Raw genomic sequence first — 288,358 nt, 5'->3', positions numbered from 1 at the left:
CCTGAAAAGGGTCCCAAGCCATGGGTGCCAAATATTCCCCAAGAGCTCTGTGTCCATTTTTGACAAAGTGCTCTTTTCACTTTTCTTAATATCAGCACTGAGATGTTGATAAAAGTAATATCAGCACACTGAGATGTTGATAAAAGCAAAAAAGCGACTCCCCTTGATGGAAAAGGAGGATATATCTCCATGAAAAAAAAGGAGATTGATTCTCTCCATCCAAGAAAGGTATTGCAGGACCAAGAAAACCAACAAGCAACACTCCCACAACAGATCGAAAATAAAGGATTTCAATCCCAAGCAAAGACATTTGATGAGAAAGGTCAAGGATCCTTCTACACCCAGACATACACTNTTTTTTTTTTTTTCTTGTTTGAATCCCCATTATTAGTCATATTTACTTAATCAATTGGGAATACCTTGGTAGAAATGAGTTCATGGGTGTGATTATTCAAAGTTGAGAAGTTGCAAATGAACCAATGTTATCTTCATCTTTTTTTTTATTTTGGAAATTGTTTTAGCTCATTCTGCTTTTCTCACAAAAACGAAAAATGTGATTCGCCACATTTGTCATAAAAATATCGGAAATTGTGGTGCAATTGTGATGATGGTTGTATTTTTCGAAGGCTTAGATGCGCGATTCTCGAATTTCGACACTCATATATGCATAAGAACTACAACTGCCCTGTAACAGATGAAGAGATTTGTACAACATTCGCCTTACTTTATTTCTACTTATATCGTCGCATTGTTTGTATCATTTACTTCTTGTAGATTGACAAGAATTATGATGTACAATTATGATGTACATAAGTGAAGAATCTATATAATTTGGCTCCCTTATTTGCAAGATTCTCAATTTAATTCAAATGATTTTATACTGTAGATTGCTTTAAAGTTTACTTCTTATGTAGGCTCCATTATGTGGGAACTTTGTATTGAACAGTTGAATAAAGTTTCAGAACTGCGCCAGTGCTAGGTTCGGAGTTATTAAATCGGAAGCGCAGAGTAAGATCAGTAACTCGAATGTACTGTCGGAATATTCTAAATAATGACTCAGAAGTTGCAGTGATGCTCTTTTGTTTTTCTGGGTGTCATGTTTTGAGGAATCTTAATACAAATACAATTTATGCCGACATAACAGTGTCTGCAAACTAGCGAAAACAATTCGTACTTTCCTTCCTATGGAATAGAATCTGCTTCATGTTCTAATGATTATTACCAGAACTACTTGATTTCCGCTAATTAGTAAATTGATTTTGTCTTTATTCCTCTGTGATATAATAATGTCATTTCATGCCACTTATGACCCAATACCGACAAATGCCGAGGCACAAAGTTTTTAAATTAAAAAAAAAAAAGAAAGATGAAATGATATTAAAACAAATAAAACAGCATTCTATATTGTGTGCTTGATGGAGATGCCTGTGACATTTATACTATTTCTGAAATTCGGTATATGTTTTTTTCTGACAATTTTCTTTTCGCTTGCATTATTACATCTTTTTTCCGCTTACTAATGTTGAAATGAAACAAGTTATAAATCGCACTCATCTGCAATGCATATATTCTTGTTCCCTCATCGTTTACGCACAATGATTGCGTCATTTGTATTCCAACTTAGTCTTAAGCCACAGATCTGTTATCAGCTAAGAATTCCTTTTCTGTCGGATTCGCAACCTTTTGCAAGTGCACATCCACACAAACCTAAATATCTGTCCTTTAGTGGAAAAGCCAACATGTTCTCATTTTCTATTTCTTTGTTCTTTTTTTTGTTTGAATATAGTGGATTGTGCATCATCTGTCCATGTGCTTAACCCTAGAGACAGACATACAGTCGTCGAAACTTCCTCGATCCCTTTAATCCTTTGCGAGCATCGAAGGATTAGAAAATCGGCATCATGTCCTTTTGTTTAGAGAAAGATTCCTTCAAAAGTGGTTCCTATGCATTACTAGTTTGTGTGGACAAGCTCAGGTGGTGAAGTTTCTATGGTAAATTTGAACCTTTCGATCATTACAATCGGTCCCCGAACATCATGCCCTGTCAAAATCTCACCCTTTCATCAAGTTCCACATTTAAGTCCAAAAGTCGCTTACATGATACGTATACGAATACGATGATTGCATTTGTTGCAACATTACACGGGAGCGTACGATTGCAAAATAAGTTTCATTTCAAGAAAAACGAGTCTTCGATACCAATCAAGAAACAATACATTGCATCGAAAGTTACGGTCATTATTGTTAGAGAATTTCGTCCCATTAAAACCGAAAATTGTCTTCCTTTTCTCCTGCAACTTGTTAGCATTCGTAGAAATTCCACGTCGGTAGATAGGATATGAAGATCAACATGAAGTCCTTCTACTTGTGATGGACCACAAGAGCAAAAGATAACACCGATCTCGCCGAGTGAGAAAGGTAGTATTTACAGTCACTGGTTTACTGCAGAGGTGGACCATGAGATTAATGATAAGGATTCCTTATATCATGCAGGAATCTGTATCTTAAATGGACCACTTTTGTAGTAGAGATTCCTAGCAAAGTTGCGCGAGTTGTTTTTCTCTGATGGGTGAGTTTCTGGTTGAAGACCCTTTCAACGGGGTTCGGTTGTTTTCGATGGATTCAAAACACTCCACACCGTAGGAAAAGGGAGGAAACTTTTGGTGCCGTACGCTCGGGCCTTTGGAAGCTTCACATTATTGCATGAACCTGAAATTGTTTCGTCGAAACATCGAGTAAGCTGGCATGAAGGTTGACTGTGTTAAATATAAATATGTTTAAACACCGTTCTCTAACAGCTTAAACTTTTAGAGTACAACGGTTGTTTCACATGGTATCAGAGCAGGAGGTCCTGAGCCTTAATGGCCAAGTAAAAGACTTCATTCTAGCTACTTCAACTTACCGCCAGGCTCAGAGAAGTGAACCATTAATTTCTTCTACTTGGTTTAAGCCTATTTTGTGAATCTATGCACTAGTGATGATAGAATTTAGTGTCGATTTTAGCCGCCATGGCACAAACATTGACGATATCATATCATTTGGTTCACCAAAGGTGACATTGCCGAGCTGATATGCCGGTCGCTTTGAACTGCTTTAACAAGATATTGGATTTCCTAATCATAAAATCGCAGAGCCCGCATATCATATACGGAATGCTATGTTTTGTTTTTGGTGATTTATGATATGGTTGCAGCGTTGTACGGTTCGATCGCCATGATTTTCTTTTCCTTTTTCCTAACAATATTTCCGTAGATCATGCATGGATTGTACTTTGTAATTATTTCCACATCATCTTGTGACGAAAATATGGTCTGATATTCTGCTTTCCGATTGCCGAGCAGATTTTCTCGCCACACAATGTGGAACTTCGGGGAGGCTGCTGTCATTGCTCTTCTGTAATTTGAGGGGACAAAAGGTGCAGCAAGTTGTAGAGGGCCATCAGACGAAAAGATATTCCGAGAATTGAGGCTCTTGCTGGCAGCAACTTGCTGAGAGCATATTCTGTGTTTCTTCAGAAAGAAATCGGCCAACTTATCGGATCCAAGCTGATGTCTCATCCCACAAATCGTCTCTTGTCAGATTCCTAACTGATATTTTATTCCTTAATTTAGTCGATTACTATTATGACATTCGTAACCTCTTTGACTCTGACTTAATCATATATTCTAAAATTTTGTACATTCATAATCTATTTTTTTATCATTTCTCTTTCGTTTGTAGTGCAAATTCATCTGCAATTTGTTCTGAATAAAAGACAAATGTTTCAAATAGCATTCGTGGAAGATTGAATATTAATAATAATGTTACCTGTTCTATCTCATTAGTTGAAACAGTAATGAATTTACAGCCACATCTACTCTACGAGACTCGCGAAATAGATTAAGTTTCATGGTAAAAGAAAAAGTTACTAGTTATCCATTAACTTCATGTAACATCATATGAACAAGGTTTATGCATTTGTACTTTTTACAATTCACCTTTCACTTATCCGCGAAGAGTCGCGATTTCTAAATGTTCATCGGTTAAATTCTGCATCTAGGGTTTACGGTTTAGGGTCGAATTCGACCGCATTCATTATTGAGATAATCAATCAAGCTTATTCTCTTGGACTGTTACCTAATTTGTTGATTTTGTGCACAATTCTCTTCTTCATGTTTCCAACATGCTATAATACACTATAGTCAACACTTGCCCTCCCTTTCATTCATTCATTGAATTTCAACCTCATCTTGTGTTAATCATGTTAAGTGCTTCTCTAAACCTTGGTTGAGGGAACTGCAAGTATAGGGTTTTCTGGGCCCACCCTGAGCTTTTTGCAAAATTGTGTTTGATTAGAGCTGCTAAATTCTCATTAGGAAGTTCTAGTGAAAATGAAAACTTTAGAGTGAACCTTCATTATGGGGCCTATTACTGCCGCAGCAAACTGCTCTAGATTTTTTGTTTGTCAAATGTCTAAATACTGCCTATTGAAGTTTTTTTTTTTTTTTTTTTTTAAAAAAAAAAGGCTTTAAAAGCCATGCGATGTAGAAATTTGAGTTTTGCTTAGACGATTGCTTGGTCTCACTTCTGCTTCTACTTTCAGCAACAGCTACTTCTAGCTAAGTGTTTGGAAAAACTTAAAACATAAATCTTTCGCTGCAATGTGAAGTAGAAATGAAATTTGTAATTTTATAGTAAAAAGAAGTTGCTAGGGATATTTTCGTATATGTGATTTCTGAATATAGCGTTCTTTAAACAACATTCTGTTAAGCAACCCTACGCCCTACGGCAGAGCCAAACAGGTCCTAGGTTTTAACATTCAATTATCTGCATGATAGAAATATCTTCTAGAGAAACGTTTATTGGTGCTGTATTTGTTTCACCGGACGTGGAGAGCAGTAAAGTGGTTACTTCACTGTAACTTTGCCTTTGAAGAAAATTCAAACTATCCAATTTAGCGTACCTACCTTCAGCCCACCCCCAATTAAAAACAAAAAAAAAGGAAAAAATTTTCAACTTCTACACCGTTCACTTCCTGACAAATAAACAACGAAAGAAAAGTAACTTTTACCTGAATTCTGGTTCACCTGAAAGGCTACTTCAACCTGAACTTCAATTTCGGCAAAACAAACCGGCTTCTATTCTTAATCTAGAATTAGGGCTTTAAAAACAAGGTACTAAGTTGGATCACACTCTAATCATGTGGGAAAGACCCAGAAAACATAGTACACACTGCCAGCTATAGGGAATTTGGAGCATAGCACAAAAGAGCTACTAAACCCATTTTGGTGCTCCTAGAAGAAGCACTTTTCCAAAAGCCCTAAAATTAAATTAACTTAGGAAAGGGGCTCCTTTTTATGTGTCAGTGCTACAATTCATAGTGAGAGCAATAGAATCCCCCATCCTCCCTTTATCATTTTGGTGCTCCAGAGGAAGCACTTTTCCAAGAACCCTAAAAAAAAATTACAAATTTATAGGATTAATTTAATACAGCACTATACAAATATATCAAATAGCAAATATATTTCTAAAGGATTCAACTTCTCATATTTATCCCTGCAAAAAATTCAGTAATATTCATATTTACTCCTCTGGTTTGTTACTGTTAGAGAGCTGTTTAGTTTGTATAGAAGATAAGTGAAATGATATTTTTGCTATCATAAATATCCCTTCAAAAATCCCAATTGCTAAAATTAGCAGAAATGCCCTCCTTTAAGTCTCCAACGGTCATCTTTTTTCTTTCTACCATCACAAATAATATAAGAGGTGTAAAAATATCAATTTACCTCATTCACTAATCAAGATTAAGTATTTTACTTGTGGTTAACTATATTTTTCTAACGGATTCAAACAGCAGGAATGTATTTAAAAACATTAGAACTTTTGTAAGAATAATTATTAAAAGTTGAAATTTATAGAGATATATCTGCTATTCGATATGTTTACAGGGGGCTGTATGCAATTAACCCAAATTCTTCATAATGGAGAAAAGGGGTTTTTTTGCATTTAGCCCCCTAGTAAATTTTTATTTTAAAAATAGCCCTATCAAAATTTAATTTGCAAAAATGGCCCTACACCTGCCACGCAGGCGCTTCGTCAGCGCCACGCGGGCTGGGCATGGGCCAGTGTATTAAGTTAAACACGGTGAACCATTCACCGTGTTCAAACACGGTGAATGGTTCACCGTGTTTAGTACGTATTTTTTCCTAGAATAATAGGGAGTTAGGGATGTTAATGGGATATGGATATCCAAAATATTATTCGAACCTAAACCCGAATAAATTATATATATACATAATTTATTTTTATTTATTTATACAATATATAAAATATCTAATAATTTTTATTTCTTAGATCTTCATCAATCCAATGGTATAGATTTTTAAAATTATTAGATATTTTATACCGTTGGATTGGATGAAGATCTAAGAAATAAAAATTATTGGATATTTTATATATTGTATAAATATGTAAAAATAAATTATGTATATAAAATAATTTATTCGGGTTTAGGTTCGAATAATATTTTGAATATCCATACCCCATTAACATCCCTAACTCCCTATTCCTCTACAAAAAATACGTACTAAACACGGTGAATCATTCACCGTGTCTAAACACGGTGAATGATTCACCGTGTTTAACTTAACTACCGCCCCCAGCCCCGCCCGCGTGGCGCTGACGTGGCGCTTGCGTGGCAGGAGTAGGGCCATTTTTGCAAATTAAATTTTGATAGGGCTACTTTTAAAATAAAAATTCTTCAGGGGGCTAAATGCAAAAAAAGCCCTGGAGAAAAGGACATCATGGCCCGTGAGTGTTGGCCGTACGGGCAACAAATTAAGCTACTCCTATCTCACCACTATAAGTATAGGCCCCTCACAAAGTACTTATTGTGTTTTGGTCCATTTTTAATAAATTAAAATTTTAAAAAGATTTAGATTAGGTAGAGATTCTGCAAAAATGTTGTTTGAACCGAGCTTCCGAAAAAGCGCAAAGAGTGTTAAAAAGAAATGCGCTATTAAAAGTCCGGCGAAACAATGCACTTCATAGCTTTGCGTGAAAATAGAATAAAAGAAGTTGGTTAAAATGTATAGACACATTTCTAAACTTTAACCCGTTTTGAAATTAGCGAACCCCTTCTGCTTAGTAACTGTTTGATTTATATATTAACGCCGCTCGGTGGTTGATACTCGAGATCCAAGTTCGAATCCTAATTGATTCACATTTTTAACTAAGGTTTTTTTTAAATAAAATGAACGAAACAGATAGCGTGCTATCTATCTCTCAAAAAAAAAAAAAAAAAAAAAAAAAACTCCGCTTGTTAGCAATTTTGAAAATTCTGGTTGAATCAAAATAAACGTCTACAAAATATGCACGTGATCAAGAATTGTTTTAGTCAAAAAGAATGCCATGATGTGCATTTTTCATGCGCGTTTCATTCTGACATAATTCTCAAAATAATCAAACAATTAGTAAGAAGAGAGAGTATAAATATAAATAAATTTAAGAGGTCAATTTCAAAACCGGTTAAAGTTTAGCCAAAAAAGTTTCAATGTTGTTCGAAATTTAAAAGCTCATTTCAGCTGCTCGCTCGAAGGGCAAGATACGAAAAATCTTTAGAGAGAGTCATTAAAAAGTCTAGGGCTTTTTCACTAAAAGGGCATGGCCAATTGGGCATATTCAATTGAATTTTAACTCCTATTGACAGGGAAAAGGTTTTTTAAAAAAAAATAAAAATAGAGTAGCATCTCCTCTATCCTACAAGAGGGTCTTAATCAAGATTATAAGATGAAAAGCTTGGATTTGAATGGGTCCACAAGATGTTGATTGTGTAAGAGAATTTTTACCCAGAATAAAGGATTTTTTTTAAAAAAAGAAAAGAAAATACTGCACCTTGGATACAAGTTTTTTATTTTTTTTCTTTTTTTTTTTTTTAACTCACTTTGGAATAGATGTTAAAGCATTACCACCACCTCTAACCTGTCTCCTTAGGAGCACCATGAAAGAAAAAGTATCAACATATAATATGAGGAGTAAACAAAGTGCTTGCTCCTTCAACTTGGGTAAGAATATTATTTGAGTAGATCTTATTGGAGGATTTAGCAACTTTTCTTGGCCAAAATTTCTCAATAGCTATTCCATAAAGCTTGATTAAATGGTTAAAATTTGAGCTTCTGCTTTCGAAATCTAAAAGCTTATGTCAACTTTTCCCTAAAATTACGAGAAGAAAAAAATTTCAATTGCCAAATGCTTGGCGGATGCTTCTCTAGCAGAACCGTATGACAGAAGCCAGTTCAAGCAAGCATTACCACAATGGTTTGATTTAATTCTATAAATGGCTTAAAATTTGCCATAGCAATGTTGTTAGTAGAGACTGATTGTTCGAACAGATAGTAAAAAAAGTATGAAGTAGAAAGATGAAAAAGACTTCAAGACGTGTAGCAATGCTACTCTTCTTAAGGCTTAATCTATCTCTACCGTTCAATCAACTTGGTGTGCACAGAGTCAACGAACAGCCTCCCAGGATACAATGAAGCACAAACCTCAACTACGTTTGCACACACGAAGTCGAGTCTTTGAGCACTCACTCGATTTAGTTGTCAAAAGAAATAGAATAAGAAAACAAGAATGAAATTATTATGAATGGAAACTTAAACTCTTCAACTGTTTCATACTTATGCAACCAACGCTATGAACTTATATAGATCACGAATGGGTGCTTCATGAAGTGACTATTCATGAACGGGTGTTTCGTAAAGTGACCTTTTAATTGTGACTTTTCATTTGATCATAACTACCAATTAGTTATATGAATCAAGTTTAATGAATGTAAGAATTAATTCCAACAGACATATGCTAGAAGAGACATACTAAAAAGATGTGTCTTTTCATGTTATATCCTTTCACTAAAAGTCACATCCTTTCACACTCACTTTAACAGTCACACCCTTTGATTAGAATTGCATCCACTCACTAAGGGTTGCATTCTTTCACTAAGGATCGCATTCATTCATTAAAAAATCAAAGAATAAAATATATTATTTTAAAATTTTTCTTACACTGATATGGAGTTTGATAACAAGAGATTAATCATGCATGATCATGAATAGTAATTAATTATAGTAGTAATAAAAGAGAGTTCCTTACAAATACTATGGACAATGTTTTAAGATCCGGAATCGTTTACAATCCAAAAATATCATCGGGTCACAGATCACTAGTTTAACCAGTAGTTCAATCACTAGATTGAACGGCGCCGGTAGAACATCATAAATTTGTAATTATTAGTAGTTTTTATGCTATGTAAAAAAATATATATATATCTACTACTAGTATAGCATTCTATGTTATTTTTATTTAAATATTATTGTATTATATATAATTGAAAATATATCTAAAGTGTAGATTATTAAAAACCCTAATGTAAATTTTTTTAATAATTATTAAAATATAAAATATAAAATAAAAATTTCGGTTGATTCTTGTAAAACTGAACCAGTTCACCCATTCACTTAGCTGAACCACTGATATGAACAAGTCAAAGTGGGTTTTAAGTGAGTTAGTTTTTATGGATTGAACTGAACTTTAAGATATTGGTACTTTGGTAGAAACACTCTCTCTCTCTCTCTCTCTCTCTCTCTCTCTCTCTCTTCCTTGTCCTATGCTCTATCATGTGGTTCTCATGCAAACTAGCCACAAGTTTATATTCCATCCCCTCTTTTTTCCTCATTATTATTCTCCCAAATGGCCCCACCCCACCACACTCCGGACCCCACCCCCTACTTATAAGGAGCACCCATTGGCCAATTCCTTGCACCACAACTCAAAAACATAACCTCCATAACTCCCTCAATACAACCTCTCTCTCCTTCTCTCTCTTTCTATTTCTCTCTCCTCTTTGCCCTTCAACTATCTCTCTCCATTTGAGGAAATGGCGTCCTCGTGGACCGCGAAGCAGAACAAGCTCTTCGAGAGGGCGCTGGCGGTGTACGACAAGGACACCCCCGACCGGTGGCAGAATGTGGCACGAGCTGTCGAAGGCAAGTCCGCAGAAGAGGTAACATGAAACAACCGTTCGTTCTCTAACAGCTTACGCTAGCTACTCTATATATATATCAATGCATAGACTTTCTATACTCAACATTCCCTCTAAGTGAAAATTTTATAAATGGTGGCTCTTTTAATTTCCCATTATTTCGTAATAATTGGGTGCTCCTCCTTTATTCCACTCCGTCACGAAGAGTAACTAAGATGAATTTAACCCCATTTTCGCGCACCAATTGATCACTCACTTTTCATGATAAAATGACAGACGATCCTGACAGGATTCAAACTTAGGCCCCGTATTAGTGTTTCAACGTTTTATACTTACTCAACAGGTGAAACGACACTACGAGATGCTTGTGGAGGACCTCAAGCACATCGAGGCGGGCCAGACGGTTTACTCCAACTACAAGTCCTCCGGCGGCGGCGGCGCCACCGAGGAGCAGAGGTAGTTAATTCAGTCCATTACATGATCACTCCCTCTGTTTACTGTTCTATTGAACTGGGAGAAGAATGTTTCCTCATGCACTTTTTTATTTTGTTCCTCTAATTGTGGAGTCCCCCTTGGAGATGTGCATGTTGCTTTCACCTTAGCTTTGTGGCATTGATAGAGCCCACAAAATACAAGTTTTGTTTTTCTCTAACTTCCTTTTTGATTTGTTGCATTAACTAATCATTTACAGCTTGCTCTTATCTTGTAGTCTCTTTGTGGGTCATTTATGACCTCATCATCCTATCTCTCTTCTATTAAGTCCCTAGATAGTTCCTATTCAACTTCTCCTTTTGGCTTTTGATCTTAAACAATAGTATCTATGGGTCAAAAATAAGAAAAACTTTCTCACTTTTTTTAGGTAATATCTTATAGAACTTGCCTGAACTATAAACTATTTTGAGTTGGCCACTCAACCTTGCAAAATTTTGATTTTGCTAACCAATCTTTTGATTTGTTTGACTTGAGTCAGTCAATAGCACTTCATGTTTAGTTGGTACACTCCTTGCAATTCTCACAACTGTAATTTTACTAAAGTAATTAGCTTAATTTTGAAATCAAAATACCGCTGACTGATTTAAATCAAATAAATTGAAATGTTGTGTATAAGATCAAATTTTTGAAAGATTAGTAGCCTATTCTAAGTGGTCCATAGTTCAGGTAAGTTCCATACATCTTTGGGATATTTTTCTATTTGCAATTTTGTTTCAAATAAAAAGGTCTAGCTTGTGATAAAGTATGAGATGGAGAAGTTGCTTTCACAAAAAAGGCCAACATGAACAAGCAAGTTGGGGTTTTGGTTCATGGGGTAACAAGGACAGCATTCAACACTTTGACATCTTAAAGCCCAAATACCTTATCCTTGTCCCTAACTCATACAACCAAACTCACATGAGATTTGATCTCTATTCTCTACTACAGAGCTTATCTCCATGTGCCACTCCATGTTCCATTCTATCACCATCCAAACCAAGCCCCAAAGAATTGGATTCACTTAAACAAAAAATAATGATAATAATAAATAAATAATAAAATATTTAAGAGCAATAGCAACAATTGGTACTAGTGTTTGGGTAAGTATATAGTTTTCTCTTTTTCAAATGTATAGACATTCAATTATAAGCAATGGATAAGTATTGCAAACAGTACACCATCAGCTTGCACATCAAATCACATAAAATTTGAATTAAAAAAAGAAAAGAACTTTAACCAACAGAAGGCCTAAAACTAAACATCAGCTTTTTCTTGAGGAAATTATTTGATTAGTACATCATGATAATGAATCAGAAGAGAGTGTACAAAGATGATGCCAAAGGACCCAGAAACAAATATCATTTGGAATAATCAACTAAGTTTTAAAAGGATCTGTGCTGATTATTTTTGCAGGTTAAGGTACTTAAACCTCCAGTGAAGCATGGAATCAAAAAGCAGAATCTCTTTAATGTGTATAAAGTGGTGGAGCCATTGTTCTTCTTCTCTAGATAAAAGGAGGAGCTTAGCTGATATAACTTGTTCTTCTTAAAGAACATTAAAAAGTACAATTAGTTTCACTTTCTCTTTATTTAGGTATAAGTGCTTGGTATCTTGTGCTCTATCCTCATATGTGTGTGTGTATATATATATATGGATCAGTCATCTAGTTGATGTCTTTGGTATTTAATGAAATTATATAATATTGTGTGACTCTCTATGTTTAAATCTGACTCTCTACGAAATCACTTGTAAATATATTTATCCGCTGACCTATGTTCAAAATGTTACGACAAACGCACAAACGGAAACAAAATGGCGAACACGAAACAATCAAACCATAAGCAGAAAATAAAGAGAACACACAGATTTACGTGGAAAACCCTTTGCAGGGAAAAACCACGGGCGAAGGAGGAGAGAACTTCACTATCAAACGAAAAAGAGAATACAATGTTCAGATAGTACAACCAACCACGATCTCACGCCTCTAGGGCAAAAACGAAGAGGAAAACTCTTAACGAGTTTCGGATCCGATCCGTACCGCGGGGGGCGGACCGAGCCCTCCACTACCCACCATAGACATTCATTTTTCCTTCGCAAATTTATTTTCCAATTTGGTCGCACCGCGAAACTGTCGGTGAGTCGAAAACCCAAACTTGAGTCGATTATCAATTTCGAGTCACATCTAACACAAAAGATGATTAAAGCATGGCTTTGCTGTGGCTTCTGTAATAAATCTGCGCGGACGCAGCTTTCAAAAGAAACACTACTAGCTTTTTCGTTAAAATTTATCCTGTTGTCCTCCTCTTCTTAATGAAATGGAATGGGATCCATAGAGAGCACATCTTCATCTATAGACTCCCAAGTGCCTAAATTAATCGAAAGTTCTTGATTTTATCTGAACTACTCATTCAATGAGCATTCTCAACATCTGAGAGTCTTTCGATGACCTATGTTGTGTTGAAGAGATGAAACTCTAAATTACGGCTTCTGCTTCTAGATTTTACAAGTTTACTTAAGTTATCTCCCGCTTCAAAAAAAAAAAAAAAAAAAATTTCTTTTATGGAATCAGAAGCTAAGGTCCATACCAAATTTCCATCTATGGAGACCGGAATACCACATGCTAGCGGTGTCTAAATATCGCTTTCCGGAGTAAAAAAGTTGTTCCAGACAAAAGACCAAAATCCCACTTGGTCCTAGTTTCCTTGACTCTCCCCCTACTAATTTCCACTGAGAATCAAAAAAAAACAACACATCTTTATCAGTTGTCCTTTCTTTTGATAATTACTCTAAAAGCTTAAAATGTTATTATATTATTACACTTTTTTTCACGTCTGGGCTTGGACTATTGCACAGACGCAAGAAGCGGACTAATAATTGAATATAAGTAAATTAGATGAGATTGGAAGTGCAGTGGGTCACTGTTGCTCAAACCCCCACATTAAATAATCATACAAGTAGCAGTATCTCTCTGTCTCCCTCTCACCTAGCAGTTTCTCAATCTTTTCATAGAGGAAAAGCACTTTGTGACATTACCAAAGCCACAGTGCCACACCATTCTCATTTCCTAGACCATCATATTGCAGTCCAATGCCAAATAGATTGCGTTGGACTAAGAGAAAAGGATATAAAAACACTAAACAACAGAAACAAGAACTAAAAGTAAAAGGAGTTTAAACTCTATATCATTTACTAATTAAATAATATTAGTAGTAAAAGACCCCATTGTATAAGTACAAGAACAGGAAGTGCATCACCAATTTCAATGCACAATGCCCCTGGACTCAGCAGCAAAGAGAAGCAGAAAAGCTGACACATGCATCAAATGCTGCTTTTGTGATAAGTATAAATTTATGTACTCTATGCACCACTAAACCCCAAAAATATATAAGTTTAATTTCTGATAGTCTCAGCTCAAAAAGTATCCAAAATATCTCATATTATAATTGGGTTGATCAATATAATTGAGTGTACTAGTGAGATATTAAGACACCAAACTTTTAGTCTTTTACTGCTTAACAGAGCAATTATACTGAACCTAGCATGCGCTAATCTGACCTAGCTTTTAGTTGCAGCCACCTTCTGTAGAAAGGTTTATTAGTAAACAGAAAAGTTAGAAGCTTGTGCAGTGGTGAGAAGCAAAAATAAGATTTCAATACCAAATTGGAAATTCTGGTTTTACTGCAGAGAAAAATTATTGGGAGGGATTCTAATAAATAAGCTATGATTCTTTTCTTAAGATACTTTATCAAATAGCTCTACACCCTACAACAAATTGCAAAGTATATCAACTTTACTAGGTTACATATATTTGCTCAATCAATATCAAAAATTTCTCCTAGAATGTAATAGATTGCTTATATGGTTAGTGAAGGAAGAAGAGTTACATATAAGAGATGATTGTAGATGAACTGGCGTAATGGTAGGTTAACATTAACATGAATGGTAATTACTATAACATTGATTTTGTTATTCATCAAAACTACAAGTTAGGTCAATAACAATTAAGAAGCTGGTTTCATAAATAACTGTTCAATGTTAGCGCAAAGTGAAACTATCCTAGGAAGAAGAGTTTGGTGAAGCAAGCCTTAAAAATATACAAAGAGTTGGAGATAGCAGATCATCTAGCTTTAAATAGATGATTTCTACTGATGATTTTGTTTTTATTCCTCATCAAACTACAACAAAGATTGGGAATGGAGAAAGAAATACAAGATATACATGAGCAAGCGAAGATTACTTCATCCAATGTCAAGCAGGCAAATATTACTTCATCCAATGTCGGAGAGATTCATTCTATTTGGTCGCTAATCACTAAATGACCTGACCTGACCAAATTCAATGAATCTTATTTGTGTACGGTAAAACTAGCTCCTGAAAATAAAATGATTGTTTCGCAGCTAGCTAGCAAGAGAAGCTCACATATGGTCATGCCAACATTGTTTGTGCTCCCCATCAATGAGCTAGAAGAAAGGATTTTGTACTAAAATAATGACCATAGACCTCAAAACAAGAAATTTTAAGAGGAAAATAGGAGGCAAAACAAGTGAATTACAACTATTACTAATATTGGTCTAGTTTATATTACCAGAAAATATTTCAAGGCCGTTTTCTTAAAGCTTAAGTTTTTTAAGAACAGTGTTTTATCATTCCGTACTTCGCTTCTCTCATCTTACGTCTCATAGGATTCAATACAGGACCTCTTGTTCTGATGTAATTAATATAATAACAAATGACAAAAGACCGAAAAAGCACGATTCCCGAGGTGGAGAGTTAATGGAGAGCACAAGGAAACATAAAAGAAGGCCATATCATATTAGCGCATTTCCCAATTTTCATACAAACCTCTCAATAAGTTCTCATTAAAATTTTGAGCTCCAAGTTTGCATGGCAGTATTCGTGCCAGATTTTGATCTCAACTCAAACTCAAACACGCTAAGCCCTTACGAAGAAACAGAACAACGAGCACAAGCGAAATCACAGAGCACCAATGTGAAAGGAAATGCTTTAGCATATTGATCCAAGAGTATTTACACACTAACTCAAAGGCTACTAAGATGATCACCATTTGTCTAGGCACTCTAGGGTTTGTTCCTACTTTACTAAACTCATCACCAACAACAACAACAACAACACTAACAGGCACAATGAGGAGGATTAAATCAGTGATTGATTGAGCATAATAACAGCAGTAATACTAATCATCATGACGAGAATCAACACGAGAAAAATTTTATACCTCTCTAGTCCCCTTCGTTCTCCTCCTCATCCTCATCCTCCTCCAATTCCTCCTCATCCTCCGCCGCCACCGCCGCCTCATCCTCCGCCGCCACCGCCGCCGCCTTGTTCGGGCTTTTCTGCGGGCGCTTGGTTTGCTTGTTGTTGTTCATCCAGACCTTGAGGACCTGGCGGCTGATGCCGACGGCGGCGCAGAACGCGTCCGCCGCCGCCTCGTCCCCCTTCTGCAGCCGCCACCCCACCGTCTCCGCGAACCCCACCATCCGCTCCTTCTGCTCCGCCGTGAACCGCGTCCGGTACCTCTTCTTCCCCGCCGCCGCCGCCGGCCCCGCCGCCAGCGCCAGCCCCGCCGCCGGCGCCGGAGCCCGAGCCGGAGCCCGATCGGCGGCGGGGGCGATTTGGGGGGGTTTCTTGGGGGAGCGGCGGCGGGGGCGGGGGCGAGGGCGAGGGCGATGCGGTGGTGGGGGCTCGGTGGCGGAGAGGGGAGGGGGAGTGGGGAGAACCACGCGGGGGAGGTTGTTGCGGACGGTGCTGGGTAAGCGATGCGGAGGAGGAGGAGGAGGAGGAGGAGGAGGAGGAGGGGGGGGGAAGTTGTTGGGGAAGCAAGGGAGAGCGGCGGCGGGATCGGGGAGCAGCAGCGACCGGGGGACGTCACCGGCGACGCACATCCGGCCGTTCCGCGCTTCGGCCCCCGCCCCCGCCGCCGCCGCCGCCGCCGCCGCTTCCGCCGCGTCCAGCTGCCGGTGGAAGCTCCGGTGGCACCCGCACGCCGCGCACTTCATCGGGAAGCGCTCCCCGGGCGCGAACTCCCCGCACCCGTCCACCACGTGCCCCCCGAGGCACGCCGCGTGGTTCCTCAGGCACTCCCTATACCTCCCCCCTCCCCCGCCACCTCCTCCTCCTCCTCCTCCGCCGCCGCCGCCGCCTCCTCCTCCGGCGCCAGCGCCGTGGGGGCGGAGGAGCGAGGCGGAGGGCGAGAGGAGGGGTTTGGAGAAAGGAGATAGATCCAAGGGAGGAGGAGAATAGGGTTTGTTGATCTTGGTTTTGTTGTTGTTGTTGTTGTTGTTGTTGTTGCTGTTGTTGTTGTGGTTTGGGGCCTCCTCCTCTTCTTCTGCTTCTTCTTCATCATCATTATTATCATCATCATCATCATCATGCATCTTGTTAAATTCCATTTACATGCATGTAAGAGCCCCAGTGTTTCTACATGATCACACACTCAAAGATGGAACCAAAGCCCCCCCCCCAACAAAAACATAAATTGTTTTAGGGGTTTTGGAGAGGTTTTAAAGAGACCCAAGATGCTAAATTTGTTAGGAATCTGAAGGGGAAAGGGGGGAAAGGGGGGAAAGGGAATGTGGTGAGAAATGGTTAAGTATATATCTTAGTAGAGGAGTTGTTGGAAACAAGTTATTAAAGGTGTTGACATTTGTAAGGAAAGCTACCTACTTAGCCATGGGAGGAGGGGAAAAGAGATGGTGGGTGAGTAAAAGAAAGCTTATGGCTTTAAAAAGATAGAGATTGATACACATAAATATATGATATTATTATTATCTACCAATAAGGCAATGTTGGGTTTCCATCAAATATGCTTTTTGGGTTTATTTTTGGTGAGAAATATATTGCATGGATTTGGTGCATAGAATATTTACACTCTACTGTTCTTGTAATCGGTCACATATCATATTTCAATTCTCATTATCTAATTCGAAACAATAGTGTGTCGAATATTATTATGAAAAAAATATAAAAGGGAATGAAAGGTTGAGGAAAAAAAGTTTAGGATTTATTATAAATATAGTATTGTTGTATGCATCTTGTTTGACCGAATGTAATTGAAAACGCTGAAATTTTAAATAATTTATTTGGTTCTGTGCAGTTACGAAGTATACTTATAAAAGTTAATTACTTTGTATACTCCTATTCCTATATATAAAAAATATACATATTTTCTATTTAAAAGGATTTTACATAAGTAAGTTTATCCTTTCCTTTGTTTAAAATTATATCTCTAACTGTTGTAGATGGAGTTACATTCAATTTCGCTGTCGTTCCAACTATTATTGCACTCGAAACTCCTTATATATATATAGTTCCAACTGCAACATTTGTAGTCTAAACTGGATTTGTCTTTTAATTGATTAAAATGTGGATTATCTTACTTTCATTTTGTTGTATAGAAAATTATTATTAAGATAAGAAAATAGAATCTTCATAGCAAACAAAAGATCAAAGATCACAAGCTTCTTTACTTAAGAAGAATGATCTGAACAATTGAACATTATAAAATTCTCAAAATTCTAAATAGATTGAAATGTTTTATTAATATAGATCGAGCAAATTATTTATCAATAACTACTTTTCAGTTCAATTTGTTTTTACTAGAATTATTCTTAATATATGTGACGGTGTAATTTATTTGCATTTATCTCAATTAATAATAATTAAATTTAAATATTTTTAATAAATAGTTTGAGTATAATAATTAATAAGTTATATAATTGTTTGGGATCGAAAACGACTTATTATTAGTAGTGGTGGTAGCCAAAGCGTTACACTCATTGGCCTAAAATAGTAATAGTCTTACGTTTCAGTCAAATTAAATAAATGTTGAATGCAATAAATGCAAGGGTACAAATCCAAGACCAATAAATATGCTACACGTGGCAAAGAGAGTACACGAGAAAAAAAGAAACATTTCCCTGGACCTGGTTCATAGAATTGAACACTGGTGTTTACATGCATTGAGTAGGGATGTCAACGGGTATAAATATCTGAAATTTTATCCGAACCCGAACCCGAATAAAACGGATGTATTCGATGGATATAGATATGGATTCGGATATGGATATCAAAAATAGAAACCCGACGGATATGGATTTGGATATGAATTTTGATTGTATCCAACCCGAACCCGAACCCGACCCGAATCCAAATTTATCTTGTATTATATATAATATATATAAAAAAAATTGATGTTATATTTGAATTTGTATTTTAAAAATTTAGATTTAATATAATATATTTTGAAATATTGAAAAAAGAAATAATTGTTTCGGGTTTAAATTTTCCGGTTCGGGTTTGGGTTCGGGTTTNTACAAGAATACTGAATCAATATTCTATATAATTTTGGTGCAATTTTTTTTTTACATTATAACGTTATATAATTGCCAATAGTCAATATCAAAGGGATCGCAAAGTAAAAGAACCTAAAATTTAGACTATGTTTGGACTTGCAAAAAAATGTGTTATATTCAATGAGAATTAAAATACAATAAAAAAATATTTTATTTATTTTTATAAAAGATATTATATTATGTTGATTACAATCATTTAGTTATAATATGTTAACCACAATCTCAGAAAAAAAAATAATCAGTAATTTTTTTATATATTTTTACTTCGACATTTTATTATTCAACCGCATTATATACTTCTCCATATCAAATTGGCCTTAAACTGAAAATAAAATAAAAATAAATATGTCTACACCTTTGCCCTATTTTTTTATTTTAATCTCTATTCTCATGTTTTCTCACAACTAGATTTCTCATATTTAGTATTTTTTTAATTTATTTAATTGCAACATTTGACATTAATATGATGTGATACTAACACGACATTACTATTTGTAAAAATTCATGATAGTTTTAAGGATAAAACTTAATTAAAATAAAGTCTGAATACAAAAAATATATATAAATATTTGTTTTTTTTATTTTTTTCATGACTTTTAAAAATTTATATTTTACTTTTTTTAATATTTCAAAAATATTTTTAGAAAGTATGGTAGTGATGAGGATAGTAAAATGATCAAATTACGCTTATGTATTATATTAAAAAATAATAATTTTTAATATATTTATAATATTTTTAAGATACTTTTGGTATAAATTGTAAGAAATTGACGGAATATTTGACAAAATCCTGACTGAGAGGAAAGCTAAATGCATCAACTTAAAATTTTAAAGAAATAAAATATAAACTTTTAAAAGTCAGAAGAAAATTAAGCAAATAGGTATTTAACGAAGAATTTTTTTTTGTATTTTAGTCTGGAATAAATGATTAAAATTGATGATCAGAACGAAAAATCGTATGAAGGAATAGAGACTAACGACCTGTTTAGCAATTTCAAATAAAACAAAATTTTATTTACAATGTATTTTATATTTTAAAAAATTTAATATTCTGTAAAAAAAAATTATTCTATTTTTAATTTTTTTAAATTATTTTTAAAAAAAAAATACTCTATTTTTTTATTGATTGATTTGCCAAGCAGGTCTACAATTAATTAATGGTTCAAAAAGATGGTGTGCGGTGCACAGCGGATGTGGTGGACCAGGTGCAGGGAAGAGTTCTCTCAGAAAGAGGAGGCTTTTTTCATGCAGCATCCACAATACACGCAGTACCAGGCAACAGTTATTGGTCTGTCAGAGTCTCCCACTTTCTCTTTTTTTTTTTTTTTTTTTTTTTTTTTTTAAAATTTAGCTCTATCAAAAGTTATTTGCAAAAATGGTTCTGAATCCTGCCCACGCAAAGCGGTCCACGTCAGCACTACGTCGCGAGTGGGCCAGGTGTTAAGTGAACACGGTGAACCATTTAACGTGTTCAAACAGGTGAATGCGTTCGCCGTGGTCAATGTGTAATCGGCTAAAATGGCCTAAGTCATGGGTATTTTATTGGATACGGCTGAAATCATCACCGTGTCCAATACAAATACCATATTTTCTGCCAACAGGTGGGAAAGGTATTTGTACTTGGTAGACACGCGTGATGATTCACTGTGTTCAATTTAACAACTGGCCCAAGCCCGCCCATGTGGCGCCTTGCGTGGCAGACCAGGTCATTTTTGCAAAGATAAACTATTGACATGATAATTTACAAAAAAAAATTTCGGTCAGGGGGTTATTTGCAAAAAAGTCTTTTTTTTAGTGTCATTTGCCAAAAAAATATTAAAATAAAAAACTCTTTTGCAGCTATTTATATAATATATATATATTATATATAATATATAGTATATATATTTATATATATATAATATATATATATATATATATATAGTCCAATGATTTAAGTGCCCATCAGTACATATCGTATCTACCGTACGATATCGTTTCAACAAAATATCGGCACGATATAATCACTATATCAATGGTACAGTTCAAAACTCTCTATTTTTTTAATTAGTAAATAATTTTCTCAGTAAAGTTCAAGAGATTTGATAAAATATATAATAATCAGTTAAAAACTTTGTTGCTAAAGAAACGACATATTTCATTTTATCATATATTGGCACACATGAATTTTTTGTAACCGGCATGGTCCGGCACGCACCGTGCCGTATAGTACGGACAAAATTTTCAACACGATTCCGTGACACGATACTTAAATTTTTGATTTAGCCACTCTTATCAGGTTTCATCATTAACTAGTGTAGGAACCCGCGCGATGCGGCGAATATAATCATATTTGATTAAATTTAATAATATAAAAAATACTTTAAAAATTTTAAAATAAAATTATAATTCAATGAAAAACAACAAAAGATAAAAAAAAAATTATAGGAGAAAAAAAATTGTTACATAAAAATCAGACCACTTTGTATCCATATTTAGGGCATTTTCTACTAACACCGATAATTTCGTGAAGTACCACAGTGCCTTCAACCCCTTTTCAGCAAGTCCATATTTTAATCGATACTTTGCGTCCTCCGAGACTATTAGAGGAGAGGGATGCACACCCTTTGTATAACTATACATTATAAATTTAAGTGGTCGAAATCGAGGGAGGAAGATTCAAGGCTAGGGTTAGAGTTCGACTCACTCAACGTTGACGGCAAGGGCGAGGGTGGCACGCCTGCGGGGCTTGAGGTTGGAGCGGACGTAGTAGGCGAGGTCGTTGTCGAGGACGCCATATGCTGTGCCTAGGGGCTTCTCGGGCAACGCCTCTTAGAAAATAGAAATTAATAAGGGGGAAGTCGAAGCAGCGACGTTACAGAGAAAAAATTAATGAGATGGAAAGCCAAAGAGACATACGTTACAGAAAAAAAATTAATGAGACGGAAAACTGAAGAGGCAAACGTTACAGGGAAGAAATTAATGAGACGGAAAGTCGAAGAGGTAGACGTTACAGCGAAGCAATGATTGGAGAATAGAAATTTTGGAGTGAAAAGGAGGGGTGAAGGAGGAATTGCCACGTGGCAAACTCCAAGAGAAATAATGTATAGGTATAGAGGTATAGATATTTCATTCATTTCTTATAATTAATACCGAAAATATCCTTAAAATTATAAAAATATATTAAAATATTTATTTTTATAGAATAAGTAAGAATAATTTACTTATTTCACTCTCTCCGTTAATATCATAGTCCGTGAAAATATTTCTGAAATTTTAAATGGCAAAATGTAAATTTTTGAAAGAAAGTGAAAAAGTGTATAAGCAGGTATTTATAAGGGTTTTCTGTATTTTATAAGTGTATAAACAGGTATTCCTCCTCATCTTTCTTCTCATTTTTCTTTTTCTCTCTTTGCTCTCACTCCGTAATAAAAATATTATAATATTTGACTATATATTCTATTATTTAGTAAGTACAAAAAAACTATAAAATAGTATAGGATACTATCAAATAATACAATATTAAAAAAATATTACATTATTTGACTATATATTGCACTTTTCTATAGCCTGTCCCACTAATCAAATAGTACAGCATACGGTCAAATAGTATAATATTTATTCTCTGTCGCTAGAAACTGTTAGAAAATTTCTAATTTCTTCAAATATATCTCTGCCGCTAGAAACTGTTAAAAAATTTTAGTTAAACATAGGTTAAATACTTAATACTGATTAATTTTTGATACTTTTACCTCTCTTATATTATATTATTATAGTTTTTGAAGGGACATATTTGTGATAGTAAAATTAAAAATATAAACGATTTTCTAATTGTTCTCTAATGGTAACAAACTAAAGTGATATTTGAAAATATTAAAACATTTATAATAATCATATATATATATATATATATATATATATATATATATAATTTTGGAAGCATTGTTCCAATTGAATCAAATGATGCCACGTGGCGCACTTACAAAAAAAGTTTCAATGTGCCACGTGGCATATATATATATATATATATATATATATATATATCATAACCACATTTGATTTTATACAAAATTGCCACCTCCACAACAAACAGTAGTAGGATAGAAACTTTACAATTCCAATCTTTCAAAAACTAAAATATATATGTTTTTTAAAATTTTTTAATATTATAATAAAAAATAAAACTAACGTAAATTTGATATAATAAAATTGATTTATATACGAGTAACGCGCATCATTCCCACCTATTTTTGAATGCAAAAGTAACATTACTCATTACTATTGTTATCATTATTATTACTATTACCCAAAACATTAAACTCTGTGAGAAAGAACACCACATCAGGGGTGCTCTTCACGAGAATTTGTACTGGATTATAATTGGCCTTGAATTTTCAGAAGCTATTTAGTTGCACCTACCCCTCCACATTTAATACACCACTCTGATTAAACTGCAATGTAGAACCTGTGTTTTTGTCTTTTCATATATAGTTTCGCATTACCACCGCTAGTAAAATTTATTTTAATTAACATTAATATTATTTAAAATCATATATATATATATATAAAGGATAATTATTTATATATCCTTCAAAATTTAATGAAATATTATATATATATTTTTTATTTTAAATACACTCCTGATATATTTTTTTGTTATTTGAAAATAACCCGCTGCCAGTATTTATTAAGTTATCTTGAATTAAACTCGTATTAAATTTCTACCAAATTTAAAAAAGCCACAATATATTTTTCGCCCCTAATTTAAGGATGAATAAAAAAAGTTGGTGATGATAAAAAGGTATATTTGAAAGAACAAAAGTCAAATTTTTTTTGGACCCTAATTTAAAAACAAATAAGAAAAATTAGTTATGATAAAAGAGTATATTTGAAAGAAAAAAATAGTAATTTTATAGAGATTATGGTTGTTACTAACAAAATTTAACTCTAGAAACTATGTTTGAAAGAACTTAGAAGGTTGAAATGATATATATATTTTTTTATTTTAACCCTTTATGGTTGGTAATTAAGAAATAGAACGTTAAAAAGATATATATATTTTTATATCAACCTACTAAGATTAATAAATAAGAATTAAAAATTTGTTAAAATACTGTTAGTAATAAACATGCTCGTTTGAGATCTTTTCTTTAGATGATAAACTTGTAAATCGATAGTTTTGTCCCATTAATCATGATTCACACTATTTAAAATATTTTAAAAAAATAAGTTTTATATTTTTTTTGACGACATTGTTTTGTGCGTTAAGTGGAAAGAAAATTGAACAGCTGAAAGTGAATATCTTTTAAATTTAAATTGTCAAAATTTAAATTACTTGGTCTAAAATTTGGGAACTAAACTTTTTAAAAGTTAAAATTATGGGGAGTAATAAGTTGCCATGGAAAGGATATATATATATATAAAATATATAGTACATAATAAACCATCTACATGCATTTAAGGCAATTATTTATGATCCCTGGTCCGTACTCCGGGCGCAGGCAAACTACCCCACCTCTTCTGTGGACCACCAATCACGAGCCATCGAGTTGAATAGTCANACTTTTTCATTTTAAAATCTTTTCATTTTAAATTATTTACTTACAATCTATTAGTATATCATGATAGTATTTATTTTAATTTGATTCAATAATTTTTCTAATAAAAGCTTAATATGTAAAAATTAATATATATTATATAAAAATTGTAATAAAAATATATTAGAAAAACTTAATATGTAAAAATTAATATATATTATATAAAAAATGTAATTAAAAGATAAATTTAAAATCCGTGCATTGCACGGGTTAGTTGCTAGTAATATATAAAAGTTGAACTTTATAGAAATATATCTGTCATTCACTGTATTTATAGTTACATGTATGAAATTAGGGAAAACTTCAAAAACTCTCCCTGTGGTTTCGTAGTTTCTCACTTTGCCCCCCTATGGTTTAAAATGTATCAATTTGCCTCCCTGTGATTTCTTTTTTCTCTTTTTTGTTATCAATTTTATTATTTTTTTTTCTTAAATCAGTTATAAAGTTAAAATTAAAGGGAACTAGAGTAAATATTTGATAAATCTAGATGGGTATTGTATATAATTTAATGAAATATTAACGAAAAAGTTACTGAAAAGATAAAAACGAAACCACAGAAGGACAATTTGATACATTTTAAATAATAGGGGGCTAAAATGAGAAACTACGAAACTACAGGGGGGTTTCTGAAGTTTTCCCATGAAATTAACACTTTTTTTATTGGCACGAGGGGATAGGCAATCAAACTTTTATTATTTGGTAGTACGGACACGTCGCGCCAAGTTCCGGAGGACGTGGCACGTTCCTAGCCTTTCGCGCCACTTGGCGTCATCAAAATTCGTGCAAGAATTTTTTTTTTCACTTAAAAATAAAAGCTAAAAATAAATTACATTTGGCCGTTCGAAGAGCGTGACACTTTGGTACTAGGACTTTTATTTATTTATTACTATAAAATTTCTAATGCAAATTTTATAAATTATTTATTATAATTAAATTTTACAGTATCTTAATCACTGTTACATTGTTATTACTAGTGAAATACCGGCGCGATTTAAAAAATTTTTAAATAAATTTTAGTTTTTTATATTTGTNTTTAAAGTTACCAGCAGCACTCGGCAAACGTTCAAATTGCCACATCTTTATAGGTTTAGTGCATTTTAAAACTATCTTTTAAAAAATATGATATATTTTGTTCTAGTTATAAAAACTAAATTTTAAAATTATAGTATAATAATATAAAACATTCTAAAAATAAAAGTCGGCAACTAAAACTCGGAGCAGCAAGTGATCCGTTTACTATAGCATTTTAGTATTTTAAATAAAAGATCCATGAAGTTTATGAGATCTAGTTCAAATTGCCTCGGCTAGCTGCTAAGTTTTCAGCGTTGTAGCTTTTGCTCGACTTTCGTGCCTTCCGAGGCACGAAGGCTATCGTATGATCGGAGTGAGATATATATATATAATAATAATTAATTTATATACATAATTCGTATTTAAACATAGTTGTAAACTAAGATTTTTTCACTTTAAAAGACTTTGTCCTTTTCATTAAAGTATTATATGAATAATAAACACGATCATGTATAGTGGAAAAGTACAATAAAAATGAAAAACGAAAAGACTAAGATAAATCCAATAAAAACAGCTGGTTACGTTCATTACAGTTCTTAATTCTCACAAAGTTAACCTAATTATTAATTATCCGTTACTTATTAAGTTTATTTTTGTTAATTTCCAGCTATTTTATAATTAGTTTAATTGTATCAACTCCAAGATTGAGTTTTACCGTAAATCAGCTTGAGTAACTGACGTGGATCACACATATATATAGAGTATGTGTAGTTATTTAAACATGTTACCTCTATAATTTTAATTTAAAATCAATTAAGTTAGATCAAATGTCATAAATTTTATAGATATCCACTTATAAATATTTAAAATCTATGTCAACAATTTTATTTTAATATAAAGAGAATAACCTAGGTACTACGGGGTAACGTAGTTATTTTACCTGTATACAGGTGTTTGTTATCGAGAATGATAACTTTTTATAACGAACGTGGGTTAAATACACATATAAAATATTTATGACTATTTAAACATATTATCTTTACAGTTTTTATTATAAAATCTTATTTTATATTAATTAATTTAAATAAAGTACCGTGAAAAATACAGATATATAATTTTTTTATTTTAAATCTACGTTGGCTGGTAGGTATCTCGTTCACCGTTTCCCGAACCACCAATCATGGGCTCTGGGTTCAAGCTTAGGATCAACTAAGTGTAAAGGTCGATTCAAATAAAGATTTATTTTATTTGCTTCGCCCATCGCACGATGGATAGAGTGGTTCAGTGGATCACATACACATGTTAAATATTTATGGTTATTTAAACATACTATTTTCATGGTTTTTATTTTAAAATTTTATTTTAGATTAATTAATTTAAATAAAAACATTCCTGACTCTAAAACCGTCACAACGATTTGAGAGATAACTGCTACAAAAAACACATTAAATTAATATATTAGTGAACAGTTTAAAGTCGTCTTTTACTCAATCTTATCTCTTCAATGCGCTAGTAATGATTAGTGAATTTCACTTATCATTGAGACCAAAAAGCCTCTCCGGCTAGTCACCTCTACCGAAGACTACGCATAACCTGAGGCAAGAATCGTGAGGCTATCGAGCAAAAGTTACCAAGTTGATAGGACCTTGGTTACCGTAACTGTCTGAACCCAAAACTGCGTGCTAAAAGCTCTTTTTACTTCAAATAATCTAAACGTATATATATATATATATCTCTCTCTCTCTCTCTCTCTCTCTCTCTCTCTTTCTCTCTCTCTCTCTCTCTCACACACCCGACCATACGAAGACCTTCGTGCCTCGGGAGGCACGAAGATCTTCGTATGTTCTGTGTGAGATATATATATATACAGTGCGAGCCCATGGTCGCCTTCGTATAGGCCATGCACGTGTCTGGGCGGTATGTGGACATCATATATTCCGCAGATGTTCTTTGGTCAGCTATTCTCATTTTTATATTCTATTAGGATAGGACTATAGTCTCGTGTCATTTTCGGTGTTTCTGATAGTTGTTTTCTTGCTCTCACAGGTTGGTTTTATATTCATGTTTTCTTTCATGATTTTGACGGTATAGACCTTGGTTTTGAGTATATGTTGTGTCCCATGTGTTTTATAGACATGTTACCATCAGAGAGATATGTATCCCTGTAGTGGGAGCCGACATCGGGCTCTTCGTTCTACTAGTTGATCGTACGGGGATCGTTACAGATCGATCTGCGCTGAGGGAACGGTGCTAGGGATCGGAGAGGACATCTACCGAGACATTTGTGTTGTTGTTTTTCCCGCACTCTTGATATTTTTTGTGTTGTTGTTTTTCCCGCACTCTTGATATTTGTTATCAAGGATCACCTATTCGGCGGTCGGAGCCGCTTAATGTGGTGATCCGAGTACTACATGATTTACTTTCGCTTTCGTCATTAACGTACTATATATATTAATGCGTTACGATTGTCCATTACTCATGCTTTCATTGCACATTAGTATCAGAGTTGTCATTACTGAATTCATTTATTATCTTCGTATCGTTGATACTGTTCGTACTTGTATTCATATTTACACATTCATTGATGACATGTGACATTGACTATTAGTAAGTAATGACAGGTTAAAAGAAATCGTGAAAGGAAAGTAAGTGTCCCTAGATGTGTCCCATCAGGTCGAACGGGCGCGGATTACCGGGGCACCATCACATGTGAGGGGTGCCATTAGGTGAAGCCGTGGGTTAGGACGTGCCCGCTCGTTGACAGCGCATCCGGTTGAGGCCTCACGGCCGAACATCCCTCGATGGGAGTGTTCGCACACGCTTATTCGTGTTACCGTTCGTTCGTTTTAGGTAACAGGTTGTACAAAGCTTGTAGTACCGTATCATACGATACAAGATGAGAGCTAGATAACTAGTCTTAAGAGTTGTACTTTTTATAACCGTCATTGATCATAGGTGATCTAATTATTTGTACGTTCTTATTACGATTCAAGTGTATACCGTAATCCTTGAAAGATAATAGTACCGTAGTAGTAATATCAGTATTTTGTATAAGAACAAGAGCTGAAATGTTTTCATATTAATAGTACAGGTAATCAATAAATTGAATTGATCTCTATTTGTATTTGTATTCGTATTCATGTTAATATGTACTTAAGAGAGATGAAGTATCTCCAAGATTAGTTCCAATACCGTTTCTTCAAGGTGTGTTGGGATAACACTGTTATAGCGGGTTGATGTAATTAAGGTATGTATATCTTGTATCCCCTCGAAGTGAACGAGACCAATCCAGTTTGGGTGGATAATGATTCGAGTTTGTGTCAGGAGTTCTCAAGCATTAAGTCGAGGTGTTCTGAGGTGGGATGACTTTTGTTTGTAGTTGTGGCACAGTTTTTCTGCTGGCTTTACAGGCTAAAGCCGGATTAAGCGTAAATCATGATCTATCATTGAATTAAGGGACAAAGCCTAGTGTAACCATGGAGTTTAATTCGTAGGTTAACGAGAGGTTACGGTTGACTTCTGCTAGGTTCCGAGCTAACGTTAGAGCGACGCTTGTTGCAGTTTTACCGTAGTTATATCAGCTAATATTCGATATTATCAGCTTAAGAACGTTAAAGTCGAAGGATGACTTTAAGAACGAATGGAGCCCAATCTTGTGGAAGATTGTGTTGGAAGATCCAATGGTTTTACCGAATTGCACCAAGTGTTTGACGACGCTCGTTTGCAAAGTTTTTGATGGAGTTGATGCTCATTTCATAGGTTTTAGTCGATGATGAAGTGAATTCGTCACATCATCGAATTAAGGGACGAAACCTCGACGAATTTGGAATTCAAAACTAGGAGGTTCTCGAAGGTTTGTAGTCGGTTCTTAGTATTCTGTGCGGCAGCGGTGGACGACACTTTTTCTATGGGTTTTGTTGTAATTACACTTTATAGTGAGGGATTTAATCAGTTTTAGACTAATGATTGGTTCTTAGAATGGATGGTGATCGACGCTGTGGGAGGTTTGGTCGAGTGGCCCAGCGTTGTTGTCGGGTTTCTCGATGTACATCGACGACAGTTGGTGTTTGGGCTTTAGTCGTAGTTATGGGATGATGTTCATGTAGATACCGTTCCTCAACCCAATCAATGGAGTAAAGGGAAGGTGTGTCGATGAACGACCAGGTCTCGACGCTTTTCGAGAGGTTTTAGGAAGGAGTATGAAGGTATATTCGAGACGCTGCGAGCGTTGTGCGTCTTTTGACTGCAGCGCTACTCTTGCTCGCTTTTACAGCTTAGGAACATCTCTCTCCTTCTAGAATCTCTCTCTCTCACCTCTCGACTTTTTTTTGGGATAAGGGGACTCGAATGATCACTATTCGTAGTCGACCCAGCTCGACCCCTCTATTCCTACCTATCCATTCCACTTTTCTGGTTTTCTCGGGACGATAGGGCGTCGTCGACTGAGACGACGAACGACATGGCCATGTCCCATTACCGACATGGCCATGTGTTACGTCTTTTCCGACTAAAGCTTTAACGTTACGTGAAAGAGTGAAGATCGAAAAGTTAGTAGGAGATTGAACGAGTTTTTTAACAGGTTTGGAATAATCTTGTACACCCTATCAAGGTGTAGAGTAAGATGTGTGAGCTTGAGGCGTCAAACGTGTTCAAGTCACATAATGTTATATATATATATATATATATATCCCAGGCCGATGATATGATAATACTCATGCTAGCGGGAGCATGAGTATTCAACAAAAGCTACTATCTCGAAAGCTTAGCTGCTAGGTGTGGCAATTTGCAATAAATGTCGTAAATTTTGAAGATCTTAGTTTAAAATATTAAAAAACTGTAGTAAATGGAATGCTAGTTCACTAGTGTTTAAACTGTTAAAAATTACCAGCCATACCCTATGAACGATCCAATTGCCACATTTTCTTAGCTTTAAACAACTTAAAAACTATCTTTTAAGATAAGTGATGTATCTATTTCTAGTTATTGAGGCTAGAACTTAACTTCCTAGGCTAGTAGGAAAAAATTCTACAACAAGCTAAAACTGGCAAGTAAAATACGGGTGAACTACCTGAAATAATACTAAAGCTTTTAAATGCTTTAAATAAAAGATCTTCAAAGTTTATGAGATTTAGTATAAATTGCCTCACCTAGCAGCTAAGCCTTCGAGGTAGTAACTTTTGTTGAATACTCATGCTCCCGAGGTTATGAGTATTATCATATCATCGGTACCGGATATATATATATATATATATATATATCTCTCTCTCTCTCTCTCTCTCTCTCTCTCTCTCTCTCTCTCTCTCTCAAACTGACTCGACGATAGTCATCATAAATTAGGTTACCAATCTCAACTCACCAGGGGGATCTCAACTCACCAGGGGTGACCCAATATCATAAATTAGGTTACTAATCTTTATTACTTTTCTCAACTAGGTTTCCGATTTTTTGACCATCGTTGTTACCCTAAAACGATGATTATCATCGGGTCAGGTTGAGTGTCGCCTACAACTTGTTCACACCGTAACTTGGATCACAGCTCTTGTATCCAACACTCTATTTCTATTACTTGTATCTTAATTATTTGGATCCGATACTCATATCTTCGTTGCTTGGATTTCATAATTGAATCCAACTCTTTCCGAACCTGGATCTATCCAGTTAAGGTATCCCAATTCTGGTTGGGAATTCATTACGCTTTACCTAAGACCTTAGGGTTTCGGATACCTATGTGGCTCTCCCCACATCCCACACACGTTGCTAAAGCGGCGGGTTCCGATATCTTGGTAACATCCCCGTACACGCTGCTAAAGCGGCGGCCTACCAATCGGCCAATCACCTAGTATGGCGGACAACTGACTTGGTAACTGCACCGCACACGCTGCTAAAGCGGCGGCCTACCGATTCAGTACTGGATCCGATAACAACCCACTTCACGCTACGCAAGTGGCGGTCTGCCGATCCTGTCCTCATGCCACTCGACAACAGTCGACTCCACGTACACTCTCAAGGAAGCGGAGCTCGATCTGTCACGCGCCTGATAGGCGCTAACTAACTGAGTTCTGGCTCAGCTCACCTTATCAACCGATCCCATCTCAGTGGAATCCTTTCTTACCTTTTATGATCCTACATCGTTATTAATTCTTACAATTGCTTATTTCTTAGCGGTTACCCGCATTACATTCTTTCTTATTTCTTATTATTTCACATTTCTTACTATTACTCATTTCTCATTATCTCTCATTTCTTACTTTCTCATCCCATCCTAATTAATTGGATGACCCGATCAACGTACTAGCAACGTATAACGTAAAACCCTCCGTCCTGTAGAATCAAGTTATAGACGATATATAGACAATATACGATAACCTGATTGAACAACGTCACGGAATAATCTGTATAACTAGCTCAAAAAGGGAACCCACCGGCATCGGTGACCCTTGGTATCTCAACCAAGAGTGGGGTGCAACAAAACCCCACAAATGTCCATGTGTTCACTCGCCGCGCTCCGTTCCCGCATCGAGGCATCTATCGCGGGATGGGGTCTCTGGTCTCCATCGTCATGGGCTCCACCAAATCGAATCACCAAAAATATTCAATTTCTTGTTTGAATATAATTCATAACATTATGGATCTAACATAAACCCTCAAATTACATTTTCTTTTCACACTACATTTTACACATACCTTACCTACGAACATTATCGTCAATCAAAATACAATAACTATGAGGGAATACCTTAGAACTGACAATAGCTAAGGACCAACCTTGGAAACATAACATGTCCAACGCTGCGGAACCTGCATGTCCCTTTTAAGACAGGCAAACCGCCAGACAGCCGCCGCGGCGCTGGGAGGGTTTATCCGCTCGCCAGCGCCCCGCACTGTCTATTTCACCATAGTCTCGTATTTCATCTCTTACCTTTTTATCAAATCTGTCCGGATCCTCTGGGATCCTATCATTTGATATCCTCTTATTCCGAGCACTCTCTGCTCTTGAACACTAAGCACCGCTTTCCAATTACCTAACCCAACACAGTATTGGAGATTCTGCCTATAATCTCCATCTGAGTTCCATACCAAATAAGAGCTGGCTCACACAAGTACAACCCGCGCGTGTTGTACTTCGGCTCACTGCTCTTATCTGCAGGAACCCACTGAAAGCGGTTTAACTGAAAACTCAGCTACAATCACCAGAGGACAAGCCGGGTCTCCCAGCTCTTGATTAGCTCAACAGGACAAAGTCTTTCACTACCGTGGCGTATCCGCTAGAAGCAGGTCTAGCCGTTCCCTCCCCTGTTCACCACAGGGACTCGTTTGGCTGCGCTCGCCTCTGAGTCTCGAAGCACTAGTCAACCGGTGTGAGCAACCTCATTACTCCGTTGTACGACTAAACCACGTCGCCGTTGTCCTCCGACGTTACGCGGTCCTCCTCGCTTACTTTGCTGAGGTTCTTTAGCACCTGGCCGACCACTGTCGTGGTCGACGCCGAACAGCTCTTGCCGGTTCTCAACCCCGCCTTTACAAAGACAGCCCCAGCCCGCCAGGCTGAGGATAATCGAGTCTCCAGCACCGCCTCTCCCTCGCTCGAGATCGCCGGGAGTATTGAAAGTTCTTTAAACTAGGCGGATGAAAACTACCACATCGTGTGACCTGGAAACGTTTAACGCTCTAAGCTCACAAGCTAAACATAAGGCTTGAAAAGGTGTGAATCACCTCCCGGCAGCTACCATATGGCCGGATTTTCAAGCTAGAGCTCTCAAAACCGTCTCAGGACTCTCAAAAATGAGAGCCCCTGGCCAGGGACTATCCTCTCTGGCCAGGGGGTCACTTGTCACGACGCATCGGTCGCTCCGTTGGCCAGGGACCGTCAACTCTGGCCAGGGGCTCGCGCAGACGCGCCCCTCTCTGGCCAGGGCGCGTCCCTCTCTGGCCAAGGGCTTGCAACCTAAAAGCCCCCGTCCGACTCTCTGGCCAGGGTCCAGCCCCTCTGGCCAGGGAGACCCGCTTTTGACGGGTCTGGCCCGATTACACTAAAACCTAAAAACTCCCCGAATAATCCTAAAACAATGAAATCTCGGATATCTCTCGGAAAAAAGAGAGAGAAAGGGAGTAAAGAGAGTTGGGAAACGTAAGATCTCTCTCTTCTTCTCTCCCCCTTCTTCTTCTTCTTCTTCTTCTCCTCTTCCTCGAACGAACCTCCGAAACCTCGTAGTAGAAGAAGGGGTAAAAGAGTGGAACCACCGAAGCTCGAACGCCAACCTCGAAACACCTCCTAGTTTAAAGTTGGGATGAACCAAAACTCGAACCTAACTTCGAAGAGAACTCCAACCATCGTACATTAGGGATAAACTATGTACAAAAGGATCTAAAATGATCTACTTTGGGATCTAAAACCCTAAATCCCAAATAAAACCCTCAAAAATCTAAACTCCCAAAACTCTGGGTTAACTACCCAAACCTTGGAAATAAATCCAACCTAAACTTCTTGAGATTGAGGGTAAACCTCGATCTCTCTCTTAAAGAAGTGTATCCACTCAAAAAGAGGTAGAATCAGATACAACGAATAACTAACTCAAATCCCACTTAGCATCCCAAGCAAATTGGGAACAAGGATGTAGAAATCCCACGATCCTCCGATCACTCGTAGAAGCAGCCTCGAACGCTTCTCAACGTTCTCAAAACCACCCGAACCGAAGCACCTTTATCCCGCTTTACTGGGGATACGAGAAAGATAAACAACATTTTATAAAAATTTAAGTAAAGATACGATTTATTTTAAATATACTTAAAATCTCGTGAATTTTACGTACGGAACACATAATACTTTTAAAATGATATATCATCTCGATATACTCATCTTACGTACGTATGCCCTTTTCACAAATAGAACGTTCACCCTTTATGTAAAGAATACTCCTAATACTGAACCTTATACATGAAACCTTGTATCAACGGTACGAAACTGTATCTCTTGTTCTCACAGTAGTTCCCCGTGAACTTTGATCATTTGATACTTTGACGTTGTATCTCTGTATAACTATCCGGTGATGTATAGACGATATAAGGTACAATCTCTGTACTCCTGTATCCCTATCCGGTAACCCTATGAACTGTGTAAAGTACAATAATCTGTACTCCTGAACCATAAACGCTGTCTAGCAAACTGATGAACGGTAACACGAGTAAGCGTGTACGAACACTCCCAGCGAGGGATATTCGGCCGTGAGGCCTCTATCGGTAACGCTAAGTATAAGCGGCACGCCCTAACCCGCGGCTTCACCTAACGGCATCCTGTCCGAGTAAGGAACCCACCCCTACTACTGATCTTATCATTTGTTGCCTTGAAATGATAAAGCGTAATACTTGTAATACTATCAACCTCTGAAAATGAAGTACGTATCAACGAAGTATGAATACGATAAATACGATTCATCTCTATAGTACAACATCATTCAATATAAAAATGAATGGAAAGCGAAAAGATGTAAATATCAGTGACTGTAGAAAACATCGAAACCCGGAACACCACGTAAGTGACTTCAGTCATTAACGGGTGACCTTTGATAAAAATTATCAAGAGTGCGGGGACAAAATACCAAATGAAAAGTCTCGGAAGCCGAGGCCGCCTCCGTGCCCTAGCGCCGTTCCCCTAGCGAATCGATCGATCGCTCCTCGCCATGAAACGGATCCACCAAATGAGAAAGAAAACATCAACTCTCTCATTCTCCAAAAACATAGGTACATATCTCTGGTGGATACATAGATGGATATCGTGAACATAGACCCTAAAGAAACATAGTGAAATACAAAATAAATCACCTAAATGTCAAAATAGGAATAGGGAACAACATCGTAAATCTGTAAATAATGCGAGACTATGAGGATCTACAGAAAATAATAACGAAAATAATAACAACAAAAATCTGCGGAATATATAAAATCTGAATACCACCCAGACCCGTGTGCGGCCCGTCCGAAGGCGACCCAGGGCCCCGCACTGTCTACCTCTCCTACGTCTAGGCACCCAACAACTCTACACCTAGCTAAGATACCTTTGTGAGAAGCTCCTAGACATGTGCAACCTCGCTCTGTTCCATTTGGATCGGCACGTGATAGACTTTGTTAGCTGCTTCCACACCACCTTTCCGCAGTTTGCTCTAGCTAGCGGATCAGAGGGAGGATACTGAACCCTACTCAAAGCCCCCAACTATAAGAGACGAATAAAGGGGCTGTCACTCTTCGCTTTTGAGGTCCTTTCTAAGGCCTTCTACACCGTTCCTCTGGCAAGTCAGTCCGTAATGCTCGCCCTCAAAAGGGCATAACACGTAACATAGGGCCCGCACCATGCTCTACTGGTCCTATTCCGGTTGACGAAATACGTACCAGAAGCCGGCCTAGAAATGTCCGGACATGAATACGAATTCAACGTCTGAAAGCGGCTTCAAGACCTAGCCCGGAACACCTATCTTGTTCCGCTGCGTAGAGACGCCCTCTCCGCGCTCCGGATAATGCTCCTCTTTCCCTTTCCTGCTGGTTGATCACTTAGGCCACCAGTCAGTTCGTTGTCTGGAGTAGCTCAAGCGCGAGAGCTAGAGCTCGAGGCCCCTGTATGGTATAAGCCAGGAGCCGCTCTACACGCTAAACACCCCCCGGAGTAAAGGGTGTCGTTACACTCGTCGCTCTCCCGTTCACGAAGTTCACACCCGACGGCCCGGTATACGCCCTACTCACAAGCGTTCCACTATCCGTCCGGAACTGTGACCGCTGCTGGATAAGGAGAGGCCCTGTCGGACGTCCACACGGTGGACCCCGTACCAGCCCCCTCGCCGGCAGCTCCTGCTACGTTGGTCTCCCAAGCGCCGCTCGCGGTTCACCGGTACCTATTCGCTGGGCTCAACGTCCCGGACGGCAACAACTGCTGCAGTACCGTCCATACTTAATTAACTCGTTCGTATATGAAAATGTGCTAGAGCTTAACCACGTATCGTACGTAAATAGTAACCAGTCAACGATGATAATAATGTAACGTATCATCCCTGGCTCAACAGCCCACCCACCTGTGGGCTCGTACGAACGTAACACTCTCATATCGCGGACGACCTCGTCCATCTTTCGGTTCACTGTGATCGCTTACCAACCACTACCAAGAACCTATTCTTTATCCTGAGCACCGCTTGCGCTGGATCACTTACTGAGAGCCTCGTTACCTAATCTCTAACGTTCTCAACTCGGTGCTTCAACTCCTGCACGGTGCCATCTAGCTTGTAACTTTCATCTTAGTGACACCGCTCTCATCGGCACATCAGCGGCCTGCGCCCGGGCAACCGGATCATCATGGAGCTACACCTCCATTCGCTCGGCACGAGTACATCAACTACCCGTATCCGTTCAACGTACTATGATCTGAAGTACACTCTGCGACATCTCCATATCTCGCGAGCTCATATCTATGAGCATCTCACGCCAAAGCTAAGTCGGCCAACTCACATAACCGTCATCGTGAAATCGTCCCGATTCACACTTCGCCCGGTACCTAGTGAGCACCCCGACCAACGAGCGTGATCCACGGATCCTCGGCTATCTCCCACATCGAGATATCTCATACAGCACATCCTGCTGCAACCGCCCATCACGAACCCCTGCTGGGCACGGACCTGGTAAACACTTGACACCTCGGACCCGGGTAGCTCGTCCGCGTCAGTCGATACTCTCTGTCGCCGGGCCATGGATAACCATCCCGTCTCACAACCAGTCCTGCCATCAGGCTCGAACCTGGGCCCACGCACCTTACGGTGCACAATCTAGTACTCTAACTACTGTGTGGCTCACATATCACTGGCTTGGGCTCCTGAACTGCACCAAACCCCAGAACCAACGAGAACCAACCTCACGCACACTTAAGAGGTTACTCTTATAGCGAGCTACTACTAACCCAGACGCGAACGCTCGTTCTCTGCGATCCGTAGCAACTCTGCTCAGATCCGCCTTCTGGACGTATCCTAACCACCGGGAACCAGGTGGACACATTTGGCTGCCAATCACGCCGGCTGTTGAGACAATCACTCAAAACCGGACTTGGGGCCTACCGCCCAAGTATACTTAAGCAACGTTCTTGCTTACTTTCAACTAGCACCGAATGGCATAATTCCTGTTTCTCTTTCATTTCACCAGAGATCCTCTGTGAACTTATTGCCTATCGGTGCGCTCCTAACCTCAAACTCCTACTACGAGAGTTCTCCTATCTCTAGTCTCTACACACCCTAACATGGTAGAGCACTCTCTCGTCTCTAAGCTAACCCAAACTTCGTGAGCGCTAACCCAGCTCCGTGGTTACTATAACGAAAACCCGTTACGGCCACTAGCCTAGTCTCACACAAGGGGCTTCACTGCTCTTTACGTTTCGCCTCAACATAGCTCGAGAGCTTATTGGCTACAGTGCGGGGTTAGGGGCGGTTAAACCAGCCCAAGCCCAGTGCAGTTGTCTGCGGCTTGCCTGTCTCGGAAGGGACAGGCGGGTTCCGAGATTGTTGTACATATTAATCCGTTAGTTGTTCTCTTAACGTATCTATTATGTTCCGAACGTGCTCCCGTTCGTTGTTGCTTTCGCTTTCGAGATTTGATTAATTCGTTGTATGTACTATAAACTAATCGTAAATTTGGTTTAAGTTCATTTAGATAATGTAAGAACGTAGTATAGAAAAATGTAAATCAGTAGGTGGTTTATGTACTAATAAATGTTGAAACGTAGAGATTAAGTGGTTTTATTTCGACTATGTACATGTGGTTTTCCTTTTACTGATGTTTTACATGACGTTGAGGCCACCGGCGATGGATGCCGCGATTTGGGAACGGAGCCAGGAGGCGGCGGGGCGAGCACGATCCTGGACATCCCAATCACCACACTCTTGATGTTGCTTCAAGGGTCACCCGATCCGTAGGCTGGAGCGGCTGAATGGGTGATCTAGATAGGTCCGTATTCATAAAGTTCCTTTCTTTTCATTGGCCATGATTACGTAGATTATGATACGGACGTTTCCTTACAGACACCTATGTCTATTAGTAGTTGTATACCCTACGCACGTACGCACAAGGAAAAATAATGAAATAGAAAGAATGGTTTAGAATGGCCAATTGAAACAATTGGGGTTATCGAGTGGTAAGGTAGAGGGCAGATGGCTCCCTCCGAAATTCGCGTTGGTGGGCTCCCTAGCAGTTGCCCTAAGAAGGGCAACCACAGATGTGAAGCTTCATGTGGTGAACTCCCCCTCGCTGGAGGGAGTTCGGGTTCAAGTACACTCGGAGCTAGGTTAGGAGTTTGACTCCTATGTATCAGTGATCAGTACTACGGTGAGAGTACCACCCAAAAGATGGATAAATAAGTACGGTGGAAGATCAGTAAAGATAGTTACGGTTAGAACAGAGATATCAGTTACAGTGGAAACAAATGATATCAGTTCAGGCTCAGGGTGTAAGTGTGTAAAGAGCCCAAGTTAGTATGTACAGGTAAAGCCAAGAACAAGTTAGTGATACAAGCAGATGCAATCTTCGTATTATAACATTAAGACTGGAGATCGGTGTACATTCTAATGGGATGATACGTACTTACCGATATATTATTGTACGAGTTGCTTTCACTTTGTCTATATCCTCCCTTAGGTTGCTAAGGCCGCACGTGGGGGGTGGAGATTATTAGCACACCCACATCATATACTGCAGAGGGCCTAAAATGCTTTCGGCGGAGGCGCGGGATATTAGTTTTGCCACGGTATAATCCGGAAAACATGTACTTGATATAAGATTGTAAAAGCATTACAATTTGCCTCAACGGCTTGCAAAAATCCCGTGGGGGTTAATCTAAAGATGCCCCAGTTAAATAGGGGCTTGTTAGGATCCCGTTTTCCGGGGTTTAAGTTCGGGATTATAACAGTAAATCCCAAAGGGGTACTTAGCTAGGGTTGGAATTCGTTGTTATCGAATCCTAGTTGATTCTTCGTAAGGTCATTCCAAAGATCTGGGAACCTTAGTTGGGATCCCGAAGATACCGTTTGGGATGGGTTGGTGGTACTCTCGTGAACTCGAGAGTACCCAAGGTACCTCAAGTTCCGTATATCTTCCGAGGGTACCGGTTTTTGTTGGGTTTCGAGGTTTTGTATCCCTAATTTTGGTTCGGGATCTGAGTAAAGATGGTTTTTGAGTGGAATTGGGTTCGGGGAGGTTCAGGAAGAACACCCTCTCGAACATTTTGGGTGGTTTCGTGGTTTAGGTGGAAGAGGAGGTTCAAGAAGAAGAAGAAGAGGTTCGGGATCTCCTCAAGATCTCTCTCTTTCTCTCCTTTACCCACTCTTACCACTTTTACCGACACCCTCTCTCTACCCACTGGTATATTTCACAACATTATTAACGTGAATTCGGGGAGGTGAACAAAGGGTAACTAGACGGGTTTGACCCGTAAAAAGCGGAAGCACCTGGTCAGAGGGGATGGTCCCTGGCCAAGGGCTTACACCCATAAGGTCCTGAATCGGTTTAAAAGCTCAAAAAGACGACAACGCGTCGCTCCCTGGCCAGACGGGCAGTCCCTGGCCAGAGGGCTCCTGGCCAGAGTGGTGGTCCCTGGCCAACGGAGTCCTGAAGGACCGTCCGATGCGCATGCCCCTGGCCAGAGAGGAAGTCCCTGGCCAGGGGCTCTCGAGTTTTAGATCCTGAATCGGTCTAAAAGCCTAAACGAGAGAGCCCAGGGAAATCGAAGTAAATACCTGAGATTATGTGAATCCCAGGTGAAATTGAGCAAGGTGAGGTCCAAAGCGAGCAAAACTGCCTTGAGCCGTGCAGGATGTTCCCTGCACCATACAATGTTGGCTTCACCACCTCACGGTGAAACACTTACGAACTCATTAAACTCTCCCAGATGGGTACGTGTATCACAATACCACCACCTAGGAAGCAGATCAACTACGCTAGAACGATCTAGGTGTGGTGTTCCTGTTTCCCATCAGGACTAGAGTTCCCTACCACTACAAATCATCCTGACACTTCCTCACCTAGGAGGAATTCGAATTGTCGCCCACCACGATCTCACACACTTCAGTACTCATAACTGAACGTGATGGTGGCTCCGAACACTTCGGTATTACGTGAAAGCTACAATGGAAACCGCTTACACTCACTTAAACCAGAGTGTAGAAGGCATTACCCGGAAACCTACTAAGGCTACTCCCTTTCCGGTGAGGCCTCACGCTTTCACGTAACCTTGGGAGCTAATTCATTTTACTCAACTTTACTCCCCACTTAACTTAATACTTACTCACTCAAAGCTCCTGCTTTGAGAAAAATTCCTCCCCTCTTACATTGTTATACTTAAGAGCTTTAGGTTCTCAACGTGAAGCAAGTCTTAGCTGATTACCAGTTCAACCATTCGAAACCTTTTCGATTCCTACGTGCTTTGGGTTCTTCGCGTAACCTTACCTCAGGCGCTCTCGTTTTTTACGTTTAGACGTGAAAACCGTCCAAAACGAGAGCCCCTGGCCAGAGACCGTCACTCTCTAGCCAGGGTAGCCGGCTCCTAACGCCCCAACGACTACGTTGGCCAGGGACCGTCCCTCCCTGGCCAGGGGAGTCCACTGTGATCGCTCTTACCGGTTTTTTAACCGATTCAGGGCGCTCTGCTCGAGAGCCCCTGGCCAGAGACCACTCGTCTGGCCAGAGGCCCCCTGGCCAGGGAGTCCCTCTCTGGCCAAGGGCTTGTGCACCTTTTACCCTTCCAGGAGACCCTGGCCAGGGTACAGCCCTCTGGCCAGAGAGGCGCGCCCAAAACGGGTCACTTCCATCACATTTCCCACCTTTCAACTCCCGGAAGAATCATAAAACAATGTTATACTCTCCCCTAATTCTCTACCGAAGAGAGAGAGAGAGAGAGAGAGAGAGAGAGAGAGAAAGAAAAGGAGTGAGAGGAAGTAGAGGGAGAGAGAGAGAAACATGCACTTCCTTTTCTTTTCTTCTTTCTTTCCTTTTCTTTTCTTCTTTCTTTCCTTTTCTCTTCTTCTTCTCTTCCTCTTCTCCCTCCTCTTCTTCTCCTAGTAGTAATGGTAGTAGTAGAAGAAGAAGAAGAGTGGTAACCTCGTTCGAATTTCTCCATTCGAACCACGGGGGAGTACCATCTAGAAATCTCTATCCAAAAACTAGAGATTCAACCAAACTCTTCTTGGGATCGTACGATAGATCTACCTAAAAGGGGTAAAGTATCTAGCTAAACCACCTAAATCGATCCTATCGTAGATCCCGTGGGTTTTATCCCAAAACACTAAATCCTCCCAAACTAGAATAAACTGGGAGACATTTGGATTAACTATCCATTGCTTTGCGCAACCGCTTCAGCCAAGCCGTTAGGCTGTTCAGTAATGTTTCTATAACTTTTTTGCCTGCAAACCTCGAAACAAAGGCGGACCTTCCGGCTCCGCTGCAGGTATTTAACACTCTAGCTCAAGGCTCGCGGCATTATCGTTCCGCTTCTGGAAATTGAGAACTTCGACGCTTCGCTGCGCGATAACCTCACAATGAAGTTCTAGCCCGGGGTTTGCCCACGGCTCACAGCGCCCTCCGGCTAACGTTCATAGCTGCTCGTTAGCCTTTCGATCGATTCCACCCAATATAAATGGCTTCGCTGATCCAGTGGACATACAGATTCAATTAACAAATAGGAACTACGTGCATCACGATCGATCACAATCTCGTATACTTACGTATTTTACTTACAATACAATTCGATGGTGTATAGCAAATACCTGTATTACATTCTACGATCTATTTACGTAACTCGTTGCAATCGATTTCCGTACTCTATTTACTATAAACGTACAATCGTATTCTCATCTTTCGTACGAATTACAATATCACATTTACACACTGCTGTTCTATTCTTACAATGCATTTCCTGAACATATCCACCTGTGTTTACATGGATATCTAGCTCACCGTAACTTGGATCACAGCTCTTGTATCCAACTTGTTCACACCGTAACTTGGATCACAGCTCTTGTATCCAACTTGTTCACACCGTAACTTGGATCACAGTTCTTGTATCCAACACTCTATTTCTATTACTTGGATCTCAATTATTTGGATCCGATACTCATATCTTCGTTGCTTGGATTTCATAATTGAATCCAACTCTTTCCGAACCTGGATCTATCCAGTTAAGGTATCCCAATTCTGGTTGGGAATTCATTACGCTTTACCTAAGGCCTTAGGGTTTCGAATACCTATGTGGCTCTCCCCACATCCCACACACGCTGCTAAAGCGGTGGGTCCCGATATCTTGGTAACAGCACCGCACACGCTGCTAAAGCGGAGGCCTACCAATCGGCCAATCACCTAGTATGGCGGACAACTGATTTGGTAACTGCACCGCACACGCTGCTAAAGTGGCGACCCACCTATTCAGTACTGGATCCGACAACAACCCACTCCACGCTACGCAAGCGGCGGTCTGCCGATCCTGTCCTCATGCCACTCAACAACAGTCGACTCCACGTACACTCTCAAGGAAACGGAACTCGATCTGTCACGCGCCTGATAGGCGTTAACTAACTGAGTTCTGGCTCAGCTCACCGTATCAACCGATCCCATCTCAGTGGAATCCTTTCTTACTTTTTACGATCCCACATCGTTATTCATTCTTACAATTGCTTATTTCTTAGCGGTTACCCGTATTACATTCTTTCTTATTTCTTATTATTGCACATTTCTTACTATTACTCATTTCTCATTATCTCTCATTTCTTACTTTCTCATCCCATCCTAATTAATTGGATAAGCCGATCAACGTACTAGCAACGTATAACGTAAAACCCTCCGTCCTGTAGAATCATGTTATAGATGATATATAGACAATATACGATAACCTGATTGAACAACGTCACGGAGTAATCTGTATAACTAGCTCGAAAAGGGAACCCACCGGCATGCGTGACCCTTAGTATCTCAACCAAGAGTGGGGTACAACAAAACCCCACAAATGTCCATGTGTTCACTCGCCGCGCTGCCGCGCTCCGTTCCCACATCGAGACATCTATCGCGGGATAGGGTCTCTGGTCTCCATCGTCATGGGGCTCCACCAAATCGAATCACCAAAAATATTCAATTTCTTGTTTGAACATAATTCACAACATTATGGATTTAACATAAACCTTCAAATTACATTTTCTTTTCACACTACATTTTACACATACCTTACTTACGAACATTATCGTCAATCAAAATACAATAACTATGAAGGAATACCTTAGAACTGACAATAGCCAAGGACCAACCTTGGAAACATAACATGTACAACGTTGCGGAACCTGCATGTCCTTTTTAAGACAGGCAAGCCGCCAGACAGCCGCCGTGGCGCTGGGACGGTTTATCCGCTAGCCAGCACCCCGCACTGTTAGGAGAGGTGTACTCCTATGGGATGCTTGATCCCGGTTGTAATAGAGCCTTAGGCAGATAAGGCCGTAAGTACGTTGTACGTTCTCTACGTTTAGTACAATAAGATTCTGTATTATCTCTCAAGCCAACGAAGCTCTACTGTGGGGGGTGGAAAAGAACAACATCTCCAAGATCTTTACGGAGAACGGCTTGCAATGCTGCTACAGAACCGGAGGAACCAGGTTTTGCTACGAGTTAGCCGATATAAAACGGCTGTCGAAAGGTGGCCGAGTTGCTTAGCTTTTAAGCTGAAGCGGGGGCGCAAATCTGTGTATCGTTAATCCAAATCTACGGGAGTTTACTCTAGTTTGAGTATGAAATTGTTTTTAGGGTTAAGCCCACGGGATCCCAAGTGTGTAACGGTAAACGTGATTCCTTGGGAACGGAGATCGAGATTAGGTGGTAATTACCACGATCTCCAGGTAAACTGTAGTAGAGTTTTCGGTTTTTGGGTTTTGGGATTCGAAATGGTATGATCCCAAGTTCTCGAATGGAGATCCAATCGAGGTTCCCTCTCCTCTCCTTCTCCTTCTACGAGGTTCGGAAGAGATCGAACTACATTTCTTCACTTAAAAGCTTTATGCTTTCAACATGAAGTAGGTCTAGCTGATTAACAGCTCACTCATAGGAAGCCCTTTCGATTTCAATAGGTTTTGTGTTTTTCACATAACCTCAACTCAGGCGCTCTCGTATATCACGTTTTGGACGTGACCCGACTTCAACGAGAGACCCTGGCCAGGGACCGCCCCTCTCTGGCCCGGGGCTCCGACCACCAACGACCCCTAGAAACTACGTTGGCCAGGGACCGACTCCCCCCGGCCAGGGGCACACGCTGCGGTCGCTCTCTTCCAGTTTTAGCCGATTCAGAACTTTTAGCTCGAGAGCCCCTGGCCAGAGAGCCCGCTCCTGGCCAGAGGGCTCTTGGCCAGAGGGTCCCTCTCTGGCCAAGGGCTTGCGCTTCTCCGGAAAACCGGCGGTCCTGACGAGAGCCCCTGACCAGAGGGGCTGCTCCCTGGCCAGGGAGACCCGCTTTTGACGGGTCACTTCCGTCCAACTCTCTACTTTTCAACTCTCCGATTTTATCTAAAACAATGTTATCTCCCCGAATACTCGGGTGAGGGAGAGAGCAAGAGAGTAAAGAGAGAGAGATAGTGAGGGAGAGTGTGAGAGGGAGAGAGAGAGATCTTTCTCTTCTTCTTGTTCTTCTTGTTCTTCCTCTCCTTCCTTTTCTTCTCCTTCTTTTCCTTCTTATTCTTCTTCCTCTAATTCTCCTTCCGGAACCTGTGGAAGTAGAGGGGGAGGAGAAGAGAAACAACACCGAATTCTCCATTTGGTGATTTGGGATCGAAACATTTGAATCCCAAAAGCCAAAACTCGTAAACTTTACTCCAGTTTACCTGGTAATCGTTGGAACAACCACCGGATCTCGATCACCGATCCCAAAGTACCACGTTTACCTTACTACGATTGGGATCCCGTGGGTTTTACCCTAAAAACCTTTATCTACTCTAACTAGAGTAAACTCGGGAACATTTGGATTGAAAATCCAGTGTTTCGCGCCCCCGCTTCAGTTAAAGCGCTAAGCAGCTCACTTAAACCTCGATAGCCGCTTTATGTCGGCTAAATCGAAACAGAACCTGGTTCCTTCCGATTTCGGAAAAGCATTTCAAGCGGCTCCTTGTAAAGATTTCGGAGATGTAGCTATTTTCCACCCCCCACGGTAGGGTTTCGAAAGCTTGAGGAAAGATATAAAATCTAACATAAATTAGAGTAGAGAATGTATAACGTAACATCCTAACGTATCATCATGGTAAGAAATACGAAAGATTAACTATTGGATCACATGAATCTTGCGAACCACTAAATTTATCCATTCCTAACCCAGCCTTGTACCTAGGATATCACGGTTTCTTTACTCTACTTATGCTACCCACAACTACTGTATCTTTCACCACAGATTTACAATTTCTTGTTTGCTCACTGTAGGTTTACAATTTCTTATTGCTCACCGTAATGACATCACATTTACTATGATCTCCAAACTCTTGGATCTCTATCCACCTAGGGAATCTATTACGGAACGCCTGTTTCTTGAATCATTTAGATTCATGGGAGTATATCTCTCCAACAACTACTAACCTAACTCTATAACTGGGGTCAACATCCCGTAGGAGTGAACCTCTCCTAAACTAACCCAACAACTGGGATCAACATCCCGTAGGAGTGAACCTCTCCTAAACTAAGCCAACAACTGGGATCAGCATCCCGTAGGAGTGAGCCTCTCCTATCTAGATCGAGTGTCAGACGAAAACCCCACCATATCGGTAGGTATAGGGGTGTACCTCCCCTAACAGCAGCTCATGAGGCCTCACAGCCCGCTAATCCTGGTGAACCTCCAGGCCTGGTGTACCTCCAAGCGTCTGCCAGGGCCCAAACCCTCGTGAACCTCAAGGAGGGGTGAAACCCTAACTTTTCACTCAATAACCGCTTGGGATCCCGAAGCGATGTCTAACCTATTTTCTTGTCACTTGTTACAGTAACTTGTAATAATAAGCTTGTACCTAGCTTAAGTAATCGTACTATCATTTAGAAATGATATACTACGTACGTAAGTAATATGTACTAATACCCGTATCATCGTATCTAAAGGAAATACGGAAATGACGAAACTCTATAGATAGATAGATAGATGAACAACAATGAACACGGGTGAACCTGGATCATCCCTCTAGCCGCCTCAGCCGCCAGCTCGGATGACCCTTGATACTTTCTATCAAGAGTGGGGTGAGATAAAGGTCACCATCCATGTCCCAACGGTCCCCTCCTAGAGCCGTTCCCGTAGCGCGGGCTCGTCACTCTGGCAACATCATATCATCGAAAAGAAAAACGTAATCGTGTCGATACATAAACTCTCAAAGTACATCCACTCCAACCTCTCGATACATAAAACCTATTAGTTTACATAAGTAGAATTCCTTTCCTACATGTACATTTTTCTACGTTTTGATAACATTATCAATCATTTCATGAGAGAAATAAAGTGAACAAAAATGAACACCTAATCAACGAGAATCGACAACCGTGATGAACACGGGGCAACTTACACATATAAATCTTAAATTTAAAAGACCCATTTAAGAACATGTGTAAGGATAACAACTCGGAACCCGCCTATCCCTTCCACGACAGGCAAGCCGCCAGGTGGACCGCGCGGGCTTAACGCGGTTTAACCATCGCCAAAGCCCCGCCCCGCACTGTGAACTAGAGGAGGAAGAAGAAGAAGAGGAAGGAAAGAAGAAGAAGAAGAGCAGGATCTCTCTCTCCCTCTCTCTTTATTCACACTCCCAACCCTTCCTTTACTCTCTCCCTTTCTCTCGGGAAACGAGAGATATGAGAGACTGATTCCGTATTAACGTCGGTTCGGGGAGTTGAAAAGTAAAGAATTTGGCGAGACGGACCCGTCTAAAGCGCGCCTCCCTGGTCAGAGAGGGACGGACCCTGGCCAGGGAACCCTGGAAGGGTTCAAATGCGCAAGCCCTTGGCCGGGGAGTTCGGATCTCTGGCCAACGTAGCGCGCGACGACGTTGGTGATCGGCTAACCTGGCGAGAGAAGGATGGTCCCTGGCCAGGGGCTCTCGTTTGGGCGCGTCTGGTGCAAGCCTTTGGTCAGGGAGGGCGGTCCCCGGCCAGGGGCTCTCGTCTGGACGGTTCACGTCCAAAAACGTGATAAACGAGAGCGCTTGAGGTAAGGTTACGTGTAAAACCCAAAGCACGGTGAGGCCCAAAAAGCTTCCGATGAGTGAGCTGTTTATCAGCTAGGACTTACTTCAGGTTGAGAGCCTAAAGCTCTTAAGTGAAAGGAATGTGGTTATCTCCGGCCCGCGCACACAGCGAAGTTCTCTTGGATTAAGGTGCTAGTAGTTTAACTCAACTTTTAGATAGGCGCGTTTCCATTTCTAACCTAGAATCGAAAGAGGAAACTAGAATTTCTTGTACTCTCTAGGATTAACGCACCAAAACTCTAGCCTAGAGTTCTCAAAAGTTTTAGTTTAAACAAACTAAAATAAAAGCGACACAAAAATGGCATGCGTTAAAAGATTGTCTACCTCTCTTTCTTCGATCCTACCGCCTCCTTTACCCTTACCACTTTGGGATTTACCTCATCCAAACGTAAGTACCCTCTTTTCTGAGTTGGGTTTTTAACGTAAATTACCCGTATATTAACCGTTTTCCTAGTGCCCAGGTTGTCCAGTGTTTTGCGCTTCTCGGAGTCTTCAAATTGTCCGTTATCATAGCACCCAGGGTGGTCGGTTCTCTACACTTCTTCGGAAGCTCAGAAGATTCTAGCGATTAAGTATAACAACGCCGGCTTTAAGGGGCTGGAAACTTGGCCAGTTTCAAGAAGGAGCCCTGCGCGCAGCCCTACCTTTGCCGACGCTTCCTACTAGGAGCTTCATACGCGAGAAGCTATCTAGTTCGCTAATTCGACTGCTCCCTAGCCCAGTCGGCCCAGGTTTTGGAAATATTCGCTTTAGCCAAGCCGACCCTACTCGGCTTATGAACTTTGTTCGACCTTTCACCCGTCTCTCTTCTCGGCTTACCGATCCCGTTGAACTCTAGACTAGCCGGACTTCTCGGCTTTTACTGAAAGATGACTTATCTTGGCCCTTTTCATGTTTCTCTACCCAAAAATCAGATGTTGCCTCACTATGGGCTCCCCGTCTGTCTGAGACCCGACGATTCAATATCAATGATGAGGATCCTTTTTTGTTCATTTACGCTCTTTCTTTCTACGTTCTTTTTATTTCCACCAGAAAACACGCGTCCCCGCTTCTGGGAAAAAAAAACTCCATAATAATGGGATAAATATCTATCGGGGGAAACTAGTCAATAAAGTATTAGCCAGTAATAGAGGAGTATAAGACCTGGTGAAGATCGGCTAACCTTGGCGTACATTGACGAACGCCAACGGCATTGAAGGAAGTTAACCGCACTGTGGGAGAAGGCTATGAGGGCTACGTGTTGGGTTTTCTGTGAAAACTTCCCTTATAAGCCTGGATTTAGGCTAAGAGCGAATTAGTCGAGTTATTAACGGGGGAGCGTTCGAAAGCTTCATTGTGAAGCCATCGACCGCACTAGACTCTGCACTAGTGAAAATTGAAGGACTGTACCAACATAGAGCCGGCAAGGAAAAGACGACGGCTTTAAAACATTAACTAAGCTATTGTTCGCGCTAGGCTCCGCAGTAGGAGCCAGGTTAGTGTAAGTTTTAGAGACGTGGTCATGATCTACACAAAACTCCGCACTGGGAGACATGCCAAGTTACAATCGGCAAATAAAAGAAAAGAAATGCTGGGCTAGAGTTGAAAGCAAAACAGAACTAACGCCGTAATGGATCCAATAGAATTAATGGCGGCAGATAAGTAGTAATTTTGGCTGGAGCTTTGAGCGAAGCTGCGCTGCCAAGCTATGCTGCCGGAAAGAAGAAGAGGTTCGAAAAATAAGAAAACAGAGAAGATAAAGAAGAAGCAGAAGGTTCTTAGGAAAGAAAGCAAAGGGAAGGGAAGTAGAAGAGGCTAAAATAAAAGGTGAACTGAAAAGGAGAAAAGGAGAAAACTGATTACCCCAACCAAGGCGGAGAAGGAAGAGTAGGTAGAGACCTAATATGATATGAATTTGGGAAACAGCTAAGCCTGGGGAGATCTAAATAAAACCCAGGAAGAAAATGTCTTCACGGTCGGGGATAGCTGAGCGGGAAAAGATCGCTGCCAGAGGGGAACTCTTTTCGATAAGTAGAAGTCAGAACCATGAGAAGACGAAGTTGTCCCTTCTCAGAAGCTTGAACCGGTTCATGAAGTCTCCGTATAAATTGGACCAATCTAGCTCATCTTCGGCGGAAACCACTGAAAACCGCCCTCCAACCCTATATACTTCGATAAGTTAACAGAGCCGTAAGAGGATAACGACTATTAGAAGAAGATCGGCGTCGAAACACAAAAACCAGAGGGTGAAGATTACAAAAAGAAAAATTTTCTCCCGGAGAGTGAGGGTGAGAAGAACTGCACCGGCGGTAATGACCGAACGCGGGAGTACTGCAAAGACAAAGACAGAATATTAGGACTGCCGCATAGACTAAAACTACTGGCAGATCTGGAGTTACTGAACCGAATGAGGTTCAAGTAGGCGTTTAAGCGTCCACTTAGGGGACGAGGGTAATGATTCTTGCTTGTATGCCGTAAAGAGGAAATAACCAATACGGTATTAGAAAAAACATGGGCAAGTGTTTTTTAATTAGCACTGAAACAAGGTTAGCGGCAACCAAACAGATTGCCGCTATCTAATCGAGATCCCGGAATGAAAGAATGGAAACAGATATCTCTTTAAAAACTAAGATAGTTTTATAACGGAAGACCTCGACCATAACGGTAATCAAGACCGACGCCACAGAAGACCAAAGAAGTTTACAAAAATGTTAAAATATAAGGGCGAAATACGGTTAGAGGAAAATTAGGCTGAAGCCAACGAGTTAAACTAAGAATACCCAATCGAGAGTCGACAGGTGTCGGCTACTGAGACCCAGTTGGGAGACTGAAAGAATGAATAAAATTTTGAAAAATACTCGGCTCAGGACTTAGCCGATAAAGAACCCGAGGGAAACGGCTGGCAGAATGACCAGGAAGGACCAAGAATCGGACCAAACTTCGATAGGCTCTACTTAACCGGAAAAGAGCACGATCACTTATGAGTCTCAAGACCATCAGGATAAACCGAGGCTCTCTAGAGGTACACCCCAACTTTAGCGCGAGGTTTGATAATGGTTCGTGACTCCAAATAAGAGGAGTCATACACCGGGCAGTCAAACCCAAACAAGTCGGCTAAGGGCGAGATAGATTTAAAAAATGTTGATTATGTCGGCTAGTAGCTGGGGGATGATTTCCATATCGGATTCGACTATTCTAAAGCCGATACCCTTTAGCGGAAGCAGCTAAGAAATTCAATCACTCAAAGTCCGGCTTGATGTGTCCTCAACGAGAGCGACCAATACGATGATAGATCCTAGTAAAATGACTGTCATGAGAACTGGAAAGAGAAGAAGCTCGTAAGGCTTCTTAATAAGTAGGTCAACAAAGTCGGCTAGAAGGACAGAGTAGTGACTCTCTTCTTTATCTTCTCCGAAGAATCCAGTCCGGAGAAAGAAAATATTACATAAGTAAAAATAAAGTTGAAAGAAAAGTTATAAAGTTTATGAATAAAAGAAAAAGACGTCAGTTGAGGTCAAAGAAGTAGCCAGGGTCGAAGTCTTTTTTCTGGCTAACTCTGGCGAGTTAAATGAGGAGGCGGCGGGAGTTTCACCGCATTCAATCAACGATTTTCCAGGATAAGACGTGGACGGCTTCCATAACGAAGCCGACTACAAAATCTCTTTTTTCGACTTCCTTGCGGAAGCCGAGGATAAGGGCTTCTTTGTGGAAACCAACTACAAAGGTTTGTTCTGAGGTGAGATCTACTCGGGTAACTCTAACTCCATACATATGAACTAATCAATGAAATGGAGTATAATAAAAGAGTTAAGCAAATAGGAAAAAAAATTATTTTGTCAGAAGAGGGCTTTTATTAAGTTCTCGAGCAAAACGAAGTAGAAACTTCCGCGTTTACCTATCTATCGAAGCCGCTCTTCGTGCAGAACTTTTCTTTACTCCTTATCTTTTCTTCCTTTGTAGGCGCCGTCTCCGCTCGTGTTGCGGTAATGGTCCACTTTAGCATAGTGGAGGAAGACGGAGTTGGAGTTAATGCTCTCTACTGTATCGTTTACATGAACAGTGTGTTCCAGGACCTCTTTATGTTCCGAGATTTCTTTGTTCATGGCATGAAGAAGGAGGCTAAGTACCCTGAAGGGGAAGACGAGAACTCCTAAGAGATTGACAATGAGAAGTAAGAAATGACCACAGCTCAGGGTCAAGGTTACTCCCTCTACTAAGAAGCTGATAATAGAGTAGTTTGTGAGTTGTATTTAAACTACTTACAGATTCTTATATATCGTTACCGGGGGGGACAAACCGAGTTTTAGGTCTCGATGAACTAGCCGACATGCGAGAGAATTAGCTAAACCGGCTTGTTTGTCTATAATGAAGTTCATAATCTACAAAACATCTCTGTAACAGTAAAGTTGAAAGAAGAAAAAACCGAGCCGTTGTTAGAAACCCACGGCTAGAGAATAGAAATCTAGTTATAAAAATAGTGCAACTAGTGAAATTCTTCTTATAGGGACTTTATCGATTGGGATAGTAACTTCATTTGGTACTCCTAGTCTGAAATCTTCTAGTTCTTAGCCGAAATGTTGTCGCCTAAAGTCGGGAATTTCTGCTCAATCGTCGTCGGCTTAGCTGAAGTCGGGTTTGGAGACTCGCAGCCGAAGTTAACGTCTCGGTTAATTTCCGATTTTCTCGTCTTTCTTTCTTTTAAGTCCTTCTCGAAAGAGTCGAGATATTCTACGTAGGAAACTACTTCGCAGCTTCTTTTCGACGGCTTCAGCGGGTTCGGTTGGAATATCGGCTTACCTTGGTTGAGTTTCTAAACAATTAAACTAAGCCGAACATTACAAAATTGAAACTGAAACTAATAAAAGGGTGTATCTACCCATTATAGAGAAATTTATAAAAAGCAATTAACCAAAAAGTAAAAGACTGGGTAGAGACAAGGCGTTTATTATACGTAAAGAAGAACACTAAGCTGACTGAACTTTACCGGACAGGGTTAAACCTCTGGTAAAATCTATATAAGCCAGAAAAACTGGCTAACCTTTTTAGTCGGCCTCATGATTTAGTAGCTGCTGTTTACAGAAACTAGCTTGAGAGAATAATATACGCGATGCGTGAGCCGAAACCATACGAACGTATAATAGATTTCGATAGTTGGCTCATAGTATTTGAAGGAGACGAAACAGGAAGTAGTTTAACGATATAAGTAGTCGGCTGTTTAAAAAAATAAAAAGACAGGAGTTTCTTCCTTGACAATAAAGCACATTGTATGACCTGGAAACGTTTAACGCTCCAAGCTCACAAACCTACATAAAGCTCGAAAAGGTGTGAACCACCTCCCAACATTTTACAAAAGGCTGGGCTTTTCAAGCTTTAGACCTTGAAACCTGTTCAGGACTCTCAAAAATGAGAGCCCCTGGCCAGGGACCTTCTTCTCTGGCCAAGGGGGTCACTCGTCACAACTCCGTCGGACTCCGTTGGCCAGGGACCGTCCGCTCTGTCCAAGGGCTTGCGCAGAAGCGTCACTCTCTGGCCAGGGAGACCCGCTTTTGACGGGTCTGGCCCGACAACGTTATTACCTAAAAACTCCCCGGAGTGACCTAAAACAATGTAATCTACCCGAATAATCGGTAAAGGAGGAGAAGGGAGAGAGTAAAGGAGTAAGAGTGGGGGGAGGGTTGTGGAAGATCTCTCTCTTCTTCTTCTTCCTCCTCTTCCTCTTCTTCTTCTCCTTAAACGAACTCCCTCGAACCTCTAGTTGGGCAAAGAGAGGAAAGGTGGGAACGAACCGAACCTCGAACGAACATCTCGAACCACCACCTGGTTAGAAGTTGGGATCTTCTAAACCTCGAACCAACCTCCGTAGAACCCTCCAATCATGAACGTAAGATGGGAAACTAGGAACTAAACCATCCAAAATGGTATACTTTGGGATCAAAACCCTGAATCCCAAATAAAACCCGAAAAACTTGGATCCCGAAAACCTCCGAACTAACCAACTAAATCTTGGAAGGATCCCGAACCTAACCTTCCCAAGATCGAGAGAAAACCTCGAATCCTCTTCTAAAGAAGAGAACTCCATTTAAAACCGGGAAAAACGAAGATCCAATTACAAACTAGAATGCCAACCAGCATTACGAGAGCATAGAGAAGCGACTAGTGAAAATCCCATAGATCTCCGAGCACATGTTGAGGCAAGCTGCTTAGCTTCCTCGTGCGCTGCCAAGCCACCCAAACTGGATCGGATACTATACTCTTTACGAGTATAAACCGATTATACAAAGCTTTTTATCTTTAAGTACGTAAAGGTACAATTTACATAAATTATACTTAAAATCTTACGAATTGTACGTATATAATACATATCACTTTAAAATCTGGGGATACACCATCTCACGTACGTCCACTCTGAATCGTAAGATCAATCCTAACACCTAGTACCAAGGATAACACCTTTACTTGGAACGAAAGTACGTAAATTGGATATACGGTTAACACTAGAATCCTTAAAATCTCCGGATCTCTTCCGAACTCTTGAACCTGATAAACTCTAACCCGGTTACAGTATTTCTCCGTACCCCGGGCCCGATTTCACTTGGATCAATTAACCTAATGCCCTGTACTTAACCCGTACTAATCAGCACTACGAATTCACAGTATTTCCTCGTGATTCGCTCCCACACGCAACCTCGCAGTGAAACTCTGAAGCCTGATCTAGGAACCCTACGATCACCGGAACGGTACACTCTCCGAGCTCTCATCTCATGAACTCTGAAACTGGAACGAACGAACGGTAAACACGAGTAAGCGTGTACGAACACTCCCAGCGAGGGATGTTCGGCCGTGAGGCCTCAATCGGATGCGCTGAATACAAGCGAGCACGCTATAACTCTTCGGATGCCCCAGCTCACCCTGTCTGTGTAAGGTTCTCATCCCTACAACCCGATGGTGTCCGTGAATCCGCCGTGTTCGACCTGATGGAAACCATCCAGGAATTAACCTTTACCTTTAGCTATGCCACAACTCTTACCTATTAGTGATGATCTATCCAAATCATCAACTCAATGTAAATATACAAAAATCGTATCACAACTCTGTACATCATATGAACTGTCAATGGATAAAGTAGTGTCATACGAACCAACGGTACTATCTCGAATATGTCGTACATACTTATTTCCCAACATTGGCAATTGATAACGGCAACCAACGAAAGGGAATACTATCTCATCTACATGTTGTCAAACTGTAACACGAATACTCCCTATATCATCATATCGTAAAATGAATACGAGAGAGAAAGTCGTCAAATAATGTACGAGGAAAAATAACGAATAATAATAATAGCAACGAATGGGAATAAAAACCCCGGATCACCTCGTCCTCGACTCCAGTCATTAACGGGTGACCCCTGATATTTAATATCAAGAGTGCGGGAGAAAAAGAGCTACAAAAAGTCTCGGAAGGTGAGTCCCACTCCGGTCCCTAGCGCCTTTCCCATAGCGGAGCCCGATCGCGCGAATGGCTCCCTAGCAAGCTATCCACCAGATGGAGAGCACAAAAGAAAAACACTCTCCAACTCTCAACATGGGCATATACATATCTCTGGTGGTAAAAACATGATCTCTGTCAATAACATGATGAATACCAATAGAAACAAACTGATCGAAATAAAGAAATGAAATCACATCTACTATCTTGAAATAAACGAGACTATAGAGATCAACGATCAATAAAGTAAAGAATATAAACAAGATAGAGAACGAAAATGAAGGCGAAAATAGCATCTGCGGAATATACACATCTGTATACCGCCCAGACCCGTGCGATGGCCCTCCCGGAGGCGGCCAGGGCCCCGCACTGTCTAATTAAACCATAGTCTCGGATCCCAACTCAGAATCACCTGGATCGGTTGATTTTGAGCCCTTTCGTTCACTAGGCAAATGATATCGAAAAATCTTAAAATTTATTTTCTAGGTACTTCAAATACTCTAGATCAAGTTTAACGGGGCCGATCGACGATTCGAAAGTCGCAACATCGAAAACGAGCTGAAAGCACGGAAGGCTCCGTACTTCTGATAGCATAGTAGCCTCACTATATATATATATATATATAGAGGAAGAGAGAGTAAAGGGGGGTTTGGGGGACACGTGTCACCCCAACGTCCCCCCAAATCCTCTTTTAATGTAGAAGAAAAGAAATAGATAGATTATATTAGCAATATATCACTCTTTAGTAAATAAATTATATTATAAAGCATAATTATAAAATGTGTAAACTATACAAGTTAAAGTTTGAGAATTAAAATGTCAAATATTTCGTAGTTTGAGAACCAAATATGTAATTTAGTCTTTTCTTCATAATTTTTTTTTTCGCTGTTTTTACTTATTTTTACTCCGTCACTTGGGCGATTCAACAAGTTATACTAAATTATTTAATATTTTTATTTTTATTTTGCCCCAAAAATTACTTTTAAATAGAATAATAAAGCAACACTTTTGAAAAGCACTTATTAATGGTAAACTATAAATTATAGAATGACAATGTATTATATTATACTGTCATAGAATTTGTAAAAAATTATTATTTTACTATTCTGATCAACAATAAGTTCTTATAATAAGATAAAAATAAAATTATTAAATAATTAAGTATAATTTTTTAAACTACAAGATAATAAAATAAAAATGCGCTAAAATGTAACCATAAGCTCAAAAAACTGGGCCATAATCCTCTCATTATTTTTGTTGAGCTAACTTGGCTTCGTCACATTGAGACCGGATCGGAAAATAAATGTTTCAATTGAGGCCTGATTCGAACCCGAGTCCTGCTCGAATCGAACAAAAATTTAGGTGGCCTATGTCTTGCTTGGTACACTCGGCCCACCAAGTAATTTCACCCAATACAAAAAAAAAGGGATAAATTGCTACTTCAATTTCCAAACTTTAATTTGTTGTAATTTATGCTTAAATTTTTAAAATTATTACAATCAAGCACTGCAATCTAATTTAATTGGCTAGATATTAATAAATTATTAATGTAGAAGTGATGTTATAGTATTTTGATAGATGATGTAATAATAATTAAGATTCTATATTACATTTACATCAATGATACGTTAATATTTAGTCAACTAAATTAGGTTGTATGACCTGATTGCAATAATTCTAAAAATTCGAGCTAGAAATTATAACAAATTAAAGTTTAAGGACCAAAGTATCCACCATCTTTTAGTTTGAGGATCAAAGCATGTCATTTTCTCAAATTCAACGTACATTACAATTTCAAAAATTTGGGTGTTGTTAGTGGCTGGCCATAAATTTAATAATCTTATCACAAATTTTTGGTCCGACCTTGTTGGTGGAGAAAGCGTGGAGCAACATGCGGCGCGCTTTGACTACTCTGTATTTTTATGTCTTTGTGCCTAAGACTGAATTGACTGTATTTAAACATAAACCGAATAGAAAATAGTCAAAAAGGGTTCTTCTTAACTCGAAATAGATTAACCCTAGAGAAATGATCCAGAGATTTTTCAAATACTAGTCGAAGGGGCTTTTAACCTCTCAAATTTCAACCATTGATTTGACCCAAAAATCAAGCAACAGAAACAGTTAAAATGAAACGATTTCTAAGACGAAGGACTGCACGTGGAGGAGGCGTGTGGCGCGGAAGTACATTCACTGGCGAAAAGCAAGGTGTTTTAGTAATAGTTGGAGCGGTTGTGAGCAATCTCTCTAAACAAAGATGCTCCGAGGGGCGAGAAACAAGAACTTCACCTTCGACTAAACAAACAAACTCCAAAGGAGAACGCTTTCGCGGAAGCTAAACTTGCTAGCCAACGTGGTGCACCTGGTCCACGCAACAATCTCTGTATGAAGATTCTATCTCTTGCCAACGTGGCTGTGCACCGGGTTCTCCTCTTCCAACCCCCACCACTGCCTCATTTCCCGTTCCGTCCCGTTTCCCACCCGTTCCGTTCCGTTTCCCACCCGCTCCGCTCCGTTCCGTTCCGTTCTACCAAACACTATTAAATATCTCCACGGTATAATAATTACGTGTCGTCCTCGTCCGTACACTTGTCGCCGTATCCATTTCCCGTTCGATCTCGCTCCGATTCCGAGGAATCGGGGATCTATCGCTCCTCTTCGATTGAGAGAAATCGAATTAATTAGCGTTTTTAGTCGCTCGGATTACGCGAATTCTCGCGGTTTTTTTCTCTTTGTTTGGAGCTAATAATTTGGGCAGGTGATTGTTTTTACTGTTATTAATTTCGGTTTTTTAACTTTTTTTAAAGCCCAAAAAAGGAGGGAAAATCTTAGTTTTCAAGTGATATTTGAGTAATTTGACCTTTGGTGGGAATTGATCATGTATTTTTCTTAAATTTGCTGCTGAATCGATTTAGGGTTAGGGTTTATTGGAGTACTCTTGACCTTTTCTCGGGAGCATGCATTGCATATGTTTCTCTTTTGTGTTTGCTAAATCGATGTAATGATAGGGTTAGGGTCTGGTCACGCATTTGTTGCTGAATCGATCATATTTTGGTACAACAAGATCGAAAGCTGGTAGTTGGTTTTCATTATTGTTCTTTCCCCAGCACAATCATCTGTACATTTATTTCGGGGCGCTTTAATTGTACGGTAAAAACATGTTTTATAAACGTTTTTCACCCAAGAAAAGGGGGAAAATTTGTAATTTTAAAGTAATAGGACAAAAAAGTCATATAGATTTCGTAAAGATTTGATTTTTAGAGTATTTTGACCCTTTCCGCGGAGTCTTTATTGCATTTATCTGATTTATCTATTTACCGAATTGACCAAGTGTTAGGGCTAGGGTTTGGTCACACTTTTGGTGCTCAAAAATTCCATATTTATTTGAGATTTTCTTTTTTTTTGACTTTGAATAGTTAGTGAGGCAGTTAGGGTTTGGCAGGAGGTGGGCATCAGCAGAGGGCCTAGTTTTAATGGCTGGGAACCCTAGCACCAAGAATGAGGATGATACTATTAATGATAATAATGAAGTGGGGTATTTGAAGGAGAGTAGTAGTAGTAGTAGTAGCAAGGAGAAGGAGGAGGAGAACGAGATGGCGTTGAATACGATGCATCGGTCGAGCTCGAGGCCGCAGCTCGATCTGAGCGGCGCGGCGATTCAGGGCAATTTCGAGGAGAGGAACCCGACCATTTTGTTGCCCAATCAGAGTGATGATATATCCCATTTGGCTCTGGATATTGGAGGTTTGCCTAATCAAAATTTAATTTTTTTTAATTCCCTAAATTCACCATGAGCTATGAGATTTTGTTGTGGTGATGGTATGCCATTTGATTTGCTTGTTTTCTTGATTCGTTCTGGAATTTATGTTTCTGCTGCTGCTGCTGCTTCTGCTTCTTCTTCTTTTCTTTTTGGCTTTCTATGTTCCTGTTGATTTTTTTTTTTCCGGAATTTATTGTTGATCGTAAAGAATTCACCTTTCAATTATGTCTGTTTCTTTCAAATCCTGATTTTCTGTTTAAAAGTATACTGAATAAAGTAGTATCTTATAATAGAATAGCAAGTGAGTACGTAAAAAGGAAATAATCCTTTTGTTTTGGTGCATGTTGTTCAGTTACTTGGTTTGAGCTTTTATTTTTGTTTTTATTTTTCAATAAAGGTTATTTTTGCTAATTCTCCACTGTTATATTTGATGCCGGCATAATTGCTTATCAAAATATTACTTTCTTTGTATGTAATTGTTTGGAATCTATTTTTATCCCTTTTCTCTTGACTTCTAAATGAATTGCAAGTATCTATTTGTATCAACTTCTATTAGAATTTTGAACATAATAAGTATGATACTTTTGTCCTTATAGGATCTCTCATTAAGTTGGTCTATTTCTCCCGACATGCGGAACTTTCGCCTGATGATAAGAGGAAGAGATCAATAAAGAAAAGATTTGGAATCTCTAACGGCAGCAGGAGAAGTTTTCCAATACTTGGTGGGAGGCTCCACTTTGTAAAGTTTGAGACCGAGAAGTTGAATGAATGTCTTGACTTTATTTCATCCAAACAGCTTCATCGTGGTGGTATGTGCATGTTTTGTATTGATAAATGCAAGTACAAGCCAATAATGTAATTATAATGATATTTGTTATCTTCCCATATTCATGGTCTTCTTCAGACAACAAAAAGCTGTTCTCTATTTTCTGACCGCAAATTAACTTGCAGTTTTCCTGATTTATTGATGACTAACCTCAAACAACATAAAGAACTGTACCATCTCCTCTTTATGGCTTGCACAAAGATAATTGTATCACATGTCCTAGCTTAACTCAAGGATTGCCAATATTTTGAACCATAGCAGTACTTAAACTCAATTGTTGCTTTGATGGAAATATAATATTTGTCCCGCCCTTTTGGTACTTTAAAATTTAAATTCTCGTTGTTATTAGAAACCATAATGTTCCTGTTTTGATTTTGAAATGTCTGTTCATTTCTCCATTCTTCTTGCTCACTTACTGAATATTAGATACCCATTTGCATTTTTCTTGGTAGAGTTTAGCCAGCTTTCTCTTAACAGCAGAAGATACTACCTTGAGATCCTCCTAATTTTCTATTAGGGGGTATTTAGTTCGTCGGAAAAGCGTCGAGAAAAGTTTCTGAGAAAAAAGTTTTCCATGGAAAACTGTTTTTTCAGTTTTCCTTCTGTTCGGTTTCAAGGAATATTAGCTTTTTTGGAAATTTATTTACCAAATTTCATGACAAATAAATGTTTTAGTTTTCTGATTTTTTTTTTTTAGGAAAACGAAATTATTAGTTTTCCATAAAATTTGGAAAGAAGCTTTTAAAAAAAATCTAGTTTTTCTTGGAACCAAACAGACGGAAAATTGAAAAAGAGGTTTTTCATGGAAAAATTTTTCTTGGAAAACTTTTTTCCACGCTTTTCCGCAGAACCAACAGCCCCTTAGAATTTGAACCTTTTGAAAAGAGGACTTTCCCTCAAAAAAAAAAAAAAGAAAAAAGAAAAAAAGAAAAAGAAAAGTGGGCTTCACTTTCACTTCTTTACTTGCCTTAGTATCTTCTCATTTTTACCTTTTTGTATACATTGCCAGTGTGTACTTGGCTTCTGTCTGCATTAAATTAGTGACCATACAACTATTAGCTTACAGGAATTGATTCCCCTTCATGGCGCTCTGGGACTATATCTGATGACAACATAACAATCAAGGTACCTGAGAAAAAGCAAATTTATTTGAGGTAAAAATGTGCAGACCTTACCCGAACTTAAAAAAATATTTTACTCCAAAGAAATTCCATTGAGTTCTGCTAAAAGGATGTTCCATTTACAAAAGCTAATAATACCATAAAGTTCTAACAACAGAGGTTAAATTGAACAAACCGTAAGATTAGGTTGTAAATCCAAAAAGGTATCCATCAAGAATGGGCGATTGTTCGGGTAAAGTCTGTACATATTTTACTCTTTTTCATCATTGCCTAGTATTTCTTGAGCTAACTAAATGATCTTTTCACGTACTACTTAATGGTGAGATTGCATATTTATGTATGCATTATAGAGATTTATTTACTCATGCATACATATATCTCTGAATCCATGTTTATGCAACAAGATATTTGAACTCTGCTTTCTATGATTAGTTGCATTTTCTTTGAATAGGCGACAGGCGGTGGGGCCTTCAAGTTTGCAGATGTCTTGAAGGAGAGACTTGGAGTTAGTCTTGATAAGGAAGATGAAATGACCTGTCTTGTATCTGGGGCTAATTTTTTGCTCAAGGTCTGTCTTTGATACAGAGATGTGCTTTTTATAGTTGATATGTAGGGTCATTTAAATGCTGCTGAGAAAGATGCCAACTGAAGGATGCCACTGTGTTTCATTGTATGTTGCATGTTAATGTTTTCTTGGTATTCATTGTTTTGACGCCACCTCCGGTTGAAGAAATTGGTTTATTTGTAGTTTTTATTGCTGTGAACAAAATTTGTATGTTGTCTGAATTAACTTATAAAATTTAATAACAGATTAGTACCAGGTACAATTGATTTTCTCACAACTTTCTTTGTTTCTTTAGCAGGTGGGAAGATATAAATTGCAACAAGTATTTGACGCAATTCATTCTTTCATCTTTTCTTTTTTAATTTGGTAGACTACAAATCTGACGGCAGTCAAATCTTTAGTATGACGGCATTCAAATCTTTAGTATGACGGCAGTCAAATCTTTAGTATGACGGCATTCAAATCTTTAGTATGACGGCAGTCAAATCTTTAGTATGATAGAATTAACTTTCTGCATGTTGGTTCCTCGATAGTCCAGAGAGTCAAAGAGGTCTTTCACATTCACTTAAAACAAGCCCTTTAATTCCATGAATACGTAGCTTTTCTTTATTTCCTTTTTCATTTTGGTTTAAACTATTCTCTCTTTACTCTTTCATGCACGTTTTCCTGTCATGTTACTGCTGCTGCTATTTTTCCATTTTTCTGTGTTATTTCTGTTCAGTCATGTTTCTTTGTTGAGCATCCATACGTGGATGTACAATTTAGACAACAATCTCAACAAAACTCATGGTTTACCAATAAAATGCTAGTATGTTGTGACAAGCAAATCATCGTAAGCTATTTATGATTGTATTACAATATTATGTAAATTCAATCAACCTTATTCTATCTGTTGACAGGCTATACGTCATGAAGCTTTTACGCACATGGAGGGTCAAAAAGAATTTGTTCAAATAGATCATAATGATTTATTCCCTTATCTTCTTGTAAATATTGGTTCTGGAGTAAGCATAATCAAGGTAACATTCATGAGTATTGCTCAAGCTTTGGTCTCATTATGTTACTGCTGTTCATAAATCTTTTATCTTTCCTTTTGGTTCTGTAATAAAGGTGGATGGTTATGGAAAATTTCAAAGAGTTAGTGGGACTAATGTTGGCGGTGGCACGTATTGGGGATTGGGAAGGTTGTTGACAAAATGCAAGAGGTGATCATGTTTAGTTTGATTGCATATTATTTTTCATAATAAAGCCCAGGCCTTCTATCAATCTACTTAATGCTGACTACTATCTTTTGCTTAAGTTTCGATGAGTTGTTAGAGTTGAGCCAACAGGGCGACAATAGCAATGTTGACATGCTTGTTGGAGATATATATGGTGGTATGGACTATTCCAAGGTATTTAATGCCTTTGTTTTTTTTTTCCCTTAATTTTATTTAAAACATCAGATTTTTGCCCCTTTTTTTTTTGTCTACTAAAATCATGCAGACAATCAGGTATAATAATAATAGTTGAATTTTCAAACCACTACTCTAACATTTCCTTTATTGCTGTGCTTGAATTTAACTTCTCTTATCATAACTTTATATATCAAATTGTTTCAGATTGGCCTCTCGGCATCTACAATTGCATCTAGTTTTGGGAAGACAATTTCAGAAAATAAGGAGCTTTCAGACTACAGACCTGAGGATATTTCTCTTTCCCTTCTGAGAATGATTTCATACAACATAGGGCAGGTCATATGTCCTTGATTCTCTCATTTTTCTTTCAACAAGTTGATCTTTTGAGTCATTTTTATGAGGATAAGCTTATCTAAAAGCATGGGTCAGAATTTGTTTGAATGCATATATTCTGTTGCTTTGTTACTTTGTTATCTTTAACTCCATTTATTGTTGTTTAGTAGTTTAACGTGCGTAATTAATTTAACATATTCTTTTTCTGCTTTTTGTCTAACAGATCTCTTATTTAAATGCACTTCGCTATGGGCTCAAGAGAATATTTTTTGGTGGATTTTTCATTCGCGGCCATGCTTACACAATGGATACTATTTCTTTTGCGGTGCACTTCTGGTAATTTCTAGAAACATTATTCGAGTTTTGGATTTTAATGCAACTAATATAATTACCCTTGAAGTTCTTCTACACTTTGCCAGCATACAGACAACTTAGTGTGTGTGTGTATATATATATATATACACGCATGCCTGTATGTGAATGTATGGATGGATGAGCAGAGCTGCTTCTATGCTTTTATGAGGACGGAGGGGCCAAATTACATGACTTTTTGACATCATCTATCTTGTGATCTAAATATCTCAAAATGATTTAACAGGATTTCTGTGTGCTGTTTAACAGTATTAGAGCAATGTAAATCAGTTAAACTTAGTTAGAAAGTTTATATAATTTTGTTTCCCCCTTATTGTTGACATCTAAAAGGCTTAAATTATAAAAGCAATGTGTTTGGAAACCTACTTATACATGCACAGTGGTCCTTTGAAGAAAACTATCGATCTTTGATACTAGGATTGCTTAATGGTTAGGGAATAGGTTTTCAAAACTAATAATTTTACGTATATTCCTTTCGGATAATGTAGATCACATTCAGAAAGTGTATACTTAGTTGTGTCAACTCTGTGTGCGCATCCCTGTGTGTATGTGTGCATGTGTATTTTGTACATATTTCACATATTTCTTACATATTTGTAAAGTCAATAACTTTGAAAGTTTTTGCGAAGATTCTAGTGTGATTATAGTAAGCAATTCTTATTCTTTATGTTGCAAATTCTTCCATCTTGTCTTTTTTAACTAAGATGCAGTATTCCAGGTCCAAAGGACAGGCACAGGCTATGTTTTTGCGTCACGAGGGCTTCTTGGGAGCTGTTGGAGCATTCATGAGCTATGAAAAGCATGGTCTTGATGACTTGAGGGTGCATCAATTGGTCGAAAGGTTCCCAATGGGTGCTCCATACGTTGGTGGAAAGATTCATGGTCCCCCTCTTGGAGATCTGAATGAGAAGGCAAGAAGCCAAGAACCTTAACTTTCTATTTTACAATTGGTGCCCCTTCATGCTAGTTTCTTCTTCTTCTTCTTGTTTTAGTTGCACTCCTCTGTGTAGAGCACTTGGCAAAGAGAATAGTTTGGAGCTTCTGCTGTGGTGGGAAGCAAAAATGAGTTTTTGAGGCCCAAATTCCACTGCAGATATCAGCTGTGGAAGAGATTTCAACAAAAACTCGATTAACTACTACTCTCAATAGTACTACTCAAACAGCCCTTTATTGAAGGGTACTGCAGCCTATAGCTGGGCCAAACTTAGGTGTGATTTCAGTGAAGTTCGTTAGAAGTGATGATCTTTGACTTTCTTGATAAGAGCATTCCCTTTCTACAGAATATTCTTTTTGTTCTTAGCATTTTGTATTCTGAAACTGGCTAATCAGAAGGAAATTTTGGGATTCAGAAAACAGTTTAGTTGTGGATTCAAATCCAACAAAAATTAGAAGCACAGAGGACTCTATCTAAATTACATATAGTTGGGGTTGTCTGTAAATTCTGGCCTCTCTTACTTTTCCAAAACACAAAAGGAAAAAACTAAGATGTGTTTATTCCTGTTAGATTGCTTCTCATGGTAAAATTATTGCTCTTTTTTACAGATATCATGGATGGAGAAGTTCGTGCAAAAGGGCACAGAGATTACAGCACCTGTCCCAATGGCCCCTCCTGGGACAACCGGTATGGGAGGCTTCGAACGGCCTTCGTCCAGGGGAAATTCCTTACGTTCAGATGCAAGCGCCACATTAAATGTTGGTGTTCTTCATCTTGTACCGACATTGGAGGTGTTTCCGTTATTAGATGATCCTAAGACGTAAGCAGCCATCAACCAAATTATTTTCCTGATTTTTCAATCTAAATCAGTAAGACTTTAGCTTTTTCTCTTTGCTTGCCATTGCACTATAACTGTAAGAATTAATTTACAAGGCACCAAGTTTTTTTATATTAATTTCATTTAAATCATCTATATTTTGTTTGAATGTGGATGATCCGCGTTGCAGGTACGAACCAAACACCATCGATCTCGCAGATCATAGTGAGCTTGAGTATGTTTTCTATAGTATTTTTAGAACACTAATATGGAATCTTATGTTTCTCTCAAAAAAAATGTGGAATCTTATGCAGTGTCAACCCTCTAATATTTACTGATCTATAAACTGTATCATTGTAGGTATTGGTTTAAAGTGCTATTAGAGCATATGCCAGATCTTGTTGATAAGGTATGAATAATTCTTGTTGTTTTTTTCTTTCCAGTGGTTTTAATTAAAACAAGTATATATATATATATATATATATATATATATATATATATATATATATATATATATATATATATATATATTTGTCAAGTAGAATCTTGGAATATATATTGTTTTGCTTTCTACCTTATCCTGGCATTTTCTCCTGTAGATGGATTTCTGATCATGAGTAGTATTGTAATCAAGATAAGTTTAATCTAGCATACTGCTGTTTCAGCTCGATTTGAATAAACTTCAAGCCTAAATTATATTTTTAACTGAGCACAAATTATGCCCAAATTTGAACGGCTTGATAAGCCTTTTGTTCATGCTTGTAATATTGTTAAGATGTGTCAGCACGTAAGTTGGTGTGCAAACAGAATACTTTTTTTGAGTTTTCAAACAGAAGTGTAATTAACTAGCCTAAACAGCTTTCTGTTTTTCTTGGAGAGAGAATACAAATTTTGAGGTTACATAATCTGATGAGGGCTTAAGTGGATATATGGTAGGTTTATACAAAAAGTGCGACTAGATCATTTACTTTAGTCTACGTTCGAAATGTTTGACTCCCAATCAATGAATTGACACAGATTATGAACCAACATGATGGCATATAGAATTTACTGCAAGTACTCAACTTTTCTCCTTTAGCTTCTTGCTGCCATATGTTACATATGCTAGGAGAGCAAATAATGGACAAAAGAGTGATTTTCTCACTTAGAAGTCATAAAAACTGAAGATCTTGAGTAACCCTTATTGCAAGCTAGCTTATAATAAAATGGATAAGATAGTAAATATTACCTTGAATACATAGCATCACCAAGTTAGTACAAAAATAGTTGGCTAATTCAGAATCAGAAGTTTGAACAGATGGTCTGCTTAAATATAAGCACTTATTTTTGTAATTTGTATACTTTTCTGTCACTCTTTTCTCCCCATACATATATATTATGTGTATGTATATCAGTATCCATGTGATGTGTGTATGTACATGTGAATGTGACAGTCTATGGGGTGCAATTTTGTCAGTGTGAATTCAAAGTCTGTATGGCCAGCTTTCTAAATTTGATAGTCTTAACTTCAATCTTATATGGAGATGCTTACATTTGACTCAGCGGTGGATTCTGGGTGTTTGAGAGCAGGAGATCTTGTAATGAAAAATATTTAGATACTAATATCCGATGCCTCGTTCCTATCTATGCTTCGAAATATACTGATACCTTTTTTTCCCAGCTTAAGAAGATCTATATTTCCCATTCCACTTCTTAGATGTAGTAGAATTAAGTTAATGTTTTTTCTTTCCAGGCAGTTGCTAGTGAAGGTGGAACAGACGATGCCAAAAGAAGGGGAGATGCATTTGCACGTGCTTTCTCAGCTCATTTGGCAAGGTACAAGAGTTCAACTGAAGGAGTTTTAACATTTGCCTTTTTATATGATCACCCAACAAAATCTAGCGCTACTTCACCATTTAAAACATTGCGGATGGCACGTCCGCTTAGAGAAACGTACTGCCTTGGAAACAATTTGAACTGGAAATGTATGTCCGTTCAGTAAGAGTTGGTTTGAATTGCGGTTTGGCATGCCCATTTAGAGGAACGTATTGCCTTGGAAAGGAGTGGAAAAGCTGAATTCATCGCTGATTCCAGTTCACATGTTCATCATTCTAACCATTATTTTCCCGGTAACCTTATTATTCAACATTCAATAAATACTATTCCTAACTTTATTGACATTTTATTAGGTTGATGGAAGAGCCTGCTGCGTATGGAAAGTTAGGCTTGGCAAATCTATTGGAGTTGAGGGAAGAATGCTTGAGAGAATTCCAGTTTGTGGATGCTTACATCACTATCAAACAGAGGTTAGTTGGGAAGCATTTCAAATCAGTGTCGCATAATCATTTTTTCGATTTGTTGCCCTGTTTGATTACGGGCCTGAATGAATAAACATCTTATTTGGCACATTGTTTGATTACGTGCCAAATAAGCAAAAATAAAATTAATTTAAGGCCATTTAATTTATGATATTAGACCATCATGCATGTTTGGATCATTAACATGCTTTTTTAAAAAAATACTTGATTGCCCACAAGTTAGCATCATGAGAATAGTATTTAAAGTTATGTAGATAGCAATAAAATATTGCTTATTGCTCCTTTTTGTATTGTGCTAACTTAATTAATTTAGTATATTTTTGTTTTATCATATAATACTTGGGGCAAGTCATAACACTATTAAAATCAGTGCCGTGCTCCCCCCTCTGATTAACACCGATGCAATTTTTGCTTGTTTTGATTTGAGATATTTTTGTCAGTCGAATTAGGGATTCTTGTATAAATCTCTCTCTCCATTAGCTATTGACTGTCAGCTGTTAACAACATCAGCTGAAATCCATACTTTTCCTTACATTAATAGATCCATAAACTGTAGTGAAAACTAAAAGTAATAACTCAAGTTAAAATGCCCAAAAGTTTTGGTGGGTATCAATCACGAGTGCTAGTGTCGTAATTTGTAAGGATGGAAGGGTATTTTGGGTTTTTCCTTGGATGAAAAGGTTGCCGGATGGAAACCTCGTTTTAGATTAACTCTAGCTTTTGGACGGAGAGACTAATAATACTTGTTTCTCTTCTTCATTTTTCCTCACTTTTGCTCTGTTGGCAGGGAAAATGAGGCTTCGCTTGCCGTTTTACCAGACCTTCTGATGGAGCTGGACGGTATGAATGAGGTATTATTTTGTAATAGAACTATTCTCGTGAGTTGTTCGTTTTATATACAAGCTAAAATAAGTCTTTGAGAAGACTCTAATGCGAATTTTGGGTTGTTTACTCTTTTTCTCTGCAAATATATAGAATGTTAAATTACAATGTGATGCATTCTCATCAGTTAATTCCATAAAAACTATTGCTACGTAAAAATTCATAAATTTGTTTATCTCATAATGTAAGTGAGACATTCTTCATCATTTCATTGGTTGATTTGTATGTTTTGGCACTTAACGTTGTGCAGCGAGTTATCTGAGACTGAAGGTAAATAGTGAAGTTCTATAACTCATTAAAAATATTTACATGATACTGATAGGGTAGATTGGGTTTGAATTGTTAAAACTTTAGATTTCAGACAGCTCTGTTTAATTATCTGAGAACAAGTGTTGTTCTTTTCTTGCTTTGACAATTTACAAACATTTTACAACTCTTTTCTAGGAGGATAGGCTGCTGGCTCTAATTGAAGGTGTCCTTGCTGCAAATATTTTCGATTGGGGATCCCGTGCTTGTGTGGATCTTTACCACAAAGGAACCATTATTGAGATTTATCGCATGAGCCGCAAGAAGATGCAGCGTCCTTGGCGGGCAAGTATAACTTTTTTTTAGTCATTGATTTAAAATAATGGTGCTTGTTTTCTTTTTCTTTTCTGACTGAAATTGATTGTTCTTTCAGGTGGATGATTTTGATGAGTTTAAGAAAAGAATGCTTATTGATGGGAACAATAGGCAGCAACCGTACAAAAGAGCATTGCTCTTTGTTGATAACTCGGGTGCTGATGTTGTTCTTGGAATGCTTCCGTTAGCTCGAGAACTTCTCCGCCGTGGAACTGAGGTTAGTCCAGTGGTTGAGAAGTTTAGAAAATCCTGTGTTTTTTTTTTTTTTTTTTTTTTTTTTTTTTTTTTTTTTTTTTTGGCTATCTCCTTTTTCTTCCGGTTCTCTACAAAATAATTATAATTAAATGACTATATGACAGAGAAATGGATAGAGTTTGACCGACAGTAGTTTCAGAAGTATTTGGATCCTTTTTTCATAGTTACGCTTCATAGTGCTCTTTGTTGAAGATCAATTCTGTGAAACTTGTTATTAATTTCTCAACTATCTATATAATCGTTTCCTCATGCATCAATGGAAGCATAATTGGACCTTGTCAATTAGTAAGTTTATATTTAGATATTTTAGTTTAGACTTTAGAATCAAATCCAGCATGACAAGATATTGTTTCTATGCAGGTTGTTCTTGTTGCGAATTCTTTACCTGCTTTGAATGATGTAACTGCTAATGAACTCCCTGAAATTGTTGCAGAAGCTGCAAAGGTTTGATTCGAACTCATTAGCATGCCATTGTGATCATTTATTTTGTCTAACACATCAATAAATATTAAAGGTTCTCTTCTTTTCTTTTTTTTTCTACGTTTACATTTTAACTGCCCCTTTTTGGCCTGGCATAGAGCAAGTTCTCTACTCCTGGCAACAGCGGCAAGGCATTTGGCAAAGAAAAGATCTGTAGCTTTTGTTGTGAGAAGAAGCTGATATGAGCGTCAGTCTAAACCCGCCAAAAAGCAGAAGCTTTTGCTGCAGTAAGAAGCTTCTGCTGATTGGCCATTTGAATCGTAATAGCAGTTCCAAAATAGTAGAAGCGGCTCCCTTATGTAATGGCTTCTCTTCAAAGTAGAAGCAGTTCAAAGTGGAGTTTCGTCTTCTGTGGCTAGCGAGCTCGTTAAAGCTTCCAACCACAACAGACCGCTATACAAGCATCTCACCTTTTTTTTTCCATTTTTGTTTGCCACACGTGCCCGACTGTATGTGGCCTTTTGGATCAGCGCTGAACTGAGGGTTGTAGTGTTAACAAGGAATCCTTTTCCCTATCTGCAGCATTGTGACCTCCTTCGAAAAGCTGCTGAAGCCGGAGGGCTGCTGGTCGACGCAATGGTTAGTATACAAGATGACCTAAAAGACCGCTCAGCGTCAGTGCCTCCCCTTATGGTTGTCGAGAACGGGTGTGGGAGCCCGTGCATTGACTTGCGCCAGGTCAGCTCGGAGCTCGCTGCTGCCGCAAAGGATGCAGACTTGGTAGGCAGTTCAGTTTATTTCTGCAACTTTTATGTGCCGATTTTAGTCGTATATTATAGCTTGATTGCTCTGTACCATGATGCAGATAATTTTAGAAGGAATGGGTCGAGCTATTCACACGAACCTCAATGCCCGTTTTAAGTGTGATGCTCTTAAGGTAACTGTTTTATGACACGGACTATGACGAGGTATCCGACTTACTGTACCAAGTTGCTGCTGATTTTCTCTTTTTGGATTAGCCTTACGAGAAATCTACGTAAATGCATCTAATAGCTGGAAGATAATATATCTGCAGTAATAAATTGAGCTACTTACATCTATATCCGTGCAAAATTATCTTACGACGGTGTTTACCACTGTAGAATCTGATTTTTTTTTTTTTTTCTTCTTCTTTATGCCCTTGAAAAATTAAAATTCCTGAGTTTACAGGGGGGCATATATGTGTCACTGATGAAAAGGGCCTTCGTTCTGAGGGGTCTCGAAGCTAAATCGCGGCGCTAATTTTGGCGATCCCACTAATTTTCTGATTTTTCTTTTCTGTTCTCTATTTATAGCTTGCGATGGTGAAGAACCAGAGATTGGCCGAAAAGCTTTTCAACGGGAATATCTACGACTGCATCTGTCGGTTCGAACCTGCCGGCCAAGTATTGCGAGAAGATTCAGTTCGGATATGAAGATTTCACCACGACTCTTCTCGCATTGTTTCAATCTCACTAAATCTAAAAGGTGTGCTGTTTTCGAAGTTTCCGGTTCAGATTCTCTACTCTGAAGCTTTTCTATGTTGGGAAAGTTGAAACCGAGTCACCAATCTTTATGTGACTCATGAGCTAATTTTACGTTTGCAGGTCTAATCTGAAGCATTTCTTTGCCACCCAGAATTGTTGCTTAGTTTAATAAATGCTGAAAGGCTCATAGATACATACAGTTGAGTTCTTACTTCGAACATTGTTCCCATTAATTATAGTCTTATAGGGCACAGAAAGGAGGGCTCATTTTAGAAATTGTTACTATATATAATGTTGCATTCGTTAAAAATTCGAGGTTAAATTATGCGTTATAAGAGAACCAGTTGAATTATTTTTCATTTATATTAGGATAATACATTAACCTAAACGGGCAAAGGCTTATATATGATGTGGTGGCGTAGTCTCTGTATCCTATATTAAAGCATTCCTAATCTTTTTTAAAAAAATTTGAAGTAGAATCAAAAGTTATTAAATTAGGTTGTTTTTACTTTTTTAAGATTTAAACTTCAAATTTCTTTTTTCTACTTTTTGTTATAGTAGAAGCTTTCTTTTTATTTTTTTGGGTTATATGTCTTACGTAAATCTATTATGAAAAGCGGAATCCTCTATGTAACATTGCCTTCCCGCTGTTAGTTTATTTTTACTTTATTGTTTCTTGATTTAAAAAGTTTTACCTTATTTTCTTGTGCTTTAATTTATTGTACTAAAAAAATTTTATATCAAATAGAATGATAAAGTGAAAAATATGTTAAACCGTAGAGAGTAAAATACAACTTTTTGAACACAGTATGACTAAGTAAGAATAAGTTGAACCATTGAGAGGTAAAACGTAAAGTTTTACATCACCGGATGACAAAACAAAAATGATCTAAATTACAGAAGGGTAGTTTGAAATTTATCCTAAAAATAAAACAAAATAAATAAATTATTTAGAAGTAATCTCATATAGTCAGATTTCTCTGCCTAAGTGCACGCAAAGTGGTCAAAAAATTTTTATAGCAAATAGAAAAACGCATAACACCTTTAAAATAATGCAAGAAAAAGAACAAATTATACATCGCTCATCGAATCTAAAATAACAAACTCAAAAAACTCTCCGAAGAACCAGCTTTTTAAATTATGCCTACACCCTATTATATTTGATCCCCAAAAGAATTTGATACTGGATTTGTCTATGATAATTCCAAAATCGCCGACTTGGGCTGCTTAACGCACGAAATTTTCGGAAATGAAACCTTTAGAACTTCTTTTTCTTTGATCCCCCTCTGTTGCTATCATTTCCTTTTCTTTTGGCTTTGCCCATCTCCTTGTGATTTCCCGGCTTATCGCTCCTCGCCCTGTCGGATTTCACACTAATTAGGCCACTCGCAGACACCTTCCCTCCATTTTGGAGAGCCTTCTCAAAATCGCCTTCTCTATCTGCAATGGCATATTGCTGTAGGTATTCTGGATTCAGTTTGTCTTCTTTATCTGCTTTCATTTTGCCCTGAAAGCAGTTCCCAGCTCAAAAGTTTCGCACGACAAACCAAAAATTCAAACCGAGAAGTGACGAAAAGGGTTTCAAGGAAATTAAAGTACCCACCATTACTTCCCTTGCTGCCTCATTAAGATCTTCATCCACCGTTTTGCTGTGAGGGATCATTGCAACCTGATGACAAACAATTGACTTAAAAAGTTTATCGGTTACTAAAAGTTGAAAGGATGATATCAAACTCTCAGCATAATTTATCTGCGGACACGCTAACAAAACATTTTCAGTTGTTGCTTTCTTTTTGCCTACGTTCGCAAATTCAATCCAATTTCAATTTCCAAATTGCTAAACTTTTTTGGACAAAAAAGTCAAAAAATTGTCGAACTATTGAAAGTGATTTAATACTAGCCCATTTTAGTTCCGTCCTATCTTCCCATCCTCGTTATTCATGCTAATTCATTATGCTTGTCAAACATGTTCAGAAGTTGTTTGTTTCAAGCAAAAGAAAAGCTGATACTATGAAGACCTGCAAATTCCCTGATTCCAGGGTCAGCAACAGAACAAGTATCAACAGAGGCGTAACTATTATTTGTATGTATTCCTTCATCAAATTGTTGAAGTTTATCTAATATTCTACCCACGTCATTTCTAGACAGGACTCACCGAGTAGTTCGAGGTGAAAAGTGGATTTCTATCAGCACAGTTACTCTTTCAGAAGGGTAAACCAAACCCACCTTTCAAGAAAAGTATAATGGCAAATATTTCTAGGGTGAAAATGTACAGACCTTACCTGAACTGTGGACCATTTTTGTATAGGCTACCCAACCTTTCTAAGTTTTGATTTTACTACCCAGTCAGTCGGCTTGATATAAGTTAGTCGACGGCACTTCGACTTCAAATTTTAAGCTAATTACTTACTTTAATGAATTTATAGTTGCGAGAATTGCATAAAATATACTATCTAACCTGTAAAAATAAACTACACATTCAAATTTTGAAGTCAAAGTGTCCTTGACTGACTCAAATCAACCAAATTGAAAAGTTGGGTAGTAGAATCAAAATCTTCAAAGATTAGGTAACCAAATCAAAATGACCCATAGTTCAGGTAAGTTTTGTATAATTTTGCCTTTTTCTAATTTTACAACAAAATTGATCTCAGCAGAAACCTCATGTCGATGAGGGGCGATAACCCAAAAATCTCTCAATCAGCACAGCGATAAGAAACTAAACAATGTAAGTAATACCTGCTGACTTACTTCTTTAAGTCGAGGTAAAGTTGCATCGATTTCCATCGATACAACATCGTTGAGGTAGTTGTACAATTTTTTCATCACCTTAAAGAACAACGGTAGGATCTGCCCTATTTCTAATCCCATTTCTTCCTGAAAAAACACAAATTGAATAAATATAAGTACTTCGGTGCAAAATGGCAGTTTTAATTTTGAATAAATCATAATCAATTTGGAGTCCAAGTAAACTGACCGCGAGAGAAGCAACGTCTTTGTTCTGCAGACCCATACAGAATAAAACTGAGGCTTGAAGAGCACTTAATGTTACAGGAAGCTTCTCTTGGAAATACTGATGTGCTAGAATGGGCACAAGATCTAGAATCTGTAAAATATTCAAACTTTAAAATTAAGTATAAGAGAAGAGGTCGACCAGCACATCAAGAACGCTAAAAAAGAGAGATCATTTGTTGCGTCATTAGCAAGCGAGATAGAGTTTAAAGATCATATAAGGTAATTACGGAAGTACAAAGCATAACTTACAGCATGATTCAGCAATTCATTTGAGTATATATATATAAAAAAGAAGAAAAAAAAAACTGTGCATTGACGTTCGGAGCGAGATAAAAGAATCTATTGCTGGTGTCTTTCCACACTTACCATACGATAATCGACAAGGTTGTTAGTATACGCCTGCAGCCGCTTCATGTCATATGGGGACAATAAGTCCCTCATTTGCTTAATATTTTCATCCATGTCAACTGATGGGGGTCCATCGTCTGCGAAACTTATCTTTGAGGCCAGAATGCTAGCAAAAAGTTTTAACAGGTAGAGTAAGCATGTGGGTGCATAGTCCCTAGATATGAAATAAAGAGATATCTACATGTATACCGCCACAAAATCATCTATTACATTTATAGTCACCCCTGTAAAATCTGTTTTTTCATATATGCCCTTCAAAAACGTAATGTCCTACTTTTATACTCTTGTACTTACAAAAAGCCTCCTCTTTACAAACTTTTCTAAGAAAGACCGGCTTCCTCCCCGAGCGTTGGATGATTCCTCAAATTAAGATAAAGTTATTTATTTATGTAAGAAATCACGCTCCCAAGGGGTAAATATGAAAAATTCAGATTTGTATAGGGGTAAATGTAAATTAATGATTTTGCATGGCGCATACATAAAGGCAAAGAAAACAAACCAACCTCATTGCAAGCTTGAAATCAAGTGCACAAAAAGCAGTGCCCAAAAGTCGCCTAAATCTCTGTCTAAAATCTGAAAACATTCCATAAGACTGTTACTATCCAGAACCAGTGACTATTAGAAGAACGAATTGAAATATATTGTGCATAAGACATAATGCGAACCCAGCAAGATCTTACCTTGATAGAACGGATCGAGAAATCCACAATCATCGGATTTATTGACTTTGGTTTCATCGTTATGCAATGGCTTCAGGACCATGCATGTATGCTCTCCAGTCACAGCACTCTATACATCATATATAGAAGATTCAAAATATATATAAGACTTCTAAAAACGTCGAACCGAAAAAAAAAAAAGGAATATATCAGAGCCATGCAACACTAACTGGAATATGGCCAATGTAGAACGGATAGAAATTATGTTTCTTCCAGAAACGGAAGAGATTATATGTTAATCCAAATGAAACGCCAAGGTAGTGGAGCTTTTCAGGAGGGCGTTCACAAAGATGCACAAGAAGAGGAGGAAGGTTTGCTCGGGGCTTTATACTCTCTTCTAATAAAGCAACCTGAATGGACACATAGTAGATAAAATAGTTTTAAAAAATGAAAAACTGATAAAATGACTGTCAAGATTAAGGGTAAAAAAGAACTCATGCATCTTAATATGATAAGCTAAATTGATTCTGGAAATGAAAGCATGAATTCATAGTACTGTGAAATCAGAGGTCTGAGACAATATCAACAAAAAGAAATTCACCTCATCAGATTCATGGGAAGAATATGACCTTGTTTGGTATTGTTGCTTTTTTAAATAGAAATTTAATGCACAAGTGTGGGGGTGAATAGTAGATTGCTTGCACTCCATACATCCAGGGTGTTTGTTCGGCAACTAAAAACAAAAACTTGGATTTTTTTTTTTCTTGCTACTCTGATCCCTCCCACCCCCCCCGAAGTTGGCATCCCGCACCCGGCAGAGTGCATTGCAAGCCAACCAACCAGAAGTTCTATTCACCGGCATTATAGTATTATACAATTACATAAAATTTGCGTTTTAGAAAACAAAAAAGGCAACGATACCGAACAAGGCTTAAGTATTTTAATACATGTTTACTGGCTTCCTACTCATCCAAATGAGTTCTTCCGCAAGTCCTGCTTCACTTTATATATAATCATAGTCGAGGAGATAACCTTCTCTGAAGCTTCAGTGACTTTAATTTTAGGATCCTCAGTTTCTTCCTCATTGACCTCTCCAAAAAGTGTCATTTGGCCCTCGAAATACCTACAGACACATAAACATAGTATTTTTAGACATTATTCCAACCACCAACAAAGAAAAAACATAAGGAAAAAAATTTGTTCCTAATACCATGCCTATTTACTCTGGATACAGATATTTGAAATTGTATATAAAGGATCAAAACGTAGAGAAAAAAAAAAGATAACACGTAAAAAAGACAAACCTCGTTAGGAGCTCCACAGCAGTTGAGCCATACCCAAGCTGCAAAAATCCAATGGCAAAATTTACACGTCATAGAGGCAGCAGAGAAAAAGGGTTATGCTTCATCCACGAAAGTACCCCAGAATGTTATTACTGAATCAATAATGTACTCGAGGCAGATTTTGATTGGTCTTGGTTTATATAGTTGATGAACTATTAGGTTTCATGTTTGAAATTTAAAAATCTAAGCATATTACTAGCTGTCTCGTGTCACCATGACGTCTTATCAGCAAACATTCAGGGTACCTTCTAATGTAATCGTATATGCAGCGTTATATTACAGAGAACGTGGGAGTGACAGAAAGGTGATAAATACCCTCAAGGCATTTGGATGGACAGCAATCCTCAATATCCTAGCTCCTGAGAGACTTGGGAATACAGTGTCTTGAAATTGCTTGCAAAATGTCCACGGTATTAGGTCACCAGACGGTAGGTGGCCCTCACTTAAACTTTTTATAGCGGATTTTTGTGATATTTGTCCTTCCAGACAAACCTAAAAAACAGAACAAGATATTCTAAGTCATAAGTATCCATTCATTCAGAAACAACAACCCAATAGTACAGCCTCACAGAAACAATAATAACAGTAGCAAGTAAATGGATCTAGTTGTCCATAATTGCAATGACGGCATTAATATCCAAAAGAAAAAAAAAATAACCTAACAAGATCACTTACAATGTTGGTAAGATAAAACACGACTAACAGTTAAAACATGACTGACAGTACTTAATGGAAACTAGGCTAAGTACCATAACAAAGCAACAATACAAAGGTAGTCTCATTGATTGCTTTCTATTGTGGCCCTGTCAAGCCCTTTATAGCTCATATACATAGGTATCATATAAATTTTAAATAAATCAGGCAGAAATGATTCAAACCTGAATGACACATAAAATATCTGGGAGCTGATTTTTCGACTCATCAACCGGACCTGCAAATAATGTGATAGCTATTATCTTAATAATAGAAATAAGATAATAGAAAAACCATAAAACCATGTAATGGTAGGAAGTGATGTGCATGATTTTCAGCGATGAAAAATCATGCAATGCTTCATACCTAGCAACACAAACAAGTGGTGAGCCGGTGCATCAGCCATCAATTGCAAATCATTCGGCGAATTCTTATAATGGGAAGCAACATAAAGGGCCATCATCCGCTGAAATATTAGAAAGAGAAAAGCAAGCATAAGTTTCTTTTGAAAAATATAGTGATCTTTCCGAACTTCTAACAGAAGCAGAGAAAAAAAAAAAATGCAATGCAAGCACAAAAAGTTGAGTATGGAAAACAATGGAAAGACAAAGGTGTTATCGGGTACCTGCAAAAATATCTCACTCTCCTTGTGATATGAGAAAAGCGTGTCTCGGTTGACATAGTAAAGATCACATTCTCTTGGGTGAGGTAACCTAAAAGAAAACAGAAAAAATAATCAATAATTATGCTATGTAGGGGGGGGCGGGGGTGGTTAAGGGGTGTAGAGGGGGTGGGATATACTAACCTGCTAATATTTGGTATGAAATTGGCTACGTCCAAGCATAGTAAACTATTAAGCCATGACTCAATTGGATCGCCAGAGGCATATCTGATAGATTCATTCAATTCGATCTTCTTGAACAGCCTACCTACAATTTTAATAACAATAACATAACCCAAAACCCCAAAACCTAAATAATAATAAGAATAGCAACAACAAAGATCAGGTTTTTTATAGGTCAACAATGCATATTGATATAAATTGCTTGACATGACATTCGGGCAAGCCAAACTAATAAATTTTATCGCACATTATTTAAAAACATTATCAAGAAATTCCACTAGATGAACTGAAACAACAATATAAACCTTACCAGATAGGGGGCCATCATTATGCGTAGTTATGTGATTTTGTGATTCCAATTGTTGGAGAAGCTTCAACGACAATGAGCGCCCAGTACCTTCATAGCTTCAGGGAAAGGGGGGGAAAAACCAAGAAAAAGAGTACATTATAATTTGTTCATCTATTTTGGAGTAAGTGATTGCCCAAGTGCACTTACATGTGTCTCGCCTATATTACCTGTATATGTATGTATTTGCATATGTACAGAGATGTTAAGTACACTTCTATGTATACATAAGACTTCGGGTGTGCCTATAGGATAAAAGAACAAAAGCGATAATGTAATTATAACTTACCCATTGACAGTTGATGAGAGGAAGACCAGATAAGGTCCAAGCAAAGATTTTACAATAGGCAACGGAATAGCTGCAGCTTCATCGATAACTAGGAGCTCAACTTGAGAAAGCTTTCCATGGTCATGTGGCCTCAGATACTGTTAATAAAGCAACTTCTTAGAAGAGAATGAACTTGCAAAGCTTGTCATAATAACTTGTTTCGGCAAAAAACATCAACTTCATTTCAAATGTCAGAGGGAAGAATTTTTACATGTATGTGAATGAAAAGAGTAACGACTGATACACTTGAAAAGTTAAAATAGCAACTTGAGAAATAAGCATATGAGTAAATTAGCACTGCTCAATCACATACCACAAAATGGTTCATCCCACTCAGTAGGTTTTAAGAATTAAGATAGTAAAGAAAAGGTAAAACCGTTGTCCGAAGTTAACTTCTGCAGAACACACAGAGCATGTGTTTGGACTTAACCATATGAATGCAGCACAGAACCCATATCATGCTTATACTATTCAGTAAATCAGGTAAATTTTTGTGATATATGTAATTTTAAAAATATACTAACTTGTGGAATTATAATGCAGCCAACAGAAAAAAATTAACACTATTCACCTGGATTGTTTGGCGATGTTGCTTGTAGACATTTATTTGCATCGTTCCTTCAGCACTTTTCACCACATCATAATGCAAATGCTCCTAGAAGTTGTGGCAAATACGTATGATGTATACACAAGTAGCAAAAAAAGGTTATTTGCTTGACTGGAAAACATTCTGCATTCCAGAAGCCAATAAAAAATAAAACAACTACACATTTTGAATCTTAAAATGCTTGTATATATCTAAAATTGTGTGAAAGCTATGGCAGCAATTCCGAGAAGAACAGGGGATTTTATTATATACTATATAAGAAAACTTTACCTAGAAAACAAGTACTCCAAACAATGATAGAAGTACTGATTGCCAAAAGACAACATTTAACAAACATACGCGCATTTCTGCAAATGAATATATATTTATGTAGGTAAAAATATATGCGCACAAACCTTGTATTCCAAAGCATTAATTCCCTTGCAGACAAACTCAAATAAAGTATTAAGATTTTCTGGGCTGGGAGCAGTAACAAAAATGTTTGAATACCTGAGGATCAAAAATGATTAGAGATGAGTCATCTAAAAATGTAAGCTAAAAGGCAAAGAAATTTAATGAAAAGAGAAGAATTGTGTATTGCTTGATTCAAGTATATAACCCTGCAGCAACAGCTCCTGCAACAGCCAGACCAAGCGCAGCTGATTTCCCACGCCCACGAGCTGCTATTAAGGCAACGGTGTTCCGTAGAGTTTTATCCAAAATAGCATCCAGAAAATTAATCACTGCTTTCCCCTGTTAACAGATTAAAGCATCTCTGAGTCGCAAAGATAATGTGCAGGCAAAATCATTGCAATCTTAAGTAACAGCACTAAAATTTCCTTGAAAGAAAAGGAAGAGGAACTAGCAGAACTATACCTGATCCATAGTGAAACACTTGCCAATTAAAGGGCCAACAGGGAAATCCTCACAGAATTGCTCCTTTAAATCCTTAAGCTCCTGCTCCCCTTGTGACAAAGCCCCAGGATCCTTTACAAGAGTTGGAAAAAACAAGCCGAGATTATTATGAAATCTCTTAGAAGCAACTGAGTGCTCATTTTGTTCAAGCTTCTTTTGCTTCCAGCTGCAATTGAGCATTTAGGCAAACAAAAAACAAGTTGGAGCTTAGCTTGTGGGAAGCAGAAAATGCTGTTCTTATTGCTAAGCCCTAAAAATAAATGCTCCAATTCGGAGGCTGCAAAAAGCAGCTGTTTTGGATTTTAGCGAAAAAGACCCTCGGTGCTTCTTCTAACAGAACTACATTTAAAGCCAGGTCAAACAAGCCCTTCGTGCCTTTTCATGATTCTTTTACCCAAAGTACATAGCAAATCTGCTTTAATCTAATTTCTTCCTGAAAGAGCAAAAAGTATGCAGAAAACCCACTGTGTAAATTGCAAGAGAGCTGAATATACCTCTGTGATCGGTACAGGTTGAATTGATCTTATATGAGATGATATCGGCAAGATGTTAAGCTCATCATCCATTACAACACAGGCCTTGCATGATGCAACAGATAGCAAGAACCTCTCATTAAACCTAGCAGTGATCTGAGAATGAGACTCTGTTCGAAACCTCTCATGCACGTCCTGAAATAAGTATATGTAATAGTAACAAGAAGTCAATAGCAAAAAGGAGTCAATAGAAAGACGATAATAACTATATAAACCAGGTATGTGTGAATTATCAGAAGCATAAAAATTAAAGGCAACTCGCAATGCTTGAACACTGTAGTAAGAAATTTAGAAAAGCAGAAAGATAAGCAATGCAACAAGACTGAAATGTAAAAGAAAACCAACCATTTCAATAAAACTTTTGTATTAACAAGCACTTGACAAGGGAATTCAGTCGAACTCTGTCTAAAAGCATTCAGACTAATCTGAGCAGTTTGTGGTGTTAATAAGAGACAAGGATGCAGAAAGCATACCATGACCAAGGTGTACAGACTAGAAAGAGAAGAAAGAGAACGAAGCAGCAACACAATCAAACCACCACCCTCTACAGTCTCAATAATTCTTGCCAGGAGATTAGGTGTCAAAGCCTCAAAATCCTGCAAAGCAGTATCAAGAACACGTTTAAGAAAACTACATCGATGGAGTAAGTAGACTGTAAGACCAATAACTGTAATCAATCAGGCTGATAAAATAACGACCTGAAGTATGCACATGTCAAATGTGTTTCCAAGAATTTGTTCAGACTTGCTGTACAAGCAATATTTCATATCTGAAGTTTGAAGAAAAAGTGAGAAAAGTTCTGCTCTTTTGGGGTCCATCAATCCTTGCTGTATCCACTTCTTTATCTGCTTTGCCCGTTTCTTCTCGTCACTACGCACGATTCATTAGTAGTATCAGCAAAAAGTAATAAAATCTTGATTATGACAATGACAACTAAATATATTTGAGTTGGTTTAGCTTTGGCATCAAAACCACCCAAAACTAGCCCAAACCAAAGCCAGCGCAAGCTAAATAAATATAACTAAAGGAGACATCAGATAAGAGGTTAAATTAGCATGTAAAGCAAAATTTCCATTTTCCAGATAGGATGATAAAGATCTATTTACACCGGAAACATACATCGCCTGACACTCAATGACCTAAATAAATATAACTAGGCTCGAGCATTGTGCACTAGGAATGAGGCTATTAGCCGAGCTATACTATTTAGTAACCGGCCCAATTATCCTTCCTCTCGTACGCTTGAAAACTTTTCTATTATATTCGGGGAAAAAACAATGTAAGAAACAATTCTCTTGCCACGAAATTAAGAACGATTACCTGCTGAGCTCGCATTTCTCCTTATAGCACCAAAGTACCTTAGAGCGAGCTTTTACAACTGCGTTGCTGCGCATGTGGTTGAGATACACAACCTGCCACCATCAAAGGTCCATTTAGCTCGAAAAGTGAGATAGAAGATGAACGGTATTACCGAATCAGATCTCACGGGGACATAAATAACAGAACAAGCTAAAGATAATAGTTTCCACTAAAACTTTAGGTTCCAGGGTCTCTTAACAGTTCAAAGTAGCCGAGTTCAAGTGTTCGCAATTATTCAATTTTACTACCCGACCTTTTAATTTATTTGATTGACTTCAAAATTTGAATGCGCCATTTATCATACCGAAATTAGTTAGTAGATTGTATGCAATTTACACAACTATAAATTCATTAAAAGTAAACAAGTAGTTAAATTTTGTGTCCAAAGAGCAATCAAATCGCTTATAAATCAAACAAATTAGAAAGTTGGATACTAAAATCAAAATTTTGAAAGGTTGGGTAGTCGAATCAAACTATAGCTCAGGTAAGTTTTATACATTTTCTACCAAGAAGGGATTGGGAGGATGAGGAGGAGACCTGGTCGCGGGACTTGTCGCCGACGATGATGAACATAGAGCGGTGCCTGAGCTTGACGCCATTCTCGATTAGGGTTCGGATGCGATCGTCCACCTTCTTCCTCATCGTCCGAGGCGAGCTCGGTCCCGGCCAGTCGAAATAGGCGGATGAAGGACTTCGCCGTGGCTGCGGCGGCGGCGGCGGCGGCGGAGGTGGCGGCGGCGGCGGCGGTGGAGGAGGAGGTGGCGAGAGGAGAAGAGGTTTAAAGACGAAGAAGACGAGGGTTTTGGTTGGAATTTTTTTAAAATAAATCTTACAATTTTTATTATCGGCCAAATTGTTACTTCCTAACTAAACTTTTTCTTTTTTAACTCGGCAATAATAAAAGAAACATTAAATTATTTACCGTCTTTTAAAAAAATTTAAATTTTACTAAAAANAGAAAAAAAAGAAGAAGAAAGAAACAAAATAAAACAAATATCTATGCAATATCATTTAAGCTCCTTAGACATTTTTATGATTATTTATTTTTTTTTGAGAGAGAAAAATAATATGTTATTACTTTCATTCATTTTTATTTTCTAAATAAATTAAATAAAAATATAAAGTAATTACTTTTCGAACTTAAAGCTGTAGGTACTAATCATTAAGCTCTTTGCTACTTGCGTTAGAGACGGTCGGTGACATTTTTGTAATCCTGTTGATTTAAAATTTTGTATGTAAGTGAACTTAGTTTTTCACATGCTAAGATAATATTAACAAGAAAAAAAAGTGAAATTTTGACTATTAATAATTAAGCATAGTATTAAATGACATGGCCAAAAAAGTCTCCGAACGAATTAAGCTTGAAAATGTATAACGTATAGAGGGGGCAAAAGACTCCAGGGTGAACACATCAACCATTGGGAGAGAGAGAAAGGATCAAAGAGCCGCGAGAGGGAACGGTAGAGAGGAGGGGTGCTAAGAAGTTGACACGTCGGTCACAGTAAAACTCACGAATCAATATATCTATAGATATCTATAGATTGTCCACATTTGGGATAAAAATAAATTAAAAATTCTATTAAATTTATTTCTCAAATATAGGCCATTTTAAAATGCCCCTTAATTTCTTTTTTTTAAAAAAAATATAGCCCATCTTAACCTTTCATTTGTCCAAAATTTGGTTGTTTTAGACAAATAAATTAAAAATTCTATTAAACTTATTGACAATTACATCAAATTTAGTGATTTTAATTGCTTTATTTAATAAATCTGGATTAACTCATATAAAAAATTAGAAATTAAAAAAACGCCATTAAAAATTGAGGAAAAATTGTACAGAGACCCCTCGAAGTTTGGCATTTTGGCAAGTAGGTGCTTGCATTTTAATGTTGGCAATTAGATATTTTAAGCTTTTTCGAATAACAAAGTAGACAACCCTTTTTAATTCAAGTTACTAATTACACTGCCGTTTTGATTGTATGTCTTGCATTCGATCTTATAAGCTTCAAAATGCTATAAAAATTATTTTTTCTTCAAAATGCACATTTGCAGCCATCTCTTAGTTTGATTTCAAAGCAATCTTTGATTTTGGTCCGATGAAGAAAAAAGGTGTTTCACTTTTTTCGAGCCCGTAGTATAGAGAGATATAGGTTTATAGGTAGTGAGAATCCTTTCTTCTTTAATGGAAAAAAAAATCTAATTATAAAAAATCATCCTGCACCTTTTTTCATATTTCAAATAACTTATTATATAAAAAAAATTAAACAATATCAACCATCCATTTTAGACTTAGTTTGGAATTGAAACACATCTGACGCTATTAGATAAAATGGAGTTAAGACAAAAGTATATAGGGCTGGATATAATTCTGCGTTCTCCAGTGACATCGCAAAAAATATATCATAACCGATTCATCGCGATATACAAAACGCAATATTATATATAAAAATAAATAGAATATTTTTCATCGTACTTTCTCACCATACATAATGCAATCCACTCTCCGTACCAAACAGAGCTTCTATCTCAAATAAGCCCCTTCATTAGCGGTATGTTGATAGCACACATTTAAGGCCATAATCCCCTTCAAACGCACCTTCAAGTACCAACACTAGAGCAGCCATGAAAAAGCGTTCAAGTAAAAAATTCCCTTCGTCCCGTATTAGAATTCAAGTGTTATTAATATCAACTCATCTTCCACGTTATCGCCATTAACACTTCTGCAAAAAGTTAATAAAACTTCTAAATTATTGGATCTATTTCACGCAAGACTGAAGTGCAAGATTGATGTTATTTAAAACTTTTATGTAGGGGGATACTTGAGACACGGGATGACTTACAGGAGAGTTTTTTGCTATAATTAAGCTGAAAAAAAATTCTGACTACTTTCTTGCCCATCATAGAGAAAAGTTATATGTTTTTTTTTTTGAGAAAAAGGTAGCACGCTACCCACTTCATTCAACGGAATGATAAATTAGGCTACAAGGGTGGGGCAGCCAGGCCCCGATAACAAAGAAAAAAAAAAAAAAAAAAAAAAAAAAAAAAATGGATAGTAATTTTGATCAAGTCGAGAGAAACGATCCCCACTCCTTCACTAATATCCTAAGCTTTTGGACAGCTAGTCCGGGGTTCGGTAGTCTATTCCTAAACAACAAATCATTCCTTACCTTCCAGATAGTCCACCAGCAGCCGACGAGATTAGTGAGTCTAGTTCTCTTCATGCTCCGATCCTTTCATCTGCTGAAATATTAGAAAGAGGAAAGCAAGCATCAGTTTCTTTTGAAATGTACAGTGCTCTGCAAGCACAAGAAGTTGAATATGGAAAATAATGGAAAGGCAAGTGTGTTATAAGATACCTGCAAAAATATCTCTCTCACCTTGTGATTATGAGAAAAGCGCGCCTCGCGGCTTGGGGTGAGGTAGCCTAAAAGAAAACAGAAAGAACCATCAATAGTTATGTTGAATTAGTGGGAAATTTTTTAAAAAAAATGTCATCAAACTGAAAAATTTATTAACCTGCTAATATTTGGGATCGAGTCAGCATATCTAATAGATTCATTCAATTCAATCTTCTTGAAATGCCTACCTACAATGATAATAACAATAACATGGCCCTAAACCCTGAAACTCAAACAATAATAATAACAGCAACAACAAAGATCAGGTTATTCATAGGTCAACAATGCATATTGATACATGGTGCTTGACGTGACAGTAACAAAAGAAAAACTGGTAACATTTCACGTCACATTGTTCGAAAACATTTCGAAGATATTCCACTGAATGAACCAAAGCAACAACCGAAGCAACAATAAAAATCTTACCACATACGGGGCCATCATTATGCGTAGGTTTCTGATTTTTGTGATTCCAATTGTTGAGGAAGCTTCGACGACAATGATTGCCCTGTACCTTCGTAGCCCTCGAGGGAAAGAGCAAACCCAAAGGATATCTAGGTGACATGTTACGGACGAGTTTGTATGTAGTCTAGATTGGTTATTGTCAGATTTATGAAGCATCACAGATTCAACTTCTAACTTCTATATCATACATATCTTTAAGAAACCAGCATTGCTAGCTACAATTTCCTTGGACAATTCCAACTAAGAGCAAATTAAAATATAGGCAATTTCCTACTCCACTGATGAATTGAAAACTCATGCAAGAGCTATAAACAGGACGGCTATCGAATTACACTAGGGGAGAAAAAAATTACAGAGTTATTTTTACATGACCACTGTTAGCTGGCATTTCCCGATCGAACAGCACAACGCAATGCTTCATCAATCCTACTAAAAACAACTCTTAGCGGAACACAAGCAAAAGCAGGTCCGCCTATCTTTTCCAAAACCGGCCTTCTATCATCCTCATCGTCTCTGCTATCAAGAGTGATCGATGACAGCCTCCGCATTTTCCTCGGAGAAATGCCCGATTTCCTATTTGGCAAAGATACCTTTTTCAAAGAGTATTTTGCTGCAGTTACTTTTGCCTGCAACTTTCCTATCTTCTCGCTCCTCAGTAACAGAGGATGGCAAAATCCTTTTTCCAGAACCTCAATGGAGACAGGATGACCAACAATAGCTTTACCATTCAGTTTACTCATGAGGGAAACAAGAGGTACCTGTGATCCCTGATAACTAGCTTGCACATTCAGCTCAACATCGTAGAAAGTAGAGTCCTCTAAAGAAAAGCTTTTTGCTGGCTTCGAAAGCTGGTATTTTGTGCACGGTAGATAATGAACTTTACCAAACGGCAATAATTCTTGGGTCGTTAAAGTGGAAACGGGCAGATCTGAGGATAATGATACTCCCTTCTTCCTCGAGCATGAAAGCAAGTTGGAGAGCTTGTTTACAACTTCGGCTGACTCATCTTCTTCTAGTTCATTAACAAAACTCTGCTCGAGAACGCTGACAGAAGCATCACCAACTTCTGAAAGGTACTTAGATTTTATCAAAAGGCTACAGTTATCAAAAGATCCATCAACAGTCGTATCGAGCAGACCTACAGATGACCTGTCGGGCACTTTGTCATTCAGGGAAGAATCAAATCGATCGGCTGTGTAACGCAAGCTTTCTGATTCAGCATCTTTGCTTGATGCTTGATACCTCAAAAGCCTTTGTCCGACAGAGTCCTTATGTAGGATCCTTTTATCCTTTCTTTTCTTATAATAATTAAGCTGAGTTGCAGAGACAATACAGCCGCTCTCACCCAGTCCTTCATTATACTGTGAATTTACCCCGTCATGGTTGCAACAACTGTATAGCTTTTCAGCTGCAAAAACTAATGCTTTTTAGACTTTCAATATAACTTGTCAATGACGAGATATAAATAGGCGAGGCTTGCTTTTAAGTACAATTAATGACACCAGAAATAGAAAACTATATGGGCGAAAGTATAAATTATACCTTTCGAATATAAAATCATATCAGTTCTCACAATCTTTAATTGTAAAATAAACAAGCATCAGTTGATGCAATATAATTAACGGCAGGATCACCTAAAATTCAAGATTTTCCGTTAGACCATTTCCATATGCTCTTGTCAAAAATTCTATTATCTGATAATTAGTCATACAATCTTACCACCGAGTAGTGAGAAACTAACATTTTACTCTATAATAAATGGTACTATATAGCACAATTGCAATTGTATTCCTTCAATATAATGGCAAAGGTAAAAGGTTAGCGTATAGAACAAAATACACAGCACAACATCATGGAATTTACTGCAAAATCGTGTACCAATCAACTCAATTTAAATAGTTGTATTAACCAAATCATGGTATATGAGGGACTTAAGTATTTAGGGCCAAGGGTTTGCTGTCTAAGGAAACACTAGAAATTCAGATCATAAAAACACTCTTTAGAGCTATGGAGAGGGTAAAGTTGTGTAAATGTAGGAGCCTTAGAACTACCCACTCGATGACTAAATAATGTTTGATGTTGCTAAAGGAAGTAGCAAACATGAAGTTAAGCAGCTTGAACTTGAAATAGAAGATGAAAGTGATTAAAATATGTGAGAGAATATTGAAGTTTACCATCCGCAAAGATGTCTCCCATAACAAGGGGAACATTGAATAAATGATCAGAGCTGTCAGTGTCAATAAATTCTGATATGGTTGAAAGTTCAGAGTCCTTAGTTTCAGGGTGCAAATGTGTACTGTTGACAGAGATATTACGACTTTTCCCACAAGCATCAAATATAACCTCCTCGCTCGAAGTGCCCGAGCAGTCGGGGCTGTCATCCATGTCTGCCGAAAAGACCGCCTTGTTCAATTTTGTATTTTGTTCACTTGGACCAACCCACAGGCAATAGGATGGGATTATAGCCCTGGTACCGTTACACAGCTTAGCTAGAGGGCGGCGACGATACTTCCTTCGCAAATTCTTACAAGTTTGGGCCGAACCAGACTGTCGTCTTTTCAGAGATGAACAAGACTTTTTGCTGCGACTAGAACAAGATAAACCATTATTGGCGTCCACTTTGCCACGTGAAGTACTATCAAGAAGGGATATCTCCCGAGAACCTTCGGTGCTGATGCATATACTACTCTTTTGTTTAGATGCCATCCCAAGCCCTATTTCTCTTAGGTCTCGCATCCGCCTATTTCCCTCATTTGTTTCATCCTCAGAATCATTTGGCGTCTTCCATCTCTTTTTTGACATAATCTGCATGTCACTATCGATGACACTTCTTGCCTGTTCGAATGTAACCATTAATTGAGATAACTCCCGATCCGGCCTTGTACTGAGCCTGGTCATGTTTTTCGCTTGTGTAGTCAAAGTTTTGTACAACGTTCCAAAATGCGGTGTGCGGCCTTCATGCGGTTACCCACTGCATAGTGCATAACTACAAATGCAGTATGGAGGCGCATATGCGGTCCAGCTATTAAAATACAAAATATATATATATATATATATATGTAAGTAATTCCTAACAAAGCTAAATAATTAAAATAACAATTCAAAATTCACAAACTGAAATAATTTGTTTCCAAGTAACGGACCTTATATGCACAAAATGTATTACAAAATCATAAAACATGCCAAACAAAATAATATCTTCGAGCAATAGAATCGGATCTAGAATCCGCCATGGGACGAAGCACTTGCCATTTCTAATTTTTAATGCAGTGGAACATTAAAAAAAAACATTAAATGATAAAATGAAATAAAAATTTACATTTAAATTTTCTCAATTAATACATGATACATCTCATCGAATATTTATCAGCTGCTCAACATTTCAAAATTTTGATTTTACTACCCAACCATTCAATTCGTTTGATTTGAGTCAGTCAACAGCACTTTAACTTCAAAATTTTGAATGCGTTGTTTATTTTTACAAGTTTAGTTTGTATACTCCATGCGATTCTCGCAACTGTAAATTCATTAAAGTAAGTAACCAGCAATTCATTAAAGTAAGTAACCAGCTTAAATTTTGAAGTCAAAGTTCCCTTAACAGGCTCAAAATGGCCTATATATAGTTTAAATGGTGGGTGCACAAAATCAAATTGTTCATGGTGGGTGAATGAAGCAAATTAGTTTGCTCACATTGCTGTGGGCTCTTACATTCTTGTAGAAAAATTAACATTCCTTTGCATTTTAAAGAAAAAGCCATGGACTCTTTGAAGCTACACAAGCAGAGAGAGAGAGAGAGAGAGAGAGAGAGAGAGAGAGAGAGACTCAGAGAGCCCTTCGACGAGCGAAGCGGAGCGAATTTATAGTGTTTTATTTTTTTAGGTAAATTACACTTGTGGTCCTTGAACTATGAGAATCACTACACTTTGAATCCTCAAATTTTTAATTTATTATGCTAAATATATATAATTTTACAATATAAAAATAATATAGTTATTATTGTATTATCAATCATAATACTTTTATAGCGCTGTTATATTAATAAGTTATTAATGCTTAGACAATTAAATTAATTTGTTGAACTTGATTAAGACAATTCAAAATATTTGTATCGAAAATTATAATAAATTAAAATTTGATANTATATATATATATATATATATATATATAATTTTATAAAATTTATAATTATAAAACTCACTCTGACCCGCCACGCAAGCACCACGTCAACGGCTGGCTAGCATAAGTTGAACACGGTGAATGATTTATCGTATTTAAGTTAAAATGCACTGCGGGACTGTTTGAGTTTTTTTACACTGCGGGTTGGCTACTGTTCAACCCGTCAAAATACAATGAATAGTTCATCGTGTTTAACTTAAACCTTCACAATCGCTGATATGATGCTTATATGGCCCTTGTATGGCGGGGATAGGGCCAGTTTTATAATTATAAATTGGACTTTTTTTGCAAATAGCACCCTGACAAATTTTATTTGCAAAAATAGCTCCGTCCAAAAATTATTTGCAAAAATGGCCCTGCCCCTATCACGCCAGTGCCACGTGGGCAGGGCGGGCCCAGATGTTTAAGTTGAACACGGTGAGCCATTCACCGTGTTCAATACAAGATTTTTGTATTGGACACGGTGAATGGTTCACCGTGTCCAAAACAAATACTCCAACAATGACTAAGTTAGAGGTATTTGTATTAGACACGGCGAACCATTCACTGTGTCCAATACAAATAATTTTCCAATACAAATATTTCATTCTTAGCTATTTTGGATTGGACACGGTGAATCATTCACCGTGTCCAAATACAAAAATTTTGTGTTGAACACGGTGAATGGTTCACCGTGTTCAACTTAACCATCTGGCCCAGCCCCGCCCGCGTGGCGCTTGCGTGGCGGGGTCAGGGTCATTTTTGCAAATAAATTTTTGACAGGGCCAATTTAAAAAAAAAAATTTGTAAGGGGACTATTTGCAAAAAAAGCCCTTACAAATTTCGTCGGACAATTTGTGAAAAAAAAAATGAAGAGAGGCTAAATGCTAAAAAACTAAATATTTAATATTTTATACTTCAACACTTCCGGCTGATGTATTTAACCTTACACTTTCAGGATTACATTACTATTTCATTCATATTTTTTAAATTTATATCAAAAATAACTATAAAAATAATAAAAATGCATTAACAATTTATTTTTCTTATAAAATAAATAATAATAGTTTAGTCATTTTGTCTCTTCATTAAGGTCGTAACTATTTGAAAATATTTTAAAAATAAAAAAATATATATAGATTTTTGAAAATCATGAGAAAAAAATAAAAAAATGAGTATTTACATAAGATTTTCTATATTTTAGCCTATTTTTCTTACTTCTATAGTTCTATTAGGTTCTGATTTGATGCATAGTTGTAAAATTCTATGAAATTTATATTATGTGATTTTGATCTAAGTGAAATAAAGAATCATCTAATTTTAAAAATTTCACGACTTTATTTTTAAACTGTTTGTATGCATGCCATACAATTTCACAAGATTTCTAACAATTAAATTTTAAAATTTAAAAGGTAAATTCAAATTCAAAGTTAAATCTTAATTTTAAAATTTTAAAAGTAAATTTAAAATTTTGGAATCTATATTTAAAATTTAATTTTAGAGGTACCTTTGGTTGCTATGCTTCATTAAAGACAAAAGAGATTGCTAGATTGTGAACCTTTTATTGATTTTCTTTTGCTAATGGTTGTGAATTGACTGTCCCTGGAGCAAGTGGCAAAGGGCTTGGTGATTAGTACCCGAGACCCAAGTTCGAATCCTAGTTGATTCATATTTTCAGCTATGTTTATTTCTAAATAAAATAAATGAAGCGGGTAGCGTGCTACCTATCTCTCTCTCTCAAAAAAAGAAGATTTTCTTTTGGCTGATTCGATGATAAATATTGCATGTGGCTAATATTTTCTAATAATAGCTAGTTGTGATCATTCTTAGAGTGTTAGGAAAAGCATTTTATAAATTATTTGTAATATCATAGTTTATTTATATTTTGAATATTTTTTTCTCTTCTTTCATTTCCTTTTATATTCTTTTATAGGGCTTTTTTTGCAAATAGCCCTCTTACAATTTTTTTAAAAAAAATTGGCCCTGTTAAAAATTTATTTGCAAAAATGGCCCTGGCCCCGCCACGCAAGCGCCACGCGGGCTGGGCTGGGCCAGATGGTTAAGTTGAACACGGTGAACCATTCACCGTGTTCAATACAAAGTTTTTGTATTGGACACGGTGAATGATTCACCGTGTCCAATACAAAATAGCAAGACTGAAATATTTGTATTGGACACGGTGAACCATTCACCGTGTCCAATACAAAAATCTTGTATTGAACACGGTGAATGATTCACCGTGTTCAACTTAAACATCTGGGCCCGCCCTGCCCGCGTGGCGTTGACGTGACGTTGGCGTGGTAGGGGCAGGGCCATTTTTGCAAATAATTTTTGGACGGGACTATTTTTGCAAATAAAATTTGTCAGGAGGCTATTTGCAAAAAAAGTCCTCATTTATATTGTTCATCTCCTGTTTTGTAAATACTCAGAACATCAAAATTTTGAAAATACCGGTCTTAATATTTAATTCATCCTAGCGGCTTCTTGTTTTTTATACTGTCTAATCTATTACTTATTTTCTAACCATGTGTATAGTGGAAGTGCCTTCAATTTTGTCTTATTATTATTTTTTTCTTTTTTTTTTAAGAAATAGGTAGCACGCTATCCGCTTCATTTATTTCATTTAGAAATAAACTTAGCTGGAAATATGAATCAACTAGGATTCGAACTTGGGACATCGGATACCAACCACCAACCTCTTTGCCACTTACTTTAGGCATAGTCGGTGTCTTCTTATTTTCTTGTTAGCTTTTTGGTCGGGGTTAGGTTTCTGTCTCAAGTTAATATGTTCCACTGTACAAACGCTGCTATGTACAGTATTTTTTTTTTTTAAATTCGGGGGGAAAATTAATTCTCTCTCTCTCTGGTTGAAACATGTCTATCGTTCTCAATGCCTTTGAAAAATTTGGGTCTCTTTAATTGACTAGGGGTTTTGCGAATATTCATCGTTAAAAGAAAAAAGAAAAGAAAAAAGAATGCAGTGAGATGATTTTGATAGATTAGTAGAAAATTAGATATGCCTAAAGTTAGATTATTTTATATAGTACTAAAATGAACAAGCCTTAAGGCGCAAAAATAAATAGTATCAAAAACTTTGAAATTGATAGATTATTTATAAACATACTTTGAAGTTAAAAAATAAATAATATTGAAAATGTCAAAATTCTCTTAACATATTTAGGCTCCGCTGTGGAAAAAGGAAAGAAAGAAAGAAAGAAAGGAGAGTGTGCAAGCATTATAAGCTGCATTAAGAAAAAAAAACCTTTAAACTTTTAAATTTAAATTCTAGCTCATAATTGTCGTATTCGTTTAAAATATTTCGCATAGCGGGTGTGCATGTAATATAGGATAATTTATGCATTTATAATTTTTATACGATATTTGCAATTTTTTTTGAGGGGACTAAATGTAAGAAAGTCTCCATAAAAGTTTAAAAATAAAAATAATAGGCCTATCTTTTTAAATGTTAAAATATTTCATACATTCTTCCGAATTTTTAATGCAGTGCAAAAATATTATTTTGTTAACTTTTCATTACTCATTTTATAATATTAGTTTTTTTTCCATAGCAAAAAATTACACTATAAAAAAATTTATGCTAGATCTATAACCCATCTTGAATTATTATCCTATAATATTCATAATAATTTAATATCTATCTTTTCTTCATTTATCTTGTTACTTTTGGATAAAGAGTTTTAGCATTATTGTATGAAAAGTTTTTATAGATAAACGACGTTATGTTAATATAAAATTTTTTTTTAGACAATAAAAATTGAAAGAATATATAGATTATTTTAAAACTTAAAAGAGATTCACTTATTTATATTCTTTAAAGGATATAATAATATTAATATTTATCCAAATAAAAGATAAATTACACTTTAATCCTCGAACTTTTAATTCCCGAGAAAGTGGACATTTTGGTTCTCAAATTTAATTTATTATAATTTTCGACTCAAAATATTTTGAATTGCCTCAATCAAGTTCAACAAATTAATTTAGTTGTCTAAGCATTAAAAACTTATATTAATATAAAAGCGCTATAAAAGTATATGATTAATGATACGATAATAACTATATTATTTTGATATTGTAAAATTATATATATTTAGCCAACTAACACCGGGTCGGCAAAATTAATTATAATAATTTAAAAGATTCGGACTAGAAATTATAATAAATTAAAAATTTGAGGATTCAAGTGTAGTGATTCTCATAGTTCAAGGACCAAAAGTGTAATTTACCTAAAAAAAAAAAACACTATAAATTCGTTCCGCTTCGCTCGTCGAAAGGCTCTCTGAGTCTCTCTCTCTCTCTCTCTCTCTCTCTCTCTCTCTTCTTCGCCTTCTTTTTGAAGCCATTACCCCCGCAATCTCCTCTTCTCTCCTCTCTCTACCCTACAAAAAACCCTAAACCCTACTGCTCTCGCCCTCGCCCTCGCCCTCACCCTCACCCTCACCCTCGCTCTCTCTCCTCCTCAATGCTGTGACCATCGCACGCGGCGTGCACCGCTGCTCCGATCGGGGGCCATGGCGACCTCCCGCGACGTCCGCGAGGTCATCGCCAAGCTCTCCTCCGACAAGGCCAAGTCCCGCGAGGTAACAATCCATCCTTCCCCCTCCTCCGCCCATTCCCGCAAAACCCCAGCCCACTCATCCGATTTGGGATCGTTTGAGTTGATCTCAGGAAGGGGTGAGGCTGCTGAGCACCTGGCTCGAAGGCGAGAGGTCGATCGGGTTCTGCAGGCTCCTCGGCCGCAACACTGCGAAGGTCAAGCGCGGAGATATTCCCGGCGGTGAGATGTTCCTACCTTCGCTACGGAAGTGTCGGTTGTTACTTGCTGGAATTTTGAAATTGTGATTGGATTTTTTCTGACTTTGATTCTTTTGCAGCTGAGACGTGGCCTTTTATGATTACTTTGCTCACAAAGTGTGTGGCATTGGAGATCTCCGCGAGCAAGAAGCGTCCGCCGAAGATTATGCTTGCAAAGGCTCTTCGGGCTGCAGTACAGTGTGCGGAAGATTCGAAGCTTTCAGGTCCGCTGAATCATGTCACTTGGCATGTATAGCCCTTGCTATTGGTGTTGATCAGCACTTTGGATTGCAGTATAGCTAATAGCCAATAGCTATTCTGTAATTGGGATGAAAATGAATACAAACACAGAGAAGTAAAGCTATATATATATAATGTGGATCAGCTAATCACGAATGCTAACAAGAAAAAAACTAGTTATCACCCATTTCAGTTAGAGAGTTAGTACTTAGCAACCGTAGTTGGAACAGGAAAACAAGAGGGGCACGATTATTAGTATAATAAATTGATAAGCTTAATAAAGTGTTAGTACTAAAATAGAAAAATTGATACTTTAGAAAAAGATAAGTAACTCTGTTAAGAAAGACAGATGAAATGAAGGACGGTGCAGCGGATGTATGTATTCACTGGCTGTAGGGACTAAATTCTCCTCAAATTTAGGTCAATCAGGGTTGGGCACATGCCCACCTTGGCCCACTGCTCCCTCTGCTCCTGCATGCCACATGCTGAAGCTTCTGTGTTTGCAGACTAGATACTGCCAAACAGAGAAAAATAAGTTCACTATGATGTAGTTGAAACTGGAAGCAAATCAAGCAACAGTTCCTATTGCTGATTGCGAGATGAGTTATAACTGTAGTTGTCATGGGTCCAGCCCTACGTGTCTGGCTGACCTGGTATGCTGGAGCTAACGATGCGTAATGATGAAGAATTTGTATGTATACTAAATATACCAAGGCTATTTTGTTTATCCCTCAGGTCCAAGATATTTGGGAAACATGCTTATTGGTTATGCATTGACAACTTCTTGTAGTGCCTGTCATTTGTGCGACCACTCGTGTCGAATCTTTTGATAGAAGATCATTTATCTTGCAGGAAAGCCCCTACTTCTGCTTTCTGTTGGTAAATTGCTCTTCAATCACATTTGGGATGTTATAAAAGATGTTCCTAGTTTCCACTCGGAATACGCTAGCATTCTTCGGCATCTATTAACAATTAAAGAATACCGATATGAGATGAGGAATCGGATTTATTGCAGTAAGTGCTTCTTTGACATCTACCCTCTTCTTGTGAAATAATGTCTATATATTATGGTAATTCGCTCTTACTGGGTGCAGGTCTTGTCATTCTTTACATGAACAAGGTTGTAACAGGCCTAGATTCAAAGAGTAATAGTCAAACCAACACTAAGGAGGAGGTCTTCCGTTATGTCCTAACCCTTCACGTTCTGTTGGAGAACCCGCCTGGTGATTTTCCTGCTAACTTAAGGGAGGATGTTGTTAAGGGCTTTAGTGAAATTTTTGCACATGTTAGGTAAGTAATTTTGATTGGTCTAATAATTTTCGACTTGATCTGATTGTGCTAGTTAATTAATAAAATTAATTTTTCTGCTGAAATCTTTACATCGGAAGAACTATTCAATTTGATTTCTAAATCTTATGCCAATTCTCTAGTTTTCTTGTCATATATCATGATTGGGAAAGAGCTTATGCTTACGTAATTGTTTTTAATTGTATATCCTAGGGACGAGGGGAAGGTTTCGCGCAAGCTTATGGAATGCATTAATACATACTTGTTGAAAGATGGGCCAAATCTTGGATGCCAAGCTATGGAAATCCATTCTGCAGTACAGGAATTTATGTTCCATTGTTGGCTAACTACTCACGATCGTGGAATGAAGGTTCCTGAGTGTATATTATATTGGTTTTAGTTGTCATTTCTTTATTTCTTTTAATTTGTAATGACAATATAATATATATATATATATTTCTTTGGCAGAATCTATTTATTATTTATACAAGAGTCCTGCTGAAGCTCAATAGGGGTACTTCAGAAGGAAGCCGACTTGTAGAACAACTTCTTGACATCATTATCAAGGAATTAGACCAAAGCATTAGTAGCGGAGCTGCTTTTCTCTGGTAACTCTAACTCTTGGCTTTTGTATTAGTTAATTATCCTGAATTTTAAGATCTTTCGTAACTTGATTAATATTCAAGCAATCTAGGGCTGAGATACCTAGAGATGAGAAGGCTGGATCATTGGGAAGTATCCAAGAAGGATTCATGGAACTTGCTGCTGCAGTTTTATATCAGGTTTTGACTTTCCATATTGGTCATCATAAGTTGCACTTTTATATCTATATATTATTTTTGGTATTCTTTTACTGATCTATAGGTTATTCAGGCTTGCAAAAACACCGTAAAGACATCGTACAAAGAGAAGCGATTGAAGATGGTACATACTGCTGCTGTAATCAAGGATGGTATCAGCAAAGATTCTTGGGTGTGGTGAGAACTAGTTTATTTATTCTTTAGCAATTTTGGCCTTTGTTGTTGTTTAGCATTTAGAAGATCAGTTTCTAGCCTTATCTACAATTTCCTTGGAGATTGAAATGCTTTTGATTAAGTCCATTGTTCAACTGATGTGCGAATTGAAGAATAACTCTTTTAGTTATGCACGCCTTTAAATTTTGGACTAGATTAAATTGTAATCTCACTTGGATTGCTCACCTTGAATATTTCAATTTGAATTATGTGCAACTTCAGAAATTAGAATTTAAAATCACAAATAATTTTCTGTTTGAAGCTAGAAGGTAATAACTTTGAAGCCTATTTTGTGTTTAATAATAAAATCATTTTGATGTAGAGTTCAATTAGAAATTGCTTTGATGTTTAATCAATTTTTTGGTGTGAACTAAAAATGGTGGTTTGTCCATATAGTTGATGGCAGGCCAAACAATTAATTTGCGTCCATTCTGGCTCAGATCGGTTGATTTAACCTTCATGGATTTTCAATCAAAATGACATGGAAATCCTGCCTGAACAGTTTCAACCTTGATTGACATTTAAATTCTCAGATATTCTTCAATTGGCTTCTTTTTTGGTGCCAAAAATAGTCGGAATCAGTTATCACGTGCTTCTATATCTGGTGAGAACATCTGATGAATGCAACATAACATTAGGAGATTAATCTCTTTATCTCTTTCTTTGTTAGTTGGATATTAGATTGGGAGATCAATCTCTTTAGTTTCCTTTTTCGTTAGTTGGATATTAGATTCTGTATATACGGTAGCTTAATACTTGTCCTGCATTATCTATCCCTGCTTATCAAGTAACCTATTTAACTGAGGCCCTAAGTGATTCAATTTGAAACACCTATCAAATTTAGTGTCGCTTTAAAAGAAAACCAAAAACCAGCCAAACAAGTGAATTAAAGAAGGAAGATTTCTGCAGAAATTAAGATATTCCAAAATTCATCAGTTTTTGCAACTTTACCTGAAGTACAGTCATTTCAAGCATTGACTATCTTTCCTCCTTTCTCCAATTTTTTTTTTTTTCCCCTGTTGCTACCATATGTTCTTTTTTTTTTCTTTAGTTACTGAACTGCACTTCTGGAACCTGTGACTGCTCCTATTCAGCAGCCCCTTGCCTTCTATTGACTTAATGTGTATCTTTCTATTCCTGAGCGGTTGAGGCTATTTGGCAAATGCTTAGAACACTTCCTCCTTTTTCCCGGTTTGCTGAACGTTCTCTCTGCTTTTAAAATAGAGATACTTTTCAACAAGCAGGGTAAAATGCATCTGATTCTTTAACTTATATTTGGGTTTAAAATTAAAAGACTAGTTAATTGGCTATAAATTTATTAATATAAATCTGGAATTTCATGACTGAAATTGTTTAGCTCTTGAGTTTTGATTGATGAATTATTATGTATCAAGATATTCAGTTTGTGCTCTAAATAGATCAAGTTTTTATATGTGTGCTTGGCTGCTTGGTCTAGTCAACACAACACTAGGAAATAATTTGGCTGCAGTTGGAAGATATCATAAAAATGAGGAGGAAGAAAATGGATAATCTAGGTGGAACCCAGTAAAGGGATTAAAAAATTAGTTGTTTTGTTGAAAAGGCTTGTGCTCTGGAGTGGTAACCAAGTTCGTTCTCAATAGCTGTATTATTAATGCCGTGATTGAATTTGTAGATTATTTACAAGATCATCCAAAGCTATAAACCCCCATTCATATCTATTCTAGAGGAGAGGGTTTGCAAATCTTTCCCTTTCTGGCAAATTTCTTCTATAATGTCTTCATGTTTCTTGCCATATTGTTAGCTCTTGTTTTAATTCGCAATATACAGCTACCGATTGATTTATCCATATTAATGTGGCATTTGCCCGCATTATCTGCTGCAGGTGTAGTGTTGTTTCTTTTCTTATTCATAACTATGGATGCCGTATAGACAAGGCTTCGGTGGTCAGTTGGTTTGAAGCCACTTGCAACAGTTTAAAGAGGTACTCAGCTTTTGATGAATTTATCGAAATAAATGTTGACTTATTGTTAATGTGGTCTTTTATTGCATGTATTCTGGCGCTAAACTTTATGTTTGTCCTTGAAAAGTTGGGTCGATTTAACACTTTGGCTTCATTTTATATGGCGTTTGCCTTTCGTGTTCACTTGCTCAGGAGACGCAAGCTTACAACATCAAAGAGCTCAAAAGCTTATAAAGTTAATATTTCATATATTTTGATATATCCATATGTGTCGATGTGTGCGCGCATGAGCGCATGCACACATGCTGCATGCTGAGCATGCGTGCATGCAACATTTTTTCTCAATTTTATTGCGTTTTTCCAACGTGGCAGTGGAAAAATGAAGATTTTGCAGTAATCTACAGTAAAATTAGGATTTCAGCTGCACATTTTCTCTATCTGCAGTAAATAGAAATGAATATAAGAAGTATAGAGAGAGAGTTTGCTGCTGTCTATGACTAGCAGAAATTCTTTACGGTCATATACCAGAGAGCTATTTGGTGATGTCATACACAATTTTCTTTTATTTGAAACTTATTTGAGGTCACATGAAGCAAGGAAATATCTAGTTGGGTGACTCTCTCGCCATGTTTCCTATTTTCTAAACCTATGTGAAATCTCCTGTATAACTTTCATACGGTGAAGGGGAATTCCCAAGTGAATCAACTAATGAGAATGCTAGTGATTCAGTTCTGGACCCTAATGTGATCTTAACTAAAAGATGACCTAACGACATCCAAATTACACTTAAATTAGATCAAATGTGGGCCCAAATGGATTAATTGATTTAATTTCAATCAATTTAATTAATTATATCCAATTACTTGACTGTCTTATTGGTTCAACCTAAATTTACATATCATGATTTGTTCATCATCTCTCTATTTCCCAAAAAATTCCTTACCAAAAATAAGTTGTTTTGAAACTGTTGGAACTTGGACGTGCATAGGCCAATTGTTGTTAAACTGTAAAATGTTGGAAAACACAGCAGAGCTTCAAGTTGTTCTTTGTGCCGATAAAAAAGTGTGTTGAATCTCTATTTTAGCGGTGTATTATTTTTCGGGATGTTCATCCATGAACAGCATGTTAATGAATTTGTCTTTTATAAAGTATGGTTTCTTGATTGCCTTTTGTTTCTTCTATTCAGGATTTTGAATAATACAAATGCTGTGCAATTCCAAGATGCTCTTGTGTGGCTTTTGCGGTAAGTTTAATATGTACTAGAGCATTGCAGTTTGAATAATAGTTTTATGGTCTGGTTCTGTATTATCTCCTTATAGATTAGCCTTGTGCACTCATATTTGTTGATATGAACCTTAATGTTGCTGACTATGCTGTAAGGTTCCTCTACAGTTCACACATGTTATTAGTGTGATCTGTTGATGTCAACTGCGTGGTTCGCTCCATTCACTATCATCTTAAACAATCTTTGTTTATTTTTGAAGGGCATTGCAAGAATTTTCTTCTGTGCTTCTAGCTCACAATTCAAAGGAGCTGTCAAGATGTTTATCATTGACATTCAGCGAGGTACTTGCTTTCATTATGTAACGCTAGTATAAAAAAGTGAATGTTCTTTGGGATGCTCTTTTTAACGTGCCTATACACAGTTACTTTTATCTTTTCACTTGTATTTCGTGCTAGAAGCATGACACAGTTGATACTCTAAACATATTTTCCTACGTTTTGCTCAATTGGATGTCGTCATCTTTCTCCATTGTCTGGGCTTTTCCAATATGTAGGTGACATTCCCAAGTTCCATGAGTCAAGTTTGCCATTTTTAGGCAGATGTTTACCCACTAATTGAGTTTACTTGTTTTCAGAGGTCTGACCTTTTGGTGTCAGGCAAATGTAGAATCTTCTAGTAGTTATTAACCCTAATTCAATGTGCTGTGAAAAGGCTTGGATTTTCTAACTGTGGTAGTCTCGTTAATACTTCTTTCTGGAATCGTAGCATAGAAGGGTTGTAAGAGACATAGAGAATTAATTGGTTTGAACTTGAATATTCGAATGAATCTATATGTTTGTAAATCTTTTTACCATCATCATCATCATCATCATCATCATCTTCTCTTGCTCAATTACATTTGATACCGATCAGACAAAAATACGTTGCTTACAATGTTGCCAGGGACATTTATGGTGTAGGAATCACCTATGTATATCTGTTTAAGCTATATTCTTCTTAAATTGTCGTATAGTGCTATTTTTTTTTTTATTAATAATCCTGTTAGTCATTTAGCACTCATGCTGTTTTAGGTCCTCTTCTTCACGTTATCTGAGATAGATGTGGTGTATGAATTGTAGCTACTTGTTGATCATTTGGTGTCAGCTTGGTGGATCCAATTGTTTGATCGTTTACTGTAGATGCTTAGACAATACAGCTGTTGCTTATAAATTAATTCACACTGATGTCTTATGAATGATAGTTCTCTGAAGCAGTATACTTTTCATTACTAGTTCTTGCAGGACCTTTTTACTTGCTGATTTCTCTATTCTAGTCTGCTGGATCATGCTCACTCTCTTTATATTTTTCATAAGTGAAATCCTCTATTAAAGAAATTTGCCTTGAATTTCTCTATTATTTCTTTGCGTACTTTCCTATTCGAGCTGCTGTGTCTGTTCCTCATTTGATTTTCTTTTTTCTTCAAATGATTATAGGTGGGTCTTCTGACTACTGACCTCCTGTGCTTATTGCCTTATTTATGATCCTAATGTCAGCGTCCTCTGTAGTCTTCAATGCTGTTAATATTTGTTTGTCTAATGGATACAACAGCGCAACACAGAAATTCAGTACATATTTAAAATAAAACTATTACTGGAGATTCTCAAAAAGAAAAATCTTCTGGGGGATGACTGGTTAACCAGTTAAGAGAAACTAGCAATAACTAATGAATATGTGCATTTCAGAGATTGGACTTACATATCTCATTAAAATTACAAAATATCCGTTAATCTTACAGCATGTTGCATATTCTTTTACTGTTACATTTTGTAATTCAGTTGACATTTAATACTGGCAATATCTACAATTTAGTTTAGATGCAATTTGTATGATGCTATTTAATTACAGATCTCCCTGCTTAGAAATTTTTGGCAAGATATTTGGAGTTCCTTGATGCATGGACTTCTGATTCTCAGCTCTGTGAATTCAGTTGTGAGTCTCATGGCCTCCTTTTGTTCACTTTCTGCTGAATATGTGCTTATTGCATTGCTTGCTTTGTGTATTTGCCTGTCTTGCTTATAGAATTGCTGATCAACGATTCTGCACAATTTTTTTTGTTCCTTCGGTTGCTTATTAATTTAATGCCATAGGTCTTGGCTAAGTTGGACTAAAGAAATGTTCTAGCAGTATAATGTCTCTAGTTGGGAGAGAGAGAGTTTTCAGGGAGACTAGAATTCTGCTTGTATTGGTTCGGAACCTTAGCATTCTTGATCATGTTAGTGCTGCAGCATCCTTCAAAATTCAAACATGCGTTTTGTAACTAGACTAAGTTGCTTGGTGTAAACCTTACTGGTGGTAATATTAACAAAACAAGTTTTATTACCGATAGAATGTGGTCATTGAAATTGTCAAGTCTGTTATGCGGACATTGACCAAGTTCAACATGCCTACTTTGGAAATAAGAAAACCTGCTTTTCTATCACTAGTCTATTATGATTTGTCGGACGAAATCGTGCATGCCTCTATGTATGATGCAAATCAAGGATTGCCACCGACACAGGCCCTGTTTTATCTGTACCTTGGCACATACCCCCTTTTATATGTTGGCGCAGTTGGCATTGGTGGCACAAGCTTATTGGTGCAGGCGGCACGGGCTGCACATGTTGACCATTCTGGATAGTGTCGACCAGGACGGAAATCTTTGATGCAAATGTTTGGAGAAAGGAAATGAAGGATACTATTTAATCAAAATTATATGATAATTATGGTGAAGCTATCCTATACGAATCAGGAAGATCATTGTACTTTCCCTCTGCTATGTCCAATATACCTGGCCTCTCTTTCTTTTTCTTTCACCTAAGAAGATTAAGAATGATGGAGCCACTATCAAATTTTGGGATGGCAACAAAGTGGATGCAGTGTGGGGAGAAACTGAACTAATCTGTAAAAGCCTCCCGTCTGTGGCTCTATGAGGACAAAATAATTGAAGCTAAGCACCAAAAGAGAAAGAAAAAAGAGAAAAAACTGTGCATTTGTTTTGATTGTATCCTGCTTTTACTAATAACAGACTTTATTGATATACTTCATTGATGTAGCAGATCCACTTGATAAATCACAAGATTTTGGTTTGCTGTTGCTTTTAGCAGTTATGAAATAGTGTTAATGAAGTTATTGATACTTTTGATAGAATTGCTGTCTTCTGTTATACTTGGCATTGAGTTCTCTCTGCTAAACTGTTAACATGGAAACATGATTTTTAATTTTTTTTTTTAATTTTTTGTCCTGTGTTATATCGGCTTGTTTTCTATTTTGACACGGTGTAAAATGCACATATGCAGGTCGATCTGGCTTTGATCCTATTGGGTAATATGATTTTACGGGTGAACACCTTATCCTTAATTGATTTTTAATTGTGCTTTTCATTTCTAGATCATTTTAACCAATTGTAATCTGAATGGGGTATTCTTATGCTATGTCCAATTAGTATTACTGACAGTTTGAATTTGGATAATGCTATCCTACACTCTCAGGACCAAATAGGTGCAGCTTTCGTGCCCCAAGAAGTATGGGATCTGCGAATTTTTAAGCATATGCCATCATCGTATGCCCTCTTCTCTTTCCATGAACTTATTCCTTAACATAAATATCTTGTTGCTTGCTTTATTGTAAATTTCAGTAATCATTCCCTAACAAAGTCAATTTTTTTGGTGTTGTCGACTATACTTTAGACTGGTTAAGCCCACAACTCTCTCTTTTTCCGAGTATTGTAGCTATTTAATTGTAAAAATATGTGCAATATAGAACCACTGACAATTAACTTTGCAATCTACCATCTGCTGCACTGCTTTATATGGCCTGTTTGGTCCTGCCTGAGCAAAGCCGCACCGCACAATGATTGGAACAAGACCGGGAGTGAAGGTTACCGAAAACTGCCAATTCGATTGGGTGCATGCAGATAAATGCCGTGAAATGTGCCCTCCAGACTGTTTGTGGTGATGGCCGTGTGCTGCGCCTTGTGCATAGCGAATGGCCAAACTATCACTAGTATGTGTTAGAGCACATATCTGTCGTTCATGTTTGGAATTTATAGTTTTTCCATATTCCAACTGAAGTTGTCTCTTGGACCTAATCATGTGGAGAACTTAAACTTTGGCATGCTCCTATCTGTACCCAAGGTCTTCATTGGCTCAAGATAAGACCTATTAGGATTTTCAGGTCCAGGTGTCAATCTGGTAGATGTATGCCCAACCAAATGTGGACACCTTTCTTATCGCCGGCTTGATACAGCCACCAATTATAAGTTTTTTCATTGGCTTTTCTTGTAAGGCTCCTTGCTAATTTCTGTATGTTGGACTTTTGGTATTTGCCTATTTGGTAATACTTTTAAAGTCTTTTATGGTGTAATGAACTTGTTTCTATTCTTTAGTGTACTAATCTTCTTTTCTTCTGTTCCTCATTATTGTGCGATCTGTCCCTATTGACTTCAATTGTTTGAAAAAGATCCTTGCACCTTCTTTATCTTTGCAATGAATTAAAATATTATGACATGATCATATGAACTATGAAGAGGTTTTGAGTTTTCATTTGGTTTTGTGCTTAATATATCTTAAAATTTTGTTATTATATTACTCAATAGTTAGTGGGAGAATATAATCTAGTCTTGATTCTTTACCAACAAATACCATTGTAAAGTCTTATCATGATTCTCAAGACTTATCTTTGAACTTTTTCATACTATAGCTGTTGCATTTGAAATTACTGATGACTTTTTAGGTAATTCTGAAAATGTCAATTGCAGTGAAAAAATGTTACAATATGAATTCTTATTATGGAGATTCCGTGCCTCTTTATAGTGTCATTTACATTGATATTCAAAATATATGACCTTAATATAGGATAGTTGATGACCTAAAAGTGTTCGATTTGCTTGATGTTGCGGGTTGCAGCGCATTTGTTGGCTAAGATGATATTTAGCTTGCACATAACTTGGACTAGGACTGGTTGGCTTAAGCTGGAGTTCATTTCTTTTTCGATTTTTTATTTTATTTTATCTTTTAAATTTTTGCTAAACGCTCTCAACAGCTTCATAAGTGGAACTAGAAGCAATGGCTGGAAAAAAGAGCTTATGAACTTTCTTTCCAAAAAAAACATTTTATCTTCCCATTCTAATGGAAGCTCTAGATTATTTTGTTGTCCCCAAATTTTGTTTCTTGACTCTTGATTAGGTAAGATGTTCAGAAGCAAGGCCAAACAAGCATTAAACACATATTTCCGGAAGTACATTTTAATATTTTATCTTCCCCTTCTAATTAGAAGCTCTAGATTATTTTGTAGTCCCCAAATTTTGCGTTGTGACTCTCGAGTTGGTAAGATGTTTGTAGGTGAGCCAAGCAAGCATTAAACACAAATGTGATCACTGGATATGTGCTTCACATCTTTTTGAATATGAGGGCGAACACTTGAATGGATCCTATTCTCATAGATAAAGCCAAACATACCGTATATTTATTATGATGAGTTGATGAATAAAACCAAACATGCTGTATATTTATATGATGAGTTGCTAAATTCTTTAGGTTTCCTACTGGGTTCTGATTTTACTATGTCGGAAGTTTGGAACGTACGGTGCAAAGTAACTTTTCTTTATAATTGAAGTAAAAATTTCTATTATTATGTTCTGGCAGTTCTGCATACTTCTGATCTTTCATGGTTTCTTTGAAACGAGGACAAGCTGTTATGATAAAGCTGATGTAACAAACTTGTCGATTTGATGCTATACTTGATGCTTTGTTTTTAGGCATTGATGATATATGTGAGATTTTAATAATTAGTGTGCTATATTTCATTTGCCTTTGCCTTTATTGATGATCTTGTAGTGGTACAAATTGAAGTAGTTTAACAACTGTCAGATTATGGGATCATGAACTAGTATTTTTGCACTAGTAGTTGTTAATTTATTTTTTCTTTTACTTTGTTATCTCATTGTAGGTCTACTTTGTATTTCATCGCTTGTTATTTCTCCCGAGCTGGTTTTCAGGTATATCTTTTTTCACAGACCATTTTATCCTAGCTTGGATATATTTGCTATACTTTCACATGATTTTTGCAATTAATTTCACTGTTAAGAGGTATACAAGGAAAGTGAATTAGTCATTTGCCTTTTTTTTTTGCTAAACTATCCTTTTAGTGCAATATAATTGTATTATCTAGCAACCTCTAGTAGACATAATCAGGTCAAAGGGATTCAATCTATATCAGACTGAATAAATTGATCACACTGGAACAGGATAGTTTTGGGTTGGTTAAGTTTACAATAAAGCCCTCCCAAAAATAAATCAAGCCAGTCAATGCGCACTTTTAATTGCCCTAAAGTTTTCTATGCTGTATTGATCCTTGTCTCTCTGCCGTGGTGCATGTGCATGATCCATGCAACCTCAACAATTTGAATATCAATAAGCAGAAATGATTATGTTCTTGTCTTCATGTCTATAACTACCTGTTTGAACCCTCAAGGAACTAAGTACTGTCTACTTTTTGTCTTTGCAATCAAACTATTTGTAAATTTTGTTCTGAACAATCCTTTTTTAGCAAATAGAACCAACATGGCTAACATTTTAATTCTTCATAACGCTCAACATGTTTCCTCATATTCTTTTCATCCAATCCAAATATGGATAACATGTGCTAGGATTTACATGTTAATATATTTTTATTATTTTTCTATTTTTATATGTACAGGGTGATTTTCGTGATATCATATTTGTGAGGAAGAATCTTTTAAGAGCAGCCCTGGAGTCAGTTAACTTGAAGGTTGTCTGTTTGACTCTTTTGTGAAGATTCTTCTCTACTCCTAATGTTTCTTCTTTTTGGTTCTCTTTTTGGCTAAACACATCTCTGAAATTTCTTGATTCATTTGGGATTCAACTGAGAGTTTAGTCCATGCTATGCCAGGCTATTGGTCCTATTTGTCCATTCATTTGTTTGGAATTTATTATATAGGTTGTCTTGAATATATGTGTATTAATAGAGCATCAATTTAGAAGGTGATTTTTCAATCTTTAAATATTTTAAATTTGGTAATCTAACCTCCTGTAAACTTTATTACGGGATCTAACTTATGTTTTGCCACATCAGTGCCGTGCAGGGACTGGGTTTGGATTATGTGGAACGAGAAAAAAACGTCGTATCTTTCGTTGCTATTTATTTATTTATTTATTTTTTAAATAAGAAGACAATGAATCTTTCACTGCTTCTATTATTATGACAGCCGGTGAATCATTCACTGCTTTTAGTGAACGATTTACCATATTAATAATTTTCGAGAATCCTTACCGAATGGCATTGACATGGTGAGGGAAGAGTTATACTCCCAAATATATTCTTTGAAAGGTTGTATTTCCAAATTTAAAAAATTGAAGAGTTATTTTGAAAAAAACCCATTTAGAAATAGGATGTTTGACTATTGGTTCACTCAAAAGGTATATGTAATTTCTTCTCAAAATAGAATCTTCATCATGGCATTGAAAAACACAACTACGTTTTCAGTAGCTGCTAGATAAAATCCAGGGTCACAATGTTTAGGCTGGTGCTTATCATGTTATGTAGTAGCCGTGCCTGTTTGTGGTACATAGATGTCACATATGCTATGTATTTGCTAGAGTGATTTATCTATATATGTTGTATGGCGGTTAGGTGGCAGACCGCAGCATGGCACATAACTAGGTACATCTGACTATCATCTCCACTTCTACGGTTCATATAGTGCTCTTCATCTCATCTGTTCTTCTGTCTTTTTCCTCCGAAAGTTATTCTTTTTATAGTTTCATCTTCTGAGTCAAACTATTTGCCACTGCTTAAAATGTGGGTTTTTGGATCAACTAAGGGTCCAATGAGGCATTACGTGATTATAACAATCGTCAACATTTTCTATGGCCTATTGTAATATCCTTTTTTTTTCTTCTTATATTTTAATGAAGTATGTCTTTTCCTTCACCACTGGGACTTTGTTTTGGTCTTTTCATTTTTATGACTTGGATGTGTTTTGTTCGTTGCAAACCTTGTTGTTGGAATTTCTTGGTTTTATTGTCGTTGATTGTTGTAGCTTCGGTATGATATTCAACTGTATATTGCTTGGTTTTCTATACTTTTTTGTTCATTTGTTTCACCTTTTGGTGCATCAAGAGATTCTGTAAATTTAACATTTGATACGTGTTTCTAGGAGCCTATGGTTTTGAATGACCGGAGTGTCATTCTCGTTCCCGAAGCCATTTTTTCTCTTTCTGCTGGTTGTTTGTCTTTTTTAACTACGTCTGGAGCTATGTCAGGATTGTTGGGTGCAGATGAAGACCGTGGTAAGGTATACTCTTAAACCTTTTTCTTGAAAACTTCCTGCTAGACGTGTTCTTTTGATTTGTTTCTCTAATAGTTCATATCTTTCCATCTCATTCTATTTTAGCTGTTGTTGATGGAAGATGGAGACCAGGGGCTTGTAGATGATTTTATAGAATATTCTGTTGAAGCTTTAGCTGAAATTGTACCTGAAACTTCTGTTAAGGTGCCTCGAAGTTATTGCTTTTTGCTTACACATCCTCCATTGTCATTCATTAGCATTGAATACTTTAGAACCTATGCGGTGGTTTTTGTAGGTGAAAGGTGAGAAATGTCACAGGACACACCTTCCCAGGTTGATCAGGCAGCCATTGATTCAGGAGATAACAGAGAACATCAATGGCTTTGTGTTGTCAAATAAAGATTTTGGTGGAACAGATTTGTCAGTTCTCATCTATAGTTGCTCACTTTTCTGCAATATGATTTACTGTGCAATATTAGCAAGGTAGATCATGCATTTGGTGTTTGTGTTCTCTCTTTGCTTCTTTCTTTCTTTTTTCTTTTGCTCAGTTTCCCATCAATATTCTGCTAGGTGAATTGTGAAAAAGCATTTATTTACTGATGTAATGGGACTACTAAATTGCTGTTGGAATCATTTTAGGTCTTTAATAATTATCTTGCCTTTTTTTTTTTTTTATCAGTCTTATTGTCTTGTTTTTGTTATTAGTCAATGTATGGCGTGCTCTTTGTTATACATTATTTGTGTTAGGAAGCAGTTTCTACTGACTATCTTGCTTGTACCCAGTTTTCTACTGACAAAGAGCATGTTAAGTAACTATGCAATTTAATCTCACAAGCATAATTTACTCTGATGTAGGGTAGACCTTTTAAAAGGCTTTTTTTATTTGCTGGTGCTATGGCATTTCCTACTTAGATTTGTGCACTAAGAAATGCCTACATTTTTACACTAGGGAGTGCTTGTATATGAGTTATTTGATCTACTCTTATGATACTTCATTAATGAAGTTAAATAGTCTTAAAGTGTGTGACATCAACTAATAGATTCTCATGATCTGTTTTTTGTTTGTCATTTTACAAATTTCATGCTTGAGAAGACGCCATATTTTCAATAAATATGTTCGGGGGAAATTTGTATTTGTATTCTTTGACTCATGCCAAAACCTCAAAAATGTGTACGTCTACTAGAAATGTTTGATGGAGTCAATGAATATTCCACCAATGGTTTAAATTTTATCCGTCAGTTGATTTTACCCTTTATTGATCTTACATGAACTTCAGTAACTTTCCAGCCTTTCCCTCGCGCCTTTCTCTCTCTTCCGCAGGTTTGATCTGATCAGCTGCGAAGGGGTGATGGAAGTGGAGGAAAAGTTGAAGTGGCATAATTGTGTCATGTCGGAATCTTTTTTTTTTTTTTTTTTTAACTTGATTAAGTATCAAGGCGGGCAGTACTACTACTAGAAAAGTTCTACTACTAGAAAAGTTCTACAGATGGTCTAAAACAGTTGCTGAGAAAAGATGGCCTTTTCTTTGAATATTATGTTTGATGATATAACTCTTCAGCTTAACATGATAGCTAATTTTCTTTGTTCTTTGCTATTTTTTGTTTCCTCAGGTTTAAAGAAGAAAATTCTTCTTTGCTCAGAATGCTGTTTAACTATGTTTCCAAAGTTCTGGATCATGTCGCTTTAATGTTTGAAGAGAAGTGTAGTGAGATTGAGTGTCATGGCTTTGCTAGTATAACCTCTATATGTGATTCATCTGGGTCCACTTTTTCAGCACTTCGCAGCTTGATGTCCTCCCCACTTCTTAGTCTCTGGAAACTTGATGGTTATATTAATCGCGAGGTTCTTCATGGAGTCATTCAGTCACTCGAGAAACTTTTGGTCGCTCTGTCTAAACTGTTTGCTGTCTTTGGCAGTTGTGGAAATGGTCATGATGCCAATATTGATATGCAAATATTACCTGTATCTTCTACAAACTCTCCAGATGAATCCAACTCCTTGGGTGAATGCAAAATGCAACTCGTTGATATGGATTTAGATGCAAATGATAATTCTAGAGATATTGATTCTCTTAATGCTAGTGGGAGCAGAAATTTAGCTACTTCTTCCTGTACTTTGCAGTTTAAGTTAGACTTAGTCCTGATGGTTACCACTTTCTTTTCTGTGTCTCCTCTTCATGCATGGGAGATATTGTTTAATTTGATGGGGAAAGAGAATGATGTTAAGGTACTTTATTCATTTCTTACTTTTCCTAGACTTTTTTTTTGGGATGCTTATGCTGTTATTATAGTTTTCTATTAAATTCAGGTTCGTAGGAATATGCTAATTAATCTCTGCAAGAATTTCCCTGGACCTGCTGGAAGTCTCTCTGCCCTGGTACTATGAATCTCTTCTCAGCTCATTTCATTTTGTTTTTGTTTTTTGGAAAGCTATATGTTATGTTCTTGTACCTTTAGATCGCTTATATATGTCTACTTATTGAGTAGGTCCATTATATAAAAGATATGATGGTGGAGAATGCAAGTCTCAAGTCTAGCTGCTCACACATTTTAACCAGCATCCATGTTTTGTTACGAACCTTGCTATCTATTAGTTCTGACAGAAAATTTATCAGTGACATGTTGTCAGAAGAGGTATGCTGGTTTCGCATCCATTTTCTTGTCTATCTATAGATTCTATACCATATGGTTCTAGTTCTTTTGAGAGCTGATAAAATACTAATCGTTCTATACCTTAGAGCTAATGTCTTGTAATCTTTCTCTACCAGAGTAGCTAATATTATCAAATCTGTACAACAGCACTCGCTTCTTTTGCTTTTCTTCTATATTACGCTAGATTATTTTTTGATTTTTGAATTCCTGGCAAATTTCAAGACTTGCACCTGTTAAAGTTTATTCATTTGAATCTATACTTTTTATATTAAACCTGAAGTATTTAGATACTATGGAAAGATAGAGTTTCCTCCGTCATCTTCAAGGTTACATGATATTATTATATATTCAAAGGTGAGCATGTGCGAGTGTGGACTCTTCATGTTCCAATATGGAGGAAAACTATATATATATTTTTTCCTGCCTTTTTGAATGTGGTAATTCACCATTCCTATCTGCTGTTCTGTCACTTCTATGTCTCCACTGATTTTCCAATTTACTTTCATAGTTATGGTGAAGGAAAGTGCCAACCTTTCTCTATACCTTTTAGCAATGATCAACATGAGTTGTCAATGGATGAGTTCGTGCTTGTTTCACATACATTAGCTAATGTTTTAAATAGGATAGTACCTTATGTTTGGTTATATATTGAGCTGGAAAGCATTGCAACTTGCTTAGCATCATGTCTTGGATTTAAGTGCCCATTGGCCTGCATGTCTGCCATTCTGTACCTTGTCGACGAAGTATCGGCATGGTATGACTTTTATGCTGATGGCGATAGTCGACATTCACATTTTTGAACTAGCTAATAATTATATTAATAATGTTAAAAAAATGGAAAAAGAATACTGAAGCAATCATAATATATTGGTGCTAAAGAAAGTAAAATATTTCATGCCATATTGTGTCAATGGCACACATCAGCATTGTGCGAGATGGTTGATTGCTGTACAGTGCTAACAAGTGGTCTGCATGACCCCGTGCCTCAGTGCTTAAATCCTTGCAGTGCATATTCTCTTTTCTAGTCCTTTCACTACTTAGAGCTTTGCCGCTCTTTATCTCTACATGTACAAATGTGATGATAGGGATGCTTTTTAATATAGAAACGTTTACTATTGACTAATTGTACTTCTGTCTGGTAGTGTGTGATGTGTTAACTGTAGTCTATGAAAAATAATGGTCAGATTGATTGCAATGAAATGATACTCTGTTGACTGTGTGTGTGTATAATTAGTGCTGTCTAGAAAGTTGATTAGGTTTGCATCTGGTCAATGATCAAGATATCTCTTGTTCTTTTATGCTTGATTTTTCATTGTTGTCAACTTTTGATTTATTAAATGTTTCTTTTCTATTAATGACATCATTTACCTTCTGTATTCAGATCCTAAATATTCTATCTGATTCTTTAAACAAAGTTGCTGAGATTGGTTTTCCAGACTGGTATCTTCGCATCAAACTGATTGATTGTATTTCCTTGTTTATTTCTCTCGAACCATGCAGTGCCCAGGTGATTCACCCCTATGTTTTTATTTTTATTTTTATTTTTTTGGTAGGACTTTGCTTTAAAATATAAATTATTACTGATTTTAGTGTTTTGTTCTTCTATATATGTTATGTCAGATCATGATTGAACGGCTTCTTGCAATGCTTCAAGATAATGACTATCGAGTAAGGCTCTTTTTGGCAAGAAAAGTTGGTGTTCTTTTCCGAACATGGGATGGTCATAATGAGTTATTCCATGATATTTGGTATGTTGCTCTCAACTGATGTGGATATGTATGATTTTACATTCTATATATGATATTTGCAATGCTTCAAACTAGTTTGTTTGCTTTAGTATTTGGTGGCATAAATAGGTAATTGTGAGATGCTTTATTATCTCTTCGTGACCAACACCAAATTCACTGGAACAGGATTCAGGATATGCTGCTTTCCTCTCCCATTTATGAGTTATTTCTAGACTCCATATCAGATCTGTTATGTGATTACTCCAACTTTGCTGTTTTTCTTTTTGTTTTTCTAATTTCAGTCGTAGTGTTGTCAAAGACAGTTGTTGTCTTGTTGCTTCCTACGACTATTCTTTGTTTGTGCTCCAATTTGTGCTCGCTGTTGTTTATTAGAAGTCTCATCCATGATAGTAAATCAAAGAGTTATTCTACTACTGAAGGTCAAAATGCAATAGAAAATCATATTTCTTTTAACATGAATAGTGTTGCCCCACTTACCAAATAGTGGTAGTATGCATGAGGCTATCTCGTCGGGCAGTTCTTTCTTGTATTTTAATTTGTCAGCCTTTTATAGTTACTGCTACATCTGTTGGTCTGTTTTGGCATCGATCTGTCATATATGACTTTGAAATTTGTTGCAGCTGAAATAGGACCCAAAGTTATTATCATGATGCTCGCTTCAACTGTTTTTCCGTAATGGAAACTATTTTGCATGCAGCAGCAAAAAACTGTTGTGCATGTAATGTAACTGTTTATATTACTCTAGCATATCTTGCATGATATAATCAGTTTCTCTTTCTTATTATCAGCTCAAGTTTTGGTGTGGACATGGTGAGGTTCTCAAAAGAGAAGTTGGTCAAATCTAGAGAAATCTTAGCTGCTGGTCCTCAGTCCGCAACAGTTTTGGAGACTGCCCTTGTTACCCTTGCCCATCTTGCATTACATAGCGAGGCTATTGAAGTTGAGGTACATTTATTGGCTTTTGGTTAAGTTGGAAGTTCAAGGTATCAATATTTTTGGTTCGTGCTGATGTTCTTTTGAATTGGGATGCGATATGACTAAGTATTTGATGGCTGCATACTTTGGTGCTTGTCTGTGTATGCATATTGGTGTGCTGAGTACCATCAGCTAGTATTGAAACTTTCTATGTGATAATCACAAATACAAGGAACTTATTGCTTTAGTTGTAGCTGCATTTTTCCTATTTATTTTGTCTCTGATTGCCCAGTTTATTTTGTCTCTGATTGCCCATTAAATCTATTAATTTATATTCTCTTGCTCTGGAAAATGTTTCTTTCGTCATCCATTCTTATATCTGACATCGGTTTGCAGGCTGTGTTTATGTTGTGCGTGGTGGCTGCTGTTAACCCTTGTCAGCGGTATGTCTACTACCATTCAGCCTGTATATCCTTATTAGCATTCAGCTTTTTAATCAAAAGCACAACTTTTTCCTCTTCTGTTCATGGTCCTTTCCTTTTCAGGGAATTAACGTATTCTTTACTTGATAGTCTCTCAAGACAGCTCTGTTATCTCTCTAGGACTAAGGTGATAACCTTTTTTTAGCTTTTTCTAAATCTATCCATTGTTTGCTATATCTCATCTTTTTAGCTTGCAAAAGGATATTTTGTAAAGTTAATTGCTAAAATGAGATAGTTAACAGAAGAAATGTACTATGACTTGGAACCAAAAGCCTAAACATATCTTAGCTGGGTATACTAGACCTGCATAAAGAACGAAGTTATATATCCTAATTGGAGACATTTTTTAAGGAATTGATACTTCCGGTGCTTGATTGAAAGTTATTTATTTTCATTTTGCGTAATAAATTATTAGTTTTATGTGTCTCTCAGATGCTTCAGTTGCTAAAGGAACCCTTAAAAAGTACATAAAGAGTTCATGAAACTAAGAAAATGATAGTTTGAACTTTTAAGTATGAAGGTGATTATATAGATTATATATCTGAGCAAGTCCCGAGTCGCAAACATGAGGAGGATGACTTTTTCCTCAAATATAAGCTCATATTCCAAGGCAATCTCTAATTGTAGAGATCGATAATGAACAAAATTATTGAACATGAGTAAACATCAAATTACCTAGTCAATAATGCAGACGTCCTCTAGGGTCAACGTCAACGAGGATCTACCATTGTTAGAATAATTAGAAAATGCTTATGCTGTTGGAAGTGCCTGTCCCTAGTGGCATATAACAAATTATATGTGAGCGGTTTTTTGTTTTTATGTTTTTGTTTTATTATTATTTTTTATTTGCAGTATTTGGAGCAACTTCTGGGATCTGTTCTTGCTCGCTGGGTTGTTTGTGAAGTAAGCTTAGTGGCACTACTTGAGGTAACTTTTGTACTCTCTGGTTCATCTCCACCGTATCCTGGTGCTAATGAAAGTTCATAGATGAATGTCCTATTTGACTAGGTTATTTTACTTGGGAGGGGAATAAATTAGGTTTCTGGCTAGTATGGTAATAAAGGTACATTGGAATCATTCTATTTTTTATTCTTTAATGTTATGTACGATATGAAGCCATTTTTTTTTTGTGCCAAATGAACACTCTGGTCACAGTTCCCTCATGAATTATTGTTTCATTTTATTGATTCTTTAGAATATGTGCAAAATTTGCTGTTTTTTATGTTTAGAAAGTAGTCCTTTTCTTAAATTTTTCTTTGTTTTTCTTTGTACAAATGCTATTTTTCATTGAGTATTGCATGTCCGTGTGTTAATTTTTGGTCTCATAACATGGTCAACATTTTATTGGAAATGATCAAAACGTAGAAAGAGAAACATGTGTAGCTATGTCATGCTCAAATGCTTAAATAAAAGTTTTGTATAGTTTGAGCAAATGCAAATTTGGGCTATGCATGTTACTCTATATTATTACATATAATTGTATTAGAACTGTTATGTCTGATCAAGTCCGGGTATGCAGTGAGCATAGTGTGTCATCACACATGAGGTAATGTTGCAGAAATTGGTTAAAGCCTTAAAAGGACCTACTAATTTTGATAGTTGATAAACCAAATGCAAAATTTTCCTTCTCATCACCTGAAGAACCTTATTTCTTTTATAGTTTGACTTTAAAGTTTATTTTTTTAACATATAGTTTTTTTTGCAAGATTAATTATAAGATTCCTGTTTGATGTGCTAGGTTCTACTATTCAGGCTCTATAAAATTCTGTGGCATCCACATAGTATTATGTCAGCATGATCCATGATATCGTGCTTATTGTTGACGCTGTGACTTAAGATCTTCCTCATTTCTTTTACAATAAACCGAGTTGATTGTTTGTGTCTGTTGTTTTATTATTCCTATCTATGTGCTATAACTTATTAATTTTTCTTGAATATGAACATATTGCAGGTGCGAAATCTCTTCAATCATCAATTATCAGATGCGAAATGTTTCATACAACATTGTTGCCCCTGGCTTCTTCCTCCACTTATTTTGAGAGGAGACATCACAAATCTTAATTGGGTATCAAAGGTGAGCTTAGATGCATGACCTGTCTAGGAATTTACTGTGATCTTTGAGCTAGATGTTTAAAATTTTGACTGTAATTAGTTCTATTTTTGCCTTTTATTCTATATACTTATTTGTCTTCTCCAGGACAGATGCTACATATCTATAGATTTACATAGCTAGACAATTTTCTTCTGGTTGGGACCCTATTTTTTTCTACTATGCAATTTTCTTCTCAAGGACGAATGCTGCAGTTTAGATTATGATTTTCTGTTTGATTGGTTTTTCGACTTTACCTGGATCCTGTATTAACTACAGTTAACTTAAATATGAAAAGTCCGCCTTTTGTTTCTTGCTTTCTGTCGGGTTCTTGGTTAATAATTTGGTTTGTTGACATTCATGCAGGTTTCTTCTCTGCCTTTGGCTAATCTCATGAAGGAATACTTTGTGCCTATTTTCGCACTTTGCATGGCGGTGCATTGCAGTGAAGGACCAGACAAGGAAGTTGCAGGAACAGTGCTTTCTGAGTCAATTTTGCATTTTGCTGAAATTTCAGAGCTAGAGAGGGATGATCTAATAAAGAGACATATGGTATGTTTTGAATTTTCTTTTCTGAATATATGACCTTTTGAGCATTGAATTTCCAGGTTCATCTTGTATACTTCGACTATTTCACATCTCTTCTGGCAGTCCTTTACTTGCAGGATCTTCCTCGTCTCTCTCTCTCAGAGCTGGAGAGGGATGATCTTATATATATATAAGGTTATTTGCATACACGTCCCTGCAAACATAGTGAATTGCAGAAATATCCCTGCAAAACGGAAATTCCATAAGTTGTCCCTGCAAAAGTCTTAAGTTATGCAGATATGTCCCTATCGTTAAGATCCGTTAAAAAAATTTCGTTAACCACAGTTAAAAACTTAACCATGGTTAATTAATAACGTAAATTGACGGTTTTACCCTTTTTCCTCTTCCTCTTCCTCTTCCATCTTCTTCCTCGCCGGCGGTGGCGGCGGCATCGGCGGCGACAGCGGCGGCAAACCCTCTCCCTCTTCCTCTTCTCTCTTCCTCTCCCTCTTCCTCTTCCCCCTTCTTCTTTCTCTCCTTCTTCCTCTTCCCTTTTCTTCGTTGCCGGCGAGGGAGAAGATGTGGCGGCGACGGTGGCAACGAACCCTCTCCGTGTTCCCTCTTCCTCTTCGCCTTTCTTCTTCCTCTCCCTCTTCCTCTTCCCTCTTCTTCGTCGCCGGCGAGGGAGGAGATGCGGCGGCGGTGGTGAAAGCAAACCCTCTCCCTCTTCCTCTTCCTCTTCCCTCTTCTTCTCCCTCTTCCTCTCCTTTTTCCTCTCCTTCTTTCTCTTCCCTCTTCTTCGTCGCCGGCGAACCCAACCCCGCGCCGCCGCCGCCGCCGTCCACTCCGGTGGCCCAAAGAGGGAGAGAAAGGGAAGGGAAAGAGAAATATTTTGGAGGGATATATTTGTGAGGGTAAAAAAGTCATTTCACAAGAAAACTGTTAAAAATTTAACAGTTTCCTAACAGATTTCAACCAGAGGGACATATCTACATAACTTAGGACTTTTGCAGGGACAACTTATGGAATTTCCGTTTGGCAGGGATATTTCTGCAATTCACTATGTTTGCAGGGACGTGTATGCAAATAACCCATATATATATATATGTATGTATGTATGCATGTATGTATGCTTGTGTGTGTGTTTTTTTGTGCATGTTCCTGCATGAGAGAATGGTGGTATGGCTATGTGAATGTCTATATTTGTGTGCTAACTTGATAGATAAGTCAAATCTCCTTCGGTAGGAAATAAAAAGTAAAATGTACAAATTTTGTCAGTTTTTTCAGAAGCATTATCCAGAATCTTGTCGTTACAAATCCATACTGTTTTATTCGCCAGTAGATATGAATATTTTTATAAAATAAATACTAACTGGTAAACGAGAAGCATTTTCTTAGAATTTTTTGTTTGGTAAGCTGGTTGAATTTTTGTTGAAAGGCCTAGGACGAAAGGACTTATGGCCCTCTATGAATTGAAGTCGTGAGGGATAATTTAGAAACCTTGATACCAAGGTTTTAACTGCAGCATTGGGCTGTGCCGGTCCTGCATTGGCACTGCATAGTGCCTGGATCCCTCCATGCTGTTGGACAGCGGTGGTGTGTCAAGAGGTAGAAAAATGTAGGTGGCCACTGTAACTTCTTTCTGGCATAGAAGATCGGTAAGGGGGCTGGTTGCAATGAAGTAAGATACCTTGGTTCGTCAGTTGGTTAGAAGAATGGTAATTGGGCTTGAATAGCAGGTGTGGTGGCTGTAAACCTGTATTCACTTTTTGGTTTATCCGCCTTCACATGTCTGCATGATATGGCTGTTAATCCGCAGTGTTCCTGTAATCTTATAGTAGAAATCTCATATGACAACCTTGAAGTACATTCTTTCTTGTCTTTGGTTCTGTTGTTTGTGAACCTGTACAAGAGTTCTCAGATGCAGCTTTCTTCTTTTCATTGTTAGGTGGCGATAGTTGGCTTTCTTCTCTCGCTCACCTCATCTGCTCCTGAACCAGAAATGCCTTTCTTTACCAAGAAGACAGTGGTGCTTTCAATAAAAACAATTGTTGATGGTTTTGTGGAAACGTACAACTTTTAACTGTGCTGAACTGTATTTTCTTTTGAAGTTCGATGCAGTATATGGTTTTAAATTTTTCTTTGGACTTTGATGTCTCAGGGATAATAATCCCACCAATGTTTGCGTTGTTGACAAAATCAACATTTTCCGGCCTGATAGAGTTTTTAAGGTAAGTTTATCATTACAATAGCTCTATTGTTTATTTTCAATGACCATCAAACATTTATTAGTTCTTTTATTTTTGTTGTGAGACTGCTCAAATTGATTAACCATCTGTGCAGTTTTTGGTAGAAATGCATTTCCAGATTACTGCTTCTAGTCATCCTCGGCATACGTGCCATCGGCTGTCTGCTATTGAAGTTCTTGTTCTTGTAATTGGGCATAGAGCTATTATTTCTAGCACTTCGCAGTAAGTTTTTTTCTTTTAACTTAATCTTTTTAAATCTCTACTTGCATAAACTGGAGTATTTCTGAGTTACCATACTGACCTTATCTTATATTGTGCCTTGATGTTTGAATCATTCTAGTTGAGGAATAATCAACCTTGTCTTCCCAGCATAACCAGTGATAGAACCAAAATGTGACAATCTTTTTTCATTTGTTTTCTGTCATGTAAAAAAGAATTGCACAGTTCTAATTCTATATGATTGAATAGGAATTCAGTTTATTTTTTCTGGTATAATTGCCATGCTAAACGAATGCCTTTTTATTTTTTTTCTCTTTTTATTTGTTTCTTTCTTTTGTATTATAGTTGTTGAGGTGGAAAATAAGAAGGGAAGGGAGTAGCCTCTATCCCTTGTTAGCAAGAACGCAGCTCAATATTGAATAGGTTCAATGAAAGAAATAATAGACTTTTAAAGCTGCTTTTAAGACTGTTACAAGCCTCTAGATTTAGTAGTTGAATATTTACTAGTTGAATCATGGCAAAAGTTAAACTCAGAATTGAGGGGTCTTATCAGGTGAATGGATAGAGTTGTCCATTAATAGAGAAAGCTGATCTTGAAAGATGACAATTTCCAAGTTATACTGTTATAGGGACTTGTAAAACATGTCTGAATGCTGAACCACAACCAGCCAAAAAAACCAGAAAGAGTCTGATATTACAAAATAGATAGTAGTAGAAGGTTCCCCAGTATAAAATAGGTTGTTTCTATGAGACAAAATAACTTCTATTTTTTTACTGAGGTGGTTTAGAATATTATGACTGCAATGAGCTTTTATATACTCTTATAGAAACTTTATTTTGTTCTATACCTTTTCTTTCTGATTGAACTGGTAATTTTAGTTGCCTAATACTTACCACTTTCAATATTTCTCATGCCCAAAGATATGAATTGTTCTTCATGCTTGCACAATTTCTTGAAAGGAGTATTTGAGTTGTTCAATCAGGGTGATTTTCTTTTTATCTTTAATACCAAATTCATTTTTATTTGTTTTTCGTGTTTCTCTTTGAAATATTTCCCTGTTTGTCTTCTTTGCAGCTATATCATTAGTATCATGGGGAACTTTATTGGTACTCGACCTTTGCAAGACCCATGTTGTCTTATTCTGTCTAAAGTGGTCGATGCATTCAAAGCAAACCCTTCTAAGGAAGTAGTGAGTGTGCTTGGCGAACAACTTCAGGTGCATTGAATTATCCTGCTATGCTTTTTTTTCTTTTGTGTGTGCGCGCTTATAACTTTTCATTTATATTTTGATTTCTACAGTTTTTGGTTTCAAAGTTGGTTGCTTGTTGCATACCTCTCAAGTATGAAGGGGAAGCAGCTGTTTTGCATTCCTCGGGAGTTATATCCCTCCTGCATCAGCTAACTGTGGATGCTGACCCTTCACTTTATGATTACATAAGGGTATGTGCTGATTATCTTTTGTTATTATATTATAATCTGTGTTTCCGTATTCTTTTCTTTATTTAGTGGAAGAACAATTTCTTGTTGTGCTAGCTGGTCCCTGAAGTTTGACTTGATATCAATTTCTCTCCTGTGGCTTAAGTTGTAAGAATTTAGTTCCCTTGCTCGTACTGCATAACAAGTAAGCTCTTTCATCACCATACCATCTGAAAAAGGTGACATGTCCTTTGTTGAAGTTAAAAGGCTGAGGGCAAAATTGACATTGAGATTGAACATAGGGGACAAAATTGAAAACTATGTAAACTTTGAGGACTTAATATAACTTCGAGGGGTAAATTTGAAATGGGGATCATACATCAGAGTAAATGGTAACATTGAAATTCTTTAAGGATGAAATTCAAATCTTGTTGAAACTTCAGGGAAATGAATTTATGATGGGGGAATTTCAATCATAACCCGATAAAACTTCAAAATATCATACATTCCCCTTCAAAATCTGAAATATCATTCACACCCTTCTAAACATATATATTGATCACAAATACCCCTCTAAACCCCAAATCGAAAGCCTAAACCCTAAAACTAAAATGTATATCAGAGAACTAATGATATTTTACAATTTGAAGGGGTACTATGAAATTACAACCTTTTAGGAGGGCATTAAAGATATTAACCCATTTATGATTTACTCTTTTTTAAAATTTCTATTATGATGCCGCTCCCCTCCCCTTTTGTGACACTCCTAGGATTTGGAATAATCCTGTGTCTAAGATATAATAGGGAATTTTTTTCATAAATAATCCTTCGTATTTTTATAATTTTAGAAATAGTCCTCAATAAAATTTTATTGTAAAAGTAGGCCTCAAAGATGAAGGCAGTGACACCCCTAGGGTTTCACCGCCTTCATAGGATTTTGTTATGCTTGTGAAAGGAGGTGAACCATTCAGCGGTTTCACCTTAATGCGGCGAATGGTTCACCGCCTTTATGTATTTTCGCCAGCTTGGGGCCCACGTGTCTACCCGCAGTCTATTTTTACAAATATAATTTTTTTTTTTTTTTTTTGGGGAGGGAGCTCCAATTTTACAATAAAAGTTTTTGAGAGGGTTAATAGGCTAAAAACACCTATAATAAGGCTAAACCTCTTAATCTAGCTATAGCATTTGGGCAGCAGTTAGGCCAAAGAGGTTAAGAGGGTTAAACGCGTTATAACTAGAGCAGTTTTGGGATGAGTGACCCCTAGGAAGCGGAGTGTTATAGTTGATAATAGAGCCAATCACGAGTCGGAAGTGTGAGATGAGTCTCAGCTGAGTTAGGGTCATACAATGGGTGAAGCGCGGCTCCCTGGCTGACAATCGTTGTGGGTGGAGCACGACTTCCCACAAGGTCGGCTAGGCTAGCGAGACGAGTCTCACATCGCTTGGTGCTTGTGAGTGTGCTCGAGCCTGACGAGGACGTCAGAACTTAAAGAGGAGAGGAATGTGACACATCTAGGATTTGGAATAGTCCTATATATAAGATATAGTAGGGCTAAACATCTTAATCCAGCTATAGCATTTTGGACGGTGGCTAAGCCAAGAGTTTAAGAGGGTTAAGCATGCTAGTGTTAAAGTAGTTCTAAGATGGGTGATCCCCTAGGAAGCAGGGCGTCACACCCTTTTTTGGGTATTCTCATTTTTTCCTGTATACCAATTGCAGGAGTTGGAGCCTTTTCCTAAACTTGATTGCTTGAAGAGGATACAGATATTCCATGACGATCTTTCCACTGCCTACTCTCCAAGGGATCAGTTTTTGAAGGCAAAATCATTTTCCTTTGTTTTCGTATTTCTTGTTTTGCATTACCTGTCAGCTTACGCTTTGGTGTTTTTTTTTTCCCTTTATAATTTTTTTAAATAGTTTGTAAAGAAAGCTTATTACCTACCACAAAAGCTGCGTCTGTTGAGGTAGTCCCTTCTTTTTATCTTTTTGTATTGTACTCTTTTGTTACTTTGTTCGTCCATGTTAATGCAGATTAGCAATTTCTGAATTTTTTAAGTGTTTCACAGTCTTCAAGCTCTTCATGAGAAGTTAATTTTGGGAGAAATCATCCATAGAGAACCAAATTGCGTAGATCAATCACAAGAAAGCAGCTGCTGGAACACTGATCCGCATGTTGTTTCTGCTGTTTGGACGCTTGTTGATCTTTGCAATCCAGCTGAGGGAAATGATATGGGAGCAGTTCTTGCTGATTTTATATCTAGAGTTTGTCTTCAACTATCAACCTTGTTATTGCACTGTTGTTATGCTGATATCTTTTTATACAGTGGACTCTTTCTATATGTTAACACTTTTCTGTCTTTGTTTATTATTGTTGTCAGGTTGGGATTTGTGATCCATATCAAGTTGTTTTTAATTTACCTAAGGATATCCATCAGATGCATCCCTTCAAGTCATCAAGCTTTATTTGTTCAAAGGAAGCTAAATTCCATACTGATACTGGGGTTTCGGAAGAGCTTTTAGCTGATCTATTAAGGCTACTGAAGAAGTACTTATTGGATGATTCTGTGAAGACAGTGGATGTGGCTTCACAAACGCTAAGGGTACACTATCTTTCCTAGCATGTATATTTTAAGCTGTTGGTTGCTTTTTCCTTGTATATGTTATGATTAGGCCTTAATTTTTAAGTTGGTGGACATTAATTAGTGATAAGAGAATGCCAATTTACCTGTACTTTGTATTACAATTCATTCTTGATTTAATTTGAATGCTGTTAGCTTGGTGATATTTGTGAGCTTATATAACACTGGAATGTCAGTCTTGCATTCTGAACCATTCAAAGTGGATTCCTCGCATAAACTATAACTTCATAGAGTCTATGCTAATGGATCATCATTATCTTACAATTTCATTTCTTCCTACTGTAACTGTTAAAAAGAAATTCAAAATACTACGGAGTCTAGTTTGATAGCGTTTTTTTTTTTCCTTTGCAAATTAACAGGGAATTCTTTCAACAGAGAAAGGTCAGAATGCATTGGCATCACTGGGTTCTTATGAGAGATCTTTACTTGCGGTAAATTTTCTTACTAGAATTTTTTTTTCCATAAATAGGTTATAGGTTGCAGATATTGTTTTTCATTTTTTGCTCTTTTTTTCTTTTTGTCATTTTTGATGTTATATTCTTCCAATATTTCGGTGCATTTTTTCTATTTATTATGGTTATGCAGGTTCATTCCAAAGGTGTTAACTTGCCAACAGTTGAAAAGTTACTGATGGATTCTGAAAAGAACTCTTGTGGTAATTCCACATTTCATAATATATTTTATTGATGCTCTTACGTTGCAATAATTTGACATAAGTGATCTTGTGACTTATTATTTTACCGTAGACCTCTCGAACTATAACTGACTATGAATGTAACATAATTTCCTTTTGTTCTAGTGTAGACCATACTTTGTTTTTCTTGTCCAATGATAGGCACCTTGTTTTTCTTGTCCTTTGATAAGCACCTTGTTTTTCTCATCCTTTGATGCGTACCTAGAGTAGAAGAGGAATTGCATAGACTTACTGAGTTAGAACTCGGAATATGAACAATGGTCAATATGACACATCCCATGGCTTATGACCTTTGGGATTATTGTATACTAGACTAAGGCCCTGTTTGGATGCATAGTTAAAAAACTCCATGAAATTTTTATTCTATGGTTTTGGTTTAAATGAAATACGGAATCCTGTAACTACAAAAAAATTCCACAGCTTTATTTTTAAGCTATTTAGATACATATCATACAATTCCACAGGATTTATAACAATTAAATTTCTAAAATTTTAAAATTAAAAATTAAAAATTAAAAATTAAAAATTCAAAAATCAAAATTTAAAAATAAAATTTTAAAAATTACAATTCAAAATTCAAAATATAAAATTAAAATTTAAAATTTAAAATTTAAAAATTAATTAATAGTTTTAAATTTGAAATTTGAAATTGGAATTTTGAAATTTAAAATTTAAAATTTGAAAATTTAAATTGAAATTTAAAATTTAAATTTGAAATTTTGAAACTTTAATGTTAAAAATGTAAAGTATACACATTTAAACTTTAAATTATTTGAAATTTAAAAAATCTATTATTAAAATTTTAACATTTTAAATTTAATATTTATCAAACTTAATATTTATAAATTTAAAATTTAAAATTTAGTTTAAATTTAAATTTTTGAAATTAAAAATAAAATTAAAATTAAATTAAAATTTGAAATTTGAAATTTGAAATTTGAAAATTTAACTTTTTGAAATTTGAAATTTGAAATATTGAACTTTTCAAATTTAAATTTTTGAAATTTCAAATTTGAAAAATTTTGAATTTGAAATTTGAAATTCTGAAAGTAATTGAAATTTTAAATGAATTAATTTGAAATCTTGAAAATTTTGAATTTAAATTTGAAATTAATTGAAAATTAATTTGAACTTTCTGAAATTTGAAATTGACAAAGTTGAAATTTGAAATTTTAACTATTTTGAACATTTGAAATTAGAAATTGAAATTTGAAATTTAAAATTTGCAAATTGTGAAATTTTGAAATTGAAATTTGAAATTGAAAGTTTGAAATTGAAATTTTCGAAATTTTTAATTTCGAAATTTGAAAGTTTGAAATTGCAAATTGAACTTATTTGAAATTTGAAATTTGAAATTTGAAATCAAAATTAAAAATGAATTTTAAAATTTTAAAATTTGAAATTTAAAATTTTATGTTGAAATTTAAAATTTAGAAATTGATACATCTTCGGGAGCCCAAAATGGTGGAATTTTTTTCCTTTGGTTAAAGTGGATTGTAAGTTTACTCTATTTTTTAGAGTATAGTATAACTATACTCCAAAAATTACATCATTTTTTTTTTCTTCCAAACGTTACATCATTTTTTTTTTCTTCCAAACGCTTCATAGGATTATTTTTCTATCGGCGTAGCATAGTTTAACTATGCTACGTTTTTAGAGGTATCCAAACGGGGCCTAAGTCTGTTATGTGTTTGATCCTGCTTTACATTGTTTTCATGTTTTTGTAGCACATCACTAGCCACCTTTTTGCCTGGAAAAGTTCATAAGTTTGATGACTTGTATCTATGCAGCTTCTTTAGAAGATTCTTCTCTCTGGGGGACAGAAGCAAAAACCTATGATACATGGGTGTGTTCCCTTGTGCACTCACTTGTTTGTCATTGCGATGATATAATTTTAAGGTACTTCGATTAGCTTGTCTCATTATCGCGGAAATATGGTACTATGTTTTTCATTTGAGACTCTTAAATATGATGGTAATCATGTACTCTCTTTCTCATTTGCAGACTCTGTCAAAATATAGTCTTGTTGAAGGCTGAGACAGCTGAGCTTCTGTTTGCTAGCGTGCTGGTGAGCCTTGCGGGAAAGACTGACTCTAATGCTGCCCTTTGTAAATTAATCTCAACGAAGGTTTGGTATCTGAGCCCCCCCTAACTTATAGTTAATTGTCATTTCACTATATCATTCTACCTTGATTTACTATGGGCTCAAATTTATTGCAGATTCGGGAAAACATTTTCTCTGATTCAAATAATCTGATCAAGTCAGTTCAGGTCTTATTGGAAGCATTAAATGAAATCAGATCTTTTTATGTTACTGAAAGAGCTGGATCTTTTTCTGCGGCTCTGAAAGTAAGGATGTCTTGTCATGGGAAAATTAATAATGTATAATTAGGCACTACATATAGATAGTTATTTTTGTCATGAAGGTTAGCATGCCTCATTACTAATATAGTAAATTCATATGATGTAGTTTTGTTCCTTGGTTGTCATTCTAAGGAATTGATGAATCATTTTTGAAATTTCTCTCATTTGAATTGCACAGCCTAAAGGCTTGGATACTTTGAAGTGCTTGGAGTATATTCTGGTTTGAAATGTGTTGCTTCATTTTGGGTTAACTATGGTTGGTTTGAAGGATTATTTTGGTTTGATTACTTCTCAAGAATATGACTACTCCCATTTTTATGAATACATATTATTCTTTATAAATAAAACGTTTTTCACATTTGAAGATAATAGTAAAAGAACTCCTCTAACTTTTTACTCGGATGTGATGAACATCTACGATTTTGCACTACCCAACTAGCCAAACAGCATGAAAAGTCATAAAAAAAGGTCTCAACATTATTGAATTGAAAAAGTAGTTGTGGTACTCGGCATGTATTCATATTACTGGCTAGGTAAACTTACTTGTGTGTCTATTTTGGTCTTTGTATTCCACTATGGAAAATTGAACTTACTGGGTTCTTTCTTTCTTAAGCTCCTTAATTCAAGAGCTTTAAATGTTCTATTTTTTCAATATATGTTCTTTTTTTTTGTTATTACCTGTGACTGTTGTGCAGTCTTGCATTACGATTGTACTAAATGCAACCATCATGAAATTTTACAGAATGACAAAACCTCGGCGAAATTTCGATCCGAAAGAAGTAAAGATCGATCATTCAGTGCTCTCCAGTTGACTTCCTTGTGGCAAAAGGTAGTTATCTTGGTTATAAACATGAGCAATTACTGTCTTCTTCCCTGTTCATAGCAGTTATCTCGGTGTTCTGTCTTCCAAGATAAAGCAAAATTATTTTCGTTGAAGCAAAGATAATGCAAAATTATTTGGTTGAAGAGATTTAGCTGTAATATACAAGGTTAAGTTGCTACTAACTAATCAATTAACGTAATCTATTACTTTGACTTTGAGTTAATGCAATTTAAGTGCATTTTGGAGTGTTGATCCTGGTTTGGAATCCTTTCTAGTTTTACGAAAGACGGTGTTGGACCTGGTGGTTGTTCTTTTTACCCTTGTGGGAAAGAGATAAAGAGGCCATCTAAAGTTAAAAAGTAAATTTTGAAGTAAGGCTACACTAACAAAACCACCCTTGCAGCCTCCCGTTCTCATTATCTTCTTTAATTGTTGCAATTTCTTTCTTGCAATTTACTATCATACCGAAGGACCAAAAGTTTGAGATGAATGTTTAACAGCGGCTTTGTTCTTTGATTTAATGCCTTAATTCTTTTGAGCAAGCTGATAAGATTGATCAAATGTTTGCATTTTAAATTTTATTTTGTATGAATGTCCATTTTGTAAAGAGATTCAAATTTAATCTTATAGAGAAGCTATTTGCGATATGGAAGAGAGATATTATTTACTGTAGGTTGATAGTAAGGTATGAATTGATCAGATTTATGCATGTCCAAAATTTGGTAATTAAGTTTTTGCCTAATTTTCTTTATATTGTCTAAGTTCTGTGGAGAGTATTCTACTTTGACGTCATTCATGTAGCATATTGGTTTATGATTTTTGGCTCGTGTTATTCCATCCTAATTTAGTAGAATTTTCAAGATACCATAATGCTGTTATTCATTATATTCTTTCTTCTAACAAGTTATTGTTTCCCTAGGTGTACTGGCTTTCCGTTGATTATCTTGTGGTTGCTAAAGCAGCAATTGTGAGTTTCCCTTCTGATATTTTTCTAAGTAACTTATTTGATGATTGCGTATCTTGTGGTTGCTAAAGCAGCAATTGTGAGTCTGCCTTCTGATATCTTTCTACATAAATTATTGGTTGCTTAAAGTAGTTCAAATAAGAATGTAGACAAGCCTCTCTCCTTTCTAAATCATTCTAACTGTTATGGTTCTGCTTGTTGATAGCGTACTGTAAGTTCTACCAGAACCTAATGCTGGTTGTCGGCAAATCACTAAGTTTTACATCTATACCTTCTGTTATTTTAGACCTTTAACCAAGATAAATCCTTTTTCCTCTTCTTTAGGAGTCGTTTCTCAAATGACCATTGAAACTTCAGTCTAAATTACCTTTTCGTTTTCCATGTTGGCAATACACATTTGTTTAATCATGTAACTTGCTGTACTTTGTTTGGATGAGTATTATCTAATCAAAGTTCACCTCTCTTTCCTTTGGCTTCTGTTATTGTCTTTGACTTCTTTATTGCATCTTTGTAGCGTTGTGGATCATACTTCACAGCAGTAATGTATGCGGAACTCTGGTGTGAGGAACATTTTAATGGTCTGGCATTAGGCCCTCCTGATTTTTCACAAGAAGAGTTGGTTAGTATATCTCCTATTTCTTTGGGGTTTGGAATTTACGGATGATATGTTTCCAGCTTTAAACATTTTCTTTGTGCTCTTTTGTGCTCTTTTTGTTTCCAGTTGCCTCCACATATTGATCTATTGGTTGCAGCATTCAAACAGATCAATGAACCTGATAGCATCTATGGAATCATCCAGTCAAATAAGGTTATTTCCTTTAAAAATATTTACTTGTTATGCGTTCTTAGCTTTTGCATATTCAGCAATGATCTCTTTCATATTCAACCTCCAACAAAATCTATCTTCTCATGAAATCTGGTTATTTAATAACAAAATTATATAAAGCTAAAATCAGAAATTGTGTTTAGTTTGATATATGTTGGTTTGGCACAAGAATCATTTGATAAGACTAACATAACTTAATTTATTGGTGTCTACAATTTTACCTATTTGAAATATGCTTTTGATGCTCACCATTAGGATAAATAATGTAGGGTACAGAACCTCCAAAATCTCGTGGTTGTTCTTTTAAGTTAGTCTATAGGTTCCAGAGTGTAGTGATATTGTCCATCGCAATAATATTCATGTATTAACCTCTATATTGCAACCCCAAATCTTCTAACACGAGGATTTTTAACTAGAGGATCTTAGATAGGTATTCTCAAAAGTGTGCACTCTGAAATGTTTATTCAAATTTTAATGTTTTTAAAGTTAAGATTGCATATATGGTTACCTTCGTAGATTATGTATCTATATAAGGGTTTATTCAAATTTGAACTCCAGTATATTCACTTTTAAATTTTTTGTGTGAATGTTGCACTTCTGGAGGTATATGTTTACTTGCTTTTTTATTTTTTGTATTAGTGTACAGATAAGCATTGTTGCAAAACTATTAATATTCTTTGTTGAATTTTACCTTATGTTGAATTTTACCTTATGTTTATTCAAAAGCCATATGTCAATTGATTTTGACAGTCGTTGAGGCAATTCACATTAGTGGAGTTTATTTTGACATCAGTTATCTGCCACTAATATTTACTGTACTGAAATGGACTCACTGTTTCCATATCTCTTTTTAGAATTCATTTCCTTGACTTGCTCATCTTTCTTCCCATTCTTTTTGTTTTTCTTTTCCCCTTCAATAGATAGCATCTCAGATTGTCAGATTTGAGCATGAGGGAAGTTGGAGTAAAGCTCTGGAGTACTATGACTTACTAGTTAGATCTTCTCCGATTCAACATATGGGAGCTTCATCGGGAAAACTGTATGCTGATGGCTCTCATGCCTCTTTTCGAGGAGAAAAAGTGGTAAATTGGGAACTACACAAAGGTCTAATGAGATCTTTGCAGAAAACTGGTTGCACTCATCTCCTTGATGTTTACTGCCAAGGTTTAGTTAACCAGAAAGGCTATTTTCAACATGACTCCGAGTTAACAGATATACAGGTCACCAATTTCTAAGATTATATATATTATTATATATATATATAGTATTTAGTTGTAGTGCTTCTAAAAGTACATGAATAGTGCATAGTGGAGACTTTTTAGCCTTGGGTGCCTACTGCCTAGTGTTTACCCCTTCGTACTATTCGTAATAAACATCCAAGAGCTAAAATGTCTGTAGTATGCACTATTCACATATTATTAAATGTATGTATGTTTGTGTGTGTGTGTATATGTAGAGTTGGGCTAGAATACTATCGGTAGTAAATAGGCTCCATTGTGCCAATGTATTTTCGATGATGGAGCTTCCAAATCAATGATCAACTCCGTTGAACATAATCTATACCACTTGGAAGTATCTAAAAATTAAATTTCAAATCTTTTCGACGTCATTGATCTAATAATTAAAGAGTTTCAGAATTTGTAATTTTAATGGTCGATTTGAGGCGTTTGCTCGTTTAATAGTGTTAAACGAATCCAAATCAGTTGAATTTTTATTAGAAAGTTCTTTAAAATACTTAAAGCAAGACCTATAGTTTTGATCTCAATTACAAGAATCATCTCATAACTTTTTGAAGGATATTTATTTTTAGCCGTTTTTTTTTGTGTCCACTTGATGCATAAGAGAACAATATTGGAGAAAGACAAGAAAAGTGGTTTAGATCATGTTCAATGGTGCTGATCGTCGATTCAGAAGCTCCATCATAAAAAACAAAAGGGTTAATTACTTCATTGGTCCCCAATCTTTGTACCATTTTTCACTTGAGTAAACCTTTCTTTTTTTGCAATCAAGTTCCCAATCTCTTGATTTTATTACAATTATGTTCTAGCCCTTAAAAAAGGGGTTAAAATTAGGAATCACCATGTCAGCACCTATGTGGCTTTCTTTTGCATGTCAATTTTGGTCCCTAAATTTTGTATGTTTTTCACTTTAGTCTCCAAAAGTAAAAAATTCAAAATTTTGAATTTAAATTCGAAATTAATATTAAAATTAAAATTTAACAATTTTGATTTAAAGCTGAATTAAAATTTTGAATTGAAATTCAAATTTTAAATTGAATCTAAATTTTGAATTCAAACTTAAATTTTTGATTTTGATATTTGAATTTGCATTTAACATCAAAATTTTGAAACTAAAATTTACATTTAAAATCTGAATTTGAATTTAAAATCAAATTCAAAATTTTGATTTTAAATTTTAAATTTTAATTCAAAATTTAATTTGAATTTGAGATTTGATTTCAATTCTAAATTTGAAGTTAAACTTTGAATTCAAATTCACATTTTGAATTTGAAATTCCAAATCAAAGTTCGAAATTAAATTAGAATTTGAATTCAAAATGTGAATTTGAATTTAAATTTGAATCCAATATCAAAATTTAAATTTTAAAGAAAAAAATTTGCTATGAATTTATAATTTAATTCAAAATAAAATTTGAATTTAAATTTAAATTTATAATATACAATTTAAATGAAAATTGTATAATTAGCTGGTGCTGACGCCCTTGCTCTAAAAGGGCAATTTGATGGCAACTATCCTGCTCTGTCTGAGAGAATTGGAATGGAATCGGCGTGGTTCGCTAGCTCTTTCTTTTTAGACGAATTCATTCCGAATAAAGGAAGGCGGTCGTGATAGGGAAAGGCCTCCGATCATAGCATATAACTTGAATTCCTTCTTATACCTTGTATTCCGACCATAGCATATATAGTATTGAACTACTAAATCAGGTATCGGTGAAATCCCTTATTTATAAGGGATTCACCTAAGAAGGATCCTTCTTAGGGAAAGGCCTCCGTGGCACTGACATGGTGCTAACATCACATTTTCCGTCAATTTTAACGCCCGTTCTTACGGCTGGGATTTAATTGTAATAAATCAAGAGGTTGGAGACTTGATTTGCAAAAAAAGAAAGGTATGAAAAAAGGTGCAAAGATTGGGGACTAATAGTGTAATTAACCCAAAACAAAATGGCAGCAACAGAGCTCGTTAACTAAAGATAGTATTCTAGCTCAACTCTCTCTCTCTCTCTCTCTCTCGCTATATATATATATATATATATATATTCTTTTTAGGTGTCCTATACCTTATTTTGTTTTTGTGTGTTTTTATTGTGTGGTGTAGTATGAAGCTGCTTGGAGGGCTGGGAATTGGGATCTCTCATTTTTCACTCCAGGTGCTAGTGTTACAGATACTACCCAACACATGAACAGCAGTCTATTCAATGAAAGCTTACACAGGTACCTTTAACTCAATCCTGTGATAGCTTTGATTCTTTTCATATATTACATTAGGTTTGGATATTCTGCTTCAGCCTTCATTTGTCGTGATGAAATCTACTCCTTAATTTAGAGCTGTGTTTCAAAGCATAAATTTCGTTATTATGATTGAATTCTCAGGCTAGCTCTTCTGTTACGCTGTAACCTTTACAACTTTGCAGATATAGTCTTTTTTTATTCATCACTTTAGTTATTTCCTGTCCATATTTATTTACCTTTTACAAGATGAATATTTAGTTATATAACATTCATGCTTTCCATTTGAAAAGATATTAGGCAAGTGATGTTTGGAGTTGCTATAAATCTTTTTCTTTCTGAGTTGTTCTTTGTAGTATTGTTTCTTATTTTTCTTTTTGGTTCTTTAGATGCTTGAGAGCTTTTCAGGAGGGTGATGCTGATGAGTTCGGTATGAAACTTGCAGATGCGAAGAAGGTATTGATGTACATGTTTACCTCTGATCAATTTTTCCTGTCTAAAATTTCATGCTTGTACATTACTCTTTTAGTTGTTGCATTTTTAATCCTTTGATTTTATACATAGGATCTTGTGTTGTCTATATCAAATGCAAGCAAGGAGAGTACCAAGTATATCCATTCTAGTATTGTCAAACTTCAGGTAATAGATTATGAGATGATATACTGCAGTATTTTGTTTAGTAGCTGCCATTTAACAGTTTTCTTTAATCACAGATGTTAGACCACCTTACTATGGCTTGGAATTTGAGGTGGAAGTCATATCCACAACTAATATCGAAATCTGACCTTAAAGTCAATCATCTATTTCCCGAACCTGTTCTACCTTCAAGAATTGAGGTTATTATATTCTCCTAATTTGCAGGCTTAAATTTGCACCGGGTAAATTGTATGGATTGTCCATGTACTATCCAGATATTGAGACTGTCCCTGTACTTTTTATCTAAGCATTTTATTCGCTGAACTTTCTCATTTTTTGCAATTCCACATAAGAAAATTCAAGACTATTAAGTTCAGGAACTAAGTCGCGATACCAGGATAGAATAGGTGGTATCTGTAATTTTACCCTTCATATTGTTTTCTACGCAAATTGCCTAACGGATTTGTTGCATCAATTTTGGTAGCTAGAGTTGTTGAATGAAGAATGGAACTTCATTCTACAGCACTTGCAGCTCGACCTTGATTTGCTGGAGCCCTTCATTGCCTTTAGACGCGTGCTTCTTCAGATTGTAAATTGCAAAGAATGCACGGTGGAACATCTGTTGCAATCTGCTTCCACACTGCGTAAGGTAATTATCTTTATTGAATACATCATTAACGAATTTATCTCCTTATAATGCTTTTTCTAAGTTTATCGTATGAACTATGTGAATTTAGGGTTCGAGGTTTTCTCAGGCTGCTGCTGCTTTATATGAGCTCAAGGAACTCAGTTGTCAGACCCAACAACAAGCTACATCACATACTTACTTTGTTGCTAGGGTACAGTAACAGACTTTCTACTGACCATACAATTAATTGATATTGTTTTCCGTCACTTCCACTTCTACTATGTTTGGCAAATTGAAAAGTCTAGAGCTTCTTCTGTTTGGTGCTTCTGCTTCTGTTGTGGAGAGAAGCCATAGCGGTAGTATTTCTATTGTGCTGGTTCATAATAGTACTCTTTAAGTACTTAATTGAAAAGCAAACCACCCTATATCGAGGCATTTTACATTTGCTTTTTTTAATCTGATCATGCACTATTTTGTAAAATATATAGTATCATACTGGTATGGAGCTCATTCCCCACTTTGTTCATTCATGTTTCATTTCAACGGTAGGAAGAAATAAGTTTTATTGGTGAATTAGTTTAAGACAAATCTTATGTCTTTCTAGATGCACTTATTTTGTTTTATCAAAGGTATTTTGTTCCGGAAAAGAAATATCCACGAAAATGTTGTTAGAACCATAACATTGGATTGAAGTTGTATATTTGCAATATGAGAGGGGTTTCCTTAAAAAAAAAAAAAAAACTCTAACGTATGTACTGATCTGCTCGTGTTGTGTCTTCCAATACAATTATTGTGGAGTATCCTTATATCTTATTATTTCTTCTTTTTTTTTTTGCATGAATCCCGCAATTTCTATGCAGCTTGAAGAAGCTAAACTACTGCGGGCTCAAGGCCAGCATGACATGGCTATCAATCTTGGAAAATACATTATACAAAATTATCCGAAGGAAGAGGAGATCTCAAATGTGTACCGATTAGTTGGGAAGTGGTTGGCTGAAACTAGATCGAGCAAGTAATAATCGATTACACTAATTCACCAACTTCATTTTGTTTTTTCTGCATAGTTATTATTTCTTTTTGTTGAATTTATCTATTTTATTTTTTAACTTTGTAGCTCAAGAACTATTTTAGAGCAATTCTTACGGCACTCGGTAGAACTCAGTGAGGCGAGCAAGAATAAGGATAAAAAGGCGGTATCCCGACAGTGTCAGTCATATTTCCATTTGGCACATTATACAGATGCTCTATCTAAAAGCTGTGAGGAAAGGCTAGCATCCAGTGAATGGCAAGCAGCTATGCGTCTGAGGAAACACAAGGTACCTGGACATGCTGAACGTTAATAGCCATATAAATTTAAACTGTTATTTGTTCTTTAGCATCACAAAATGTCCATTTGATTCAGACCAGAGAGTTGGACGCACTGATTAAAAGGCTAAGATCTTCCTCAAAGGCAAGTAGTATTATTACCCACTGAAAGACTTGAATGATATCCTTGTACAATAAGATGGAGCATGTTTTCTTTGCTTATGATGTACTTTCTTCACATTGAATGGTGAATATGATTCTTCTTCTTACTAATATCCAGCCATTCATTTAGGGTGAGAAGACTGATTACTCTGTAAAAATTCAAGAATTACAAAAACAACTTACTATGGACCGAGAAGAGGCAGAGAAGCTTCAGGTAATTATAGCATGTGCTGTATTTAGCTCCGATGTAGCTATGATGATTCAGATTAATTGGATGCTTTGGAACGTGATGGGCTTATTTGGGTTTGCATGCGGTGAACTGTGCCATAGATTATACTAACTAACGTCTAAGTATCTAATTCGAGAGAAAATCACAACTGTGTTTTGCTACATGAACAGAAGAATGGAGCAAAAGGTTATGGGCTTTCATGTCATCTTTCAGAATACTAAAGATGTTTATGAGTAACCCAAGACAAAGTGTCCTGGGGATAAATATTGGAAGGGCATGAGAAAACTTGAAAAATGATGATGAACATTTGATGGTCAGGCTGTAAATAAGAGATATTAACAAAGCCCCTTGCATAACTGCTTTTGAAATGAATATTTGAATCGTTTCCTTTGGTTATTTGGTTATTGTGGTCATTTCTTGTTTCTTATGTAATTTCAGCCATTGTGTTTCAAAAATGATGATGCTCTATGTCAAACTGTCTAGAAGTTCTGCATCAGTACTTTTTGGGATTCTATCTGTCCTCGTGGATTGATGTTTTACTCATACCTATATCATTCAAAAAGCGTTGAATTACCATCTCACCATTTAATGTTTACTAAGCTAGGTTGCTAGACTGTCACTTGTATTTATGGTTGCACTTGCAGAAATAATAAGGCCATCTCGAATCATTTTGTGATACCCTTTTGTTTAAACCAAGATTTTGCCGTTTGCCAATCAGCTGTGGTAGTTATGTACTATAGTAACTATACAGCATTTAGCTTCCAAGTTTCAAAAGAATAAAAAGTAAGAAAAAAGTATGAAGGAGTCAGATTTGGTGTTCATGAGCATTGTAAAAGTATGTAGGAGTCAGATTTGGTGTTTACAAGTGTTATGTTCTTACCCTTGTTCACTTAAAGACATAATAAGTTGTTTTTTCCTTTCTGATCCGTTGCCTTATTTCTATATTTTTCTACTTAGTTGAAGTTTTGTAGCATACAGTTTATATGATTTTCCTTTTCCTCTTTTTAGGATGACAGGGACAACTTCCTCAACTTAGCTCTGGAGGGTTATCAGCGTTCTCTTGTCATAGGCGGAAAATATGATCTGAGAGTGGTATGTTTTATTCTTAGCATGATATTTTGCCTTTTCTACATTATTGTTTTGACTGATTTTTCTCCTACATTAAGACAATAAAAATATTCTGTTCAACCTTTTATATTGACTGTTTTGATGTTGAATTCTTGTTAATATCAGGCTAACTGTAAACCCATGAAAAAACAAATATATGGTAACTATTGGTTGTATACTTGTATGTCCGTTGGTTAAGAGTTGGATTTTCATTCTTCTATTTTGACTATGGTCTTAACTCTTTAACTACTGTTTCTATGATTGGGTATGTTTCCCTGGATTGAATTTTAGATCTGTGATGCTTAGAGCTTGCTATATATCGCCACCCAGTCTCTTTTCAAATCTTACATCTTTGAATTAAGTTACACTATCTCATCTAAACTATCTTGAATTTCCCAGTAATGTATTTATGTTTTATATATCTGTCTACCTATCTATGTAGCTAGCAATCAAATTGATCTAGCTATCAAGCAAATTGATCCATCTGTCAATCAATTTGTCTATCAGTCTACCCATCTTTATATCCATCTGCCAATTTGTCAATCCATCAACCACTAATTGATTGATCTGTCTGTCCGGAGTTCTATCTGTCCTCGCTTTATGATTGTTCATAAGCTTACTTTTAATATAACAAATACAGAACATTTTTAATATACCAGTCTTTTTTATGTCTTTTTTAGATCATTACACTGCTTGGATTATTATTTGAAAATTACTGTGCATCAGGTATTTCGATTGGTTTCCTTGTGGTTCAGTCTTTTTTCGAGAGAGCACGTCGTGAAAGCAATGATTCGAACAATAAAGGAGGTGGCTTTCCTACAGTATACCTATTATTCGTTCATTCTAATGTATCTTTGAGAATCTTCTTTTTTTGTGTTCTTATTTGATGTATGATTCCACCATTTTAGATACTTTTCATCAAATTGATTTAAATACTAATTATTTATGAACATACAGGTTCAGTCATACAAATTCATACCGCTAGTTTATCAGATTGCTTCAAGACTTGGTAGTTCAAAGGATGTTCTAGGGTCCAACAACTTTCAGGTTATATTCTGTGAGAATTCCTTTTAAATGTATACGATCAAATGTCAAATGTTCATAATCCAGAAGTATATTATATTTTTGCAGATTGCATTAGCTTCTCTTGTTAAGAAAATGGCCATTGATCATCCATACCATACGATGTTTCAGGTACTGAAGATGTGGAACTTGTTGGATATTACTTTGACTCTTGTTTTACTTTGTTTATCATTTTCGTGCACTACACTAGCAGTATGCTAATATGTATACTTGTGAAATAGGCAACTCTTAGGAATTTAGTTAGTTTTTTTTTTTCCCTCTCCTGTGTAGTTTGTTGAATTACATGATATTGCAGTCTGACATTGGGGGTTAGGTGACCAAGATATACATATTGTATTGGATACAGAGAGTTGTAGTGTTTCTTTGGCTTGGGTTTTGGAAACAACTCTACATCCTGACAGAAGCTTCAAGAAACCAGATGTTTGGCTAACAAATATTTCGGAGAATTTTCTTTGGCGGGAACTGATACAAGTTATTGGGCCTCAAAAGCGAAAAGCTAGGGCTTTAAATTGGAGCTTGCATTTCTACCGCAGTGAGAAGCTGTAGAGTTGATTGTAATGGAAATGCTTTGCTTCTTCAAAGAACTAAGAAAGAAGGTTTACTGCAGAATTCCACAGGCTAAAGAGACCCCAAGTGAGACCTAAAATGCCATAAACTGAGGGAAAAGGTCTGCATATAAGTGCAACAGGATATAAATATCCCATTTGGTTTATGCAAGCATATAAAGTGTAGAACTTATGCACCTATTGGTTAAAACTGTTAAACTACAGCCCTACTGGATGTGACCATAAATTTTGACCTGTAAGGAAGGAAATGGCACAGAAGTGAGAGATTATCAGATTAAAAACTAGATATGTATCTGCAATATGAGGTCATATGCCTTCAAAGTGCACCGTTGTATAGAGAACTCTAAAACTGAAAATGTATGTTATGAGGATGCTAATTAGAGAGGATGGATGGCGAGATTACCTGAAGTTTTTTATTAGTCAACCAAGGATAACATAGTTGATGGATTGAGTATAGATGCTTCGACTGAAGAATTTTCTCTTCCCTTAATAGATCTAAACACTCTGGCATCTGCTCATACCTAGACTAGTATTTTGAAAATATCAGCATTTTATGCTTCTGATTGAATTTAAACTTCCTGGGATTTGGGAATTGCGTAAGCAAAATCAATATTTCTCTGTTTAAATTGTATGTATTTGGTAACTCAAATGTACATTTATTATCGACCTTTTTGTTCTTTATTAACCACTTATTTATATATTTTCTTATCAGCTTCTTGCTCTAGCAAATGGCGACCGTGTCAAAGACAAGCAAAGGAGTAGAAGTTCCTTTGTTGTAGATATGGATAAGAAACTCGCTGCAGAAAATCTCTTAAACGAGTTATCCTCATGCCATGGACCTTTAATTCAACAGGTTTGCCAATTTTCTTTGGATTTTTTAATGCTATTCTGAACCTTTTGATCTATGAACACCAAATCGGCATCTTTATTTTTCTGAACTTGAAGATAATGTTCTCCATCTTGTAGATGAAACAAATGGTTGAGGTTTATATCAAACTCGCTGAATTAGAGACGAAAAAGGAGGTCGGTTACCTTAGCATAATCTGATCATCTGATGTGTTAGGCTTTTTCTTGCGCATTCAGTTATGATAGTTGTTGGGGATTTTTCCTCTTTGTTTAGTGAGATAATATTGACGCTGAGTATTTTCTGTCAATCTCGTGACAGGAAACAAACAAAAGAATTCCATTACCAAGAGATATCCGTAGTCTTCGGCAGCTTGAACTTGTAAGCACATTAATATATTCAAATAATTTGTTGATAGTTGCTTCTACAGTGTGCCATAAATGTAGCACAGAATCATGATGACATGAACCAAACATATTGGCTTTTTCCAAAGACGTTCATCCATTAAAAGATGAATTCCTTGCTCCATAGAAAATTGCCTCTATAAATTTAATTTAGATGATGCTGAAATATATGCGTTTTCATTGTGGAAGAATGGAAAGATATTTTTGATATGTTTTGCTTAATGAAGCAATCTATTGAAGCATAGATTTTCCCATTAGTTATTTCAGAAAGTAACTCTTACACATTTTGTTGCATTTTGAACAATAATGGGCCACATGGATGTCTGCCTTACCTACTTTGCAATGCCAAGCTGAATGCTTCATATATCTTTTCTTCTTGTTGAACATGTTTGTTAGGTGACTCTTTTAGCTGGCTGTAGATACCATCTTCACTATTCTGTGCACATTCTTTCTGTTTATTTGTTTAATTGGCCATTGCTTCATGTGAATTGCAGCAAAGTTGGGTTTTAAATTTTGTGACTCATTTTCTCTTGATAACTAATATCTTAAATCTCGAGATTTTTTTTTTTTGTTGTTTTATTTTCCTTTAAACTGGTCTTTTACTCAAGTAGGATTGGAAGTTCTCTGATCCTTTCTTTTATTTAATCTCAGGTGCCGGTTGTCACAGCTACTATTCCAGTTGACCCAAGTTGCCAGTATAGAGAAGGTTCCTTTCCACATTTCAAGGGTCTAGCAGATTCCATTACGTATGTTTAAAGTATATTGTTTTTATCATCTACTTTCATATAAATAATCTTGTTTTATTTAGTTAATCATGTGATCTGCAGGGTGATGAATGGCATAAATATTCCTAAAGTAATTGAGTGCTTAGGCTCGGATGGCCGTAAATATCGTCAACTTGCAAAATCTGGAAATGATGACCTACGCCAAGATGCTGTATGATCGAGAACCTTTTCTCCTTACACTTTTCTTTTTGTTGAGTGTCTACAACACAACAGTCCTGATTCCCTTTTAAATTAATTTTCCTTTCCTTCTTAAGCCTTCTTTTTTAAAACTCTTAACTCTTTCATCTAACTCTTTCAACCTTGTTTTAAAACTCTTCGATTTATGGCTATTTTGAGTTTCTTAATTTTGTCGGGTCTCTTTATACCATGTGTAATCTGATACTCTATATATTTCCTTTATTTGCTAATGTCCAGTAAGTTTTTTCTCAAACCAACATTTTTAGCATCAATTTCTGAAGGAAAAAGGATTTTCATCATACAATGCTAATTTTCTTTATTTATTGCTTGATTTTTTTTTTTAACTACTATTGAAGTATCATACATATGCAGCAGTCAACGTATGATTCTTGAGAGAATTTAATTAGAATCTTTACCTACCATCATGTAATACTTACTAATGCCTTGTCAAGTCTCATTACAACTAGTCGGTTGCATGGTATCTTGGTAGATTTTCTTGAAGTGGCATTATGAGTCTCTTCTATACAGTTTGACTAGTCAAGCATCAGAAATATATTGAGTTACTGTACTTTAGAGAAGTTGATATTCCAATGAACTATATTTCTTTTATTATGAGCCAATTGTTATGTTTGTTTTTTTCCGTAGATGCCTGGGTATAAAAGTAGTAGCTTTGCAGGTTATGGAACAATTTTTTGGTTTGGTAAACACTTTCCTACAAAACCATAGAGATGCATGGAAGAGGAGATTGAGAATTCGTACATACAAGGTATCTTCTGACACATCCTGGATCTCTTTTTTAATTTGATTTACCTGTAGTTATTTTCCTTATGACTAGATCATTTCTTTTTCTTCATGCATAGACATGTTGTTGTGATATTTTGGTTGATTCTTTTCTGTAATTATTATACAAGGAATAATCATGATGTAATGGTGTTGTTCGAAGTGTTAAGGTATTATATTTTCAGCGGGGAAACGTAGAATCTCTACCCTACGTCAAATACATTAGTTCTTAAATATCATTCTTTAACTTATTTCTGCTCTATATTTGAATAGGTGGTTCCTTTTACACCAAGCGCAGGTGTGGTTGAATGGGTTGATCGGACTGTTCCACTTGGCGAATATCTTTTAGGAAGGTACTTTTTATAGTTAAATACTAAGGTTCTCGTGGTATACCTCTGCTATGCACCAATCTATTTTCTTTATATTTTTTTCCTCTTTCTTGCTTATTTAGCACAAGAAGTGGTGGAGCACATGGACGCTATGGAGTAGGTGACTGGTCATTTCTCCAATGCAGGGAGTACATGACAAGTGTAAGTTTCGAATATTTTTTATAACTAATCCTATCAATTTTTATAATTATAAAAATAGTTTTCTTAAAAAAATAATTATAAAAATAGGCCTTTAAATGCGGTGAATCATTCACCGCATTCATAACTTCTATTTAGCAGTAAAAAAATAATAAAAGCGGTGAACCATTCACCGCTCTTACCATCGTAGAATTATAATAAAAAGGAAGAAAAAGAAAGAAAGCGGTGAATGGTTCACCGGCTTTAAAAGCGGTGAATCATTCACCGCTTTTATAAGACTATATCTACAAATAAAATTTTAACAGATTTATTTTTAAAATAAAATTTTAGAAAAGGACTATTGAACTAAAACCCCGTAAGTTTCTATAGTGTGCACCCCTCAATGTAGATTTATCATGAATTTAGAAAGTGAAATTTAACTTTTAATCGCTATAAGACAATGGCTTTAAAGAAGGTTGATGGGGAGTATAATTACAATCATATAAATTTAATGTGTTGTAAGCAAAGTTGTATCTACTTTGAGTTAAAAGAGTTCGCGCTTCTTAGTAATAATTATGATACTGTTGTATCTTCAGAAGGATTTTTGATGTTGTTTTCTTTTTCCTTTTCTTCTTTGACAGGAAAAGGACAAGAGGAAGGCATTTCTTAAAGTCTGTGAAAACTTCAGGTCTCCTCATGATTTTGCAGATGCATTTATTTTGTTACACTAATCGAAGTTTTGTTTTTTATTCTCTTTTTTCTTTTTCCACTTGTCGGCTTATATCCAGGCCTGTGATGCACCACTTCTTTCTGGAGAGATTCTTGCAGCCTGCTGATTGGTTTGGGAGCCGACTTTCTTATACAAGAAGCATAGCAGCAAGTTCAATGGTAAAGCTTTCCTTTCTTAATCGTGGGCATTTCGCATAAACATTCTACCTTTTTGTGATTTTGCCACTTTGACTCACCTTTGTTGACTTAGTTATTTTTAAATTTTGACTAAATGATTCTTGGACGAGCAGGAATTGCCACGGGTGGAATCGTGGAAGCCAAATGTTCGAATTTATCATAAACCATGCTAGGGTCATTCTAGTAATCTAGTCCATAAAAAGAAAATTCTTCCTTGCGTTGCAAAAGCAGATAAAACACGGGTTAAATTTGTAAAATAGGAAAACCCCTAAAAAATTAAATTGTGGTAATCAGCATTCACCTTTGAACTGTTATCCTTTGGTTTCAGGTGGGCTACATTGTAGGGCTAGGTGATAGGCATTCTATGAATATTCTCATAGATCAAGATACCGCAGAGATTGTACACATCGATCTTGGTGTTGCCTTTGAGCAGGGCCTCATGCTTAAAACACCCGAGAGAGTACGTATTTGAATTTTGCAATTTCCCTTTTCTTTCTTGCCTGTATACAGATATTCCTTTAAGAAATGAATCCTTAGAAAGGTCTTTTATATTACATCCCTGTGAAATCATCTTTTGCTTATGCTGCTACAAATCTGAATTTCCATATATACTAGAAAAGGTGCATATTCTTACAGATGTACTCTGGAGATGGGAACCTATCCAAATCTGGGGGAAAGTTTGTTATGAATTAGAGAAAATTTGCAAAGAAATTGAGTTTTTGATGGACATATGTAAATTTCTGATTTTGTAGTGTTAAAAACGTGGATACATGTTCTTAGAATTATTCAATTTTGATTTTGCAATAACTGGTAGGTTCCATTTCGGCTGACGAGGGACATTATTGATGGAATGGGTGTTACTGGCGTCGAGGGTGTTTTCAGAAGATGCTGTGAGGAAACTCTCTCTGTCATGAGGACAAACAAGGAAGCTTTGCTAACTATTATTGAAGTACAAACGTCGAACCTTTCAAAAAATTTCCTAGAATAAAGAGCTAATGCGCTTGATTTTTTTTTTTTGTTATTTTCACCAAGTGACTAACTTGTCTCAATTTTGTAGGTCTTCATCCACGACCCTCTCTATAAGTGGGCACTGTCTCCTTTGAAAGCTTTACAGCGTCAGAAGGTATGACTGAATTTTACGTTATCCTTTATCTTTTTGTTGGATATACAAACTCCTTTTGCTTTGATATAAATTATTCTTTTGTCAAGCTTTGCAAAATAAACTGGTTTATTTTCATCTATTGCAACTTGGCTATCTAAACTTTTCCTTATGTATATAATTCACCATGAAAATTTTTGAAGATAATTCTGAAATGGCTTCAGAGAGTGTTCCTCCCTGTAATTAAAATTTTAATCCTCCCTTTCTTACAGGAAACTGATGATGGCGTAGAGTCGTGTTTGGAGAGCTCGCAAGATGCTTACGAGGGCAACAAGGATGCCGCCCGTGCTATACTGCGAGTCAAACAGAAACTGGATGGATATGAAGAAGGTGAAATGAGAAGTGTTCAGGGCCAGGTAATTCTCAAACAACTTTCATACCACTCTTTGCAACTTTAATGCAAAAATGTATGAAGACCCCCTCAACTATACGCCATTTTGACATGGCCCCTCAATTATCTTTTTTCCCCCCTTCTTTGATCGGTACTCTCTATTTGAATATTCCATCAACTGTTTTTGTTTATTTTTTGTTTGTAACAGCTTTACACGCTTGTCACTTCATATACATATCCTTTCTTTACAGTTTTTACAAGGGCAAAACTTTTAAGGGGACCAAAATTGAAAATTGTCAATAGAATATTCTTTAGATCCACTGAAAGAAGCTTATAAGAATGCGTTATGAGGGTAAACCTTAAAAACGAAGGGGTTTCTAGTTGAAAGATGAAGAACAAGGGGTGTTTCTGAGGTCGGAAAAGCCAAAGCCCTGCACATAATGGACCCAATAAAGTTGTGCCATTGCTTCCTGAAAGTTGAAACAACTCAATCACACTGCCCTTGTTTATGACCACAACAAACAAACTCTTTAAGTCGTCCGACTTGTTAACCAAGGGCATTAATTTGATTATTGTTTTGCAGGTGCAACAACTCATACAGAATGCGGTGGATACGGACCGATTGTGCCAGATGTTTCCAGGTTGGGGTGCTTGGTTATGACTGGGAGAAAAAAGTTGCAACAACCGATCTTTCTTTCCAAGAGACGATCGAGCACGCACACCCAACTGAAGGATTTTTTTTTGGGTTTCCTCCTCGCTATCTGTCTAAGGAAAGAAGAAAATGGAAGTTCCTGATTTTCTATCGCTTGCCACTGGTTAGCGGAAGCCTCTTTTTGTTTTCTTGAGGGGGAAAAAAATTTCTTATCGTTGTATAGTACTGTTTTCAAAAATGAGAAATATGTGTTTCATTTGGTATCTGTGGTAAATGATAGACTCAAATCATCTCAGGTAGTGTCAGCAACAAGCAAACACAAGTCTGGTGAAATCTACGACTACCCCAAAAGAAGATTGTGCAATAATTCGCAAAGACTGCCTCTCCCGTCAGGTGTCTGAAAATATGGTATGTAGATTTGGCCGGCGAAGAAGCACAGATTATATCTATCTTGTAAATATGTGGACGTGGACTTGCTTTTCAACTGATCGATTGGAAATTCAAGCTTTTAAACAGAAACATGAGCTGAAGGTGTGGCAAAAAAAATTTGTTAGTCGAGTTCTCTAATTTTTGTTTATATTAGCATTGATAAACAGAAAAAAAGGTAAGAAAGAGGATTTATCCAATGCATATTTTTATGTAACTATATCTATTTTGTAAATATGTGAAACATGAGCTAAGGTGTGGCAAAAAAATTTATTAGTCGAGTTCTCTATTTTTTGTTTATATTAGCATTGAGAACTAAAAAAAAGGTAAGAAAGAGAGGATTTATCAGTGTGCTGTTCTTTCCATTTGAGTAGGCTACGCTTTTTTATTTTATTTAAAATTTTCTTTTTAAAAAAAGTGTACTGTTTTGTTTTTAGATTTTTCTCCCATCTAGGGCACTGGGCACTGGGCAGTGCCCTAGATGGGATAAAAAAAAAACAAAAAACCCTCGAAATGTGATCTGGCTTATATTGGACTGTTGTATATCTATCTGAAGGGGGAAACATGTGGTGAAAACCTCGAAATGCTCTACTTGTGACTGACTGACCTGTGCTGTCCTTGGATTCATGGTTTTTAGCTTTTCCAGAAACATGTTAAGCCCAGGCTGTCTGAAATGGACATGTCATAAACACATGTATGTGTTTTGTTGCAAATATCTATAAAAAGTGTCAGTAAAGTAGAATCAGAATTTTATTTTATTTTATTTTATTTTATTTTATTTTTTTTGGGTACGAGATGCCTTCAATCAATTACATTTTGGCCCCCTCTTCCATCAAATCATGCTTTATAGAAATGAAATATTTTTATTATATATATTTTTTTTCCAAAGAAGAAATGTGATTGAGTAGAGGATAGAGGAGTTGTAGTAGTTTACATGAAAATTTTTCTCTTCTTTTTACTTTTTTCAAGTTCTCATTTTACTGCTCTATAGAACTTATGAATTATGAACTCTTCGAGTGGATTTGAAGTGAAGTGCTCTCCGCATCTTGCGGCCTGTACATTGATTACTTCTCAGATATCTATTCCTGTAGAAGCTCTTTTGATCATGCTTCATTTTTCTTCTGTTTTCTCTGTTCGTGAGCTCCTATCTTCTACCGACATTGTTCTCTTTCCTTATTAACTCAATTGGTCTCGGTCCCGTGAGTCTTATTAATTCTTCTTCTCATTCTCAGTGCAGGCAAGTTCATACTCTAAAACGGATCTTCCGGCACGATACATTACACACAAAACTCAACAAACTCCACGCACAAGAGTCGACAAATTACACTCAAAAAAGGACAGAAGAGACAGCCACTGCTTCTGGACTTTTTTATAAAACAACCCTCTAAATTTTTGAAATTTGTGAAATAACCCTTTCAAAATTTTATTTGGAAAACTAACCTTCCTTTCGCCACATCGGCGCCACGTCAGAATTTCTTTAAAAAGGCGGTGAATCGTTAACCGCTTTCTCCCATTTCTTTTAAAGGCGGTGAATCGTTCACCGCTTTCTTCTATTTCTTTTAAAGACGGTGAATCATTCACCGTCTTTCACTTATTTATCCCATATGTAATCCCAACAACCACATAAATATTCTAACAAATCATATATAATCTTAACAACCTTTAAATCCTAATAATTTATCCATATAATTTCATATAATCTTAACAGCCTGAAAATCCTAATAATCTATCCATACAATCCTAATAATCAAATAAAAATTCTAATGATCCACATATAATCCTAACAACCTCACTTTTTTCTATTTCCTATATAATTCACGCATAATTTTAATGAATGCGGTGAACGATTTACCGCCTTTAAAAGAAATAGGAGAAAGTGGTGAACGATTCACCGCTTTTAAAAGAAATGGATAATGGGAGAAAACGGCGAACGATTCACCGTCTTTGTAAGGAAACCCTGACGTGGCACCCACGTGGCGAAAGGAGGGTTAGTTTTACAAATAAAATTTTTACAGGGTCATTTTGCCAATTTCAATTTTTTGGAGGGTCATTTTATAAAAAAGCCCTACCCATTGGTTAGGTAAAATTGCGTACGAACCCCCTCAACTAAGGCNAACGATTCACCGCTTTTAAAAGAAATGGATAAAAGCGGGAAACGATTCACCGCCTTTAAAAGAAATGGGAGAAAACGGCGAACGATTCACCGTCTTTGTAAGGAGACCCTAACGTGGCGCCCACGTGGCGAAAGGAGGGTTAGTTTTACAAATAAAATTTTTACAGGGTCATTTTGTCAATTTCAATTTTTTGGAGGGTCATTTTATAAAAAAGCCCCTGCTTCTCGCTCCTCAATAACGAACCACAAAGATTCATCAGTGGTACCTACTGACACTTAATAATAATAATAATAATAATAATAATAATAACAACTGGTCTATAATAATAATATTAATAATAGATAAATAGTGTTCTATCTACTTTTCAGCTTTGCTTTTGAAAATCATCCAAACAATAGAAAGTTTAGAAAGTAGACAGCAAATACTATTTTTCTATAATTATATGGTTATTTAAGTAGAGATATTATACTATCAAAAATATAAAAAATTTGATACTTTCGATTTTTTTGACTCTTGGATTCAAAATTATACGATTGTGATAATTTCGCAGTCCCCTCTAGGATTAAATAGTATCACTAGAGTTGAGTGGTTCCCTAAGAATAATTCAAAGATAAGAAATGATTAAAGGAACTGATCTATGAGCCAAAAAGTCGAAAGTATTAGATATTCTATACTTCCGATAGCATCGTAGCTCTACTCTAGTAACTTTGATTTTTTACTCTCACACCACACACTCACATCTTCTCCTCCTCCTCCTCCTCCTCCTCCTCCATCTTCTTCTTCTTCTCCTCCTTGATCCTCAGTATCTCCGCGACGAGCCAGGCCATGTCGTCGCTCGCCGTGCCACCCTCGGCCACCGCCCGCCTGGCCTCCTCGGCGATCTCCCTCGCCCTCCGCCTCCGGCCCTCCGCCTCCGCGCCGTCCCCCATCACCCGCGAGATCGCCGCCGCCACCGCCTCCGCCGCCACCAGCCCCCTCTCCTCCGCGCGGTCGCTCCACACCCTCGCCCCCACGGGCGCCCCCGTGCCGACCACGTCCACCAGGAGCCGCTCGTTCACGAACTGCTCCGCGTAGAGCGGCCACGTGACCATGGCTGCCCCGGCCGCGATCCCCTCCGCGCACGAGTTCCACCCGCAGTGCGTCGCGAACCCCCCCACCGCCGGGTGCGCCAGCGCCTCCACCTGCGGCGCCCACCCCCGCACCACCAACCCCAACCCCGAAACCCTAACAATCCTCTCCTCCTCCTCCTCCTCCTCCTCATCATCATCATCCTCCTCTCCCTTGTTCACCACCCACACGAAGGGCACGCTTGCGATCGCGAGCCCCCGCGCGAGCTCGCGCCGCTGCGCTCGCGTGAACCGGCCCTGGCTCCCGAAGCAGAGGAAGAGGACCGACCCGGGCGGGCCCTCGTACCGGTCGAGCCACCGCAGGCACTCTCCGTCGGCCGCCGCGCTCCGATCACCATTTCGTCGCCGCCGGCGCGCGGCGGCGGAGGAAGAGATGGGGCCGACGCACCAGGCGCTGAATCTGCCGGCGCGGCGGAGCATGTCGACGTAGGCGGGCTCGAGCGCGCGGAAGGTGTTGAGGATCATGCCCAGGGAGCACCCCCCGCCGCCGCCGCCGCCGCCGCGCTGGGCGGCGAGGATCCGGCGGTTGCGCTCGGCCGCCACCGGGGCGGTGAGGTGCGAGGGGAGCTGCGCCGGCGTGAGCTCGATCCGGTGGGGGAGGCCCGGGACGACGAAGGGCTCCGAGGGGGAGGCGACGCCGAGGTGGGGCTTCGCGTGGTTGATGATCCCCATCACGATCAGCGAGAACGCGCACGTCACCTGCGTGCATGCATGCACCCTTGCATGGGGTCGACGTGTGTGTGTGTATATATATATATATATATATATATAATTACTATGCTATCAGGACTACAACAGTTCTTATGTTTCTAGCTTTCTATTCATCCATCAAAATTGATGAATAGTTAGAGAGTTCCGTGGAAATGCATGTATGTATGCATGCATGCATACCTGGAGGGTGAGGTGGGGGATGGCGAGGGCGGCGGCGTGCTCGGCGGCGAAGGGGATCTGGAGGTCGGCGACGACACAGTCAGGGCGGTGGGCCTTCAGCAGCTCGAGGAATGGCTCGCCGACGGCGTCGAGCGCGGCCTCGAACTCCGGCGTGGCGTAGGCGCTGGGCAGCGGTACCTCCCCCTCGGCAATCCCTGCGGCAGCATAGGAGAAGGGCAGGGACAGGAACCGGAGACCGCCATTGTCGTCATTGTCGTCATTGTCACCGCCGCCGCAGCGATTAGAATTCGATGTGGAATCGGCGGAATCGTCGTTGGCGCGGAGGAGGACGACGGTGGAGGTGGCGCCGCGGGACGTGAAGAGGGCGGCGACGTTGAGCATCGGGATGGAGTGGCCTGCCGCCGGGAACGGGAGGAAGAACACGTGCAGCGGGGCGGCATTGGCAGCCATTGATCCCGTCTCAATATTCACCGAGTTTTCGGATTTAGGGTTTAGAATTTAAGATTTTGGGGAGAGCGAGAGAGCCAGAGAAAGAGAAACTGTGCAAATGGCAGAATAAGAAATGGATATATATATATATATATATATATATAGAGGCTGGGGTTACTATGCTCTTATGAGTATAGATCTTCTTGTACTCATAAATTTTTAACCGTTGATCGATGGGATGTGTGGTTAGGATGATTGTAGTCCTCACTTCGAATAATAGTGGTTCTTTAGGGTTGAGTGAGTAGTTGGTTGAATAATATGATCTAACGGATGAAAATAATCAATAGAATAAATTTAAGGGTAATATAGAGAGAGAGAGAGAGAGAGAAAGAGAGAGAGAGAAGCTATTATATGAAACAAGCTGGAATGCTATCGGTAGCAGACGGGCTTTGTTATCACCATTTATTTTTTATGATGGAGCCTTCAAATCGATGATCAGCATCGTTAAATATGATCTATACCACTAGAAATATTTAAAAATTAAATTTCAATTTTTTTCGACATCATTAACCTAATGATCAAAAGGTTTTAAAATTTGTAATTTTAATGGTAGATATATGAGACGTTTTCTTGTTTAACGGTGTAAAACTATCCAAATTAATTGAATTTTGGTTAGAAATTTTTTTTAACTATTTAGAACAAGATCTATCCTCTCGATCGTGATTACAAAATTTCTTTTTTTGAGAGAAAGGTAGCACGCTAGCTGCTTCATTCAATAGGATAAATGAACTAAGCGTACAAGGTGAAAACAGCTTAGGCTTCCTCGACAAAAAACCAAACCGAAAATATAAAAACGAATATAAAAACGAAAGAGAAGCAACTAAGAAAGGAAAAAAGGAAGAGAGAAGATTAGAGGGAGGTAGCCAGTTGACGGGTAACGGGAGCGTGATCCAAGAGCTAAACAAGGTAGAAGCTCTGTCCGAGGCTTTGACGACGTTGGGAAGATTCGAACTAAAAACAAAACTATTTCGCTCGGTCCAGAGGACCCACCAAATAGCCGCTAGCTTGGTTAAACCTTTAGTTCTTGTAGAGGCGCCGGGGGTTTGTGATATTACGTTCCAAAGATTACAAAATTTCAATCATCACTTTTTGAAGGATATTTATTTTTAGCCATTCATTTTTACGCCCACTTGATGGACTAGATAACAATATCGAAAAAATATAAAATTTGATTTCTAGATACTTCAAATAGTATAAATAATATTTAATAGTGCTGAACGTCGATTTGGAGGCTCCATCATTGAAAACAAATGAGTGGTAATAAATTACAGTGAATTTATTGACTTTTTGTCAAACAAACCATTGAGAAAAAATAACTTTGATCTAAATATTAGTTTCACTGACATTTAATTTTAAAATTAGTTTACGAACAAACAAATAAAAAAACCCCTCAAACTAGAAGGGGCACAATGAAAGTTTATCCTATCATTTTTTTTGCGAAAAAGATAGTATGTTACCCATTTTATTCATTGGAAAAATGAACTAAGCTATATGGGTGAGACAGCTCAGGCTTAGAACAGGACGAAGACAAAAAATAATAATAATAATAATAATAATAATAATAATAGTTATGAGTTTACCCTATTATTATAGATATATAATAATAATAGTAGATGGAAGAGTCACTTTGGGATCAGTAACAATTACTGTGTTCTGATACATTGACCAGTTTTTATTTTTTTTAATTTTTTTTGTTTTTTGTTTTCTTCAGAGACACAGATCTCGGAGTGGAAAAGACAAAATACTTGTTTGACTAAAAAATGTGCCTCATTTAATTATATCACGTTTCCATTGATTCCAAGGCATTGTAGAATATTTTAAAGGATAAATTTTAATTTACTCCCTCGAGATTTATTAGCATCTTTTTTACGTACCATTTTAAAATATAACAATTAATTATTCATTGGTTTTATTTTAGTCGGCTAATTTGTACTTTTCTTTTGCAAACTTAAAAGACGCACAACACTTATATCCTCAAACTTTAATTTATTATATCTTTTTATTCAAATTTTTTTAAAACTATAAATTTTAAATCCTATTTTTTTTTTTTTTTTTGAGAAAGANATCCGCTTTGTTTATTTTATTTAGAAATAAACTTAGCTAGAAATAAACTTAGCTAGAAACGTCAATCAACTAGGATTCACAAGAATTAAGTTTAAAACGTTTTGATAATTAATTTTTTGCATAAATAAATTCGTAATTTTAAAACTTTTAAAAGCGTAAGAATTAAAATATTTCTTTAATATTTATAGATAATCAACATCAATTAGCCATGCTAAACAGTGATGGTTATTGCAATTTTATTTTCGCCTACTATATCACTTTTTATATTCCATCGTACATATCAGCTCTCTACAAGGGCGATTTGGTTGGATGTAATTAAAAATACAGCCTAATGTAGTTAAAAATATAATAATTTCATCTTGGATGTAGTATAAAGCACTATAATTATAAATAATTTGTTTGATTATATGTACTTGAGAAGTGTACTTCATCACCTTATATATATTGTGGCGAGATTAGGAGAAATTTTTTAAAAAAATTTAATTAAAAAATTATTAGGAAAATAAACTTATCTTTTATTTAAAGATTCTCTTGCCAATTATTGTGTAATCGTATTTTTTGTTTAAAACCACTCTCCAACTGCTATGATCGGAACTGTGACAAATCGGGCGTAGTTCCAACTACTGAAGTTGAACCTTTGCATACAGTTCCATCTGCAGCAGTCGAATTCAAATACATCAAACCAGATACTAAATTTGAATCTATATGTAGTTATAACTCCATACAAGCAATCAAAGTCGTGGGCTCGTCATTTAATTGGGTTATTGGTTATTGGGCCGACGGCCCGGCCCATTAGGGTTATAAAGAGTTCTAACGAGCTTGAAATCTCAAATTTTCTCTTTTATTTTTTAATTTTTATTGGTTAAAACATACAGAACTTAGCTCAACTATAAACTATTTGAGTTCACGATCCAACCTTCAAAATTCTAATTTTACTGTCCAACTTTTTAATTTATTTGATATGAGTTAGTCAACAGTACTATACATAGTAGATAACACTTTAGTGCTTTTTTCATTTACTATGTTGTATTAATTCTTTTTTCAAAGACATCTATCAATCTCTACACTATATTTTAGATTTATTTTTGTTTTTCTACTTTGTATTATTTTATTTTCTCATATATATTACTAAACTATTTTTTTTCTTATCAATCCGATATTACGGTTAATGGATCTAGTATTTCAGATAAAATCTAACAACCTTATTAAGAGAGACTGAAAAGCCATATATTACCCAAAAAATGTTAATTGTAGATATTTGAAGTTCATTAAATTCCATTATTTTTTGGGGGCTCAATTGCTTATACATCTCTGAAAAGTTTTTGACTTTCTAATTTATCTCTTTTAGAAGGCTAATATTGAAAATATCTTCTTTTTTTTTTATATTCCAACCTATTTCAAATATACCCCTAGAATTGAATTATGTTAATAAACTGTTAGCAATATCCGTTATCTCTATAAAATTACTATTTTGCCCTTTTAAATATATACCATTTTACCATCACCGACTTTTCTTATTTGCTCTTAAGTTAGGGGTACAAAAACATTTTGATTTTTAGTCTTTTCAAACATACCCTTCTACCATCACCATTATTTCTTATTTTTCCTTAAGTTAAGGATAAAAGAGGTATTTTATTTTATTTTTTTTTCACTCTAGTAGATATTTAACTCACGTTGAACCTAAGTTAACTTAACGGATGGTAATTGCAGAGAAATTTTGGAATAACGGAGGAACATATGAGGGGGTATATTAGAAAGAAAAAAAAATAGAGATAAATAAAATATTTATGAAATTTTGAGGGGTATATAGGTAATTATTCCTTTTTTTTTTTGGCCTCAAAGAAAGTGTAGGTTATTCATAAAATTCAAAGCATCATTCATCTGCAAACAGATTATTTACTACTGTGTATTATTATAACTTTTATTACTACAAAATAAAGGGGAACAAAATTTATCACATTAAGTAGTTAGGAAATTGAAGTGCAAACCTAAAAAAGAAGAATTACACTAAAATTCAAGTTTAAATCGAGTTCTGTGTCGTCGTTCTCCGATTCAAATCCACCCGTATTATTAGAAGAGCATGTTTGGCACTAAAGATTCAAAGTCTTAGCACGCTCAACATTCTTAGCTCTCGAGTCTAACTACTACCCATAATATTATAGTCGGATTAAAAAGTTTTTTGTCCTATTATACCTTATATAGAACTATTCCAAATTTCATGAGAGTCACAATCTAATCTGATTAGGGATGTCAGTGGATATGGATACCCGAAATTTTATCCGAACCTGAACCCGAATGAAACGGATATATCCGATGGATATGGATATGGATTTGGATATGGATTTAAAAAATAAAAACCCGACGGATATGGATTCGGATATGGATTTTGATTGTACACGACCCGAACCCGAACCGGCCCGAATCCGAATTTATTTTGTATTATATATAATATATATATAAAAATTTAATGTTATATTTGAATTTGTATTTTAAAAATTTAAATTTAATATAATATATTTTGAAATATTGAAAAAAAAATAATTGTTTCGGATTCAAATTTTCGGGTTCGGGTTCAAATTTTCGGGTTCGGGTTTGGGTTCGGGTTTGGATATGGATTTTTAAAATCCGTCGGGTTCGGGTTCGGGTTCGGGTTCGGGTCTCGGGTTTGGAATCGGGTTCGGGTTCGAGTTTTTAAAAATTCGCCCCGAATCCGACCCGTTGACATCTCTAAATCCGATTCGAGAATTCCACTCTGATAGGGTTGTTTGATTCCATCAAATTTGTTTTACTCTCCAAATTCCCTTTCAGATGGCTCCTGCTATTCGCATAAGCAGCCAAATTAGCACGCGCACTCACAGCAATACTATTATTTTGTCTTTGTTGTTAGAATAATAATCCAAACTTAACTAAAATATAGTTAGAGATAAGTTTAAATTATTTATTTGATTACGATTAGGATTCGTAATTATTCAAAATAAACGTTGGATTTATCATCTGTTATGACTTGGATAGGTATATATAGTTAGACGTGGATTAATTAGATGAATAAGTCACAGTAGACATGATTGCATAAGGCTGAGAGTGTCGCCCACGATGTAATTAATTACTTTTTGTTAATAAAGTATTAGTTTAATTTTTTTCTTCCTCCTCCGATATCTCTTTTCCATATTATTTTGTTCTATATTAGATCTTGAGTTATATAATTGGTATTAGAGTAAATCACGCCTCCACCATTATGACTCATTTGGTATTGAAAAATGTATAGCATTATTAATTAAAAAAAAAAAGCAAACTTAAAAGTATACAATTTTTTTTTTCTATTTTTGATAGAATAAAATTTATATGTGATTTAAATCTCAGTGTGATCTACATGACATGTTATTACTATTTTTTTATCATACATTTTCTCAGCAACTAACGCGTTTTACGCAGCTTCTTAGGGTGTGGGTGGTTTCTTGTAGATTCATCCTGAAATTTTTTTTCGGTTGAAAAGTAACATTTTGGTGTTAGGTTGCTCGCAAAAAAAACATCTTCTCGAAAAAAAAAAAAAAAGTTACAGATGGTAAGGAAAAGGAAAATTTTGGTTTTCCGCTCGAAGCAAGCGGAAAATAGAAACACGCGGCGTTGGGCACGCCGCGTTGGAGAGCTATAGCACGCGGTCCACAAGGTCTGCTCCACCTCGTCCACCTTTTTCTCTCTATCACTCATATTTTTTACCGTTAAATCTATACCTTTGATCATTTTTACCCGTTAGATTATACTATTCAACTAACCACCCACTCAACCCTAAGGGGCCCACATCATCCTAACCGTACATCCTTTAATCCAAGGGCCGAAAACTTACAAGCACTAATGACTTGGTACTTTTAAAAGCATAGGAGCTCAATTATATATATATATATATATATATATATATATATATATATATATATATATATATATATATAATATTATTTTTAATATAAATACACATGTAAAAATATTTTATTTATAAATATTATTTATAAATATGTACTAATTTATTTTATAGTTTAAATATTATATATACTATTATATATATTATATTATATTTGATATATTTAAATATATTTTATTTATAAAATATACTATATATGTATAATGATAATTATTATATATCAATAAAAAATATATATATAATAATTTTTTATTATCTAAATGACATATAATATGTATTATATTATTAGAGTCCGCTTAGTGCTTGTAAAAGTACAAGCATTGGTGTTTGTAAGTTCTTTTATCGTTAGATATATATCTTGATCATTTTTACCCGTTAGATTATACTATTCAACTAACCGCACTCAACCCTAAAGGCCCACATCATCCTAACCGCACATCCTTTAATCCAAGGGCCGAAAACTTACAAGCACAAATGACTTGGTAACTTTTAAAAGCATAGGGTTCAATACCGTTTTTTTACTCCTATCATTCAAAAACTTACACTTTGTGTCTCCTTAAAGTTGAAAAATGTTCATAGGATGTTACGGTGTGACAAAATGATCAAATTGTCCTTATATTCTTCATCTTCTCCCCTCCAATCTTGTTTATCTCGGCAGTGGAGGAGGGCGAGGACGTGTGATCTGAGTATAGATAGAGGGATGGGCAAGGCGAGGCAGCACGGCGCGAGGGCATGTGTGATGAGCATGATGAGAATTTTATGGATATTTTGGAATATAAAAATAAAATATAAACGGAATCCTAACGGTATATTGATGGCGAAGGCGAAGTAATATATTTTATTTTTAAGAGTGCAAAGTGTAGGTTTTTGAATGAGCATAGAAAAAAATGAAAAAACGATATTGACAGAAAAATTTTCTATAATTTAGTTTTAATATATATATATATATATATATAATATATATAGTAATATATATAATAGAGTGAAGCTGGAAACTATCGGTAGCAAAGGGCTCCGTCTGCAACCCATTGTTATTCAATCGATGGAGAGCCTCTAAATTGCGATCGGCACCGTTGAAAAATAATCTATACTACTTGAAGTATCTAGAAATCAAATTTCATACTTTTCCGATATTATTTTCTTGTCCATCAAGTGGGCGTAAAAATGAATGGCTGAAAATGAATATCCTCTAAAAAGTGATGATAGAAATTTTGTAATCATGATCGAGAGTATAGATCTTGTTCTAAATAGTTTAAAAAATTTTCTAACCAAAATTTAATTGATTTGGATAGCTTTACACTGTTAAACGAGAAAACCACTCATATCAACCATTAAAATTACTAATTTTGAAACCCTTTGATCATTCGGTAAATGATGTCAAAAAGATTTGAAATTTGATTTCTAGATACTTCAAGTGATATAGATCATTTTCAACGGGCCGATCGTCGATTTGAAAGCTCCATCATCGAAAACAAATGGATGGCAACGGAGCCCGCTTGCTACCGATAGCATTCCAGCTCAACTATATATATATATATATATATATATATATATATATATATATATTCAACCAAACCATCATAACAAAATATTATTATTATTTTTTATAAATAAAATATTAAAGAGCGTAAAATTTATTTACGTGAAACCAAACCGTTTCTTATCTAAAAAAAAAAAAAATCTAAATCTAAATTTACCGTTCAATCATTGAGAGTGATTGGTAGTTGCGTTCCAACGAAGCGCTTTTCACACGTGTAGGAGTTCCCCTGATTTGACCTTCTGGAAACTCTCGTGTATTTTTTGGCACGTGGGACTCACGTGCTTGCTGTGGTGAGCGCGTACTTGCTCCACAAGGAAAGTAACGGAACCTCAACCGTGGGTTCGTAAGACGCCCTCGTGCCACAACGTATGAGGGGTGTGTAAAAATGTATAGCTAGTCCCTGTTTAATCCCTATTTAACAATCTAGTACCTGTGTTAAGGACTGATTTGAGAGGAGAATATAGGTGAGGGGGGTCTACGTGCATTTTCACCTAATCGTTATAAATCACGGACGAGCTTCCCTCGAAATCCTAGAAAACCAGAGCGAGGAGGAAGAAGATGCAGAGAATTGAGCTTGAAGAGGCATTAATGGAGGAGAGGGAGGAGGAGGAGAAGAAGCCGCACCTCATGAACCTCCCCAGCTTCGGAGTCGCACCCGGCGATCGCCTCTCCGCCTCCGCCGTAGATCGTGAAGTGGACGGAGATGATGATGATGATGATGATTTCGAGTTCGCGGTCGCCACGGCGGCGCCGGATCCGGGGCCGGGGATCACCGCCGACGAGCTCTTCTCCGGCGGCCGGATCCTCCCCTCCTACCCCCTCTTCAACTTAGACCTCCTCCCCCCCGCTGCCGATCCCCCGCCGCCTCCGCCGAGCTCCGCCGCGGCGGCGGCGAGATCGGGGTCGCTCTCCTCGTCGTCGTCGTCGGAGGCGGAGGATGGGGGGTTCTGCGCGTGGGCGCCGAGATCGGCGCCGCAGTCGCCGGAGCGGTGGGCGAAGAAGAGCGCGTCGACGGGGTCGTCGTCGTCGTCCCCAGCGCGGCGGTGGCGGATCCGCGACCTCGTCGTGGGGCGGAGCAGCAGCGACGGTAAGGACAAGTTCCTCTTCCTATCCTCCCCCCCGAACCCCAACCCATCCCCCAACCCATCCCCAAACCCTAACCCTAACCCTAAGAAGAAGGGGACGAAGGTGGTGAAGGAGATGGACATGGTCACCGCCCACAAACTATACTACGCGAAGGGCGGGGGCGGAGGCGGAGACCGCGGGAGGCGCTCCTTCTTGCCGTATCGCCAAGAGCTCTTCGGCTTCTTCGCCGCACGAACCCACCACCACCCGTTTTAAATTTAAATTTTGAATTTTGAATTTCAAAATTTGAATTTGAAATATATAGTTGGGAGGATTTGGTGTAATTGAAATGTTGTAAATTTTGTTGTTGTTGTTGTTGTTTTTTAATTTATTATTATTATTATTATTATTATTTTATTTTTTAGATTATGTAATAATAAATTTTTTTTTTGTTGTAAATAAAAAATAAGTAGAGACTGCTACAGGTGGGAGAGAGAATGGATGTATTTTATTTTATTTTATTTTTTGAATTTTGGGCGTTTTGATTTTTTCACTCGGAATAACAAAATGCCTTTATTTGCTGCTTTAAAATTTGTGCACAGCATTTATATTATTATTCTCTTCATATAAATGATTCTGCACGATGCTCTAAATTTGGTGTTTGATTTAATACATTTGAATCCAAATTGAATTGCACAAGAGCGTTTAATTATAATGGTTGGAACTACGTCCAAACTAGTCCCACTTGAACCTCTGGCTTAATTTGATATTGAGACCTATCTGAGGATATCAGATAAAATAGATTTCGAAACACAATAATACGTACGAAAATAAATATGATATTTTTTTTAATAAATTATTAATAACTGCAGTGTCCCGACCACCGTATACATTTACATTCTACAATCATACCGAAAATTTCCGATAGCTTAGAAGCAAATATATAAATTTTTTTAAAAAATTAATTTTTTTAATCTAATTTTATTATGTGGTCATATGTGGCTAACATGCAAATTGGTAGACAAGTTGCATGGATTGAAAATTGCAGTTGACATTTGATTTGACCCACTCAACTCGGTCAATAATTTCCGCATTGACAATTTCTTCAGCATGGGCTTGTGCTGGGGAGTCTCAATTTCTCAGTCCCTTCTTAATTACACATGTGTCCACCCAACCTATATACACATTCAAAATTGAGACTTATTATTATTATTATTATTATTATCACTAACAAAAAAAAATTTGCTAGTACCTTGTTTAATGGATGTTTGGTGAAATAATATGATTTAAATGGTAGAAATGGTCAAAGAGGTAAAACTAACGATGAAAAACTTGATAGTGTCAAATACTTGATGGCGTTGATAGCATTGTAGCCGGACTTTACCTGCAATATATAAAATTGTCAATATTTGCTCTTTCATTTTCTTTCCTGTCATTTAAAAACCTACACTTTAGCCCTCTTGTAAAAATGAAAAATATTCATTTCACTCTCTGCCGTTAGTGATCCGTTAGGATTCCATTTATAAAATATTATTATATATTTTTTATACCAAAAATACTCTCAGCCTTCTCTTATATTGCCTCGCCCTCTATGCCTCGCCGACCCGCCCTCCTCCGCTGCCTCGCCCCCGCCCACCCCACCCTTGTCCTTGCTCGTCTCGATTTTCTCGATTTACTCCCGCCTCGATTTCCTTACTACTGTCGCCGAAATGAAGAGACGACGAGGGGGCATGAGGAGAAGAGGAGCAGGCGAGGAAGAAAATGGAGACAAACTCTGACTGATCGAGGTGCGAAAAATGGAAGAGAGGAAGCGGCGAATGAGCGAGATGAGGGAGAAGACGAAAATGGTGAGGGACAAATTGGTCATTTTGTCATCACAGTTCACCCCATACCTCTCTGTGAATATTTTTTATTTTATAAGGGGACAAAATTTAGGTTTTTAAATGACGGGAGAGAGGAAAATAAAAAAGCAGGTATTGACATGAAAATTTTATGTAATTTAGTCCTTTTTTTTCTAATAGTAGAAGCTCGAAAAGATGATGGGATGTAAAATGTACACTTTATAATAAAGTGTAGATATAATATATATATTTTTTTACTTTTGATTTTTAAGATAATATCTTAAATGATAGTACTACATCAAACAACGCTACAACCTAGGGCCTTTAATTGGCTTGGTCAAATGTATTTTAAGTTCTTATTTAAGAGAATGAACATGTATGGAAGCAACATTATGCTTTTGGTAAGGAGGAAGATTCCAAGAAGAAGCTTCCAACCTCCATGCTCCAAATTGAAGGTTGGGGGGGTAAACACTATGAATTTTCTTCATTCTACAAGCATACAAATCTCCATAGATTGATGGTGTACAATGGTGAGCTGGAGAGTTGAATACACATCCACCGTCCATCACGCGGACCGGAATCAATCTCAAAGATAATGAACGGCGGATAAGACGGTCTCATTTTGGAGACATCAGGTTCTGCTGTGACAGAGGATGATGATGAGCATTAACTGCCAAAAAATTGCTTGGTGGGCAAGCAGAGAAGTGGGGCATATCCAAAGATGCTTCAGAGACCTGGTCCACTTTAGAGGATAAAAACACAGAAGGATGTTTCCCTAGCATTGTGTTTGTTGCCTTGCTTATGCTTGCTTAAAAAAAAAAAACACAAACTTCTGCTGCGACGGAAAGCTGAAATAAGATAACTGGTCAGCCCCAAAATCAGAAGCTCCAAATTGAAATTCCTAATTCTGCCGCTAAGAGAAGCTACTTTCGAAAGGGTACTCAAACAATATTTCATCGAACAACATTATATCCTGTGGCAGTAATATCCCGTCTAGGGCAGACTGCTTAAGAGTACATCTGCTTAGTGGAGCTGCCACAGAAGTAATGCTAACAAAAATTATTTGATGGAACACTACTCATAATAACTCCTTCAGCAACTTATAAATATGTAAGTTAAGAACACCGTCGTCCAACATCTTAAGTTTTTTTTTTAGAACAATGATTATTTCGTATTATATAATATAGTATCAGAATAAGAGGTTCTTGTGACGTCCCACTTCCTAGGGCGGTCACCCATTCTACAACTACTCTAATCCTAGCACTCTTAACTCTCTTAATCTCTTGGGTCTAGCAACCACCAAACTGCTATAGCCGAGTTAAGAGTTTTAGCTATACTATATTTTATATAGAAGACTATCCAGGGTCTCACATTCTCACCCCCTTTAAATCTTGGCATTCTCATCAGGCTCATACTCACAAGTATCAGGCGATCGTCTCGCTAGTCTTAACCGACCTTATGAAAGAACCGCGCTCTATCCACAACAATCATCAGCATGAAAGCTTTGCTCTCCCCGCTATATAACCTGGCTCAGCTGAGACCCGTCTCATACCTCTAACTAGTAATTAGCTTTGAAACCAACTGTGATGCCCCACTTTTCAAAGGGTCATTCATTTTAATACTATTCTAGCCTTAACACACTTAACTCTTTTAACCTTTTGGATCTAGCCACCGCCAAAAGTGTTATAACCGGTTTAAAAGTTTTAGCGCTATTATATCTTATATATAAGATTACTTCAGATCTCACATTTCTAATAAGAGTATTAAATACATAAATTAAGAACACTATTCTCTATTGCTTAACCTTTTGGAGAATAATGATTAATTAGCATTATTTAACACCAGCAAAAGCTAAAGCTTCAGGATGAGATTTTTTTTTTTTTTTTTTTTTTTTACTTTTTGGTCCTCAGAAGTCCATTTAGCCTGTCGCCCCCACTACCAGCTGTATAGTTCTTTCCATGTCAAGTAATTGAATACTACGAGAAAAGGTACTTTTAGACACACCAAAGAGAGATTCAGGGCTTTTTTGGCCCCCCTATAAGGTGTAGTACTGTTTGATGAAGTATTATACAGCGCTTGCGCGACAATCGTCGTTTATTTGAATAGGAAAGAAAAAAAAATCGAAGTAGAAACGCTAAAATTGTGCGAGGAAATAGAGTTTCCGCGTCCGAAACTGGAAATTTTGCAAGCAAATTGAAACTACAACAACATGTTGAGGACCACTGCAGCAATTTATCCATTCAAGTTCCTTCCAAACCACAGATTTAGCTTTTACACCATTAATTCTCATAGTTTTTTTTGAGTTAATTTCATTCAGGTCCTTGTAAACATAGTGAATGATAAATATATCCCTACAAAGTCCAACTTCATATGTTGTCCTGCAAAAGTCCTGATACTTTCAAATATGTCTCTGCCGTTAGAATTCGTTAGAAAAAATTTAGTTAATCATAGGTTAAAAACTTAATTCTGGATAATTTTTTATATTTTTACCCTTTTATATTAGACTGTTATGGCTTTTGGAGGGATATATTTATAATGGCAAAATTGAAAATATAAACGGTTCTCTAACGGTAACAAATCAAAGGGACATATTTGAAAACTTCAGAACTTTTGCAGGAATTACATATAAAAGTTGAATTTTGTATGGATATATTTGTCATTCACTATGTTTGTAGGGATCTGTATGAAAAAAGCCCTTTTTTTTTAAGATAAAATGTATAGAGACCCCTCAACTATAGACCATTTTGAGAAAAACCCCTCAACTATTTTTCTTTTGATTGAGAACACCCTCAACTTTCGATCCTCCTCCGAATTCAAGTAAATTCCACCAATGAATTGAAGATTTTGTTCTGTTAAAATTAACACATTTTCACCCGATGAAACTGCGTATTTCGTCAATTGTTAAGGTTTGATAACCAATGAAGCCTTTAACTTCACCAAATCCTAAATTGAAATCAAAATTAGAAGCTGCGGAAGTGGCAATCAAAATAGACATAAAGTTGAAAGGTCTATTTCGAAATGGCACATAGTTGAGGGACTCAAAAGTCGCAAAGTCGGCGGCATGCAAAATTGAACTGCTTTATATTCATAAAAGGGAGTAATTTACATGCTGGCACATAGTAACTTCTTCATATGACAAACGAAGCGAAAATAATTCCGACTTACCGATTTGAGCGCGAGCGCGTCATCTTTATTCGAGGAGTTGGCGCGGCGCGGTTATTCAAGCAGGGACAGGGCTCAGGCCGGACGACGGTTGTAAACTTGCCGCGTATTTCCGGGCCCACAAATCGTAGTGTATGATCTCCTCGAGGGACGGATTTGCAACTAAGTCCTTCCTATGTGCGTCGCACGTGAGCTCGACGAACTTGAAGATATCTGAGTAGCTGATCCTGGAGACATAAAAATGGAAGAAAATATTTTTAACGAAATGAAAAGGTTAGGGACTAAATTTGTAACGATCAAAAGATCGAGGGGCTAAACGGAAATCTTTAGTATCTTTTTCCGTAGGAAGCCTACCTAAATAACTCTTTTTGCAATAATAGATCATGCTAATTGCATAACCAAAACTTCGCAAACTTAGTGGCGCCCAATTTGTGAACAATACATTTGAATTATAAGAGGAAATTTTGCCTGCGACATGAAACTAAAATGAGCTTTTGAGTCCCAAAAACTAGAAGCTCAATTTGGAGTTTCTAGTTTTGCTGCGGAGCAAAAAAGATCAATCTAGTAGGGAACGGACCCGGGACCTGTTATATAATGCAAAAATTTCACCCATTAGATATTGAATGTGGGGATTGAACTCATGATCTCACAGAATGAAGGGATTTAGAATTAACACTGAAAACCATATTATCTAAATGATCGATCTAATAGAAAACGGGCCCAAAAATATATATATATTAACAGGTATTTTGATAAGTTGTGTGGTTCGTTGAGCAGCTCTACTTGAATAAGTTGTGCGGTTCGTTGAGCAGCTCTACTTGAATAACGCTTCTGTAGAAGCTCTCTCGGGCCAAAACAGGCTCTTAGAGACGAGCGATTCGTACGTTATAACCAAGCCAAAATGAAGAAGACAGGATTTACTTCTCATCGATGAACAACTCCACGGCCTTCTCGTTGGCGGCACTCAAAACTCCCGTCATCGTTCCCCCGGCCCGACCAGCCGCGTAGGCGAGGTCCATCGATGGATACTTCACGTTATCGGGGACTTTGAATGTCAGCGAACCGAGTCTGCAACAAAATGCGAGAAAATAAACGGATTTAGGAAACCCTAATTTTCTCTTTATAACAAGACAAATATTTTGACGAAATAGTTTCTTACTTGCACAGGTCGAGTCGGGGCCACGTGACCTCGGAGCAATAAATTCTGTCCGGCCACGATAACGTGTACAGGATTGGTAGCCGCATATCCGGCCATCCCAACTGAGCCAAAACAGACGAGTCCTGCAAAAGAAATGCAAAATATGTTTAATAGATAATTAGTGGATAAGTATCAGATTATACACAAATCATACAATTTCTCTTTTTAAGCATTTCATGAGCCAATGTGCGCGTGTATATATAAGTATTGAGATTACAATTAGCCTGACCTGTGTCTCGACCATCGAGTGTATGATTGACTGGGGATGAATCACAATCTCTATATTATCGTACTCGGCGCCAAATAAATAGTGCGCTTCGATAACTTCTAGTCCCTATAAGACAAAAGGAATTTGTTCTAGTCCTTCAATAACAAGAGGCAAGGAGATCTATATCCGAAGAGAATGAAACGGTGAGAATGAAACAGTGAGAATAAATAAGACCTTATTGAATAGAGTGGCAGAATCAACAGTGATCTTTTTCCCCATGTTCCAGTTCGGATGTTTTAAAGCATCAGCGACTCTCACTTCTTTCAACTTCTCAACCGGCCAATCCCTGTCATAAACAACGTTGCAAAGCTTGGAAAGAGGTTTGCGAAAGTTAAACCTCAGAGGGACTAAATATTAAACTTGGGCTTGGCTTCTGGAGGAACTTCTCTGCTGGGAAAGCGGAAGTTCCTAGAAATCAGGTGTCTAACAAATAAACATTCTAGAGCTTCTGTTGTGGCCTGAAGGCGGAACAAGCTTTGGGGCCCAAAGAGTAGAAGCTTTAAGTTGAAATTTAAACTTTAGTGAAAAGCTGTTCGAGTACTAATAGGCCTAGTCATATTTCAACAAAAGCTCCAGCCAAGCCAAACAGACACTAAATAAAGTGAGTAATAAGTAAACAGAATAGAGTTAGTTTCTTTCACAGGCGAGGCTTTTACTTCGTGACCGGTGAAAGAATATCAACAAATTTTCCACGCATCATGAATGCAAACATAAATAATCAGCTTTAAAGCTTAAGCTGTCAGAAGGTTGGGAGATTGAAAATATCTATTTATGAGATATATGATGATGTCACACCTGAAGGCTCCTCCAGAAGCAGTCAAAATAATGCGGCGAAGTGCGTTCTCTGGTAAGCCTTGAATACACTGAAGACAATAGAAAACAAAATTTTATCCCAATTAAACAAAATTAATGAATCAAGCCGGAAATAAACCATGTAAACATAACAAGTCTATAAAGATTGTTGAGAAGGCCAAATTATCTCCCGAAGTATGAAAGTTGATGTCATCACATTGCCTCTTCACTCGTATGTCACCGACGTGAAATAACAAGTTCTAAAATTTCAGGAAGGTGGTGTGAAAATAGCGAAATACCTGGAATATTGCAGAGTGCTCGGAATCGGCAGGAAGTATCTTAACTTTGTGCTTGTGTGCAAGCGGAAGCACAAAAGGACCTCCTGCGATAAGAGTTTCTTTGTTTGCAAGTGCGATATCCTTTCCAGCCTCAATTGCAGCTACAGTAGGCTGAAAAAAAAAAGAAAAAACAAAAAATAATGTTACCAAATGAAACTAAGGACTAAAGACTAAGGACTTTAATACTAATTGTGCTTAAGCATTTTGGGCCGATGGTTCGAACCCAACGAGTTACTAGTGCCAGCGGGCTGGGTCGTTACAACAATGACATAGGGCTAAATTTTGTTCAAGTTTAAAGCTGTTTGAAGCTGTAACAGCTTTTTTTCCACTAAAATCCCTACAACAGTTCCCATTCCGCCGCAACATAAAGCAGAAGCATCAAATTACAGCTTCTACTTCTAGCCAGAAGCTCTAAACTTTTTGTTCACAAAACTCATCATTTGTGGTTGCGAGTAGAAAAACTGGGTTAAACAGACACTACACTTCAGACTACTATCGGAACAACGGAGGAAATAAGCTTGAAAGTTGAAACAATCTACCAACAGAATAAAATTCAGGTCCGAACATTTGATAACAAAATAAAGGTTTCTGCCTTTACCTTCAATCCAGCACACCCGACTATTCCTGTAACGACTGTAACTGCATCTGGGTGGCGAGCAACCTGACAATTCAAATTCAAACATGTTTAACAATCAGAATTGACACATTCACTGAATAAAATGAAGAATAAACTGACCTCTACAACTCCTTGCTCCCCAGGAATAATTTCAGGTTTCTCTTCACAGTCGGCTAAAGCTTCTTTTAGCTCACCGACCAATGACTCATTTCGCACAGCAACCAACTTGGGCTTGAAGGTTTTGACCTGCATAATGAAGTTACGATCTTAATCTAGTTAACAAGTTTAAAGTAGTAAGATAATCTAACTCGATCTGTACGGCCCATTTATTGCTTCAACAGAAGTGTTGTTTGAGTTAAGTTGTTCAGCTTTTTTCTTAAAATCTCTATAGCTTCCCATGGCAGCTAAGGCTTTAAAACAGCTCATTTCATTTCAGCTTATAAATTTTTAGCCATACACCTAGATTCTGGAAGCTTCTTCTGCTTGCATAGAGTAGAGAAGTTGCTGCCGAAGCTAGGACGAACAAGCACTTACCGGCCTGAGCAAATTATGAGAAACATAAAAGAAAACTCTGACATACCTGGTCAGCCAATAAAGTCACATTGGATCCAGCGGCAAGTGCGACAACTTGGAATTTGTCCGGGTTCTCAGCAACTATGTCCAAAGTCTAAAATATAAAGTACAAAAATGAAGATCCAAAACATTTATGGACTTATCTAATCAAAATGAACTCTAACTACTAGATTGTATGCATTAATGTACCAACCAATACGTCAGTACATGAGGAGACTTTTCAGTTGATTCAAAATGGAGGAATCATGAACAACACCAACCAGGCAAAATAGTTCGGCTTTTTGCTTTCCTTTTCTCCTTTTTATTTTCTGTCGAAAATTAGTTTGTTTTTGTTTTTTTTTATTGGCCTTTCAATTGACGAGCTGATAAAATCCTTGATGGTTTATGAAATTAACAGTAGTGGACAAATTTCATGTTGAGGCAACTCGAATGTTTTGAAATTTGAGAAGGAATTTTAGCGAATTCAACATGTGATAGTTCTTTGAAACTATTTGTACCTGAGTTCCGATCGAACCGGTCGAGCCAACGATCGAGAGAGGCTTGGGCCCGTCCCACGACTTCCGCCCTGGCTCCGGAACGGCTCGCCCCGGCCACGCCGGTGGCGGGTTCTGCTGAATCGAGCAACATGTTCTCTTCGACAAAATCGTTCTCCTCTCCCTCCTCTTAAATGAAAAATCCACTGCAAACACGAAAACAAGATAAAAAATTTAATGGTGGTATTGCTAAATGATAATTCTATGCTTAAATCAACCATAAATTCCCCCTTTTTTCCTGTTAAAATTGTTGAGAAATGTGGTTATTTAATCAATTAGCAAAATGAATTGATATGTTCACAGTGAAAAATACTAAAAATTGACAAAATATTTCAAAAAATTATTACTCCATTTCAATTAACCATAAAAAAAACAGGAAGATGTGTTTGTTAAATGCAATTATTGAACCCAATTACAAAACAGTAGCAATTTAAAACCAAAAAACACTGAACCCACTAATTACTCAACCAAAATTTATGGGGGAAAAAACATAAAATCAAATAATTAAAATTGGGCATGCGAATTTCGAGCTCTACCACATTAACTTATAAAAGCTAAAAAAAAAAAAAATCCCTATTTTGAACCCAAAAAACACATTAAAAATCCCACCTGTAGCTTGTCAAAAGGTTCAAAATTGGGCATCTAAATTTCGAACTCTACCACATAACTTATATAAACTAAATGATTCAAGGGCCAAAAAGAACAAAAACAAAACCCTATTTTGAACCCCAAAAAAAGGCATAAAAATCCCACCTTTAATTTCTCAAAAGGTCCCATTCCCACTCATATCAAAATTGGGCGTCTAAATTTCGAACTCCACCACATAACTTATATAAACTAAATGATTCAAGGGCCAAAAAGAACAAAAACAAAACCCTGTTTTGAAACCCGAAAAAACCGCATAAAAATCCCACCTTTGAGGTGTCGAAAGGTCCCATTCCTACTCATATCAAAATTGGGCTTCTAAATTTCGAACTCTACCACATAACTTATATAAACTAAATGATTCAAGGGCCAAAAAGAACGAAAACAAAACCCTGTTTTGAACCCCAAAAAAAGGCATAAAAATCCCACCTTTGAGGTGTCGAAAGGTCCCTCTGCTCGAATCCAAGAAGGAGACGCCCCCAATTTCCCCCGGAACTGAGAATTTAAGCGCCATCTCCGTCCTCTTCCTCTTCTTCTGATTCCCCAGAGAGAGAAAGCGAGAGAGAGAGAGATGGGTATTTGTGTTAAGGGATTTAAAGAGAGAGAAAAAGAGAGAGAGATAAGACGAAGAGGGAATCAGGGAGAAATGTGGGTGGAGTGGAGGGATTATATGCTCAGTGAAAATGAACTACGCAATGGTTAAGCACACGTGAAAAATGTATGGAAACCCCCTCACCTATTCGAATTTTGAAACACATCCCTCCCTCAATTTTGTTTTGGGAAAACTTTAAACTCAAATCAAACCCATCCCTTGTTAGGGGTGGCAATCTAGCTCGCTGTTCGCGAGCCAGCTCGNTATAAAGCCCAACTTCTTATAACAAGGTCATTTATATGTAAAGTTTTAAATATTAGATCAAAGTTAAATGGATAAGATTTTATAAATTTATTTTCTATACGTATCTTTCATAATTCTTTTAACTTGTTGTTTATGAGGAAGCTCGTGTTCGGCTTGTTAATAAACGAGCCAACCACGAGTTGTACTTTTTGACTCGATACTTTAACGAACCAGCTCGTGTTCAGCTTATTTAATAAACGAGCTGAACACGAGCCGACCCCAGCTCGCTCGTGTTTGGCTCATTTACACCCCTACTCCTTGTGGTTTCGTACTTTTTTATTTTAATATCTTATGATTTAAAGTGCATTAATTTAGTACCTCATGATTTTATTTTTGTTTTTTTTTATTATCTCCTCCTTTCGTTAAATCAGTAGCAGAATTAAAACTAAAAGGTACTGAAGTAAATATTCGATAAATTTAAGTGAGATATCGGAAGTTTTTTGTATATAATTTAACGAAATGTTAACGAAAGAGCTGACAAAAAGAGAAAAATAAAACCACAAGGTACTAAATTAATACACTTGCAAAATTACAGGGATGATATTTGAAGTTTATCCTTTTGTTTTTAGAGCAATACAAATAGAACCCTCAACTATATTTCCAAAAAGGTCCCTGAATTTCGTAAAATATAAGTGAAAAATGGTGAAAAATGTATAAAATTTACCTGAACTATGGGTCATTTTAATTTGATCACTCAACTTTTCAAAATTTTGATTTTGCTACGTAATCTGTTAATTTGTTTGATTTGAGTCATTCAACGACACATTAACTTCAAAAATTTCTGAATGTATCATTTATTTTTATCGATTTAGTTAGTATATTTCATAAAATATTTGCAACTACAGGCTCATGAAGTATGCAATTAACTCAACTTCTAAAGTTAAAATATCATTAACTGATTCAAATCAAAAAACTTGGAAAAATTGGATAATAAAATAAAACCAAAATAGTTTATAGTTCAGATAAGATTTATACATTTTTACCCATTATAAATGAGCGCTCTGCGATAAAAGATAAATGAGAGGACTCTTTTATAAAATCTTTAAAAGTAAAAAATAATTTTTTAAGAACCTAACAAAGGAAAAATATTTTTTCAAAAAATTATTTTTTAATATATCTTTTGAAAAAATTAAGCACCCCCTAAGTGGATGTGACATCATAATCGCAAAGCCCCAAATCTACATAGTTTTTTTAATTTTTGTAGTTGGGTTTTGTGGTACATGTGAAATAGCGTAAATTTGGTAAATATTTATGAGGAAAATAACATTAAATAATTATTTTTGGCACAAGGCTATTATAATATTTAACATTTCAAGTAATAATTAAATACAAAATTCACATGGTCCTTTAACTTTGTATGTAAATTGTCTCTTAATATTTAAGTTAAAATTTTTTAATTAAAAATAACAAAAAAAAAGTATTTGTAATTATCATACGATTTATACCAACAAATTTTATTTTAGTAACCAATATATATATATATATATATAATTTTAATAAATTTTATCAAAACCATAATTATTATCTTTATTGTAATGAATCTCTTTTTTTTTCATTTTGACATTTTTAAATTTGTGCAATATATGAACTAGTTGAAAATAACAAATTATATCTAGTTTTTATTTTTAATTATTTTTTTGGCTCGACTAGAGCTTCTGTAAAATATTAATAAAGTAAAATTATTCAAAAAAATATTAATTTTTTTTTCTAAAATAGTTTTTTTATTTAGGCCTAAGAATATGTATTAGCTTTTCATTACGTAAAAAGCTCTTTGAATTTTGCTTCATAAGTGCTTTTTCAAACCACACGAAAAGTACACTTTTTGTATATATATATATATATATATTTGTAATTACACGTGGCACGAGAATAGAGCTTACAATTATCCAAAATGCCACGTGTGCATCATTTATTGGTTGATGGTCGTACATAAGGAACAAGGAAATGGGCTAATTAATAAAATGAATGTCACGTTTTATGCGAGCCACTTTTTGGGCCTTATTGGAGTCAACCACCTAACTTAGATGTAATTTACTTTTTGAAAAGTAAAAATTTATGGTGACCCCCTCAAATATGCCCTCGTTCGAATTAGCCCCTTAGATGTAAGTTAAGGACTCCTCCTTAACTTTTTAATACTTTAAAATTAAAATATTTAAGCCAATTAAATTTAAAAATTTCTCAAATTTTAAATAATTTCAATAAATTTAATAGCCAAAGAAATATAATAATTAAAAGTTGATGATAATTAGTAATTGATTTAGCTTTTATTTTTTTAGTATTAATACTCGATTTTAAAATAGGTTCAAAATCTTAAAAATAGGCACTGATTATCAAATGTATAAAACTATTTCATCAGCTATCTTTTTAGTTTAGTATAATTTGTAATCTCTCTCTCTCTCTCTCTCTCTCTTATTTTCAAAGAACTTCTATGGTTTCTTTAATTTGTCTATTATGGGATTAAAATTTGCTACTCTAAATAATTATGGTTGCACTAAAAAAAAAAAAAAAAAAAAAAAATTCAAATACATAATCGCGTGGTTTCGCGGCTTTTTCACATTTAGCTACATATGGTTTTAAAGGTTGTACGACTACTTTAATACTATTTTTTTTTTTTTTTTTTTTTTTTTGTCAGCACTTTCGTTAGCTCTTTGTTAAATCATATACAAAAAACTTCAGATATCCAACTTATGATTTATCGAATATTCACTTTTATACTCTGTTTTTTAACTTTGTCACTGATTTAATCAAAAAATTAACGGAAGGGATAACGAAAAGAGAATAAATAAAACTATAGAATACGAAAATAATATATTTTAAATTATAAAATATTAAAATAAAAAAGTACGAAACGACACGGTGGTATTTAAAGTTTTTCTTAGAAGAAACAAAATCCAAGGAAAAGAGAGAGTGGTTGCAAAGATAAGTACAAAAGGGTGGAGGATCATATGAATCACATGTGACATGTTCAAATCTTATGGGTTTGGAAACTCACTATTATTATGCTATTGCTCTCTCCAAGGACATTGTGGCAACAATGTCCATATCATCATTAAAAAAATAAAAAAAAAATCACAAGAAGGAAATATTTCCACTTAATTATCACAATTCATAGATCAAAAAATTATTATTCTATTGCCTTTTTTTATATTGTTGTTTTTAATCTAGTGTATGTTTATTTATTCCAACTTGGTGATCTAAAGAATTAGATTAAATCAGATAAGAATTAGGTCAAAACTATGCTCAAAAAGCCGAATAAAATCCGATTGAATATAAGCCTCTAGGAATTTCGTCGACTCGAACACATGATCTTTTACTCTAATACTATATGAAATAATAGATTTGTTCTTAATTTTTAAGGTTAAAAAACTAATGAATCAATTGTATATATGTACAAAATTAAAATCTCTATTTTTTTTCTTTTCTTAGCATGCATGTCCTACGAAATCCATGTTCACTCATTAAGGTGTTTGATTCCTCAAAAAAATCATAGAAAATTATTTTTCAAACAAAAAAAATGTTTTTATGAAAAATACTCTTTTTATAGTTTTTTTTTTGAAATAAAAAAAATTCAGAAAACGAAAAAAAGACTTTTCCATAAAATCTAAAAAAAAAAAAGAAAAACTATTTTTCTAGGAATAAAAAGGATGGAAAGTATCTTTTTAGTCAGAAAACTATTTTTAATTTAGAAAAAACTTCAAATACCACTCTTATGGTCTCGTAATTTTTCACTTTAGTATCCTATAGTTTAAAGTGTATCACTTTCGTACGCTGTGATTTTATTTTTTTCTTTTAATTATCTCCTTTAATTTTTTTCGTTAGGTCAATGACAAAGTTAAAAACTAAAGGGTATTAAAGTGAATATTCTTTAAACTATAATTGGGGTAACTAAAGTTTTTTGTATATGATTTAACAAAAAGTTAACAAAGGGACCGACGAAAAGAGAAAAATAAAACCATTGGGTGCTAAATTGATATACATTAAATAATATGGTACTAGAGTGAGAAAATGCGAAAGCACTGAGATGGTATTTGAAGTTTACCCCCTTTTATTTATTTTTGGGAAAACTTCAAAAACATCCCCTGTGGTTTCCAACTTTCTCACTTTAGTACCCCGTGGTTTAAAGTGTATCAATTTGCCCCCCTGTGGTTTTGTTTTTATTTTTTCTATAGTTTTTTTCTTAATATTTCGTTAAATTATATGCAAAAAAATATCAGATATCCATCTAGATTTACCGAATATTTACTTTAGTACTCTTTAATTTTAATTTTGTTACTGATTTGAAAAAAAAATAATAAAATTGATAAAAAAAAAAAAAGAGAAAAACGAAACCACAGGGGGACAAATTGATACACTTTAAACCACAGGGTACTAAAGTGAGAAAGCTGGAAACCACAGGGGGGGTTTTTAAAGTTATCCCTTTATTTTTTATAGAATCAAACACCCTTCTTATAAAGATATCTAAATATCTATATTTTAATAACTACAACTCTTCAAATTTCAAGTGAGTAAATAATAAGAAATTTCCAATGGAATTTTGTTCATTTCTCCCACGAGGAGAGACTAATAAGGGAGTAATATATAGGAGTCTCTCACTTGGACTAAATTTTATAGTGCCGTAGTTGAGTGAAGTAATAGTACTTAGTGTGACTTTGACTAATATTCCTCTCCCAAAAGGATTTTGGGCATTATTAGCAATAGTAGGGATGCTTGTCGAAACCCGTTAACCCGCTAACTAACCTAGAATCCGAATACTTTCGTGTTCGGTTTCGGATTCCAAACCCGAAAGAGTTCACTCAGAATGAAGTACTTTACCACCAGAAACTCTGAATTTTCATATACTTACATCCAACCAAACAGCCTCTTTTAAAGTCGAGATGAATACTTAATGCTTCATAGTAGCACCACTAGGGATAACTCCTTATCTCCTTTTATACCCAAACGCTATTTTTTATAGCTCAGAATAATAGTTTTCGGATATCTAGAATAAGCTGGTATAATTCAGTACAAATTTGGAATTGTTGTTCCACTCTTATCCCTGGAACAACCGAAAATAAGATTAATTAAACTCTAATTAATAATTTTAAATCATTAATTATTCTAATTAATATATTTAAATTATTAATTAATCTAATTAATAGTAAATTATTATCTCTGCATAACCTGGTAATGGCGGAAACAGCTGTTTCCACCTCTATTTTTATTTTTTAAATTTAAAATTTAAAATTCAAATTCAAATATAATGAGAGGGGTATTCTTATTATTTTTTATATACAACTACCCACTATCATTTTTATTCCATCTTATTTATCTAAATGCTATTTTTTTATTTCCAAGAATAACCCAATTTTAATCCAAATATAAAATTGGTCTAGTTCTTATTTATACTTATTTTTGGAATAGACAGTTCTTACTTATATCCGAACCAAACGATATTTTTAAGAATTTGGATCCACTGAGGATCCAAACCTTAACTAGTGGGGGTGAATAGTGATGATGTGATGCATTTAGTGGACTACAGTATACAATGCACCAAAAAGTAAGTGGAGGGGTGGCAAATAAAGGGTCATCCTCTAAACTAGTGACACATCACAATAAGATAAGATAATGATATTAATAGGGTTTGATTCTTTACTATTACAAGTAGGAATAGTTGTTCAAATTAGTACCACTTTGAAAGGAAGTGTAAGAGCTTGGAACATTAATTGGACTTCTTTATAGGAGTTAGAATCCACTACTTTGAAATATTAATGCCTTAACACACTATTATTTTTGTCAAGCAAATGGAAGGTTTTCCAAGGAAAAGATAGTTATAATATGTTCTAATAGTGAGACCACTAGTTTGGTGTTTTTCCTTTTATATAATTGTATGAATTATGTTACAAAGAAAATGCTATAAGGGTGCCTCTTACCACTACTATTATCGCTATCGCTACCACTTATACGAAAAAATACTAAGGCACCGTTTGGTTCGGGGGATAAGCGGGGATAACGCCCCGCTATTCCGCCAAACGGGATCATTTTTTACCGGAATATTTTATTCCGGTCAAAGCTTGCTATTTCCGGTTATTCCGGAATAGCAAGCTTTTTACTATTCCACCATTTTGGTGGAATAGTACTATTCCCATGCTTAATTTCAAACTTAATTAAAATTATAAAATAAATTAAAACTAAATTATATAAATATAATATATTATATATTATAATACATTATTTTTATTATAAAATTATTAATTGTGCTATATTAATACATATTATTTATATTTAAATATTATAATAAATTTTATAATAAATTATATTTAAATATTAAAATAAATTAAAATTTAAAATTTAAATAAATTTAAAATTTAAAATATTATAATAAATTATATTTAAAATTTAAAATTTGTAATCTCAAAATTAAAGTTTATAATTTTAAATTCCACATTTTAAATTTTAAATTTAAATTTTGAAATTTTAAATTTTTGAAATTTTAAATTTGAATTTTTTTTTTTTTCAAATTTAAATTTGATCTTAAATTTAAAGTTAGAAATTTAAAATTTAAATTTTGAATTTAAAATTTGAGATTTTAAATTTTAAATTTTAATTTCAAAATTTGAAATTTAAAAGTTAAAATTTTAAATTTTAAAATATAAATATAAAATATAAAAATTTAAATTCTAATATAAATAAAAAAGTGATAATATTATTAATTTTTATTTATAACTACCCACTTTAAATTTTATTTCATCTTACCTAACCAAACGTTGTTTTTCTTATTCCCAGAAATAACCTAATTTTCATCCAAACGCAAAATTGATTTAATCCCCGCTTATACCTCAATTTATACCTATTCCTGTAATACCCACTTTTTGTTTATCTCCGAACCAAACGATACCTAAGGGGTTATTTGATTGTATGTAATTATTATTGTATTGCAGTTCTAACGACATACAAATTCACATATAGTGTTTAGATCGGTGCATTTGAATCATTGTTGCAATTAGAGCTTCAAGAGGTGATTGCTCTTACAGATAGAAATATACCCAAATTGGTTATAGTTCCGACTGCAGTCACTAACAAAGATTTAAATCACCCAAAGTTAAGGAAAAGAAAAATGAAGATATATCCAAAAGCGACCAAACGAAAGAAATGTAGCTTCAGCAGTAGCAGCTGCACAAAATTAAACCAAATAGATGTTTCAACTATACTGTATTTATAATTACATCTAAGTAAACAGCCTCTAAGAATATATCTTTAAAAAAAAAGGAGAAGTATTTTTTTTTTTTTTGCAAAAATAGAAACTTCCCAACACCTGTTATTTCATATATGAGGAAGAGCACTATATCTAATTACCATTAATTAATAAGCAAAATTGACTATTTTGCTAACTCTAATTATTAATTACTTAAGGAAGAGAGTACATAATAATAGCCACATTTTTTTGCATGAATAAACACCAGAAATTGATATTCATCACTTCATTCTCTTGTCAAACTTTCCATGGAATCACTTGACTACACAACAACCTAGCTAGAAAACCATTGATAACACTCAAATTTCAAAGCTCCCCCACAAAGAATACTCACAATCTATTATGTGTACTTGTTCTTTTGGTCAAATTTTACGGGTTTTCTCAATAACTAATATGCGAACGCCGGTCAAATTACTCGTCAGTTTGTCCATTTGTTGCTAGTTCAATGCAGTTGAAAAATAATGATGACTTAAAGGTTTGTATAGTCCCTAAGTTTCATCATGTTGCAATTTGGCCGCTGAATGTTTTCGCCACCTATCCTTAAAATCCTAGTTAAGTTGGAGAAGTGTCAAGAACGCAAGGAAAAACAAGTGAAGCGCGCACGCTTCGAATCCTAAAACATTCCTTACTAAATTGCGATGAATATAAAGAGCTAGAATAGATACAATTAGAGAAGCTCACTATCCTTTTACATTACTTCCACTAGCTAAATCTCGTCAATACCTAAAGCTCAAGGAACCCTAAAATGATGCAATCCTACTAAATTATTTAAGCCGGAATATACATTAACACCGACATGATGCGGAATATATGATACACTCTACATAATACACATACATGACTTAAGTGATTATGCTTCGAGAGATGCGGACCTTCTTAGGGTGATGCATCGCGGAAAGCATCGGAGAAGAGCCTGAGGTTGAACCGGCTTGTAGGATAGGAAGAAGGCCGGGTCATTTCTGAAACAGTTCTTGTAGTTCTCGAGGATCTCGACGATGTCCTCGAACTGAGGCCTTTTTTCTGGGTTGGTCGCCCAACACTGCGAGATGAGATGGCTAAGTGCAGGAGGACAAGTCGCGGGCAAAGGTGGCCTAGCATTCTGCAACATAGTGAAAAAATAACAGCATTATCATCCCTGATATATCATCAAAATGATCATAAATCCATAGTCAGCCCTTGAACTTTCATGCTGATTTACGTTAGTATTTAGCAATTCAGCATTTAACGTGCATGAGTTATGCAATCTGTTCCGCACTCGGTTTATTCGCCATTTCGCAAATTTAACAGATCACATAACTACTGCATGCTCAAACAGCTAATATAACCCTCGGACAGAAAGTAAAATCGAGGATTGGATTACATCGTTCACAAACTTTAGGGCCTAATTGTGAAACTTTAAAAATTAACCGGTCAAACAGCAATCACATGAAAGTTCAAGGACCAGTATTACATTCAATTCAACAGTATAATAAAAAAAAAAAACCCATTGTTATACAAGTATGTAATTCATTTATTTGCCGTAAATTATTATTGTCGACTAGTTAAGTCAATAGTACATGTATATCTGAAGATATAAAAGCCACCTATATATATTAGGGTGAAATTTGTTGATAGTTCCAATATTATCCTGATATTGCAGCAACAAATTCCCTGAACTTTTTGCTCAAACACTTAACTGTGAAATTTGACACTAATGGGAAAGCCATCCCTTATTAAAAAAAGAATCTGACAATATGTGAGTATTCCTATAAAATGAACTTTCAAGCTCTGTTTCGAGTGCACTGAAACAAAGAGTCATTTCACAGGAGAAGGGTGAAATGATCATTTATGGTAAAAACTGAGAACTTTTTCTTTTTTTTGGATGGTCAAATTTGCAGTATGTGCAAAGTTCAAGGACCGAGCTTTCTCAGCAACTAAAAAGTAATACTAGCATAGCGTAGGGAATATCCATACATATTACTCTGCAAATTGTCATACCTTCTGGGAAACGGCAAAAGCAGCCTGTTCAGGAGTCATCTCGCTGAAAGGAATCAAAGCTGTCAAGAGCTCCCAAAGAACGATGCCAAAACTATACACATCGACTTTCCTCGTGTGACTCTTTTCTTTAATCATTTCGGGCGCCATCCACCTATAAGTGCTTGTGAACCCCTTCCCACTCCCGCACTGCGATTCCAAGCATGAGATCCCAAAGTCAGCTACTTTTACAGCAAGGTCCTCCCCAAGAAGTATGTTTTCTGATTTCAGGTCCCTGTGAAGTATTCCCCGGGAGTGGAGGTAGTTCATTCCACAAGCAATGTCGAGGGCCAGTTTTAGGACTAGCTTGAGGGGGAGTGAGTGTGGCTCTTGCTTGTGGAGGTATTTTCTAAGTGAGCCGCCCGACATGTATTCCGTGATTATGCAGAAGACGGGGGGTTTCTTGCATGCTGCAACAAACTGTAAAATGGAAGAAGTAACAAGTTCTGCAAGTAGCAAGCAATGAAAGAAGATATGAATTGTTAGGTTAATTGTTAATTACAAATTAGGTCTTTGAAAGTTCGGCCTCGATTTCGATCATGTATACACGCCCTGGAAAATTCAATCTAACAAACTTAGTTCCTGAAGTTTCTTACCGTAAGAATCAAACACTCCCATCAGTTTACCATCTGCAGCTGATACAACATTTTTTTTAGATTGGTTCTAGTAGAGAAAGATTTTGAAATGCATTCTTTTTTTTTTCAGATGGTAGATTAATGGTGGACGTAAGTGTCATGAAGGGATTAAATTGTCAGAATCAGACCTCTGAGGACATAATCAAAACTTGGATAAGAATTCTTGGACCAAATTCATAAGCAGAAGCATTTTAGAAACTAAACTAGTTCATTACCTCTTGCTGGAAAGTATACGTTCCTCTGCTTCTTGGTAAGGCTGGTACATTTCTTCTTCTAATAACGAGAAGAACAGTAATTTTGATTCTTTGTGATACATGTTGGTTCTGCTTAGGAAATTTTGATTCTTTGTGATACATGTTGATCCTGCTTAGGGATTTCAAACCAGTACTATTTTAATAAGAAAATCATCACATATATGAAAATTTCATCATTCGTATTGCTAGGTACAGCAAGTAACTGGATTGTCACACAGATTCTGTTTCGGGATTTTACTGTCCTCGGAACTCTAAATTTCTTCTAATAATTTTCATTTATTGCAATAATGCAAACTGTCTATTTTTTGCTAATTTTCTACTTTTATATAGCTATAGTCATTAGCAAATTACCAATCAGAAAAAGGGCCAAAACTTTCGGAGGAGCTCGAAAGGGCAAATAAAAGAGTCATCATGCAAGAAAAACCAAATGGAACAACACATACAACAATGTAGGACGACAATCAATAGAGTAGACTACACTAAAAACGATGAGAGATCAATGCAAATCCCTACTAAGAAATGAAAGGCAGGAGTTGATAGACACCGCTATGCTCCCCTAATCTACTTCTCTTTTAGTTTCAATTAGCTTGTAAAGAGAAAGATTCAAATTTGACTAACTTCTTCTTCCTTCCTTTTCAGACAATTTCATGAATCTTGATCTGAGGAGATCTCTTTCATAAACTTCACCTACTATTTTCTTTATAGCATGTGGTTTACTCCAATAGAGAATACAAGGTTGCCGATCATTTAGATAGTGACTTGTTTTAAAATAAAGAAAAAAATAAAATTGTCAATTAGAATAATATCACTCCTTGCTATGCACAATCCCTGCTAAAAACCACAGATTACGGACAAAAAATGAACCTAGAGATGACATTGCGAAAGATTGAGTAAGATCAGGGGCTAATCTATTTGCATTTCATATATAGGAACCAAATAATAACACAATACAACTACTACTAGTGCATATCTCGCAACTAAACTGCATATACCTATCATTAAATGAATGAAGTGCAACGATTACCGCGATGATATTCGGATGCCGGAGCCGAAACAGCAAAGAAACTTCAGAGATGAACTGCTGCTCCAACAACACAGCAAGCGTCGGATCCTCTTCGGGTTGGCTTATCATCTTAATGGCCACCTCCTTCTCCTTATATATCCCATGGTAAATTCGACTATGCCGCCCCGATGCAAACTTAGTCCCGATAAGTAGTTGCGACATATCTGCGCTCCATTCCTCTTCTCCCTCTCCCTTGATCTCTGCGCCGGACGAAACTAAGTACTTGGACCACGAAACGGCTTTCCGATACTCCCCGAGAGAGAGCCTCCTCTCAGATCTGCTTCCCCTCTGTGGTTTGTTCTTAAAGCAATGCAATTGCAAGTTCTTCATCGATCGAAACCCTAGTATGCACTACGCTGATCCAAATATTGCTAATTAAGCTACCAAATTTAGCTATTCTAGCGAGATTTTCACCCACAAAGCCCCCAAAACGCCATTTTAATTCTCCAAAAGCTGAATTTTGCCAAGAAGGGGCGATCTCGGAGCCGAAACCCTCCCCATTTCGCCTACATTTCGCCCAATCACACGATTTTCCAACCCAAAAAACCTCAAAAACCTCGATTTACGAGAGATTAGACTAGAACTAAAGCACACACAAAACAAAAGATAGCGAAAGCAAGGTCGAAAGACGCAGGGAGAAACCCTAAATTTCCTCGACAAATCCCTCCCCGGAGCTCCGTATTCCTTCGCTCGAGGGATCAAATTACACCGGGAGAGAGGTCACGGTCAAAGAGAGAGAGACAGGTTGAGCACCCTCTCCCTCTCCCTCTCCCTCTCCCTCTATGCTAGGGTTAGTGTTAGGGTTAGGGTTAGGGTTTACACAGGAGAGAGAGAGAGAGAGAGAGAGAGAGGTGGCGAGGGGAAGGCGCATGCGGAGGTTATAGCGGTTTCATAATAATAATAATAATAATAAAGAGAGTAACGTGGGTGGCAACGCCGAGTTCGTTTGCTGAGCCACTCAAAAGACGACAATACCCCTAGCTGTTTCGTAAAATTTGGGTAAATTACACGTTCGGTCCTCAAACTATAACCCGCTAACATCTAGTCCTCAAACTTTAATTTATTATAATTTTCGACTCAAATTTTTAAAATTATTATAATTAAGTTCCACAATTTAATTTAGCTCAGTAAATTTTAACAATCGTTAATATAAAAGTGATGTGTCGTCTTAATTATTCAGGCATAATATATCAATATATTTAGTCAAATAAATTAGATTATAGAACTTGATTGTGAGAATTCACAATGTTCGAGTCAAAAATTAGAATAAATTAAAGTTTGAAGGCTAATCTAGTAATGTTTTTGGATTACTATTTGACTCGATTTTTAAAACATTGTTGAAATATTAATATAGGAGCAAGAGTCGAACACGAGCGAGCTGGGGTGGACTCTTATTTGCTTGTTTATTAAACGAGCCGAACGTGAGCTGGCTCGTTAAAATATCGAGTTGGAAAACTCAGTTCGTATTTGACTTGTTTATTAATGAGCAGAACACGAGCTAGCTCGCGAACGAAAAGTTAGATTTTCAGCTCTACTCCATATAATAATTTTTTAAAAAAATTAAAAACTTAGAATCTTAATCTAATAATTGTAATTCACGAATTATAAATTTCTTTACATTTAGGTCGGTCTAAAATCTAAATAGTAAAAGCATAAACTTCAAAAACCACTCCTGTAGTTTCGCACTTTCTCACTTTAGTACCCTATGGTTTAAAGTGTATCAAGTTAGTGTCCTGTGGTTTCATTTTTATCTTTTCATCAGCTTCTTCGTTAATATTTCGTTAAACTATATACAAAAAACTTCAGATATCTCACTTAGGTTTATCAAATATTCACTTTAGTACCTTTAGTTTTAATTTTATCACTGATTTAACAAAAAAAATAGTATAATTGATAATAAAAAGATGAAAATAAAATTACAGGACACTAAATTGATACACTTTAAACCACAAGGTACTAAAGTGAGAAAGTGTAAAACTACAGGGGTGGATTTTGAAGTTTTTCTATAGTAAAAACTTATTAAACAAGCGGTCGATTTCGAGCTCATTTTGAGCAGAACACCAGCTGGGGTGGCGAACAGCGAACCGTACTCCCACCCCTGTAATGGGAGTGGCATATTGGTAATATTTGGGCTGGGGCTGGGCATTTTGTTTAGGGTAGGGACAAGGGGGGTTGGGGGTGGGAGGGATCTTTCCTTGCAGTACGGCAGGTGGGGGGAGGCAGCGGGTACGTGGTGGGTACCCACAGCGGCGTGCGTCCTCGGAGGACTTGTCGGACAAGGCCGTATGGACTCTTCCGTATACGGTCCCTTCCTTATGGGTACCCCTAAATGTCCCCCAAAGTCCTCTAAAATGTTGCCTTCGATTTGGTGTTTATATGCAATGTGTGGTTGGATTTGATTGGATCCGGGTTTAGGTATGCAAATGGATCCAGGTTGTTGGAGCTCCCACCCCGATCCACCCTGGATGGGACTGCAAGTGGGGACAGAGAAAATGTGATCCGTCTTGAATCAGCTCCGATCTGCCAAAAAGGACCCTTTTTCTTCTTTTAATCCGTCCTGATCCGTTAAAATTCACTCCCATTCTGATCTAAATAAATTAAGCAGTAAGTGGGGGTCAATATATGATTAAATTAATCTGCCCCGACTCGATAAGAAATGGACTAGGAGGTGGGGGACCCCTCTCACTCCCTGATCCGTCCTGTTTGTATCCTCTGTGCACAATACTATCATATAAAATTGCCAACAAATCAATGATCGATAGGTTCTGGTTGGATTTGCGATAAGTGAAAATCTTACATGATATATTTTGCTCTACCCTATGAATATTCTAAAAATGTTATCTTTAATTTGGTGTTTAATTATTTATGTGCCAACGCTGATAATGTGGTTGGATTTGATTACATGATGTATGCAGAACACTGCTATATAAAATTGCCAATAGATCCTTTGATTTAGTCAAGAAGTTCATAGTGTTTGGTAGGTGAGAAGTGTTTGATGATTAAATGTCTAAAATGGAGTACCTCTATTTTTTTTTGAAATAAGATAAATAATCTCACCGGTGAACCATGAATATCAAGATCTTTCAATAAGCAAAACTTAAACTACTTGCTTCCGATCATACGAAACAATTCCCATATTGATAAATTGTTATTAAATAACTTATTCCGGCCTCTAAACAAATCACAACAGTAATAATATTGGGGTCTCCAATCATTTCTCGTCTCCGAAAATACTTCGAAAATGCTACAGATTTGTGCAAAAGATCTCCCTATAATATTATTGATGATTAATATATATAACATTTGACACCAAAGAATAAGGTATGTTTCAGCTAATAATGCTCTCCACATCATAATGGTCTGCACATCATAACAGTATTCCGTCCTCATACATATTGTTAATGTGTTGACATTCAATAACTAGAGTCTATTAATATATGGAGCAATTTCACTGTCCATTAGCAGCAGAGTGTGATGGAATCATCTCGTACTCAAAAAAAAAAAAACTATAGATTTTTATTGATTCATGCACAAATAGACATTTCCCTCCTCTTTCACTTACATTATTTAGATATAAAAAAATAAAACCACTACCCTCCCCCTTGATGTCCTTCTCCCAATAAAGCAAAATAACACCCACCACCCACATTTCTAAAACTTACCGACATAACTACCCCTCTTGGCGCATAGGCTTCTTAAGGTCCCAAGAGAGAAAGTCGATTAATATTTGGAGCAATTTCGCTGTCCATTAGCAGGAGAGTGTGATGGAATCATCTCGTACGCAAAAAAAAAGAAATTATAGATTTTTATTGATTCATGCACAGATAGACATTTCCCTCATCTTTCACTTACATTATCTAGATATAACAAAAAATAGAACCATCACCCTCCGCCTTCATGTCCTTTTCCCTATAAAGCAAAATAACACCCACCACCCATATTTCTAAAATTTACCCACATAACTACCCCCTTGGGGCATGGGCTTCTTAAGGTCGCACGAGGGAAAGTCTTTTCTATCATAATTAATTCTAAAAATAAAGAGTTTTTTTTTGTTATATTTATTTTATATGAAATTTATAACGCTCAGTCAAATATCTCTATATTATAGAAAAATACAATAAATTTTTTTAGAGCATTATTTTAATGTATAATTACTATTAATTTTTTTAATTCTATTTGATGTTAATATGATTAATTGGAATAATATTGTAAAGTAGATTTCCTCTGCCCTGGTGGGGTGTTGGTTTGGGAAAGGAGAACACATGTGATGCACTACAAAGTGACAAAATGCTTGATATGGTCACCCCTTAAATTTTTGAAGAAAAAAATTAGTTGGCGAAGGTCTTTAATGTGAGATTATTATATCTGTTGTTCACGTAATTTTGAGATTCGTATCATTCATAAGATATGCAGTGAATGGAGCTGTCTCGCATAGATGACTGTCCCATAAACAATTTGCTTCCTAATTTCTAATGTACCTTTGGTAAAAAAAAAAATTACAGTGTAATTATAGAAGTGTTATTCTTCTACTAGAAGAGGAACTAAGTCAGTAAAATCATAGTAATAAAATATCACAATGAATTACATGTCTCATAGTTTGAGTTTGAGCATTGTGATACATATATTGTTAGCAGACCAATCTCTTAATTCTTCAAAAAAGTTAAACAAAAAAATTTTAAGGGAGCATGTTTTCCAATCGATAGAGAAATTCATCTAGTCAGCATTCACTAATTACATTGATTATAGTCAATAAATTTTGTTTGTTCGTAATAAAATTAACTCTGTCAATATATTATTTTTGATGGATTTGGTCAGCAATTTTGTTTATTATACCGGATCTATAGTTTTAATATTATTTCATTGTTTATACATCAGTAATAAGTGATAAAGATAGATATGTTCACTTTCACAATATTTTAACGTTGGGATATTCGACTTGATTATTGGTATCATTAAACATGATTTAAATTAAGTAAACTTTCTATCACTCTAATTTTGTAACTTCTTAATATTATTTGTCCAGTAATCAGATAATTTCAAATTTATCTTATATCAGTCAAAAACTTAGTTAATTTTCAGAATACTTAACTAATAAGCAAATGATCTCAAAAAATTATACAATTTGGAACCTAAAAAGTTTAAGTAGCGTAGATTAAGTTCAACGTATTAATTGTCAATTCAAAATTTTATCATTGGAAATGATGAGAAAATGAATATCCATATTTACTTTTGAAAATATTATAGCTTTGCTCTAATGAAAATTTAAAAAATAAAAATAAAAAAACTAGGTGTGGCTTTATCACCTCTCACAAGAATGAGCAATGAATAGATGTGGGGAAATTAAAGGGTGAGTCAAGTGATGAGAATAAAAGTTTGGGCCCCACCAATAAATATGCACAAACAAATGCATATGATTTTGTTTTCTTCTAATGCAAGTGTGTGAGTGTTAGTACTATTTTGGAAGGGGGTGAACCCATGCTTTAGTGAGTTATTAAATTAAAATATATTTCTTAAAATTGTAAAAAAAATTAGAGATCAACAATAATTAGGGCTCTTCATCTTCTCAATGTGCCACTCCCAATTGGAATTTTTTTTTAAAAAAAAATTAGAGATCACAAATTAAAGTGTCCATCAGCACGAGTCGTATCCATCGTATCGTATCGTGCCAGCAAGATATCGGTACGATACAATTTCCGTGCCGATGGCACAACTCAAAACCCTCTATTTTTAAAATTAGTAAATAATTTTCTCAATAAAATTTAAAATATTTGATAAATATACATAATAACTAATTGGCATATTTTATTGATAAAAAAAATAAATATTTCATGCCATTACGTGTCGGCGCATATATATTTTTTATGACCGATACACATTGGTACTATCCGATACGCACTGTGCAGATAAATTTCTGGCACGATCCCTTGTCACGGCAGTAAAATCCTTGTTAGGGACCAATCAATTGTGACTAGTGGTACAAGTGGGTTAGTGTGGACCATGTGGACCCAAATGGTTGAACCACCTTGTGGCTTGGTCTATTCTAGTGCAAGTGGCTGGATCTGTTCTGTTATAGGCTCTGGTCAATGTCTTATTTGGTTAGAAAAATGTTGGGTTCTGAATGAATCTCATATGAACGTTTCTGATGCTGATAGTTTAGTCAGAGAAAATAATTTTTCGACTCCCTTAAAATGAGTATAAAGATATACTTCATTTTTGGATAGATTTATATGAATTATATATTAGCTAAAGGGTAAACTTCAAATATCCCCATGTGGTTTTATAGTTTCTCACTTTAGTACTCTGTGGTTTAAAGTTAGGGATGCAAACGGGCCGGATCTGGGGGCGGGAGCCCCGCCTCACCCCGCCTCCCGCTCCGAAAAATCCCGCCCCGCCTCCCGCCCCGAATCTGTGACGGGTTAAAAAATACATCCCATAATCCGTTCTGCCTTGTAGCCCGCCTCCCGCCGGCGCCCCGAATCCGCCCCGCCAACTAATATTTTTTATAAAATTATAATATTATTAATATTTTATAAAATATAAAATAATAATTTTTAATAATATTATATATATAATTTAACAATATCAATTATAGAAATAAAAAATATCAATCACAATTCAAAACGAAATTCAAAAATTTCAAATATATTAGAAATGGGAGTACTAACTTATTTGTATTTTTAACTTTTTTGTAAATACATTATTTTTTAGAAATATTTTTTAAAAAATAAATAATTTTCTGGGCGGATCATGGCGGGACAGATTCGGGGCGGGTCAAAATTTCTCTCGTTTCCTGCCCCGAATCCGTCTCGGATCATAAAACTTACCCCGTTTTCTGCCCCAAATCCGTTTATTTTCTCCAATTTACTGCCCCGTCAGGGCGGATCGGGGCAGGAGCTCCACCAACCCGGATCCGTTTGCATCCCTATTTAAAGTGTATCAAATTAGCCCCTGTGGTTTCGCACTTTTTCACTTTAGTATACTGTGGTTTAAAGTGTATCAATTTAGTGGCATGTGGTTTCATTTTTATTTTTTTATTATCGATTCCACTAATTTTTTTCGTTAAATCAGTGACAGAGTTAAAACTAAAGGATACTAAAGTGAATATTCGATAAACTTAGGTGGGGCATCTGAAGTTTTTGTATATAATTTAACGAAATATTAACGGACAAGTTGATGAAAAGATAAAAATAAAATCACATGACACTAACTTAATATACTTTAAACCACAAAATATTAAAGTGAGAAAGTGCGAAACCACATGGGTGACATTTGAAGTTTACCCAACTTCAGCTAAGAAGCGCAAAGCAAAGTCGAATCTCATCGTTTCAAGTGAATCGGTAATGATTCATTCCAACTTTCTTTTCAAACAAATATGAACCAAACAAATTAATTAGCAAACTTCAAATAGAATAAATTCAAATTTAAAATTTTGAGTTTTTCACCAACACAAAATTGGTCATTTTCCATTAGATTCCTATGCAAGCCAAATATAAGGGAAAAAAACAAAGGTGATAGGTTGAGATAGGTTATGATATATAGTATGTGTTTCTCTTTTCATATCTAGTACTAGTACTAGAATATTATCTGCAACGACCCGACCCGCTAGCAATAATAACTCATTGGGCTCAACCGCCGGCCCAAAATGCTTAAGCCCAATTATTATTACTAGGGTGTAGGCCCAAAATGCTTAAGCCCAATTATTATTACTAGGGTGTAGTCCTTATATAAACTGATCGGAATCAGTATCCCATCCGATGTGGGACTATTGGGGGTGTTACAAACTCCCCCTTTTAGGCCCTGACGTCCTCGTCGGGTCCAAACCAGATCAGGACTAGGTTCAAGAGGTGGCTTCCACTAAATCCGTTGGTGTAGCACTTTGTCCCGCATAGCGCTTAGTTCTCACACTTCCGGCTCGTAACCTGGCTCTGATACGAATTGCAACGATCCGACCCGCTAGCAACAATAACTCGTTGGGCCTAACCATCGGCTCAAAATGCTTAAGCCCAGTTATTATTACTAGCGTGTAGGCCTCATATAAACTGATCGGAATCAGTATCCTATCTGATGTGGGACTATTGGGGGCGTTACATAATCCCACATAAATAGTGTGAAAATCTTTTGTTTTGTTTAAAAATCCTTACTATTCTCCTTTAGTACATGATTTTGTGCAAACATACATACATAAGTTTGATTTGCATTTGCTACATCACTAGTGAGTTTCTGATTCATAGTCCCTCACTATTCCTTTGGATCTTCCAAAGTACCATGGCTAACAGTTCTTGCTGGAGCACTCGGCTTTTGCCGTGCTGTCGAGCCGCTTCGGTGCAGCTTGACGAACTCGAGGCACTGTCGGACGATCGTGAGGATCGTGAAGTGCGTGTCGAAGTCGTTCTTGACCACCGTGGGGTGGCGGAGGTTCGACGCGCCGCTCAGCGTGTAGTTCTCGATGAAGAAGACGCAGTCGGTGTTCGCTCGGAAGGCGACCTCGCGACGTAGCTCTTCGGCTTGCCTCTTTGTTTTTAGGGCTTTCTTGTGGGTCAGTACAACAATCAAATGCAGACCTGGCGATAAACGATAAGTTACATTTTATGGCCGGGAATCTACATTAGATATCACAGAAGTATTATTTAAATAAAACCGTTAGAAAAAAATATTAACAACTTTGATGTTGCTTAAAGACTTACAAAAGCTTCATAACACTCTAAATTAGAGGTGATTTTGAAATAAGCTTCTAAACTTCATATCATTTGATTGACAAACCCTAATTTGGTTTTATTACGATTAAATCCTTTTCCACATTAGATAAAGAAAAAGGTGTTTGAAAATTTTAATACCAGCACAAATCGACATGTCGAGTATTTTTTTTTTGCTGAAGTGTTATTTAAATATAATTGTTCGAAAAAATAGTATAACTTTGATGGAATTTATAAAAACTTCATAACACTCTCAATTGTAGCATCAAAATCAAAGATTTTGAAAACATACTAAATTAATTTTTATCTAAAAATAAAATATAATTAAAAATAAAAATAAATTTTAATTTTTAATTATTAAGTTTCTTTTCATATCAAATTATTAAAGACATATAATATAACAATCAAATATTATTATTTAACTAATATATTATATAAAAAATCTAAAATATTCAAATATTCAAATTATTTTTATATATTTATAAATAAATTAAAAAGTATATATATATAATAATATAGTAATATTACTTTTTCGGGTACATGAGATGTCTCTCCACTCCATTCGGGACGGATCCGTCACAGAAAATTATTATCTTAAATTTTAAAATTTTGCGTCAAAAATGATACCGACGTAGTAGTACGGCTACTCCTGAAAGTATTCTAGCTCAATTATCGGCGCTGATCGTATTTCGCACCTCTGCCGCGCACGGCGGCGGCGACGTCCGCGAGCTTTCGCACCGCCATCTCGCGCTCCTTGCACGGCCCTCCGCACCGGAGAGCCACCACCGCGCACTCGGCGCCCGACTCCGCGACCGCCGCCTCCGCACTCGCCCGCGTCGTCCGCGACGGCTCCGGCAGCGCCGCCTCCACCAACTCCACCGCCGCCGCCGCCTCCTCCTCCTCCTCCTCCTCCTCCTCCTCTCCCTCCTCCTCCGCCGCCGCCACCACCGCCCTCACCGACCGCCGCGCCGCCGCGCCGCCGGCGGCGGCGGCGGCGGAGGACGGGGGCGCCGCCACGGCGCGGAGGAGGAGAGGGCCCGACTCGGCGGCGAGGGCGCGGCACGCGGTGTTGAGGAGGGAGCTCTTGCCGTGGCCGGGGAACCCGGCGACGACCACGGTGGCGGCGGTGCCGGCGCCGGCGCCGGAGGAGGGGCGGGAGCGACGGGCGCATGGGGCCTCTTCTTGGATTTTTTTTTTTCTCTCTCTTTTTTTTTTGCTATTTAGTCCTCGGGATTTTTAAAAATTAGAAAAAAAAGCCAAAAAAACTACTAAATAAAGAGGAGGAGGAGNAGGAGCGGGAGCGACGGGCGCATGGGGCCTCTTCTTGGATTTTTTTTTTTCTCTCTCTTTTTTTTTTGCTATTTAGTCCTCGGGATTTTTAAAAATTAGAAAAAAAAGCCAAAAAAACTACTAAATAAAGAGGAGGAGGAGAATCTTCTTCTTTACAGGGGGTTGGGAATTGGGAAATTGGGATTTGGGGATCTTTTTGTAAAATATTGGGGGCTGTTTTGAAAGGGGCCAATTATTGCTTGCACCGGATGTATTAGGGTTATTTTTCTATTTTTAGATCGCAGCGTTCGAATAGCCTCGCCTTTTGTATTTTGAAAGATCCAAAAAAATTCAGAAGTATTTCTATTTCTATAAAAATGATGGCGAGAGCTACCACTGCTTGCACCCTACAATTCTACGTAGAAGTTTTAAAATAATAATCCCAATTTATCACATATGCTCTACACTATTCAAAACACCTATATATATATAGAGAGAGAGAGAGAGAGAGAGTGTTTGGCTACTATACTACGAAGCATTTTGTGCTATCAAATTTTTCGCCATTGGATCTACCTTTTTAATCATTTTCACTCGTTAGAACATACTATTCAACCAACCACCACTCAACCCTAGGGTACTAATTATAAAGTCTTTAGCCACTTGCGCTATGAACAGCCAGTTATATATATAACTATTATTTTTAAAAAATTTAAATTATCAGAGGACGGTGTTTATAATGGGTCCAGCTACTATACTATTATGAGAACGATCACCCTCGTACTCATAAGTTGTTTTCGATGATAGAGCTTCCAAATCGACGATCCATACCGTTAAACGTTATTTACAGCATTTAAAACTTCTAGAAATCAAATTTTATAATTTTTCGACATCATTTACCTTACGATCAAGAGGTTACAAATTTGACAATTTTTAACGGCCGGTACGGAATACTTACTAGTTTAACGGTGTAAAAGAATCGGAATTTGTTGAATTTTTGCTAGAAAATTCTATTCACTACATAGATAAAGATCAACAACTCCGATCTTGAATTGAAGGATCCGATAATACTTTTTTAGGACGTCGTTCGATTTTGACCGTTCATTTTATGCCCACTTGATGGACTTTATTATGATTTCGAAAATTTACGAAATTTATTTTCTAGAAGTTTTAAATATTCTAGATCATATTTAACGGAGTGGATAGTCGATTCAGAAGCTCCATCATAGAAAACAACTTATGAGTACGAGGGCTCCAATACTCATAATAATATAGTAGCCATGGCCTATATATAATATTATCATATATTCGGCGTGCACTGGGTGTAGCCAACAATTCCTCTGGTGACAAAAAGAGAGAAGAATGAAGTGTGGAAGAGGAAAAAGATAAAAGTTGGGAGGCAAGGAGGCATTGCATTCTTTTCCTCTTTCCTAAGGTTATGACTTTGTTTTGATGCTCCAATCTACATTTCTATTTTTAAGGAATCAACAAAAACCATTACTTTGGAGGAGTCGTTTAGTTTGATGTAATTAAAAATTCAGTATATTTTAAGATGCATGTAGTTAAAAATACAACAGTTATAATTGCGTGTATCTCGTTCGGATGGGTGCAGTAAAAATTGCTATGATTATAAATAATCTATTTGGTTGCATGTAGTTGAGAAGTGCGTCTGTAAATTTTTATCTTTATATATATTGCTCCGTTTGAGACGAATGAATCAAGGTGAAAATAGGTATTCGACGACTCGGGACAGATTAAAAGAAGAAAAAGATCTTCCGTCTTTTGCTCTATTCATTTTGCAGATCGGAACAGATTCGGAACGAATTACATTTTTTTATATTTTTAGTTCTCACTTGCCATTCCATTCGGAACGGGTCGAGATAAGGAGCTTCACCGACCCGAATCCATTTAATCCCTACTTTCGCGATTGACAAATGTGCACATTTGTGAAGGGAACCCAACCCATGAACTTTGAGACAAAAATTAGGTTAATAATTCCCAGGCTAGTTTATCAGTTGTTACTAATGTACATTAGTTAAAAGAGAAATAATGTCATAAATATAAGGTAAAAACATATAAAATGTATCTGAACTATGAACTATTCTGATTCGGCCGTCCAATTTTTTTTTATTTGAGTCGATCAATACTTATTTTAAAAATTGAATACTTCGTTTATCTTTTATAAGTTTAGTTTATATATTTCATGTAATTCTCGCAACCATAAATTTATTAAAGAAATTAATTAACTTAAATTTTGAAACCAATGTATCGTTAATTAACTCAAATCAAACAGATTGAAAAGTTATATAATAAAATCAAAATTTTAAAACATTAAATAATCGAATCAAAATAGTCTATAGTTCAGATAAATTTTGCACCAGTTTATCTAAATATAATCATATTCTGGTGATAAGAAGAAAATTATAATCCAAAAACAACAAAAAAATAAAATAAAAATTAGGGAGCAAAGATGGACCATTTGCACATGCCATCATTTAGCTTGGACTTTTGAATAAACCAAATCTTTTTTCTGTTAAAAGGTCAAATGTCACATGAATGTGTACTACTCCAAGCTTTTTTTCTCCTCACATGTGACACCAAGAGCACATGAGAACATGGGATGATTAATAGGACATATCTCTTTTAGAATAATTATAAAGAAAATTGACGTACCTCACACTACTGAAATGACAGAGATCCAATAAAATTTAATAAATCTAAGATTCATTTTTTTCAATTGAATATGTCATAGTTTTAGATTTTCGCTTTTGTGACTTGGTTCGTTTGGACCTGTATTGATCATTATTAAATATAAATATGTTTAAACATCATTCTCTAACCGTTTAAATTTTTAGAGTACAACTATTGTTTCACGTGGTATCAGGGCAGAAAGTTCTGAGTTCGAGTTACGCTAGACTCCTAGCATATTAATTTTCTCTCATTTAATTTAAGCTCACGTCATGGACCGACTAAAAAGTCTCGAGCCCAGACGTGATGGGGAGTGTTAAATATAAAATATTTAAACACCCTCTTCTAACAGCTTAAACTTTTAAAGTACAATGCCTGTTTCACAATCATTTTGGATTTGAATCGAGTAAATTCAACTTGAGCAATAATTATTATTATTATTATTATTATTCATCTAAATCAAACTGAAAAAAAAAAATAATGAAAAGATGGAGGTGTACACAGTTTGATCCCAACCGCAGACCAAACCGAATCAAACAAAATAAGAATATTTGGTTTGGTTTATATGGTTTTCAGTTCAGTTCGGTTCAGTTTTAAAAATGTACTAAAATTCGGTTTCGGTTTCGGTTTCGGTTCGGTTTGAACACATTTTCTTACCAAATAGAATCAAAAACAAAATAATAATTTTTTCTACACATTTTATTTAAACTATTTACTAAAATTTTATACTTACGATCAACTCTTAATCATATATCAACACATTTTTCAAAGTTCTATGTTCATAATTATTATTTTTTTTTGTGTGTGTGTGTGGTTTCATAATGATTCAATTTGAAATTATCAATTAATTCATCAAAAAATAGGAATAAAAAATTAATTATAAATTCGAACTATTGGATTGGTTTCTGAGTATAAATCGGTTCGATTTGACTGTAAATCTTTTCCAATTGAAATATTCAGTTTGATTTGAGATTTGCATTAAAATTGAACCAAATTAAACTGGTTACACCCGTAAAAAAAGAATGTAATATCATCAAAATCCCCCTTTTTTCTATTATTCCTTACATCCAAATATATCAATACAATTATTTCTCATTGTTCTCTCTAAACATCCAAGCACTTTTTTTATATTTTCTTAATCTTTTTTCCAAAATTTTTTTCCCATTTTTTGCATCCAAGTAGAGCTAGCACTTTATTTGAATATCAGAATAAGTTCTCTGAAAATAACTTATTCAGTATATAATTTTCTTACATAATTTTAAAGTAAGGGTTGGAATTTGCTCTTTGAAAAGTCGCAATCGAGACGATTTTGTAGAATAATATATCTCATTTACGAGATAAGCGCGAGACGATTTTGTAGAATAATATATCTCATTTATGAGATAATTTATTTTGTTCTGAAAAAATAATTTGAAACTGAACATACTATTTCATTCAAAATAATTAATCGCATTTCTAACTTTTAAGCATGATATACCAAAAGTTTAAATTTTGTCGTATGTACAAATTGTGTGCACTGATTACGAGGGAAAAAAAAAAAACATATAGAATTTGCCTGAATTATAAACTATTTTGAATACACTGTCTGACCTTTCAAAAATTTAATTTTATCATTCAATCTTTCAATTTATTTAATTTGAATCAGTCAATAAAATTTTTATTTTAAAATTTAAGCTAATATTTTATTTTAATAAATTTATAATTACGATAATTATATAAAATATATTAACTAAATCTGTAAAGATAAACACTATATTCAAAATTTGAAGTTAAAAATGTTGAATCAAATCAAATAAATTAAAATAAAAATTTAAATAATCAGTTCAAAATGATGTATAGTTTTGATAAATACAGTACATTTTAAAAAAATAAAAAAATAAAATTATGTACGTTTTGATAAATAAATATATAGTTTTGAGTTATTGTTGGGTAGTTATACGGGGTAGTTGTTGGATTTTGGTAAGTTTCCAAATTTACCCCTATCTAGTTTAGCATTCCCAACGAAATTACTACGTAAAACAACTGTAATAAATCCAAAGGATTAGGGGTAAATCCGTCATAAGGTAAACTTAGAGATCACCGCCCTTTTTCTCTCTCCGCTTCGCTTCGGCCAAAACCCTCGTCGGAGATCGCCCTCGAAACCCTAACCCTAACCCTAACCCTAGCATCCTCCTCCTCCTCCTACCACTGCGCTACATGCGCTCCACCCACCTCGGCGGCGCCGCGGCGGCGGTGGCGGCGGCGGGGTGGTGGCGGCGCATCGCCGCCGCCGCGATATTGGGGCTCGCCGCGGCGGCGGCGGCGCTCCTACTCACCTCCGTCTCCACCGCCGCACCCCGCCGCCGAGAGTCGCTCTACTTCTTCGCCCCCTCCGCCGCCGCAATCGATCGGCCCCTCGTTGATACAAACCCTACGGAAGCGCTCTCCGACGCGAATTCCTCGGCTCCGTCTCCTCCTACTCCTCCGGCGGCGGAGGCGGCGGCGGAGGCGGTGGCGCCGGCGCCCGCCCCGTCGGAGAGCTTCGACGACGTGGTGGAGGAGTCTTCTACAGGCCGTGACGTGGATGCGCCGCCCTTGGTTCTACAGGTAGATCTCTCCCCTCCGGAAATCTCCCAGATTCTTCTAGAATCTTCGTTTGGTGTATAGAAAGAAATAATCTTTATTTAGTTTCTCGATTTCTGTAGGCGGATTCGCGTGGTCCGGCGCCCTTCATCCCTTCAAATGCAGAGGTATACTCTCTCAGATTCTCCCCTCTACTTGGTACCAAATGAACATGCAATTGAACCAATTTGAAGTTTAGAGTTCACATGAATTTGATTCGGGATTCGAATCTATTGTTTGGAACAAATTGTGGTTGAAAATTGAAAATTTTTCAAATTCTTATATCATGTTTAAGGGTCTGGATTGTTGATTCAATAACACTAATGCCTTCATGCTCTTAATGACATCGTAGCTTAGCTCATTATATTTATACAATCAGCTTGGAGGCTGAATTTTGTTATATTTAAAAGCAATTACTGTGATTTTTGGGTTTTGATTGTGTAGCCTATTGCGAACACTTCGCCAGTCGGGGATTCTGAAGTTGGTGAAGTAGAACCTAGTAGTATTGAGCAAAAGGTCGCACCTTTGCAGCCGGAGGTTGGTAATGTAGTAGCTTATTGGGTTTACTGATTCTTGATTTTGGGGGGGGGGGGTGTAAATTTCTGAGGAATTTTGATGGCTTTTCTTTTATAATTTATTAGATATCGACTTGGCTGACGCCTACTGATCAAGAGCTTATATATGCTAAGAGAGAGGTCGAGCGTGCCCCTCCTATGCTGGATGATCCTGATCTCTATGCCCCTTTGTTCTGGAATGTGTCGGTATTCAAGAGGTATGATTGAAGAATTTCTCTTCTATAAGGGAATTAGGGTTTCAGAGTCAGTACTGTTTCAAAATAATTGACACGTGGATTCTTTCCGACTTACGTCACAAGAAAGCTTTATGCTGCAGTTTTAAACAAATAATTTGTAACTAAATGCGATCGCATGCATGTTGGAGTAGAAACATCTTTATCTTATGTCGACAGAATGAAAGACACCTTTACATGTATTTATTTGCGAGTAGTCTTTCACCACAATGTAATACCTTCTTAATTTTTTAGCTTTATTGGGACATGAAACATCTAGTGCTAGTGGGGTAGAGTGACTACCTTGCTCACTGTATCTCTTCCTTCTACTCTAGAACATATGGTAATTATTTACGGAAGCATGAAAATATTTCTACAACTGCTGAACTGCATAATTTATAAGGCCTGCCAATCATTTTTTCTTGGAATATGATAAATCGCCTTGTGCATACAAAGTATTATCTTGATAAGGTAGCATTTCTATGATCTCACAATAACTATATTCAAACTCCTAGGGTGCAATCACGAGAGAAAATCTCCATAATGTGCATGTTATCACCTCCTCTCTTTGCAAACTAGATAGTTTTATTGGTAAAGAGTTATTTGCTAATCATATTCTCACTTGCATGATAACTAAAAATTGAGCGATTGCAGGAGCTATGAACTGATGGAAAGAATTCTTAAAGTCTATATCTATCAAGATGGAGATAAACCAATCTTCCATACTCCAGAATTAAAAGGCATTTATGCTTCGGAAGGCTGGTTCATGAAATTGCTGCAGGGAAACAAGCAATTTGTTGTGAAGGATCCAACCAAGGCTCATTTGTTCTATCTTCCTTACAGCTCGCGCCAGCTAGAGCATGCTCTTTATGTGCCCAACTCTCATACTATAATACCATTGTCGATCTTTTTGAAGAATTACGTGAACATGATTGCCACTAAGTATCCCTTCTGGAACCGGACGAAGGGGGCAGATCATTTTTTCGTTGCTTGCCATGATTGGGTATATACTCTTTATCTTTAAAAGTATTTCATTGTCGCATGCTCCCTGTCTAGCCTTTTATTGTCTTTATCGTCTTTAGATTTAACCTCTTAACTACATTGTTCTTAGCAAATGTCATAATGCTATGTGTCAGCTTAGTTCTGCATCTCAGAAAAACGTGCATTTATATGAAATTGTTTGATTAATAAGTTGAGTTGACAAGAATACAGAATTAACCCTATCCATCATGTCTTTTCAGTTAAGATCATACTTCTGCAACTAGTCAAGCATTGAATTCAAGTGTCAGGATTATCTTCTGCGGTTGAATTGAATCTTGCTGATATTAATTTTCAATGGTATCTCGATGGCTTTTTATAACGACATGATTATAATGAGGATTTGCTTGAAAGGTGAATCCCAGTCAATTATTCTGTTTTCTATCTTTTTCTGTGGACTTAAGAGTGGCAACTTTCCTTAACAGAATTAGTTATCATGTACGTCAAATTTCACTTTATATGTTTGATTACTTTTAAACAGCATTAATCTTAAAAAAAAAAAAAAACTAAAATCTTGCTTGAACTCCTCGTCTGCAGAAACTTTCTCATGAAACCAGTCCATTACTTTTATTCTTTAGTATTAAAATCTTATTACTCTGCTTCAATTTTAATCTTATTTCGTTTTCTTAAATTTTAACCCTGGAAAGTCTCTATTACTTCACATCTAATTAGGGGCCTTACACCACTAAACTCCATGATGAACTGCGAAAGAACACCATCAAGGCCCTATGCAATGCTGATGTCTCCGAGGATGTTTTCGTCCGTGGAAAAGACGTTTCTCTTCCCGAAACATACATAAAAATACCCAAAAAACCTCTTCGAGATGTCGGGGGTAAACCGGTTTCTCAGAGATCAATTCTTGCCTTCTTTGCTGGACAAATGCACGGCCGTGTACGACCCATCCTTCTCAATTATTGGAGTGGCAAAGATGAAGATATCAGAATTTACGGCCCGTTGCCTCGTAGAATCTCAAGAAAGATGTCTTATGTCCAACACATGAAATCGAGCAAGTATTGTATTTGCCCTATGGGTTATGAGGTTAATAGCCCTAGGATCGTTGAAGCTATATATTACGAGTGTGTTCCGGTTATAATAGCTGACAATTTTGTGCTCCCCTTTGAAGATGTTCTTAACTGGAGTGCTTTCTCGGTGGTTGTTGCGGAAAAGGATATCCCGAGGTTAAAGGAGATCTTAACGGAAATCCCTCTAAGAAAATATATAGCTATGCAGACAAATGTGCAGAGGTTGCAGAGGCATTTTCTATGGCATGCGAAGCCCGTGAAGTATGATATATTTTACATGATATTGCACTCCATTTGGTTCAGTAGGCTGAACAATATAAAAGTCCAGTAGTCGTGTCGTTCCGTCACTTGATCCTCTTTCTAAGATTGGGGAGGGGTGATATTGCCCTTGTTAACGCTTTAGAGCAAATTTGACGGCTTTTGAGATTAGTGAGAATGCTCTTTAAGACAAAAGTGGATCTGAAAAGAGGACACTCTTGATCCGAGATTGTTCGAAAATTTTGACAGATTGTTTTGAGCGCACTATTTTTCACAGAGTTTAGGATCGGAATTTCGGAAGCTGGGGAGGAAAGATAGAACACAAAAGTATACAGATATTAAAGTTAGCTGCAGGTACGGAATATATCGTCTGGATCATCTATCTATTACCTCTTATAACTTCTTATATTAGTCGAATGAATGATTCGTCAAGTGTTAGATTCAGTGTTGGTACGAATCTGCTATTCTTACTTCACCCATTTTACATCTCTTATGACTTCTAATCTCACGCCGTGATGTCGGTTGCCCTTTCTCTGGTGAAGCATAATCTTCTTTACTGAACAGTTGATCAGGGGTATTAGTACAGAAACCTATCACATGTTACTCAAAATATTGGTTGTTCAAATTCTGCAGATAGGAAAGAAATAGAGGGCTAGAACAGCTAAAGTTGAATAATCCAGGTGAGAAATCCTGTAAATCCTTCCATAGTTTTTGTTGCATTGTTAGATGATATATACACATCTCTTCCATAATTTGTGTAATTTATCTGTTTATTGTTTGTTATTCATTGTGTTCCCCATCAATTTGAGGGTTGTTTTTTTTTTTTTTTTTTGTAGAATGTTTGAGCAATAAGATTGAAAAATTGGTGGAGAGAAATGTTTTTTTATTTCTATTTTTATTTTTTATTTTTTGCGTTGTTACTGATCTGATCTCTCTCTCTCTCTCTCTATTCATTATTGATACTGTGATTTAGGGTTCTGTAATTTTTCATCTAAAAAACTTTGATCCATAATTGTTAGGAGTAAAGAGATAAAAGTTTTTTTTAATTTTATTTTTCAGATTAATTATTTGGGATAACTTCAAAAACCCCCCCTGTGGTTTCCAGCTTTCTCACTTTAGTACCTTGTGGTTTAAAGTGTATCAATTTGCCCCCCTGTGGTTTCGTTTTTCTCTTTTTTTTATCAATTTTATTATTTTTTTTTCTCAAATCAGCAACAAAATTAAAATTAAAGAGTACTAAAGTAAATATTCGGTAAATCTAGATGGATATCTGATGTTTTTTTGCATATAATTTAACGAAATATTAAGAAAAAAACTATAGAAAAAATAAAAACAAAACCACAGGGGGGCAAATTGATACACTTTAAACCACGGGGTACTAAAGTGAGAAAGTTGGAAACCACAGGGGAGGTTTTTGAAGTTTTCCCTTATTATTTTAGTGTTCGGGGATTTCCTAATCAAAGTATAATATAAGTAAAACTCAGGCACTAAAATGTTTAAAATCCCCACAATTTTGAAGTGAAGTGTAAAATGTTTAAAATCCCCTTAAACTGATTAATTAACTATTAATCAGTTTTGTTATATATAAAATAAACTTAACTGAAAATATAAAGTAGTTAGATTTGGAACTTAAGCTCTTCTCTGATAACCACTATCAACATTCTACCAAAAAAAATATATATGTATATTTTTATTTTATTTTCGGACGCGCATTCAATGTTGATTCATAAAACAAACAATTTAAAAAATATATATGTATATTTTTATTTTATTTTTTTATGCATATATAATGAAAGATGATAAATATTTTAGTTTTTTAACTAATGCATACAAATTTTTTTAACAATATAAATAAATTGTATATGGTGGAGAATTTTTTTAAAAAAATATAAACTATCAATAAAAATTTTACTAACTTTTATTCGTATCAGAAATATAATAATATCTTATCAAAATTAATATTTTATATATAATAAATATATTATATTTTATTAGCAATATTTATACTGTATCTGTGTTTTAATTTTTTAAAATTTTTCGAGTTGTTTTATTCGAGTCGTGTCGTGTTTCATGTCCGTCGTGCCTAGGTTAGGTATAAGTTGATCAAAGTAAAGCAGGTGAAGTAACTAAGATATTTTGCAAGTGAAAGGTGTAAGTCTGTAAGATAATCATTTCTACCACTCACACCGAGTTAACGACAACTGTAATGTATCTATCTATCTATCTATCTATCTATCTATCTATCTATAGTCTATAGTATATATGAATCCTCAGTTTTGGGACAGGTGGCGGCGAGTGGAGGCGCGGGCCGAGGGGAGAGGAGAGGGAGAGGGGAGGGATTTTTTTTTTTTTATGTCTCTTTAATTTTTTCTCTTTAATTTTTTTATATATTTGTTCTCTTAATATATGATTAAAAAAAATTATAAATTTTTTTAATTCAATCTAAATTTTTATTTATTTTTATAAAAATTTAAAATATATAAATAATTTTTAAATAAGTTAAATTATTTGTATTAAATATAAATTTTAATTAAGCTGAATAAAAGAATTATTAAAAATATATAAAAAATAAGGAAGGAAATTTAAAAATGAAACATAAAAAAAGTAAAAAGAAATAAAAATAAAAGGATAAGATAGATAAAAGAAGAATAGAGGCAAAAATGTAAGAACAATAAATCATTTTTTCTAAAAATTATATATAATTATAATAATAATTATAATATATATAATTATAAATATAATTATATATAATTTCTTATTAGTATGATTTTTGCCTTTATTTTTTTTAATCTTTCTTATAATTTATTTTTATATTTTTATTACAGCAATAGTTGTTTATTTTTTAGTTATTTTTTAATATAATTTTTTGACTCTTTTTTTACTATTATTTATTTTATTTATATATTTATTTCTACGGAATCATTCTGCGGCAACGCGCGAGCCCTTCACTAGTATTTATAAACTTATGAATTGAAAAGCGGAGTATTTCTGGGGCGACACGTGGCGGCAGGCGCGAGGGGCGCGGGAGCGGGCGCTCTAGTATATATGAAAGTCTAATGATTTAAATAAGTGTTTAGATAGTTAGGCCCTATTTGAATGCCGAAATAGATTATTTAGCGGTAACTTATTCGGTATAAAAATCTTCAAGTATAATTTATAAATAGAAAATTTAATTTTTTGTTTATTTCTTGAAAAGCCTTGTTATTCATAATTTAATAGAAGAGCAAATTTTAACTACGAGGTGATATCTATTATTCTGAAAATATAGTTCGAAAGTCGAATATGATATTCTATTTTAAATATTTAATCACACTTCTTATCGTCCACATATACAAATATTATTTTTTGAATAAGGCTCTGGGTAGATACATAAATATATTATACAAATATTATTTTTTGAATAAGGCTCTGGGTGGATACATAAATATATTAGGCTAAATTACAGAAAACCCCCCTGTAATAACCCGCTTTTTCACTTTCCCTCCCTGACATTTAAAAACCTACACTTTGCCCCCCTGTAAAATAAAAAATGTTCACAGGGGGGTTACGGTGTGTAAAATGACCATTTTGCCCCTCGCCATTGTCGTCTTCTTCCCCATCTTCCTCAGCCGCCCCTTCGTTCGGCCACGATTTCGACCTCAATCGGCCGCGATTTCTCTCCATTTTCTTCTCCACCTGCTACTCTTCTCCTCCTGCACCCTCGCCGCCCTTGATTTCGGCAATAGTAGGAGAAAATCGAGGTGGGCGACAGTAAGAGAAGGGCAAAAAAGGCGAAGGCGAGGCGGCGGAGGATGGCGAAGGGGATGTGGGTGAGGGTGAGGCAGTGGAGGACGGCGAGGCGGCTAGGCGGCGAGGCGGCGGCGAGGTGGCAAGCAGGAAGGAGTCGAAGCAACAGGGAGATGGCGGAGGGGTATTTTCGGCATAAAAATATATTTTTTAACGAAACCCTGACGGAACCCTAACGGTAGGGGGTGAAGTGCACATTTTTTATTTTACAAGGGGGCAAAGTGTAGGTTTTTAAATGTCAGGAAGGGAAATTGAAAAAACGGATTATTACAAGGAGGTTTTCTGTAATTTAGCCAATATATTATTCGGTATATCTGCATGATTTACTAGAAAAATTTGTATATTTAGTAAATAAAAAAATTGATCAAAATGTATTATTAATACTATATTCAACCTTCAAATCTTTGTTTTAATAAGATAAATCAATTGTAAATAAAATATACTATTATACCAAATCATGAATACAAAATTTTTTCAAGAATCAAAAATTAAACCCCTTTCCTACAATCACACTGAAAAATTTTTGTACCGAATAAAATATTAATTTATTCCAACATCCAATAGAACCTAAATAGGAAAGATACATCTACTAATATATTCATGCATCCAAAGTGATAGTTTGGGGACTCTATACCCAAAATACCCAAAAAATAAAAAAAAAAAGACCGGGAAAATTTTCATGTACGGTACATCATGCGTATGTTAAGTGAAAACTTACGTATCAAAACTACGCAAACATTTTACAATCTCGAATGCATAGAAGTCAGCCAGTTGGTATTAGCTTCAACAGATTACAAGACCAGTAACAAGTAATGCCGGCAGCAGCGGAATTGGCTTAAGATTTACCTCTACATGATACAAAAGAAACATTTTAAGTTAACTTCGATTACTACAATCCCCCCACAACAGCAAAGTTCGGAGTCGGAGGAAGAGCGCGACTACGTTGAGGTCGTTAACGGGAGCTCGAAAATCCCAGGGAAATGGCGGAGAAGGTCGCGTGGGTTCTCGCTCGGCCTTCTTTCAATCTCAAGGGCTTGTGTGAATGGAACGTGCGCGTGAATTTGATTTGGGTAATGCAACCGCATTATTCTGGGAGATTTAACCGGTCGAACAAAACCAGGAAGCTCTGCTCCGGTACGATGTACAGAAAGCCGAGCTCTGCGCCTCTGATGTGCGGACCCATTCCCTGCAGAAGTAACATGTTGGAAGCCCAAATCATGATCTCAATGGAGCGAGTCGTAAGTCTCTTACAAATTTACTCGAGCTGATGCTGAGATATCAGTCGACTCTATAAAAGGGTTTTTATGCTTCTTCTCATCATTGCTCGAGTACGATAATCATTAATGATCGAAACGAAGCTACTGAAGATCATATTTTTTTACCTTGCCATTGAGCTGGAGCAGTTCGCCGTCAACCCACCGAGGATTCTTAAATCCAGGTTCGGCTATTCGTCCTTGCCCTTTGAAACTGCCGACCTGCGTCATACAGAAGATTTCTCATTCGAGAAAGCACTATGACACTCAATAGTGAATAGTCCAAAACAAATAAACAAACATAAGTGAATTTCTAATCTGTTCTGCGGATCTAAGAACTGAGAATACCAGACAGTAAATCACATTCTTGAGTGTCGCCACGATGATTTTGCCGAAAAAAAAAGGGAAGAAAACAAAAACTGAATAATCGATTTTGCAAATCAATCAGCTTATTTTGTTTTCACGATTTCAAGCCAAATTTATCCTCTATGTACGAAAATACTCCTAGCACTCCTGATGATGAATATATGCGTTAAGAGGTTTCAGCAGATGCATTTTTGGTCCATAAAGGAAAGAAAGATACTTCGGCTCTACAAAATCGAAGAAAGAAAGGGATTAAAGTTGCCAAATGAAAAGTCTCTTTTATTTATTTATTTTTTTATTTTCCAAAATGACCTTGAGCCATAGGTCAGACAAAATTACCACGCCAAGCTCTTCGGGGTAGATGCCACGATTTAGGAGGCGATTCCCCTTCCCAATTTTAGCACGAAAAGTTACCTGCTCACTCAAATAGTATAAGAAATATAGCGCCAAAATTATTCAGTGGAAAGTAGACATACGTCTAATATTTACATGCCTGTCCGGCGGGAACATTTAAATCCCCAGTTAACTTCACTGCTTCAACATATTCAAAGAACTCTATTTCTGAATCCATTTCATCTGAATCATTCCAGTGACCATATTTTCGCCGCAGCTGTACCACCTCTGGACCATATGGACCAAATGCCCCCACATACAAACCTGCGTAGGGACCGAAAGGTAATTTTGCAATTTTCCAAATGCAATTTATCAAAATCAATCAGCTATTTTGCAAGACTGATACATGCTTTTCTTTTTTTCTTTTTTTCCTGATTTTGCAATTGTGACCTTTTTCTGTTAGTCATGGATTGGGATATCCCTAGCTGAGAACTAATACACAAATTCATTGCAATGTTTGGTAATCTAGACAAAAAATCCGAATCAATTTTCCAAAATAAGCGCACCATCAAAGGGATCTCGACCATTATTGTCCATGATGATTCGATTAAAGACAGTAGTATTAGAGAGTCGGTTTCTTCTCTGAGCTTGGCTGAGTGCAAGCTTTAAAACCTCTTGAACATCCTTGGTAACCTGAAAGAGTACGAACAGTCACTTCCCGTGAAACATAAATTCGTCATGCAATTTAGTATGTCTCTAAATGCTGAATATGAGTAATTCTTCTATTTGTTAGGAAAAAAAATTGATTAAATGAAGTAAAATAACCTATTCTACAAGGCCGTTGAACACATTGAATTTGAGGGCTATAGCTTATATGCTTTTGTAAAGTGACAATCTGAATTTTCACATGTCCCCTTGAAATCGTGTACCTAAAGTTGGGGAGTGAATCCAACCCATGGACGGTAGTTGGGTCTGAATCAGTAAAAGATTCAAACAGGGGCACATTTGTAAGCAGAATGTAATATATGCAAGAAACAACTTCATAGGAATATGCTAGTGAAGTTTTTGTATTGATAGAAAATTTTGTAAGAGTATAGATGGAAAAATTCTCTAAGATATACATATTATGTCCGCAAACAGTTCTTACCTTTGAGGTTGCCTTACTTGTACTCCAAAAAGCCTTTGCAACTTCAGAAGGCATAAGGTCCGAGGCCACTTGAGCAGCAATAGCTGCAACTTTAATTTTCGCAGCTTTTGCTTCCCCTGTATCAGCATTGGAATTTCTCCCAGAAATATGCAGCACAAAAGAATCCTTCTCCATGCTCTTCATTTCCGCCGGAACTCTTGCATACGCTTTCAGTGACACATCCTCTTTGTTGTGAAGCACTCCCCCAATGAAAAGCTTCAGTTTGGAATCTTTACCAGCTTCCTCAGAAGCCTCATCAACTGGAAGTGTTTCTTCTTCTTGTTGGTCGTTTTCCAAATCAGCGGTTTCATCAGCCGAATCCTCAGAAGAATCAGCTTTCTCGTCATTTTCCTGCGCTAGTTGTTCGACGATCTCTGTTTCCACTTTGATTTCTTCAGGGACAGAAACATCTAGTACTTGAACTTTGAACCCCGGAATTCTCTCCTTGAGAAACTTTATAACGCTTTTTAGTCCATCCTCACCATTATCCTTACTGTTTACAGCATCACCTCCTTTTACATCTTCTTCTTTCTCTGAGATTTCTTCATTTGTTTTTGCTTTTGCACCATCATTGCCTTTCTCTTTAGTAGCTTCATTAATCATAGGGCTTTCAATAGAAGGGTTTTCCACTTCAACTTTAGTTGAGTCTTCTGTTGACTTTGATGGTGATGAAGCAGAAAGAGTTGAATTTCCTTTGACTGACTGCAAGGATACTACCTGTCTAAAGTTAAGGCATCAGAGCTAAATGCCGAAACAAATTTGTGCCTGTTTCGCCTGGTTCTAGAATAGCTTCTGCAAAGAAGGGAGGCTAAAATGAGCTGTTTGGTGCAAAAGCAGAAGCTACCAATTGGAAGCTTCTGCTTCTGCTGCAACAAGAAGCTGTTGATTACAATGAATGAAAAAGCTGGTAGTTCTTCTTCAAGCAGCTCTAGTCCAATAACATTTCCAAAGAAGCTCCAGCCAGACCATGTAGGCCACTATAGAAAAATTTCAAGGTGCAATGCAATATAACAGCTTTTACATTTGTGCCTCCTGCATAATCACTTACATATGTATCCCTGGTAAAATCTGAATTTTATAAATATATCAAAAGATGATTTTGCAGGGGTATATATGTAAATATCTCTAGAAAATAATTATATATTGCATCAGCCTACCTGCATTGTGTATGTCCCATCATCATCTTTGATAAGAAAGATTTCAAATAATGGGGTCCCTGAAGATTCAGTAAGAAGTTGCCTGCAAAGAGTAAAGTTATAAGGGCCTTAGGGCCAAGATGGAAAAATCACAGGACTACATTGCATGCATTTACCTTGGACTGTAACTCCTGGCTACATATCTCCCAACTGATGGGGTTATCCGTACTATTCTGCCGAAAGGATCGTCAGAATCCTTTGCATACCCTACCCACCAACCTACCTGAGATAAGTAGTAGTAGAAGTCACGCAAAATTGCTTGAGACCGAAGCGCATTATATGGCTCAAGAAAACAAAGATCATCAACATATAGCTGATGAGAACAATAATATGAATTAGGGTATAAAATGAAGATCCAAATGATCTTCTGATAAAAAGACTGAAATTAAACTCGAGATGATAAATAAAACTTGATTTTTCAGCCATCACATAGGACTCATATTCAAAATGCTAAGTGTACATTTAGTACTTCTATTATTTATGTCATAGACTTGTAAGAATGATAAACACAATATCATACATAAAGATGATAATGATCTTTGCAGTGAGCAAGTAAATGCATAAAGCTCAGTTAGGCTAAATACAGTTCAAGCTTCCCACCAAGTCTAATGTGCTGCTAAAACCAAGTCTGATGCATAAAGAATGTAGAGCGGATGTGTTTCCACGAGTTACAGTGGATGTGTTTCCAGGAGTTACTTTGGTTGGCAAAGTGATATCTCTCCAGTAAGGTGAACAACAGAAATAAATTAGTCACAGAGTTTCCTCATCTTTCATGATCTTTGGTACTACACATCAGTCCAAAAGCATATTTGCTTCTATAATAGATGCTAAACCAATAAATTTACCACCAACCATGCTATGGTACATCTCAAATCAGTAAATCACCTAGTGAAAAGAAAAGTAGTAATGAACTTTTAGCTCAGCCTTTGTAACATTTAGAAGAATTTCCCTCACAAACTTGACAAGTAACTTGTTAGAAGGAAGCAAAGCAACAATGATAAGAATAATAATAACAATTGCTTTACAACAAGAACCAATAGGGGTTAAGGAGAAAGAACAATAACAAGATACACATAAAGATTTATAAAAAACTAGTTCACCTAAATGCAAGCCATCTGATAGTACTTTCAATTAATTCCAATAAGCTAAAAGGGTGAAAATACTATTGAAAATAAAGGAAAAATAAATGACATGATTTGGGAAACGAAAAAAGGCACGAGAGAATGATAAATACGAAATTAATAATATATGATGACAACATATTCGTATCTTACCAACCCAGTTCCAGCAACCCTCCTCAATCTTGATGCATCATGGTACCGCTGTTCTTCTATTGCATTCTAAAAGATGATGTAGCATTCTGTTAGTATTTAAGAGTCCTAATTCAACAAATTGATATTTAAGAAGGGAAAAAAACCTGACCTTCAATTCAGACATAACTTCAGCTACAGTGTCCTTTGATGTTGCTTCAGTAATGGCCCTTTTCAACTTAGCGGCTTCTGAAAAGTCTTCTTTCTCAATAGCTTCTTCGAGTTGAAACTAACCCAAAAAAACGGAGAGCTTAAGAAAACAAACCCTAGACCTTTCAAGAATGTATTAAGTTTGTTGATTCTTAGGCAGTATAACTATTTGTTATAAGTAAAAAAACTATGTAAAGTGCACACCCACTAATCCACAGTTCAATAGGCCTTTGATACAACTCAGACCACTATTTTTCAGCAGCAGATTGCCTTTTAATATAAAATTGTTTCTGGTGCAACCAGAGTGAGGGATTTTGCAACAATTTCATTTTCTGAAGAAGAAATCAATAGTTTCCATCAACAATTTTCACAAACTGGCAGAAATAGGACAACAGTTGGTTTAATCTCCTACAGTAAAATGAGTAGAAAAGAGGAAGAATAAAGAGAGCTTGAAATAGAAGACATAGAAGGAAAATAAAATTTTGGAGGGGCAAAGAGAAGTGAAAGGCCCACTCCGAGAACTATATTTCTTCACAAGCGTTCCTACTGAAAAGACCGAAAAAAAAAAATCTAATTGAATAGGTGATTTCTGTCCCCATATTATTATCACGCAAGAGTTTCTCTCTCTTTGGATTTTCATGTTGGATAGATTTCTTGCAAATTAGGCGTTCCCATTATAGTCAACCAACACTTAATTAAAAGGAATTTCACTTCAGCGAGGACTCTCTCAACCAATCACCTATGGCAGGAAATTGCTAAACTTAGAAATTCAACTTAAACAGCAAATTAAAATCAATCCACTTAAAACCTACGCTTGACACAACAGAACTCCTAGCGGCTCAAGTAATGACTAACTGACATGCAAATCGGACCCAGATGACCAAATTATAGGACTGAAATGACCCAACAAATACCAACAGTACCTAGCGTAAGTAGCAAAGGGTTTGGTGATTGGTACCCGAAGTTCCAAGTTCGAATCCTAGTTTATTCATATTTGCAGCTATATATTTTTTTAAAAAAAAATAAGCGAAGTGGGTGGCATGCTACCTTTCTCTCTCTCACACAAAAAAAAAAGAAGAGAAATGACCCAACAAATGGATCCAACAGTATTATCAGCTTAATTCTAACTTAGTTTAAATATACTATTCATCTACATGCTACGGAAGAATAATAGTAACAATAATAACAAAATCAGTCTCCTTACCCTGTTTCAGAAAATTCATGTTAAATGCTTAAGAAGATTACAGGTGTTTTGCAAGGAATATTGCGAATTGAATACTACTACGAATCAAATTAACAGTAACTAACAAAAGCACGGAATTAATCAGAATCAACTACGAAGATAAACCTTAAGAACCCTTAAGCTTCTCGATTAGGCACAAATACCCAATTTCCATTACTCTCAGAGATTGATTAGAGCAATATTTGATATCGTGGGAGAGAGAGAGAGAGAGAGAGAGAGAGAGAGAGAGAGAGAAGCCTCACCTTAAGAACCGAAGCGTAGTTCTCCGCCTGGTCGATCTCCGAGAAGTGACGGCTCCACCGGCTCCAGTCCCAATCGGCGAAGCCACTCCCGCCGCCACCGCCGCCGCCTCCGGCGGCGGAGGATGCGGCGCTACATCGGCAACAGAGAGAGCTAGGGTTTCTCCCATTCCTCAGGGCAATCAAGCGGCGCCGGAGCACCGCACCGCCGCCGAGGGTAAGTCGACCGGCCGGCGCCGGCACCACCGCCGAGGGGCGGCGGACGAGGTGGAGCGCCGCCGCCTGCTGCGGCGGCGGAGGCGGCGGCGCCGCCACCCCCCACGCGTTCGCCGCGGCCATTATCGCCCTTCGCTTCTCCGAAGGGATAGAGATTTTTCGCTGGGTAGGGGGTGGGGAAGAGGAGACGAGAAGAGGAGAGATGAGTTGTGGTCACCACTCTCCAGGGGCGTTATGTTATATAAAGAACCCCGTGCGTGTGTGGTCACGACTCACGAGACACACGACACGTATATATAATACAGGGCTCTTGCACACAGTTTAAAATTATGGAATTTCCAAAGTTTTTTCATCATTTTTTTTTGGCCTTTTTGCATAAAAAATCTACTTATTTTGAGTTTTTGCAAAACTGGGCCACCTTTTTCATTTTTGCATATTCGGTCCACTTTTTCAGCAAACTGACCAAAATACTCTTATATATTTTTCTCTCTCCTCTTTTTTTTTCTCTCTCCTTTCTTCGATCCCGTCGCCGCGGACCCCAGCCCTAGACCAACTCCCCCTCTCCTCCTCGCCTCCTCGTCCTCGGCCCCACCCCTACCGCCGCCGCCGCCAACGTAGGAGGAGCGACGGCGTTGGTGGAGGAGAATGAGCGGCTGCGGCGGAGCAACGCGGTGGTGGTGGCGGAGCTGGCCCCGAGCTTCGCGGCTTCTCCGCTCATCGCAGCCCGCGGCCTGCGCGGCCTCGTCGACCAGCGCAGGTCGGCGGCCGCCAAGCCCGAGCTCAACAGCGCGAGCACCACCTCGAGCAGCTCCCTCACCATCGCCGACGAGCTTTCGACACCACCGCCGCGAGATGGGGCTGCTGGGGCTGTCGCTGTACGCCGACTCCGCCGAGCGCTGCGGCGTGTAAAACGTCTCCTCGTTCGACGACGCCATCGGCGCCGCCGCGCGCCGCCGAGGCGGCGGCAGAAGAGGCGCCCCCATCAGCGGAGATCGAGGGAGTCGAGGTCCTCCGCAGGAGGAAGAAGAAGAAAATGAAAAAGAAGAAGAAAATGAAAAAGACCTGCGCGTGTTCTTCTCCGTCGGCAAATGGTGTAACGGTGTAATGATGTAATGGCGTAAATGGTGTAATGGTGTAATGGTATAATGGTAATGGTGTAATAGTGTAATGGTGCAATGGTAATGGTGTAATTGTAATGGTGTATTGGTGTAATAGTAATGGTGTAATAGTGTAATGGTAATGGTGTAATGGTAATGGTGTAATGGTGTAATTCTATCGCTCTTTTTTTTTTCTCGCCGCGGCCGTCGTTCTCCCTCGAATCCTCCTGCGCCGTCCCCATCACCGTCGCGTTCCCGAACCGCACCCTCCTCGCTCCCCCCGGCGACCCGCACCCCTCGACGGCCCCCACGGCCGCTCCTCCGCCGCCGGCCGGCGGGGGTCGCTCCGGCCGGCGGCGGAGGAGCGGCCGTGGGGGCCGTCGAGGGGTGCGGGTCGCCGGGGGGAGCGAGGAGGGTGCGGTTCGGGAACGCGACGGTGATGGGGACGGCGCAGGAGGATTCGAGGGAGAATGCGCGGCGAGAAAAAAAAACAGAATCGCTCCGGCCGGCGGCGGAGGAGCGGCCGTGGGGGCCGTCGAGGGGTGCGGGTCGCCGAGGGGAGCGAGGAGGGTGCGGTTCGGGAACGCGACGGTGATGGGGACGACGCAGGAGGATTCGAGGGAGAACGGCGAGCGCGGCGAGAAAAAAAAACAGAATGATAGAAACAGAGAGGAGAGAGAAAGAGGAAAGAAAAAAAGTAATAAGGGTATTTTGGTCAGGCGGACGAAAAAGCGGACCGAATCTACAAAAACGAAAAAGGTGGCCCGGTTTTGCAAAAGCCCAAAATAAGTGAATTTTTTATGCAAATTGGCCTTTTTTTTTTCTTCCTGTTTTAAGCATCGGATAAATAGGATTTTTTTTTCACTTTAAATTTTTAAAGTACTTTTTTTTTACATTTAGACTCCTCAAAAAAATTTATTTTCATTAATAATCTTATCAAATTTATAATTACAATTTTGACTCTATCCATGTCCTGCGGGCGCCACATCAACACAACACGAGCAAGAGTGGGGGAGATGGAATAAGTTGAACACGGTGAATGTTTCACCGTTTCTAAAAAAAATATATATATATATTGCGAAAAAAAAAAATATAAGTACCGAACAAAGTTCACCGTGTTCAACTTAATGTCTCTCCCCATCGAGCTTGTGTGGCGTTGATATAGTGATTGCGTAGCGAGAATAGGTCAAAATTATAATTATAAATTTGATAGGGCTATTTAGGAACAAAATTTTTTTGAGGAGGCCAAATACAAAAAGAGCCTTTTTTTTTTAATTTATAATTTATTAAATAATCTTGTAAAATTTTATTTGGCCGAGTAATTCTATTTTGTCCAACTTACTAGATAACGGTGGAAAAATAATTAGAAAATGATCGGTCATTTACTATTTACTATTTTTTCTTAATGAAAAAAATAATTTTTATATATAATCCTAATAATTACATAAGATTTTTTTTCAACAAATCAAATACAATTTTAGTATTTTAAAAAATTCTAACAAGGACTTTTTTTGCATTTACTCCCTGGCAAATTTTTATTTTAAAATTAACCCGTCAAAATTTAATTTGCAAAAATGGCCCTGAGCCTGTCACGCAGGCGTCACGTCAGCGCCACGTATGTAGGGTCGGGGCNCCACGTCAGCGCCATGCGGGCAGAACCGGGCCCGTGTGTTAAGTTGAACACGGTGAACCATTCACCGTATTCAAACACAATGAATGGTTCACCGTGTTTAGTACGTATTTTTTGTATATTGAAAAGAGGAATATGTAGTAGGGATGTCAATAGGTATGGATTTCTGAAATATTATCCGAATCCAAACCCGAATAATTATATATATATATACATATTTATTTTTATTTATTTATACAATATATAAAATATTTAATAATTTTTATTTTTTATATTTTCATCCAACGGTATAGATTTTTAAAACCCACTGGGCTCAGGTTCGGGTTTCAAGCTTTTGGTCGGATATGGATATGGGTATGAATTTTTAAAATCCGTCGTGTTCGGATCTGGGTTTGGATTTTAATTTGATTTTGGGGTTTGGGTTCGGATTTTTGAAAACAAGAAGAAAAGGAATACAAATTTCCTATTTCTCTTTTTAATATACAAAAAATACGTTTAGACACGGTGAATGGTTCATTGTGTTTAACTTAATTACCCCCCCCAGTCCCGCCCGCGTGGCACTGACGTGGCGCCTGCATTGCAGACCTAGGATCATTTTTGCAAATTAAATTTTGACAGGACTATTTTTAGAATAAAAATTTGCCAGGGGGCTAAATTCAAAAAAAGCCATTCTAACAATTTGTCAATACAATTTTAACAATCATATAAAAAATAAAAAAAAACTTTAATATGGTGAATGACTCCTCATTTTTATCCATAAAAAAAATTTAGTGGGCCGAATAAAATTTTAAAATGATTATTTAGTAAATTAGAAATTTTATAGTGTTCTTGTGAAAAACTTATAATTTGTGCGTGGGGCTAGCATGCTTCTAGAAGCACATAACTCTCTGTGTTTTCACATCGTTTTCGATATTGGGATTTTCGAACTGACAATCGGCTCTGTTAGATTTGATCTAGAGTATTTGAAGTACCTAAAAAATAAATTTTACGATTTTTCAGTATTATTTGCCTAGTGATCGAAGGAGCTCAAAATTAATAATTTTAATAACCATGGTGAGTCGTTTGCGAATTTAACGGTGTAGAAATATTAAAATCACGTAAAAGTTTTGATAGAAAATTTTTTATACTATATAAAACAAGATCAATATCTTTGATTTAAAATTTTAATGTCATATTATTACATATTGTAAGATTTTTATTTTCAGCTGTTGATTTTTAACCTCCTTCATCACTAGTCAAATGATATTGAAAAATCACAAAATTTAATTTTTAGATATTTCAAATATTTTAGATCAATTATAACAGAACATATCATCGATTTAAAAAATCTCAATATCGAAAACGACATAAAAGCAGTCCGTGCTTCTGGAAGCATACTAGCCTTCTCATAATTTCCCAATTTATCTGATTTCGGTTCGGATTCGAATTTGAATTCGGATAAAATTTGGCATCCGTACCCGTGCATACTAGCCTCGCTCATAATTTGCCAATTTATCTGATTTCGGTTCGGATTCGGATTTGAATTCGGATAAAATTTGGGATCCGTACCCGTTAGCGTCGACCTCTCTTCTCGCGTTCACACGCGCGGCGCCACACTCGGAAGGAACGAGGAAAGAAACATAGCGTGAGATCTCGAGCTCGAGCTCGAGCTCGAGCTCTCGCTCTTCCCCCACCCTTTTCCCATTTCCCCTTTCCAATTTCCACCATTCAAAGCCCTTCCCCTTCCTCCCCATTTCCTAGGGTTTTCCCCTCCCCTTCCTCTCCATTTCGATGCCTTAGTGCCCCTCCTCCGACCCGGATCTGAGCCCCCACCCCACATCCCCACCCCCAACCCCACCCGAACCCCCATGGGCGCCGACGATTCCAACCCTAGGAAGTCATGGCTCCCGCCGCCGGCGGCGGCGGCAGAGGAGGAGGAGGAGGAGGAGGAGGGGGGAGTGGGGACCTGGCTGATCAGTTCTCCGGCCTCGGCGTAAGGGACTCCTCGAATGATAACTTGTACCAGGTAATCAAGGCAGTCGAAGACGCCGAGAACACGATCAAGCAGCAGGTTACCAGTTCGTGATCTCTTATTTAGTCCTCAATTTTACCCTTTGATTAGTTTCTTAAATATAGGGTTTAAGCAGCAGGGGACCAGCTAGGGGTTCTGTTATATAATCCACGATTACATGATTTTTTTTTTGTTTCTTTCTAATTTTAGATAAGTTTTGATTAGTTTCTAAAGGTTGGGGTTTGGATGTGTTTCAGTGTTTGTGCTAAAATTGCTACTTTTGGATCTAAAATTGATGTCTTTTTTTGGCTCATTTTACTTTTTAAAGTAAATTATCTGCTTTTTCTATCGCATGTTAGCAGTTCTTTACGTGTTACTAGGGATGGGATTAAGCACTTTTTAAGTGCTGAATCTGGTAGTCCGATAAAGATTTCTTTTTTAGTATGTTGACGATTGTGTAGCTTTTATGGGTTTTATTGATCATTTGGGCAAGCACTTATTTGGTATTCATTAGCCTAAATGACTTGGTGAACAGGAACAACGGATTGGTTTTTGCATTTAAAATGTCCTTTTTAGTTCGTGGGGGCGAATTATTTTGATATGTTATTGGACATTATATGTCGAGGAAAAGAAACATGAAAAAACCGGAAGGTTATTTCTGGAATCCTGAAAGTACTTCTTGATGCTCAGTTTACTTGTTATTCTTTTACTGTGAATGCTATATTTGATGATTGATAGAGCATGGTTAGGAGATGCCTGCAAACGAATTCAATTTGATTGTTGAATCGATACAAATAGGGATTTTGATCTGTAAACTTTGGTGGCATATGCAATGGTTTTTTTCAAGATATGAACTTTGAATAGAAAAGAATTATTTATCTTATTTCCTTCTTGTTAGATGTGACTCGAAATCTACTATCGATTCAGTTTCGGGTTTACGACTCGCCGACAGCTTCGCGGTGCGACCAATTTGGAAAAGAAAATTATGGAGGAAAATGAATGTCTGTGGTTTTTCCCTGCAAAGGGTTTTCCACGTAAATCTGTGTCTCTTTATTTTCTGCTTGTGGTTTGATTGTTTTTTGTGTTCGTCATTTCGTTTCCGTTTATGCGTTTGTCCTAACACTTCTATTAATCTTTTTTGGTAATTTAGAATTCTTGCTGGAAAGAATGTTGTATTAAAGAGTATGGAAAGAAAGTATGTTTCTGTGAAGATGCAGAATACTGCTCCAACAATACGAAGATGATTAGCTTTTATGAGTTTACCTTTTAGTTTATTCTAGTATGATTCTTATTAGAGGTTGGATCCCTACTTTGTAGTAGCATGCTACCTATTTCATCAATAAAGAGAAAAGTCCTTTGACTTCTACCTTAGATTAGGCATAGAAGAAGACGAATCCTCTTAACTGGAAAGTGAGTAGGCGATTGATAGAAGCGTAGCTTCTACTTCTATTTTGGTTATTTGTCTTTGTAGTTAAATTATTGCTTTCCGTATCAGATAATAGTCTGATCACATGATGCATGCTCTCAGGCTGGTAGCAACTTCTAATCTTGCCCTTTTGTTGTTACTATTTTTAGATGGAAGATAATAACCTATTAAGGGACGAACTCTGGCGAAAAACACAAGAACTAGAAAGAATTGTAAGCTTCCTTTCCGTTCCCATGCACTTCAATTTTTTTCCTTTTTTTTTTTCCTGAGATTATTGTCTGCTATTGGTGCCTCTTATCTACAATATTTCCAAAATTGCATTTCTATTATTACTATTTTTTCACTGCATTCTTTAGCAAAATTAAGTACCTTTCTTTCTTTCTCATTGTTTGAGCTATTTATGTCAGTGATGATTAGAATATTTAATTAGCTTGTGCAATATTAATTTGCAAATAAATGGTAATGTGCTTGAAGCCACTCCTAGTCTTTAGGGGATAAATGCTACCAAAACTATATACGTGCTAGTTTAAGTATCAAGATTTCATTCACGATAGCCCATTAGTTGGTATACTCATGAAAGACATGTTTTTAAAAATCAAGAAAGCATATTAACCAACCTTGGCATAAATAGAAGGTATGTGCTCAGACAATAACGAAGATAGACATAATTATTGTTGATTGATCTTAGAAATCAAATTATATGGATATTTATTAAAGAAAGTTCTGTACATTCTCTAAAATGTATTACCTGATGTGTTGGATGCATTCCTGTTTTATGCAACTTCTTATGAATTTCCATACGTAAGGGTATGTATTCCTTGTTATTCCAATATCAGGATATCAGGAATTCAGGATATCTTATTAACATAGCTCGAGATATGTTGTAGACATGCTGTAGAATGGGGCAGCATGTTGCATCCGCATTAACCTTTTTTTCTAACTATACCCATATTTATTGAGTTGAAATTAGTTACCTATAAATATAAATTGTAAACATTTTAGTTTTTCTGTTATGCCATAGGTAAACTTGAAGAAATAATAATATGTCATTAAAAATTTGAAAGACTATAAAAGCACTTATGTTTTAGTTGATTTTCATGTTTACTTAAATTATGAAGCTATGATGTTTCTCGTTTTACTGTAGAAGTTAGAGGCTACATCTTTTCGGCCTTCTGCCAATGTTATCAGAGATGACCATACAGTGGAACCCCGCAAAGCCCATGTCTCAAATTCTCCAATATCAAATGAAGCTGATAGGTCCAGATGGCTTGATAATGGTCCTTCAGTGAATCCTCAAGGTACTCTTGTCAGAGTTCCTGAGAGTGATGAGCCTTCTTTACAGACTAGTGCAGGGAATCCGCACTACTCTGAAAGCAACAGGATGAATGGAACTCTGAAAAAATTACACGGAGGACTAGCCACTGTTGAAAGTGCTGGTCCATCTCAACGTTCCACGCCATCGTCTAGATCGCTTTCTCCCACTAGGTAAGTTTTGGATGTACTACATATCACACTGTGAAACAACCAAAGTCTTTAGAAGCTCAAGTTGTTCGGGATTTTTTTTTTAATTTTACTATTAGGTAAATCACATATTTAGTCTCTGAACTTTGGACTTGATTTCAGTCTCATCCCTACATGCCCACTTATATCGCAATTTAGTTCTTGAACTTTGTTCTGCATTACAATTAAGTCCTTGAAATCTGCCATCTGAAAAAGTGCCATGTCTGCACCATCGTCAGACTTTCCTTTATCAGAAGCGTGAGATGAAGCTGAAATAAAGTTTCAGGGACCAAATTGAAAAATTGAGGACAAATTTCAAGTTTGAGTAACCTTTGAAAGACTCAATTTACGACTATATATTCAAGACATGCTGTGAGTGCAAGAGTTTTAAAGGCCCAATACGTAAACATTTAATAAATGTTATGTGGTTTTGTCTTTTGAATTAAATAGCGGATGGGCTTGATGAGGTGTGAACTTTGAACTTAGGTCTTCTTGTTCTGATACCATGTGAATAAACCGATTTCTCTGGAAGTTTAAAGCTGTTAGAGAACTGTGATTTGTTATTGATATTCAATGATAGCACATGTATATCTAGTTTTAGCTTTCTCCTGGAGAAAACATGATAGGAGGTGACCTTTTCATTATTATTATTATTTTTTAATAGGCATCGGAAAGAAGGAGAGTATGAACCTAGATTGAACTTATCTGGGCAGGGTTTAATGCCGGTCTCAGAAATTAACTCGAACATCCTTTGGAAGCAGGTAATATATTCATGCTTAGGTAGCTAACTATCATGTTATTACTTGCTTTAATGATGGTCTCTTCCTATTGTAGGATCTTAGTGTAAAGGTTAGGCAGCACGAAGAAGAGATTGCTCAGTTAAGAAAACATCTGAGTGAATACTCAATGAAGGTAAGGATCTTAAGGAATAATGGATCTCTCCTTCCAACTGTCCCTATTTGTTTTTTTTTTTTTTCTGTGATATATGACTGATTTTTTTCCCCCTCTTTTAGGAAGCACAAATACGTAACGAGAAGTTGGTTCTTGAAAAGCGCATTGCTTATATGCGTAGAGTGAGAAAGCTGTCTTGTCTCCCTATTCCTTCTTTACTATTCTAGCATTTCTTTGTTATCTCATGGACAAGGTGCTTTTTTCCTCAGGCATTTGATCAGCAACAGCAAGACTTGATTGACGCTGCATCGAAAGCTTTATCCTACAGACAAGATATTATTGAGGAAAACATTCGGCTAACATATGCATTGCAAGTACTATTTCTTTCTGATGTTAGAATTTTCATGGCTTTCCATAGTACAGATGAAATATCCGTTATTTAAACTCCCCTATTCATTGCAGTTGGAAAGAGTTATTGGAAGTTAGCTTTTCCTGTAGTATTGTGCGTAATTGAATATATTTAAATAGCCCTAAGTTGGCTTCATGATGCCTTCGCTTTTGCTTATTTCATTATTTACAGAATTTATGTGGATATGCCGTTATCGTATGATTTCTCAATTAATTCATTGGATGTCTTTGTAGTTCTATTCTTTATGTTTGTGGTTCTTTTATCTTTTCTATGAAGCCTTATTTTATATATTGCTCTCTTTATTTGTTAAACCTTAGCTTCATGTCTGGTAGTTTAAATGGCTGTACAAATCTAACTTAGTTCTTTTGTTTTGGCTAATGTATTCTTTTTTTTTAAAAAAAAATAAACCATCTTTAGATTGGTAAATGATATTTTGGCCATACAGTAAAATTGCGTTGGCATTTACTGCCTGCTTATGCTGTGTAGCATGCTAAAGTGTATAAAACTTGCTTGTTCTAGTTTTGTTGAAAAAGAGGTGGATAGAAAACATTATGGGATTTTTTAGGAGTATGTAGGTAAGTATTTAAACTAGGATGTATTTAAACTAGGGTGTTGCAGTTCCGTGAACTTTCCTTTACCTATAAGCACTTTATATTTTATCAACTGTATTTGACAACTGGGTTCTAGTTGGTAATTTTCTTTTTTTGGGATTTGCTGCTGCCAATGGAACTAAAAGCAGATCTGATTCTGGGTTCTAAGCAGAAGTTGAGAGTTACAATGGTGTGATACTTGGTATTTATATTTGTGATAGCTATTCAGGTGCCATACTTGGTATTTACATCTGATAGTTGGAATGATTTTGGGTTAGGTTGGCAGGTTATTCCAGAGTTCCCACTTATTATGATCAGTACTCTTTTTGGAGTCATGCAAAACATCAGATTTTAGTTGATTCAAGCTATCCACGTTGTCTCTAAGTATTTGATGTTATCTTAACTTGCATCTTGATCAATAGACAGGTGAAGAAAATTATAATTGATCTATTAAAACTGTAAATATCCTGCGAATAAGCTATACAGTATTCAAGCATGACCAAGTTGGTAAGCTGTAGATTCTGTATGGTGGGAACTTTATTTTATTAACTTCTGCTTTGATAGTAGAAGCTGATTCATGATTTTGCATAATGTAGATGTTAGGCACTGTTCAGACCTAAAGACTGGTCTTTAGGGGCGAAAGGAGGTTTAAAATCTATTGTTTGACATGCCAGACTTCTTCTTTCTTATTACATTTTGTTCTGCATCCATATTATCAATGTTTTTGGTTACCAGTATCACCATAGCAATGACATTGTAGTCACCTTTGCTATTGAACTTCCTTATCAGGGAACATGTAGGGTTATGTTGCTTCCCTTGCATTTCTTACAGTCGATATATCCATGTTATCCTGAGGCAGACAATACAAACTGTTTGCCGTCCTCAAACTTATTTACGTTTGGTCTCTTATATAGATTTACCTATCATTGCTTAGTAACATGTGTATTTCCTAGTCATTATATGATTATTGAAACATTAATGAAATTTCTAAACTCAGCTCTTGCTCCTCTCCAGGCAGCACAGCAGGAGAGATCGACTTTCATATCTTCTTTGGTGCCTATTCTTTCAGAATATGGTATGCAGCCTTCCGCACATGATGCCCAATCAATCGTTAGTAATCTGAAGGTTGGTTTTTCTGATGCTTATAAAATCAAAGAAGCTTTTCTATTTTAATTTATGTGTCATAAATGATGATGGTAAATATTAGTATTTTTCTTGATTCTGATACAGTAGAATAGATTGTTTCACATTTTTTCTAGTTTTTTTTTTTTTCTTGTTTCTTGTTTTATTGTTTTATTGTTTTTATTTTTAATTTTATTTTTTTTTGGTGAAACCTGATCTAGGTGGTGAATCTTAGATAAAAATCATGTCATGATCATAATTTATGTTTATTCTAACATGCTAGCATATCACTCCTTTCCTCGGAGTAACCTTGCTTTTATCCCTTTTAAGGGTTCATGAGATGCATCGATGAGGTAGACAGGTTATGTTAGTGGTGATCGTCTTGAATGATATGAAATAATTGTTAGAAGGATTTAAGATCCTCTTTGTGTGTGTATTTTACCATACTGTATAATTGTTAAATGTTGATTAATTAAGTTTTACTTTGACAACTGAGCAGTAGAGGTGGCAATTAGCTGGTTGGGGCTGTATCATTTTCAGGTTGTTTTGACTTCAGTGGGTTTCAGATTGACCAAATAGATCAGTCCATTCCAACTTCGTACTGACTGGATCCAAATTTACTTATCTTGACTTTTAAAGTCTCGATCAAGTTCACTCTTAAAGTTGATACTTTTTAGTATCTGATATATAAATTATTAGTGTTGGTGCAATGCTTTGTGAGCATTATTTTGAGTTTCGTAGATACTGTTATAATGAAAAATTGGCTGGTTAGCATTATGTAATGTATAAGCATTAATTAACAGTTAATATGTTATATAAATGAAGTTTTTGAAACATTGATCCATTTTTGTTTTATACCAATCTTTGTTACTTAAATTTGAAATGTAGTCCAACAAATTTTCTTGTGTTTCCATATAATTAGATCAAAGCACATCCATAGTTCATTGATAGTGTTTTTTTACTGCAATTTAAGAGTCAAACTTGAGAATTGCTAAACATTGTTCAATTTTTGCTGCTCTCCGTTCCTTAATTCCTCAAATTCCAAAGGAGAATTAAAGATATTGATATTGCCGAGTTGAAACTTTTAGATGTTGTAGTTGATAATATTGCTTTTACTGTAGACCTGGAAGAAGTTAGACTTTACATTATAGTTTTTATTGTGGTACACTTTCTTTGTGCAGATTTTGTTTAGGCATTTGCAGCAGAAGCTTACAATCACTGAGGTATATTATATTGATCTTCTAGATTTGGCATGGTTTGATTCATTGCTTCACTGTACAATTCCTCTAAGTAATAGATTACGGAATTCTGCTTTTTTGGGTAAAAATGCATGGAGACTTTTTCTCCCCAACTTTTGCTTGCCTTGAGTTATTTTTGTTGGGCAAATCGACCCCCCCTACCTCCCCTCCCCTCCACTCTCCCTACCTACCACACACACACACACACACACAATAATATGTTTGATATACTATGTTCTTTCAGAATTTAATGGTATTTTTGGCTTTTTTTTTGGTTGTAACAGAGTTTTTTGTTGTAATGGCAAATTCTTCTATTAGATGGAATACTTTATAAACCTTTTGATGAAAACAAATAAATTCGTAGAGAATTTGCGAAAATTTTTGGCAATCACAAGGAGTGCATAGTTACGCAGCAAAATCAAATCTTTTAAAGTGAAGAACCTGTTTCAAGGTCAAATACACAGGTAGGAGTGAAAATTCCTCATCTTACAGGATGGTTTTTCTCAAGCAATTTTTTTATATGAAAATGATCTATTGTAGAGGGGGTATCCATGCGTCTTTTACTTGTGTAGAGATTGAATAAATCTGTGGTAGCGAGCTTGTTTTGGTTGCATTATTAGTGCTGATATTTTTCAATAGAATTTAAAGTTGCCTTGTGTACAAACTTGGCTGATGCAGGAGAAATTGAAGGAGTCTCAGTATCAGATAACTCCTTGGCAACCAGAAATTTCAAACAATACAGGCTTTCCTCCACAATCGCCTTCTCATCCTCCTGTAACATCATTGATTACCCCTGTATGATTCTATTCTCTCTCTTTTTTTTTTTCTTTTTTTTTTTTCATATCTACCCCTGAAAATACATGAACTTGCATGCGTACTTATCAAAATTTAGAATTTCCCTCTATACCTGTAAAAGTAGTTCATAGTTTCATTTATGCACCCTTCAAACTCTAAGTTGTGCCTATTCCCATAGAAATAGCCATATTTGCATGTGCTCCCCCTGTTGAGAGCTTTTTTTACAGAAAATGTGAGTATTGGGTTAAAGTTGTGGTATGCTGTAACATTTTAAACCATCGACTATTTCGTAGCGTGTGGTAACGTACCTCTTCAACTTGAAAAGCTCTCAAATGGAGAGACAAACTTGTAAAGATGCTCTATTTTTATAAGGGGTGTGATTTGCAACTTCTGAGGGTATACAAGCAAATATAGGCTACTTCTTAGGGTATATATGCAAATTGTAATGGAGGAGTGTACATGTAGTAGATACATGTCTTATGAGGTTATTAGTTCTTTGACTAATGTCTTGTGTTTGTGCCAGACCAAAAATAGCCTTGAAATTGTACCACAGCCAGCATATGCACATGCACAATCTCCGATCTCTTCTCCTATTGTGCAAACTAGAGGGGAGTGGGAGGTATTAGGAAATCAAAGTCACCAAGGGGGTCCAACTGGGGTTACAATGAGGAATGTGGATCATGATAATTTGGGGGGTAGGAACTTGCCTTCAACAAGCAGGTAAAGTTTGTAGATTGATTATACCAGGCAATTTTACTAACTTTGTTCGTGGGGTTTCTGATGATATTATAGTAATCCTTTCATGAAATGCACGAAAATGGTACTACCGCTTTATCTAAAGAGCTTTGTAAATCTTTGCAGGAACCCTGTTTCACAAGACATTTCAGCTCGAGCAACTCAAGGCGATTCTCATGTAGTGCGTTTTAATGTCGAATCCAAGAATCAGAATCCGTCATTCAAGGATCTTGCTAGGGTTGGTGAATTGGAAGAAGCTGAGGCTTCTGGAGTTCAGCCTGGTAGTGAAACTTCTACCCATTGGATGGGTCCTGGAACCTCACCGAATTTGACTTCTGCGCATGATGATCCCAACTCCTACCCTTACCTTCCGACTGTTCTTGAGGAGCCTGGCTCTTCATTTTCTGAAGGTTTGGATCATATGGGTAGTTTTTCTTATAAAATCAGTTTTTTGTTGCATTTATTACCCTCATTGCGTATATGCCCCTCTACTGTTAAATTTATTGTTTATATCCTAAGAAATAGCCCATATTTGCCCCTCTACTGTTAAATTTTGATTTTGTCTTTCTAGGTCTTGTTAGTTAAAGTTACCTGTGGTTTGGCTCTAGTCAAAATCGCTATTCATATCATACATGTTGAGGGGCATACATGTAAACAAGAATTATTAGCATATGTGCAAATATGCAAATTATCGGGAAATACATGCAAATATATGTACTTTTAGGGTTATTTGTGCATAAATCTTTTTGAGATTTTCTTCTTTGATGGTGACACTTTCTATGTTCTTCATCTGTAGCCGCAGAAGATGATCCTTTGCCAGCTATAGAAGGGCTTCGAATTTCTGGTGAAGCTTATCCAGGAAGACAACTTCAGGCAAGTGGGTACTCCATGAATGGAACAACCACTTGTAACTTTGAGGTATGTTTCACTGCTATTGTTGTGCTTGGGTTTCAAATATTTTCCTCGGTGCATGTTAGAATCACCATACCTCTTAGCATCCACCATGGTGCTTCACTACATTGGCTTGCTATTTTAGTGCCGATAGTTCTTCGAATAAACTTCCCTTTATAATTTCTTTTTTTCTTTTTTGTTTTGTTTTGTTCTGTTTCTGTAAGTATCCGTTCTACTTTTTCTCAGATGTGCTCTTACATAGTCTTTCTACCACATTAATGTAATTGCTTCAAAAAGCTCTTGAAAATGATTTAGTATAATTCAATAAATTGAGGATCAAGTACAGGGAGAACCAAATTATTACCACTCGACTCTCACTTCCATTGAAAATTTTGATGCAAGTTAGTGAGTGATACTTACAATAATAAATCCTAATGATTATTTGTTACTAATTTCATTTAATTTTACTGAAACTAGGTTTACGAAAATTGATAGTTACAAGTTGGGGATATCTATCTTTTTCAAATTAATTCTTAATTTCATCAGATCGAGTCATTGTTGAGTGGTAGAGTTAAAGTGCTCAGCACGATATTTTGTCCCATACCGTTGGCACAGTGTTTGTCTTGTGTTGATACCTTTGTCGGCATATATGTGCTGCATTGTGCTGACTGGTTTTGTGGCCACAAATTTTTTTTTTTTTACTCGTACATTCTAGACTTACAGTTTCCTTTGTCTATCTAGTGGGTACGCTATTTGGAAGACGGGTCAGTGAATTATATCGATGGTATAGCTATTTCCCAACTTAAAATTTTTCCTTGCTATTAATGTTACCTGTTATATCTGTATCTTCTGGAAAATTTTGAAATTAAGAATCTTTCTATGCTAGGTGCCAAGCAACCCAGTTATCTTGTTACTGCTGACGACGTGGACTGTTACCTAGCCATTGAAGTCCAACCCCTGGATGATAGGAAGCGGAAGGTATAATATTTTTTGTTTGATCATTTAATTTATTAGTGGCTATTTGTCTGTCAATTTAAAGTTTTCTTATAAAGTAAAACCCATCACCTTGTTCAGTTAGATTCTTTTGAACTGATATTCAAACAGATTCACAGTACCCTAAATTAGACACATACAAGTTTGATAATACTTGGTTTTTTTTTGCCGCCCCACACCCCCCTCTTTTTGTCTATTGAAGGTACTAGAAATTTGGCTTCTGAAAGCTGGGGAGTTGAGAGTAATTCTCAATTTTGGGAAATAAAAATCAGAAATAAACCATCTACATGGTTTGAAAAAAGTAGCGCAACTTTTGAAACAAAATGTTTTTTTTAAGCTTTTGAACCTTCAATCATGTTAACGTAGAAAAGCTAGCTAATATTGTTGTACTGAATTTATTAGCGGACAACTATAGCGAATAACTAGGAAAGCTACTTTATTATTTGAAGAGAATCAAACTGCTAGTCCACAAAGTTAACTGCTAAGTGTTCTCTTTTCTTACTGTAGGGCGAACTTGTAAAGCAATTTGCTAATGAGCAAGGAAAGATCACTTGCGGTGAGTCGAATGAACATATCAGTCTGCTTAAAGTTTTTGGCATTATATATTTGTTCTCCGAAACCCTATTGAATTCTTCATTTAAATTTTGCGCATTTAACCTTGCCACTATTCTGCAGATCCTGAAATGCAAGAGCAGATTAAGAGAACTCTTTCAGTTGGGCATGCATCTTATGAAGTTCTCTTGTTATCTGTATGTCCGATTCTATCACCTTTACGTGTATTTCACTTGTCAGTGTAAGACAATCATAGTATGGCATATTGTGTTGTACCTATATAGAAATGTTAAATTGGTGAAATTGCAGGCTAGATTTCTAGATATATGGGATCCTGCTGTTCTGGCAATCAAGAAGGAAGGCTACAGCATTAAGTGCAATGGTCCGCGTGGTGTTGTTGTCACGGAGAAATTTCAGCAAGCAACAACGGTATGATTCTTATCTATTTGATAGGCACTTGACTAATAAACAGATGGCCCCAAAAGACGTTGGCTAGTCAATTCATCATTAATTCCTTTTCTATATTCTGTCTTGTCTCGGCTAATTTTTCATGAACTTAGACATAAATATATATATTTATGTATGCACTCATGCAAATGTTGGCGCACAAGGACACAAATTTCCTTTCTAACTGTATTCTTTATGTTCGGAATTTCTCTCAATTAATTGCTTTTGCACAGTTTTCTGGACTCTGCTCTGCTACTTTTAAGTAGGGATAATATCTAATATACCCTCCAAAACTTTAAAAATATCTAATATACCCCTGGTTGACCAAAATGCCCTTATTGATTTCCAAAAATTCCTTCAAATATCCCCAAATTCTAGGGTTCGCTAATGGGAATTGAGGTATAGAAGGGTATTTTGGTAATTTCAGGATAAATTTGAAAAACTTATGAACAGTGGTTAAATAAGCAAAAGCCCCCTTTAAGTACTATTATTATACGAGCTAAAGATGGCATGCTTACGCAGATTACAATTCCATACGGACAACCGAATGAGTTTACAATCCAGTCTGCTGATGGTGGTGACTACGTTTTAAAGACGGCAGCGAATGGCCCGTAAGTTTGAATTTTACCTGCTGCTCGCTCTTTTCTTGCAATGTTGAATAAATGCTTACATTTTGCAAGTACTATTTTCTTGTAATATTTTGTTATATTTCTGTATCTGGAGGTTTTAGCACTGAGGGTGGGTTTTAGAGTTTTCTTAATTTTGTGCTTTATAGAGTTTCTAGGGTTTTCGGTTAAACTAAGCAATAAATATTGGCGTCTGACCGATCATCTTAGTCTATTCTCCCTTAGCTTCCATATTTAGATGCCTCACATATTAGAGTTTAATTTGCTATTATGGAGTAGGTGAATTTCTGAGTCGGTAAATAGATCGTAGAAGTTTACAACCTATTATTGTAGAATTTGACCTGGCTATTGCATCGGACTGCAACTAATGATTCTTCTTCATCCAACATTGCAGGTCTCGGGATTCCATTGTGCTCACACTTAGATTGTTTAAAACCATGGTATGAATTTGGTGATCTTTATGCAAGTTGAAAATAGCAAAAATTAATCACGCTTAATTTTTATCATCATTAGCTTTTTCTGATCTTTCACTTTGATAGCTTTATTTATTACCTACATGTTGATCTCAACCTTTTCTATTTAAACTTGGACAAAAGATGTGACTTCTCGCATTTGTGTTGTTTGATATGATCGGATCAGAAAACAAATATTTCATACAAGATGTGTGTCCTGGTATAATCTATTACGGGGCTTTCTCAAATCATTATTGTACTTTTTGATCTTGAACAGGCCGTGGAGAAGAGAAAAGGGAGGAGAAAGGGGTTATTCTTCAAGTAGACTCTCCGCAGATTCGCTGCGGCAATTTGTATGTATCTGCTATCCTCTATTACATATTGAGTGTATATTTAATGTGTCACTAGAAGGCTTCGGTCGTCGTGGTATCACCAATCAGCTGTAGAGATCATTGCCTAATTATTGCCCCAAAAAATTTGCGCTCTTATTTAAGAGCTTTTTAATGTCAAAACAATGCAATTTTTTCTCAATTTATCTTGCTGTATATTCCTTAAAGAATGTTGGGCTCTTGTGCTATGCAATTAAACATTAGGTTTGGACATTTTGTGAGCAACTTTAGTGCTTAGTGTGTTTCTTTGTGGTGGCTCCTCTTTAAATCTTTTAACTCTGAGTATACACCTTCTAAGCGTATCTCTAATGATTGTTATTTGGTAAAAACGTACAGAACTTATAAATAACTATAAACCATTTTGAGTTAGCTACTCAATCTTTCAAAATTTTGATTCTACTGCCCAACCTTTCAATTTTTTCGATTAGTTAAATGTATTTCATGCAATTTCCGCAACTATTAATTCAGTAAAATAAGTAATTAGTTTATATTTTGAAGTCAAAATACTTATTGATTGACTCAAACCAACCAAGTTGAAATTGTTGGGTACTTGAATCAAAATTTTGAAAGGTTAGGTAGGCAATTCAAAATGGTCCATAGTTCAGATAAGTTTTGTACGTTTTATTTTTAATATTTTAATGGTAAACTTCAAATACCACCTATATGTCGCACTTTTTTATTTTAGTATCCTGCGGTGTAAAGTGTATTAATTTAGTACTCCGTGGTTTTATTTCTCTTTTCGTCGGTTAACATTTCGTTCAATTATATATATAGAAAACTTCAGATACCCTATCTAGGTTTATCAAATATTTACTTTAATACCTTTTAGTTTTAACTTTGTCATCGATTTAACGAAAAAAAATCTGACAAAAAAAAAAAATCACAGGGTACTAAATTAATACACTTTAAATCACAGAATATTAAAATAAGAAAGTACGAAATCATAGGGGTGGTATTTGAAGTTTACTCATATTTTAAAACAAGCGAAAACTATAAACCACAATATCTAAAAAAAGGTGTGTATAATAAGGTTACAAATTAGTTTGAAAGATCAATTCGATAGGAAGGGCCATTTTGCGATCCTTAATAAATTGGTATCTAAAATTGGGTTTTCAATAGGTACAGATACTCGAAATTTTAACCGAATTCGAATCATAATGGAGCGGATATATTCAATGCTAAATGAATATGGATTCAGATATGGATATAAAAAATAAAAATGCGATTTTTGACTGTACCGGATCCAAATCCGAACCTGATCCGAATCCGAATTTATTTTGCATTATATATATATATATATATATATATATATATATATATAAAATTGATGTTATATTTGAATTTGTATTTTGANTTTGGATTCGGGTTCGAGTTCCGAATTTTTGGTCAGGTTCAGGTTTGGATATAGATTTTTAAAATCCGTCGGGTTTGGGTTCGGGTCTCGGGTTTGGAGTCGGGTTCGGGTTCGGATTTTTGAAAATCCTCTCCGAATCGGACCTGTTGACATCTCTAAGTATTATAGTGGTCGTGAGCTTTTAGTTCGGTTTGATTTGAATGTCGGAATAAGTTATTCACTACTGATAACTTTATGGTGTGAGATTAAAAAAACAAAAAAAAAAAATTGTTGGAAGTTAGGAGTTTGATTTTTATTTTTTAAAAAGTCGTGGCATTCGTGATTTGCTCGCATAGCATCTCCCACTTGCAAGGTGATTTATCTTATTTTAAAAAAATAATTTGGTGGCGAAATTATGTTATATGCTATTTTGGTCGCACTCGTATTTATCAAATACTATCAATTTTTTTGAGTAAATTAAGAAAATATATACTGAATAAAATATTCATACGTTTAATAAGGTTTCCAAGTCCCTCTCATGTGTGACATAGTCTAAGTTAATTCTAGTGGGCAATGTGAGATAGTAAAAAAAAAATTAATAAAAAATAATATAATAATTTTATATATGTTTTGCAGTATGGGGGAGTAATTTTTTTGGAAATTATTATTCTACATGAATTGACTTCAAGGAAGCGTTGCAGCTAATAAATAAATAAATAAATAAATAAATAAAAATTTTAAAAATAATAATAAAATATTTAAGGGAATATTTAGTTGTTTGAAGTGTAATATTTTATTTGATATATTTAAATTTAATTTCTGCAATTGTAACTACATAAGGAGGTTTAATTGCAGTAGTAGCTAGATAACTTTATTAAAAAAAAAGGCTAAATTATAGAAAACTCTTCAGTCAAAATTCGATTTTTCACTTTTTTTTTTCTGTCGTTTAAAAACCTATACTTTGCCCCCTTATAAAAAGAAAAATATTTACAAGGAATACAGTGTGAACTGTAATGATAAAATGACAATTTTGCCCCTCATCATTTTGGCTCTTACTGTGTTCACAGAAAAGAAGAGAGCATTTTTGGCATAAAAAATATATAATAATATTTATAAACGGAACCCTAACGGATTACTAACGGCAGGGGGCGAAGTGAATATTTTTTATTTTACAAGGAGGCAAAGTGTAGATTTTTAAATGACAGGAAGAGAAAGTTAAAAATCGAATTTTGACAAGAGGGTTTTATATAATTTAGCCAAAAAAAATAGAAGATAATCTTACTTCCCGAATAACCTTCAAAAAGAATTTAAACCATATACGGTTTTATAAAAATATTTCTCAATTATATACAACTACGAAAAAATTATTTACCGTTACAATATTTTTTTCTCTATTCAATCAAATGAAATATATAATTATAATCACTGTATTTTAAGTACATCTATTTTGGGTCTGTAGCTTATTTACTCCTAACTACTACTTTCAAATTTATCCTTAAATTATCAAAATACTTATTCAAACTCTAAATCCCATTAATAGACCTTTAGAGGTTTAAAAATATTTGGAAAAATTTTAAAAGATTAATAAATACATTTCGATCAATCATAAAAAAATTATATGTTTTAAAATTTTTAAAAATATATTAAATATTTTTTTATAGTTTTTTATTTTATTGTATTTATTTAGGGTTAAATGCATACAGGTTTCCGCAAACATAGTGAATTGCAAATATATTCCTACAAAGTTTAATTTTCATATATTGTCTTTATAAAAGTTCTAATATTTTTAAATATATCGCTCTAGTTTGTTACCCTTAGAAAACCGTTAAAAAACTATTTATGTTTTCAATTTTGACATTACAAATGTCCGTTCAAAAACCAGAACAGTATAATATAAGAGGGGTAAAAATGTCAAGTTATCTATAAACTAACTAGTATTAAGTATTTAATCTATGGTTAACTAAATTTTTCTAACGGATTCCAACGACAGGAATATATTTGAAAACATTAAAATTCTTATAAAGACAATGTATAAAAGTTAAAACTATGTAAGAATATATTTATAATTCACTATATTTATAGAAGCTTGTGCGCAATTAACCCTATTTAATTATACTTATATCCAACCACCACCATTGTCGAATTTGGATGTTGGTGACCACTTCCCATGAAGTTTCTTATCTCTCCGTATAAATAATAATAAATTCATACACGTGGATGTGTTCCCGAAAAAATAAAAATAAAATAAATGAAAGTTTCTTATCATGCCACATCTCATTGTCCCGTCTAGGTGTCATTTCTAGACCGATCCGCGTGGAATTTTACACACGTGTTTCATATGAAATATATTAGGACTAAAAAATAAAAAAAAATCAATGTTAGCGTCATAAGAAATTTCAAAATGTCCCAATTGTGTCGTCATAAATATTTTGTTTCATATGATTTTGAAAAAACTTTAAATACCACCTTTATTTTTCGCACTTTCTCACTTTGATTCTTTGTGATTTAAACTGTATTACTTTCGTATTCTGTGGTTTTATTTTTCTTTTTCTGTTATCTCCTCCACTAACTTTTTTCGTTAAATCAATGACAAAGTTAAAACTAAAGGATATTAAAGTGAATATTCGATAAACTATAGGTGAATATCTGAAGTTTTTTTTATATGATTTAATAAAAAATTAACGGAGGGGCTGGCGAAAAGAAAAAAAAAATCACAGAGTACTAAATTGATACGCTTTAAACCATATAGTGCTAAAGTGAGAAAGTATAAAACCACAGAGGTGATATTTGAATTTTATCCTATGATTTAATATGACGCATTGTTTTGGTTTTTCAAATTTATTTATTTTACCGTAAAAATCTACCATTAAAAATTCCATGAAATATGAATAATTAAGTTACTATGATATGATGTGAAATAGTTGATTAATGTAAAAACTTAAGTTTTTAGAAGACGGCTCACGAATTTAATAATTTGTTTAATGATCAAAATATATAATTAAATTGATAGTTATTTATAACTTTTATTATTATTTAGTCCCTATTTGAATGTCAGAATATAATATTTAATAATCACTTATTCGCTCTTATAAAGATTTTTTTGAAATGTGATTAAAAGCTATGAATCTAATGTAGACTTTTCGACTAAAATAAAAAAAATATGTCAAATAAGATGTTTATGCATTCAAATGAAACCTCAATCCGGTCGACGTCATATGTGAATTCTCTGATAGAATTTTCTTATAATATGACAAAATATTTAATAAAAATTACGAATAACCATCACCATACATGCCCATAATATTATTTTGCATCTAACCTCTACAGAACTCATAATAAGGCATTAGTTTCGGACCAAAGTATTTTACTAAGTTAAAATGGCTTGGGAAAGTACTGATTACCGACCAAAAATGTGAAATGAATCAGGTGTTAGAAAATAAAAGAAGATAAAATAAAATAAAATAAAATAAAAGCAATTCTTTGACTAGTCAACACTTTTAAAAATTGGCAAAACTTCAAAACCCTCCCTGTGGTTTCGTAGTTTCTCACTTTGCCCCCCTGTAGTTTAAAGTGTATCAATTTGCCCCTCTGTGGTTTCGTTTTTATCTTTTTGATAGCTTTTTCGTTAATATTTCGTTAAATTATATACAAAAAACTTCAGATACCCATCTATATTTATCAAATATTCACTTTAGTACCCTTTAATTTTAACTTTATTACTAATTTAAAGAAAAAAAATAATGAAATTGATAAGAAAAAGAGAAAAACAAAACTACAGGAGGACAAATTGATACATTTAAACCACAGGGGGGCAAAGTGAGAAATTAAGAAACCACAGGGGGGTTTTTTGAAGTTTTCCCTTAAAAATTTGTTTTATATATATATATATATATATATAGGGTAAATTGCACATTAATTTGGTCCTCAAACTATGAGTTGATGGACAATTTGCTCCTCAATCTTTAAGAATTTCTGCAATTTTTTATCTGAACTTTCAAAATTATTAATACAATAGTTGGCTAATTATTGATATATTAGTAATATAGAAATGGGATAATTGCCTATATACCCTTCGTACGTTTGAAAATTTTCGATTTATTTCCTACTTCTTTTTTATTTCTAAAATACCCCTCATATGTTCTATAGTTATTGTAAAATATTCCCACAGTTATCTCCTGTTAAGTTAACTTGGGTTAAATATGAGTTAAATATCTACTACAGTTAAACAAAATTAAAATGCAAATTTTGCCCTTAACTTAAGAGCAAATAAAAAATATTGGTGACGGTAGAGGGGTATATTGGAAAAGACCAAAAGTTAAAATACTTTTTGAGACCCTGACTTTAAGGGCAAATAAGAAAGTCAGTGATGGTGGAACGGTATATTTGAAAGGGAAAAATAGTAATTTTATAGAGATAATATAGTTAAGTAACAAATTTTAACTCTATGAGTATATTAGAAATATATTGGAACGTAGAAAAAATATTTTCAATATTAATCTTCTAAGAAGTAGGGCTGGCAAATGAGCGAGCCGGCTCGTGTTCGACTCGCGTTCGACTCGATATTTGGCTCGCTCGAGCTCGACTCGAAATTAAATAAGCCGAGCTTGAACAAAAAAAAAGCTCGAAATTCATTTCAAGCCGAGCTTGAGTATTACTCGGCTCGTTCGAATTAGGCTCGAAAAGCTCGAAAAGCTCGAATATATATATATATATATATATATATATATATTAAAAAATATATAAATATAATATATTTTAATTATATTTAGGCTGAGTGAATAATCTAAGTTTAGTTAAAATTAGGCTAATGTTGTTGGCCTATAAAAACAAACCTAATAGACAAATAAAAGAGCGAAATTTCACTTAATTTATATATTTTTTCTTTCTTTCTTTCTTTTACAGAGTTTAAATTTTTAATATGTTTCATTCTTTCTCTTTTTCTGTCTCTCACCCTAAGTGGCCAAGCCGGAAGCCCTTCAAGTTACTAAATAACAGTATATGCTCGCCGTTGCCTACCTTGCTATTAATTGTATACTTGAGAAAATATACAGAATATTTTTAAAGTAAAAAATTATTATTCATATAAATTTTAATTTTAATTATATATAATTGGATAGTTTAATCCAATATTTATCTATATAATTTAGTTATTTTTGATTGCATAAATAAAAATGAATAATATGGAGATTAAAGGCGGAAGAAAAGACATGTGAGGCTGAAAAGATTAGATATTCAACTCATAAATTATTTTTTTTTATATTATAATACTATTTTTTATATAATTATTTTGTACTTTGAACTATTAGACATATTTTTATATCAAATTATAGATAATGTTCTATACAAATTAAACTATTGATCGTATGATGTTGAGAATTTCAAGCGGCTCGTTTAGGGCTCGAGCTCGTTCGACTCGAAATTAGGCTCGCTCGAGCTCGGCTCGAATTAATTTCAATCCAAGCTTGAGCTTAAATTTAGGCTCGAAATTAATTTCAAGCCGAATTTGAGCCGAGGTAAGCTCGCTCGAGCTCGGCTCGTTTCCACCCCTACTAAGAAGAATAAACTGAAAAGTCAGGAACCTTTCAGGGACATATAAGCAATTGCCCCTATAAAAATAATATAAATATTGCGATTGAGAATATACTAATAATTAAAATATTATATAATATTTATATCAGCTATATGATGTTTATCAATGCATTGGGTGCATGCAATGATGATTCTTATCTACAACGTAGACCCCCAAAAGGTCTTTACGTGTGGTTTTAAATGCTTCACATTAAAGTCACATCACATTTCCCATCACATATATATATTAGATAGATTCTTTTCCATTATCCCACGTGATGGATAAGATATAAAAAAAATTATTATCATTAATAAAAGGGATAAATTCAAATACCACACCTGCGGTTTTACACTTTCTCACTTCATTGTCCTGTGATTTAGGGTATGTTTGTTTCGATGGAAGTGGGGTGGAAGTGGAGAGGGGGAAAGTCGTTTCCGCGCTAAACGATCACTTCCATTGTTTGGTTCGCCGTAAAAAAGTTACAGTCGAAACTCGAGTTAATCTCAATTAGGGCTGAAGTAAATTACGGTGAAGAAAAATGAAAAAAAATAATAAAATAATATAATAGATAATACTAGTTATATTTAAATATATTTAATTATGTTACTAATTATTTTTTTTATTCAGTTAATATATCTAAAATATGATAAAAATTGATTAGTTAAGTTTTAATAATTTTGTATTTAGTTTGTATATTTAAAATATGATAAAAATTGATTAATTAAGTATTAATATTTTTTACTTTATAATTTTATTATTGTATTGCTATAATTTATGTATGAAAAAATAATTTAATTGTTTTAAATTAAATTTTAATTATATAAAAATATAATTATATTATTTTTATTTATTAAAATATTTATTATTTATATATATATTATAGTTTTATATTATACACTTCCTACCAAATAAATAGTAAAACTGATGGAACTTTACTTTCATAACTACGAAACAAACAGCGGAGAAAAAGTAGTTTTGACCGAACTTCAATTCAACCCAAAGTCCAGTTCAACCCAAAGTCCAGTATCGAGTTAGTGTCATGTGGTTTTATTTTTATCTTTTCGTCAGTTTTTTTGTTAATGTTTCGTTAAATTACATACAAAAAACTTCAGATACCCGCACATCCACATCTCTATCCCCTACTTTTGTTTTGTTTTGTGTTTTTTTTTTTTATATTATTTTTTTCAATTCTCTTTTATACTAAAGCTTTTGTGTGAAACCATTACTAGTTATTTTATTTTAGCATGTGAGTAATTTAATTCTACGCGTCTCATGCACTGATTCTTTTTATTTATTTATTTATTTATTTATTGGCCATGCACGTTAGGTAAAAATGTATGAAGACACCTCAATTATAAGACATTCAAAAATAGACCCCTGAACTTTATTTATTTACCTTTTTTTTGAATATGAGTTTTCTAGTTAATTAAAGTTTAAAAAAATTTGTTAAATTTCATGCCTCACTTAGAGAGTAATAAGTTGATTAATTTAGTTTAATTCGTTACAAATCAGTTTAAAGTATTAAATTTTATGGAATTACTAATCAATTTGGTAATTTTAAACCACTCAGTTTTAAAGAATAATTATTAGTTGAGGAGCAATTAATCAATCAAAAACAAAAATTATAGCTTAGGGGACTAGTTCAAAAAAAATTTGTAAAATTGATTTGTGTCAATTGTATCAAGTTTTAAAGTCACAATGCCGGTGATTGACGCAAATCAAACAAATTGGCTAGCTGGATAGTAAAATCAAAATTTTGAAATGTCAAAGAGTCGATTCAAAATAATTTATAGTTCAGATAAGTTTTGTATATTTTTTTACCTTATTTAAATAGGCCAAAGACTTTTTTTTTCTTATTTGGTAGAAAAGTAGTGTTTTTATTTTTCAAATTTTATATGCAAAAAACGAAACTACAAATAAAAAGTATTTTCCTTAGGAAACTTTTTTTTTCCCTCAAATTGAAAATGCTAACTTTTTAGAAAATTTAGAAAGAAGCATTTCAAAAAAACTTTGTTTTGAATTAATCAGAAGAAAAATTGAGAAATTTTTTTTTCCATAAAAAACTTTTTCTCAAAATTTTTTTTTTCATACTTTTCTGATGAACCATACACACCCCTAGGGATGTCAACGGGTCGGGTTTGGGTCAGGTTTTCAAAAAGCCAAACCCCAAACTCGAAAATCAAATTAAAACCCGAACCTGGATCTGAATCCGGCGGGTTTTAACAATTCGTACCCATATTCGTAGCTGACCAAAAATTCGAAATCCGAACACGGATCTAAACCCGATGAGTTTTAAAAATTCATACCGTTGGATGAAGATTTAAGAGATAAAAATTATTAAATATTTTATATATTATATAAATAAATAAAAATAAATTATGTATATATATAATTTATTCGGGTTTGGGTTCGGGTTCAGGTCAGGTAAATTCAAAATTCATATCCGTATCTATATCTGTCGGATTTTTATTTTTTATACCCATAATCAAATCCATACCCGTTTAGCTCGGATAAACTCGATAATTTTCGGATATCCTTACCCATTGACATCCCTAAAAGAAAGAATATGCTCTGAATATTTCAGTATTTTGCATCACTTTTTTTTCTTTCAAAATTTTATTTCAACATCACAAGTATAATGCTGATGTGAAGTGTACAATAAGATAATGCACACCCTCACATGAGTGTGCAATGTCCCTTTCCTTAATTTTAATGCATTTATGCTCTTATCAAGAATTGAGAGTGATCTTTTCTCNAATTTTATAAAAATAAATTATAATTATTATATAGAAATAAAATTAACGTAGGACAGCAAATCAAAAACTGCTTAATACCACAATATTGGACAGCTCCCCCACTGAATTTTTTCCTATGTTGATGTGTGTACATGGACTTGACTTGGAACATAACAAATAAATAATAGTGGGTGAGTGGATGTAGAACAAAAAAAGAGAGGTCATAGTGTCCCCTTCTTGATAGCAACACTCACACCTCACATCCTTTCTCTCTCTCTCTCTCATCAACATTTATGCATGAGGGAGAAAGGGGGAAAAAATATAATAATAATACTCTCTCTCTCTCTCATCAACATTTATGCATGAGGGAGAAAGGGGGAAAAATATAATAATAATAATAATAATAAAGTTAATTGCGTACCATTTGCTGTAAATATATTGAATAGCAAATATATTTTTATAAAGTTTAATTTTTTTATATTTATTTTTATAAAAGTCATAATATTTTCAAATATACTTTTACTACCATTAGAAATTATAGTTAACCATAGGTAAATACTTGACTCTGATTAGTGAATTAGATAAATTGACCTTTTACCTCTCTTATATTATTTGTGATGCATGGTAGAAAGAAAGAAAATAACTGTTGAAAATTTTTGGGAGGACATTTTTATATAATTCTAATTGTTAGAATTTTTTAAGGAACACATTTGTGATAGCAAATATATCATGTCATTTATTTGACATATTTGTTATTCGATATATTTACAAGAAACCGTATAAAATTAACTCTAAAAAAATTTGCATTACACCCCCTTAGAGAGAGAGAGAGAGAGAGAGAGAGAGAGAGAGAGAGAGGATTGTGTGAGCTCCGAAACGTTCGGCAGCTCTTATTATGTATTTACTAGTGAAGTTATCAGCGCATTGCGGCGGGCTAATACTATAGAAGATAGAAGATTGACAAAGTTAAAATTTTAATACTTTTTGACTTACCATAAGACATCAATAAATACAAATAAATAATATAAAACAGATATGTACAAATATAATAAAATTTATAGCAGCAAATAAATTATAAATAACAATAAGGAAAGAAGCAGTAATAGAATTACTATTTCATACGCATTTTGATCGTGCTGCCAAGAGCGGAGAGGCGATTCCCGTTCTTTGCGTCGCCTCCACCGCTATTGTCGGCTCGAGCTTCTCTTTGGTCACGGTCACGTCGATTCCATACGGATCCCCCCACACCCACCTCTTCTTACCCCTCATCGACCCCAAATCCATCGTACTTCACCTCACAGTGCCACCACACCCACCTCTTCTTCCCCCTCATCGACTCCAAATCCCCTCATCGACTCGAAATCCGTCGTACTTCACCTCTCGAAACCCTAGTTTCAATCTATACACAATTTTAAAAAATAAAAAAAATAAAAAAATAAAAAAATTAACCCTTATTGTGCACAAAAAAGCAAAAAAAAATTGTGATAAAAAGGAGTATGAAGAGATCTTATTTTATTTTTTTTAAATGATTATGGATCATATGGATACATTAATTAGAAAGTGGACAGATGGAAAAATAAAGCATCGTACAGAGATAAGGATGAGAAGATGAAACATCAAGGAGTGGGAAGGGGGTAAAGGAGAAATTGCCACGTGACAAACTGCATGAGAAATAATATATAAGTAAGTATAGAGAAATAGATAAGTTTTGTTTTTATTTAAAGATTCTTTTGGTTATTTTGAATAAACTCTAAACCCAAAAAAATCATAATAAAAAAGTATTTTAAATTTTAGGGTTAATTTCATATATATTCCTGCAAACATAGTGAATGACAAATATATCCCTATAAATTTCAACTTTCATATATTGTTCCTATAAAAGTCCTAATGTTTTCAAATATGTCTCTCTGGTTTGTTACCATTAGAGAACCGTTTATATTTTCAATTTTGCCATCACAAATATATCCCTCTAAAAGCCATACTAGTGTAATATAAAGGGGTAAAAATGTCAAAAACTAACTAGGGTTAAGTATTTAATTTATGGTTAACTAACTTTTTTTAACGGATTCTAACGGTAGAGACATATTTGAAAATATCAAGATTTTGTAGAGACAATATATGGAAGTTGAACTTTGTAGGAATATATTTATTATTCACTATGTTTATAGAAACATATATAAAATTAACCCTAAATTTTTAATGGAGATAAAATTAATACATAATAATGAAATAAATATTGCTAAATATGACATTTTTGGAGAGCTTTTCATTGAAATTTGTGTGCGTGTGTGTGTGTTGTGTGTGTGTGTGTGGACATGTTGATAGTTGATACTTGGAGTCGCTTGTTGTGCACTGTGGGGACTTAGAATAATAAAGAGGTCAAGAGCAAACAATTCACACCTCACCACCTACTCTCTCTCTCTCTCTCTCTCTCTCTCTGTCTCTCTCTCATCAACATTTAAGCATGAGCCAAAAAGAGAGTAAATAATAATAATAATAATAATAAAAATAATAATAATTTTGTATTACAACCTCTAGAGAGAGAGAGGTTTGTTGTGAGCTCTGAAACTTATTCGGCAGCTCCTATTATGTATTACTAGTGAAATTACCCGCGCATTGCGGCGGGCTAATGCTATATATAGAAGATAGAATATTGACAAAGTTAAAATTTTAATATTTTTTGACTTATCATAAGACATCAATAAATACAAATTGAAAATATAAAATAGATATGTACAAATATAACAAAATTTGCAGCAGCAAATTAATAAATTATAAATAACAATAATGAAAGAAGCAGTAATATAATTACTATTTCATACGCATTTTGATCACGCTGCCAAAAGCGGAGAGGTGATTCCCGTTCTCTGCGTCGCCTCCACCGCCATTGCCGGCTCGAGCTTCTCTTTGGTCACCGTCACGTCGACTCCGTATGAATCCCCCCACACCCACCGCTCCTTCCCCCTCATCGACTCCAAATCCATCGTACTTCACCTTGCCGCGCCACCACGATTCTCGAAACCCTAGTTTCAATCTCTACACAATATTTTTTTTTAAAAAAAATTAAAAAATACAAAAAATTAACCCTTATTGTGCACAAATAAAGTTTAAAAAAAAATTGTTATAAAAAGGAATATGAAGAGATTTTGTTTTATTTTTTTAAAAATAATTTGTTTATATAAAAATGGATCATATGATACATTATCTTACAGATATAAGGATGAGAAGGCGAAATATTAAGAAGTAGAAAGAGGGTGAAGTTGAAAGAGGGTGAAAGAGAAATTGCCATGTGATAAACTGTATGAAAAATAATGTATAAATAAATAAATAAATATAGCAGTATAGAGGTATAGATAAGTTTTGTTCTTATTTAAAGAATTGTTAGTTATTTTGAATAAACTCTAAACCCAAAAAAATCTTAATAAAAAAGTATTATAAATTTTAAATAGAGATAAAATTAATACATAATAATAAAATAAATATTGCTAAATCTATTCTTTTTTACTACATTAAAGGAGGGTTTGGAGGACCAAAGGGTGACACGTGTCCTCCTAAACCCTCCTTTACTCTCTCTCCCCCCTCTATATATAATAATAGATATAATAATAATATAATATAAAATTTTAATTTTGATATCAAATTTAAAATTTTTATACTTTCAAATTTAAAAGTTTTAAATTTCAAATTTTATATTTTATATTTTAAATTCTAAATTTTAATTTTAACTTATAATATTTATTTTCAAACTTTAAACTTCAAAATTTTAAATTTTAAATCTCTAAACTCTGGCCTCGTTTGGTTTGGGGATAAGCGGGGATAACGAAAGTTATCCCCACTATTCCGCCAAACGGGATAAAATTTGGCCAGGATATTTTATAACGATCAAACCTTGCTACTCCCGATTATTCCGGAATAGCAAGTGGATTTGCTATTTCACCATTTTGGTGGAATAGTGCTATTCCAATATTTAATTTCAAACTTAATTAAAATTATAAATTGAATTAAAACTAAATTATATAAATATAATATGTTAGATATAATATATTATTTTTATTGTAAATATAATATGTTATATATATAATACATATTATTTATATTTAAATATTATAATAAATTATATTTAAATATTATAATAAATTCTTTTTATTAAATTTAAGTTTAAGTAGAATTTTAAAAAAATTATAAATTTATTATAATAAATTATTTTTATTAATTGTTCCCACCCCTATTCTTATTTTAAAAATTTAAAAATTTAAAAATTCAAATTCAAATATAATAAGAGAGTAATATCAATATTTTTTATTTATAAAAATTCACTATCTTTCTTATTCCATTTTATCTAACCAAATGTTATTTTTTTAAATTCAAAGAATAATCCAATTTTCATTAAACACAAAATTGATCTAATTCTTGCTTATACCTCAATTTATACCTATTTCTGGAATAGCCACTTTTTATTTATTTCCGAGCCAAACGATACCTATATGAAATTAATTAAATAATTTTATTAATAATAATTGATATAGTTGGAGAGCTTTTTACCGAAATTTGTGTGTGTGTGGGTGTGTGTGTGTGTGTGTGTGTTGTGTGTGTGTGTGTGGACGTGTTGATGTGGACTTGGAATAACTTGTTGTGTACATTGGGGACTTAGAATAATAAAGTGGTCAAGAGCAACAACTCACACCTCTCACCACCTACTCTCTCTCTCTCTCTCTCTCTCTTTCTCTCTCTCATCAACATTTAAGCATGAGCCAAAAAGGATGTAAATAATAATAATAATAATAATTTTGTATTACACCCCCCTTAGAGAGAGAGAGAGAGAGGTAATCTCTACTACTAAATTTTCTACTAAGTTTTATTTGTATGTAAAAAATTTGATAGGTATCTTTTACTACTAAACTTTTTTAAAAAAATTAAAATTTAAAAATAGAAAGTATTATGAATTTTGAATACATAATAATAAATCAGATGTTGCTAAATAAAATATCGTTCGAGAGCTCTCCACTGATTTTTTTTTTTTTTTTTTTTTTTTTTTTTTCATTGTGTGTGTGTGGATGTGTAGATGTGGATTTGAAATAACAAGGAGTTTTGTGTGAGTGGACTTAGAATAACAAAGAGGTCAAGAGCAACGCTCTCACACCTCACCACATAACTCTCTCTCTCTCTCTCTCTCTCTCTCTCTTACTCTCTCTCTCTCTCTCTCTCTCACATCAACATTTAAGCATGAGGAAAAGGTATTAAAAATAATAATAATAAAAAATATTATGAATGTAGGCCCCACACGAAACCAACACGGCTCCTCCGCATCTTTTCACATCTTTATAAATAAAATATTTTTTAGGAAACATTACAAATACCACCCCGTGATTTCGTATTTTTTCACTTTAGTATCTTATGGTTTAAAGTGTATGAATTTAGTACCCGAACTTTCTCACTTTAGTATACTGTGGTTTAAAATGCATCAATTTAGTACCTGTGATTTTATTTTTCTCTTTGCGTCAACTCCTCTGTTAATATTTTATTAAATTATATATAAAAAATCTTCAAATATCCTAACTAGATTTATCGAATATTTACTTTAGTACCATTTAGTTTTAACTTTGTCACTGATTTTTTTCTTCTCCGTTAATATTTCGTTAAATTATATACAAAAAACTTCAGATACCCTACATAGGTTTATCGAATATTCACTTTAGTACCCTTTAGTTTTAACTTTGTCACTGATTTTTTTCTTCTCCGTTAATATTTCGTTAAATTATATATAAAAAATCTTCAAATATCCTAACTAGATTTATCGAATATTTACTTTAGTACCATTTAGTTTTAACTTTGTCACTGATTTTTTTCTTCTCCGTTAATATTTCGTTAAATTATATACAAAAAACTTCAGATACCCTACATAGGTTTATCGAATATTCACTTTAGTACCCTTTAATTTTAACTTTGTCGCTAATTTAACGAAAAAAATTAGTAAATTGAATAATAAAAAGAGAAAAATGAAAACACAAGGTACTAACTTAATACACTTTAAACCACAAGGCACTGAAGTGAGAAAGTGTGAAACCATATGAACTAACTTGATATATTTTAAACTACAGAATACTAAAGTGAGAAACTGTGAAATCAGAGTGGGGGGGTATATATATATATATATATATATAGATACACACACATGTATTGGTGTGACATGTAATAACAACAAGAAACAATATTAATATATAGCACCAACACCCCAATAAAGAGGAAGCACAAGAAGCAATTTTGAGGCTTCTTGCTTCTCTCAAATTGAAGTGCTTCTCTCTCTAGAGTTTGAGAGAGAGAGAGAGAGATCTAGAGAGAGAGATCTAGAGAGAGAGAGAGATGAAGAGGAGTTGTGGGAGTAGGGGATCTAACACTACTACTACCAATAATAGTAGTATTAATAATTGTGATAAGGTGGAGAGGAAAACTATAGAGAAGAATAGGAGAATGCATATGAAGAACCTAAGCATGAACCTCCTCTCTCTCATCCCAAAAGATCACTTCACCACATCAAAGGTACCCTTTTTTTTCATTTATTTAATTTATTCCTTCTCTTTTTTTTTAAAAAAAATTATTTATTACCCTTTTTTTGGATTCCTCCTATTTTTTTCCTCTTTCCCCTTTTTTTTTTCCTATTTTTGGGGATTACTATAAAAAACTTTTGTTCTTGTTTGTCATTTTGCTAAAAAAAAATATATTAGAAAATAGTTTTCTGGCTGAAAAAATATATGAAAAAATAGTGTTAATTTTTGTTTTTTCGTATTTTTTTAAATTGAAAAACGAAAACTATGGAAAAGATGTTTACATTAAAAAAAATTAGAAAAAAAACTTTTTTATGGCTTATGAGAATGTGTTGGAATTGATCACTATAATGCCTCAAATGTACAATTTTTTTTAATCTTTTCTTTTTTGTTTTTTAGAGTTGGATTACAAAAGGTGCATCTATTTCCNAAAAAAATGATTAATTTTGATATTATTACTCATTTTGTTTCCTTAGTTTAGGGTAATTAAAGCACTATATTCAAGGTTTTTTCCCCCATGTGTTATCCTCATTTCATGAATTATTTTAAGGCCAAATGAGTTGTTTTTTTTTTGTTTTTTTGTTTTTTTGTGTGAATCCAATAGCCCTAATTGAAAGATTTTCTGAGTAGTATTAAAAAAAAAAAGAAAAAGGACTAGTATTTATATTTTAGTCCTTTTTATCTAATTAATTATTTTGCTCTCAATTCCCACCTAATTAAATTATTTTAAAAAAACCCAATAGTAATATTCTTGGGCATATCCCAGGTAGGTTGTGTTAACTTTGTAACTTGTAATATATTATTCAATTAGGCCCCTTGCTTCTCTTTTAATTATTACCAGGTCCTTAGAATCATACCAACTTGTGTAAATATAAGAAAATTAAAAGGCCCATGTGCGTGTTCTTCGGTGTTGATAGAGACTTTTATTCATGAAACTTTTTTAATACGAGGGAAAAGCATGAAATATTATTTTTTCGAAAAAAAAAAGAAGAATTAAGAACACCATTTTTAATTATTTTTATTTCCTAGATAAAAAAAAAAATGGAAAGTGAAATGAGATTTATTTTCCCTCCCATGAAATCTATAAAAAAAAAAAGAAAAAATTTCAAAAACCCCCCTGTGGTTTCGCACGTTCTCACTTTAATACCTTATGGTTTAAAGTGTATCAATTTGCCCCTTGTTGTTTCGTTTTTCTCTTTTTATTATCATTTTTTTTTTCTTAAATCAGTGACAAAGTTAAAATTAAAGGATACTAAAGTAAATATTTAATAAATCTAGGTGGGTATCTGAAATTTTTTGTATATAATTTAACGGAATATTAAGGAAAAAGGTGGCGAAAAGATAAAAATAAAACCACATGGGGGCAAATTGATACACTTTAAACTATAGAGTACTAAAGTAAAGAGAGAAAGTACGAAATCACGGATTTTTTTTTTTAAGTTTTTCCAAAAAAAAAACAAGTTTTTCAGAAAAACTACTTTTTGTGGGAAACAAGGGACGAAAACTGGGCAAACTGTTTTCTAAGATATGTTTTTATAAGATAATAAATTTATTTATGCATTATACTTGAAGAGATCATCAAATTATAAGACATTCCTTTTATTAATTTTATGCATTTATTATCTTGTGATATGATTCGCGAAAACGGCTTTTTTCGAATCGGTTTAGTGTCATAATCACATTTAATGTCTTTTTTCGACTCAGTTTAGTGTCATAATCACATTTAAATAGTATTTGTGTATTGTATAAACTATTTTAGGGCATAATGGTTATGTAACCAGAATAGGTGTTTATCATATTTATTTCCAATTTTCATACAATTTAAGGTACTCAAAATCGAAAATTTTCATATAATCTTTCACATTAACCTGTCCATGTCGATTAATATCGCAAATTGAGCCTTCCCAATATTCGTACGAAGAACTAAGTAAACAATTTTGTGGGACATATATGTATATAGAGTTGAGCTATCGTGCTTTTAAGCATTTGTGCTTATGATTTTTTAAGCTGTCGGATCGCTTCAAAATCCGTACAACATTATTTGTATGTCCCAGTAAGTTTTTTTTACTAGCGCGGCGCAGATTTTGAGACAATTAGACAGCTAAAAAGTCATAATCACGCTCTCTATATATATTTCCTAGAAGTTTCAAATATTCTACATCATATTTAACGGAGTGGATCGTCTATTCGAAAGTTTCATCATTGAAAACAATTTATGAGTATGTAGGGCTTTATATTCATAAGAGTATAGTAGCTCTTCTCTCTCTCTGTGTGTGTGTATATATATATATATATATATATAGTTTTCGACGTCTGATGTTATTTGCGGTGTTGTGTTTAGGATGCATTGACGCAGCTCGATCACTTGGACGTAGCCGCGTCGTACATAAAGAAGCTAAGAGGAAGAATCGAGAAGCTGAAGCAGCGGAGAGAGTCGGGACCGAGCATTGAAGGTGTTAGGGAAGATGCGAGTGAGGGGACGATGACGACGGCGACGACGGCAGCGGCGACGATCGGTGTTAGGTTACCGGTGGTCGAAGTGCGGTACCAAGACAGGCATTTGGAGGTGGTTTTGATCATCAGCAGCAACAGCAGCAGCAGCAGCAGCAGCAGCAGCAGCAACAGCCAGAAAAGGCGGTTTCGGTTCCACGAAGTGATTAGCCTTCTCGAAGAAGAAGGCGCGGAGGTCGTCAACGCGAATTTCTCCGTCGTCGGCGACAAAGTGTTTCACACAATCCACTCCCAGGTATATATATATATACATATATTATTACTGTATTTTCATCTTAAGTTCGTAATTTACGCACTTCGTTTTTCACTCTTTTGTGGCTCTGCTCATCGTAAATTTAAGTTAGCTGAAAATGAGAAAACATAACTAGGGATGATTCTACATGATTCTACATGTATGATGATTTTGCATACGCTCTCGAAAAGTCAAAAACATTGTCGATATAACTATATTTTAAAGGGGATTTTGCTTATTTATCTTACTATTTAAAATTTTGAAATTTATTTCAAAATTACTAAAATACCCTTCTAGAATCCAATCTTATTAACAAACCTTAGGAGAAATGAGAATATTTGAAGGAATTTTTTAAACTCAATAAGGGTATTTTGGTTGTTCGGGCGCAAATAAAATATTTTTGAAGTTTTGAAACGCTTGTTATATATCATCCCTTTTTTTTAACACGTAAAATATATTATCCGATAGAAATGGTTGTCAATGTAAAGTCATTTCATGATCGAGTGCGAATCTTAAAGTGGCGTGAATGACAAAGCGAGCAGTAATAGTCTCGTATTGAGAACCATCCCCGCCAAATCTCTTTTTCTTTTTTTTTCTTTTTTTTTTCCCTAGAAGAGCTTAATTTTACCAATATTTTCATGTGTATATACCATATTATCTCTAAAAAGTATTTGTTTTACGAATCTCCAATATCCTTTTGCCTCAAATTTTGCGGTACGAAACCGATAAACTAGAAAAAGATGAATTGTTTTGCGAAAGAAACTCTAATAAATGCACGAATATGCGTAGATCGATCGATCGATCGATCAATCGATATTGATTCGAAAAATTCGTATGTATGTTAACTATTCCTTTCGGTGCATGTATTTTCAGGCCGTTTGTTCGCGAATCGGATTGGAGGCTTCGAGGGTTTCAGAGAGACTGAAGAAGTTGGTGTTTTGAATGTTCGTCGACTGTAGTGCAGTTGTAATCTATTGAGGAGAAATAGAAGGAGACTTAAAAGTTTTTTTTTTTTCAGTTTACTTTTTTTTTCTCTTTCTCTCTCTCTTTAATAAGAGAAATAAATGCACAAGCGTAGATCGATCAATCGACATTGATTCGAAAAATTCGTATGTATGTCAACTATTCCTTTTGGTGCATGTATTTTCAGGCCGTTTGTTCGCGAATCGGATTGGAGGCTTCGAGGGTTTCAGAAAGATTGAAGAAGTTGGTGTTTTGAATGTTCGTCGACTATAGTGCAGTTGTAATCTACTGAGGAGAAATAGAAAGAAACTTAAAGTTTTTTTTCTTTTTTCTCTCTCCGTCCTCTCTCTCTCTCTCTCTTTAATAAAAAGAGCAATGTAGTTTGTCAAGAGAAAGAATGTATCAAATTGATTTATGTACACTCTTCAAAATTTAAAAAAAATGGCTCAAATAAAGAATACCATTATGTAAATATCCCTTTTTTTTTTCACTTTTTCTTCCTAATTTTTAAAAATTTATATTTCATTCTCTCAAAATTTTATGCTGATACATTTAGCTTTTCGTAGTCAGGACTCCGTCACTATTTCGTTTATTTCTAATAATTATACCGAAACTATTTTTAAAAATAACAAAAATATATTAAAAATTATTTTTTTAATAGAACAAATAAGGATGATTTGCTTATTTTACCCTCTCCATTAACGCTGTAATCTTCTTAAAATATTTCTGAAATTTTAATGGGTGAAATGTAGATTTTTGTTAGTCAGAAAAGAAGAGTAAAAAAAATAAATGTCTACGGAAGATTTGTTGTATTTTAGCATTAAAAAAAAATAGAGATACGTGAGATTAAATTCCATATGAGAAATCTCTCAAAAAAAAAAAAAAAAAACATATGAGAACTAGTATATATACATATATTGATTTGAGATTTGGGTAATATTTTGTGGTATTTTCATCGTAGTCGCAGTAGATTTTTCTTCTTGTTATCTTTAATAAGTGGTGCGCTTCAGTTTTATTCTCTACTGCGACGTCGTGATTAGAAATTTATTCAATTTTTATCTTTTTTTAAATATTTTTCTTAGATTTCTCGATATTTGAACAACGACATGTATATATCTGCCAACTATTCTATATGTCAAACTCGACAGATAGATTCTATTAAAATCACTGCGTAATGCATTTGTTAAGAATAATAGTTTTATATCAGATACANAAAAAAAAACTTTAATTTGAACTCTGAGAGGATCTAATGCTCCCTTAAAGGGCAAAAAAAAAAAAGAAAAAGAAAAAAAGGGAGATTAAAATATTTGTAAAATGTTCAAAATATTAAAAAAGAGGAAAATAAATACTTGTGCTATATATGCTTCAACTTCAACAACACTCTTGAATCTTGATCATCAAATCAAATGGACTAAAAAGCCCCCCCTCTATTGCTCCCTCTCATTAGTAAGCGTCCAAGGGTATTTCCGTCATTTCAAGTCCAGTTCAAATTCGACCGTTGGCCACCTCCCAACGTTCCAAATTTCCGAAACTTTTAAACCGTTGGAGTCGCGTGTGCGGTGGAGGAGAGTTTTTAGCGAAAACCCTAATACGCTCCCTTCGATCTCCCCTCCTCTCTCTCAAAAAACCCTAATTTTGAGCCATAGAGAAGCTCCATTGATGCTCCTTGAAGCTTGTTTAGTGAAATTTTGAGTTGGATGTTTTTTTTTTAACCTCTATTGGGTTTGTTGGGTTACGGATTCGGTGATTCAGGTACACGAAGAAGATGAATTCATTTCAAAGATTCAAAATTTTCCCCCTTTTTTCTGTGAATTTGATGTTGCAGCTCGAGTAGTGGGATTTCTTGGTGGATTTTTCATTTGTAATTGGGATTTATTTTAACGGGCGTAATTAATTCATCAAATTTTCGCGTCCCATGGGCCAATTTTGTTTGATTTAATTACCTTTTCTTATATCTATTTCATCAATTTTGAGGTAGTTTAGTCGAATTTTGAGCTGGGTTTTTCTCCGTTCGTTGATTCGATTGCACATAAAGATGAGATCTTTCCAAATATTAGTAAACTTTCGCAAATTTGTGTTCTTTTTCTTATCAGGTCTTTTAATGGCCATAGTGAATTTTGGTAACTTTTTTCTCAATTCCTATAAATTTCATCAATTTTGGATTGTATCCCGATCAAATTAGTTAATTTTCTTAATTTATCCCAGCAATTCAGATCAATTTTGCAGTTCAATTTACTTATCGCCTACGATGTGTTCGACGAAATGAGTAGCAGGGATTCGGCTTACTATTTCCGTTTCCTGTTTGTGTGGATAGGCGTCGCATATCATGGCGGCATTGGCTCCAGGGATACTGCATAAACTCCTTTGCGCCATGAAATCGGGGAACCCCAAACCGATCGGCGAGCACCGGACCGCACTCCTACAAGTCACCGACATTGTCCCTGCCGACTTAGACGAAAAGGACCTGTGGCCGAAGCACGGTTTCTATGTAAAAGTCTCCGACTCTTCTCACTCCATCTACGTGAGCTTACCCGTCGACCAAGACGATCTCGTTCTGAGCAACAAGATGCAGCTTGGCCAATTCATCAACGTCGACCGCCTCGAGCCCGGCTCGCCGGTCCCGGTCATTGTCGGCGCGAAGCCGCTTCCCGGTCGGCACCCATTAGTGGGCACCCCCGAGCCCATCGTTCGAGCTAGGCCGGGTGTTCAGAGAAGAGGCTCCTGGGGCCCGGACCCAAACTCGAACTCGAATTCGCACACGATTGCTTCTTCGCCTATGGCGGCGAAGGTGAAGCCCACTTCGTTGGATTTCGATGAGAGGACACCGGTGAAGGATCGGCTGAGATGCAGCCAGTTTTCGCCTGTTGTGAGCACGAAATCGGTGAAGGAACCGAACTCGGCTTCGGTGAGGAAAAGTTGCGTTCTTTCAAAGTTCTCGAGAAGCAAGAGTATGTTGGAGAGAGATCCGAAGATACCGAAGAGTCCATTCCCTATTGTGGGTACATTTAAGTAAAACTTTCTCTGTTTTTCTCTTTACTCCCCTATATTTAACACTTCGAATCCTTTTTTCGTGTGTTTTATAGGAGAAGAGTTCGATTTGTTCTATCACTTCGATACCCAAATTGCGAAGCGGTGTGAGAGTTGAAGATTCCTCTTCTTCATCCGACGAACAAGGAAGTTGTTCATTTACTTCTAATCCGTTACACTCGCTCTCGATCAGTGCCAATTCGAAGCAAAGTTCGGCCGAGCGCATGCCGTTGCCGAGAAAGCTCGACACTCTCGGAAAAGTATGAATAATCTTTTTGTTTCAAATCACAAACAAGATACCTGTTAGTAGTTACTAAAAGGGCTTGTTTATATTTTTAGGAGGCTATGCAACAAAGAGAGGCAGCTCAAAAAGTAGCTCTTCAAGCTCTTCGCGATGCGTCGGCCACCGAAACTGTGGTTCGAGCTCTCAAGTAAGGCTTTTCAATGGCTGATCTTTCGCTTCGGCCCCTCGAAACTTTAAAACCTGCTTATTACTCCACTTAGACTACAAGACTTCGTCGCTTTGCCTCCTTATCGAGGTTCTGTTTAACTCTTGAACTTAAAATATGAAACACCGTTCACTGACAGCTTAAGATTTTAGAGAATCATCTATTTCGTACCTAATTTTAATCTTTTCTCTGTTTTGTTGGTCTTAAGGATGTTCTCGGAGTTGAGCAAAGCTGCGAGAGCCGATTCTCCCGCCGCTTGCTTCGACCAATTCCTGGCCTTCCATCAAGAGATCGTTCAAGCGGCGACCGACATGGAGGCAATCCAAGCCGCCACTTCGATCGCTGCGACAATCGAAGCGGATAAATCGGACGAAATCGATGACTCATCAGTTCTACAAGAAATAGTCCAAAATGGCAGAACGGCATCCAAGAGAAGAGCTGTTTCAGCTCTGTCCAAATCAGTGGCTTTCGCGGCCGAAACAACTGATGCGAAAGCAGAAGCTGGCGGAAAGAAGAAGGCTTCTGCAGATGCAAGATGTGATGACAAGAAACTTCAAGCGTCGACTTTAGTCGGTTCGATAAGACTGGCGAAGCAGATACGGAATGAAGCTGGGAACTGGTTCATGGAGTTCCTGGAAGCCGCGTTGGATTGCGGCGTGAGGAAGCCGAAAGCATCGTCGGATGGCCGGAAATCGTCGGGCTTCTGCCCGCAGTCGCTGATACTGAGAGTGATCAACTGGTTGGAGATGGAGCAGTGCGACGAAAGCAAGAGGCGGGCGCATCCGAGAGCGGCGCAGATCGCGCGAAAGCTCAGGATAAAAGCCAAGAACCCATGAAAAAACTCAAAGATTGATCCAAAAGAGTGAGATTGAATGTTAAAGTTTTTTTAAGTTCTTATGTTTCTTTTGGTGGGAGAGGGGTATTTTCTATTAGTTTGATTTACTAGTGATTGTTGTGTATTAGTTGTACTTCAAAAGGAACTACTATACATTCTTTTTGATGATTGTTGTTGTAAAAAGAAAATGTATTGATTCATAGCTTTTGAAATGAGCAAATTAAATACATATAGCAATGAAAACTTTTAAAAAGTTAGTAAAAGCAAAGAAAAAAAAGGAATAAGTAACCCTTTCTTTAATCCACAAAATTCAAATTAGAAAGCAACCAAAAAAAAAAAAAAACCTGCTTTTACTAAAATTTCTTGATTTTTGATTTGAATAATTTTCCCATTTTTAAGCCAATTTACAAACAGTACATACTTCTGAAGCAATAAGCAACTGTGAAAAGCTTAGTTTGCATATTTCAATCAACCTATGATTTTGAATAATTTGCAATTAAATGCAAAGAAAAAGAGGATTAAAATGCACAAATAACCACAGTGACAAACAATTATAACACCCTGAAAATGCGAATCAATTCCTTGTACATTTTGGAAGAGGATAAATTACTGGTACAATATCTTCCTACGTTTCGAGATTGACGAACTTTTAAGCTGAAGGCGACTATTATTGCATTGAAATTGCAAGCAAGAGATATAAAGTCGGCGCACAATTTATTATTGCAGAAGATTGAGGCATTTCATTAGGGCATCGGTGTGTTCGGGCTTGCCGACGGAGACGCGAACGTAGCCCCTCAGTTCTTTGTTGTTGTAGTGCCGGATCATCACACCCATCTGTGCTAGGTCCTCCTGAAGTAGTTTTTCAGATTTAAATACCACCCATACGAAAAAAAAAACATAACATTCATCGGTCTTGCTTTTAGTAATGAATTATATTTTTAGCTTCTCTTAAGGGTTAAAATAAAGCAGAATCCCTAAATACTAGGTTAAATGCAACAAGTGAGATCTAATCTTTAGCTTCAGCTGATTCCCTCGGTAAATGATGTTGATTGTGAGAGCTTCGGCACTAATTATAACAGGTAATATTTCTAACCATGTAGCTAATTGATATGGTCATCACTGAAGTTGTCAGCAATAAGCTAAGTGCATGTTTAGACCCCCCAAAAAAAACATCTTGAGCTTCTTCTATGGTGGGAAGCAAAAGTGTGTGAGCTTCTTCTATGGTGGGAAGCAAAAGTGTGTTTTTTTTTTGGCATAAAAAAGAGGAGCTCCAGAGTCAGAAGCTGCTGAGGGTATTCTAATGAAAAAACTGTCAATGCTTCTTAGAACAGCTCTAGTCAAAAGGACACTAATTATATAACCACATACTCATAATAGAAGTAATCTGAACAAGAAAAATCACCTTTATTTTCTTAGCATCTTTTCCTGATGTGACCTCGCAGAGAATGAAATTGGAGTGGCTTGGATATGGCTTTAGAAAAGGTACATCCTTCAGGAGATTATACAGCCTTTCCCTTTCTTCCACTAGTGAGTTTTTCACTCTCTTTCTCAACAAAAAGGGGAGGGGGGGGTGGTGNGGTGGTGGCGTGCGGGAATAGTTAGTTGCAATTACAATATCAAGAATTAAAATAGAGAAGTATAAAAGAATTGGTATGTGTTAGTGTACCTCCAAATAAGCAGAATTTTTCAAGGCGGCACACGCAGAAACTTCTGCTGCTACAGAAACATTATATGGCTGCTTCGCTCGCCATAAATATTCAATAATGCTTAAAGGAAAAGCTCCATATCCCACACGAAGCCCAGCCAAACCTATTTTATTATCAGTAATAAGCTACATATTCTCATAATTTTAAGCTAATAAAGACATATTTTGAGTACAATAAATGTTGGAGAAGTTATATGTGTATATCATTGCTCTGCGCAAACTAATTCAAGTTGCTTCATGCCAAGGATTTAAGTACTGTGGCACGGGGTCGTGTAGAAAACTTGCCAGCACGGTACGGTACAGTGCGTGCCAGACCATGCTGATGTGTGTTGGTCACAAAAATACATGTGTACCAACACACGGGAATATTGTTCCTGTCATTGAGTGTCTACAGTCTTTATTTTCCTAGCCACAAAATATTCAAATTGCTTATTATGTATCTTTATTAAATTTTTTTAATTTTATTGAGAAAATTACTTACTAATTTAAAAAACAGAAAGTTTGAACTACGTCATCGGTACGAGGACTGCATCGTGCTGATATCTTGTTGGCACGATACAGCCTATCCCGATAGACACTTAAATCCTTGCTTCATGCAAATACCAGAAACTTCGGCAATTTTCAACTTATGAATATCTAGTAGCAGGCCTTACAGTCACGTACCTGCTCTTTTGCTAAATGTTCGGAGAACAATCAAGTTGTCATGCTTCTTTACCCAATCCATCCTCGATTTTATAGCGGAGAATTCAATGTAAGCTTCATCCAGTATAACCAATATTGGAAGATCAAGGATCTTCAAGAGATCTTCATCATTTATTATGCTGAAAATAAAAGGAAAAGAAGTATGTCCTCATCAAAAGGAGGGAAAAAGAAAGAACGATAGAAAAGCAAGAATTTGGAAGCAACTAATGTCATGATCAATTTGGAGGGAAGGCTCATGATGTTGATACAAGAATGTAGCATGATATATTCTATTAAATCGCTGCTTCTTTTTTTTCTACTTGATAATACTAATACCCCTTTACATAAGGTAATCTATAAGTAATTAAGTTAACATACCTTCCATCTGGATTATTGGGAGATGTCAGGAAGATGCATTTTGGCTTTTCCTGCTCAACTACTTCAACGATCTGAGGAATATTTAAGGAAAAATCTGGCAGCCTAGGAACTGCACAAAGAATATCAATAGGTATTAAATACAGGACAAAATTCATGGGATGCTTTGAAAACAAGAAACAGGGTCATAAAAATTAGAAACTAGTTTTCAAGATAAACAAGGAGATTTAAAATGTTTGACTTTCAAACCTTTAATGACCAGTGCACCGTTCACTGCAGCATCAAATTCATACATCGTGAATGTCGGAGGGCAATCTACAATTTTATCGCCCGGATCAAGAACGCATCTGTGGGGCTTCATAGAAATGAAAAATAATTAATTCCTATCTGATGGCTACTTTAAGTTAGGGTTGAATGCATGTGGATCCCTGCAAAGATAGGAAAATGCAGATTTGTTGCTATAAAGTTCATGCCCATGGAAAGAAATATATATTTCTTCAGATCTTTTTTCTTTTTAAATACCTAATAATTAGAATTCACATAAGATGACATGGCAGATAGAAGAAAGATGCAGAGATTGAACGTGACAGTAAAAGTAAATTAAAAGATGTTTGTGCAACGGTAGAATGGTTGGTTTTTACGGGGAGAGTCAATTTCAACAAATCAATTTTGCATATTCCGAAAATTCATTGAGACATATTTGACAATTACAACTTCAGCAGGGCAACTCTGCCGGGATATAAATTTGCAGGGATTTGTAGCCAATTTTCTCCTTAAGTTAAAGGATAACTTATTAAAATTTGTGGAAAAGTAGAATTCTGACTGTAACCTCATGATTAAGTCAATTAGCTCATCTGCACCACAGCCAGCAAGTATATACTCAGATTCAAGGCCTGAATCTTCAGCAAGAGCAGCACGCAAGCGGCGACTCTCAGGGTCAGGATATACATAAGGAAATTTCAGATTTCCCAGAGCTACAGCTACCTGCATAAATGTATTTTAGTTAGAAGTTAGAACCAGAAGAGGGCGAGACAGAGAATCCAATGGGGAAGCCTACAATACATTTATTTGGCAAATATAGGAAGGTATAGGATGAATAATCACAATGCAAAAGGAGCATTTGGTGGATATTTTTATGACCTTAAGCTTTTGCAGTTCAATCAGATAGTATGTGTCGTTTTCTATCAAGTTATCAACTGAATTTGGACGACCTCACGCTTAAAACTATGACACTCACAGTCTAGGGCATTCTCACCTTCAGGACACGTCATTTCTTTCTCAATTTTTATTAAGCAGGCATTAACTCAACAGGATCATAGTTCTTCAAAGTACTTAAGTATGAAATCCCAAAATCCATACAACCACTAATACATACAACTATTGCCTTCTCCAAAAAAGAAAAAAAAAAAAAAGAAAAAAAAAGAGAGAAGAGCAAAGAAAAAGAGACTATCAACTGACCTCTGGAGGTGGGCCATATGGATTCTCATTCGCATCAAGCTTAATGATGTCCTCAGGCTCCCTTCCAAGGCGAGTAGACAAAACCTAACAAAACATTGCAAATGTCATGAAGCAGTTGACGTGAACAACACATTACAAACTGATTAGACATTTCACATAAGTTCTACACGTAATACTAAAGCAGGATGGATCTTGCCACATGCTCTTGTATCCGAGTTTTATTAGAGATACATATAAACATGACAATTAGCTTCCAAACTTCAATCGAAAACAAGCACTTGAAGATAGACCTAGGGCTGCTTCGAGAGTCATGAAGTAGTTGATGGTAATTAATAAATTAGAAACTAATAGCCATTTCGCATAAGAGTAATACATAATACAAAGTAAAAGCTTCCAACAAAAACTAAAAATATCAAAATCATCCACAAATTCCAAATTTCCAAGCAAACTACTTTCTCAGTTTTCTCCAGCAGCAACATCTAATTAACAAAAAAAACACCTTTGTACACATATTTCACGCAATGTCATCAGTGATACATATAAATAAATCATTGGAGAGAGACAACAAACTCTTGGTGAGCAAGATAAAGTTTCTGCCTTTGACTGAAAGAAAATCAACTAGAAAGCAGAAACGCAGTAACAATCAGAGATCAAGGGACACCTCAAAAGACACTTCACATAAAGTTTACAATTAACACAAACAAAACGTGCAAGTTAACAAACAATATCAAAATCATCTACTAACACAATTTCGTGAGCAATAACATCTACCCAATTAAATAAGACACTTTCAACACATTCTTCACCCAACTTCAACAAAGAAACCATATACACATTGTCAGGGCAATACAACAAACACTTGGTGAGCATGATAAAGTTCCTACCTTTTATCAAAAAGAACCACTTACAAAGCCAAAAACGTAGCAATAATTGAAGATTGAAGGGATATCTCAAAAGGAAAAACAAATCATCTGGTACAAATTAATTAGACAACGTAAGCCATTACCGATTACACATATGCTCGACACATCATAAAAACAGTAATATCAAAATCAACTCCACCTTTCGACGCATCTTACACACAACTTCAACTTCAACAGAGATACGCATTTAGATGCCACTGGGGCAATACAACAAACACTTGACGAGCACGATAAAGTTCCCACCTTTAATCAGAAACAACCATTTACAAAGCTAAAGAACACGGTAATAATCGGAAATTGAAGGGTTAACCTCAAAGGGCAAGATCGGCTGGTAGGGTTTGAGCTTCCGGAGGTGGAGGCGGATGAAGGAGTCGCCCGTGACGCGGCGGCTCTGCGCCTCCTGCTCCTCCACGGGGAGCGCCGACGCCATGAAAAGGCCACGGCTAGGGTTAGGGCTAGGGTTCCTTCTCCGCCGCCGCTCTAATCCGCCGCGGCGGGCCCCGGCGATCAATGGAGAAGGGTTTAGGATTCGAATCAAACCCATGAGAGAGAGAGAGAAACAGAGAGAGAGAGAGAAAACGGTCAATGATGGTCAACGTTAAAAATGGTGGAGAGAGAGCTGTTCGGTGTAACGCGTGCACCGGGTGTACTAGTACACCTCATACACCAGAGACGTTTTGTTGTGCACCGGGTGTACCAGTTCATCTCATACACCATTAATCCAAACTTTCGCTTATTTGCAAAAAAAAAAAAAAATTCCAAACTTTCAAAATTATTTTTTTAATCTAAAATTTTTAAAATTTTGTAATTTACCAACTAAAGTTATATTTTAGCAATTGAAAGTGACCACTAGGAGCCAAATAATTAAGAAATAATAAATTATGGGATTAAAATTTAATCTTACAGTATAAAAGTTAATACTTATATTTAGTTTTGATAAATTAAAAATGACTTTTCTATGTTGCTGAGATGCATTGTTTATTAGTGAAAATAATATGAATAATATAGGTGGTTGATTACCTACTTTGTGAAAGCTTAGGTAACTATTTGTAGATGCATACAACCTTTCCGCATAAGAGTTAAATACATCAGAATCATTGTGAACTTTCGTCCATTTGCAGATATCTATCTAAACTTTAAAAATATTTATATTCACTATCCGAACTTGTGACGTCCCAATAGTTCTATATCAGATGAAAAATTGATTCTGATTAAAATATACGAGGCCTACACACTAATAATAATAACTAGACTTAAGTATTTTGGGCTGGTGGTTTAGGTTTAACAAGTTATTGTTGTTAACGGGTCGGGTCGTTATAATTGGTATCAAAGCTAAATACCAGTCAGAAGTGTGAAAGCTAAGTGCTATACGAACGGGTTTGGTGAGGTGGCTAGAATCTCACATCATCTGGTAATTCTAATATGCATCTGTGATATAGTTTGGACCGGACGAGAATGTTAGGGTCTAAACAGGAGGAGTTTATTACTAGCGGGTCGGATCGTTACAAAATTTTTTTATGTTCCATTACTTTGAGGTGGCTAAACAGAGTAAGCAATGGTCACTCAGCTAATAGCAAAATTTCATTTGGGTCATGTTAAACTCCAACCTATGATCACAATTGATGCATGCACTAAGGCAAGATGAAGAATAACAAATTAATCTTCGTTGCACTTGTAGTAGAAAGATCAAAATTAATATGGAAAAAAGATCATGCATTTTGATCAACATGGTACAACAAAAAATTTTTTCTTTAAATTTGCTTGCCATCAAATCAAATAAATGAATGGCTAATTGATCTTTCTCTTTTTTGTTTTTTGTTTTTATTTTTTTTCCTCCTAATACGATACGTGCGTAGGAGATGACAGGCATGCTCAGCGAAGAGGAAGGAACGGGCAAGAAGAAAGGAGATCGAAAGGAGGCAATTTAGACTTCAAGAGTCTTCGAGGGCAACTCGACCTCGCCCGCGGGCTGGTCTTGCGGGGTTGCTCGAAAGTAGATGGCGTAGAGGACCAGCTGAATGAGCCCGAATAGCGCACCGAGACCATTCGGAATCTATATATAGAGAGAGACACACATTAATCAACCATTAGTCACACATTAATCAACCATTAGTATAAAGAATTGTTCTTACGGTGATAAAAATGTCGAAGCGGATTAGGGCATAGGTGGTCCAGCAAACGCCGTTGAGGAATCCGGCGAGGGAGAGCGTAAAGGGCATGTACTTGACACTCCTGGTTTGGATCACCAATTTCTATATATCCCCAAAAACGAAAAATATTTCAAGTTATTGTTACAATTATTTTCGTTAAACAACTCTTTTAATTGATATCATGAACCTAGAATACAAATGGAGATCGAGATTACGTGCGTAGATATACATACATAGGTTGCAAAAGTTCTACGTAAAATTATATGTAGCAATCACTTACGTACCATGACCGCAAGAGGAGATGCGTACATGCAAGTACCAAAAATGACGCAAAGAATCCCCACAATAAGGGACCTCAGGTCGTGAGTGTGGGCGGTGGTGAGCACCACGGCCACCACCGCTGCCACGAAAGCAATCTCAGCTGCAAGATACATCAGCACCTTAATCTGCATCATAGTGACCAACCATTACTTCTCGATTCTCATAAAGGGAAAAAAAAATAGGTTGGTGGGGGGGGGGGGGGTGGTGGTTAAATGACGTTCTTATAGATAGCAAAGATATAGATATAGATATACATATATGTGTGCTAAACTTACGTACGCGGAGTTTGCAGGGGGAGTAGAGGAAGAAGATGGTGAGGTAAATGCCCTCGAGGATGAGGCCTGTGCTGTTAATGGTGACGACGAGGATGCTATTCGGGTGGACGATCGGCAGGCCGTAGAACACCCAAAGCATGCAGTTGAGGAGTGTTGCAAGGTAAGGGATGGGGGAGAATTGCTCCACTGCTTTTTGTTTCCATATCTTGATGAATGTAGGGCTACAACATTGTTTCACCATTTTTGCATGATCAGTTAGTTTTCTTTTCTTTTCTTTTTTTTGTTCTTTTTTTAAATGAACTTCTATGTCTGGTTTTCAATAGATTGGAGAGAAATTAAAAAGAGTACTTACACTGGGGAGAGAAACAAACCAAAGGAAATAACATTACCTGAAATTTGAAAGAAAGGGATTTGAATTAGTGGTTACATTTTAGCTAATTTTATTGAAATATATGTAGAATGAAATGCCGAAGGAAAATTAACTTGTAGAATAAAAAGTTTATTAGTTTATTGGTACAATATGGTAAGAATAAATGAAAATTTGTGAATAATGTTAAAAGATCAATATTTATGATGTAAACGATGATGTACAATGGAAAAGGAACACAAAATGTTGAGAAAAAAAAACAAAGAACAAGTCTAAATGTGTTGTAGCAAATGAAACTTTCTAACCGTGAACAAAATGAAGAGGAAAATTTAGAGATACATATAGGGTTAAGATATGTAGAGTTTGATTACTATACCAATAATACCAATTATACTGCGGATAGTATCAGGATCAGTCATTTTTCTCTTCAAATGATTCTCTCACTCAAAATCTTAACCCTATCCTTGTCACAAACACCAATTTGAGGTGAGGAATGATGAATGAAAGGGAAGAGGCTTCTTCAGTAGCCCTCTATGCCTCGCAAGATCTCTCTCTCTCTCTCTCTCTCTCTCTCCCTTTTGACTCCCTTTCCCTCTCCTATATTCTTTCCCTTCTTTGCATGCATACATGCATGCATGAAGAGATGAAAAATTTTATTTATAGACAATTTTGACCACTCATAAGAGGATAACCATTAGATTTCGAGCTTTTTTAGGCTAATTTTCCTCTTTGCCTCTTTTCCATCAAAGTCGTACGGATAGATAGTATCTAAAAATAAATAATGGTATCATTTATTTAGTAACTGAAATGGCTGAAAATGAACAGTTGAAAATAAAAGTATCAGAAAAAGTGATGTTACGGCACTAAAATTTTATATCAAAGTTATTGATCTTGTTTCATATAATAATAAAAATTTTATCAAAATTTTACGTAATTTGAATATTTCTATATTGTTAAACTTGCAAACGGCTCACCACAATCATTAAAATTGTGTATGCGCACACGAGTGAAGCTAGAATACTTTTAATGTTTTTAACTTCTACCTCTCATTTTAGATAATGGATTATCTGAATTATTGATCTAGGTATTTGAATTTGTTAGGAATTAAATTTTGTGATTTTACAAGATCATTAATATGATAATAAAGGGGTCTAAAAATTAACAATTTTTAACAGCAAAATATGAGGTGTATTTAACTAATAAAGATCGCTAGATAAATGATGTCTCAGAATCACGAAGTTCCAATGCCTAAAAATTCAATGAAATCATGTTTAACGCTATTGATCGTCGATTCAAATACTCATTATTGGAAATGACTAAATTACCCTTATTTTTCCTATAAAATTTTTTTTAATGTATTTTTATTATTTTGAAGAGTATTTTCGGTATAAATTATAAAAAATGAACGAAATAGTGATTGAACTCTGACTGATGGGGTCTAAATATAATAATTTAAAATATTGAGAGAATAAAATATAAATTTTTAAAATTAGAAAAAAAAATAAGAAAGCAAATATTTATAAAGTAATTCTTTATAATTTAGTGTAGGGCTTCTTTTCAATTTAGCCCCTGGCAAATTTTTATTTTAAAAATAGTTCTGTCAAAATTTAATTTACAAAAATGGCTCTGACCCTGCCACGCAGGCGCCACGTCAGCGCCACGCGGGCAGGGCTGAGGCCAGTGTGTTAAGTTGAAAACGGTAAACCATTCACCGTGTTCAAACACGGTGAATGATTCACCGTGTTTCATATTTATATTCTTTTTCTTCTCTTTTAGGGATGTCAACGGGTCGGGTTTGGATCGGGTTTTTAAAAATCCGAAATCGAATCCGAAAATCAAATTAAAACCCGAACACAAGTCCGAGCCCTGCGGGTTTTAAAAATTCATACTCATATTCATATATTAAAGTTATATGGGTATAGATTTTTAAAACCCGTCGGGTTCGGAGATCCAAACCCGACCCATTGACATCTCTAAAAGAGAAGAAAAGGAATATAAATCATTCACCGTGTTTGAATACGGTGAATAGTTTACTGTGTTCAACTTAACACACTGGCCCTAACCCTACCCTCATGGCGCTGACGTGGCTCCTGCGTGACAGGACTAGGGCTATTTTTACAAATTAAATTTTGACAGAACTATTTTTAAAATAAATTTTGTTCAGGGGGCATTTGCAAAAAAAAATCCTTTAGTCTAATATTTGGTTTTGTGAGTGACATAGTGACGTGTCCCGCTTGCGTGGAAAATTTTTAAAGCGTGACATGTACACATAACTTTTCAATTTTTTATTTTTAAAAAAGCAATAACAAGGTAGCAATGTATAAAGAACCCCCATGTATAACGTATTTTGAAATTACACTTTTGGACAATACGAGGAACGTGACACGTGACACTTGGATCTTCAAATTTTAATTTATTATAATTTATACCTCAAATTTTTTAAATTTTTACCATCAAATTTGATAATATAATTTTGCTGACTAAATATTTAATATATCACTAATGTAGAAGCGAGATAACAGTATTATGATTGATGACGCGATGATAATTAAAATAATATGTTACTTCCATATTAGTGATATATTAATTAATATCTAGTTATTGTAAGATATGATTATAATTATTTATAAAGTTTGAACAACCGAGCAGTGCGACAAGAGTTTAGAGGTTATCAGTGCTGAAAAAAGAGAGAAATATTAGTAAATAGAAAGATTGAGCCAATTTTAATGATTCATCTAGATACTAAATAATTAAAATTTTAAAAATATAAAAACTTTTGTTCTTTTAATAGCACACAAGTCCTACTTTTTTTATATAGATAAAAAAAAAAACAGGGTGTTTTTTTGGAATTGCCCTATAGTTGAGGGGGTCTCCATAAATTATAACCAATGGGTAGCTTAATTATTAGTAGCTTAATTATTACGTAAAAATAAGTGCACATGTGATGGCCATATAATAATAAGTGGGGCCCACTTGCAAGTATTTAATGTTGATAAGTTTTTTCTTTTTTTATTATTTTTTTATTTTTGATTATTTGTGTCAGAATATTTTTAAACAAAAAATTTATTAGAATTTTATTTGCTACTATATGATTTTAAAATAAAATTTTTCATGAAAAACTACTTTTTGAAATAGTTTTTTTCTCGGATAAAAAAAAATCTAGAAAACAGGAAGAAGATTTTTACATGAAATCTAGAAAAAAAAAAAATTAGAAAATAATTTTTTCTCGGAACCAAACAGATGAAAAATATTTTTCAGCTAGAAAAACTATTTTTTGAAACTTTTTTCAGAGAACAGATGAAAATATTTTTTTTACTTTTGATTATTTTTCAACTAAAATTTTTTGTTCTCCTTGATTATGCTCGACAATTAAAGCAGAACTAAATAAGTTTTTGTATACTATTAGCGGACAGATCGGCATTTTATTTATACGCTTTAAATAAATTAATTGTCGCATTTTTAAATGCTCGAAATTTTATTATGATTAGCGCCGATGATCATAAGTTCACATGTCATATGTGAATTTTATATCCCTTGTATCATACAACTATTATTATTAATTAATTAATTATTACATTAAATGTCACCTCCATGGAATAGTTGATCACTTAATAGATATTGAATTTTTGTCCTATAGTTCCTCAAATATATTATTTTTCAAAAAAAAAAATCAAACCTTGTTACATATTATTATTATTATTATTATTATTATTTGGTGAGAATGGTCATGTTGGTTTGAAAATGACCCACCATGCAAACCCTAGAAATTTTAAAATGTATTGGCTTACCACAAGGTGATTATAACCCTAATTAAATTACCTAAAACATTTTATTATTATTTATTAGCTTTTTAAGGAAACTTAACCCTAAAAATTAGCTTTAATAAATTAGGACCACATGGTGCTAATCCTAATGATTAGTGTCAATCAAAATAACTTTTTCCTTGGCATTTAAATAAAATTGTTTAAAGAAATATTAAATTATATAGCAGAATTTTTTGACTTTAAATCTCTCTAATAAATTTTTACTACGTGGATCTACTTTTGCTTTTACTTTTAAATGCAATCATCTTTACTAAAATACTAACAAATAGAATAATATAGAACTTAGATTATAACAACGAACAGCTGAAATAAAATTTCGATATTAAATAATTAGGAGCTTTCAATATAAAAAGATAAATTATTGGAGAAAAATTAATTTTCTATTTTTTATAAAAGAACTATTTAAACACTACTTCATCGAACAACATTATCATCTAAAGAAAGATAAAATCCTAGGCTAAAAATTTTGAGCCTAAAAGCTTACTTTATCTCTTTCTCATGGCAAAAGATTTAGATTTTTTTTATTTGTTTTATTTGTCACATATCTAGCTATTATTTCAAATAAAGAAACAATTTTAGAAGCTAGAGCATAGAGTTGATCTATTTAGATATCAAAATAAAGTATCTAATAATAATAATTCATTTGGATATGAAAATTTTGTTGAATGATTAGAAACTAGAAGTTTAATTTTTGCTACTTAAAATATCTTAACATCCATGATATATTAGTAGGATAATATATATTAGATACGAAATTGCAACGATCCGACCCGCTAGCAACAATAACTCGTTGGGCCCAAACCACCGGCTCAAAATGCTTAAGCCCAGTTATTACTATTAGCGTGTAGGTCTCATATAAACTGATCGAAATCAGTATCTCATCCCCTGTTTAGACCCTGACGTCCTCGTCGGGCCCAAACTAGATCACAGACAGACAGACCAGAATCACTACCAGGCGATGTGAGATTCTAGAGGTGGCTCCTACGGGTTCAAGAGGTGGCTCCCACCAAACCCGTTGGTGTAGCACTTTGTCCCGCATAGCACTTAGTTCTCACACTTCCGGCTGGTATTCGGCTCTGATACCAATTGCAACGACTCGACCCGCTAGCAATAATAATTCGTTGGGCCTAAATCACCGGCCCAAAATGCTTAAGTCCGATTATTATTACTATTAGCGTGTAGGTCTCATATAAACTGATCAAAATCAGTATCCCATCCGATGTGGGACTATTGGGGCGTTACAGAAATAATTTATTTTATTTAAAAAATTAATTGATTCTAGGCATTTTATTAGTAAGATAATATATTTTATCTTCGAAATAGTTTATTTTATTCTGAAATATAATTTAAAAATTGAATATTATATTAATTTCAGGCATTGTGTCATATTTCTTTTCAATCAAATATTACATGCTTTCCGAATAAATTAAATAAAATAATCATATAATATATCTAAACTGTACCGTAACGAAAAATTTTAGAAATATATAAAAAACAAATTTTCTCTCTTATTTATATTTTGAAATAAATTAGAAAGATAGGGTTAATTGCATATAACTCTATGTAAATATATCGAATAGCAGATATAACCTTATAAAGTTCAACTTTTCATATTTATTCTTACAAAAGTTCTAATATTTTCAAATATACCTCCGTTTTTAGGATCCGCTAGAAAAATATAATTAACCAAATACTTAACTCTGGTAAGTGAATGGGGTAAATTTAACTTTTTACCTCTCTTGTATTATTTGTGATAGTAGAAAAGAAGAAAATGACCGTTAAAAATTTTTTAGAGGAGATTTCTGCATAATTCTAACAATTGAGGCTTTTAAGAAAACGTATTTGTTATAACAAAAATGTCATTTTACTTATCTGTTGTTAACAAATAAACGGTATTGGTAAAAATCAGAGGGGCAAATATAAATATTACTGAACTTTTGCAGAGATATATATGAAAGTTAAACTTGTTGGCTTAAATGTGCCAGCATTTTGCCTTTGTGGCGGGAGGTTTGTTGGGCCGAGTCATATTCGAAATGACGTGAGGTTGGGGTGGTCCAAGTCATGTTTGAAGTAGCGTAAGGCTGGTTGGGCTGAGTCACAATTGAGACCTACGGGCACTGTATCTGTACGTTTTAAGTGAATTGGTTGCGTATTTTTAGCAGCTCGAACTTTTGGGATTAATGGTTAGTGCCAACGATCCAACAAAACTTTACTCGATACGTTTACATGAAGCAGTATAGAGTTAATCTAAAAGATATATGTCAAATAAGATAATCATTCATTTGAACTATTCTGTAAGTGGCAAAGAGGTAACATCACAGCAGGTGCTCACATCCATCTGACAAATAGAATACAAAACCTCTCTCTCTTCTTTTTCTTTTTCCTGGAAAATTCTCCTACTTGTAGGCAGTGGGAGACAGGGGATTCCAAATCCTATCCCATGATTATTGAAAAAAATAAATAAATAAATAAATAAATAAATAAATAAATATATATATATATATATATATATATATATATATTATACTATATATAGAGTTGAGCTAGAATACTATCAGGTACGTAACGAGCCGTTTTATTACCGATTTATTTTTGATGATAGAATTTCCAATTAACGATCGGCCTTCGATTGAACATAATCATATCCACTTGAAGTGTTTAGAAATCAAATTTCAAATCTTTTCGACATCATTTGCCTAATGATCAAAGGATTTCAAAATTTGTAATTTTAATGGTCGATAAGAGGCGTTTCTCGTTTAATGACGTAAAGATATCCAAATCAATTGAATTTTTGTAAAAAATTCTTTAAACTATTTAAAACAAGATCTATACTCTTGATCTTTATTACAAGACTCCTATCATCATTTTTTTAAGAGTATTCATTTTAGCCATTCATTTTTTTGTTCACTTGATGGATAAAAGAACAATATCGAAAGTACGTGAAATTTGATTTCTAGGTAATTTAAATTGTTAGATCATATTTAACGGAGGCGATCGTCAATTTGGAGCTCTATCATCGAAAACAAATCGTGTAAAACGACTCGTTTACTACCGATAGTATTCTAGCTCAGTTTATATATATATATATATATATATATATATATATTATATATATTTAATATATATATATATATATATAATTTACTAGAACTATTAAATTATTTTCATCCAGTTATCTAATTTTTCAAAATTTTAATTTTATCACTTAACTTTTTTAATTTATTTATTTTGAATTGGTTAATAGCAATTTGACTTTAAAATTTAAGCTAATTTACTTACTTTAATTAATTTATAGTTGTCAGAATTGCATAAAATATATTAATTAAATTTGTAAAAATAAATAATATATTCAATTTGACTCAAATTAAATAAATTAAAGGGTTGAATACTAAAGTTACAATATAATTCATGATTCAGATGAATTATATAATATAATTTTTGTTAAAAAAAAGTAAAAAAGAAAAAGAAAAAGAAAAAGAAAAAGAAAACCTGTTCCATGAGTTAAAAGACACATCACACATGGGAGTGCACTGTGCACTCATCCTACTATATATGCTTTGGTCTTTTTCCAACCCAACTCTCCATATACTCTCTCTCTCTCTCTCTCTCTCTCTCTCTCTCTCTTCTCTTATTATTGACCAGTTGAGGAGCGTGTGGAAAAGGGAGGGGAGAAGAGGAGGAGGAGGAAGAAGAGGTGAGAATTGAGGTGGGTTTCTTTTCTCCTTTCTCGGATTTGTAGGGTTTTTATGTTCTTGGTTTGTTGAATGGTTGATGAAAATCCTGCATTTGGGTGTTGGGCAAGGTGCTGGGTTTGGGTTTGTGATCTTTTAGGGTTTCTGTGATCTGGGTTGCTCTCGGTTTGGCATTTTTGGTGTGGGGTTTGTGGGAAAGGTGGGATCTTGGAGGGGTTGGGGGTTGGGGGGGTTTGTGGTGGGTTTTGGTGTGCTTGAAATGGGGGGGAAATGCTTGGAGGAAAAGGTGTTTCCTTTTTCACTGTATGTGTATGTATGTAGTTTGCATTTGTGGTGTTTGATTAAATGCGTGACTGATTCTGAATGATTTGTTTGATGGGTTTTTGTTGCTGATTTTGGGTTCTTTACTTGGGGGAAGAAGATAAATTTGTTTAATTTGTTCCTGCTTCTGGGTTTTTGGAGATTTGGGTTCTTTGGTTTTGAGATCTTTCGAAAGATAAAGTTAAAAAAGAAGAAGAAGAAGAAGAAGAAGAAGAAGAAGAAGAAGATCTGGATCATGGAGTATTGAGTAATCTTAGTGTTGTATGTAGGTTAAATGGACAATATTTGCTATGATTGAATTAAGGTAGTACACAAAACATGGCTTCTTCACCCTCACCATCTTCCCCGGCGGTGGCCGCGGCATCTCCGCCGCCGTCTATTTCATCCCCATCCCCACCACCACCTTCTTCTTCCTCCTCACCACCTCCCACCTCTTCTTCTCCTCCTCCTCCTTCTTCTTCACCACCACCTTTGTCTCAACCCAATGCCACCTCCGATCCACCATCGGTTGCCGCCGCCCCACCCCCTTCAATTTCTTCTTCTCCACCACCATCACCTCCTGCGTCGCCGCCCCTGGCTTCTCCTCCACCTTCGCCTCCCTCACCCGCTGTCCTCCCTTCCCCTCCGCCACCTTCAAATCCGCTTACACCGCCACCTACAAGTTCTCCTCCGCCTCCGCCATTATCNGTATTGCCTCCTCCGCCACCATTGGCTTCTCCCCCTCCTCCACCCTCGACTTCCCCTCCTCCTTCGCCTCCCTCACCCGCTGTCCTCCCTTCCCCTCCGCCACCTTCAAATCCGCTTACACCGCCACCTACAAGTTCTCCTCCGCCTCCGCCATTATCGGCTAAACCGCCTTCTACTTCACCTTCACCTCCGCCACCCAAGAATTCGCCTTCACCGCCAGTAGTACGCTCACCTCCTCCGTCGAAATCCCCGCGCCCGCCTTCTGATTCACCGCCACCGCCTCCATCTCTTTCTTCTCCTCCTCCGTCCTCGACTTCCGCCAATTCCTCTGCCGGACAAACTCCACACGCGCCGTCTGTGCTTTCTCCTCCCGGAAGTCCACTTCCTTTACCTTCTCCTACGACACCAAGTGATTCGAATGTACCGAGTAACCCAAACTCGAACAAGTCATCAAATTCTGGGGTTGGAACACCGAGCGGCAGCTCGCCGAGTGGCGGGCTTAGTACGGGAAACATTGCGACAATTGGTGTTGTGGTAGGGCTTCTCATACTTAGTTTGGTTGGTGCGGCTGTGTGGTACGTGAGGAAGCGGAGAAGGCCCACTGCTGGTTATTATTCCGGGTTCGTGATGCCTTCGCCTTCTATATCCCCGCAAATGTCAGGTAATTTCAGATTTCTTTTCCTCATATATTTTGCATTATTGTCTTTACATCTTTATTCTAGATTCAGAAACCTTTTGCTCTCTTGGCGTTGTTTGTATATCTCTCAAGTTATTTAAGATCGAAGGCATTTAGGACAGTTTTATTTAATTCCGATTTTTGAAAAGCATTTAGGTGCCTTCAACCGCGTAGAGCTTAAAAATGCAAGAAAATTGAAATAGCGACAACTCTTTACCAAGAAGATCATTCCAAATTCCGACTTTTGTTACTTCAGATTCGCAAATAGTTCCCTCAGTCAAGTTGTAAAGAGGTGCTTATGCAACCTTGCAAAATCATCTACTTACATATATGTATGAAAAATTTAGATTTTGCAGGGATATGTATGTCAATTGATGATATTGTAGGTGTATATATGTATGAATGCCAATTGCTACAATAGGGATATTTTGCGTACTATGACTTTGCATTTAATTCCAACTTTGTTTCTCCTTAGGAGAATCACCGCATCCAAGGACCCCGACAGCTCCTCTCATGCACAACAACGACAGCACCGGAACCCAAGGGATGAAGCGCTCGATGACCGACATAAGCTTGAGCAATTCAAAGGCATACTTTACGTACGAGGAACTATATCAGATTACCGGTGGCTTCTCGGCTCAGAATCTTTTAGGGGAAGGTGGGTTTGGTTCCGTGTACAAAGGTTGCTTGCCAGATGGAAGAGAAGTAGCCGTAAAACAACTCAAAGACGGGGGTGGACAAGGGGAACGGGAGTTCCAAGCCGAAGTCGAGATCATCAGTAGAGTACACCATCGGCATTTGGTTTCGCTCGTGGGGTATTGCATAGCGGAGAACCAACGACTGCTTGTATATGATTTCGTGCCTAACAACACTCTTCATTATCATCTTCATGGTATGGTTTAACTGCTTTAGTTAGACTAAGTTGCAGAAACAGTTGCCATGAAATTTACAAACCTACATTTAACTACTCGTTATCTGGATCTTAAGCTCTTAAACCCGTTCCGCGCACATTTCTCAATTTGCTTTTGCAGGGGAAGGAAGACCGGTTATGGAATGGGCGGTTAGGGTTAAGGTTGCAGCTGGCGCAGCCCGAGGAATAGCGTATCTGCATGAGGATTGTAATATTCTCTTTTTTCTTTAAGTTACCAACCCTATTATCCATTTCTCCCATCAATTTCAATCCTCTTTGTTTATTTTTTTTATCCAGGTCATCCACGAATAATACATAGAGACATTAAATCCTCAAATATTTTGTTGGATAACAATTTCGAGGCTCAGGTTAGTCTTGGATAATACATTCTTGTGCAAACTTATTTGTTCGTAAGTTTGAGGGGTATATTCGACACTTCAAATTTCAGAGCAGAATGTATGTAAATAGATGATTTTGCTGGAGATGTGTGTATTTTGAAAGCTTGTATTATTTATTAGTCTCGATATTGATGGAGTCGTCTTCATGAATTAGGTGGCTGATTTCGGCCTGGCAAGGTTAGCTATGGACACGGCCACACATGTGACGACACGGGTGATGGGGACATTTGGGTAAGTGTGAATCAATCAATTGAAAATTACTAAGAATGCAATTGTAGGAACTTTTGAGTACTAACAAATTGAATTTTTTTTTGTTCTCTTCTTAGATACTTGGCTCCGGAGTATGCATCATCTGGCAAATTGACCGAGAGATCCGATGTATATTCTTTTGGCGTTGTGCTATTAGAGTTTATTACTGGTCGAAAGCCTGTTGATGTGTCACGGCCTCTGGGCGACGAGAGCCTTGTTGAGTGGGTAAGCTCTGAAAGTATCTTATTTCCCAAGAAATTTCTTTTCCTGCGTCTTCTAGAATTATGTTTTAAGTAGCTTAAATAAGCTACAAACTACATGAAACTTTAAAGTGTATCTGGAAATATGATTGGTGGTGCATTTCTTACATACATTTCAGAAGGAAACAGATGTTATTTGCTGAATGGATATTCTGGTGCTACCTAAGAATATTTTCCTTCGTACAATTATGACTTAAAGAGCTTTCTATATCCTTTAATTTGTAAAATTATAATTTTAGAGCTACTGTAGCACACCTCAACATATTAATCCTTAATAATTCATTCATTTACGTAGGTGCTTTACTGCAGCTTAACACTATTTTCAGATGATATTGTAGCTAGTTTATCATTCACATCTGTTTAACAGTTTAACTGATGTTGATCTGATGCCTCTTACTTGTGCCGAATCTTTACGTGTCGTGTTTAGAATAGGAATGACAATTTTTTACCTGGGAATGACAAAATTTTACCTGGAGAAAGTTTTTATCTCTTCGACAAAACTGTTGCTAAAAAACATACTGCAAAAAGGAAGTTATTGATTTTCTGAAGCAAACCCAGTAATGCTACAACATCGGAAAAACTCGAAATGTTTATCGCTGTTTCTCTGCTCCCAAGGTGATAATTGAGTGTGTTTTAATACAACACAATTTAATTTAGCTATTTAATTTGGTTAATGGAGTGTGTTAAAACATTCTCCCAGGCAAGACCGTTGCTGACGCAAGCGCTCGAGACTGGAAATCTCGAAGAGTTAGTCGACCCAAGGCTTGAGAAGAACTATAATGAAGTCGAAATGTTTCGTATGATCGAAGCAGCAGCGGCATGTGTCCGCCATTCGGCATCAATGAGGCCCCGCATGAGCCAGGTTAAATGTTAATTATATTTACTTTTACACTGGTAAAACAACAGCTGAATTGTGGCGCATTTCGAAATGAGTACCCGAACGTTGGAAGTTTCGATTTTAGTACCTAACGTTTCACTATTCATTTGGTTTCACTACCTCGCCATCAGAACGAATGATGTAATGTTGTGTTACGACCGAAATGATTTAGTTTTCTACAGAAGCTAGCGAAGAGGTACTGAAACAAAACAAAAACTTAAATTTCATGTACCCATTCCTCAATTAGCTACAGTTCTCTTGGTACATGTATTTTTTCGCTTATTACATTTATAATATTAGTTGTATAAAAATAAATATTTTATATTCCAATAAAGTAGTAAGTTTCTTCAGGTGGTGAGAGTTCTCGATAGCTTAGCCGAAGTTGATCTCAACAACGGCATTCAACCCGGTAAGAGCGAGCTCTTCAACGGCCCGAACACAGCTGAGATCAGAATATTCCAGCACATGGCGTTCGGCGGTCACGATCACAGCTCGGATTACACCCAATCTAGCATAAACAGTCAAACATATTTCTGAAGAGAGGACGCGCGCTTCCTCAAATATCGTGTAATATCTTCTCCCCTCCCCCTCTTTTTGTAGCCAATTCTTTTATACCGATGTTAGTAAAATCTTATGAATTTATCTGTATGATTCTTTCTTCGGTTATTGAGCTTCTTTAACTGTTGAAAATATATATTTTGAACTTACATTTATATAGCTTAATTTCATATTGTTCTTCAATCTTCTCTTTCTCTAACCAAACTTTATCTTTCCTTTTTTCTCTCAATCGAGCATCGCAGTTGTATTTCACAATATTAGTGGATATTAGTAATGTTTATTTGCTTATGTCACCCTCTTAGTATCTAAGTATAATTTCCTATGTTCAAGTTCTTAGTAAAAGTAGAATGCTTGTAGAAGTAAACGAGGTCGTTACTTTCATGTCGTTTCCGGTGATAGGGCATCTGAATCAACGCTGTTAAACATGATTTAGGCTATTCGGACTCCGTAAGACTCGAATGTCGTGATTGAAGTTCACCTTATATTAGCCATTAAAAACAGTTAATTTTAAGATCGTCTGAATATTAGGCAAATGATATCAAAATGGTATAAAATTTCGAAACTCAAATAGTTTGGATCGAGTTCAATATACAGATCGTCGATTTGGATACTCTATCATTGCAAACGATGTGGAAGTAAACACTTTTGTTTACTTCTAGAAGCATTCTAGCTTCACCCAAGTTCTTATTACTTAAGATTGAATATAATATAATCTTCTTGTGTTATGAGTCAAATGATTCTAATTTGTTATAAAAGGATAATTTTGACATTAAGTTTGAACAGTGCCTTTTTATATAAACCTTCTTTACTTTTCTGATTATTTTAAAGTGTGTAGTATGATTATGCAATATGCATCTCATCAGAGAGAAGGATAAGGAGTAGATATTGACACACACTTGTGCCCATCTTTTTTAAGCTTTTTCTATTTTCAGCATAATCTCTCTCTCTCTCTCTCTCTCTCTCTCTCTCTGGAAATAGGATGATTTTGCAGTTTTGATATGATTTGTGTCATTATATTTTATGTGCAAAGAGTGGTATTATTAACAGAGTCATTTATACTATTTTGATTTTTTTTTTATGGTTGGATTTGATGAGCTTAAGTAAATGTGATTTGCGCATATTAAAAATATAGGCCTTAAGATTCCTAGGCACCCCAAATGAGCATTTTCGCTATGCACAAATCAAATGCAATCAAATCTAATTTGAGGGAACTTTACTTGTGAAATTTTTATTTGGTTTTAATCAGCAACCAAGTTCTAAATTTTATTAGCTTTAATTAATAATCGATCGTTATCCTTCGATCGAATAATTCAAATATTCTTAAACTCATTCTAGAAACTTTAAAAATAGAACCAAGGTAATATAAACTTAAAAGAGTTCAATATCAAATGAGAGTCACAATCCATAGTGATACAAGTGATTAATCAAAATACATGGTTTATATGATTGTTTCTTTAAAGGGTTTATTTTTACTTTATTACTCTCTAGTTTAAAAGGTTATATTTAACTATTCTGTAAATTTGTTTTTATTTTTATTTAAAAAAATCTACTACCACATTGGGTACTACATTTAACTTTTTTGGATAATCACATGATAATTAAATATAAGATGAAGTAAAAAAGAAGTTAAACCACGGGATAGTTATATTTATGATAAAGTGAAAGTGGACTACTTGAAATTTACTCTTTTTTTTTTTAAATTTGTAAAATTTTAAAATTCAGTGAATATTTTGCATATTTTTCTCAAGTTTTAAATATGATGCTGTTGCTTGTAAGAATGAAAGATAATGCAAATTAATGCAAATGAATAAATTAAATAAATAAATTCTAGCAAAGAATTAAATATGATGCTGTTGCTTATAAGAATGAAAGATGATGCAAATTAATGCAAATAAATAAATAAATAAATAAATAATAGCAAAGAATAGAAGGGGCCCCACCCACTTGGGAGGGGACAAGAAGAATCTTCAAAAGCTATCCAAAGTTTGTATTATTTATTAGGGATAATTACCTGTATACCCCTCAGAATTTTGAAAATATCTCAGTTAGTTTTACGTTTTTTTTTTTTCTTTCTAATATATTCCTCATATGTTTCTCCGTTATTCTAAAATACTCCTACAGTTACCACCTGTTAAGTTAACTTAGGTTAAACGTGAGTTAAATATCTACCACAGTTAAAAAAAATTAAAATGCTAATTTTGTTCTTACCTTAAGGGCAAATAAGAAATATTGGTGACGGTAGAGGGGTATATTTGAAAAGACCAAAAGTCAAAATACTTTTTGTGCCCCTAATTTAAGGGCAAATAAGAAAAGTCAGTAATGGTGGAAGGGTATATTTTAAAGGGCAAAATAGTAATTTTATACAGATAACATAGTTTAGTAACAGATTTTAACTCTAGGGATATATTTGAGGTTGGAATATAAAAAGAATATTTTCAATATTATTCTTCTAAGAGGGATAAATTAGAAAGTCGAAAACTTTTCAGGACATGTTGGGGCGCTAAAGCGTGTAGTGTTGTTGGATAAAATATTATCTAAATAGTATTCAAAAATAATTTATAATACAGTAAAAGAGTTGCGAGCAATTCACTATCCACTCCTGCATATTTTTATATATAAAATTTTATTCTAAAAAATAAAATGGTAACACGATATTAAATGAAGCCTAAATATATAGTTTATTTTTTTCGGACTGGATATATAGTACATTTTAGATAATTCATGCCACTGCAATTTTATTATAGCAAGTAATGCGTCTAAAATTTCTAATAGACGAACCATCAAATAGTTTAAATTAGATAAATTAAAAAATTGAGTACCAAAATTAAATTTTTAAAAGATTAAATAATTGAATCAAAATGGACCAAAGTTTAGAAATATATATACAAGTTAGGATTACTGTACTCTTATGAGTATAGATCTCTTTGTACTCATAAATTTTCAACCGTTGGATGAAAAAAATATACGGTTAGGATGATAGTGGTTTTCGGTTATGACAATAGTGGTCCCTAGGATTGAGTTTGTGGTTGGTTGAAGAGTATGATCTAACGGGTGAAAATTGTCAAAGAGATATATCTAACGGTCAAAAACGTATAAGTACAAAAAGGTTTATACTCATAAGAATATAGTAGCCGGACTCAAATATATATATATAAGCACGTATATTCAAATTTGGGTCTGTCGACAGACCCATTTTTTTCTTTCCGTACGAAAAATTTTAAACATAAGAATAAAAATAGAAATAGAAACCGCAATGAATACGTAAGTTCTCTATAACAGATTACTGATGTGAAAATCCTAAAAAATAAATTTTCTTATTTAATTTCAAAAGTAAGTTTTCTATAACAGATTACGGGTGTGAAAATTCTATAAAAGATATTTTCCTATTTTATTTTAAAATATCTTTTTTAGATATTATCTATTTAATTTCAAAATATATTTTCTTTTTAAGATAACGGATTTTATTTTTCTATTTAATTTCAAAAATTTATTTCCTAACGGATTTTATTTTTCTATTTAATTTCAAAAGTAATTTTTGCATTAGAGATTATTGTTAATTATTTATCAATTTAAAGCAATACTTTCTTATAGCATATTTATTATTTTTAATTTTATATACATATTGCAATCATATAAAACATGCTTAAATTAAAAAAATAATTAAAAAAATTATATAACTTCTTCAAAAATATGAGACTGCATTTGCACGTATATTTTATCATAATTAGTATAATATATATATGACAATATATATATAATACTATCATATCTATATTATAATATATATATAGTCTCTTTACTATACATTTCGAAAATAAGGGCGACCTCCGTCCTTTGTAAGTTGTGTTTCAGACATAGGACATCCGATTCGAACATCCAGGCTCTGTTAGTAAAATCCTTTTAAACCCCTATTGGAACAATCTAGAAACCAAATTTTATAATTTTTTGACATCATTTACTAAGCGATCAAAAGGTCCCAAAAATGACTATTTTAACGGCCGATGTGGTACGTTTTTAAGTTCAACAGTGTAGAAGTATCCAAATTACATGAAAATTTAATAGAAAATTCTACTTAACGTCAATAGCAAGATCAATACTTCCGATTTGAAATTTGAGTCCTTTATCATTTTTTTTTATGAGATTTTTATTTTCAACCGTTCATTTTGAGGCTACTCGTTCACTAGGCAAATGAAGTCAAAAAATTATGAAATTTGGTTTCTAGATAGTTCCAATAGCGTAGATCATGTCTAACGGAACCGATCGCCGAATCGGACGTCCTATCATCGAAAATAACTTTCAAGTACGGAGGCTCCCGTACTTTCAAAATCATAGGAGCCTAGCTATATATATATAGCTATATATATATATATATATATACCAAGTCATGTTTGATGTGGGTCTTTCGAATCGATGATCGGCTCTATTAAATTTGATTTAGAGTATCTGAAGCATCTTAAAAAATAAATTTTGTGATTTTTTCATATCTTTCTCCTAATGATCGAGGAGCCCAAAAGTAATAATTTTAATGATCGTGGTGAGATATTTGCAAATTTAATTGTGTAAAAATATTCAAAATATATAAAATTTTGATAAATTTTTTTTTATATTATATAAAATAGGATCAATATTTTTAATCTAAAATTTAAGTGTCATATCATTATTTTTTATAAGATTTTTTTTTACCAGCTATTGATTTTCAACCATTTTGGTCACTAGGTAAATGATATCAAAATATTATAAATTANTCATAAATTTTTAACCGTTGATTGATGGGATGTGTGGTTAGGATGATGGTAGTCCCCACTTAAAATGATAGTGATCCCCTACGGTTGAGTAGGTGTTGGTTGAATAGTATGATCTAACGGGTGGAAATGATTAATGGAATAAATCTAAGGACCGAAAATTTATAAGTATAAAAAAGCCAATACTCATAAAAGTATAATTGCCGAACTCACTCACTCTCTCTCTCTCTCTCTCTCTCTCTCTCTCTCTCTCTCTCTCTATATATATATATATATATATATATATTCTAAGAAGAAATAGTGGCCCCATATATTTATGTACATATATTGAAAAAGAATCACATGCTACTAAAGCTAGTGAATAAGAGCTCACTCAATTTTGATGTAGAAGAAATTGTTTGTGGGTCATCACCACCTCTTTGTGTTTTTTTTGTTCTTTCACAAAGAGACTCATTTCACTCTCTTCAAGGATTCTTTTCTTTTTGTAATGTAAAAATTTTTGCTGTTCGAATAGAAATATTCGTAGAAATTAGGAGAGAGCATTTAATCAATTTTTAATGAAATGATAAATTGAACCGAAGTTTTTGATTCTACAGTTTTCTGCACTGAATTGATCGAATTATCACTCCAAATTGAAAACCAACCATAGTTAGTTAATTCGGATTCAGCAAAAATTCGATACGGGTATAATACGCATAAAATTTATTTTTTAATTTTTAAATTCGTTGAAAAATTCGGCTTAAAAAACGGATTCGGTATAAAATATAAGATATAAGATATAAAATATAAAATAATCTATATTTAAAAATAAAAATTATAAGATTTGTATTCATATTTTCAATAATTCGGGAATAATTCGTGAATTATTTGGCTGGCCCCAAAAATTCGCGAATAATTCTCTTCTTTTGAAAAAAAGTCGTAAACAGACCGTTTAATTCGGATTTTCAATAATTTGCGAATAATTCGCGAATTAACTAACAAAGGAACCAACCAAACTAATTTTTTTGGGATCAGGCCTTTCTATGTTGGGCTTTAAGATGTGGCCAATAATTTAGATTTGTTGGTTTAAAAAATTTGAATCATTTATAATCGAATTCAATTTATGCAAAAAGAGTCAAAAGGAAATAATAGTAAATTTTTTTGGCTTATATTATCGGTTTATACGATCGATTTGGATTTTAAGTTAGACATTCGAACCGAACACCCAAATCAAAATTTTAGCTCAAATCGAGCCCGTTTAAATAGAAAAGCCAATCAAACCAAAACCGATCGACCGAATTAGATCAGCTCAGTTTGGTAATTCAGTTTTAATTGAATAGAGCTCGCCCATAGTAGAAATGCAGAGGTGCTGCTTTAGTAGAGCTGTTCAAAAAAAAAAAAAAAACTCGCATACAATTGTTGATTGTAGAAGTAAAATATTGAATTTAAATTTTCTATTTTTGAGACCTAAAAATTTATAATTAGTATAAAAAATTCATGTAAGAAGTGAAAAAGGAAAACAAGTTATACACCCTCCTTTTTTTTTTGAAGATTCTTTTTTCCTTTTTCTTTCAGAAGAAAACAAGTTAATAATTTGTAGCCCCTTTTGATGCTCAAACTTTATCAATCTAATGTCAACTTACTCAAACTGTTAGTTTTTGATTTTTGAAAATTGGATTAAATTGAATTTTCAAAAGTTTGAATTTGAATCTAAATTTAGACCTGTTATAGTTCATTGTATTACCTGAAAACTGGCCCATAACATTTTAAATTTGGATTAAGAATATTCCATAATAAGGAGGTATATGTGGGGAAAAAAAAAAGTGATCAAATTTGCTTGAAAAGTCAAACATGTTCATCTCTAAATTTAAAACTTGAAGAGCACCTCTAAAAGTCAACTCTATTAATTACAAAGAACTTATATAGTAAACTAATAATTAGGGATTAAACATGTGAATAATTCCAACAAATCGTATACAATCTGAAAAATCAAAAATACTGTAACAATCTATTCATATAATCTTAACACAATCTAAACAATCAAAAATACTGTAACAATCTATTCATATAATCTTAACAATCAATTTTTTTTTTAATAATTCACATATACCCTAACAACCTTATAAAAATCCTCACAATCTATACAAAAAAAATCTATACATAACGATAATAATCTGAAAACAAAAAATAATTCACAATTTTTTTTAAAATGATGAACGATTCACGGTCTTTCTCATTTTTATTTAATAAAGTACTGAGTTGGCAAGAAAAGATTCTTTGGCCAAGTAAAAGTTTGAAAGGATCATTTGACCTATTAGAAAACTTTTTAAAGTTATTATTTTTTTTAAATGTCCTATCTAAACAATAAATTCTCTCTTTCTATCTCTCTCTCTCTCTCTCTCTCTCTCTCTCTCTCTCTCTCTCTCTACAACCCCACATAGACAAGTTTTTTGTGGCTTACCAATCAAACAAAGCAATTGGTGTGGCTTGCCATTCTCTCTCAAGTCACTTCCACAACAAGCACACTTTCACCCTTAAGCAAATATTGTATACCCTCCCTTAACTCCTCTCTCTCTCTCTCTCTCTCTCTCTCTCTCTCTCTCTCTCAAACAAATATGTCTCCTCATCACCAATGCTCACACCTCCTCTTCCTCTTCTTCTCCTTCCTTTCATCATCATCATCATATCTCTCTCTCTCTCTCTCTCTCTCTCTCTCTCTCTCTCTCTCTCCAAAAACCAACATGCCTACTACCACCACCACCACCACATGCACCATGCAAGATTGCGGCCCAGTCGCGGTCGACTGCGTCGTCGTGTGTTGTTGCTGCCCTTGCTTGGCCCTCCAAGTCACAATCTTCCTCTTGATCACATTGCCACACAAGTTGGTGGTGAAATCAAAGAGGATTGTGCTGAGGAAGCTCCACCAAAAGAGGTTGATGACCATGAAGAGTAGAGATGATGATGTTGTTGTTGTTGTTGAAGGAAAAGATGTTGTTAGTAGTGTAAGGAGAGGTGGTGGTGCACTATTTGTTGCCCACCAAGGGCATTTTGGTCATTTTGAAGGGAGAGAGGGTGATTGGTTTTGTGATAGGGGAGAGGAGGAGGTGTGGAATGGATTGGTGGAGGAGAAAGGCCTCTTTTGGTTTGGGAGCTTTTGGGCCAATGGAGTATGATGCAAATTTTTTTTTTTCTTTTATTTTAGTTCATACTTTTTAATTTTAATGTTTATAAAAGGCAAAATAAGAAGGTAAAATAAGAATTGATTTGTACATAAGGTTGCTAGATAACGATATTTCTATGTAGTACTATTTAAAAAGATGTTATTTTTTGCTTTAATATCATACGAAATGCCACGCTAATATCAAACCGAAGCTTTTACTTTTGAAATTTAAAATTATTTATTGAATTCCTGATGCAGTAGAGCTTCTGAACTTTTTGATTGCCGAACACTTTATTGGAAGTGGCGTTAGCTGAAAGCAGAAGTAAAAGTGGGGTCAGACAGGTTCTTTGCCGTTATAACAGATAATGGACAAATAAGCCCATTCTTAATTTAGTTGCATTAGTGTTTCAATTGTTTCATGCTTAGATGTTTAAATTAAGCATGTCTATTATTAAACTATGGATTATGAGATAGTTTTTATTCTCTCCATTACGAAGCAAAAAAAATAGACAAATAATTAAAAAAAATGGCTAAATTATAGAAAATCCTCCTGTCAAAATCCGATTTTTTACTTTTCCCCCTGTCATTTAAAAACCTACATTTTACCCCTTTGTAAAATAAAAAATATTCACAGGAGACACGGTGTGAACTGTGATGATAAAATGACCATTTTGCCCCTCATCATGTTTACAGGAAAGAAGGCTGACGGTCTTTTTGGTCAAAAAAAAATATAATAATATTTTATAAATGGAATCCTAACGGATTACTAACGGTAGGGGGCGAAGTGAATATTTTTTATTTTACAAGAGAACAAAGTGTAGGTTTTTAAATGACAGGGGGGAAAGTGAAAATTCGGGTTTTAACAGAAAAATTTTATGTAATTTAGCCAAAAAAAAAAAAGACAGATTAAAGAGGTTAATTACAACAAGGTTCTTAACCTCCTAGTGATGTTTCAGGTCACTCCCTCTTTGGTTTAAGGAAACAAAAAGAAAAAAAAGGTAAAAAAATTTGAAAGATCTAATTATCAACTACTAAAAAAACTGTTAATTTTAACAAAATTCTCATTTTAATTAGCTACAAAATAACACAATGTTCTGTGAAATTTCACAAGGTTCTCAATCAAATTAACTAAAAAAATTAAAATGACAACATAACCCCAAAAGTTAGAAAAAAAGTATTAATTAAAAAAAAAGTTGAGGATGCTTTTTAAAACAACACATAGTTAAGGGTCTCTCCGAACATTTTTCACTTTACTGACCACGTGGCTGTCACGTGGCGTTAATTTGATCAACTCCGAACTCGTCTCCGGGTAGTTATTTAGTCGATCATTTCGTAGAACCGGTCCACAAAATCCCACCAATCACCACACGCCACGTATCCTTCCGAGACTACAAACAGTACCCTGCCCTTTTCCGGTCCACTGGACCGCTTTGAGTTCTCTTAGTAGAACGAGTCCACCGAACCAGCCAATCACCAGATGCCACGTAGCCTTCCGACCACCATCTACGTTCGCGGTCCACCATATCTGGTTAATCAACTTTTCGCTAGAACAGGCCTACCAAAATCAACCAATCACCGAGTGCCACGTAATCACCGCCGCTCCGTTCGCACCCATCNGCCACGTAGCCTTCCGACCACCATCTACGTTCGCGGTCCACCATATCTGGTTAATCAACTTTTCGCTAGAACAGGCCTACCAAAATCAACCAATCCTCTTGTTCCCGGTCCACTGCACCGCCCCCTTCGTCTCCGACCATTTACTCCTCACTCCCTCTCCCCACTTCACCCCACCCCTTCCCCTCGTCATTTTCCACTTTTACCCTCCTCCCCATGTACAGCGCCTACTCCGCTGCGGCCCTCTCCCTAAGGGCAAAACCGTCATTTCACTGCTCCTCCCTCCCCCTCTCCTCCTCCGACGACGATCACCATTACTACCACTACGACGAGCTCGACCTCGCCCTCGCTCGAAACCCTAATCTCCTCCTCCTCCTCAACTCCCACCTCCTTCGTCCCCGCCCCACGCGAATCCACTGGACCCTTTCTCGAACCTTCCTCCCCTCCCCGTCGCCCGCGTGGAGGTGGCAGCGCCGACGCTGCTGCGTCGCCCGGAACCCTAGCGCCGAGATCCGGCCCCATATCTGCTGCTGCTGCGAGGGTTTCAGTCTCGGACGTCCAAGGTTAGAGCTTGATGAGAAAACTAGGGTTTTGAGAGGGAGGGAGGAGACGTGTTCGTCGGAGAGCGATGAGGGGCTGTGGCGGAGGAGGGGTGGATTTAGGGTTTTGGATCGGAAAGGAAGAGATGGGTATGATTGCTGTGAAGAGGGTGACAGGGTTCGGCAACGAGAGAGGAGGGATCGGAATTCGAATGATGGAGAGAGGGTCTCGAGAAGGAAGGGGACGAAGGTGGGGTGTTCGAAGAAATGCCGAAGAGAAGATACTGAAGATGATGATGAGTACGAAGAGCGCGATCTAGTTGGGAAGAGGTGTTCGGAGAAGGGATTGAAGAACTCGAAAAGGAATTCGAGTTCTAGAGGAGAAGGTTCGGCCTCGAGAGCGACTCGCTATGGTGACGTTGATGGACGGCATATCAAGCGAGGTCAATGGAGATTGGAGGATAGTGATGAGAGGTTTTGTTTGTCGGTGGATTCGGATCGAGAGGAAAGAGAAGCTTACGCCGACGAAGAGGAAAGATTCATTAGAAGTGATTCGAGGGAAGGGTTGTCTCGGAAAGTTAAGAGGGCATCCGAGGTGGGTGGTGATTATAGAACTAGGGTTTCTTCTTCCAATTTTAGGGGTGAGGATGATGCGACGAGGAGAATGGATAGGATAGACGAGAGAGTACAGAGAGTACAAAGGCGCGACGAAGTAGAGAGAAGCTCGCAAAATCTTAAGGAGATACGAGAGGTTTACGACGGCGACGTCGAGGCGGTGAAGAGGGATAAGAGAAGCCAAATAAATCAGAAGGCGATTGATGAGACAGAGAACGAAGTCGTTGCAACGAGAGTGGATCACAAAGTGAGTTTCGCTTCGTCTTCTAAGAAGAATAGCGAATTGAAGGAGAGCTCGCAAACTCTTAGAGACATAGCAACGCTGAGAAATAGTAATCTCGAGAGGGAATCACATTCTAAAAGGCATTTCGAGGTTTCATCTATCTCGGCTCGAAGAGACACGCAAGACCAAACAAATCGAAAGGTAGTTAGCGTCGAGGACTTGGGGAGGCAGAATCCAGCTCGTACAAATGTTTCTCGGGTTAACAGAAGCGATGCGGAGGTCGCGAGCAACTCACAACGCATTCTTCGGAGTCAAGCGGATAATTGCGAGCACTCGACTAAAGTTGCGAATATTGTTCACGAGGAGATAGAAAAAGCAGAACAAAACAATCAACAAGTTTTCGATCTTGCGAGGACTGGTACAGATGTAAAGGCTCAAAAGGCGCATAATGCGAGGATAGAGAACGAACATGGCAAGCGTTGGAATAGTTTCAGAGGAGAATCGAGTAGTAATATCGAAAGGGATTACAGTTCGAGACTAGAAAACCGAAAAGACAACAAAATTATGATGATTCAGGGAGAGAAAGAGACCCAAAGAAGCGAAGCGAAAGGGGTTAGTCACCGGAAATTAAATTCCCAAATGGCTTCTACTGGTAGCTTCGTAAGTGCTTCTAGCTCACAAGCTCATGAATTTGATAGCCGAATTAATAGAGATGAGATTCATTTACTCAAAAATGATGCTTTAGAGAAGTCCTCTGCGTTACATCAAAATCAAACAACTATTGGTATGCGAACAAATGTAATCGATCCGATGACAAAATACAAAGAAGAGAAACATGTCGAAGAAAGTGGTAGGAGATCTTCATCTACGTCTAGGTTCAAAGGGCCGTCGGATGAGATGTGGGAAATGAGGAGCGCCACCTCGGCGGAAATGTTCAATACAGCTCACGAATCCGAAGAGAATTCCTCATCTGCTGGGACCGAAACTGCACGAAGAAACCCTAAATCGCTGTGGACTTTTGTTGCAGATATAATTAAGTTGGGTTGGACTAGATCCGATGGTTCGAGTAAGAAATCCGGTAAGAGAAGCTCGTCCAGCGAATCTTTAAACAGCGCGAATTCTTGGTTGTCGGGCGAAGAGCAAGACGAAGAGGATGAAGAGATGGATAAGAACAGATATAACGATAAAGGCAAAGAGCCATTACTAATAGAAAAACCTAGTGTAAAAACCGCCGACCGATCAATAGCAGAGACCAAGCCAAAAGAGGAGCTTGTTATAACGGAACCGCCCGAGATTGCTGCAATTTCAGGGAAAGAAGCGGAGTTGAAGAGGAGGAAGCTGCAAAGGACCGATCAGGTAGTTAAAGAGCGTTTTGACCAGTGGGAAGAAGCGTATAGGATCGAAAGGGAGCAGAGAAAAACGGATGAGTTTTTCATGAGGGAAGCTCTAGCGGAAGCTCAGAAGGCCGCGGATATGTGGGAGGTTCCGGTTGGGGCAGTTTTGGTGCGAAATGGAGAGATCTTTGCTCGCGGTTGCAATCTGTGAGTGTTACATTTACACTCTGCAAGAGCTGAATTTTCATACTATAACCAGAAAACTCACTTCCCCCTATGAATTGGATGAGTCCCTGACTAATGAAAATTCAGATTTTACAAGCATTGTACATCTGTGAATAGATGATTTTGCAGGGATAGAGGATGCATATGTTAAAGCTCCTTCATGCTTTTTTGTTTTAAATGTACATCAAATTGAGCAAGCTTGTTTATTTTGTATAACCAGAGTTGAAGAGCTCAGAGATTCAACTGCACATGCTGAGATGGTTTGCATACGCGAAGCTTCTAATTTTCTACAGAGTTGGCGCCTTTCGGTAAATATTCTTTTTTTTTCTTTTCTGGTTTCCTAATAATTTGTATTTGTTTTTTTATCACTGCTAATTTGGAGACTCATGCAGGTAATTCTTCATGATTGTAGTGTTTATTGAGTCTTCATGGTTTTCCACTTTTAATTTAATCTTCAATTTAGATAGTCATCTAATTGATTCTACATATTATTTCTAATGTTAAAGTGCTAATGGAAAGCATGTGCTCCAGTTGTAAATGAACAGCAAGTTGTCATATTCTTGAGTCAATCTATACAACAATTTAGGGCCCGTTTGGTATTGAGGCGCATCTAATACTAGCAGGCAAAACCGAGTCGAGGCGAAAAGCATATAGGAATATGCTTCTTCATTTTTCAATTGAACCACAGAAAATATATCATAACTGACTTGTTAAGATATACGAAACGCAATATCACGTGCATAAATAAATAGTATGTTTCCATCATATTTTCTCACCACACACAACGCAATATTCTTGCAATTCCAAACGGAGCCTTAACTTCTACCAAATACAAGATATAGGTCATAAGTTCATCATTCATGTGATTTGCAAATTTTAGTTTGAACTTAAGCCGACTCAGAAACTCAAGAGTAAAGTTTTCACGAAGAATTACGGTGTGACATCTTGTATTTCGATCTCTTCTAAATGAAGAATGTGCGATTATTCTTGAGATGATTGCATAACTCTCATTTTGATGCCTTGATGAAATGATTTTGTTACGCAGGAGACGACACTTTACGTTACACTCGAACCTTGCGCAATGTGCGCCGGAGCAATCCTTCAAGCTCGGATCGACACCGTGGTTTGGGGAGCTCCAAACAAACTAGTTGGAGCTGATGGGAGCTGGGTTAGGTATTCTTTATATGCTTTTAACATCACTGATGCTATAAACTTCTTCTAGTATTCTTCAATGTTGTCATTGAATTGTTATCTTCTCTGAGTAACATCTATTTTTGACATTCATATTAAAATGAGCATTATTGGCACCATTCTCACCAGATTCCGCTTAAGTCACATGTTTATAGTGCTCCTCAATTTTTATATTATATAGACATTGTTTTGTTGAATAAATCATGTGTATTTGATCTTTTCTCGCTACATTTCAGGCTTTTCCCCGGGGACGGAGAAAATAACGACTTCGACCGATTGTCGAACAATACGGCGGGTCCCGTCCATCCATTCCACCCGAAGATAACAACACGGCGCGGAGTGCTCGCGACCGAATGCTCGGAAGTGATGCAGCAATTCTTTCAACTGAGAAGGAAAAAGGACAAGAAGAGCGAAAAGAAGCTGGAGCAGGAGCCGGCCCCGCCGCCACCGCATCAATCATATCTACCAACTCACCCAGTCAAGTTCTTCACCAAAGTGCATGGCATCTTCTCTATGATGTTTTGCTTGTAGCCATTTCTGAGGTTTCCTTTCTTCTCTTTTCGCCCATGAGTGTGGAATTGTAATAAACTAGCATGGTCTTTTCATCCTTGATGATTCTAGCTTCTATGTTATTGTATCAAAATGGAACTAACTCTTAGTTCTACTAACCCTAGCAATGCGAAACTGCGTTTCGCATGACTTCTGATGCAACTTCTCTACAGTAACTGTCGAGTGTCTTACAAAGTAGAAATATGAAGCTCATGCTAGGGTGGAAAGCTAAAATAAACTTTTGAGCTCCAAAAGCAGTAGTATTTATTTATTTATTTTCTCAATGCACTTTAACTACTCTCCTCATTTGCTGTTGAAATAATTGTTTTCCTGTGGGTGGTCCTCTTAGATCTTTTTTGTATCTAAACCTGGTCTTTGGTTCTCCTTGTGTTAATGTAGATTATCCAATCTTAGTTTTTCTAAAAAAATTCTAAAAAAAATCTTCTTTTTTTTTTCCTTTTTTCTTATGGAAATGAGAAACTACAACTACCATCTTTACCTTCTTCAACCACAACAGTGATTCAAAATTTCAGTGCCAGTATTAGCATTTTAACCCATTTAAACCCTTTTATAAACATACAACCTCTGTATTGCCATAAAAGCAAATTTCACACCCATATATTATACATAACATAGAGTTAGAATAGAGACGGTTTATTTCTCCGTTATTTCTGACGATAGAACATCCAAATCGACGATCG

At 35.8% G+C, this 288,358-nt stretch overlaps 21 protein-coding genes across 37 annotated transcripts; 11 read left to right on the top strand and 10 right to left on the bottom strand.

The window, feature by feature from the left end:
• LOC109716820 (transcription factor RADIALIS-like) lies at positions 9,783–12,196 on the top strand. Its single transcript, XM_020242403.1, has 3 exons — positions 9,783–10,036; positions 10,359–10,471; positions 11,900–12,196. The coding sequence occupies exons 1-3, from the start codon at positions 9,911–9,913 to the stop codon at positions 11,922–11,924; spliced, it is 264 nt and encodes an 87-aa protein (XP_020097992.1). The 5' UTR covers positions 9,783–9,910; the 3' UTR covers positions 11,925–12,196.
• Positions 15,463–17,408, bottom strand: LOC109716819 (zinc-finger homeodomain protein 8-like). Its single transcript, XM_020242402.1, has one exon. The coding sequence runs from the start codon at positions 16,894–16,896 to the stop codon at positions 15,727–15,729; it is 1,170 nt and encodes a 389-aa protein (XP_020097991.1). The 5' UTR covers positions 16,897–17,408; the 3' UTR covers positions 15,463–15,726.
• LOC109716322 (pantothenate kinase 2) lies at positions 57,736–71,665 on the top strand. 5 transcript variants are annotated; one of them, XR_002217887.1, is made up of 24 exons: positions 57,736–57,914; positions 58,599–58,900; positions 59,513–59,725; positions 60,809–60,867; positions 61,315–61,431; positions 62,328–62,447; positions 62,539–62,633; positions 62,729–62,822; positions 63,030–63,161; positions 63,382–63,494; positions 64,249–64,441; positions 65,073–65,284; positions 65,472–65,516; positions 65,642–65,690; positions 67,014–67,096; positions 67,450–67,566; positions 68,366–68,429; positions 68,905–69,051; positions 69,140–69,298; positions 69,697–69,780; positions 70,339–70,536; positions 70,622–70,693; positions 71,091–71,262; positions 71,382–71,665. XR_002217887.1 is itself a non-coding variant. In XM_020241693.1 (23 exons), exons 2-23 carry the CDS (start codon positions 58,630–58,632, stop codon positions 71,208–71,210), a joined length of 2,757 nt encoding a protein of 918 aa, XP_020097282.1. In that variant the 5' UTR covers positions 57,736–57,914; positions 58,573–58,629; the 3' UTR covers positions 71,211–71,663. The 5 variants fall into 5 exon arrangements, 1 of the variants encoding a protein (XP_020097282.1); XR_002217885.1 differs by having other exon boundaries at positions 58,573–58,900; XM_020241693.1 differs by having other exon boundaries at positions 58,573–58,900; positions 71,091–71,663.
• LOC109716476 (RNA cytidine acetyltransferase 1-like) lies at positions 72,184–83,107 on the bottom strand. Of its 2 annotated transcripts, none has more exons than XM_020241947.1 (26): positions 82,825–83,107; positions 82,249–82,340; positions 81,627–81,798; positions 81,402–81,524; positions 80,890–81,063; positions 80,357–80,467; positions 80,100–80,233; positions 79,897–79,990; positions 79,466–79,549; positions 78,856–78,992; positions 78,531–78,625; positions 78,182–78,305; positions 78,002–78,089; positions 77,743–77,842; positions 77,562–77,614; positions 76,999–77,175; positions 76,645–76,682; positions 76,373–76,463; positions 75,571–75,750; positions 75,362–75,470; positions 75,185–75,254; positions 74,640–74,787; positions 74,236–74,364; positions 73,998–74,135; positions 72,865–72,930; positions 72,184–72,768 (listed from the first exon to the last, which is right to left on the bottom strand). In XM_020241947.1, the coding sequence occupies exons 1-26, from the start codon at positions 82,927–82,929 to the stop codon at positions 72,520–72,522; spliced, it is 3,081 nt and encodes a 1,026-aa protein (XP_020097536.1). In that variant the 5' UTR covers positions 82,930–83,107; the 3' UTR covers positions 72,184–72,519. The 2 variants fall into 2 exon arrangements, with proteins under 2 accessions (XP_020097536.1, XP_020097537.1); XM_020241948.1 differs by having other exon boundaries at positions 72,262–72,768; positions 74,010–74,135; positions 82,825–83,106.
• On the bottom strand, positions 86,433–89,951 carry LOC109716541 (uncharacterized protein At1g51745-like). The gene is made up of 2 exons (XM_020242050.1): positions 88,325–89,951; positions 86,433–87,558 (listed from the first exon to the last, which is right to left on the bottom strand). Exons 1-2 carry the CDS (start codon positions 89,046–89,048, stop codon positions 86,528–86,530), a joined length of 1,755 nt encoding a protein of 584 aa, XP_020097639.1. The 5' UTR covers positions 89,049–89,951; the 3' UTR covers positions 86,433–86,527.
• LOC109716832 (serine/threonine-protein kinase ATM) lies at positions 94,657–146,267 on the top strand. 8 transcript variants are annotated; one of them, XR_002218059.1, is made up of 80 exons: positions 94,666–94,906; positions 94,995–95,103; positions 95,201–95,344; positions 96,213–96,374; positions 96,455–96,650; positions 96,861–97,017; positions 97,116–97,255; positions 97,342–97,429; positions 97,521–97,624; positions 99,525–99,623; positions 100,789–100,845; positions 101,087–101,168; positions 102,712–102,795; positions 104,142–104,183; positions 104,334–104,404; positions 106,792–106,840; positions 107,542–107,613; positions 109,022–109,159; positions 109,259–109,357; positions 109,449–109,636; positions 110,765–111,380; positions 111,462–111,530; positions 111,641–111,787; positions 113,187–113,312; positions 113,426–113,553; positions 114,342–114,498; positions 114,865–114,911; positions 115,014–115,077; positions 115,803–115,877; positions 116,902–117,024; positions 117,406–117,591; positions 119,516–119,637; positions 119,729–119,798; positions 119,911–120,038; positions 121,111–121,252; positions 121,336–121,476; positions 123,173–123,271; positions 123,371–123,417; positions 123,520–123,715; positions 123,832–124,053; positions 124,452–124,523; positions 124,678–124,747; positions 126,577–126,685; positions 126,791–126,914; positions 127,007–127,135; positions 127,893–127,979; positions 128,893–128,940; positions 129,452–129,556; positions 129,659–129,745; positions 130,684–130,983; positions 133,103–133,218; positions 133,623–133,689; positions 133,798–133,872; positions 133,947–134,069; positions 134,354–134,518; positions 134,607–134,708; positions 135,358–135,509; positions 135,612–135,813; positions 135,900–135,947; positions 136,095–136,178; positions 137,202–137,285; positions 138,027–138,107; positions 138,258–138,347; positions 138,432–138,494; positions 139,662–139,802; positions 139,916–139,972; positions 140,115–140,174; positions 140,849–140,943; positions 141,025–141,133; positions 141,836–141,925; positions 142,213–142,292; positions 142,391–142,469; positions 143,087–143,133; positions 143,234–143,333; positions 143,680–143,811; positions 144,166–144,300; positions 144,409–144,474; positions 144,723–144,866; positions 145,425–145,656; positions 145,790–146,267. XR_002218059.1 is itself a non-coding variant. In XM_020242426.1 (79 exons), exons 1-79 carry the CDS (start codon positions 94,838–94,840, stop codon positions 145,500–145,502), a joined length of 9,051 nt encoding a protein of 3,016 aa, XP_020098015.1. In that variant the 5' UTR covers positions 94,666–94,837; the 3' UTR covers positions 145,503–146,267. The 8 variants fall into 8 exon arrangements, 3 of the variants coding, with proteins under 3 accessions (XP_020098018.1, XP_020098016.1, XP_020098015.1); XM_020242426.1 differs by having other exon boundaries at positions 145,425–146,267; XR_002218060.1 differs by lacking the exons at positions 144,166–144,300; positions 144,409–144,474; positions 144,723–144,866; positions 145,425–145,656; positions 145,790–146,267 and having other exon boundaries at positions 94,660–94,906; positions 143,087–143,116.
• Positions 148,410–150,827, bottom strand: LOC109716042 (anthocyanin 3'-O-beta-glucosyltransferase-like). Its single transcript, XM_020241319.1, has 2 exons — positions 150,052–150,827; positions 148,410–149,859 (listed from the first exon to the last, which is right to left on the bottom strand). The coding sequence occupies exons 1-2, from the start codon at positions 150,499–150,501 to the stop codon at positions 148,768–148,770; spliced, it is 1,542 nt and encodes a 513-aa protein (XP_020096908.1). The 5' UTR covers positions 150,502–150,827; the 3' UTR covers positions 148,410–148,767.
• On the top strand, positions 158,575–159,778 carry LOC109716044. Its single transcript, XM_020241320.1, has one exon. It carries the CDS (start codon positions 158,619–158,621, stop codon positions 159,399–159,401), a length of 783 nt encoding a protein of 260 aa, XP_020096909.1. The 5' UTR covers positions 158,575–158,618; the 3' UTR covers positions 159,402–159,778.
• On the bottom strand, positions 164,029–169,649 carry LOC109716585 (1-deoxy-D-xylulose 5-phosphate reductoisomerase, chloroplastic; the record flags this gene model as incomplete). The annotated part of the gene is given in 12 exon segments (XM_020242115.1): positions 164,029–164,355; positions 165,050–165,196; positions 165,288–165,409; positions 165,556–165,660; positions 165,769–165,880; positions 166,390–166,457; positions 166,686–166,835; positions 167,323–167,385; positions 167,461–167,586; positions 167,921–168,007; positions 168,411–168,592; positions 169,521–169,649. Coding segments are annotated over 12 exon segments (1,416 nt in total). The 3' UTR covers positions 164,029–164,186.
• On the bottom strand, positions 177,839–182,068 carry LOC109716461 (serine/threonine-protein kinase HT1-like). The gene is made up of 3 exons (XM_020241926.1): positions 181,144–182,068; positions 179,195–179,650; positions 177,839–178,316 (listed from the first exon to the last, which is right to left on the bottom strand). The coding sequence occupies exons 1-3, from the start codon at positions 181,510–181,512 to the stop codon at positions 178,068–178,070; spliced, it is 1,074 nt and encodes a 357-aa protein (XP_020097515.1). The 5' UTR covers positions 181,513–182,068; the 3' UTR covers positions 177,839–178,067.
• On the bottom strand, positions 189,297–194,103 carry LOC109716249. Its single transcript, XM_020241577.1, has 4 exons — positions 194,099–194,103; positions 190,833–191,091; positions 190,571–190,793; positions 189,297–189,743 (listed from the first exon to the last, which is right to left on the bottom strand). Exons 1-4 carry the CDS (start codon positions 194,101–194,103, stop codon positions 189,421–189,423), a joined length of 810 nt encoding a protein of 269 aa, XP_020097166.1. The 3' UTR covers positions 189,297–189,420.
• Positions 195,946–200,322, top strand: LOC109716577 (probable glycosyltransferase At5g03795). The gene is made up of 6 exons (XM_020242103.1): positions 195,946–196,415; positions 196,514–196,558; positions 196,875–196,967; positions 197,072–197,202; positions 197,872–198,220; positions 198,928–200,322. Exons 1-6 carry the CDS (start codon positions 196,026–196,028, stop codon positions 199,606–199,608), a joined length of 1,689 nt encoding a protein of 562 aa, XP_020097692.1. The 5' UTR covers positions 195,946–196,025; the 3' UTR covers positions 199,609–200,322.
• Positions 203,894–211,041, bottom strand: LOC109716418 (protein EXECUTER 2, chloroplastic). Of its 3 annotated transcripts, none has more exons than XM_020241847.1 (11): positions 210,598–211,040; positions 209,075–209,191; positions 208,927–208,992; positions 207,769–207,875; positions 207,614–207,695; positions 206,418–207,173; positions 205,837–205,963; positions 205,431–205,594; positions 205,250–205,351; positions 204,704–204,796; positions 203,894–204,507 (listed from the first exon to the last, which is right to left on the bottom strand). In XM_020241847.1, exons 1-11 carry the CDS (start codon positions 210,931–210,933, stop codon positions 204,406–204,408), a joined length of 2,052 nt encoding a protein of 683 aa, XP_020097436.1. In that variant the 5' UTR covers positions 210,934–211,040; the 3' UTR covers positions 203,894–204,405. The 3 variants fall into 3 exon arrangements, 2 of the variants coding, with proteins under 2 accessions (XP_020097436.1, XP_020097437.1); XM_020241848.1 differs by having other exon boundaries at positions 205,277–205,351; positions 210,598–211,039; XR_002217924.1 differs by lacking the exon at positions 205,250–205,351 and having other exon boundaries at positions 205,414–205,594; positions 210,598–211,041.
• LOC109716331 lies at positions 215,150–228,796 on the top strand. 2 transcript variants are annotated; one of them, XM_020241708.1, is made up of 21 exons: positions 215,150–215,542; positions 217,103–217,165; positions 218,098–218,438; positions 219,118–219,214; positions 219,288–219,365; positions 219,467–219,526; positions 219,614–219,718; positions 221,358–221,468; positions 222,647–222,688; positions 223,382–223,498; positions 224,022–224,218; positions 224,360–224,643; positions 225,030–225,151; positions 225,866–225,908; positions 226,011–226,102; positions 226,625–226,673; positions 226,793–226,866; positions 226,979–227,098; positions 227,639–227,727; positions 228,137–228,182; positions 228,472–228,796. In XM_020241708.1, the coding sequence occupies exons 1-21, from the start codon at positions 215,417–215,419 to the stop codon at positions 228,517–228,519; spliced, it is 2,304 nt and encodes a 767-aa protein (XP_020097297.1). In that variant the 5' UTR covers positions 215,150–215,416; the 3' UTR covers positions 228,520–228,796. The 2 variants fall into 2 exon arrangements, with proteins under 2 accessions (XP_020097297.1, XP_020097295.1); XM_020241706.1 differs by having other exon boundaries at positions 215,150–215,587.
• Positions 244,408–248,794, top strand: LOC109716143. Its single transcript, XM_020241465.1, has 3 exons — positions 244,408–244,757; positions 247,104–247,508; positions 248,379–248,794. Exons 1-3 carry the CDS (start codon positions 244,581–244,583, stop codon positions 248,445–248,447), a joined length of 651 nt encoding a protein of 216 aa, XP_020097054.1. The 5' UTR covers positions 244,408–244,580; the 3' UTR covers positions 248,448–248,794.
• Positions 249,802–252,990, top strand: LOC109716076. 2 transcript variants are annotated; one of them, XM_020241375.1, is made up of 5 exons: positions 249,802–250,220; positions 250,783–251,463; positions 251,552–251,755; positions 251,835–251,926; positions 252,153–252,990. In XM_020241375.1, exons 2-5 carry the CDS (start codon positions 250,795–250,797, stop codon positions 252,778–252,780), a joined length of 1,593 nt encoding a protein of 530 aa, XP_020096964.1. In that variant the 5' UTR covers positions 249,802–250,220; positions 250,783–250,794; the 3' UTR covers positions 252,781–252,990. The 2 variants fall into 2 exon arrangements, with proteins under 2 accessions (XP_020096964.1, XP_020096963.1); XM_020241374.1 differs by having other exon boundaries at positions 249,802–251,463.
• On the bottom strand, positions 253,303–258,491 carry LOC109716871 (histidinol-phosphate aminotransferase, chloroplastic-like). The gene is made up of 9 exons (XM_020242471.1): positions 258,232–258,491; positions 256,999–257,082; positions 256,370–256,524; positions 255,790–255,887; positions 255,544–255,652; positions 255,148–255,305; positions 254,446–254,588; positions 254,182–254,322; positions 253,303–253,628 (listed from the first exon to the last, which is right to left on the bottom strand). The coding sequence occupies exons 1-9, from the start codon at positions 258,463–258,465 to the stop codon at positions 253,497–253,499; spliced, it is 1,254 nt and encodes a 417-aa protein (XP_020098060.1). The 5' UTR covers positions 258,466–258,491; the 3' UTR covers positions 253,303–253,496.
• LOC109716724 (bidirectional sugar transporter SWEET6b) lies at positions 259,614–261,645 on the bottom strand. The gene is made up of 6 exons (XM_020242278.1): positions 261,411–261,645; positions 261,020–261,056; positions 260,672–260,888; positions 260,356–260,517; positions 260,054–260,173; positions 259,614–259,974 (listed from the first exon to the last, which is right to left on the bottom strand). Exons 1-6 carry the CDS (start codon positions 261,451–261,453, stop codon positions 259,846–259,848), a joined length of 708 nt encoding a protein of 235 aa, XP_020097867.1. The 5' UTR covers positions 261,454–261,645; the 3' UTR covers positions 259,614–259,845.
• Positions 268,494–273,651, top strand: LOC109716434 (proline-rich receptor-like protein kinase PERK8). The gene is made up of 8 exons (XM_020241880.1): positions 268,494–270,219; positions 270,710–271,126; positions 271,266–271,352; positions 271,442–271,512; positions 271,697–271,773; positions 271,869–272,016; positions 272,752–272,913; positions 273,280–273,651. The coding sequence occupies exons 1-8, from the start codon at positions 269,190–269,192 to the stop codon at positions 273,463–273,465; spliced, it is 2,178 nt and encodes a 725-aa protein (XP_020097469.1). The 5' UTR covers positions 268,494–269,189; the 3' UTR covers positions 273,466–273,651.
• Positions 280,949–281,380, top strand: LOC109716248. Its single transcript, XM_020241576.1, has one exon. It carries the CDS (start codon positions 280,949–280,951, stop codon positions 281,378–281,380), a length of 432 nt encoding a protein of 143 aa, XP_020097165.1.
• On the top strand, positions 283,136–287,941 carry LOC109716574 (tRNA(adenine(34)) deaminase, chloroplastic-like). Its single transcript, XM_020242101.1, has 4 exons — positions 283,136–285,899; positions 286,138–286,225; positions 286,963–287,090; positions 287,345–287,941. The coding sequence occupies exons 1-4, from the start codon at positions 283,198–283,200 to the stop codon at positions 287,637–287,639; spliced, it is 3,213 nt and encodes a 1,070-aa protein (XP_020097690.1). The 5' UTR covers positions 283,136–283,197; the 3' UTR covers positions 287,640–287,941.

This window comes from Ananas comosus, linkage group 10 (genome assembly GCF_001540865.1).
Source record: "Ananas comosus cultivar F153 linkage group 10, ASM154086v1, whole genome shotgun sequence".
Classification (NCBI taxonomy): Eukaryota; Viridiplantae; Streptophyta; class Magnoliopsida; order Poales; family Bromeliaceae; genus Ananas; species Ananas comosus.
This window is presented reverse-complemented; position numbering and strand designations above follow the sequence as displayed.

Excerpts from the sequence above, each read along its gene's own strand:
- LOC109716820 (XM_020242403.1), top strand. The coding sequence starts at position 9,911 with ATGGCGTCCTCGTGGACCGCGAAGCAGAACAAGCTCTTCGAGAGGGCG. Across the intron at positions 10,037-10,358 it reads AAGGCAAGTCCGCAGAAGAG|GTGAAACGACACTACGAGAT; the intron begins GTAACATGAAAC and ends CTTACTCAACAG. Across the intron at positions 10,472-11,899 it reads GGCGCCACCGAGGAGCAGAG|GTTAAGGTACTTAAACCTCC; the intron begins GTAGTTAATTCA and ends TTATTTTTGCAG.
- LOC109716819 (XM_020242402.1), bottom strand. The coding sequence starts at position 16,896 with ATGGAATTTAACAAGATGCATGATGATGATGATGATGATAATAATGAT.
- LOC109716322 (XM_020241693.1), top strand. The coding sequence starts at position 58,630 with ATGGCTGGGAACCCTAGCACCAAGAATGAGGATGATACTATTAATGAT. Across the intron at positions 59,726-60,808 it reads CAAACAGCTTCATCGTGGTG|GAATTGATTCCCCTTCATGG; the intron begins GTATGTGCATGT and ends ATTAGCTTACAG. Across the intron at positions 62,634-62,728 it reads TTGTTGACAAAATGCAAGAG|TTTCGATGAGTTGTTAGAGT; the intron begins GTGATCATGTTT and ends CTTTTGCTTAAG.
- LOC109716476 (XM_020241947.1), bottom strand. The coding sequence starts at position 82,929 with ATGAGGAAGAAGGTGGACGATCGCATCCGAACCCTAATCGAGAATGGC. Across the intron at positions 81,525-81,626 it reads TTGACATGTGCATACTTCAG|GATTTTGAGGCTTTGACACC; the intron begins GTCGTTATTTTA and ends ACTGCTTTGCAG. Across the intron at positions 76,683-76,998 it reads TCCATCCAAATGCCTTGAGG|CTTGGGTATGGCTCAACTGC; the intron begins GTATTTATCACC and ends GGATTTTTGCAG.
- LOC109716541 (XM_020242050.1), bottom strand. The coding sequence starts at position 89,048 with ATGACCAGGCTCAGTACAAGGCCGGATCGGGAGTTATCTCAATTAATG. Across the intron at positions 87,559-88,324 it reads GGGAGACATCTTTGCGGATG|CTGAAAAGCTATACAGTTGT; the intron begins GTAAACTTCAAT and ends TAGTTTTTGCAG.
- LOC109716832 (XM_020242426.1), top strand. The coding sequence starts at position 94,838 with ATGGCGACCTCCCGCGACGTCCGCGAGGTCATCGCCAAGCTCTCCTCC. Across the intron at positions 115,878-116,901 it reads GCTTAGTGGCACTACTTGAG|GTGCGAAATCTCTTCAATCA; the intron begins GTAACTTTTGTA and ends AACATATTGCAG. Across the intron at positions 144,867-145,424 it reads TGAGAAGTGTTCAGGGCCAG|GTGCAACAACTCATACAGAA; the intron begins GTAATTCTCAAA and ends ATTGTTTTGCAG.
- LOC109716042 (XM_020241319.1), bottom strand. The coding sequence starts at position 150,501 with ATGGCTGCCAATGCCGCCCCGCTGCACGTGTTCTTCCTCCCGTTCCCG. Across the intron at positions 149,860-150,051 it reads TCCCCCACCTCACCCTCCAG|GTGACGTGCGCGTTCTCGCT; the intron begins GTATGCATGCAT and ends GCATGCACGCAG.
- LOC109716044 (XM_020241320.1), top strand. The coding sequence starts at position 158,619 with ATGCAGAGAATTGAGCTTGAAGAGGCATTAATGGAGGAGAGGGAGGAG.
- LOC109716461 (XM_020241926.1), bottom strand. The coding sequence starts at position 181,512 with ATGAAGAACTTGCAATTGCATTGCTTTAAGAACAAACCACAGAGGGGA. Across the intron at positions 179,651-181,143 it reads GGCATCCGAATATCATCGCG|TTTGTTGCAGCATGCAAGAA; the intron begins GTAATCGTTGCA and ends TCCATTTTACAG. Across the intron at positions 178,317-179,194 it reads CTTTTGCCGTTTCCCAGAAG|AATGCTAGGCCACCTTTGCC; the intron begins GTATGACAATTT and ends ACTATGTTGCAG.
- LOC109716249 (XM_020241577.1), bottom strand. Across the intron at positions 190,794-190,832 it reads GCGCGGCGGCGCGGCGGTCG|GAGGAGGAGGAGGAGGAGGA; the intron begins GTGAGGGCGGTG and ends GAGGAGGGAGAG. Across the intron at positions 189,744-190,570 it reads CGCCGCCGTGCGCGGCAGAG|GTCTGCATTTGATTGTTGTA; the intron begins GTGCGAAATACG and ends GTTTATCGCCAG.
- LOC109716577 (XM_020242103.1), top strand. The coding sequence starts at position 196,026 with ATGCGCTCCACCCACCTCGGCGGCGCCGCGGCGGCGGTGGCGGCGGCG. Across the intron at positions 196,559-196,874 it reads TCATCCCTTCAAATGCAGAG|CCTATTGCGAACACTTCGCC; the intron begins GTATACTCTCTC and ends TTGATTGTGTAG. Across the intron at positions 198,221-198,927 it reads TCGTTGCTTGCCATGATTGG|GGGCCTTACACCACTAAACT; the intron begins GTATATACTCTT and ends ACATCTAATTAG.
- LOC109716418 (XM_020241847.1), bottom strand. The coding sequence starts at position 210,933 with ATGGCCGCGGCGAACGCGTGGGGGGTGGCGGCGCCGCCGCCTCCGCCG. Across the intron at positions 209,192-210,597 it reads ACTACGCTTCGGTTCTTAAG|TTTCAACTCGAAGAAGCTAT; the intron begins GTGAGGCTTCTC and ends TTTTTGGGTTAG. Across the intron at positions 204,797-205,249 it reads TGTCTGACCTATGGCTCAAG|GTCGGCAGTTTCAAAGGGCA; the intron begins GTCATTTTGGAA and ends TGTATGACGCAG.
- LOC109716331 (XM_020241706.1), top strand. The coding sequence starts at position 215,417 with ATGGCTCCCGCCGCCGGCGGCGGCGGCAGAGGAGGAGGAGGAGGAGGA. Across the intron at positions 218,439-219,117 it reads AGATCGCTTTCTCCCACTAG|GCATCGGAAAGAAGGAGAGT; the intron begins GTAAGTTTTGGA and ends ATTTTTTAATAG. Across the intron at positions 219,527-219,613 it reads GCATTGCTTATATGCGTAGA|GCATTTGATCAGCAACAGCA; the intron begins GTGAGAAAGCTG and ends TTTTTTCCTCAG.
- LOC109716143 (XM_020241465.1), top strand. The coding sequence starts at position 244,581 with ATGAAGAGGAGTTGTGGGAGTAGGGGATCTAACACTACTACTACCAAT. Across the intron at positions 244,758-247,103 it reads ATCACTTCACCACATCAAAG|GATGCATTGACGCAGCTCGA; the intron begins GTACCCTTTTTT and ends TGTTGTGTTTAG. Across the intron at positions 247,509-248,378 it reads TTCACACAATCCACTCCCAG|GCCGTTTGTTCGCGAATCGG; the intron begins GTATATATATAT and ends ATGTATTTTCAG.
- LOC109716076 (XM_020241375.1), top strand. The coding sequence starts at position 250,795 with ATGGCGGCATTGGCTCCAGGGATACTGCATAAACTCCTTTGCGCCATG. Across the intron at positions 251,756-251,834 it reads AGCTCGACACTCTCGGAAAA|GAGGCTATGCAACAAAGAGA; the intron begins GTATGAATAATC and ends TTATATTTTTAG. Across the intron at positions 251,927-252,152 it reads ACTGTGGTTCGAGCTCTCAA|GATGTTCTCGGAGTTGAGCA; the intron begins GTAAGGCTTTTC and ends GTTGGTCTTAAG.
- LOC109716871 (XM_020242471.1), bottom strand. The coding sequence starts at position 258,465 with ATGGGTTTGATTCGAATCCTAAACCCTTCTCCATTGATCGCCGGGGCC. Across the intron at positions 257,083-258,231 it reads AGCCGATCTTGCCCTTTGAG|GTTTTGTCTACTCGCCTTGG; the intron begins GTTAACCCTTCA and ends ATGTTTTGTTAG. Across the intron at positions 254,323-254,445 it reads AAAATTCTGCTTATTTGGAG|AGAGTGAAAAACTCACTAGT; the intron begins GTACACTAACAC and ends TTGTTGAGAAAG.
- LOC109716724 (XM_020242278.1), bottom strand. The coding sequence starts at position 261,453 with ATGACTGATCCTGATACTATCCGCAGTATAATTGGTATTATTG. Across the intron at positions 261,057-261,410 it reads CAGTATAATTGGTATTATTG|GTAATGTTATTTCCTTTGGT; the intron begins GTATAGTAATCA and ends TTCAAATTTCAG. Across the intron at positions 260,889-261,019 it reads GGTTTGTTTCTCTCCCCAGT|CCCTACATTCATCAAGATAT; the intron begins GTAAGTACTCTT and ends ACAATGTTGTAG.
- LOC109716248 (XM_020241576.1), top strand. The coding sequence starts at position 280,949 with ATGCCTACTACCACCACCACCACCACATGCACCATGCAAGATTGCGGC.
- LOC109716574 (XM_020242101.1), top strand. The coding sequence starts at position 283,198 with ATGTACAGCGCCTACTCCGCTGCGGCCCTCTCCCTAAGGGCAAAACCG. Across the intron at positions 285,900-286,137 it reads TTTGCTCGCGGTTGCAATCT|AGTTGAAGAGCTCAGAGATT; the intron begins GTGAGTGTTACA and ends TTGTATAACCAG. Across the intron at positions 287,091-287,344 it reads GCTGATGGGAGCTGGGTTAG|GCTTTTCCCCGGGGACGGAG; the intron begins GTATTCTTTATA and ends GCTACATTTCAG.